Source organism: Struthio camelus, chromosome 1 (assembly GCF_040807025.1).
Source record: "Struthio camelus isolate bStrCam1 chromosome 1, bStrCam1.hap1, whole genome shotgun sequence".
Taxonomy (NCBI): Eukaryota; Metazoa; Chordata; class Aves; order Struthioniformes; family Struthionidae; genus Struthio; species Struthio camelus.
Genome location: NC_090942.1, coordinates 22,689,808 through 22,978,165, shown reverse-complemented (window position 1 = coordinate 22,978,165; position 288,358 = coordinate 22,689,808). Strand labels below are relative to the sequence as shown.

General features: G+C 40.7%; 7 protein-coding genes and 4 long non-coding RNA genes across 27 annotated transcripts; 7 read left to right on the top strand and 4 right to left on the bottom strand.

Moving 5' to 3' along the window:
• The first annotated feature begins 48,683 nt into the window (after nt 1-48,683).
• On the top strand, nt 48,684-87,014 carry MAPK11 (mitogen-activated protein kinase 11). Of its 2 annotated transcripts, none has more exons than XM_068931562.1 (12): nt 48,684-49,251; nt 63,316-63,445; nt 64,360-64,418; nt 65,552-65,663; nt 68,195-68,224; nt 68,361-68,408; nt 70,808-70,922; nt 71,037-71,108; nt 72,745-72,824; nt 76,749-76,827; nt 78,229-78,402; nt 85,482-87,014. In XM_068931562.1, the coding sequence occupies exons 1-12, from the start codon at nt 49,139-49,141 to the stop codon at nt 85,553-85,555; spliced, it is 1,086 nt and encodes a 361-aa protein (XP_068787663.1). In that variant the 5' UTR covers nt 48,684-49,138; the 3' UTR covers nt 85,556-87,014. The 2 variants fall into 2 exon arrangements, with proteins under 2 accessions (XP_068787663.1, XP_068787672.1); XM_068931571.1 differs by lacking the exon at nt 48,684-49,251 and adding an exon at nt 49,284-49,409.
• On the bottom strand, nt 71,106-96,308 carry LOC138065961 (uncharacterized). Its single transcript, XR_011139016.1, has 4 exons — nt 96,143-96,308; nt 95,180-95,401; nt 92,891-93,077; nt 71,106-71,684 (listed from the first exon to the last, which is right to left on the bottom strand). It is a non-coding gene; the product is annotated as an uncharacterized lncRNA (long non-coding RNA).
• MAPK12 (mitogen-activated protein kinase 12) lies at nt 95,922-140,897 on the top strand. 4 transcript variants are annotated; one of them, XR_011139007.1, is made up of 13 exons: nt 95,922-96,231; nt 97,012-97,141; nt 108,447-108,505; nt 113,096-113,207; nt 124,350-124,379; nt 126,110-126,157; nt 131,446-131,560; nt 132,215-132,286; nt 134,511-134,590; nt 135,400-135,478; nt 135,721-135,792; nt 137,114-137,287; nt 138,060-140,891. XR_011139007.1 is itself a non-coding variant. In XM_068931582.1 (12 exons), exons 1-12 carry the CDS (start codon nt 96,116-96,118, stop codon nt 138,128-138,130), a joined length of 1,086 nt encoding a protein of 361 aa, XP_068787683.1. In that variant the 5' UTR covers nt 95,922-96,115; the 3' UTR covers nt 138,131-140,896. The 4 variants fall into 4 exon arrangements, 3 of the variants coding, with proteins under 3 accessions (XP_068787683.1, XP_068787692.1, XP_068787691.1); XM_068931582.1 differs by lacking the exon at nt 135,721-135,792 and having other exon boundaries at nt 138,060-140,896; XM_068931591.1 differs by lacking the exons at nt 95,922-96,231; nt 135,721-135,792 and adding an exon at nt 96,323-96,892 and having other exon boundaries at nt 138,060-140,897.
• A 4,925-nt stretch (nt 140,898-145,822) lies between these two features.
• On the bottom strand, nt 145,823-160,383 carry LOC138065957 (uncharacterized). Its single transcript, XR_011138991.1, has 3 exons — nt 160,233-160,383; nt 158,548-158,763; nt 145,823-149,141 (listed from the first exon to the last, which is right to left on the bottom strand). It is a non-coding gene; the product is annotated as an uncharacterized lncRNA (long non-coding RNA).
• LOC104151531 (secreted frizzled-related protein 2) lies at nt 155,043-162,968 on the top strand. 2 transcript variants are annotated; one of them, XM_068931540.1, is made up of 5 exons: nt 155,043-155,457; nt 157,725-158,029; nt 158,604-158,773; nt 159,671-159,763; nt 160,826-162,968. In XM_068931540.1, the coding sequence occupies exons 2-5, from the start codon at nt 157,743-157,745 to the stop codon at nt 161,134-161,136; spliced, it is 861 nt and encodes a 286-aa protein (XP_068787641.1). In that variant the 5' UTR covers nt 155,043-155,457; nt 157,725-157,742; the 3' UTR covers nt 161,137-162,968. The 2 variants fall into 2 exon arrangements, with proteins under 2 accessions (XP_068787641.1, XP_009684714.2); XM_009686419.2 differs by lacking the exon at nt 155,043-155,457 and having other exon boundaries at nt 157,227-158,029.
• A 397-nt stretch (nt 162,969-163,365) lies between these two features.
• On the top strand, nt 163,366-183,783 carry HDAC10 (histone deacetylase 10). 5 transcript variants are annotated; one of them, XR_011138986.1, is made up of 21 exons: nt 163,366-163,493; nt 164,346-164,412; nt 165,282-165,416; nt 167,627-167,723; nt 168,431-168,528; nt 168,608-168,712; nt 168,925-168,993; nt 169,625-169,751; nt 170,348-170,413; nt 170,783-170,842; nt 171,224-171,313; nt 172,603-172,709; nt 174,301-174,368; nt 174,873-175,140; nt 175,760-175,850; nt 177,506-177,591; nt 178,101-178,154; nt 179,537-179,624; nt 180,125-180,255; nt 182,115-182,274; nt 182,996-183,783. XR_011138986.1 is itself a non-coding variant. In XM_068931518.1 (21 exons), exons 2-21 carry the CDS (start codon nt 164,348-164,350, stop codon nt 183,019-183,021), a joined length of 2,046 nt encoding a protein of 681 aa, XP_068787619.1. In that variant the 5' UTR covers nt 163,404-163,493; nt 164,346-164,347; the 3' UTR covers nt 183,022-183,783. The 5 variants fall into 5 exon arrangements, 4 of the variants coding, with proteins under 4 accessions (XP_068787603.1, XP_068787619.1, XP_068787592.1 ...); XM_068931518.1 differs by having other exon boundaries at nt 163,404-163,493; nt 180,070-180,255; XM_068931491.1 differs by having other exon boundaries at nt 163,406-163,926; nt 180,070-180,255.
• A 929-nt stretch (nt 183,784-184,712) lies between these two features.
• Nucleotides 184,713-209,454, top strand: TUBGCP6 (tubulin gamma complex component 6). Of its 4 annotated transcripts, none has more exons than XM_068931441.1 (26): nt 184,713-184,811; nt 185,400-186,213; nt 187,716-187,879; nt 189,124-189,334; nt 189,845-190,018; nt 191,111-191,232; nt 191,583-191,658; nt 192,533-192,642; nt 194,524-194,615; nt 194,711-194,850; nt 196,551-196,700; nt 197,316-197,397; nt 197,479-197,567; nt 197,750-197,865; nt 198,527-198,665; nt 198,757-198,873; nt 199,135-200,449; nt 200,948-201,003; nt 201,274-201,463; nt 201,742-201,910; nt 203,309-203,450; nt 204,623-204,817; nt 205,119-205,251; nt 205,500-205,713; nt 206,923-207,122; nt 208,972-209,454. In XM_068931441.1, the coding sequence occupies exons 2-26, from the start codon at nt 185,467-185,469 to the stop codon at nt 209,061-209,063; spliced, it is 5,235 nt and encodes a 1,744-aa protein (XP_068787542.1). In that variant the 5' UTR covers nt 184,713-184,811; nt 185,400-185,466; the 3' UTR covers nt 209,064-209,454. The 4 variants fall into 4 exon arrangements, with proteins under 4 accessions (XP_068787542.1, XP_068787557.1, XP_068787548.1 ...); XM_068931447.1 differs by having other exon boundaries at nt 184,786-184,862; XM_068931456.1 differs by lacking the exon at nt 208,972-209,454 and having other exon boundaries at nt 184,716-184,811; nt 206,877-206,997.
• Nucleotides 209,455-215,172: 5,718 nt separating this feature from the next.
• On the bottom strand, nt 215,173-229,265 carry SELENOO (selenoprotein O). Its single transcript, XM_068931478.1, has 9 exons — nt 228,648-229,265; nt 226,618-226,821; nt 225,473-225,653; nt 223,197-223,327; nt 222,511-222,791; nt 221,984-222,134; nt 219,590-219,775; nt 218,324-218,480; nt 215,173-217,644 (listed from the first exon to the last, which is right to left on the bottom strand). Exons 1-9 carry the CDS (start codon nt 229,232-229,234, stop codon nt 217,450-217,452), a joined length of 2,073 nt encoding a protein of 690 aa, XP_068787579.1. The 5' UTR covers nt 229,235-229,265; the 3' UTR covers nt 215,173-217,449.
• Nucleotides 229,266-229,363: 98 nt separating this feature from the next.
• Nucleotides 229,364-236,132, top strand: LOC138065949 (uncharacterized). The gene is made up of 2 exons (XR_011138971.1): nt 229,364-229,450; nt 234,678-236,132. It is a non-coding gene; the product is annotated as an uncharacterized lncRNA (long non-coding RNA).
• Nucleotides 236,133-239,771: 3,639 nt separating this feature from the next.
• On the bottom strand, nt 239,772-280,122 carry TRABD (TraB domain containing). 3 transcript variants are annotated; one of them, XR_011138965.1, is made up of 13 exons: nt 279,955-280,122; nt 279,281-279,379; nt 267,526-267,619; nt 267,137-267,199; nt 264,827-264,905; nt 262,036-262,202; nt 261,341-261,481; nt 254,011-254,121; nt 251,282-251,421; nt 248,782-248,954; nt 245,882-245,993; nt 242,613-242,987; nt 239,773-240,257 (listed from the first exon to the last, which is right to left on the bottom strand). XR_011138965.1 is itself a non-coding variant. In XM_068931404.1 (10 exons), the coding sequence occupies exons 2-10, from the start codon at nt 267,158-267,160 to the stop codon at nt 242,810-242,812; spliced, it is 1,125 nt and encodes a 374-aa protein (XP_068787505.1). In that variant the 5' UTR covers nt 267,161-267,199; nt 279,281-279,559; the 3' UTR covers nt 242,541-242,809. The 3 variants fall into 3 exon arrangements, 1 of the variants encoding a protein (XP_068787505.1); XR_011138964.1 differs by lacking the exon at nt 279,955-280,122 and having other exon boundaries at nt 239,772-240,257; nt 279,281-279,423; XM_068931404.1 differs by lacking the exons at nt 239,773-240,257; nt 267,526-267,619; nt 279,955-280,122 and having other exon boundaries at nt 242,541-242,987; nt 279,281-279,559.
• Nucleotides 279,542-283,108, top strand: LOC104151521 (uncharacterized). Of its 3 annotated transcripts, XR_011138966.1 has the most exons (5): nt 279,551-279,763; nt 279,854-279,940; nt 281,059-281,130; nt 281,625-281,753; nt 282,670-283,108. It is a non-coding gene; the product is annotated as an uncharacterized lncRNA (long non-coding RNA). The 3 variants fall into 3 exon arrangements; XR_011138967.1 differs by lacking the exon at nt 279,854-279,940 and having other exon boundaries at nt 279,542-279,763; XR_011138968.1 differs by lacking the exons at nt 279,551-279,763; nt 281,625-281,753 and having other exon boundaries at nt 279,809-279,940; nt 280,848-281,130.
• Nucleotides 283,109-288,358: the final 5,250 nt, after the last annotated feature.

The window sequence follows — 288,358 nt, the reverse complement described above, 5'->3', positions numbered from 1 at the left end:
TTGTGTTTCTCTACATTACCTACCATTGTACAAAGCGGATATGCCCAGAAGCACTTCCAGTGTTTGCCTCCAAACTGTGGTACCTTAGAGGTTAGCAGGCAATTGCAGGTGTGAATGTTTAATATTAGAGAGTAGTCAAAGAAAAGGAAAATCTCCTGACAGAACAAGAAGGTTACGTTAAGAATCATAAGACACCAGTGGCCCGTAATGATACCTATGCAGGAGATGATACGTAATGAACACCATTTATCCCAATGGATGGTTCTTACAGTATCGGTGTCTGCTGCCCTCTTTTAGAGGGATGTGCCCAGACTAGAGTGGAGAAGGAGAGGCCTTCCTCGTAGATGGTTTTATGCCTTGCTCATTGGAGGAGGTGTTTGAAGTCTCTAGTTTGGCACCTTTTCCTTGACTGTGGCCTTACACTGAAGCAGGGACCTGTCAGAAATATCCCACTCAGACAGGGACTCTTTCACATTTCCATGCTTTTTTACTTTGTTTTGTGTAGATGTGTCCCCATTACCACCATGTTCTCCAGCTTAGTGCATCTGAGAGGGACAAAATGAGCTGTTCCTGAGAGCTGCACTCTACAAAGAGAGTGCAGCAACCAGGAAAGCTGAAGGGGCCTAACTTCACCAAAGGACGTTGGTCCTTTTGGAGGCCAAAAAGGCCTACATGACACAGGTCTGTTGTGAAGAAGAATATCTAATCATCTGCTGAGCAAAACTCAGGATTTATGAAAAAGTATTTCAGCCTTCCAAATAACAAGCTAGAGGGCTCTCAGCGGACATAACCTGTGTTCATTTCTTCAGTATTAACTGGTCCAGAGCACAAAGGTACTGACACAAACCTGTCTCTGTATAGAGATAAACAATTAAACAAGGTTTGCAGTTTTAAGCGCAGAGACTTCATGAGGCTTTTTCCTATGGCAGAATAACACCGTTAAAAATCTATATAAATTTTAAAGTAAGGATACAGTAAAAGAAAACAAAAATGACAATCCAGTTGGGCACAGAAAGCATCCACAGAGGCTTTCATTTGAGCATTGTCCCTTTGGTACTTTCTTTTAATTTCAGAAAGTTTGTATAAAGGACCTAGTCTTCCCCCACTAGGCAACACCTGAGACGGTGATAAAGGTAAGAGGCATTGCCCGGAGACAGGGAGGGTGTGGGGAAGGAAGGAAAGGAGAAGAAAAAGTTAAAGGAGATGGGTTGGAAGGGGTTGTTGGGTTTTTTTTTCTGCTGCAGTTTTGATCTGGCTTTCTTGTATACAAAACTAGATGAAGGCACATAAAAGCAAGGGATAACAAATGCAGCTTCTGCTTCTGGTGCTAACTCTTGTAATCTCTCTGCAAAAGAATGACAGATACATGCATAGCTTGATTAGCCACCAATGTATACAAACATCACATTGTTTAAATTTTTTCTTTTGGCTGCCTTTTTGGTCATAGGCTCAGAATAACATTGCAATAGATACCAGCTTAGTCAGCCAAGGCGGACCCTCATTAAAGATGTCCCAGGTGGTATTCAGGAAAGACGTTCTGGTGTGGCCTAGGCAGGTTCCTCTTTGGCTCGGCCTGAGCAGGTGACACCTCTGGATTCCTGAAGGCTCAAGGATATCACCAGGGGTCCATGCCCCTAGAGATGTGAATGTGGTAGTCATCATAGTAAAGCTTGCTCCTTTAAGTCCATCTGCTCTCCTGCCATTGATATTTACAGATGCTCAAAGGTGGATAGGCCCAGCTGCCCATGCTTTCATTATTAGTCTCAGCATGGAGCACACCAAATTTTGTTAGCTAATTCCCAATTTCACACTTGTCTTATTTACCAAACACAGCATTTGGGTGGCAGTAGCGAGAATCTTGGTTTTTTGCTAATCTCATCTTTCCCTCTTTAACCTTTTCTTACTTATGTGAACGATTTTAGGTAATGGCTTAACTGTGAATTTTTTGTTATTTTGGAAACTTGAAACAGAAACCTCTCATCAGTGTGTTCTCACCTACTCTAAGTGATCTGGAGAATGGAGTCCTAGTTGCAGACAACAACAAGAAACGGAATGGGGATTGCTAAAGGAGTATCACTACATTTCCCCATCCTAACCCAGCAGCGCCACGTTGCCCTCATCCTGTACCAATAACATCCACTTACACTTACCCGTTTCTGTGATATAGCTTAGATAATAAATTTAAAAAGTCTTGACTGTAACTAGCTTCTTACTTTTGCCTTCCCTGGATTTAGTAAATATCATTTTTCACTGATTCAACTTTAAAAAGATTTAGAGATTAGGAAAGTAATAACCCTACTCAGCATGATTCTATGCAAATAGCTCCTGTCAAATAAGCCTGAATTCATTCCAAAATGATATTACGACTTTGGTTAAGTGTGGCATAGCTCCACAGTTACTTTCGACTTTTATACAGCAGTTGAATTAATACATTATACTGATCTAAAAACTGGCACTATATAACATAAAAGAAATAAAGTAGAAAACTAACTGTACTTGTGGAAAACATCATTGTCAATAGAGTACCATCAGTAACTGAGGGAGAGTTTCACTAATCAGGACTTTGACCATTAATCAGGACTCCTGACCACAACTGATCAGGAGTAAATTGTAATTATAAGGACAAAGACTGAAAAAGCAGTAAACAGCAATGGAGAACAGCACAGACAAAATCCTCTGATCATGTGGTAAGCTGAGCCCATCCAAAGAAACTGTGCTCTGGGATAGCCAAAGGCTATTTTCCCATTTTAAAAAGGTGAAGTAAAGGCTAGATTTATCAAAAAGGGAAGAGGATGCAGGAAAAGATTGTGAAGGTACAGCAGACAAGCTACTCTTCATTATGAGCATCCCAGACCAAAACTGCAGCAACAACAACAACAACAAAAGATGAATTCATTAGCTGTGGGAGGGTTGAAAAGGACGAAAAAATAGATCAAGTGCTACATGTATTGGTGAATGAAGCCTGAAATACCATGCATGGTCTGAGGTCCGTTTTTTAAAAAGAATGTTGAAAAATTAGCAACGATAAAGGAAAGAGCAACCAAACTTTTTGTGAGCTGCAGTGGCAGAGATAATGAGCCCAGTTTCTTTTTGCTTTCGAAAAATGAAGACTGAAGGGGTTGATTATGTAAGCACTTTCAAAGGGAGAAACTACTGAGGACTAACAGCTTTAAATTTCAGCAGTGAAAAACCTAACAAGTTCCAGTGGTTGGTTAAAGAAAGAAAAATCCAATGTAGAACTATAGTTGAACAACAAAGATGATTAACCACCGAAACAAACTACCAAGAGAAGAGGTTTTCTTTTCATCTTCTGGGGTTTCCAAATTAAGCCTAAATACTTTCTAAAATAGATGTTTTATCTGAGTAAAAAATATATGTCAATAAAGAAACCATTATCATCTCAACGTAGTGTATCCTTAATTGTCTGTGACGTATGGGAAGTCACACCAAATGATCTAATGATCTCTCCTGGCCCATAAGCTATCTGTGAATAATAGCTGTTGGTAGTTTTGAGATCAATGGTTGAGTTTGTCCAAAACTTCATATTATTAGGCATCGTCTCCTCCTAGTTTAAATTTTGCCATATGTAAGTTGAAAAAATTCTATCCTATCTGTTTCATGGGTCCTTTCTGTACAGCTGCTTCGTGTAGCCAAAAATAGCCTGGCGTCTTCTGAGTCGATGTGCTGAGGAGGTCCATCACCTTTAGAGTCTAGAGTAGGAGTTTGAAACATGGCACAGGAAATTGTCTTTTGCTGGCCCCAAAACATCTATGTTCGACCAAATTATGTACTTCTGAGAGTCGCCATTTCCTTATTGTTATTATGGCAACATGGCAGGAAAGGTCTTTTCCAAAAGAAAAGGCAAACTTAATCCTACTGAAGATCGGTTTGTTTTTCTTTGTTATATCTCATGGGCTGCTAAATAACACCTCACCAGGCATGTTCGGAGCTTGGAAAATATGATCCAGCCCATTTTGTCTGCAGTTGTCCTTCAGGACAATTGACAGTTCAGTTATTATGGTGCCAAGCGTTGGAAAAGAAAATAAGGGAAGCTCTCTCCCACACGCTAATAGCTCTCTCTGCATGTAGGTGGGCTACATGGAGGACAGAGAGGAAGCCTCCTGTGATCAAAAGCAAGTGTTTGGTGGTCTCCCCAGAATAGTGTCAGAAATACCCTGGAGTGGGCTCTTGGTAAAACAGATCCACACACAGATCATCCCAATTGTGTAGCCTGTTTTGAAACACCAACCCCGCAAAGAGCTCCTGTACAGGGAGCAAATCTGCATGTCTGGAAGGAGCCAGAGTAAGGGCAAGCCATATCATTTTCCTAGTTGTCCTTTTCTGAGAGGTGCAGCAGAATCTGCAGCGTATTGTTTTTTCCTTAGGCTTACAGCTGAGGGGCGTTGGCTAGGGCTATACTCATAAACTAAATTCTTAGAACAGCTCTTTAGGCCCAGGCCAACAAACACTTTCCCACGTAATTCTTGGCCTCAGATCAGACGTTAGCATACCCTTGCCAAGAGGCAAACTGCATTAGACGACCCCGTTTTAGCAAAAAAAAAAAAAAAAAAAGAGTGTAATGGTATGGACACAGCCTGTTCCAGGCCAGTTGGTCTCAGTGTCTCAACCCTCGGCACACTCAGGTTTCTAGCACTGGCACATTCACGTTGCTCTGGGGAACTAATCTGGGTGAATATATTTGTATTTTCATTTATACAGTTAATGAAGTTAGGCACATGCTCTGTTGGCACAAATCATTTTATTCAGCTGAAGGCAATGGAGCAAACCTGATTTATACCAGTTTATTTTGCAATCTTTTTTACTTCAGCCCATGAATCAGTGCCAATGTTGAAGCACAAATTGTTAGAAAGATTTCTAAAGGTTTAAAATTCAAGTTAAAAAGAAAAGCCTTGTGTTTTATTGTTGGCTAGGCACCATCATTTTAGCCTGTTTCCTGATTTTTTTTTTTCAGGCTTGACCAAAATATTGAAGTGCCTAGCCATGGCAAAATGGCTCATTTGGAAGGTCCTGGTGATGTAGCCTTCAGTGCTGTGCTTCAGATGTTCCCTTTACTCCCTAAAAGCCCTTGAGAAGGCTTTCACCCTAACATAAGGTGCCATTGAAGGGATAATCATTAAATCTCAGTCAAATAAGGCACAATTTGGAACCAACTTTGTCTCTGAAATTTTAATGTTCTTGTGCAAAAAAAATTTTCCATTTTTGTAGCAACTGTATGCTGTTTCTTATTGTCAATCTCAACAAATCATTTAACCATTAACTTAAAATTTTTTGCTTTATTTTCTAAGCAAAATTTTGATTTATTATAATTATGCTGAGTGAGAATTAATGCATATATTTGTGGTATATAATTTTAAATGTTGACTTGCAATGTCTTGAAATTTTGCAAAAGACCATCTGTGCCTCCTTAAAGGGACACTGCTGGCATGGGTACAATTTAAATAAACAATGCATGCAAATAAGTAGTTGTAAGTAAGCAAAAGAGAGTTCTCCACTAATGAAAGCTAATATTTATTATTATTGTCCCTATCACAATTCCAGGAGTCAGAAGTTACAAAACTAGACTTACTCATAGTAGATTTAACTTACTCATGAACCTCTACCCCATCTATTTTCTTTTCCCTTTTTTTCAAAATGACTAAATTCAACTTTGTTCCCATCTTCCATATTTCTCTTCCTAACTGAGCAGCTTATAGTGCTTTCAGTGGAACGCAACAGATTGCAAAAGAGTCAAGGAGACATTTGAAAACAAATTTGTTCAGCCGTACCCTCCAAACAGCACATCTGTTATTGACAGAGTGAAAACAGCGAATCTGCAAAGACTTAGCACTAAATATAATTCAGCCACAGGATCAGCATTTTTGCCTACAGTTTATTTATTTATTTTGCACAGGTAGAATTGTCTCCAATACAATTCCCATAAGCAGATACAGAGGGCCTGTTTTTAAAGTTTCTAGGCAATGAAAGACACTATTCAAAATCATATATTACAAGCTCATTCCACATCATGCCCATGGCACCTCCAAAAATGTGAAAAATTTTTATTAAAAGGACAACAAGGCTGTGATGAGAAGAGCTCAAACTGCTGGGTCATTAAGGTTATCACGTCTCTCTGCACAGGCCTTATTTTTCAACTGGAAATGTTACATTAGAAGAAATTGAGCATTTTAGTACTTCTCTGATCACTAGAGAGTTCAGCTTCTTCTTCTGCCTGTGTGTAAATGATTCTGATACCATCTAGGAAGCGATGGACCTCCTCCATATGCTTCCAGGAAATCTCTTGGTAGAAATATGGCAAACCTGGGAAATATCAGCATTTGGGCTATCCATAACATCATTAATTTGACCCTTGGGATGTAGTCCTAATTCATCTTACCTAACCTGAGCTATCTAAAAGTTTCTTCATAGCTTTGTCTATTCTTCCATATTCCCACTATGGTTTAGGGGCATCTCCGGAGGGTGCTTTAACCCACAGTAGGATGATAGGGAATTGGCTTAAATTAGACAGCTGGTCCTGTTTGGCTAAAGTTAAATGAAAAGATTTCCGGCTTTTGTATGCAGCCACTTTACATTATTCACACTTAGATTTTGTATTTTTTCACAGGTCCCTTTGCTTCCAGAAGGGCACAGAATGCACAGCAGTCACTAAACAGATGCTTATTCAATATTTTTCTCTAGTCCATTCAGAAAATGTACTTCCTCCACAGGCCTTATTTAGTGCACACCATCCATATCTGCACTAAGTTGTGTTTTTCTCACACTCCTGGAACTGCTGGCATTTTCGAGGGGAGAAGCCAATAACTCATGTGTTGAATGTTTAGGGACCTGCTCTGGGAAGGCAGAGCTCTTATCTCCAAACTATAGCAGCGATTACGTTTTTTTTACCAGCTGATGATGCTACTCCTCACCGCCAATTTCCAAGTGTCCCGTGAAAATCAATAGTTTAACACACAACCTTGATGAAAGGCTTAATACTGGCTGGTAGTTGGGACTGAACTGTCCTTCTGCAAAACTTTGTCTGAATGGGTAGGTGCCTGCACAGCTGAGTTTGGTAGACTGTTCTGATCCTGTGGATAAAGACAGAGGACTGATATTGCCTGTTTGCTTCTTTTTAGGACCATTGCATTTGTCCACAATTCCCAGGCCAGCACTAGTCTAGAAGAGATCTCCGAACCTGCTAAGAACTGGAGAAGGATTTTATTATAAAAAAAATACATTTCTTTAGAATGTAAATGAATTGAAATCACAGTCAGCCTTCAAAGAAAAAGCAGGGCAATTACATTGCTACAAGGCAGTAGTTGAATTACAGGTGAAAAGGAGTACTCATATATGTAAGTATTTCAAAGGTAATGTTATTATCAAGCTGATGGTGATATAGATGCTACTGCTTCCCAGACTTACTGCCTTCGCCTTTTATGCAAATATTTTTCTTGTGTTCCTATTTTCACTGATTTAGTTACATGAAGATACTTAGTCCCTTTGGAGATGCATCACCTAGAAGGGTAAATGCAAGCCACAGTAACAAAGGCTAAGGGAGGGAGTAAGAAGCTGTACAGAGCACAGTTGCCCCCTCTTTATGTTGCCCCCTCTTCTCCCCTCCTCACAGCTAAATTTAATTCAGGCACTTTTAAAACTGAATTTGTTAGGTCTTTCCCAACCTTAAGCATCGTTTGCCTTAGAGCACAAACAGAAAGCATCACAACAGCACTGTTCCTGCCATCTCTGCTATAGCATTTCCAGTCTTGGATGCAATATTATCAGGTGAACAAATATCACCTACCTTCTTCTGTAATATATTCATAGTAGCTGACAATTATTTGTTTTTCTATTTATCAGAATGTCTATGATTATACCTATGGGTAAGTATCTTGCTAAAAATAACATAGGGAAGCAAATATTAGAGAAAAGGGGATAGAAACTAGTTTTTTTCTAGCTGGTAAGCTTTTATCCATGCGTTGCAATCTCCTGAGGTTCTCAAAACTGCTGTATTTTATTTTCTGAGTGACCAAATTCACAACGAATATCAAAAAAGAGCTATCATATCTGCTCAGATAGATAAAATGAAATGGAGAGTCAGATACTCTCAGTGGAGATTTTAAACTTTTCCTACTACACTTTTTAATGTCCTGTGTAGTTTGACCTTCTGGATCAGTAAAAATTGTTCTGCTCTCTGTTCTGTTTCTTTGGAAAAAAAACACCTCATCTAAGTGTTTATCATGAGCTCAAATACAAAAAAAGAAAAGAGATCTCAGGCAGGGTCCTTGTGGGTATGGTTTCATGATAAGAACAACCTGAGTCAAAGGCTCACAGTATTGAAAGGTAGAAAGTTTTTTTTTTTTTCCCCTGTGCTTATTCCACTCCCTTCCTTCCATCCTGTTCCTTCCTCCTCTTCTCCATCTCCCTTCCTCAGTGGCACAGTCCTGCTCTCTCCCTTTTCTGTCTCTGGGGTTCATCTGGTTTTCATGGCTTGTTTCCATATCTGGAAAATATCTCCCAATTGGGAGATAAACCATTATCACAAGAATGATTTTCTTCCACATTGGGCAACATTGTACCACCTACTTTATCTGTTGCACAGGCTCAGTATTTGCCTATTAGGTAGCCAAATCAACTTGTCATTTTAAAATCATTACTGTTTTATTTCATTTTGTTTCTGTTTAAATGTCATGTCGCTCTGGGAACGCTTGGTGCATACTTCAGTGCTTGATCCAATACTCACTGCAACAGAAGGACCCTGACTACCTCACCAGGACACCTAAATCAGGAACATAGGCTTCCTTTGCTAAAAATATAATCAGCAAGGGGAAAACAAGGCATATTCAAAGAATGATTCAAAGAATGATTCAGCCCACGTATTCTCTGACTTGTCTAGCAAATGTCTCTATACCCCGTTTGTCATAGCAGGAACTTAGACCAGCTATATTGCAATGAGGTATCTAAATCAAGTTACAAAGCTCAGCAGGATGAATCTAGGCATGAACCTGAGACAAGAGGAGATGCTTTGGCAGGCTGAACAACCAGCATATGGTAGATAGCAACCTAATTTTGCCACGGCTATGCCTAGGCTATCAACCCTATCCCTGAAGTGCTCTTTCTTCATTTTCTCAATATCTTTTTAAATCAACAGATTGGGTGGGAGGGAAAACATTTCAAATGGTTGAGAAAGGCAGAGCCGGGGCTTTGACTAGTAACGGAAGCTGGCATTTTTCTATTCTATGTTAACTTGAAGAGATCAGTGCTTGAGCAAGCCATATTCTTGGGAAATTTACATCACTGAACAATTTTTCATCGATGACATGATTTCCAAAACTGCCTACCTTCAAGAGTTTTGTGTACTAAAGAACTGCTTCCTTGCACAGCCATAAAGACCTTACTTGGGACCCTACTTTTCTTTTTTTTTCTGTTTGAGCTCATGATACACACAGGGGAATACTGTCACATGTTCTCTTTCAAAATGCACTAGACCTAGCTCAGCTCCAGTGATGAGGAAGAATATTGCCTTATTTTGTCCAACAACCTAGGACTAAGAGATTTTCATGGAGGGAAATAATCTTTACAAGATCAACATGCTGATGTTTCTGTGGAGCACTGATTTCAGACCAATTCACACTGCTCACCTATATGCCATCTGGATCCTTAAATTTTGCTAGGATTTTGCTAGGAAAGGAAGAGAGTAATATACACCTTGCAACACTGTTTAGATTCATCTGCCAAGTTACAGATGATAGAGCAGATGCAGAGATATGAATCACCCAGACATGCGAATGTCCAGAGGGCTTGTGCTTGGGCGATGTGCATATCTCAGCTGGCTCCTCTTGCACTGCAGATGAACTCCGAGTCATGTATGGGTCAGATGTTGTATCCCCAAACAGCCTGTGACATCTCATGATGTTTGGGCTTGCAGACAAGGTTACACTTTCAAATGCAAATGCAAACCTTTCCTGCGATAGAAAGGCAGCTGCCAACAACTCAATTTATTTTCCCATGTGAACTCCATTTTTCATGCTGTGAACACTGATTTGTGTTCGTCTGTTTTTAAAGCTCACCGTGAGGACTAGCAGAACTGGAGCTAGAAGATATGGCATCTCTCATGCTGGCTAGACTGGCAAGGAACCATCCATCCAGGCATGCTAGCACAGAAATAGCTCCTTGCTAATGAGGTGAACTCTGATCAACCACATGCATTTTGTGAAAATCTCCAAAGCCTAAAACAGGCCAGAAAGGAGCTGTGTATCACTGCTGAATACCGTGAATACTTCCATGGCAGGAAGAGCCACGTGGAATAGGTGCTGGCCAGAGTGAGAGCTGCCTTCCAATCAGCATCTAATTAAGCCTAATGGAGGCCAACACTGTCTCTAATTACAGCTACCTAATAGGCACGCACAGTCAAAATAGGCCACATGCCCCTTTCTTTCTTGGATGTGGGAAGGCAGTGAGCATAAAGATTTTAATTCTCCTTTGTTGTAAGGGGCTTCTGCGAGCTAAGCGTGGCTGTGTTTCTCAAAGCCTGGCGGGAGGGGGCCAGTGGGGGAAGGAGGTTGGGGAGGGATAGACACTGCAGCTAGATTTATCGCGGAAGCTGTGTTATTTGCATCAGAAGCTGCTGGTTTCCACACCCAACAGAAGTGACGTAATTAGTTTTCAAGTCGGACAGAAAGTTCCAAGCTGACAGGCTCTCCCTGTCTACGTGTCGTCTGAGAAACTTCTACCCTTTCTTTGGTCAATTAAACCTTCTCTGCTGGTAGGAGTAGGTGGGTAGCTATGTTGAGCTCTGCGCTGTCTCCTTTCCAACTTCCAAATAACATTTTCCAAGTGGTGACAGTGAAGCCAGTGCCTCACCTGTTTTACAACAAAGATACTCTAGCCACTTTTAGGGTTTCAAGGTTTCTGCAGCTGCTGTTGATGAGGTGCAGTACCAGCCAAGTAATTAGCAACAACACCCATAGCAATTACAGTTTTTGGAGAAAACAGTGCCAGTCATTAGAGTTCTGAACTCTTGCATCCTGGAGGACAATCAGCCCAAACATATTCAAGGAAATAAAGTGATGGCCAATAAAAGAGCTTGGTAGTTTTCTGTTTAAAGCAAAGCCACATAGAGAAGAATATGAGCGAGGAACTGTTTCCCTAACCAAGAGTGTATGGCACTTGCCTGGGAAGTGAAATGGCTGGGATTCTGTCTCCAGTGGCTTTCAAAGAGCTCTGAGAAAAAGCAGAACAGCTTAAACAGGAGACTTACTCCAGATCAGCCTATAGCTCAGGCACCAGTTCAGTTCCCTTCTCAAAGGTAGGGAGAAAGGATCTGAGCTCAGGTTTCATTCCTTTTATAACCTAATGCCATCGTGACAACTGAGGTGTATAAGGTACATCACTACCACCTCTCCCATTTTGTGACCCAGAGCCTTTGTTTTTATTAGACTTGTTCAGAAACAAATCAAAACAAGGTTATAATTTATTCTCATGCTTTGTTTTGACAAAAACCTTCTCATGCTGAATGAGCCTTTGCCTGGTCTGATCTTTTCACCTCAGAGACGCTACGGCAGAACCTAAAGGCAGCGAGGAGGATTGTCCAGGGCAGGGTGCAGTTTCTGTATAAGAGAAAACTGAATAGATGAGGAGTCTTCAGCTTGGAAGAAGACAAATGAGGGAACCTACAGACAATGAATAGCATTGAAGAGGTGACAAGGTAATGATTATTCACTGTTTCTCACCACACAAAAACTACAGGGCACCCACCGAAATTATCAGGTGTCAGATTAAAAGGGGAGAGCAGGTATTTCTTTGCATAGCGCATAATTATATTGCTACAGGCTGCTGTTGAGGCCAAAAGCGTAGATAAACTCAAAGAGATTAACAAGAGATATTCAAGGAGGATTGGTCCATTGCTGGAAATTAAAAAAAAAATATACAGTCTGGATGCAACCTCTGACTCAGAAAATCAGAGAAATATAGATCTCTGTTCACATCCTCTCTCATATTCTTTTTCTATGCATTAGTGTTGAAGTCCTGCAGCAACTGTGACAGACAGCCTAGTAGGCTAACTTCTGTAACGTCACGTTAAGTAATGTTCTTAGTCTGATGTTAATTTTGTTTTATTTTTTGGCTGAGAAAAATTCGTTATTCACTCATCTCACAACACAGAAATAGGATAGAGGAAGAAAGATATAGATATATAAGAAGCAACCCCACTCCCGACATCACTGCTGTATAAACTCTAATTCAGATGTTTTGCATACGCATGCCCTAAAATTAAATCTATGCATGTAAAAGTACTAAGTGAGGAGCATTAATTAAATATTTTCTATAAAGTTACTAGGATATAGTATTTATAGTGGAAAAATTAATGTATCAAGACAATTGCTGTAACTCTAACAGAACAATATCTCGCACTTTCTCCTGCTGGGCTACATTTAACTTTCTATCATTGTGCTATTTTCTCTATGCCATTTCCTATAACTTTATATTGTCCCCAATATGTCCCTGTTTGAGAGTTCAGACTCGGAAAGGTATAGCAGCTGCCTCTGGCACATCAAGGAGCAAACTAAAAAGCTTGTTTAATAAAGGACAAACACCGCCATTCCTTACCAAAACATCCTGTCTCTGGATGAAATTTGGTCAGTTGCCTAGTGCTAACAATACCGTACAACTCAGTTTGGGCTTCAACCAGAAAGCTAATGTTTAAAACCACCTAAGGGAACATCTCGGACTTATTTGACATTTCTACTAATGGAGAAATCATAAACCCAGATAGGTAATGTGGGGACCTGGTCTAGTTCTTGAAGGAACTTTTCTTTTTCATGAAGGATCTTTTGTTCCTAAGTGCCCCAAACGGTTCATTATACCCTCCTGGACATAACACCCTCTCAGAGTATGTACTGCTGAATCTGTTGCTGGATTTTAATTCCCTAATGCAGCAACCCCTGCTGCTCCAGCCACTCAGCAATGCAGAGGCAGCGCGGAAATTTCTACAGAAGGGAGACCCTGTACAGTGACTTATGGCAAAAGCAATCCTTTCCTGTTACAAGAAAGTTTGACATCTGATGGCACGTTAGCCTTTTATGAGGAAATAACGTTCATTTCAGCTAACTTCAGAGTTTCTCACACAATTCTCCTAACCTAGTAAGCCATGGGAGATTTTGTGCACTGTCTAGACCAAGCCCAGGCTGCCTCCTATGGCAAAAGCACTAAATTTTGCCTCCACAACAAAGGCATCTTAAAGGGAAGACCTCTGCCTTTTTTTCCTGAGGAATCAGATTCCTTGAAAAACTGGCCCATTCAGCATATCAGGCACCCAAATAGGAGGCAAAAAAGGGGATTAGATGCGTCAAAATAATTAGGCCAGATGGAATTTTCAAGAAAAAGATTTCTGACGGCTAAAAAATCTTGGTATGCTGGGGATGTATGTCACGTGGCTTGTGATATTTCTGACCAGCTATACTCAGAAAAGCATAATAAAGGAATGAAAAGATGGCACGTATCAGTTTGATTAGTCAGGCTAATTCCCTATTTGTCTCAGTTTGAAATATGCATTAAGCATGGGACAGCACATCCATTTAGGAAATAAAATTTCCTTTAAAAATTACTAAGAAAAATAGATACTGACTAGGATAATTATGGGAAAGCTCATTTGACACTCTTAGGAACGCTAGGTCTCATTAGGTGCCTGAGCATAGTAGCAAAGCTCAGCTTTTCTGCAAGTTCTTTCTTTTTATCATCTTTTGTTTTCACTAACACTTCCACATGATGTCTCTCAGTGGCATAATATGAAGATGGTCTGAACCATGGGAGTAGGAAAAAAAGAGCAAATGAAAAGCTTGTGCTCTCTGCAAGCAAAGTGCAGCAGGAGGCAGCACACGCTTGGCTGGTTCCCTCAGGAGCGGGGGATTCCTGGCCAATTCACTTGGCTGAAGATTGCAACGGGGATCCACATGAGGAACAAAGCGGCACCTTGCTGCTGAGCTGAGTTTCCAAATGCAAAGCAAATTAAGATCCTGTGAGCATACATGGTCCAGGGGTTAGCACTTTCCTACCGCACAGCACCAAGTGAACAACCTTTCTCTAGGCGAGTTTTTTTCTAGCAGGAAGCTATGCCCTGGCTTGTCCCCAAAACATATTTACTTATTTCAGGAATGTGATGGCACCTTTGCATTGAATGAATTCAGAGGATAGTATGAGTTTGTTCATGTTCCAATCCAGACCAGTTCTGGGTTTGAAATCAGAAAATAAGGTCAACTGCAACATGGCATTACATTTCACATCTGGAATGTGCACTGCAGCTGCACTTCAGTCTCAAGGCAATTATTTTTATCCCAAACTCAGTTGCTGTAAATAAATCTAACTAATAAAAACACTTTTCTTTTGCCTTTACAGAAAAAATTCAGTATTTCAGCAGAATAATAACCAGCAGAAGTAGGTCTTTGCTTCCATTCTGCTCACTTGTCCCAAATTATAAGAAACGTTCTTCAGCTAAGCCTCCATCTTTCACACGTTGTGAAAGTGCTACACTGAATAAAATAAAGTCAGCATACTTTCCAAACTTCCCTGGTTAAAATTCCCCTCCAGAGGAGACAGCAAAAGTGCTGCAAGTCGATAAGTGTTACCAATGGACAGCCTCATAATCCAGTAGATCACATCCGAGAAATGTTTCTCTCTCTCCTGGCAAACTGAAAAACAGGTACAACTACAGGCTGTGCTACTTGAGTGAAAATTTTCCAAATTATTTAAAAATTTCTGCAGTATGAGATATGTAATACTTACGCCACTAAAATCAATTTAGAGTAAATAAAAATGCTTTTATATGATTGTGATTTACCACCTTTTAGAACTTATTATTTTGTGATCCAGAGAAATTTCAAGTCAATCATTTCATGTATTTTTCTTTTAGCTGTGTAACTAGTTGAACATACCTTGTCAGCAAATATTCATGCCAGTAATTCGTTACCATATTTGAAGGAAGCACAAGCAAAGATGGCATAAATATAGATGAAAGTGTGCTTGTTGAAAACCAAATTCACATCTGCAGAAAAATCTTTGTGCTGTTTGTCCATTGCTAATGACAACAGACTGATTTTTCTTAGGACTTTCAAAGATGAACATTTGCTTGTGGGAAGATATTCAAACATGCTCAAATGCTTTGCAGTTATCTGTTTCTAAAAATCTCATAGGACTTATCTATGTTTGTCAGAATCCTAAATACTTGTTAAAAAAAAACAGTCTAGGCCCCTTAGCCAAGTTTGAAGTGGTGGCCAAGGAATATTCTTGCCCTATTGCCCTTGTCTTGAATCCCCAAGTGCCCCTGAAGCGCTCATCACGGAGCCGCCACCAGAAGGAAGTCTTCTCCTTGACAAATACAAAGCGGTGCATGCTGCAAACTCGCTCGCACTGCCCTGGCAGGGACAAGGGCTTATCCTAGCTCTGAGGGCCATCTAGTGGCACCGAGTCGTTATTCCGTAGTGTTCAGGAGAAGGCCTTATTACGACTGAAAAGGCATTTTGCTCTGTGAAATGTGAATTCCTCTGTGCCCCTGCCTCATCCGGAGGAAGGCCCCTGGCACCGCTCAGCGCCTCGTCCTCGGAGGCTGCCTGGTCAAATCACTCCCAGCCCTTCTGCATGACTTCCCACAAGCCGGCCGGGTTCTGGCGCTCGACATGAGGCTGCAGGGCTCGCAGCACCATAGCTCAGCTGCTTTTGGAGCTACGGCCTTGCCTTGGGGGGCAGCTGGGGGTCTGCCCGCCAGAGCGGCATGGCGGCTTGCCTGCCGGGGACACACACTGGCAGCGACGTGCCACGCGCTCTCCTGGGCATCGCGGGCCTCGGCTGGTGCACACGCAGCGCTCACAGCCAGCCTCGAGCACAGCCTGGGGCAGCCATCAGGATTCAGGGTAGACATTTCCCTGTGTCCCTGTAGACCTACTGCAGTATTGGACCCAGGCCCTCCTCTCCCACCTTCCCTAGCTCCTATGCGGTACTGCTGTGTTTCCTGTTCCTTAGAAAGGAGAAAACAGGAACGCATCCCATAATTTTCCTTGCCACTGTCTTCTCCAGGTTATGGTCACTCACATGATGGGGGGGCAGACTGAGCAGCGGGGTCAGCCACCAACCGCATGCTCCCTCTTCATGCCAGAGGACCTGCGAAGAGAAGCCAACCCAAGATTTCCCGGTACTCCCCCTTGGGCAGAGCAGCCCTGGCTGGTCACTATCTGACCCTAAATCAGACATCTGGGTAGTAACAATGAAGATTTATTTTTAAAGTACTTTAAAGGTCAAGTTTTCCAATTCCCACAATTTCTCTAATTAGCTGGAGACTCTCCGAGCAGGCTGCTTTGACCTTTTGTGTTCCTTATTTCTCTAGCGCATATAGAGGAAGTGCCGAAAATATATCTACATGTTCATCAGAATGTTAATCAGTCAGTCAGGGAAGGCTGTAACTCTCTGAAGCCCCGTTCAGATGCTATTAGGAAAATAAGCCAGTGTCATTTAACAAGGATTAACGTTTCTCCATTCATATGTTCCACGGCCTCTTTTTTAGCAGTTGTCCTCCTGGCTCCCCTCGCAACTCTGTTGCATTTTGGGCCAAATGCTATAATGGAGTAGTGCTGGTCCAAAAATAAAAAAAAAAAAAAGATCTTCAGAGTTTTGCACTGTATGAAGAAAAAAAAGAAAGAAAGAGATCAACTAGGAGATTTCTGGGGCAACTATATCATGAAACTATATGCCGTAGCAGGGTCGCTCAGATGAGACTGTGAAGCCATATTACCTGTTTCTGTGTATGACAAGTTAATTCTATAAACTATTATTTTAGTGAGCAATAAATATCACAAGAAAGCTCTTTTCTTCACAACACATCGAAATATTTCTACTCACTTTTGCCTTTACCTAAATGATATAGCCGTTGTGCATCAACTACTGATAAATTCCCCATTTTCACCTAGGGCCATATTGAGGCTTACAATAATTTCTGATAAATTTTTTCAAACATAATTGCAACCAGTCATTGTTGTGACCTATTTTTAGGCAGATAAGAATTCCCTAGAAGCTATTTTACAACTCCATTAAGAGCTATAGTCTGAATAACAGACCTGAGTAGTTTTGGGCGTTTTGCTGAAACAGCTGATGTAGCTCTATATGGCTGGGGAACAATCAGGTTAAGTAAGCCTAGCATGGAGAAGGAGTGAAAAAATTAAGATATACATTCATGCCTTGGCAATCCCGCCTTATACAGCAACCTATGTGTTAAATCTTTTGTCCATCTGATTTTTAAGGCAAGATGCTGTTTCTCGGTAAAAGTGTTTTCTTCTTCAGCTTATTCAGGTCCAACATACATGATCTAGAGGTTGATTATTGATCTGAAAGTTACTCCATGCAGAGGGTTTTAATTCAGGGTTTAAATTTCAATAGATTTACAAGACATTTCTTTAAAATTACAAGAGAAAGGAAAATTTTCCTAAGTTAAGATTCGACTCTGAAGATGTGTTGAAGACGTGACCTTTCTTACTTTTAAAGTCCCATATCTTTGTGTTATTTATGAGCCCTCTGCCCCTATGAGTAATTCATCACAACAGACTGCTTTGGATGCTTTGTTGCTAGGCAGGTATGAGAAAGGTAATCTAGCAAACTTTGTACCAATGACATCAGTCCTGAAGATCTCCAGCCAGCTCTTCTTCATGTTCTTGAATGCAGTCTACTGCAGCCAAGTACAGCCCAATGTCCTTCCTTAGATATTTTTCAAGTGAAGCTAATGCTTATGGTAATCAATTAAATCACTTGCCTAAACCAAAAAAAAAAATCAAGCTTCACTTAGCATGATTCAAAGGGATAATTAGGTAATAAAAATACTAGTGTTGATATAATAACAGTACTTCTATAACAAATACAATTATACTGTCTCTTGCAATACTAACTGAAAATCACAGAGCTGTGCAAACAATAATTCAGCATGCAAATAATAGGAGGAAGGAGCATTTCTCACAGAATCATGCAGACTGGAGAATGAAGTGATTTGTCTAATTACTTTGTCTACCTCTCTAGTAGTACAGACTAATCCCTTTGTATTCTGTATATTTGATTTCTAACTCTACACTATGCCCAGTGCTATTCCACTTCAAAACTGAGCACTTAAAGGGATTAGTATTTGTTGATTACTTTCATGAGATAATATAGCCTTGTTCTTCTCTGTGTTGTTTACTCATCATCTTTTATTTCCGAGGAGAAAATTCAGATTAGCCTTATGCTTTGAATAGCAGAATTATTTCCTACAGTGTGACAACTGTGCAATCATTCAAATAAGCCAGTAAACAAGCTGCGACAAATTTGTACCTGGCATAACAATTCTGATTCATTTGAAATAAAAACAGTCATAAATTCAATCCACAGTGACAGAGCAAAATGCCTTTGGGGTTAAACAAGTGAAACTTCTCAGGCCAGAAATACCTGTTCTGGTTTCTTAACCAGATTAATGCACCATCCTTGCAGAATTTGCTATGTGTTAAAATATAGAAGACATGGACAGAAACCAATGAAACCAGCTACTTCTAAACAAGCTGAAATCCTCTTAGGGAATACAGAGCAAAATTAACATGCTAGTTAATACAGGTGTTTGACTTGGAAGTAAACTAGGAAAGGTAAACCTGTAATAATTCCTTTTTCAGAGATGAACATGAAAGGGCTTTTTAATTTAAATAGAAAGAGGCATGTGGCCTTTCAGAAAGGCATGGAGAGGCTTGTAGGACACTGAAATCTGAAGGAAGAACGATGCTACAATTTCCGTTACTCTGTGCTTTATAACGCCACAAACTCAGGGCCAGCATGGCTTACCTTTTTGCATGGTTAGAAGACCAAGAACACACAACACACCCCAGAGCACACTTGCACCACTGTTTAGATGAAGACACTGTGGCCATTCCCGGAATACTTCTCAGCATTAACTGCTACGCTCTTTAAAGAACTTTCACAAATGTGCAAGGACTTCCAAGAAGACTCAGAATAGTTTGAGGCCCAGGAAGTCTCAAACTTCCTGGAGACATAAGAACCTCAAACTAAACAGTTTGTGGAAGAGAAAGTTCAGAGCTAATTTGAGCAAAGTACCTATTTAGGAGATTTCCAGTAGTAGAAGCCAAAGGAAAATGAAGATCCTGTAGCTAGAAGCTAAGTCAAATGAAACCAGAGTAGAAATTAGGACCACATTTTCAGCAGTAAGCATAATTAATTCCTGGAACCGTCTACCCAGGGAACAGGTGTTTGCCATCATTTTAAGTCTATTTAGGGAAAGTATGAACCTTGCACAACAATCTTTGGGGTGAGACATGCTGAGATCTGCCTGAAATCATTACTGTAGCTTGTCCAAACATTCAAAGTGCCAGCTTGCCCAGGTCCAGCAAGAAGTGCTAATGACTCAGGAGTAAGTACCTGCTGCTGTTTATCATTACTCAGACGAATAGGCTAAACCCTATATTAAGAAAAGATAGTACTTGATACTAAATAAACTAAACTGACGGACTTAGGAGACTATCTGTCACTTGTCACCACTATGTGTGTGGTGCAGAACTCTTATCACAAAATCACAGTATCACAGAATAGTTGGGGTTGGGAGGGACCTCTGGAGATCATCTGATCTAACCCCCTCACTCAAGCAGGGTCTGCTACAGTAGGTTGCCCAAGATCATGTCCAGATGGGTTTTAAATATCTCCAGGGACAGAAACTCCACAACCTCTACGGGCAATCTATTCCAGTGTTCAACTGCACTCACAGTAAAGAAGAGTTTTCTTGTATTTAAGTGGAATTTCTTGTGTTTCAGTTTGTGCCCGTTGCCTCTCGCCCTGTCTCTGGGTACCACTGAGAAGAGTCTGGCCCTGCCCTTTTTACATTCTCCCATCAGATATTTATACACATTGGTAGAATCACCCCAAGCCTCCTCTTCTCCAGGCTAAACAGCCCCACCTCTCACAGCCTCTGTTCCTTGAGAGACACCCCTTAATCACCTTTGTGGCCCTTTGCTGGACTTGCTCCAATAGCTCCACGTCTTTCTTGTACCGGGGAGCCCAGAACTGAACACAGTGCTCTAGATATGGCCTCACCTGTGCTGAGTAGAGGAGGAGGATCACCCCACTAAATTCGCTGGAAACATTCTTCCTCCTGATGCCCAGGATATTGTTGGCCTTCTTTGCTATGAGGGCACATTGCTGGCTCGTTTTTAACTTCTTGTCCACCAGGAACCCCAGCTCTTTACCTGCAAAGCTGCTCTTGAGCTTATTGGCCCCCAGCCTGCACTGCTGCCCCCCAGGGGCAGGACTTCACACTTCCCTTTGCGGTCCCTCTCTGCCCATTTCTCCAGCCTGTTGAGGTCCTCTGAATGGCAACACAACCGCTTGGTATATCAGCCACTCCTCCCTGTATTGTGTTATCAGTGAACTTACTAAGGGCGCATTCGGTCCCATCATCCAGGTTATTAATAAAGATGTTAAGCAGCGGTATTACCTCCCCCACACACTGATCCCTGGGGGACCCCACTAGTAACTGGCCGCCAGCTGGACTTTCTGCCACTGACCACAACCCTCTGAGCCCAGCAGGTCATCCAGTTTTCAGTCTACCTCACTGACCACTTATCTAGCCCATACTCCATCAGCTTGTCTGTGAGCAGAGATAGTGTCCAAAGCCTTAGTAAAGTCAAGGTAAACAACATCTACTGTTCCATCCTCATCCACCATGCTCGTCTCCTCATCATAGAAGGCTATCAGGTCGGTTAAGCGTGATTTCCCCTTTGTAAATCCATGCTGACTACCCCGATCACCTTCTTGTCCTTCATGTGTCTGGAAATGTTAACCAGGATTGGTTGTTCTATCACCTTCCCGGGGATCAAGGTGAGGCTGACTGGCCTGTAGTTTCCCAGATGCTCCTTCTTTCCCTTTCTGAAGATAGGTGTGACATTTACTCTCTTCCAGTCTTCAGGAACCTCTCCTGATCACCATGACTTTTCAAAGGTAATCGAGAGTGGTCTCTCAGTGGCATCATCCAGCTTCTTCAGCACCTGCAGGTGCATCCTGTCAGGGCCCATGGACTTGCAGATGTCCAGTTTGTTTAAGTGTTCCCTAACTTGGTCCTCCTCCTCCAAGGGTAAGTCTTCATTGTTCCAGACTTCCCCTCTGCTCTCAGGGGCTTGAGATTCTTCAGGGCCAATCTCACCAGTAAAGACAGAGGCAAAGAAGGCATTCAGTCCTCTGCGTTTTCTGTGTTCTTTGTCACCAGGGCCCCTGCCTCTTTTAGTAGCAGGCCCACGTTTTCCCTAACCTTCCTTTTGCCGCTGATGTACTTGTAGAAGCCCTTCTTGTTGCCCTTAACATCTCTTGCCATTTTCAAATCTATGCGGGCTTTAGTTCTCCTAACCCCATCTCTGCATACTCGGATAGTGTCTCTATATTCCCCCTGCATCACCAGTCCCTGCTTTCATCTCTTATACACTTTCTTTGTATTTTTAAGGCTAATCAGGAGCTCCTTGTTCATCCATGAAACGGTAAGATGTGTTATGGTAAGAGTCATAAAGTCTTCATCTGCCTTATTTCCGTAAGTAAAATCTGCTTCTGGGCATTCAAAGTATTACCTGTGTCCTGATGAGGGGCAGAGAGCTAAAGGTTTACTGCTCCTTGCTTTCCTGAATATGACACCAAAAGGGAGGTGCATACAAGCAAAGCAGACTCCCTGGGTTCAGCTCAGAGGCCACCCTATGACTGAGTTTGCAGGAGGTTATATCAACAGCGGTCAAACTTCTTGAATATAATGAGCCACATTACAAAATGGCTGATAGCCACAACACATCCCATCACAGGTGGGGAGAAGACAACAAGCCTCTTAACTCTGATGGTCCCATTGCCCTGCCAAAGGACCAAGCAGGGTCCAGGTGGTCTGAAACTATCAGCCAGCCTCAGTGTTCCGTTTTGACTCTCTCCTTCCCATCCCTAGGGATTAAGATCATACAGTAGTCTCTCTTCTAGCACAGCCCCGGTGTCAGCTACATGAAATGACCCTGCTACAGGAACCACTTCAATTGCTTGCATAACTTACACAGCCCAGGGGACACAATCTGACCAGATCTCCATTTAAGGCCTAAAATGAACCCCTTGCCATTTTCCGCCGAAAAGGAGAGGCTGTTCTGTTAACATCTGGTGAGGCAAGAAGGCAATATGTGAGAGGGCAGATGCGTACATGGGAAAAAGGTGGCTTTGAATGCGTGATGGTGTTATGTCTGAGAGGTATTTCTGTCAGAAAGGGAGTTCTGTCATAAGGTAGAGAACATCTGCAATTGTGGTAGCGTATAGACCTATCAGGCCTGTGCCTGAAGCGTAGGCACCACCGTGCAAAGGCTGGCGAACCTAGGAAGGAAAGAGCAGGAGGGCAGAAAACCGTGCAAATGAATCTTCTGCCAAGTATAAAAGACAGAAGAGGCTGCTTAAGTACCTCTCCTGAGCTGAGAAAACAGAGAAGGTGCTTAAAAGTCTCTTGAGAGCGGTGAGGCCGTGTTTAGTTCTCAGTATTACACAGTTCCTACCAAAAGCTAAATAGCCAACGGTTATGGGAGCTGCAGGTCAGCTGGAACAGCTCGGAGCCCAAAGAGCGGTGGCTGCCCGGGAATGGGCACAGCTTCACAGCAGAGTGAAGAGCAGCTGTAAGGAACAAGCCAAACCAACAGGCCAGATTAGCTTAATTCAGCTTTGCTATTCAGCAGGACTTAAAAACCTCAGACAAGGAATGAAAGTAATTGCAGCAGGGGAAGGCCACCAGACGGTTTAGCAGTCGATTCTCCAGGGCAGACAACTGTAAACTGTTATTAGTACACTTATACTTTGAGATTTAAATACTGCTATCCTGCTTATCTACCTTGTTAGTTTTCTTTTTTATCCTTTTGTCAGGGCCCTGTGGGAGCCCCCCCAGCCCTGTCTGTCCCTGCCCGCCCCCTGGCCTCCCCCCCTCCAGCCCCAACCCCAGCCGGGGCTCAGCCCCGCCGGGGCCCTCAGTTGCTGCCCTGTCATGCCACAGTGGTGCCGGCTCCAGCCCCACCATGGCCCTGCCACTGCCCGGCCACGGGATCCCCTAGCCCAGCCCCAGCCCGGCCCCGGCCCCAGCCCCACGGTGGTGCCCGACATCGCCCACCCAAGGCTGGGGCTGCCCCAGCTGCCAGGCCCCACCAGCAGCCCCTGCCACCACCGGCCCCAGGGAGCCCCACAGCACCGCCGCCTGTGTGGCGCCCTCATACCTTCAGTAAAACATGTTCTGTAGCCTGTTTGAGTCATATTCACAGGCGGAGAAAATTAGCTCATCAGCCACTAGAAAGAGTGGTATAATTTCTCCAGTGGCTGGTGGCTAAAGCTACTGGATTTTTTTTTTTTTTGTAGTGACCCCTTACATTTGAAGGCAATGCTTGCTCCTGCCAGCTGTGTTTTGGCAGATGGTCTACAATAGCCTGGGCAGATTCAAGCTTTCACAAGTATGGTAAAAGGCACATTCCTGACCCAAGACCATTTTGCGCTCTGATCTTAAATTCCTCTTCTAAGTTACAAAGTACTGGAAATGTTCAGGGGGAAAAGACATACAAATTTAACACAGACACAACAACATGTTTTCCCCAATCCTTTCTCAGGAACAGCTGGACTGTGTTGGGTAACATTTTCTAATTAAAATTTCAGTGCAAAGCAGATATTCAGCAAAAAAACCTCAGCTAAACTGTTGGCACTTGGTAAGACTATAAATATGATGGAGAGTACTAGACCATGTTAATAATAGGCTGCGCTGCTTGTATAGCCTATGCAAAATAATCTCGTATATGCAGGGGGAGGAGCGGAGTTAAATTCTTGCTAAGAAAAGGTTACAGTGGAATCAAGTATTAGTCACAAGCTTCCAGAAAAAGAGAACTGCATTTACAACCATCCAGTGTAAATTCAACGACTGTTCACCTCTCCTGCCCTGTAGTTTCAATCCATGATAGATATATTATTTTACATCTCTTATTTTTGAAACTTCAACCTTTTAAAGTCTTCCTATCTTTTAGATGTTGATAATAATTCACTGTAGCTAAGATCCCTGTGCCCATGATAAAGGAAAACTCTCATACATTAGACTGCCAGAAATGTCCCTTAGTAAGAGACCTGAATCATATCGCCCATTTCATTTCTCAGAGGAAAAAAGATATTCTGAGCTCATTTCTTGTGATAATTATCAGGTTAATGAATTTGGCTTATTTCCTTAGGAAACCCTATCAAGGACTGGAGAAATCAGGTGATGTCACTTGACCACATAGAAAATAGAAACATTTATTGGCGACACTTTTCTGCCCTACTGAGCATTCATTTCCGAAAATATGCTTTAGTGGTACCTAAGTTTAAAATGCAATGTACAGCTGAGGAAGTAGAACCAAAACCCACATGCTGTGGGAAGATCACAGATGGTCTTCTTCCTCTCAGAAGATAGACTGGATTAATTCCCCTTTCAGCATTCACAGGATGCACAATGTCACAATATCCCAAAATGGCAAAATAATTATGTCAGATAGTGGTTGACTTTTCTAAATGTGTTGTCTTGGTTAGCTCACCTGACTGTACAAGGGAGATTTAAAAAACAGCTCCTACCACAGCATTACAGAAAGGATTCTCTGCATTACTTAATGTTTTACCTCTTCATAAAGATTCCTGCCCTGATTTTAATTTTTCCTTGGCAGAAGCCTCCAGAATGGTTTCAGCAAGATAAGTTAAAATATATAGATTTATTTTATACTTATATTTAAGGTGCTCAATTTACATTCAAAGGCCTACATATTGCCATCAGAAGCACTTAAAGAAACTCTGAAGGGCTGTGCAAATTGCAGTTTAATTGGGGTCAATGGCAGTGGCCTTCACCCATGCTTGAGTTAGCCAAGCTGGTGGGATGCGTCCTTTGACTTCTGTCCCGGGCATGCTATACTTTGGACAAGCTGTTTCTCAGTTCATATGCCTCCTGCAGCTTCTCTGCCCCATGTGATCATCTCCCAGGCCGAGGTTACAGCAACCAAATATGTGAGGGTGGTCATCTGGAGCCACAAGCCATAAGGGAAGTCAGGATAGACAGTCCCGGCCAGACCTTTACAGGGTTTTTTGTGCTCGTGGAAGCTTAGCTGAAGGCACAATCCCAGCATGTAACCCAAAGTGCCAGACGCATATCTTCCTGACCATGCTAGATGTGTGCCTTACTGTGTGAAGCAAGTAGAGTTGCATATGTCAGTACCCAGGGAAGGTCTGCTAAACACACAGTTTCATGTCTCACAAGATGTCTAATAAGCTTAGATAGCTTAAGGCAAAGCTTTCCAGATTCAACAGTCAGTCTGCCTGATAGACCAATAGCTAAAATGTCGGAGTCAGCATAAATCACTTTGTTTTATACAAAAATTTGATAATTTGTCAATTAAACTTAAAATCTGCAAGTTATTTCAGCCAGGTCATTGTGGAAACAATTACAAAAAAATTATTTGGAGACTGGATTTTTTTTTTTCTAATAAAGGAACATTTGCTCGATTTTCATTTTTCTGAGTGTACAGAATTTCTCAGGCTGGGCAAACTGTGCCAAGAAGAGACAATTCAAGGATATCCTAAATCCATTAGGAACACTAGGGATTCCAAATGTGCTGCCAAAACAAACTCAGAGAATTCTCTTTTTCTTAGAGAATATCAGTATTTCATAAGGTGCTGATAAACCCAGTGTGCTTTTAAGACAACATTTTGGTTTCTTCAAAACATGAAGCCGTTACAGTCTGTTGAAGAGCACATAAATAAGTACATAAATAAATAAAAATTATTAGGTAATTAGATCATCCTATCTTTGCAGTGCTACATTATCCCGCTGTTACCAGATTAAGACTTCTTTACACATAACTAATCGGATGGGGGGATTAAAACCTGCATACACCAGTGAAACACAAAACAGCCAGAGGGAGAAAAGCCAATTTGATAGGGCAGATGGACTGGGCAATTGGCACACGTGATGATGCCTTACCACAGTTAGCAAGAAGAGCAGCAAGTTTGTCGTGAAAACGGATTGGCATAAAAATATTAGTGACAGCACTTGAACAGCCCACAGGGTCTGCTGTTCTTGGCTCCTACTCTCGAAGACACAGGTTTTTCAAAGAAGTATTGTATGAAGGTGCCTGTACGTGACACAGAAGATGAACTCGATAATGAACTACCATAACTCAAGAGTAGTTTATAGGCTGTATATTCTGCGAGAGTGGCCCCAAACAGAGCCATATATGTTAGTGACTGAAGCACCAATTTAGTGAATGCCTTCCCCGTTCCTTAAGAATGACATGTATTTCAAGCAGGGTTGTGATAAGCAGCTATTTAAAAGCACTTGCTAAGACCGTTGCCTCTGTTTGGCTCACCCATCAGAGTAATGTCCAATAATACCTTTTCTCTTCTGTGCTGCTTACGGTGGTAGGTGCAGTTCTACTCCCCTTTAAATCAATGGGAGCTTTGCAAGTGGCATATGTATTCATAGAAGCTGTTACAGACTGTTTCTGCATCACTTCATATCAGTGTTAATTCAATTTCATTGCTTTGACATTGTACTGCAAAAAAAAAAAAAGCTAAGAATAGCTTCATTTCTCTTGTTTATGTTCTTCCTCCTTCTCAGTCTTTCCATTCCTTTTCTCCACTTTTGAATTCCAGTTGTATATGTGGAACTACTTTTGTTCCACATCACGTTATAAAGCAAAAGTGGCCTTCTGCTACTTTTGGAAGTCTTTGTTCCTGCACTAATCTGAGTGGAGTTCTGACCCCTCAGCATCCCTGCAGTAGGGCAAAGAGACCAAAGAACTGTCTCATTATCAGCTATACATCTGAACCGTCATTTTTTTCCATCATGCTCTTTAGTTCCTTTCTTCTCTGACAAACTTTCTTCAGGAGTCCTTTCTCTATCATACGTGTATTTACAAAGATGCTTCTTTTCCTTTTTCTCATTGCTACCTTCATTTTATTTTGGTTTTTCCTTCTTTCCTTCCTTCTTCAGCTTCTCCCCCATTCTCCTATTTAAGATGATTTTTGTTATACACACACTGTCATTCCCTGCAAACTGCCGAAATCTGATGTTTAGCATTGGAAATCTTCCACTAATTTCTCCATGGTTTCTCACACGTTCAGTTTGTCCATAGGGAAGAATAAACCATAAAGAAGTGCTTTGGATGTTAGCTTTTTATTTTTCTCATTTCTTCTGAACTTTTCTTCACATATAATTCCTTCACACTGTCTATCTACGTTCTAATCTTTAAATTTAGATTCTATATGAGCACTCAAACTTTTTAATAAGGTGGACTGTATTTTAAGATAACACTTTTCACTTTCCAGTTTCCAAATCAGAAATCCACATACTGATCACTACTTTCTTATATGGTAAAGTATTATCAGAAAAGTATCTGGAATTTTCATGAGTCTTTAACGTGAGAATTAATTTTCTTTAGAACTGTTACTCATACTCCGTTTTCTTACTCTTCGTCTCCTTCCTCTCTGATCTATTTTTCACTCCTGCTTTGTGTTGCTATTTAATCCTCCTTTACACCATGTCTAGCTCCTGGCTTCTTTTCCCCTAGCTATCCCTTTTCTGCTGGAGGAAGCTATTTCTGCTGTAGTAATTCCTGAAAGTAAACCTCTTCCCACACTAAAAGTAGCAGTCTCTTTTAAAGGCTTAATTACACTGAAAGATTTCTGCCAACAGTACCTAAGGTTTCTGCAAGGGGACATCCTGCATCCCATGCAAGTGATAACTTGTGGGAAAAGCTTCATTAAAAAAAAAGAGAAGTCAGGACCTCAGATCTGATTATCCTCTCTACTTCAGCAACATCAACAAGTTCAGTTGAATTATTCTCAATTTGCACAAGAAGAAAAGAGAGGAGATGATGACCATAGATGTTCTGGTAGATCCTTATAGATCATCTCTGCAGACACCAGTACTCACTGTTGAGAACTGCAATAGTATGTAGTTTGAATTTGCAAAGGGTGGAGCAAACTCTGCATCCCTGTTCCCCTTTCTCCTCTTTCCTTTTAGTACTTGCTACAAATGCACCAAGTCATGAATGCAGGAATGGTTGTCCAGTCCTTCCAGCAACCTGGTGGCCACTCTCAGTCATGAGGTAAACTTTAGCAATCAGGAGTCACTGTTTGGGTCAGAAATACTTCCTTGTCTTTACAGAGCAGTTATTTTGCCCAGAGTGAGTTTTAGTCCTTCCTCAGTTTTATTCCCTTCGATTTGCTTGTTTTAGAGGAGAAAAATCTGTCTGAGTAAAAGGCAGAATCCTGGACAGTAGCAAATCGGTTTGCAATCAGATTTGGAGGGCCTTTAAGCTTGTGTTTTGGCAGCGCCTTTCCTCTGCAGCAGGCTGACTACACTAAGTTCAAATAAATTTAAGAACAATTACTTAATATTGGACATTGACTACAGTGCAAGGAAGCAAAGGAAATGGTGGGCTATAGCTGTAGAGCAGACACAAAGACTGTAATTCCCCTCTCACTATGACCTGGCATAACTGTGTGCCTGCCACTAGCATCACTATTTACCTCCCACATATGTGGGAGAACAGTAGGTCTGATTTGCTGTGTCTCACAGCAAAATTAGTTTCTACGACCTCAGTTCAGGATGTTATGTTAAGTATGTGCTTATGGCTCATCACCTAAGCATATTAACATCTGCAGAAAAATAATCACAACTTTAGATCCATTAATATGTAAAGCATGTACAAGATTAAGAGCGTCAGTGCTTGAAAAGAATAAAGATATAAATGAGGGCCAGAAGTCAGAAATACATGAAGTTTAGCAACTTAGCGAGGTGTAAACTTAATGACTAGACCTTTGGATATCACCTCTCTGAAACTTTATGAAAGTATCAGGCAAGCTGACACTTCAGGTGTAGAAATGCAAAGCCTTTAAAAATAGGTAGCACTGGTTTGTGCTTCTAACTCTTCTTTTTCATACTACACGATTTAACTACATAGTTGTTTATTCAGTCTCATTGCTTTTCCTTTTTTAAGAACATGATGTACTTTGATTTTCCATATAGAAAAGCAGATATCTGTAAGGGATATGTAAAATGGAAATCACAATGTTCAATGCCACTCATTCAAGGAGCAAATATAAACCAAAGTTTAATTTTAAGACCATCTTTTTAATTGTACATGTTTCTTAAAGCTGAATTCATGCTTCTTCATTCAGACAGCGTTCTACTAAAAATAACTGATGACGTGGTGAGTCTCCATATTTTGTGATTTCTGTTTCAGAACATTCTCCAGATAGCAGCCTTGGCCTGGCTGTGAGCCAGGCGAACCTCTTCGTGTTCTCTTTCTTCCCTTCAGCCTTTTCAAATTGCTTTGCTTTTAAGTTTCTAGCCTGGAGCTGTAAAAAGACAACTTGACACAATACAGACCTCAGTATATGATGTGATTCATAGGAGATACACCAAGTTTTAAAAGCACTGTTCAATCTGGAGCTTTAACAGCCTCAGGTAAAACCTATGTTCAAACCAAATAAGTGGACAGTCCTCAAAGATGAGTTAGCTCTAAAACTGGAGAAGCAACTTTTTAAAGAGAGCATGCCAAGCTGTATTCTCTTTCTCAAATTAGAGATTAAGAGCTCTGGTAGAAGCCCAGCAGGAGCTGAGGGATGCTGCCTCACAGACATGCAAAAGGATACGAATCAGCCAATTGGCAATACCTTGTCTCCGAAGGGCAGAGACTGCCTGCATCTTCTGAATGCAATGAATTCCTCTGAACTCAGCCAAAACTGGAAACTTTTGCCTTCCACAGATGAATTTTCAAACTGCAGAAGTTCCCACCTCTGTGCTATGATACAGCGCTATGCGCCATTCAATATTTGCTCCTGTGTCACAGATCACCGATCTTTGATATCAAAGGTAAGTGAACCTGCGCTGATGTAAATGAGATGAGCTTTTTGGTTCCTAACCAATAGGACAGAATTTAAGCTTAATTCTTGATTTCAGGTCCTCAGTCCCATGAAAGAGAAGAAAGGCTTGCTAATCTGAAAGCTTAGCTCTTCTTCTGATTATATCAATAGACCTAATATAGCCTATTTCCTCTCCTCACAAACCTCACCTCTTGCACCCTTAAAGCATCACGGCTACTGCAGTACAACTTACTGCTTCAGCCCCACAAAGAACAGAGAACGCTGACAGAAATAAAGCAATGGTGGAGGAAGGAGTTACACAGGTATATGTAATAGCCAAATCCCATCATATGGCTTCTGATGGACCTTTGCAGTGACATAGCACAGGAAACTGGAGCAGCGGAGAAGGTGTGAGGCCTCAGTTTGGATTTTGGCTACAGAAGGACCTGCTAGGTTGATGGGAAGGGCTCTTCTAAGATCTCTTATGGTATGACTGAATAACAAACCTATATGGCTGATATAAAACTTCATGGATCCTTCATGCCAATCCATTTCTGTTTCAAAAAGCAAGATTGTTTTTAAATACTTCATTTTTATGCAGTTTTATGCAGTCCCAGCTTGTTTTTCAAGGACAGCAAATATATTTCCAGCAGTAAAAACAATTCAGTGAAAAGTTTTAAATATTTTATCCTTGCCTTTTGCTGTCTCACAAATGAGACAAGGCTTCTTCTTTTCAAGATACTGTTCTAATCTAGCATGTCTGCAAACTTTTCGAGAAAGGGTCTTTTAAACGCCGCACAGATCTTAGTGTTACAAATAATAATGTGGTACTTTTTAAAGATGCAAAGGAGGGGTAATTTTGAATATCTTGTCTCCTAATAAAAGCCCAAAGTAACAATTTAGGGCTACAAAAAACATTAGTTAAAACAAACCTTATCTTGGCTCAGATATGGCAGCAGACACTTGAAAAAATACATTTGAAGAGCAGTATGAAAAACACAGGCTGGGCTCTCACTTGCAATAACTCCTAGCTATCAGTTGTGCACACAATAGATTAATAGTTTTAGAGTGCCATCCTTTCCTCTAACACACTCCACTGTTTTGAAAGCCTCCTTTGTGATCACAGAGTATGATCCACACACATACTGACAACAAAACATGTGAAATGGCTGCCTTCTGTGGTGAGCTGCTGGCTGGAGAATGAAGATGTGAACGAGGATTTGTCTGTTACAATAAACTCTAGACAAGGTAAGGGAGACAACACTTGTCTTCTTTGCAGTCCCTGATGTGTGTCCTTTCCTGAAGCTATAGCTCCCTATCTACTACTGGTGAATTGCAATGCACAGAATGACACAAGAATCAGTTTTTGTCTGACAACCATGAGACGAGTGATTATGCAAACACGGTGATGGACAGGTATTTTTACCATTCCAGCCACATTAGAAGTTTCCTGCTCGGTTTGATCTTGCACTGTCTGTCCTTCTCACAGGCTGATCATGACGTACGGGCATAGCATGTTTAAAGAAGATTTATAAGCAGGTTGAACTCATACAATATTTTAGCAATGATTTATATACTTCAGGAAGAAGATCTTAAAAACTCTGGAAAACTTTAAAGCATGTGAAAAGTCAACATTAGGGACACAGTTCTTTGAAAATCTTGATCTTTACTTATGCTAATCAGGCTTCATACTCTTCCTAGGAAACCAAACTTGTCAGCAGTTGTTTCATGGTGTAGCTCCTGTGACGGCGGTTTTCTCAGCCGATGATCAGGCTCTTGGGATTCACTCTGGCCAGCCATACGTGGGATGTCCTATAGACATGCATCTACTGACTTGCTACCAAATCCATCTCTTCATGCGGATCAGCATCTAAAATAGTTTCCCTATACCTCTGAATGGCCACTACCTGCTATATTTTGTCTGCTATATTACTGTTGTGGGTGAGTTGATAGTCTGGTCTACTTGAGCTGCTTTCAACCTTCTTGTAGATGAGGCTTGTATGAAGAAGAATAGTAGCATTCTGCCCCGCTCTGGGCCCAGATCTCTATTACTCCCTCCCTATGCCCTGATTCAGACATCTCCTCCTGCACACCAGGACTATCATTCCTGGCTCAGGACTCACTCCTTACCTGTGCTTGTTCTAAAGTTGTTTCCCACAGAACAGGGACTGAAACCAAGCTAATAAGGTTTCTTGGACCTCAGTAATCCAGTTCATAGCCTCTCAGCCATCTCTGCACTTCTCTCTCTCCCCATGTTCCAGGTACCAGAGGCACACTGGAAAAACAGTCATCATCCTCAGGAGCCAGCACAATTCCACAAAACCTCAGTTGAGCAACTGCATCATCCTTGCATCTCTCCAGTGAGGTCTTCCTTACTGGTTGGGATCCCCTCACTAGTTCAGCAAGACAGTCTGGCACATGTAATGTGCATTCAGGTGTTACAATGATGGTTTGAGCTGCTTCTTGCTAGAGAAGCAAAGAAGTAAAAGGAGAAAACACTGTGAACACTCAGCCTTGGAATAAATTAAAGTTTCCTGATTCAGGTGCATAGTTTGACGCAACTCCTTTATGTAAAGGCTTGTCGAATGCGAGTACCAAAACATTCTGTTTAATAAAGCATAACATACTGTACCATAATATTAGTCTTGGCTGTGCATGTGTCGGGGTGTTCATATCACCATAAATCACTTGCTATGTTTTGTCCAAAGGCTTTTGGTGGGCAGCTCAGAATTAGAGATACGCTCTTGTTAACTCAGGAATGTCCTCATTTTGATGATTTAGTTTCAAATGGGAAAGTCCCTGAAACTGAAGTGGAGGTTGGATTCCATGCACTGATACACTCCCCTCCCAGGAGATGTTTGCTTATTTGAAATTTTCCTGTGCATCAAAAGCCAGTATAAAGTTAGATGAATTGTTGTAATAACAGTGTGACCTATGCCTGGACTTGGGTTTATCTCCTAGACTGCTCATATGATGTATGCCAAGGTTACTGAAAATCAGTCATTGCCAAAGGAGAGACATTTCTGTCCACAAATTCCTTTGGCCTGTTCTGCAATATGTCTGTCTTTTCTTTAGGAAAAAAAAAAAAAGTAAATAAAACATAGGAACCAAAAACATCAAGCCAAAGCAGCCAATTAATAAAGCAAAGTACTCTAGGTCAAGGCAGATGAACTGACCTGCCTCCCCCACCAGACTGTTCAGCTGCCAGAACAATTGCTATCACAGAGCTTATGCACGACCTAGTCACTTTTTGTTCTCAAAACATTTCCTGCTGCAATAGACTGTTTGGCCCTGGAGCCTCTGTTTTCCTGTGTTTTCCACTGTCAGAAAGTGTGTGGATTTGCAGTACTTATATCAACACAGCAGTAGTCAGCAATATTTTAAACATCATCAAGGCTCAGGGAGTCAATGGCATCAGTTGTGACTGATTAGAAAATTGATTATTTTTGTTAGCAGATACTGCCCAGTATATTTTCCTGCCCCAAAACTCATGTGTCTGCTCAGCAGAACCCTGCGTTACCTGTGAATACCAGAGCTTTTCCCAAACAAACTACAGTAACTCCGCATCTGATAACTAGCCCCACTTTCTCTTTAATGTTGGCTCTCTCACTTTTGCTCCATATGTAGTGTGCAGCACAGATAGGCCCCTCGGCATAAGTTCACATAGCAAAATGAAGGTGTGATTTTATCCTGGCTTGGTAACAAAAGCTATGATGCTTTCGTATCCCGGTTCACAGCATCTACTAGCAACCAGGGCAGGTTGCTAGTACATACATACATATCAAGGCATAAAAACTTGCTTAATTTTACATTCCTAGTCATTCCCTCCTTCCCTACAAGTCTCAATCTTTTTTTTTTCCATTCTGTGACAGCAAGAACTTGCACCTTCGCAGGATGCAAGGAACTGAAGACAGGCTGTACGGCCGTGCAGGAGTCGCGGAGTGACTCAACATTAGGAGGGCACACTTGGCATGGACCGCAGGATGTAGCCCTCTATATAATGTCAGGTGCAGGTGCAATGTCCCTATATGTGAGCTGATGCAGGAGTGGGGTTTATCCCCTACCCATACCTGCTTACATTAATGGCGATCCGCACTGGAAAAAACAAGGTCTCTTTAGGCTTGTTTTCTGGTTTCTGACCCATGCTGATGCTCCCACCACAACAGGTGACGCCTCGATTCTCTTCATACTCCACTGCATCCAGAGGTGCTCATTTGATGCTCCACTGTAATTGCCACTCAGATTAAAACTGATGCACAAGTCTGCTTGCCTATCCTCCAGTTACACATTCGCTCCACTGGGTATGCAACGTCTTAGATACTTGTACAGCTATTCACTACCATGCAAGCTGGCAACCTAGCACTTTTTAGGCCATTTACTTCAGAAAAAAACGTGGAAAAAGATAAATACTGTTATTGATACATGAGAGCTGGAGCAGGGGAAACACAGGTTCAGATCCAGAAAACCAGCTTTGGTGTCTACAACAGTTTGTAGGCAACAATTGGAGGCATAAGTTTAATACCACGAACCTCAAAACTCTGGCTTATACTCCTAGTGCCTAAAGTCCATAGCTATCTGGGCTTTAACAGTAAAGTTCCTTTGCCTACACTTCTCCTTCTGTGAATAAATGGAACTACTTCCATTTCTTCATGCCTAGCAACTTATACCTCTCATACCTGAGCTGACTAGGATCTAAAAATCAGGCTTTGCTGAAATATATTCACTGAGCTCCTTCTCTGGAAGATGTGTTCCAGATGGTTATGGTACCTAGGAAATGAGTGGCTGGATTCTGTGCTTCACTCTGCTTCCACGGATTCAAACTTCTCCTTTCCCTTCCTTGCCATCTCTGTCCCTTACCCACTGGGATCTTAGATACTTGGGTTATGTGGGTGTACCAGCGCTCCTAGTTTCTTTGCTTGAAGCTGCTCCACTATGCAGACAAGAATTGAAGATTCACTAGAAAAAAGAGATAAGATTATTTCAAATATAAAAATTATCCTTGATGACTTCCTTAAAGCAAAGGCTGGAATCTAGGTTTGCTACACAACAGATGAGCAGCTTACTTGCCCTCCAGGTTGTTTAGGTTTTAATTTCTGTCTGCACAAAATCCTATGCATTCTATAGGAAGAACAGTTTCTCCATCCCATCCTGTCTTGTTCCATGTATTGCCGCCTTCTTCCCCCAGACCTTGGAGTCTGGGGCCTGGGGCACAGTCTCAAGCAGTGTGCAGAAATATGGCATTCAATCCACTGAGTCTGAAGAAAGGATTAAAATCGCACTTCGCACTTCCAGACCAGTTCTCCGACCACTGAACTCTTTGTATAGAAAGGTATCTGTTTCTTCTAGTTTTAGAAGAAAGGTGTGACTCTTTCTCTAATCCTTGACAGACGCTGAATCTGCCTCTTAGCCACCTAACTCTCGGCAGTGCATTCCTCTTTAGAGGATGAGCATGTAAAAGTCTTCCACATTAAAAAAGCAAGTCTTTTTAACTGTCTGGACGAGACAAACTATTTGATTTGTATCAAATCTCATAGGAAGTCTGTGAAAGCACAAGAACTTAGCCCACATTTCCTAAAGTTTGGGCAACTGCCCATGTCAGTGAACACCCTTCCTCTTCGTGGCTGATAACGGACGTGTCTGTCTGCTGCGCGGATTACCTGGGGCAGTGCATGGCTTCCACTAAACAGGAGCAAAAGAGCAGAGATGCTGGTTGTCCTGGCACCTGTTTGCTTACCTATAGTCATAGCTGATGCTATAACAATTGCTTTCTCCCTGTGATTGAAAATAGGACAGCTGCTATTTTAACAGATCGCCAATCACTTGCAGTGGTATGGAGTATTTTACTTCATGAAGCCACCTGTCCCATAATTTACCAGGTTACCTACCAAAAGGAGAAATAGCAGTGCTCTTGCTGCTCCGTTTTTGCCCAAGATTTATTTATGATTGCTGGAAAGAGATTTTTCTCTAATTTTCATTTTTGGTTTCACAGGGAAAAAAAAAAAGAGAAAAAAAGTAATAAACTACCATATGGCTTCAGTCACTAGTTACTGTTTCTGAGAATCTAGCAGCTCCTGTCTAGAAAACTTTAAGATCATGGAAAATTGTTTCCTATGTGCCTTTGCAATTCTTCAGAGAATTCATCATCATGACTTCTCATCATGACATTCCCTGATTACAGGATTTCAACTTACTCCTGTTCAAGGGAGTGCACAAATACAGTGTTTCTGGTTGGATTAAGCAGGAAAGCTGCACCTGCAGGGGAAGGCATGGGGCATGTGATTGCTTTCTGGAACAGTAGAGCCATTAGCTTTGTAGCAAAGGCCTAGAGCTGCAAAGGTTGCGCTTATTGTGTTGGGAGAATCGGCTGATTGGCTGCTGAAGCTTGCCATATGTGTGAAACGTCTGTGTGCTTTTCTTTCTATGATTACAGTTATTTCATTAAATAAAGAGGGAGAGCTACAACATTTACAGTCTAAGCATCATCATCAATTGCCACTTCCTCTTAAAACATCACCTCTCACATTCTCTGTGTTAAGGACTGTCACCTTAAGCAAAAGATCTAATGAAGCTGATATTATACATCCGAGCTGGACTTGTGTCAATTTGTATCTGAGTAAACAAACTCAAATCTCGGCTAAGCTTGTTTCTTTGTTTTGTTTTGCTTTGCTTTGCTTGTTGATTCAATATTGCATAGATCTTAGTTCAGGTTGAGTTGCGCTTAGCGCAGAATTCACAGTCCGAAAGGGAGAAGGTCATTGAGTCCAAACTCAGTGATTTTGTTACTCATGCCCATCTTGACAATGTTCATCTTAAATGATCCTTTGAGCCTATTCAGGCAGCTATACTACATGCAGCTTCCACTACTGAGGTGGGATTCCCTGCTAGAAAGATCCCTCCAACCACATGGCTGGGTCTATCAGCAGAATGGCAAAAAGTAGACATAAGGGAAGAAAGAGAGCATACAGACTTCAATGGATCAAAACTCCTCCTTCTGGGTGAGTTAATGAGAGAGAATGCATGAACAGCACAGCAGCAGTGGCTAATGCTAGCCAACCTATCTGCCCCCAACATATTGTCATCTCCTTCTCTGCCTGACGGGGAAATGCGGGAAATGTCTTCAGGGCTTATGTCGGTTTAAGACAAACAGGAAAAAGAAAAGAAACAATTAAAGACAATGTTCACACTACTGGGGTGAACTTGTAGGAAATAAATATCCAGTAATATTTAGGGAAGATTATTCTCCTTTTTGAAGCAGGACTGCTGGTAACAAGGCACGTGTGACTATAGAAAGGCATAATTGAAAATAGAGTATTCTTGAGGGAGAAGCCTGCCTTGTCATCTTACCTGAATTTAAAAAAAAAAAAAAAGCAGTCATGAAGACCTGAGTTCTGCTGTAATTATATTTGGTAGTACAGTGTGGTTTTGGGGTACAACGAGGTACTCGACACTGGACAATGGGTATGTGGTTGGGGATTCTTTGCCTACTCAGAAAAGTCTTTATTGTGCGGCTTTTTGTCTAATATGTGTGTGATTTAGTTTTTCCTGCTCTTGTTTGTCATTCTGCCTTTTGCTTGCAAGACTTGTAAGAGGAATGTCTCAGCACTGGGAAGGAATTTTGCAGGTGAAGTCCAGCCTCCTGTTGTCATCAAATATTGTTACAGCGATCGCAAACGATGCAAAATTGTACAGTATGAACGTCCAATCCCAACAGATGGTTGTTGTTTGAAGAGTGAGAGCCCCGCCAATTTGGAATCAGGTTGGAATCCTAAACTGGAAATGAGGAAAAGGGTAGAACTGGGAGAAGCCAGCTAAATGAAACTAAAAAAACCCTCAACATCTCGCAGTTGTTGGGATAGGAGACAACCACTTGCCTAGAAGGTAAAAAGGCTTCAAAGGCTGTTTGGGAAAAAATCAGCTGTTCCACCTGCACGGAGAGTGTAGGAGTTTCTCATAGTTAATGACATAATTTATTGATTTTCTGAGAATAAAGGAGTTACTTTATAGCTATCAGTTTCTGTAATTCAGCAGGCAAAATAGTGCTGAGATTGAATGACTTTGCCACTGGTGATTTCAAAACCCTTCTGCTGCCATAGCAGTAACAGATAGAAAGTACCATATGCTCCCAGTATGTTGGTGAAGTAAGAGCCTAGTGGAACATCATGAACTTAGCAATTCATCACACCAAAGCAAAGGACAGCAAACTGCAGGAAGAGTGCCTAAGATGACATGTAGCATGTTGTGAATAGCACACAGCAAAACCGCTACCAAACAAGGCCTGGGCACCTTGGCTTATCTAGACAGAGATATCAGTGACAATCACAAGCACTTGGATGTCACTGGAGTCCAAAACCAGCACAATCACCAACAACTCCTTCTTATACACAGGCAAAATAACACCATTTCACAGTTTCTGCTAACATGTTTATTTTCTAAACTGGAAGAATAAGCATTTCAGCATAGGGCGCTTGAAATGCTGCTAACCCTTGTTTTAAAATGATTGGTTAGTGTAGGATATGCAAACTGAGGCATCCCAGATATTGATTTGGGCCTTGAATATTTGCTAATAATTGTTGAGTGAGGGTAGAGAGAGCTGGTAAAGATGCTGGGGAGATGCAACAGCATCACACACAGAAAAGGTGCAGAGCAAGCAGAAAGAGTGAATGTACACTCTTCAAGTACATCTATTAAACTCAGAAGACAGAAAACAACTTGAATTTTAGAATACATAACAAAAAATAGTTTCAAATGAAGCTTGATTCAAGGCTTGCTGTTTCTGTATTTCAAAACAGGAAAAGTTTATCAAAACCTATAAAAGAGGGAAAATGACGGAAAATCCAGTCCTTCTAAAACCTCTACCAGAAAAAGTCTTCTCCAGAGCTTTCTAGAATGAGGATCAGTTAAAACTAATATAATACGTGCTAAGTCTCTATATTAGGAAATGGAGTGTTGAAGACTGGCAGAGAGAATTAGTTTCAAAGGCCATGCTTACAATCACTCTGAAGTTTTAAAGAATAATGTTGGGTTCTATCCCAAAGCAGAAATTGTTGGAACTGCTGGATAGGCAAATAGCCAATGTTTTTCAGGTGGAAATGGGAACAGATGGAATTGATGAAGCCAAAAATTATGCTTGAGGAAGGAACTACTTAAAAGCTTATCCACTGCCTCCACAGTACTGCTAAACAGAGGCAGACCACTAGAGGTATAAAGAAGGCTGACGGGGGTGAAATCGAACATGTTACTGTGGCAATAATAAACATATATTACTGTGGAAGTAATAAAAGATGGGCTCACGCTCATCTCTGTGATGATTTCAAGATCACTACTAGCTCAGCATAGCATAAAAATCACTATGTTATCTATAATGAAGGATATATTTGCCTCATTAGCTGTGATAAGAATTTCTTTAGATATACAAAGCCTAATGCTACATGAAATGGAGACTGAAGATGCTAAGAAGTGCTGTTAAGAAATATTTGCTTACCAAGGTATATTCCTGTAAAACAGGGTAGTGATTAGAACATATATGTTGTCTTTGCCACTGAAGACATCTTGTATTGGTTCTCATTAGTGTAACAACAAAAGTAACTTTGCATGTTATGAAAAATTATATTGAAATACTTTTTCCCTTCGCTTGTAGGTCTCTTACCTCTGACAAGCTTAATTATGCTCAAATTGAGAGATAGATAAACCCCAAATGGGTTGTAAAAGGATGTAAAAGGTTTTGACACAGGTCACTGTCCTGTCACTTAAATTTCCACACAAAGGTGGTGGTGTGCAGGGCTGTTATTTCTGAAAGCCCACTGCTACACCATTCACTTTCAAGAGTCTCAGTCAATCAGAAAATGTAGCATATTTGTTATTTTACCATTAGAAGCAGGCGATAACTATAAGGAAGCAGAAGCAAGGACAGTCTGTATGTTTTGTATCAGGCTGAGTAAAACCTCAAAGAAACTGGTAATAGTTAATGCTGGCTTTCGCAATAGAATATAGGACACGGAAGTGCTAACTCATAAACTTTCCTGTGGCCACAGAGTACCATGACACATAATATTTTTCATAAAATAATCAGCTCCATTTGTTACAGTTTTCGTCCACCACGTTCTCACCGGAAGGCTGTCCCAAAAGCAGCACTCTGATAATTAGGACGCCTCTCCTCAGGATGACTAAGGGAATGGTGAACCTGTCTTAGAAAAGGAGGCCAAAAGAACCTGACGTATTTAGTCTAAGATGAAAGCTGCCACAGACATGTTTGATGTCTACAAATATACTGGGGGAAATGCAAACACCAAGGAAAGGGTGGAGCTGTTACAGCCACAGAGCAATTGCGGCACAAGTATAAACCAGTAGTTTGCAAACTAGTATAACTTTACTGGTAAGTGCAACAAAAAATTAACTACTTTAAAAATGGCACATAGTAAATTTGTGATGGTGGACATCATAGCATCTGTAACTCAGGGACCTGGGAGATGCCTTTCAGCCTTGCATTCCTTACAGATACTGCAGTCTACACAGGTCCCTTCCCCTTTGTGCATGGACACGTGCTTTCTGCAGTCAGGATCTGCCTCACTCAGTTCTTGCAACTGCTGACAACCCCATCCCTTTCAGGGGCCTCTGATCTTAAAATGATGTAGTATTCCTTTTGTTAAGCTCTGGTCCATGAAAGGGATATTAAATAGCCTAAACTGCCAGGCTCAGGGCCCTTGATTAATTGTTTCTCCAAAAAAAAGCCTTATGTCTGCCAGTGCTTTTATTTACAGAATCACAGAATCACAGAATGTTTGAAGTTGGAAGGGACCTCTGGAGATCATCTAGTCCAACCCCCCTGCTCAGGTAAGGACATCTAGATCACGTTGCACAGGATCGCATCCAGGTAGGTTTTGAATATCTCCAGGGAAGAAGACTCCACAACCTCTCTGGGCAACCTGTGCCAGCGCTCTGTCACCCTCACAGCAAAGAAGCTTTTCCTCATGTTTTCCTTATGTTCAGATGGAACTTCCTGACTTTCAGTTTGTGCCTGTTGCCTCTTGTCCTATCACTGGGCACCACCGAGAAGAGTCTGGCCCCATCCTCTTGACACCCTCCCTTCGGACACTTGTACACATTGATCAGATTCCCCCCCTCAGTCTTCTCTTCTCCAGGCTGAACAGGCCCAGCTCTCTCAGCCTTTCCTCATAGGAGACATGCTCCAGTGCCTTCATCATCTTTGTAGCCCTCTGCTGGACTCTGTCCAGTAGTGCTATGTCTCTCTTGTCCTGGGGAATCCAGAACTGGACACAGTAGTCCAGGTGAGGCCTCACCAGGGCTGAGTAGAGGGGCAGGATCACCTCCCTCGACCTGCTGGCAACACTCTGCCTAATGCAGCCAGGATACCATTGTTGCCTTTGCCACAAGGGCACATTGCTGGCTCATGGTCAACTTGTTGTCCACCAGGACTCCCAGGTCCTTCTCTGCCAGGGCTGCTCTCCAGCAGGCCAGCGCCCAGCCCGCTGAGGTCCCTCTGAACAGTAGCACACCCTTCCGGTGTATCAGCCACTCCCCCCAGTTTAGTATCATCAGCAGACTTGCTGATCTTGCACTCCGTCCCACCATCCAGGTCACCGATAAATAAGTTAAATAGGACTGGACACAGTATTGACGGTTAGGGTACACGGCTAGCTACAGGCCTCCAACTAGACTGATCTCAACCCTCACAGCTCTGCTATTCAGCCAGTTCTGAGTCTACCTGACTGTCTACTCGTCTAGTCCACAGTTCCTCAGCTCGCCTATGAGGATGTCATGGGAGACTATGTCAAAAGCCTTGCTGAAGTCAAGGTAGACAACATCCACTGCTCTCCCCTCATCTACCCAGCCAGTCATTCCATCATAGAATCATTCATTGATTTAACAGTGTAAAGTCAGACATATATCTTATGTCTCCATATATCATATGTCTCCATGACCTCATATACAAGGATTTCCAGTTTTCTTGGTTTTAATGGGACAATATATATATAAGAAGGTTGCTCAATGCATGGGAACAGCCTATGCTCACAGTTCGGTTCATAAGGACTTCCATAAGTACAAGACAGAAACTAAGGAGTAATCAGCTACTCTTTCACAGGAGTTTCACATGGACTAATGTGTAGGCTTATTAATGGCAATAGGATTAGATTGCAGTAGGTGCATGGCCTAAACAGCCTGAAGGTTCTCATGAGTATCAAATATATTCTGAATGATGATGAAACTGTGAAAACTGTTGTCTTTATGGACAGCGGTTTCTGAACAGAATGTGCACATGGACCGTAGCTTATATTCAAGGGCCTCTAGTTGTCTGAAATTATTTGAAACAAGTCTCATTATTGTCATACTATCCTGCCATAAACATATTAGTGGAAATTTTGATCCAGATATTTAGCAAGCAAAGTTTGTTGTGGGTCCAAACATGCCTAGTAAATGTATAGCATGCGAAGCCACGTAACAGCTGTTTCATTGGGGCTATAAAGGCCCTACGAAGCCTCAGTAGAGGCCATTCCTCCACCATGTCCAATACTGCCTACACTGGTCAAAAGTTCATAGAATCACAGAATCACAGAATGGCCAAGGTTGGAAGGGACCTCTGGAGATCATCTAATCCAAAGTTGCAGTATAATTTGTCACATTACGGCCATTATTTGGAGCTCTGGTATCACACTTACTTTTAGCTATTAGATCTGTTCAGCAGGATCCAAAGGCAGGATATTAAGTTAAAACCAAGAAGGTGACATTATAATATCAGTGATTTGTTTGTTATTAACTTAGAAAATCCACTCTTCTCACCTTTCTGGTATGGCACTGGAACACTGGAATCATGCTAACTGAGGAAGAATCTGCAGATAGGTTGGAGAGCTTCATATACAATAGAACAACTGAATTTTTACAGTTCTTCCCAAATGGCCTAAGAGTTGCATCCTCACAATAAATCAAATAATGACTGAAAACCACAGCAACAGAGAGAGATGCGGTATTTTCTGTATTGTAAGCCTGAATGTAATTGCTTTATGGGAAATGAACAGCACCAGATTGAAGTACAAAACTCCATAGATGAGTAGCAGATGGCAGATGAAGACATTTGAGTGCTTGCATCCCATACTAAGCCAGGTCGATAACTTACTAGAAGTTTCTGTTTTGCTGTTATGAGTTTTAACATTGATGTTTCCTCTAGGTGTTCATAAAGAATTAAAACTCGGTCAGAACTCACCTATTGTTCCCTCTTAACTGTAAATACTTGAATATTTTTAAAGCACTCTATTAGTGCTCACCACGTTTTGTAGTGTAGAAGTACATAGGAATCAGCCAGAGCAGGTGGAGGGATGTAGCTAGATTTTGCAAGTTTGCACACATCCACTAACCACAGTTATTTAGAAGTCTTCTAAGTAACATGTTCTCTCCATACTAACTTAGTGTGTAAAATTTACACAATTGTAGGTGAGTGGACAACTTATGAATACAATTGCTTCAATACATAAATATTATTGGGTCACGATTAGAAGAATTCATAGTCTGGAATGCACAGTCATTTTAAGGATCCCGCAACGTTTTCTTTGACGTCCAGAGACAACACAGTAGTATATTAAACAGCTTTCCTTGAGTGTGATTTCTCCTAAGTATCAGAAAAACATCCAGGTTATGTTAGGTATCACATGTACACCTCAGAGTTGTTACCTTTCGATTCTATTCAGAGTCGACCAGGTGAAATCCAGAATCAATGTATATTCAGGCCATCAATCCCAAATTAACGCATTCGGAATAATCTCTTCTTACTCCCATTCACATAATGAAATTTGCCTTTGACTTGAATGGGAGCAGTGCTGGGCTCTCTGCAACTACTCATTATACATGTCAATATTGGGCTCGGTCTGAATGATGCTGTAATATGCATAAGAATAAAATGTCATGGAGTTGTTGTGAGGCAACAAGACAACATAATTATATGGATTGCAAAAGAAATACAAAGTAAAACATAGTACTTCATAATATTAGCCTGTTTCAGCCTTTCCTCTTGATATCTGGACCGTTGTTCTACTTAACTCAGAATTATTTTAAAGTTAAATCTGTATTTATTTTTCTGATCGTGGCCTTGTTCTGAAAGTTCACACATTGAGAAACCGTTGTTGACATGACTGAGCAGGATACTGTTTTTGATTAAATCTCTTTGGAGACTTCTGACGCCAATTGCTGACACGCTTGAGGTCCCAATAGCATAGAAAATCTATTATCAGCATGAACTTAGAAAAACACCCATATGTTTTTTCTAAACGAAGAAAACACGACCACCCTGCACTGGTAGACTACATGTAACAGGATATGAAAAAATTCCCTACCTTCAACCACAGAAGCAGTAAAGGAATATTTGAAAAATATTGTTATCTATGCCTACAAACAAGAATCATAGATAGTAGCATCTGTGCTACTGCTATCCGAGGAAATATCAATCTTATATATATTTATCCTTATAGCAGGAAAACAATCCTAGTCTTTGTTTATAAATATAGAAAGCTGGCAGAGATACCAAGTGACCTTCCCAATTTGACACAAAAAATGTGGGAAAGAGAAGGAAGCAAAGTCCCAACTCTGGACTCCAACCATATTAGAATCCCTTCCTCTCAGAAAGAATAAAGAAACCTATTCTAATTATTATTATATAAGCCAGATTTGTAAAAGCCTCAGTCAATAGCAGGATTTCTCAGTAGATTTCATGTCTACATCTAGGAGACCTGAAGTTCATGGTTTTTGCATTATCGAACTTGAGGCTCAAAATGAGTACCTAAATTTCAAAGGTTTTCTGAAAAGCAAGACCCTTAATGTTGTCACAGCATTAAAAAAGTTTCTCCAGGCTGAATATCTAAATTGCAACATGACAGAATAGTCTCAGACTGGAGCAGTTCATCTGAATGGACTTTGGGTAAAATACAAGGTTACCAAATGGGTATTCGGCAGCAGAAGGCAAGTCAAAATGGTGTTAATAACAGTGATACCACCTTGCAGGCATATATAACCATTCTCTTTTAATTCAATGACAAATATTAGAGTCTCTTGCAAAGCAATCTCATACAAACTGAGGTATTAAGATCAGCTAATGACCGAGTTGCTATTTACAGAATGCTCCAATAAGCCTTTCCCGCTGCCTATACTCAGCCTTTTCTGTTCTTATAAACAGTGACAGCTTTCCTACTTCATAATTACATATTCATAGACATGGTTTCAGAAATTCACACAACCACAAATAAAATCAGCACTATAGCTTATTACCCCAGTCTTTTATTGTTAATAGCAATTTGTATACCATTCCAATCAATTTTTCATGAATAAACAGGAACGAACTATTCTTTACAACATTTTTTAAAGAAAGCAGCACAGAAAGCATTCTTATGGCATCCTCAGCTTTATTTTACTGTTACTCATTTCAAGTGTATACGGTAAAATCTACTAAATGGCATCTCCAAGTTTAAACGTAAGTCTGTGACAGAGCTAGTAACAGAATCAAGGTGGTTCATTCTCCAACTCTGCTGATATACAGGTATAAATCCTTGGTTAGAGCTACTCTAAATTTACAGCTATTTACTGAGGACAGTCAGAACTCTGATCTGCTGACAGTTAGTCTGGTGTTTTCCAAAGCCTGTGTTTTAAATCAGTGCTGTGTTCACAGTGATATGATTCTATTTCCAACCAGGAAATAAAACCCTTTCAATAATTAGGTAGCATTCTTTCATCTCTTTGAGTTTCCATGTTTATTATTAATATCAACATTGCAATTTTTAAACTGTATTACATACTATATTACTGATTCCTAAATTCAAAATCAAGGCAGACCTAAGCGACAGGGAATAAATAAGGATCAAAAGGGGCCGGAAGGAGGTGAGCAAAGACATGTGAGCTTTTAGCAAAGTAAAAGATGAACAAGGAGGAACTGGAAATTAATAACTCACAGCTGGCTAAAATAATAAATTCCTTTGTTTTAACTGGGATTTGTTTTAGTGTGAATAATGAAGGATTTTAGTATTCAGTGCAAGAATAGTCACATTATAAAAAGCAGTGCTCAGCTACAATCAGCAAGTATTCCTCCTTTGGGCACCTGCTGAAACTTTTATGCAGTTGAGAGACTGCACATCCGCTCCCTCCTGTAGGTTACGGCTTCGCAGACTTGCAGCCAGAGCTGATGAGTCTTGGTCATCAGGCACAAGGTTCACACCGTTGCTTCCTACCTCACACTGCTTCCCATCTCAGCCTGTATCATCACAGCACACATGGCCTCTCTCAGTCCGTCATCCTATGTGTTAAATGCAGCTACTCCCACTGACCTGTTCCATTCTAGCCATCAGCCCTCGGCATGATGGAGAAGGAACTGCCACAAAGAGTTAAACAGCAGTCTGGGCAGGAGGGGGAAGGGAGCACACCAAAGCAGTGTCCACATTAGGTTTATGGCCTCTCCCTGTCCATGGCCAGCCACCAGCACTGCTTCAGACACAGTTATGTTTCATGGATAGGAAATGAGAGAGGCCTAAGAAGGTGAAGTACAGAGGAAGCAGTGAAGTTATCTCTTCCTTGTTCCTTCACACTTCTTTCAGAGTGCAGCTACTCACACTTTGTCTCTGTTCGTACACCCACAGAACTGGCCAGCCTGTAAAAAAGCAACTAAAGGAAAAGAACGCTGCTCACTAGGGAAACTGCCTCTTCCTCCTCATCATATCGCCTTAGCTGAGTCAGCAAAGGCATATGACCCGCTCCTACCACAGTATAAAAGGAGGAGCATCTGATAGGGTTTGCATTAGCGGAGCCTTTTGGAGACTTTGTAACCCACTGTGCTCTGAAACAACTCAAATTTGCTGTCCTCCAAGGTCTCTAGATTCCTGTGGGTTATTTTTATTAGCCTGTGTCTGCTTCTCCCCAGGTTTAAAATCTCCGGATTTTAGCTTAGGAAGTTTAACAAAACCTTACTTAAAAGAAATAGATTAATCTTACAGAACGGAAATGTCAGTATAACTAATGGGCACGGAGAGTAAACAGGCTGTTGTTGGGGCACAACAAGAATTCATTTTGCAAACTGTTTTTAATATCTCCCTCATTACACGGAACCTTATTTATGTAGTATCCTGTAAAACAAGGTAATCAAATACAAACTCACAGTAATGACTGCAATTCAAATATCTGATAGAAGCTCACAGAAGACAGGAAATTGGGAGAGACTGCAAATATTAACAAGTCTGAAAATTAAACCCTGTGGAAATTGCATGATTGGAAGCCCAGGCAGATATGGATAGATTCAACTTCCAAAAACCATAGATACAGTTAGCAAGAAAAAAATCTAATAAGTGGTGAGTGCATGAAGCTCAAAGGCCAAAACACCGCAAAAGAACTAAGTCGAATCAAAGTTAGCAAATAGGATATTTGCTCATTTTGGCACCGTCAAACATTTTGACCTGCCTACTTTAAGTGGTGGGGAGGAAATATTTCTTGCATTTCTTTCCTGTTATTTTGACTTAAAAATTCAAAACAGTGCTACTAAGAAAAATAAGATACATGAATGCATTGTTAGATTATTTCCATTTACCACTTCCTTCAAATACTATACCAGTAGAGGGCTCCATTATGCCTCAGCACAGAAATTCAACTGGGATCAAGGATCAGGTTCTGCAGAGGACTGGAGATGTTGCAACAGAGTAAGCAGGAACTCAGCTCTGGCTTTAGGAATACTTTTGCACCCCTTGACTGGATGGTTCCAAAATGCTGAACTAATATCATCCATATATTTTTTAATCTGAAGTGCACTGAGCAAAGGCCAAAGTTGTTGGCGCTGTTCATTCTGGCAGCCCCAGCATGCAAGTCCTGTTATGCAACATGGGCTGGGGTTTCAGAGCTAGAACTTGAACCATCCAATGTGCGGAGCATCCATAAAACTTGCCTTCTGGTTCATCACGCAAGCAATTACACAGGCGTACGTGTTTTGTACACTCACAGTGATGTCCTCACAAGAGGCTGAGCACCCATTTGTCAAAATGAACTGCAGTTCATAGAATAGGACCATAACGGACTTGCATGAAGGTTCTGAAAAGAGAGGAACAATATTGCACACTGATTCAAATGTAGATGCAGAGCAGTTCCATACAATGCATCTATTCAAACAGGCTACACACACACAAATTATTTAGAGGTGGTCAAGGAAGTATAAGAAGCTATGGAAGGAAATCATACATAGGAAAATACTGTGGTAACATTGCTGCAGTGCTGATTCTGCAAGTCATTGAAATATTGTATAAAGCATGTTTTGAAAAAATAAAGCAATACAAAAATTTGAGTTCCTTTTATTTTAGCTGGTGCGTGTCCTCTGAGGATTTAAAGCTCAAACTTTCAAGATTTTTCCTCTGTTGTCCTGAGGGCTAGAGTCTTCCTGGATTGAAAGTGGAGGCTTCAGATTATTAAATGTATGCAGTAGCTAATGCTGTATGGGGAAATTCTAGCTATCAGGGGATTCCTGGTAACACTGAGAGGTCCAGCAAGACCTCTGTGAAAGTGAAAGCGAGGGCTGAGGCTTGCCCCGCACATCCCATACGAGATACCTGACTCACTGCGTTAAAACAGAGCCCAGGATAGATTCACCACCTTTTGTTTTTGCGACCCAGCACCCGAGGTGAGTGGGATCTAGCAGGCTGACAGAGAGCTTCAAGTGGCTGCGTCAAAATAAAAAAGGAGCCAACAAGGTTTTAAAAATGCGTGAGGGATGCCCCGGCAAAGTGCTAGGTGTCTGGATCCGCCCCGGCCCGACCCCCGAGAGGAGCCGCAGGCCGCGGCGTGGGCAGCACAGGTCCCGCTCCTTCTGGCATGTTCCGGCGGGGGTGGCGGCTGTGGCGGCGGCCGGTGCTCCAGCCCGCGACCTCCCCAGCAACGAGGCTGTCCGTCCCGCGGCGGCCTCGGCGCTTCGCCGTCCCCCCCCCCCCCCCGCGGGGGGGAAAGACACCGGGGGTCGGCCCCGGGGCACCTAGGCCTGCGCTCCGGCCGCCTCTCACCGCCGCCTCGGCTCCCCTCGGCCCCGGACACTGCCCCCACCCCCTCGGCCGCCCGCCTTCCCCTCCTCTTCCCCTCCCGGTCCCTCCTCCCCGCCGGCGCCGGCCGTGCCCGCCTCGCTCCCCGCCCCGGCTGAGGGGCGGCTGCTGCTGCCGCCGCTGCCGCCGCCGCCGCTGCTGCTGCCGCTGCCGGCGGCGGCTCCGCGAAAATGTCCGAGCGCGGCGGCTTCTACCGGCAGGAGCTGAACAAGACGGTGTGGGAGGTGCCCCAGCGCTACCAGAACCTCACTCCCGTGGGCTCCGGCGCCTATGGCTCCGTGTGGTAGGTGCGGGGCGGGGAGAGGGGCCGGGAGCCGGCAGGTGCTGCGCGCCGGGAGCAGGGGGCAGCCGCGGCGCCGCCTCGGGCCCCTCGCCGCCCTCCGCCAGCCGCCGCGCGGGTGCTCCCGGGCGAGCCGCAGGGCAGACAATGCCGGGGAGCCGGTAGGCCGGCGCGCGGGTGGCGGAGACCTCCGGGCTTACGCCGTGCGCGGCATGGGTCCGCGCGGGGGGGAGGGGGGGAGGCGAGCGGCGGGTGCTCCGCGCCCCGCGGCGACGGGGGCGCGCGGGGGCTGCCCCGTGCGGCGGCTGAGGTGTCTCTGTGTGCGCGCGCGCGCGCGCGCGCATCGGCTGCTGGAGAGGTGGGTGCGTAGTGGCGAGGCGCTTTCCTTTCAGCACGCGGGAGTGCTCGCCGTGCGCCTCTCCCTGCCCCCGCCGCGGCGGGCGGGCGGGCGGCCCCGCGGGGCCGGGGCATGCCTCGCGGTAACCCGGGCAACCGGGCCGGGGGGCGGCCCCTGCCGCGCCGGCCTTCCCGCCGCTGCCCGGCGGCCGTTGGCGGGCTGCCCTGCGCGCGCCGCGCCGGCCGTTTAACGGCTCCCACCTCACAGGGCAGCCGGAGGCGCGACCGCGCGCCGTGGCGCCGCCGGGGTGCGCGCAGCCTGCTCCGCGGCTTTATCTCCTGCAAGGGGCGGCAGTTCGTGAAAGTGGGTGCCACGATGTAACCATCTGTCACCCAGCCGTTCATCAGTTGACGCCGCTCGTAATTGAGGGAAAGTTGCCCCGTGGCCAAGAATCCTGCGCAGTCATTGTGTGTCTGAGTCGGAAATAAACATTTCTCGCTCCCAAGCGAGTGGGAGGATGGGGAGTGGGGAGGCGGCTGGTAGGGCTGTGGGCACGGCTGTCCAGTGCCGCCTTGTTGCTGCCTGAGAAGCCTCTGCCCTCCGCTGCCTGGCTGCTGAGCGGCTGCCCTCGGCCCCCTGGCCTCGCCTGCAGCCTGCAGCTCCCTTGCTCTGTATTTTTTGCTGTGATAACGATACGTCTGCCCGTGTGTCTGTGAGCTGGGCGCTTCCTGGCAGACAGGTTAATGGGACTGTCGTCACAGGAGCAAGGAGCGAGGAGCTGGGGTGAATTACACGCTCAGAAAGGAGCAGAGTTTGGTGGGAGCACACCTGGAGAGGGGCTAGCGTCACTTCTGCCCCCAGAGTGCAGATTGGACAAGTCCGCCGGCAGACTGGTGTGAAAGAGAGAAGGTTTTTGCCAGGTGGTTTCAGCAGCACTGTAAATTAGGACAGAGCGTGGCTCAAGGACTTTGGAGTCTTAGTGTTGCATAAGGATTTAGCACAGCTCCTTATCATAACATGTTTCCGTTTTTTAATAATTAGCTTATCAGGTATGCAGTTTTGGGAACTCCTGGTGCAGTAAGATCAAGCTGTTGTTTTCATACTTGATGCATACTTCACTGTGTTTATAAAAGCTTTGAATCAATTTCTGGAAATAATAGTAATGTTTAAGGGGTTTCTGAAAAAGAGTCATGATTCTTTTATAAGCTAGGTAAGTGGAATAATGTGAAAACAATCTATATGGGCCTTAAATGAAGTGTACTACTCTAGAAAAAATGTTTCTTCAGAGTTTCTTAACTTTTTGCAGTTGACAAACTTGTGAATAGTTTTCACCTCTTTTGTCTTCACAGTCAGATACGGGAGAACATATATGGAGTTTCTTATTGTTTACATCCTTTTCTAGCTCTGTGAAATGCCTCAATTATATCTATTCCTAGTCTTACATATATATATATATAAAGAAGGTCCAATAATCAGCAGAAACGCTCAGCACTAGTATCTTGGAATTTGTATTTACTATTTCATGTTTCTGCTTTCGCTAGAGAACTCTAGGGAAATGCTGTGTGACTATTGATACCTGGCATTGTAATTAAAGGTTATAGGCGAGTGTTTATGTAATTGTTGTAAATAGTTTCACAGGGACCTAGTTTATTTAGACCATAAACTCCTACTTTTCTTTCTTCCCTATTGTTTTGCAAACTCGGAGCTGGATATACGGTATGAGAAGTAGTGCTGCAGTTTCCCAATTAAACCTGCATTTTGATTATTTTTCCCATTTATGCTTAAATAGTTTTAAGGGAAAACCTACTGTGCTGAATTTTGTAATGAGATGCCAAGATTTTGAGAACTTGTGAAGGAACTGAAAACATGTGGTGGTTCACTTGCTGCACAGCTGGTGATGTTTTTTTTTTTTATTTTACTCCGGTAGTGTTGTTAATTTATTCTACTTACTTCTTTTCTGCCTGTGAAGCCAAGGAAATCCTAGCATTTTATCAGTGAGGGAGCCTAGGGACTGGGATATGAAATACAGGGAAGAAGCCATGCGACAGCTTTACTCTAAAATATATGTTTAAGAACAGCTTACAGTAATAAAATATTACTCTACATTAATAGTCCTGTTAACATCAATGGACTAGAAACTCAAGCAAAAGCTTGAATGTGAGGAAAAGTTTTACCTACATCTCAGAAAAGCTGTCTATTTTTAGTGTCTATTGAAATTGATTTTTTTCTCTCTATATACACACGCCTTACCCAGGAGACCCATGAGACAGAGTCATTCCCTTGAGTAATATGCTGTATAGCTTTTGTGAGTAATTGCACTCCTGTTCAGTATCATACTTAAAAACTTACTTAAGTCTTATGGAAATCAGTGAAATTAAATAAATTTCTAAGTGCTTTGCATAATAGAAGCCGTAGCCCTGAAGTCCAAACACTGGCTTTGAAACAGGAACAAAGTTGTTGTAGCAAATCTTTTTCTACCTCACTGAAACTCTTCTAGAGTCCTTCCCTTTCCTTTTTTACTGTAAATTATCAGTCACAGCTGAAAGACTTGTGCAAGTCAAGTGATATTTGTTAAAAAGAAACATTATGTAAATATTTGTATTTAAGCTATCTTCTGCTTGCCCTTTTTATGTATGCAGTTCAAAGTCAAAATAATGTTGATATCACGTACAGTGCTTCCCAGTATATTTTTCTTCTTTTTTTTATTTAAATATAGAGTATGTGAAAAACACAGGCCCTCTTTTAGTACAAAGACTTCTACTGCTTTTCTCACTCTTTTTATGACACATTATAAAAAAAAGTCCTTCCTGGAAATCCTTGAAAGGACTTGGCCACACTGTCAGACGGCATTGCACTTTAGCATCCATATGAACCACGTGGAGAACTGTGAAGTCGTTCTTTCAAGCATTGCAGTGCATTTTGAATTACGTGTGTATCTTAATTCTGCAGAGGTCTTCCTCACCTGGGTTGTCTCCTACAGCCATTCACGTTGGTGGGTGATCTGTCATTTGTTGCTCATGGATCTGATTTTGTAAATTGAGAGAAAGTTGCAAGCCCTGTGAAAGCATAGGGTGTGTATGGTAGGTTAATTATGTTTAAAATGATCAGTGGAGTCTTCAACAGTATATTTTTTTGTCAGCATTTGTTTTTTCAAAGGTTATTTGCATATTGGCAAATACCAAATTTACATGTTTCATTTGGAGGCGTTTTCTTTTTGTGCTATTGGTTTTTTGCTCAATTTTTTTTTTATAATAGAAAACTGCTTTAACTTGGGCCAAAACTTAATTAAATAGTTTAATTTAAAGTTTCCTTGATAAATGCATTTGCACAGTTTTCACCCCAGAAGTAGGGTTTATCTCTCACTGAAGTCACAGGACTGGTTGGCTTTTGTAGAGCAGATGCTATCCCTGCTAATCGTGAATTTTAAAAATATTTTTGGTTTTAAGGGCGATAGTTAAGCTGAGGGCCATTTAGATGGAAAGCAAGCAAGCAGACTTTCACAAGAGAATTTTCATCTACCATGGTTTTGTTTCAAGCCTGGAGAAAAAAGATTGAGCTGGCCTGAGGTCAAATTGCATTTTAAACGCTTATCCCTCTTGACTGTACCTCTTAAATAATAATTCTGACTGTGTTCGAGTCTTTGAACTATTCTGGTCATACTGCTTTTAAGCTGGATCTCTGGCCTGCACCATTTCTGCTTTGCAGCTGTATTACCTTGGCAGATCCAGTGTAGTTTGGTTCCTCTAAGTCTCTTCCTTTTGGGAGCTGGTGTTAGCACCTGATTGAAGTAACTCAGAAATAGCTTTTTCATCTCTTTCTTTTTTAAGACTTTTTATTATTTACCCTAAATTATGCAACACAAATAGCAAAAGGGTTTTGTTTTGTTTTTTAAAGCCGGTATACCTCTTTTCATGCTAGGTTTTGTAAGCTGTCTTCCAACCTACTTAATTGTCTCTTTGCCTGGGAGGTATAGACAGCCTTCTGCAGCATGCTCTCTATGAGCTCTCCAACAGGTTATTTCTCATTAGCATATTGAAAATCTCTCTTTTGCCTCCTTTGGAAAGAAGATACCTTGCAAGATTAACAGAAGTGAGGCAAGAGCTTTTTTCCAAACAGAAACTTCTACGCTGTTTCTTCAGAGGTCTTTGATATCAATAGTACTTTCTCTGTGCTGTTTTTTCCTTACCTTTTGGCTTCCATCATGCAGTCTCCTTTGATTTTAAATGTATGTTCAAGCAATGCCTAACACAAACCTCAGGTTATAAAAAAAGTGTATGTTTAAAAAAAAGTATCCTGCTAACTTGGGACTGTGATAATACAGGCCTCGATTCAGGAAAGCAGGTAAGCAAAGTCTGCCTTAAATTGTTCACTCAGTGCAGCACTTAAACAGGTCTCTACATCCCGATGACTTTAAGTGCATACTTAAGATCCATTAAGTTTTTGTCCTGGCTTATCCTGGGTAAAAAACCTTAGGGTTTTTCTTGGGCTTCTGTTTTACTTTAAGAAAATACAAGTGGAAAAGTAGAAGTGGAAAACTTTATTCCTAAAGCTTGACCCATTCTTTCCCCCGTTCCACCCAATCCTATGATTTCTGGTAGGATTATAACTCAAATATTTGAGGATTCTGGCTTTCAAGATCGAGACATAAAATTACTGATACTGTCCTTTCCGGATTAAGAACCTCTTAACAAGTGCTGAGACAACTCAGCAGTGTGTGAAGTTTTTTTAAAAACTGATATAAATTGTCTTTGAGTGAAAAAGAGAACGATTTCAGATCTAGGATTTTATTTGATGATTTCTGCATGATGCTGTTCTTTAAAGGAACCCTTTCATTAGCTGTAGTAACACTAAGTATTATGTTTTCAACTACAACATCATCTTACTAGGATTATAATATGTATCATTGTAACACTGTGTGCTTATTTAAATGGTAAAGGCTTAGATAAGCTTTTAGCACACTTCCTGTGTGTATATACATCAGGAAACTGAAGACTTTATAGAGATCTATAAAGGCTGAAGGCAGAATCCTAAACTCATACAGCCAATTGATTTCAGTGGACGTCCCTTTGGGCCAGGCCTCTTTTGGATGAGGTCTCTTGTTTCCAGTGCAAACACAGGGGCTAAACTTCATCCTAAATATGGTTGTGTAATATGTGACCGGAAACATTACATCAAACAATGTTGTTAACATAGCACTTAGCTGCTGTCCAAGATCCATTAGAAGTTGTCTATTTTTGGTATGCGTCATTTAGAAGGAAACTTTTGAATACTTTCAGTTGTTTTGCAGATATTTGCGAAGAGCCCTTTCTGAGCCTAGTCAAACACTTTGCAAACTGGGTGGCAGATGAAGGCATTTGAGTCTGCTTGGAGGCAGGACACCTTGTAAGAGTGAATAAATGTGATACTCAGAAGCAAGATCTGGAAAGTGAGCTTGCAATAGGGAGGAGCAATGAGTAAAAAGGGGTTACAGGTCAGGAGAAGGATCTTTACAGCAGCATCACAAGAATAAATAGGTGAATATGGATGTAGCAACAAAAAATGTTGCAGAATGAGGAGGAGCCTCAGAGGAATATGATGAAATAGCTATTGGGGATGAAATTGTAATGGCGTTTGCAGATACAAAGCTAAAGGAGGGCAAGAATTGAAGAATATGTGAAAAACAGATCAAAGGAGGAGGAAGATGGAAGAGTGTTTCTGAGCACTGGCCAGGGAGAGATCATTGGAGAGTTCAATGAGAGTGTTTTTTTTTCAGAGCACCAGGATGGAATTTGGATTGCTTGTAATTCCTTTTGTCTAGTTTCATTTTGCGTATTTTCCATTTGTTGAAACAGCATAGTCATTGACTTTGGAAAGGAAAGGGAAGTGGAATGGTAATTGGTGGAGTCAAGGTTCATATTTAAAATGAAAGTAAGAATTCTTTTAATGAAGGAGATTGAATCAAGGAGGAAGTGGTTGTGGAGAAGGATAAGATGGGCTGAGAATAGCTATGAGAGAGATCTGTAGGTAGGATGCTGTCACTGAGCCAGTGCCATCTGTATGTGTGAGGGAGGTGGCGGAAGGAGTTGTAGAATGGAGAAGAAATGGCAAGCTCAAGACGTGTGGGGAAAATCACTTTGTATTTTTCTGCTTTTTTCAGGAGGAATTGATGAAATCTTTTTTAGAGAAAGAAATGGGAGCAGGAGATGAAAAAGGCTTGAAGAATGAACCAGTTGTGGCAGAAAGGCAGCAAAAATTATAGAATTATGGCCTTCTGTTTGGTTGTAGGTATACATTAATTAAGTAAAAATCTTCTGCAGAGGATCTCCTCCATCCTTACTGCATTGTCATTTATTGTAATATGCACCTGCCTGAGCACTTGATATAGCAGTGGCATAGCTCTCTGCTCCTCTTTTCCTGCCGTCCCTCCTGATCACAATTGCACCTGGCTAGGACACACAATCCCTGTTGCCAAGACCTTAAAGTCTTAAGGACTGGCTCCCTCAGGAAGGCTTCCCAAGGAGCTGCTTGCAATTTCAGGACCTTATAGCTACTTGATATCAAAAATCCAGTATCTTAGTTCTGTGCATGCAGTCTGTATGGGGGAGTTTCAAAACTCTTACGTGACCTGGGAACGCAGTGCTATCATTTAACATTTTGGCCGTTGTACATAGAGGGGAAAAAAGGAAAGGTCAAGGGAGAGTGGGGGAGGAATAGGAGAAAGAAGAACAATAATGTAAGTGAGATTATGTCTGTTCAGGTTTATGCATGTATTTGAAGGCGCTGAGATTTTTCATGTTCAACTTTATATCCAGATTGAGCACTAGTACTTGTAGCTGTAGCTTCTAAGCTCGCAGTTTGTAACAACCTGGCAGTCTTTTCAATGAAATGCTGAATCGACTTAAGTTTTTCATAAGCAGTGTATTTAAGCATTCCATACTGACATGGGCCTTATAGGCGGTCTGAAATACATGGTTATTTTAATATCCATGAGTTGGTTACATGCGCTGAGGGAGCTAACAGCTTATGACCCCAGCCTTCTGCATGTTTTTCTCAAAAGAATAATTCTAAACATAGCACTCCCACTGATTTAATCTATAATGTTTATAACTTCTCTTACGAAAGTGTAATTAGTCCTCTGTAAAGTTATTTGTGTGTTTCAGTAACTGTGGAGAGGTAAGAGACGGACCAGAAAACAAGAAAAGAGCTGGTAGACTTAGAGGCATTATTATTATCATGTTGTCATAGTAAAAGGAGATTGGTAATGAATGTATATAAACCTAGAGGTAAATTTTTTTATTATTATTACTATTTCACTATCTGCTTAAAAAGATGTACTTATTTTTGTGTTAGATATGCAACAGTTTTGTGGCATATGGAATAGTTATTTTTATACTTTTGTATTTAGATCTAGTGGTAAATTAATCTGAGATAACTGACTGTGATTGTACTAAAGCCAAAACAAGTGATGTTAGTGCGCAGCATAGTGTTTGGAATACTATCCAAGTGATAAGATATAATTTTACAATGCAGTAACCTGTCATCATCAAGGAAAGGTTTTTCCTCTAATGAGGAGATTAACATGTCGTTTTAGAGCTGCCTATTACTCATCCTCCCACCCTTTGCTGTATTATCTTCTCAATTTTCTTTATAGATCCCTTCTGATGCACATACATGTTATGATTTGTGAGGTCTAGTAAACAAAACAGTCTGCTATCTGTACCTTAATTCTAGCTCTCAGAAGGAGGGCGTGAACTTGCGTGAACACCAGCCTGAACTTGCGTGAAGTAAAAAGGTGTTCATAAAGAAGAAACAAATGAAACATTTCGTAGGTTTAACTTAGCTGCTTAGGTTAAGCTTACTGTGGATGACACTGGGATTCAGCCTTGTTCTGTTGTGCTCTTACTACAGTGCCAGTAGTTCTTAGGGTCCATTTTTCTTAGGGTCCATTTTCTGATATTGGATAGATGCCATGTGTGCTTTTTTCAAGACTACTCTATTTCTCAATAAAAAAGTAGGCCCCATTACAAGAACTATTGGAAAAAAACAAAAAGGCCAAGATCTTGGAGAGGACCCAGAAGACAAAGATGACAATCAAAATCTTTCAAACAAAACCTAAACCCCATGTTATCCATGTGATGACTTGCATTGACTCCTGTGAGATTTGTCATTCACTGCAGTTGTGAGGAATTGGGTGGTGTGACTGGGCACTAGAAAGTGTCCCAGAAGAGATTTCTTTTGTGTCTCCTTTCTTCTGATTTACTTGCCAATGTGCATTGCAGCAAACGCTGTCTGGCTCAATGATCAGGTTCTCTGTATGTTGACCTCTCTTCCCTCCTTTCCCCCCAGTACTTGCTCACATACTCTTTCCTGCTGCCATTACTTGTTTTCCTCAGTCAGAATGTTAAAAAACAAGAGGAAATTGGACCACGACGACACACACATCTCCTATGATGAAAGGAGTTAATGGGTACATGAATGGATACTTAGGTCTGTAGATAAGTGCTGGAGGTTGTGGCTGTACTAATATGCAGCAGAAATTCTGTGTACTTTCCCCTTTGATTTCTGAATGCCACCTTCTTTTTGCCAAATCAGTAGAGTTCAGCCCATGTGAATCCGTTTTGAGCATGAACTGCATTTTCTTTTCCCTTTTTTTACTCCTTGCACTTGCATGCAGCAGGTAAGCTTGGCACATTCTGTGGGAATTTGGCCCTTAGGTTAACCAGTGAAGTAGAGAAATTCTGGTTTTGTGCTGCAATGAAGGAAATAAAAATAGTAGCCTAGAACAATATGGGGAAGATTCTAGACATAGTATCGTTGCCACAAGGACCAATCCACTTGTCTCTAGCATTTTCTCAAGTTTGGTATGGTGTGTCCATACAGTTACCAAACCTGCAGTGTTAGGTTGAAAGTCTCACAGGCGAGGACACTAATTTGTATAAAATAAACTGGAAATGTTACCTCTTGTTTATATGTTTTGCAGTTACTCAAATGAAGCTCTGATTTAGAATGAGCATATCTAATTATTTGGACAGATACAGCGCTTCCACAAACATAAAATCACACTTTGCAGACCACCAAAACCTTGCAGTTATCTGAGGTGATGCAGTCTGAAGTAGCTGATACAGGTATTGCAGAACAGACTGGCAATTTACTGCAGACACATGGGACTGGCAACACATAGCATCAGCTTGGGTCACGCCTTCATTTTGAATCAGCTAGACCTGAGCGGGCTCCTGGAACGAAGAGAATTTATTAGATCAAACACTACACTCAAGTTGAACTTTTTCCAGGCATGTTGTATGTGCTTTTACTAGCTGTGCCCAGCTAATAAGCCTTCTCGGAGCCCAAAGCACTAGGAAGTACAGGAGACAGCTCTAGTCCAACAGGCATGCTGAGCAGTATTCTCCAAATCCATGAAGACGTGCAGGATCTGAGATGGTTGTGCATGTAAATGATTTGTCTGTCCAGTATTACTGATCTGTAACCATAATAGATAAAACTGTCCATGGACACTAGGGGAATGACTTTATGTACAGCAGTGTTTAGAAACATCGACTAGGAAAAAACTATGCCCCATCAAAGTCATGAAGTTGGCATGAGATTGTTTCAAAATCCTGTGCTTTTTGCCTTTTGAGGTTTTGGACTGCATTAGCTTCGTATGCTCAAACTTTTCTCTGAAACGTTGAGGAATGGTAAAATGTGTATATAAGTAGAGATTCTTATTTCATCTAGTGGAACATTAATAGAAATATTAAATATAGGAGTTGACAACACTGAAAAAATGTCTAATTTAAGCAGTGACTAAAAACACTAAGCAATGACTGAAAACACTAAGTCCTCTGATCTATGTCAAAATGATACCGTCACTGTAAGTAGATGGCTTACAGTGATGGCTGCTTCATCCTTGATTTTATTTGGACAGCAAAAATATCTGTCATAACTGCCAAGGGTTCTGGGTCAAGAATGATCATATCTAAAAAAAGCTCTTACAAGGACTATTATGAAGTTTTTTCTTGTATAGTAAGAAAATAGTAAGAATTGTGTTTCTTTTTAAATTATGATAGGAGTTCTATCTAAAGTGGTGTTCCCATTTACTATTGAGGCATTAGAGCATACTGCTCTATAGTAAATCAGAAATGCCAAATGATAATATGCAATTTAAAAGTCACTTATTGGCACTGCCTACAACAAATTAAATGCTAATAGTAAAGAATATTTTAGAAATGGGAGAGGGTATATCTTTTACAAGCATCAAAGTTTATCTCTGTAGTAGTATTCTGTCCAGCTATGTCAGGTAATGTAATAATTAGAAATAAGACACCCCAGAATAAGTAATTTCAAAGAAACTTAGAAAACAATAGCTGAATCATTAAAAGGATGATCTTGTTTCCAGGTATAAGTCAGTGTTATGTAACCGGTTTGCCAAAGCTGAAGCCTGTGCTCCAAAGGACCCACAGCAGTAGAAAATGCCTTGCAAAAGAGGAAGGAGCTATAAGGCAATGCAAATACCAGGAGACTGACAGAGCAGCTCTCTCCAGTTTTAGTTCAGAGGTAGGGAGTACGTGGGTTGAGTGCAGTGCAGGGTAAGGGAAGGTGAGGGCCTCTAACCCTTTTCTTAGTAACAGTGTGCCTTTGACTGGTTAAACAGCATGTTTTGAAGAAGCTGTTTTGAATCCTTTTAGTCAGTGGTTGGTCTCACAGGCCCCCAGAGGAGGGGTTTGTGCAGGTGCTAAACACAGGCAGGCCCATAGAATTACCATGACTGGAAGCAGAGATGTGCTGTCCAGGGATCCCGTGTAAAAGCTGAATGCTCTCAGGGAGATCGCATGGAAAGGGGAAACAGTTAATCCCACCACCTAGCAATTTACTCAGGGGACTATGAAGGATTCAGGAGACAACTCAGATTGCAGTTATGGTGATATAATAAGAAAAGGGAGAGACTCAATCTAAAATAAGAGCAAACATGTAATTCCACACAGGGTGGAACGTGGGCAATGTCCTGCTGCTTATGAAGTGACCACAGAGGATATCACAGATGCAAGTCATTCTTGAATCTGACGAAGAGGTTAACGAAATCTGTATATTTGAATGTTTCAGTATTAATAATTTAGAGTGTCGTGATGGGAAGCCAGGCAAGGAAACAACTTGAAGGCATTGGCTCTGGTTATTGTTTGGTACCGTTTCTTGATGTGAAGGAACTCATTTAAACCAAGTCAATTCCTGGCCTGTTCAGCTTAGATTCATAATTCCTCATTAGAGTTCCCAGAACTTGAGTCTCTGTTTGTTTTCCATTTCCTTTTTTTTTTTTTCCCTTTCTCCTGATTTGCTTCCATCCTGCATCTAAAGAGCTGCTGTCATAAGAATTACTGAAGTTAAAAAATAGTTCTTTATAGCATGTGAAAGCTTTCCAGCCCTGAGTCACATAGAGGGTAAAAAGAAATGCATCTAAAGGATAAGCAGTTTTTAAACTGCTAAAACCCACATTTGACCTTAAAAGTGGGAGGAAAGGTGTGTTTATCATGATAATGGGATTTAAAACCTAATTTCTTCTAGCCTTGTATATACACAGTATTTCACAGGGCAGTGCAAGCCGGAGCGAGAAAGCCTGTGAATTACCAGAAGAGTTGAGATGTTAAAGCCAGGCAGCTGTGTTGGGCAATGTTATTTATTTGCCTGCATAAACATTTCCTTTTTTCACTGGAAAAAAAGCTTTAGCTTAGAATACGTGTAGAGAGTAGGTATTCTGAGACTTGTGGTGCTCTTCTTTGGCTTTGTTGGCCAGGACTGCACGCATCAATTATGTCTAATCTTTGTTATTTTAATAGTGAGGCACTGGCTTCCTTCTTATTCCTTCAGACTTACTTGTGCAACCTTCATGCTGTCTCTGTGGCCAGTCATGTGAAATGTAAGATATCTCTGTTGTCAATTCTTACACCATTCCTTCCTTGAACTTCTCCACATGTTTGAGTAACACAGTGTGCTCGTGTCCTGTGTCCGCACCCTACTGTCAGAACAAGTCTCTTTATCGTATCCCTTCCATCCACTCCTTAGATTGATACCAGTCTTCTGCTGCTACGTCCTGTGCTTTCTTTCTTCTGCTCAGGGAATGCCTTTCCTGAGGTGCTCTGCAAAGCCACAACCCTCTACACGTTTAAAACTTCCCTGAAGATCCACTTCTGTGATCCTTGCAAGAAACTAGCTAAGTATTCTGCTTATCTATTTCATTTATCTCATGAGTGACTCACTCCTTCCACGGTGCCTGCAAGAAACTTGCTGATTAAATCTACTTCCTCTTATTCTATTCTTACCTAATAAAACATTGCTGCATTATGCTCTGCGTTGGGCTCCTCAGAGGCTCAGTGAATACTAGGATAACTGGGTCGTGATCATTTTTTTGGATGTCATTCTGTTCTTACAACCCATTTGTTGCTTCTCAATAAAAATAATTCCTTGTCTTCTATCTCCGTGATTTTAGTAAAGCGCCAAGTATGTGCAGGGGCCGCCAGCATGAAGCTGGTTATAGGATCAGTGTATTAGTTTGGGAGCTACTCTTGGCAAGACGTATGCTTTTTGTCTGTAGCATTTTTCTCTTACCACAATCTTCAGGAGTGTTTAAAACACTAATAATAAGCAGTTAATAACATCTAGTTACTGTCAACCATTGTCATCCTACACAACTTGCAATTTTTATATTGTTTGATTTTCAATGTTTTGTAACTCCACAAAAAGTTTCTGCCGGATAAATGTGTGAAGGTTCATCTCTGCTTACTAATGCTGTTACTAGCAACTGCAGATTGTGTTATCCACACTTTAAACAGAGAATTTTACAGGTATTGTAGTTGAACTGAATTTTAATTTAACGGGCAAGAACAACAGTTTAAAGAAATTGTTTTCTTAATGAGAGAAAGTAGCTAATTGAATCGTTTTATAAATGTACTTTGTAGTGCCGTGAAATAAAATATGGAGGCATCATTTTTATTCCTGTGTTACATAAAAGGAGTATTCATTTGTGGCTTACTATACTTGTCATGTCTTTTTGATGTTCAGAAAACTGGTCTCCCTTTTTGTGCAAATGGTCACACCTACGCTTCATGTCCTCTTCAGTGGATCATTTCCATATGTATAAAGTTAAGCACGTGCTACGTGTCCACAGGATCTGTAGGCTGAAGTTCATGGCATATACCTGTTGTTCATTTGTTACAGGTATTTCCCGAGGAGACATTTGTGACCTTGGCTATGTCAAGATTCTAATGTGATACCAGACTTCTGGCATTATCATATAGCAAGCAAATGTTCGCTAGACATAACTAATATTGCTAGACACAATGGCAGCATTCTTCGAATTATTAAAGGGTCCAGATTGTTCACTAAGATCCAGAATTTGAATCCTATTATTCCCAAAGAGTCTTGATTTGGAGAGGGAGGCTAGACCTGCATTAATGAAGCTAATTCTTTGGTTACTTTCCCTGCCAGATGGGGAAGGATTACCTGGGGGATTCCTGAACGTTACAGTAAGCGTCAGTAACTTGCCATGTGAAAAACAAGGGAGTTATCATTGAATCCTCATGGTTACTGCTGACTAGCTCTCCCAGTTGCAATCCATTAGTAAAATGTAAACGATGGCAAAGGAGGGTGTAAAAATCGCCAACAGAGTATGTTTCTCCCGTGAACTTTGGGATGTTTAGGCAGTGGAGAGCTTTGAAATGCCAGCTTAGAACATGCTTTCAATATAGCTTTCTTTTTTCTTGTAGTTCAGCTTATGATACCAAAACAAGACAGAAGGTGGCAGTAAAAAAGCTTTCAAGACCTTTTCAATCACTTATTCATGCAAGAAGGACCTATCGAGAGCTCAGACTACTTAAGCACATGAAGCATGAAAACGTAAGTGCAGAGTTAGTTCTTTCTCTTCTCATTTTTATGATGAAAGCTTGTGATAGAGACTTAAATTTCAGTTAGGTACAGCCTTTTTAGAAAAGTATGTACAGCTCTCTTCTGACTGCCCAAGATACTTGGACCTAGCTACCTTTAGAGAAGTCTTTGGAAAGGCTGCCTTTTTATGGAAAAATGATCTAACTGGATCTTGAAGATCCAGCTAATGAAATCCAAAGCAAGTGATCCTACTCTTTCAAACTAAAATGATAAAAGTACAGTGTTCTGCTCTCTACTATTGGATGTTATTGAAGCATCAGTTCAGGAAAAAATACCTCAAACCTGCTTTTGCTGAATTCTCAATGAAATTATGACAATATAATATATTTTTCCTACACAATTCACCTGTTAATCTAGATGAAAGACAGGAGAACTTCAGGCCCCAACTACATTAGTACTTGCCTAAATTTATGTCAGAACTAGTTGATTTCAGTGGGATTATCCATCTGCTTAAAAGTAGCTTGCTGAACTGAGGCCTGAATATAACAATATGGTGGATTGAAAAATATCCTGGAGAAAGGATACTAAAAAAGTTATCAACAGCAGAACAAGAAAATCTGTGAATGCCTGGTACAAGCCATGTACCAGCTTTTCTGTTGTGAGATATTACATTTCCTGGCTTGATTTCTGATTGTCTGAAGCCTTGTTCTACTTTTTGTAATTAATATATTTTTTATTGGCAATGGAGATAGCTGAGTTTGATCCCTGGACAAGCCACCTATTATGCTGGTTTTACTAAGTTTTCTGAATGATCATATGCCATGTATTTGTAAGTTTCATGCCAAAAATTCTAAGTACTGTTAATACTAATTATATGTTGTGTTATATATTTCTAAAAATAAAATGACAATTCATGTGTCTTTCAGGTTATCGGATTGCTAGATGTTTTTACACCTGCAACATCCATAGAAAATTTTAATGAAGTGTAAGTAACATTTTAAAATAATTTTGACTAGTTAGTAAGTAAATAAGGATAATACAGCTCTGGCTTTAAAAAGAAGCACATACTTTTCTAATGCACTTGAAGCCAAGGACGGCTTTGTGTAAAGAACCCCAATATGTCTTTATGCAGCTTTTCCACAAACAGGAAAGCAGAAGGGTGGCTCTCATTTTAGTACTTTTTTGAACGGTGAAGGAAAAGATTATAGGTACCTGGTGGATGGTTTGATGTTGCCTAAAGGCCAATAAACTTAAAGCTGCTTCAATTCAATTATATGTCAACTGTACATTATTTTTTCACAGCTAGATTAGGTAGTGCAGAAATGCAGGAAAGTATTCTGTTAGTTTATTTAGACAAGGTGAATTTAAGCTAGATTCTTGACTGATCTAGGGCTAGTTTTACATGCATGTTACTCAAACATACCGTTTATGTGGAGTTGCTTTTGTCACCTAGTATAAGCAGTTAGGTCAACAGTTTAGCAGAGGTAATAGTAACTAGCGTTTTTTTGGCTCCGTGGAAATTAGTGAGTCAAAATGCCTTTGACTCAGTGAAGCGAAATTAAATCATCAGAATTGGGACTGGTCGGTGCATACTTTTGTACCAAGAACTTCCTTTGGAAGAGAATTGATGTTTCTGCAAAATGTGTCAAAAAAGAAAACCTCCAGTTGGGGTGGAAGGAGTTAAACAAAGCACTCTTGTTTCAACTGATCCCCTGTTGATTTGCATCATTAGATATTCCAGGGCCTCACAGTAACTGTCGTTTGGGTATATCGGGCTTCCACTTGTGGGTCGAGGCTTCCTATTCATCTCAAAACACGATACGTTCTCCCCTCGCTGCTGTAGTGTGTCATCAAGAAATCATAGATAAGAGTTGTTAACGTCCGAGAAGAGTTTTTTTCTCTTTCTTGATATTAAAGCTCATAGTTGATTTCAATATTAAAGCTCATAGCTGACTGGAAGGAAATAAATCATATGTTAGTAGTAAACGGAAAGGGAACCTACCTTGAACTGTCTAGTTACTCTTAAGAGGTTCTTCTTTTAGGATTTACCTTCTGCCAGTCTTAAATGCGGTGTGTTTTTTTGTTTTGATCTGTGGGGTATGTATTTTATTTTCACAGGTATCTTGTGACAAATTTAATGGGTGCTGACCTGAACAACATTGTGAAGTGCCAGAAGTTGACAGATGACCATATACAGTTTCTCATATATCAGTTGCTTCGAGGTCTTAAGGTACTGGCTGAATGTAAGGATTTTAGAGTCAGCAACCAAGATGTAGTAAAGACTGGTTCATTGCAGTGACAATACTTAAACACTTTTGTTTGACAATGCTTAAACACTTTTGTTTGTGTGTTAAGAGTACACAAATATTTGTGTTTCCTTTTATCTGCAGCAATCATTTCAGAAATGATCCGATTCTTTTTTTAACCAAAGTTAAAACCACAAGCCTGCAAGTGTTTTCATGCACAATACATGTGAATTCTCGCTGTGACAGTTGACTTTAGATCAGTATCTATTGAAGCTGTTAATGAAGGAGAAGCACTTCTTACGTGATGTCTCAAGTGAACATATTCTGTAGCACACAGTGTGCGTTTTATAAAATTCACATTCTTTTTCACTATCTGCTCATGAACAGGGCAAACGTCTGAAGTGCGATGCGGCAAGTTATTCATGTTCATGCTTTGGAAGACGCAAGCCAGTCTGAAAAACTGCAGTGCTGATTTTTGTAGAGAGCAACAAATGAGTGGAGAGATAAGCAAGTTAGCTGCATTATTTGGAAAACTTGTGGAAGTTTACCCTAGCAGTGTACTATGTTACACGCAATCACATAGGATTTACACTGCTTGTAAAATCATTGTTTTGTTTAATCATATCCATTAAAATGTACACAATTAGATAGTACAGACAATGATATTGTAGCAAAATTTTCTTGCTAAAGAATTAAAGTGTATAGATCGTTTTGCTGACATAAAGCATATAAGTGTCTATAATCAGATGCAGAAGATGCTTCCCAGTACTTGATGATAAGCATTTTTTCAGACCAAAGCTAATAATTTTTTTTCTAGGCATAAGCAAAAGGAAAAGAGAGCTAGGGATCAGCAGCTTTAGCAGTTTACTTTCCAATACTCAGTGTTTTAGACACGGAAGATAGCTGTACGTTTGAAAGAAAGCTGTCGTAAATCATTGCTATGAAGTAGACTTGTTACATGGCTTTGAGCAAGTCACCTGGTGCCTGAGACAGTAACTCATATTTGTGCACGTGGGTTCTGTCAATTTAAGTGCAGATTTCAGTGAATAAGGATTGCAGAACTGAGTCCTTAATTGCTTTGTCTCGTTTACTCAAGTTAATAGCTTAACTAGGAAGATGGATTCTAGAATTAATTATCTGGCTTGCAGTCTTGAATAAAAGACTATGTTGTGTCAGAGCTAAATAATAGTAGGAGCAGTGCACCAAAGAGAAAATTAGTTTCAGAAATGGATTCAGGTTCATTTCAAGCTCTGTTTTAAAGAGGAGAGTTTGACTGTGGCTTGCCTTTCTCTCCTGGAATTGAATTTCTCGTGTCTCATTAGTTAGAGCACATTTGATCACAGGTAACTCCTGGTTTACACCTGTGCTGCAGTCATTACAGCTTGTGCTTACATACCTGAGTAGGCTTTGGATTCACTGGTACAGGTGTTCAGCACTATTCAACACAGGCATCAAGTCCTGCAGAAAAAGCTGTCTGAACACGTGAAGCGTTAACCTGGAGTCCAGCAGTTTCAGTAGTTTCTGAACTGCTGGTACAAGGTTTGTTAGGGTTACCTAAAGGAACCGCTATCTCAGCACAACACAAGCATAGTTGATTCTGTTGCAAACAGTGCTCTAGTTTCCTCTCCATTCAGTTGTTACAGCTATTCTGAAGAATATTTAGGGATAGGGTCCCTACCTTTTTGATAAGCAGTACATAGATATGGAATGAGAAGAATGTGTTTTTCCTTTAGGTTTTTCCCATTCAGAATACAGATTTTGCATACAATCACTGCTTCTAGAAAGGTTAAATTGTCATCAACAGAAGTGAGTGTTTTAGAGGACCTACTGATCTTTGTTGTCAGTAAAACTATAGATGAGATGTCTTAATCCTAGCAAGTTGAGTGAAGGCTGTTACAGAGGAAGTTTTTCTCAATCTCTATTTAAATTGTTACGTTTTATGTAAAATTAGCAGAGACACTAAAGGCTACTTAAGGTCCCTCCTTTGAAAGTGGACTTGAAACAATGCTGTGGCCTAGGTGGATATTCTGGCCTCTAATTTGTCCAGAGGCATGAATATCTCTCACCTGCATTCAGAATGGGGAGGTCACTGAAACGTGAGGTGTTCACAGTATGGGAAGATGTATATCATCTAGGAGTCAGTACTGCTACCTAGGCCACTGGCTCACTGAGAGACTAGCTGATCAAAATGGACATCAAGATATAATAATGGATATCCAGACAGGAATAAATTTCAAATTAGAATGAAACTTTTGACAGAAGAATTACTGCAACTGCAGTTTTTTATGAGAGAATCCAGTGTTCATGGTTACCTCTCTGGAAATATCTAGCCCTGGCTAAGAGAAAACAAGTAGGTTTGAAGATCGTCACATCTCTGTTTGCCCTAAAAATGTGGTGTGACTCTTTTCTGTATATAAAACCATCAGTTTCAGTAGCAAAAAGATAGATCAAGTGACTTGCATCTCCTTTCACTTCTAACTTCAAATCTTACTTTTTTTCCCTCTTCATTTCACAGTATATTCACTCGGCTGGAATCATCCACCGGGTGAGTTCACTCATTGCTGTAATAAAAATGAATGAAGCATGTCCCTCCATGCATTGAATGTGTTATCAAGACATTGCTATAATATGCTTTTAAAGGTTAAAATAGTATCTGACTAACTCTATTTGTTCTGGTACAGGACCTGAAGCCAAGTAACCTAGCTGTAAATGAAGACTGTGAATTGAGGGTAGGAGTCATGCTCTTGTGATGATGAATGCTGTAATAGCTCTCAAGCTGGCAGTTTTCTGAGGAAACATTAGTTGGCATTTTTATTTCTCATTCAATTAATTTCATCTGTTTGCTACTGTTGCTCCCCAGCACAGAAAAAACATTTCCATGAACATGTGTTTTCTCCCAAATGTTAATGTGTTGTTGAAACAACTGTCTTTGCAAAATGCTCGCCTCTCCTTCCTCACAAAAGGTACGTAGGTTAGTAATTTGGCCCATGAGCGAGTACTTCAGCTGAGTATATCTTGAAATTTTAAGCTGTGATATGTATCTACATCTGCAATGTTTATATGAAGCAACTTAATAACTTTCATTTTTATTTCTACAGAACATACAAGCTAAATTAAATAATGATATGAGGAAAAAAAAGATACCAGTATTACCAATTACATTACCAGTTAGAGGCAGTAAAAAAAAGAAACAAAAACAACTGTAATCCACACTTCTCAAATACTTTTTTAATGCCCTTGTCTGTATAAATACATATCCTTCTGTATCTGTGTGATACTATATAGTAAGAATGAGGGTCTAGGGAAGGAAGAGATATCTTTAGCTTCTGGAGCCTTTACGTTTAAAAAGTGAGAAGTTTAGCATTTCTCTGTGACAGCCAGAAACATCTTTCTGTCTGTGAGTGAGACTCTGATGTAAACTTTATTCTAGCAGTGAGAGATTTAAGGAAAAATTCCAAATATTATGAGAACAGCAGAAAATCACAGTACTGAATAAGAGAAATGCAGTTAGCTTCTGGGACTAATCCTGATCTGTGCTAAGAAACTATAGTTCCTTGGTGTTTTAGTGACAGTTACAGATGCTCAGCAAGTTTCATGATTATCCCTTTAATGTTTTCATGCATATACGTTCAGCATCTGTGAAATGTTATGCATCATCAGGGTCTCATTATTCACTTCAAAAATGTGTCCCATATTTTGTACTGTAAGTAAAGGAGACTTTTAATCTTTTTTTCTATTATTATTTTATCTGTGCACGTCCTTTCTCCATTTGTTACATTGTTGTTTGCTTTGTTTGTTTTTAAAGCTTTACATCCTGTGATGTAAAACTAAATAGAAGCAAAAAGAAGGTGTGCGTGCGTGAACGCGTGTGTTTGTGTACACGTTTGACAGACGGGATCAGCAATTAAAGAAAAATATTGCTGAAAGCCTTATTAGAATAAGGATATTAGTGTTGAAGTTTCAAGCCATTATTCATGCCTTTTTTGCCTCATGGTGGTTTTTTTTTTTTTTTGCTTATTTAAGAAATAATACTTTTAAAGTATATTAAAAGTAAGATGCTAAGGTATTACTTATACCTTAATATTTTTCATCAGGGTTTTTATATCTTTAAATTGGGTTGTAACTGGGCAATTTTTAGTGATACTCTTAAAATTGCCTTGCTACCAAAGAAAAGGATTTGCTGTCAGCTTAATAAATAATACTGGATCCCATCAGGGGGTTAATTCACATTTCTACTTCAAGAGATGCTAAGTATCTCAGATGACTGACTTAATGAACAGCACTGAAGCTTAGATGGTACACTTTCACAACAGTATCTCTCAGAGTTAAGGATACCTTTTAGCTCCGTAATTAGTAGGATGTAGACTAATCGAAAAATAGAAAGCAAAGAAACGAGCAGAAAAAATTAACTGAGATAACTTCCTATCAATGCAAACTTAGCAAAGGAGAGCATATGGAGGATAACATTTTGCCATCAACCGTATGAGTAACATATGCATTTAAACAGAGCTCCTTTGTTGTTTTGCAGTGAGGGGGGTTCTACTGAAAACAGATGGCATGTGATTTAAATGTACCTTGTTATGTAGGATATATGTTTCTCTCCTAGTGTCATCAGAATGAGGTGTGATTTGCATAAATGCTACCTGTATGTAACAATACTTAAATAGCTGTGAGAGGGAATCAGTCGAACTTCTGGGGATTTGTGATTAGCTTGTGTTGTCTTTAAATGTTATGACTAGCGGCATTTGGAGATGGCATTTTACACAAATGTTCCCAGTTGATAATGTTTCATCTTTATAGCAACAGTGCTTATTTTTAGCAAATGAATGACAGAGGAAAACTGAGCTTGAGGAAAAATGTAAAGTTTGTCTTAGAGGGCAAACTTTCTCAACATTATAGTCATATATTCATGGCCAGATCCCTCGCTTTGGGGATGTCTCTGTGTAGACCCACAGAGCGCCCACAGCAGGGAGAGCAGATGAAGTCCTCCATTGAATCTTTTGCCGTTGAACTTCACTGAAAGTGAGGTACTTGGACTTCTGAAGAAACTCAGAAGTAAACAATGGAGAAAGTCAGTTCCTATAACAAAATTAAAAAGAATTTTTAAATTTTTTTTTTTATTCTGTAGATTTTAGACTTTGGTTTAGCTCGACAAACTGATGATGAAATGACTGGCTATGTTGCAACGAGGTGGTACAGAGCTCCAGAAATTATGTTAAACTGGATGCACTACAATCAAACAGGTAAATTATGAAGACTTTCATTTTGCTTCAGCTGGATGTAGTTATAAACTAAGAAGCAATCTGTTTAATGATCTTTCTCATTCATCATACGTATTTTTATCTGGTTTTTGGCAGTTGACATCTGGTCTGTTGGATGCATTATGGCAGAGCTATTAAAAGGGAAGGCCCTATTTCCAGGAAATGATTGTATCCTTTACATAAAAGGCAGCAGCTATAGCAAATTCTGTCTAGTTCCTTCTTTTTTTCTAATGACTGAAGTGACTCTATGGAAATGTTTTTCAGGTAACAAATTTTCAAAAAAGCAATTTTTGCTAGTCTTTCAGTTTAATATATATGACAGCTGCGTATGAGACGCATTGGTAGAAAAAAAAGAGTAACAGATGTTCCTAAACAACAAGTTACATTTACTGTTTATTTTGTATGAGATATTTAAATAATAGCCTAGTTACAACAGAACAGACTTCATCCATGTGTGTATGCTACTGAAATTACATACATTAAAAGTGAAGCAGAGAAAAGGTAGTATTTTTGGATCAGCTAATATAGTTTTTAATAAAAGAAATGCTGTCAGGCTCAGAGTTTCCTAAAATCTAAACAAATTCGCTTTTAAATAATAAGTGAAATAAGAGGCATTGTGTCCTATTAAAAAAAAAGGGCCAGCAGTTCTTGATATTCCCTAAAAGCAACAAAATACTGTGTCTTCTTCCGTACTCTTGTATGGTCCATGCTGGAGTATCAGTGAATTCCATTGGATTTCCTGCACTGATAAGAGAAAAGAAAAAGTTGCTGAGGAGACCAGAAAAATAATAAAAGACAACTGAAGAAAAACAGACAGTGAAGAATTAGGAAACAATTGCATCAGAGAAGGAAAAGTTTTAGTATGAGAAACAAAGGCACATTCTGCGGTACTGAATATTGACTTTTCTTCCTACTCTGAATCCCACCTCCCAAAAAGCTAACAGTTCTGCTAAAACTAAGAAACTGACAGGTGCAAAACAACATGACATTGTAATTGCCTGAAAAACTGTTAAGACAGCAGCTAAGAGACTTTGTCTCTCCACTGACCTATGTGTTGTGCTCATCCTTCTTAGTCTCTACAGTAACCGCAGGCGTTGCGAAGCTGTTCATCATATGGATGATGGCTGTGCTTTAGACTGTTTGATTACCTGACAGATATGTGGTATTTAGAAAAATCACTACATCTAGGCTTCCTGAAATAAGATACTTTTGCTATTCTAAAATATTGTCTACAATTACATGATTCCATCAACTTACTTAAAGCTATAAAATAACCTTGAGTCTCTAGGGAAAATGTAATGCACTTTACAGGTCATATACGATAATGAAAAATGTGCATTTTAAAGTTTTTAATCCTGAAAGTGATACAAAATGGATGTAAAAATCTACCAAATGAGAATTTTCCACCTAGCAGACCTCAGGTCGATAATCTAGCCCAATTTGCTGTAATATATAAGACTGTTCTTCAGAAATCATTCAGCTCGCTGCAACATAAGCATACTATTAAAACTAAGCTTATGAATATGTTGAATTGGGAGCTAGACAAGGGCAGCAATATTTTATATGCACTTTTTCCCACAGATAGGCACACCTGATAGAGCTGCATATTACGTAGTAAAGAATTTGATACTCTCGCACCAGGCTTCAGCTGATATAAACTGATATGGTTGCATGAAAAATGATGTAGTCGTGTTGCTCGCTAGCGTAAATATTTTAACCGTATCACGAATTGTTTAAACCCAGAAGGATTGTCTGCTGTTTTATTTTTTATTACGTTGCCTTTAATTTTCCTGAAATAATGTAGATATTGATCAGCTAAAGAGAATAATGGAAGTTGTGGGTACTCCCAGTTCTGAACTTCTAAAGAAGATATCATCAGAACATGTGAGTTCACAGCTTCATGCAGTTAACTGATTTTTCATTATTTCTTTCTCTATGTGGCATTGTATGTCATTGGTTGTATTACTTGGATGTTCTGATTTGGAAATGAGCAAATACTTTAAAATCCTCTCCTTTTTTAAGTGGCTAGAATGGCACTATTTGAAAAATATTCTTGTTAGAGGTATCCAGATGCTTTGACTATCAGCTGGATTAAATTTTATACTTGTTCTTATGTACACAGGGGTGTACATAAGAACCTCCTTATGTACACAGGAGTTTTGACAGGAGTTTTGCAGTTGGTCTTGATGATCTTTTGTTTTCCTGCTATCCTTACAACAAAAAAAATAAAATTCAAACAGATGTTTAGCTCAGAGCGTTATATTGTTTTTATTAAATCTGACATCTCTTTCCTTTTTTGCACTTTTCATCCTTGGGAGGGATATAATCAGATATATCAGAATCAAATACTATTTGTTCTGCATTTGGATCGCTAATTTGAAATTTGTATTTGTTTCTCTCTCTGAATGCTTATGGTCTGCTTTCATGCTAATATCTGCATTGTTAGCAATGTGATTTGTAACTCTCCATATAGCTTTTGTGAAGGCAGTAATCTAGTAAATGAATAATTCCCACCTCATTTCTCTGCTAAAGCTATACTTAAAAAGTTTCACTTTAAGCAATAACCATGGATGTCCAGCTGGGTTGTAAAGAATGAGATATGATATTGGTTAACAAAGGCAAGTGACGGGCACAGTATAAAAATTCAAGTGAATAACAGCACACTGATATCAACAGCTGAAGCTGTTGCTGCTTACATCTTTCTTTTCTTAAACTTTACAACTAAACTATTTTGCTCTTCCTTATCCTGAGGCTATCCGAAGAGCGGAGCTGCTTTTGCTTATACCATCTAAATAGTTAGATGGTCAGGAAATGTGAGGCCTGTAAGGTATTTTTCAGGTGGTCAGTGGCCTGGTAAGATGGAATAAAGAGAAGATAAAATAACAGCTTAGTTATAACACTGCTTTCATCCTTCTACTCAAGACTTAGTGCAGAATATGAGCTTTGTTAGAAAAGGTAAATGAGGTCAATCTGGTACTTTGGATGCTAGTTTGGTAGATTTATAACACTAATGTCTACTTTTCAGCTCAAATGTATATATTGATGAGTTTTCTTTGAACTTAAAAATAAATATTCCAGTAGGTTAAGTAAGGAAGAACAGTAGGAGAGCCAGATCAGTACTATATTTCTTGAAGGTTCAAGCTTAATGAAAAATCATCATCATAGGCCAGCGCATAGCTCCAGAGTTTGTGGCTGCTGAGCACTTGAGAAGGTTTGAGGCAGGAAGAGGAACAGCCTTTGTCCTGGGGGATAGGACCAACAAGCAGGTCTAGCATTGTGCTGTCCTAAGCATAGGTCCTTATATAGCCTTTGTGTGTTTTTAAGAGCCTGTGACTTCTGCAGTAATGCATTCAGAGTAGTGTACGCAGATGTGTGACTTGACCACCAGTAGTCAGTTTGAAAGTTTTTTGATTATGAGATTAAACATCTTAAATATTTACTGGAGATGGTATTTGGCTTCTCTTTAATTTCTTCTGTTTCAGAGCAGACCTTGGTGAGATACAGGAATTCTGAAACTGTTATAGGGGGGCTAATTATACCTCTAGAGCTTAGGGAGAACACAAGAGCCAAGTTAATGAATGGGAGTTCTGCTAGGTGACCTCCAGGCTGCTGCTACCTAGTAAAAGGAGCAGTGTCAAAGAAGACTGAGGTACTTGCCTCTTGCGCGGGAGTGTCCGTTCCCTGCCTTCTTTCTAGTTCTTCTTTGCCTTATAGTTTGTTCTTACTGTTTAGAGAATTCTTAATGCTGCTTGTCATCCTGGATAATTTTTTGTCTATTTCTCTAATAGCAAGATCAGAAATTTCCTGAAAAGTCAAACCTATTTTCAGTTATAAGCGGAGGATTAAAGAACTGGAAATTAAAAGATCAACTTAATGGGATGTTTCAGCACAGGTTATTGAGCTGGTTTGCCAGTCTTTCATCTTAGTATGGGTTTAAACTGCAATTGCATTTCATTACTTTCAGAATAATGTAAAACTCTAGATTCTATTGGGGGAGTTTCTGTGGTGAATATGGGCACAGAGGACAAGCTGACAGATGCTTTGACAGGCCTGTGTTATTTTCAAAGGACTTCGGGATAAGGCTGGAAGTAATCTTGACCACACCTTATTCAGTCATGGTTGGATTAGTGATGTTAATTGATGTGTCAGTACATAAACAAATATCAAATCCACAGATGTTTGTTCTAAGATAAATTTACGTCTTGTTTCCTAGTCCATAGTTTCCATGCAAGAATGTATGACAGGTCTCTCTTGCTCTGCTGTTTATACATATGTATAAACTAATGCCCTAGAAAACTTAATTCTGATAGGAGCTGCACACCCTGATTTTCCAGCCGGCGTTTGTTACCTTTATTAATTTTTAGGGACATAAAATAGGTGGAGTGAATCCTGTGTTTGCCTGTTCTTCAAACATGACTCTGCATGACTAGCTACAGCTGCTAAGAAAATCATCCTTTCGAAAGCCTAGCTATCAGCTCCCATAATAAAAAGGGAAAAATGCTAATATAGTTTTAACAGATTGGGGATATAAACCAGGAAGTCTTGCTTCTGTTAGAACTGGAACCTTATTAAGATTCTGAAATGCATTACTGATGGTCTAGAGTTATGGTAGAATTTGCTTAGGTCTAATAAAAAGCAGAAAAAATAAATAGACTTGCTTTGTTACATTAGAACACAGTTTGAAAGGAGACTGCTTTGTAATGATTTAAAGTGTCTTTATATCAGTTCACTGCAGCTGCAAAAATTAAGATGATGGCAGAGTGAACTGGGTAGGCTACAGGATCTGTCTCCTTTGGCTATAAGATTTCACAGATAATATGTCAGAGTATTTTGTAGTAGCTTTGTAATATACTGAGTTGATCAATCCTTAACATAGGTCCACAATTCTCAATCCGCTCCCTGACTTAAAGCTGTGGAGTTGCTTAGTATGAACAACTTTGTTCTCTTTGCTGTCTTCAGTAGGCCAAGGATGGCTAGTTACGTTTCCTATAGTGAATTAATGGGATTGCCACCTGTGCAGGGAGACTGTTCCTGTAACACAGATGTATGTTTTAAAAGGATTAGGGTTTGTTCAGAGACCAGCTGTTTCTTGTACTAATTTGGGGTTTCTTCTTCTTTAACTGTTTCATTTCCAGAACTGCCAGTTCTATCTACACCCATTAGAATCAGCATTCAGCTTCTTCAGTTACCCAAAAGCATTTTTCTTATCTATCCACCTCATCCCAGAAATTTGTGGCTCATATAATGTCAGGCCTCATGCTGACATCTGTGAATCAGATGTAAGGGTAGGTCTTTTCTAGCTGTGTTTGGATGAGCCTTTCACAGCCATGGAATCTAGGCAAGCTATAAATTCTCTTAAACTTCTGAAGATTGCACCCTGGGAGTATCAGGATTTGTTCTTTGGTTAGTGAAACTACTCCTCAGCAGAGGAGAGTTGGAAGGAAAGGAAACAGGTTGGATTATACCAGTCTGCTGAGGGTAATTGAAAGATGATGTAGGTAGCAGTGTCTGGTAGAAAGTTAGATGCATGTGTTTCCTGGGGATATATGGCAACGAACCAATTTGTATAGGGAAAACATAAGTACTAACAAACAACCTTTAGAGTAAAATATACCTGTTTAAAACCCTCCTGTGTAGTAAGCATATATTTGAGTGATTGTTAAAGTCACACACTGATTTTATGGAAAGAAGGTTCCCCACGTATAAGAAACGTAACAATTATTATTTTTATTTTTTTAGACTTGATGTTGTTACTGTTGGGCAAAATTATCCTCTGTGTGTGTGTGATATGTATTGATTTATTCCCAGGCGAGAAAATACATAGAATCTCTTCCACATATGCCTCAACAGGATTTGAAAGCAGTGTTTCGTGGTGCCAATCCATTAGGTAAGAAAGTCAGACTGATAGAGTTGAAATCTTTCACTGCCACGTAAACTCAAGTCCTACTTTGCTCTATGATCCCATAATAATGATCAGATCTGTGAAAAGATAATTCTTTAACCTTCCATCCTGAGACTGTGTTCCCTTCATGAAGCCTATGTCTTTTCTTTCTGGTAGAGATTACAGGAAGCTCCTAAAGGAAACAGTCTGTGTATGAAAAGGCAATGGGTATTTTAGAAAGCAAAAGCCACCTATATGTAGCAGGAATAAATAAAAATGTCACTAGATGTAGAGTGAAGACATGGCTTCTGGCTCAGGACAGCTATGAGTTCCCAATTGCTGGTATGCAAAAGAATATACCAGGAAGTATAGCTATTCGACTGACCTTTTTGAATATTATTTCCTATGGATTTATTAGCCATTGTCGGATACAGGATATTGAGCTAGGCAGACTTCTGTTCTGATCCCGCACAACTGTTCTGATATCTAATCAATTGGGTCTGCCTATGCAAAAGAGATGTTCCAGTGAGCCATCTGTTGTGTCATGGCAAAGAAGAGGTTTGAGTAATTTGAGTCACCTTGCTACAGTGCCTGGTCAGTTACACTGAGAGTATGTTACAACATTGCGTACAGGGAAGTATTTTAAGTTCAAAATGTTTTGAATTTTCCCTGTGTGTTAAAATACAACTTTATTCTTACAAATACAAGCAGTTATGAATGCTTTCTTATCAAAAATATAATTTATCTGCATGAGTTTCATGAGTATATGCTACCTATTAATATCACAAAGGCAGATGGATGGCAATGCTTGTATGAAAGCACTAAAAATAATTTTTGTATAATATTTAAAATATTTGTGATGAACTCTTCATATCAAAACCAATTCCGGCCTTACAGATGTCTCTCATTTCTAATATTGCAGAACTGACAACTTTAAAGTGAACATATTTGAATTTACTTTAGGCTAGTAAAGTTCCTTTAAAGTTGCTTTGGAATTTTCCTCTGATGATTTCTTAAGTGCAGCCAATTGAAAGTGTAATTTCACATTCACAAGTTAAATTACTTAAATTTCCACAGGTCAGCACCAAAGTTAGGCACATGATGCACAAATATAGCATATATAACTTTTAAGCACTCAGAAAACTTTTCAGAATCAGGGCCTTTGATGTCTTAAGGTATCAAATAGACCAAAATGAACCGTTGTGTATGACACAAGCACAGAAAATTCTGCTCAGCATATAAATCTTCAAAACTTGTTTGTTATATTGCCTGAATTAATATTTCCTGTTTTTTCCAATAACGTTAGCTGATTTTTAAGGTGAGTGAGAATAGATTTGCGTACAAGCAGTTGCCTCTCTTTTACTTTCTCTCTTCTGGTTTTGATCTGAGCTTCTCTTTTTCCCTTAGCTGTAGATCTTCTTGAGAAGATGCTTATATTAGACAGCGATAAAAGAATTACTGCCTCAGAAGCACTTGCACATCCATACTTTGTACAGTATCACGATCCAGATGATGAGCCTGAGGCCGAGCTATATGACGAGTCAATAGAGAATAAAGAGCGAACCATAGAGGAATGGAAAGGTAAGAGAGGACTGCACGCAGTACTTAATACAGAACAAAACTTGACCTAAGTAACAATTTTGCTCTCTTTCTAACCAGAACAATCTGAGCTCTGAATCCTCAAGGAAACAGACATAAGTCCATGTATTTGTGGGACTGGACAGGTGGAAAGGATTGTCTTTCCTCTGTGGATTTCACTCTCTTCCCCCGTTATTTTACTTCCTCTATCATCTTCTTACTACATTTCCTACAGCAGTTTCAGACATAACTAGAAGCTGATGCTAGTGACCACGCAACCACACATTTTATATTACTTCTGATTTTCTAGGTCAGATCCTCAGCAGAAGTAACAGATCTAGGGCAAGTGACACTGGGATTCTGGCCTAACTTTCTTCAGAGCCAGCAATATGTTCTCATATAGTTTGCTATGAGTAAATGCAAAAACCAGAGTTACACATTTGTTGCCTAGAAATATTCACCCATAGCTGAAAGTTACCAGTGCACTGTGCATAATGAAAGCTTAAAGGGGTTTTGTGGGAGTAGGGAGATGCACGTACTTGATGTTAGCCCTCTCTGTAAAGGTGAATTTCCACTTTAGTACTTTTCCTGTGTGCACACTGCATTTGTTAAATGTCTTAAGCTAAAAATATTAGACTCCAAATAAGGTAGGCCATTTAAATAACATATGGTGGTTATTATGACTTCCAGTGCACGCGTGTTAATAAGGAAATCGTAGGAGACAGGTAGGTAGGGATTATTTTGTATTTCTTAATATTCTGCATATTCTCTTTGAGAAGCAGAAGATTGAATGGTATGGTAGCTTAAGGGGAGAACTGAAAAGAAGTTTTTTTTTCTTCTTTCAGTTGCATATGTGCATCCATGGATGTTTGTTTGCGTACACCCTGCAGATAGTTTAGAACAAAATACACAGCCCTTGGCCTATTTGTGTTTTGAATAGTCATGCTAGACTGTAACAACTGCTTCAGAAGCCCGCACACCTGCTGACTTTGCCTAGCATATTGTATGGATCTCTCCTGTGGCCCATAAACATCAGCCAACATATATAACAGTTTAGAAAGACTAGACATGACAAAGTTTTAACTGGATAATTTGGTACCCTGAGAAGGAGCCTTTGACAGAAAGGTTGGCTACCTCTTTTTTCTAAGAGACAATTAGGCGCTCTCAGTGTGACTGCCTCTCCATTGGAACTGATGGCCTTAAGGAAGTGAAGTACACTTCATTCACTCAGAACTGAGCAGCTTCAGGCATCAGGGAGGAGCAGTCATCTCCATATACCCATACAGAATGTGCTCTACCCCCTTGAGACTGGGGGCAGTTTCTGTTTCACTTCAGCTTCTGCCATAGTATCATCTTTTTCACCTTAAATAATGAAGGAATAGGAAAGCTTGGACCAGAGATGTGATGGAGCCGCCTCAGCCTGCTTGCACCTTTGCAGGAAGAATTTTCTTTTAACTAAATCTCCAGCAGATTTAAAGCACTTGGCACTACTAAGATATTACAGGCACCTGTACCAGCTCTAACCCTGACCCAGACCATTTTCTGGAAGAATACAGCAAGTCTGATGTTAGCATATTCATGCTGGCAGTTGAGTCATATGGACTGTAATTTCTTGTGTGGTTTTCTAAATCATGTTTATGCAAATAATACAGAGCAGCAACTCTTCTCTAGGAGGTTAGGGATGGCTTTCTATCGGAAAGCTAGGGAACTGTTCGATGAGAGAAATATTTGGGTTGTATTCAAGTGACTTTCACCTGTGAGTTGCTAGTGAAGGTAAAGATAAACTACAGGATTTTAAGCTGATCTGAACCTTGCTTTTGAAATACTTTGTGGATAAAGATAATAGGAATCAGTTGAATATTTGCTCTTTAGTCAGGTTTGTTTCTTTAACTGGTCACCTGAAAATTTTATAGGAAGTGCTGATTACTAGCCCTATACATACAAATATAAATGTAATAACTATTACAAACATCAAATAAACCTAGAGCAGTTATCATATTTGCAGTCTTTTTGAGCCTCACAAGAATAAGATGAATGAGAAATCAGAAATCTTGTCGCATGGCAACAGCTCTTACTGTACTAAAATTCTTCAAACATGTTCATTTCATCTTTAACTTATCCAGTACACAGTAATCTGAAAGCTACTTGCTAGATATTCCACAATATACTTAGAATACTTTTGAGCACATACAGGTTTTAGGGATTGTTCTCTTAATACCCCTCTGCCATTAAAGAGCAATTTGTCTGTCTGTCACTGATCACTAGAGGATGCCTCAGCTCCTGCATTTCCCCCTCCCAAATCTGTCTGCCAAAAGTGGGCAGTTTTGAAGCCCAGACATGAAAATTGTCTATATAAGCATTGATTTTGCTAATAATCTTCATATAGTCAAGTAATTGGGATTAATGGCTAAACAGTCCTACTGACTTTTTGAGATGAGAGTTGGTGAGGATTTTACTTTGGGGTTACACCCTACACCCCATCCTTGAGAAATACTGCAACAGCCTTTTTTTTTACTGGCTAATGCCATGCTTGCATCATGCTTGTATTGCACTACAGTATCACGGAAATAACAGTATGGCTAAACATTAAGTTTTTAAGTATACTGAAAAGTACAGTCCAGCTTCATTACTGTCTAATATAGCATGCTAAAACATTCTTACTAGACATTTCAAATTAAAACAGTAATGTTCTAAAAAATTCATTATTCCTATTACTTAATAAAGCCCTCTCCTTGGCTTAAGATGAAACATTATATTCAATATGGTAAATACTCTTCTGTTTCTATTAGTATACTTTGTAACTTATTCTACAGAGGTTTGATATAAATAAACTAGCATATTGGGTAGGTTTATGATGGAAGTTACTGGCCATAGCTTCCTCGTGCCCTTCCACCACCTGCCTGCGTTTGTGCCACCCTCTATCCTGGGGATTGTGAGAGGGAAGACTAGCAGACTCACTACAGCAAGTTCACCTTACAAAAAGGTAGAAAATGGGTCGTGGATCTCTCTGACAATAAAGCTACCTCCTAGCACCCTGAAAAGGGTTTTTCTGGAATCCTACTGAATCTGTACAGAAAATGAGAGTTGGCTGGTATCACTTATTCCATGTGCTTTCTGCAAAATCTGGCAGCATACCACACCCCACGTGTATCTTGTTTATCATGAGCAATGTTCAGTTTGCTACTGTGGATGACTTAATTCCTGCTACTTCTTCAGTTGACTGAGGCTTTAACAAGAAAGTTTAACAATTTTCAATTCATGAAACTGATTTCTGTTTGTGATGAAACACCATTAAAATTATTTTGGGAACAATCTTAGCTTAACACTTTCTGAACTGAAATGGGGAAGTGGAAGGAAGAGTCTTTCCTCTAGGAAAGACTATAAACTCTGCAGCAGTATATTTCTGTACATCACAGTCTTTGCTGCAACTACAGATGAAATTCCTTCTTTATGCAGAAAAAAAGATGTGTGAGACAAAGATCTCAAAACTGTGCTGGCACAGGAAATGCAGCTCTTCTTCCTGGCAATGTTTTTATCTTGAGAAATAAACTTCCTTCACACTTCTGCTTAGTTCATATAGCATTAAAAATCCCCTAAGAAAGCTTCTGTGCTCTGAAAATGGAGAAAATACTAAGTCTAAGGCTCTGATGACTTCAGTTGTTTGAGTTAATGAAGAGAAGCAGAAACTTCTAGGTATTTGAAGCATACATATATTTACTTCCTGTGTGTTGAATAATTAAGAGAACAGGCAGTCTTATATAAGAGAGTATTTTTAATAGGTATCTTTGTATAGTGATTCCTTCAGAAAAAAGCCGGAAAAAAATATTCCTTGCTGAATCTAAACTGATTGAAAATAAAGGTTAGAAAAAACAAGGATTTAGAAGTGTGCAGAAAGAAGAATCCTCAACCTTTTTTTTTTTTTCCTGGAAAAAAACAATGACATGATCTTTTTGATGTTTTTACCTAGAAGAGTGTCAAAAGACAACTTTTAAACCAGCAGTAATGTTGATGTGAATATTTTGAGACACAGTAAATTAAATATACCTAAAACTATTTTGGGCACCACTTGCACAGAACGATCTGCATCTATACTCTTAACTCCTCTTAGCCTTCAAAACAAGGTGACCACCACCCCTGGGCTACCTACTGAGAAAAGTGGACCACACTAACTTACAAGTGCTGTACAGAAATTTTTTGGGACTCCACTAAGTGACACAAGCCACAAGTATGTTAGGAATCGGGGCAACTGAACAAAATAGATAACTGATTAACTAACAGTGTAGAAATGTCTTCATAGCAAGCTAAACCACAGTCAGTATTGGATTAAGCATACTAACATTTTTAATGTTCTTTATTACATGTACTTAGAAAAATCAGAAGCTGTAAGTATTGAATTATTTATTTTTAATCATTTGAATACTGTAGACTGAATGAGAAAATAATCTCTCATTTCTTGCCTTTACTGAAAAATGCATATTTTTCTTAAGCTTTTTGCAAATGTGTGTATTAAGCTATCTGTAATCTCTCTCTCTTATATTTCGGTAGTCATAGTTCCATATAGCTCAGTAAAGCACTATCCTAACAAATAAAATATTTATTCATCTTTCCTAACAAAAACTACTGTCCTGGTAAAAACTGAGTCAGGAATTGTAACGGTATCATTAGTTTTATTACTATTTTTATGAGCATGTTTTAATAATATAATGCTTATAAGCCTGGAAAAGGGATTAAAACCATACGTGCTTGGTAGTTTATTTTTGCTTAAACAAGCAAATTAACAGAAAAAATTACTCAGCTTTGAGTATCAATGGATAATTGACATTATATCAAGTAACCGTAACTTGTGACCCCTTGCTCTCACTTACTTACCATGTAAGAGAACCTAACCTGTCACCACAATGATATAATAACCTGCTCTTTTTTTCCCTTTCCACCAGACAAGGTTAGAAATAAAACTTCACTAGTGTCAGTAACATACCTGTGAGGCCAGAGCATATGAAAGGGTGTATGGTTTTATTGGTAACAGTTCACTTTTCAGTGGCCAAATTCTATCCATGTGCAATCGAGATTGTTATAACGTTTAGAACATAATAAAAAAACAATTTTGATCAAACGGTTGGCTAAATGAAACAACTGATTTTCTTTATATAATGTTACAATACTTTTTGTAAATAAAAATTTTATAAAAATACTCCTATAGCATTAATGCCAGTAGTAACCGCATTATCTTTACAAGAACAGGCTTTTGGTTGTTTGGAAACAGCAGAATTAACCAGATGCAGATTTGTAGGTTCGGTTAGTTCTGAGAGAAAACATGGCTAGAAAAGGAACAAGAGAGACACAAGCAGATAGCACGGAGTTTTTTTAGTCCTCTGAGAATGCTCTTGTTTTGATTTCCACAAAGCTTTTTAAATCCATTATACTTGGCACAGCTGAAGAAAATATAGTCACATTAATGTCTCATGAAATTGAGAGGGATCAAACAAATAAAATCAAGACTTCAAGAGTAAGAATGCCTCAGGACAAAGCTCAGAGAAACTGTCCTCTCCATCTCTGTACCGTTCAGGCTTGTTTCTGTCCCCAGAGGGAAAGCATTTCATGGCAGAGGCAAGAATAAATAGAACAGAACTGTGCACACTTCTCAACAGAAAATATTTGTCATTTTATTAAGTCAACTAACAAATAATTTATTTTCAAGTGCAGTATGTGCCACATTTAAATAAAATGACATCAGAAGTCACCATTTGCATAAAATGTATTCTTAATGAAATAGTGACCCAATTTCTCAAGACATCCGTGGCATATTTCCATTCTCTTTCTGTTCAAATTAAAAATCAGCAGTGATTGATCCTGAGAGGGAGCGAGCACCCAAAGTGAAATGCGATTTTGGACATCTTGTCTTAAGGGTTTCCTTAGCCTCGGTTACATACTGCTGAAGTCTGCAGCCCAAGCTCACCTATGGCTCACCTTATTCTGGCATGTTTTTATCAGTGTAATTGGACCTGCCACTGACTCACCTAACCAGTCCTTCAACCTCAGGGCTTCTGTGCTTGGCATTGCTTTCAGAGGAATTACCCGTTCATTAGGTTAAGCTGGCCCACTGGTCACCTTATACCATGCTGCAGCGTAACAAAATCAAAGCATAAGGAAGATTTAGCCCTAAGATTTTTATGTAATTTCCAGAGGAGCGCCAGGTCCACTTGTATATGTATTAGCTCTCTCTGACCACAGATCTTTTAAATAAACTAGCTAATAGGCATAAGTTTGATTGATGTGATTTATCAGTCAGTATTTGAAAAACAAATCCTGAGGTAATGTGTTGTTAGCCACTTATTTATGCATGAGCTGGATTTGGTACTTAAAAATCTGATATCTAACTGGAGAAAATACATAGGAAGTAACCACTGAATATTTTTCCATTACTTTGCAAGGCACAAAATAAGACATGTCAGCACAGAAAGATAACAGGCTATTCCTAAAGCAGTGTAAAATAGCAGGGAGCCCATGTTTCTATTTAAGTCTTTCTTGGTGAATATAGGACTGAGTGTTACGTGCTTCTAAGGCAAAAGAATATTTTGTCCGAAGACCTTCAGTTAGTTATAATAAAATTAAAAACCCCAAACCTAGATCCCAAGGCATTACCCCAGAATCCCAAGTGATTTATGTTGAAGGCAATTGACTGAGATGATAAAGAACACTCTCTGCAGTTAAAATGTACACTTTTAAAACCTGTCTGGGAGCTTTTAAAGGTTCCATTTTACATTATGTTTTGTCTTTTATTACATCATTTTGGCAGGTCATCTGACAGCGTAATGTGTGTTTCCGTTTCAGGCTTTAGTAATTAGCTGCAGAGGACAGACATGTTGTAGAATAATAGTATCTGTGAGCCTAATTCATAATCTGAAGCTAACAGAAAGATTCCTAGTGAATTCAAGGTATTTTTTGGATCTAGACTCTATATAGTAAGGCTGGAAATACAAACTACAAGTTACATGTATCCATTTAATTGTTTTGTCTAGAATAATTTTCTTTTAAGGATAATATCACATAATTCTTCCCTCTTCCTTACCCCCTCTCTGCAGAACTTACATACGAAGAAGTGATGAGCTTTAAACCACCTGACTTAAAAATGGATAGCCTGGAAATAGAACAGTAAATACAGGCAGCTGTGTTTTGCCTTGCTGCACTATGAAGACTGTTAAAATATAACCATACAATTTAACCTATGTTCAAGAGTAGATTTGACTATCCAAAGATGTTGGAGAAGATGTGGAAAAGCAGATACATTATACAGAAGCCAGATGTTGTCTGTTTTTTTGCCTTGTAATATGAATGTATTCCCCAACGCATAAAAGGATAAAGAACTGCTTCATTCTGACAAAATGATGCACTGAGTTCTGTGTTAGGTTTCTGCATGTTTCATTTTATCAGTTGTATTGCCAAAATGAAGGTGACTTTATAAATTAATTTTAAAATCGTGCATTTAAAGCATGAACGTATACAAACATAAACACAGAAGTCCATAAAAGCAATCTGGTTTTTTTTCTGGCATTAACCTAATTTTCTGTGTGTGTTTGTTTTCATTTTATTTATAGGTAGTGCCTTTATGGAGAGAAGGTGTGGTAGTGAGATAGACAGAATATGCATATATAGTCATATCTGTGATGCTCTTATGAATATACTGGATGTCTCTCAAATGATCTATCACCAGTTGGAAGTCAGTAAAAATAAATCATGGTCTTCTATTGCCATTAAAGTGTCTTTTCTCATCATTTTCCCTATATATATATATATATATGTATTTTTTTTTTTTTTTAATCCACACAATGTTTATGAGAACGTTTTAGTTTGTGATGCTGCTCCTAACCATGCCATTGGTGGAGTGTTGGTAAATCTGCACACGTTCACAGGAAGCTGCCCTGAAGGTGTTCCAACAAATCTCTGTAGCTTCTGCAAACTTCAGCAGAAGCTGTCGCAGACTCTGGTGTAAGAGTACTGGGTTCAGATCACAGCTTTGAACTCAGTATTCCTCATTATCTTATTTTCCTCTATTTAGTCCTTGGGAAACTAATCTAATAGTTGCCATTGGAAGACAAGACAAAACAAGAAGGTTTTAAGAATAGTTTGGGAATTTATGAAAACCAAATGCCATCTCACTACAGTGTCCTCCTACGCAAAATTTTGAAGGCTTTCCAGCTCTGAAGAGGTAGAAAATCAACATATAAATGATAAATTGCAGGATACATCAGATGGTACAAAGATGTCTTAAAGAATTACATTTATAATCTCACTTTCCCCTGAAGGCATAATACTGATAAAGGAATATCCTTTGGCATGAGGTTTCTTGAGGTTTAATGGCTGTGTCCTTCTCATATCCTTGTGATCCCTGATTGCACAAACTAGTTGATGTTACTTGTTCATGTCTTGTTCTCACTCTGTCAAAGTCTCATTTTGGAAGTGGCTTTTTATATTATTTAGGTTTTCTGTAACTTTTGTTATGAGATTGAGTTGTACAGCTATTACCTGAGCTAATGAATTCTACTGCATTATTTACCTTCCCCTGATCTTTTTCTATGTAAATCTTTTTCTTAATAAACAGATACAAAAAATCCTAAGTCCAAGAACTTTTATTTTTCAAAGATACTTAACATAATACTGTTTGTCTTGAGAAGTAGAAATAACAATTTCATTTAAAACATTTGCTAATTTGTGGTGGAAAGCTGTTGTTAAGGTTTGCTTATTATCTAATACATTCAGTAAATACAGTCATTTGTATTCAGCTTTCTTCAAGGCGTATTAATGTGAAAGTAAATGCTTGCATGGATTTATTTAGAGTCCTCTGAATTATTGTCTGGCTGTCATTCCATTGACTTCGAAGCTGGATGAGGCCTATGATGGCCATTCAGTGTCTTATTAAATTTCATGCTGACTAAAATAGGTGAAAAGGTTGTAAAACACTTGAAATGACTTGTCTGACTACATAATGAAAATCATCACTCTGTCATGTGTTAAATTTTTTTTTCACTTATTTGTTTACCAGGCAGAAGAGAAATAAATCAGTGCTTTCTTTTCTCTGAAATCTCACATTCAGTTTGTTAGGCTGCTCTGTAACTCTATACCAGCTGGAATGGCCACTATCAAGTATATTTCTTGAAAACTTTCTGCATGAAACAACAAATAATTCAGTGTGGGATTCGTCCCATCGTCTGTTTAATCTAGTTTCCTCGCTATGAGGGTGGCCATTACCAAATGTTTCAAAGGAATGTGTAAAAACTATGTGGTAGGCAGATACTACACAATCTATTCTGACTGGGGATCTTGTATCTCTGTTGGTTAAGGTAGAAAGACACTGGGTTTTATATCTCTCCCAAAATTTACTGTTCTGGCAACTTGGAATCTCCTCTAACTTAATGGTAAAAATGTCCCCAAAATATATTTTGTTTTGCATTTCTAGAAGATAAATTCATGTAGTAAGAATACAGTCATAGCTACATTTAAACTAATCAAAGGTGACAGAGTAACGGATAACATGTGCTCAGCTATTTTTAATGAAATACCATCAAACAGCATAAATCATCATCTCAAGGTGATCTCTCTGTCTTTAAAAGCCACCAATTAAAATATTTTCCTAGTATAAGTATGAGATTCCTGTATGCTATGGTAATGTGATAAAATTTATTTATCAGTTTGCAACCTGAGGACACAGCAATTGGAAAGATGGTACCCCAGTGAAACAGACACATGGAAGGCTTAGCACTAATAACACTTATCATTTGAACACAAATGGAACGTCTGTCAACCGACCAAAACAGGCTAATGAAGGTAAGCATCTAGGAGTGAGGATTTTGTCATGGTTGGTGAACCTGTAAGACAGATCACTTACTTTAGAGTAAATTTAAATAGAATAGTGGGTTTGTTGCTAAATAAGTCTTTATTTAAAGAAAGCATTGCTTACGTGGCCCAAATATTACAAAACTTGTGCTGGAGCCTGCAAACTGTGTTTTTTATCTGCTGATGCTATTCTTACTCTCATTACTGTAATCAGGCTTTTATATGTTCTTTATACATTGACACAACAGTGTCATAGATTTTCGCCTACAATGAATGACTGTAGTCTGACCACCTGCAAAACACAGAATTAATTGTCAAAGAAATATGAGTGAAAAGTTGGACTTAAGGAATCAGCCTATAGCTCAACTATTCCGGTTTGCGATGGAGGGAAATGTCAATTTCTCTCATTGGTTAATTACAATTAATTTCTAACCTGAATGTACCTAATTTCAGCCTTCAATCTCTAGAGTTTGTTAACCCTCTGCCTACTAAATTGCAGTCACCTCTGGTATTTATTATCTCACTCTAATCAATATTAACTGCAACCCCAAATCTAGTGATTTTATCCTTACTGGAAGCAAAAGGTCTTGCAGTAGTGAAAGACAAATCCTGAAAAATCTTTTACTTACATCTCAGTCTTTTCACATGCTTAGGTAGACGGTTCTTTTCTTTTAAAATCTGTTTCTTTATTATTTAAGCCCTCTACCTGATCAGCACTGAAGCTCAGTAGCAGGAAATTAATATGTCACAGCCAAAGCAGAAATAAAGACAAGACTAAAGAAATCTCTAACTTACAAGTGTGCTAACAGAAGGAAAAACTGCGATTGGTGTAGAGGAAAAGTGCATCATTATAGGTTATCACTTGCCATAATAAACAAAATTCTCTCCTCTGAAAAAAAAACAAAGTGGCTACACAAGTATGAGACAGCAGGCTTACTAAGGACTTTGGAAATTTATAGAAAAATAAGTAATAAATTAGGTAACCAACACTCTGATTATGAACAAATATCATGCAACAGTAGGACAAGAACCATTAACTACACAGCATTGTTGCAGAATTCCCATTAGTGCAGTCTGCCCCTTTTTTATCCGGTGCAAAAGATGAAGGCACGAGAGAAGGAGGTTCATTGCAAGGAGGAACACTGCAATATGAGATACTGAGAGAATGAGCACTTGTACTAGGAACAGGAGGGGGACGACTGTCTCAAGGATAGGATATTGGCAACAAAAATTGGCTTTGACAGAGGTGGGGAGCAGTCAATAGAAAAGCCACTTCCTTCCTTTCTTCCTGTCACATGTGCTCCTAGATCATAAAAAGAATACTTCCACCTTCCTGATTCTCAGAACCTGGTCAAAGATGAATCTATATAAAAAGTACCGTATTTAACTGCAGTCACAAACTACTTCAGTATCCTTTGCCTCATTTGCAATTGCTGACTTGGCTCAAGAATGCCTGACAAATTAGCTGGTGATAGCTCCTGGGAAATTCTTTTAATACCCAGGATGATAACCAAAAAATCTGCGGGGAAATTCACTGTGAACTGGATAAATTATGTCCTTCCTTAGCAGAGAAAAGAATTCAGCTTAGGTAGTATCAACTAGTAGCCACACCTCTGTTTTTCTTAAAAAGAAACACAGAGCTGTTTCTTCCTCTTGCATATGAGCCATGTAGCTTAGCATTTACGGATGCAATGCAGCTTTCTCAGGCTGATTCTTAGAAAATCAGCACCCTCTCACAAAGTGATACCAAGTGTCATTAATTTATGAGTCTTTGACATTCATTTTCAATACTGAGTGCAATGTGCATGACTAAATGGGATCCACATAAGTAGGCAACGATAAAAGCGCAAGGATTTTTATGGGACTAGTATCAAGAGGCTCAAAAACTGCATTAGTGCAGCTGCCATTGACCTTGTTTCTGCTGCAGTATAAAATATTGAACTGATATGCCTAAAAGGGTGTGTTTTCACTAAAAAGAGGAAATACATTGTGAGCTTCATACACAAATGCTATTCTTCTAACCCATATAATACTTAATCCATTATACAGTAAGTTTCTACACATTGAGTGAAACTGTTCAATTAGCTTCAATCCTGCATGCATACAGATGCTTCATTTTGCATTCACACAGTCCCTCAGCTTCACTTATTGTCATGAATTAACATGCACATTGCAGTATAGGGGCTTTAGCTAGAATAAATATCCTTTTAGGTTCCACAGCCTCAAATTAGATCACACGTGATATTGAATGCAGTAGCAAATGCTCAGTCTCGGTGGCCGCCCTCTAACAAACATTCAGTAAATTTGGCATAACTGGCAGCCTCCACTGAGGCACACTATGCTCCTTACAGAATAACGTCCTGTAGATTAGCACTCTACTAATACGTTCCTATTTCATACTTGTTTTATAACAGAGCCAAAAGACATCAAAAATAAACCCTAGATACGTTATACTCTGTGCAAAAATAACAGAACACATTCCTGTCTATTTTTCTCATTCAGCTGAGACAGAAATGCACCAAATGACTGCAACACTAAGCTAAGGGAATGGGAAAGACAGGGTAAGAATACCATTACGTTTTTGATTATACTTACCAGGTGATGTGTACAACTACACCTCTCTTTAGATGGTTTTTGCATTAAGACGGAAAACTCCTCAAAGCAAGAGTACTTTTTCCTCTGTGCAATATTTATCATAATGGGATCTCAGACTGTGATAATCTCCAACATATAAAACACTACCACTTCCTTCGCCCTCATCAAAAACTAAGACACAAACCCAAACTGCTTCATACACATCAGTTTATTTTAGCAATCAATATGAAGAGGACCTTTAGGCAGGATCTGAGGGCAAAGAGTTATCAGAGTGTTACAAGCAATTGACTTACACCTGTCAGGTAACCTCTCCACCTGGCTTCACTTCTTCCACCCCTACCTCCAGCAAGTAGGGATAATGGGGTAGTTAAGCACCTACCGTAGTTAAGTTTTCACTCCAGCTCTTGAACGAATGAAATTCGCCCGGCTCACTAAAAGCATTTAGGTGGCTAATACTTACTCTTTTCTGCTTATTTTTGAGTATTCTCACAGTATGACTGGGCTCCCAAGTGTGCTCTGTGTTACATAACAAACTGGAATTCAAGGACTCTGCTCAGAGGTCACAGAAAGAGACAAACACAGAATAGTTGCAAAATAGTTGGCAACAGCTCCACAGAGGAAGGGCGTGGACACAAAAGAGTATTTTCAAAAGAAAACTAAGGTTTTTATGTAAGCTTTACTTCTCCTTGTAGTAAGTAAAATGGATTTACTTCCTTCATGGCAACGTGTATAAGTAGACAAGAACAGACTACGAACATACTTTTTGAAGGTGGAGATAGAAAGCTGTTTCAAGAAATAATATTCTAGCCGTTGACAATCCAGCAAGATTTTATGTTTACTGGCATTATATACAAATTTAAAGTACATGTTACAGAACTAAAGTATTCGTATGTGAATTAGTAAATCAAGAATCAAATTAGCTTGTTCCAGTCACGTGAAAAATACCTCATAGAGACAGATGCAGACAGTAAGGTGGGAAGATGCTTGATTTTTCCAAGGGGCCTTGTATTATCATCTTTTTTCCACTCATGAAATTCATGTTGCCAGTGTCTGGAGTGGAAGATCAAGGTCACTAGCTGGTCTCCCAGTTCCAAAGGATGCACCCCCTTCACTTAGGGTCTGGCCATCAGCCCATGGTTTATCTCCTGACAAACTAACCTGGGCCATTTTAACTCTGTTGATAAATAGTTCATTCTGGGTTGAATTACCATCAAACTCTCTCACCAGAGTGTAAAACTACTTTTCCTAGGCAGAAATCCTCAGGAAAACGTAGCTAGCTTATTCGCTGTTCTCTTACAGTTCTTCCTCCAGCACAAACGACTCATGTCCCAACTGGAGTGTAAATTGAGTTCTCAGTCCTTGGAGGGACTAGAAGGGGTACTGTACACATCCTATCTGCCCCATATACTTTGCAGCTGATAGCAACCTTCCAACATATTGAAAGGTGGCACTTTAAAAAACAAAACAAAACAAATGTTTCTTCATGTTAACAACCTTGCCAACCTTCCCTTTACAGGATAGGCATTAAGAAAGTGTGATCTTCCCATCATTAATTATCTTCCAGACATGCTGCCTTAAAGAGTTCTTATTCTCTTACTCTCTTTTGTTCTGCAGACTTTAGAATAAATATAGGTCGAAAACAGAAACATCGGGTAGCGCTCCTTTTTAAATCCCTGTCAAGCACACTTTGCCTGGGCTAAGGTATGACTGTAGTATCATACTAGTCTCATTGTAGCAGACTGTCTTTGGGAAAATGCTATGTCATATAGCCACCCAGGAACAGTAGGATACTGAGGCTCTGGCATTTTGTGACTCCAGTATAAGATCTGGCAGCTGTGGATGTCTCTAAGTATCTCCTCTCACTCCTTTCACAGACACTTGCAAGGTTTTTTTCTTAGATAAAGTCTCCCATCATATGACAGTGCTAATTTCCTATTTTTTTTCGTAAGTTTATCAGTTCTTCTATGTGGACTGCTTTGTGTGACCTGATGAGGAAGGGTGATCTTGTATTTGACCAATGCTGTTACCCCGTCCCACCTACAGCAAAGTATACGTAATATCTTACCTGAAGGAAAAACATGGGAAAACCAGCACTGGCCAATTTTGTCTTTGAATTTAAAATATCTTAAGAAAGTTGCTCTATCTTCTCTACCTTCTTGCTCTGTCTTCTGATCTTCTGCACAAGTGAGATGTTAGCTTGGTGCTGGCTTAGTACTTTCATCCTACAGTATAAAAATCATCCTCTTCCTCCCCTGAAAAGGAACAAGTTAATAACAAAGCATCATTTTGCCAGAACTAGACTGAGGAAAAAGGGGCTAGGGATCAATAGCAGAATTGATCCTCATTGTATTAGAAACACATATATTTAACATTAAAAATAACAGACCGGCTCAAAACTGAGTGGAAGACAACACTGCTCTAGCCTTCTTACCCATACTGCATTTCACTCTAGCCATCATGTGAATGGCAAACACTGCATAAAAGCGGAATCAGAAATTAAAAAAAAAGTCTTCTGAGACTATGTTTTTAAAAACAAATCTGTATCATTAATCTAACACTTGACACAAGGTTTGTATTACCTGCCAAATGTCAGAAGATTGGTTTCCAGTCTCACTAAGACAAGGAGTCAAACAGGTCATCTATCTGCAGATAGCAGCACTGGAAAACACCTATACTATGGAAGGATGTTAGACTGTGCCAGCCTGGCCTCTAGTAAATTTGCAGCCCTGCTCTGCAGACAATTTTAGAAAGCATGTTTTCCTGCTGTATCTGACATGTAAATAACAACAGGAGGAGGGCAGGGCTGCTTTTCCAAATCTGATATTTACATACAAAAAGGTCTGGACCCACGGCAACTACCAAAAAGGCAACAGGAGCAACGAAACTTGGCCAGATTGCCCCTTTCTAGCTAAGCCACAAACTGAACTCCCGTGACAGCCAGTCTGAGTTATCTAACAGCAGCAACATTGCTCAGGGGTGAAGTCAGACGAAACAAAGGCTTTACCAGACCCCAAAGAACAAGTATTTTAATTATATTCATACAGAGAAAATGTAAAATATCTTTTAAAGTAGTTCCTTGCATGTAGTTACGCATGCTGGACCAGGCCTATTGACCGTAGAAATATTGTGAAGGTTGCTATTCTCCATAAACCAGCACTGCAGTTGTTCTAAGCTGCTCCTTGAACAGTTTCATACCACACCAGACACGCATAGGACCACTTGCTCTGAGCAACCAAGTCAAGCGTGTACTTGTTTCTATTTAAATATATTAAATTCTATTGAAGCTTTGGGTTGATCCTGAGATAAGGATAAACTGTAAGTCCACAGCTGTACACCTCTGTGCAAAGGTAATTTGGAAGTTCTCCCTCATACGCCCTGCTCTCATCAAACCAAATGACAGCCCCTCAGGGCTGCGGTGAGGGGAATCAAGGGTGTAAGGGGGGGAGAAAGCCATCAGTCACTTGCCCCTCCCTTCTGCTACTGTCAAATGCTTATGCACGCAGCGAGTTTTAGCGAGAAGTGGCCGTGTATATATAGCCTTCCGTCTAGACATGAAAGATTGCCCCGTCTTCCCTGCTTCTTTTTTCAGTGCTGCTGCTACACGTGCCCTTTGTCTTTGCAGCTTCTACCACCTACGACAACCATCATATATTTCTCTGCTCCACTGACCCATTCTCTTCCATTTTACCGGCAAAATAGCATTAATTGCAGTAAAATCATTCTGTGGCCTCTAGGAATATAGCTGAATGCAGTTTTTTGCCTTTGTCTGTAGTTCTCATTTCTTCCTCTTTCCATTTGTAGTATTTACTTTTTATTAGGTAATAGTTTCATGTAAAAGTCAGTTACATTCGGCACATAACCCCTAATGCAAAACAAGCCCGGATGGGAGTGCAAAACCATAAGGTGTATATTCACAAAGAGAAGGCTGGGATATATTTGCTTCCAGCTTCACAGCAAAGACTCTTAGTTTACTCCTCATTTACACCAGTAAATCAATACGTAACACAGCACAAGTTTCCCAAGCCTCTGCTGGGAAGCGGTGGCCTCCTCACCACACTCACCATCCATTTTCTGCGGCCAGCACCTACTCCTCACTCCCGGTTCCCAGTTCCACCTGCCTTCGCCAAGCCACTACCCTGCTGCAGAAGTAACACAGCCACAGATTTGATGGAGAAAACACTAGAATTGAGAAGAGACCTTGAGCTTTGCAACTACAGAACAATAACATATATATTGCTCCATCAAATCCACAAACACAAGGCAGTAGGCAACTGCGCCAAGAGAAGCAGATGGATCTTAAGCACGTCTTTAGACAAGCAAGAGCCTCAGCACCTGTTTCTATGCACATACACACCCTGCTGCAACCGGGCTGCTTTTGGGCACGCACACTGGATCCGGCTGAACGGTTCGCTCGCTTTCCCAGCCTTAGCGACACCTTAGCATCCCTGCGTCCTGCTGCACCTTTGGGGCAGTTATGTTACCCCTGGTCTCTGAGTGAAGGGTCGCAGATGCTCAGCTGCCTGCTCAGGAACGGCGGAGCAGGGACAGGTAGAGGCACCTGCCGCTAGCCACACCGCTGCGGGACAGGGAGGAAAAAACAAATGTGAGAGGGAAACGGGGCTGAGCTATTGAAAGAGCTGCAAGCAAGGAAGGCACAAAGGCAAGCTACGACGGAGATGGCGTGAGAGAAAAAAAACAGTAAGGAATTGTGCTTTAGCCTCCTTCCCTATTTGTTTAGCACCTGCTCAGGCGAACGACCCGTTTACCCTGCGCACACGTTGGGCTGTCCGGGGGTGGACCGCACTCTCCTCGTCCAGGAGCGCTTGGGGCACAGCAGGGCCGCTGCCGGGCCGGGCCGGGCCGGACCCCGCCGCAGGGCGACGGCCGGGCTGGGCGCTGCTCCGCTCGGCGGGCACCAGGCCTGCGCCGCCCCTTCCCCGCAGAGCCTCCCGGCGTGGCAAACGCCTCGCCCCAGCCTGGTTTTTAGAGGCGCGGGGCTGGCAAGCGGCGGGCGCGCTGTTCGCCAGGCGGGGCCCTGGCCGGAGGTCGGTCACGGCGGGGGTGGGGGACGTGGCCGGCCCCCGCCGGGCCTCCCCGCCGCCGAGGGTGCGCGGGAAGAGGGGCAGGGGGAGGGGGCAGGCAGCCGCCGGCGCCGCTCGCCCAGAGCGGCGCTGGCTGAGGGAGCCCGTCCAAGCCCAGCCCCTCGCCTCAGCCCGGCGCGGCGGCGCTCGCCTCGCCCTCTGCCTCCAGGGCTCTTTGTGGGAAGGTGCCGGCAGGGGGCTGCAGCACCATGTCCTCCCCCAAGAAAGGCTTTTACCGGCAGGAGATCACCAAAACCCTCTGGGAAGTACGGGACCGCTACCGCGACCTGCAGCCTGTGGGATCCGGTGCCTACGGAGCCGTCTGGTGAGCGGGGCAGAGCAGCAGCCGGCGGCGGGGGGCCACGCGCCCCCTCTGCCCAGGCCCCTTCCCCCGCCCCCGGCGCGGCTGGTCCTGCCCCGAGGCGGGAGGGGGCTGCGCCGCCGGTGGGGAGCCGCGATGGCGTCGCCGTGGGGCTCCTGGCGGCTCGGCCGCCGCGCAGCCGGGGGTCGCGCCGGCCGCTTGCGCTTTGTTCCCCGACAACTTTTTTTTCCCGGGTGTTTTACCGCAGCCGGCCTGGCGGCGCCCGGTGCGGGCTTTTGGCGGGGGAGGTGTGGATATTTTTGTTGTGGTGGTGGTGGTTTTTAACGTGCCTGCCCGCCCTACACGTGTTTTCCTCGCTGGAAGGGGCAGGGGCCGGGGCGCGGCCCCAGGGCTCCCCCCGGCAGCAGCCACCGCCGCCAGGCGCCGGCTGCCCCCCGGGTTTGTCCCCTCGGCGAGGGGCTACCCGCTTCTGGGTTTTGTTTGTTTGTTTTTCCGCCTGTCTTTAAAGCTTTTGAAAAGCGGCAACTTTTCATCGCGGGGTCTGGCAGCGTTTAAACTAATGAGACCCTGGAGGCTGTGCTGGCCAGGGGCTTTCGGGGAGGTGGCGTCCCCCTTTTCCCTCGACGCGGTAAATGGCGGCGCAGGGAGGCCAAGCGACCGGCAGGTAGAAAGTCGAGGTCTGGGCGAGGCGGCGCCAAACATAGGCACCTGCTTATCGGCAGTGGGGTTTGCCACAGCCCCTTCGGCCCTCGCCCGCGAAACGCTCTTCCTGTTCCCTTAAAGCTCAGCTGTTGACGGAAGGAATGGTACCAAAGTGGCCATCAAGAAACTGTACCGCCCGTTTCAGTCTGAACTCTTCGCCAAACGAGCCTACCGAGAGCTGCGCCTCCTGAAACACATGAAGCACGAAAATGTGAGTTCAGTCATTAGCAGATCCCCTCAAGGTTGCTGCGGCTTGCAGGCACCAAAAAGAAGTGTGATCTGCTGCTGTCCCCTGATCTGCTGTCCCCTGCCTCCATAATACACCAGCCCTGGCAAGGCAGCTGAGTACCTGCATAGGATTCAGGAGTCTTTCAGCAAGACCTGTGTGTCTGTCTTTTGTCCGTCTGCCTTTTAACCTGCAAATACCAGTTCAAGCAAACTGGAGCGTCCTGTGGGACGCAGTTTCATTGCAGTCCATGTGCGTGAGGTTGGGTGGAGAAGGTTAGGACCGCGGTGGGATTTGTGCTCAAAGCTAGAGGGAGAGAGATTAAGAGACCCGAAATCTGAATCTCGATCACCACACGCATGAGATGTAGGAGAGTGGGAGAGTGTGGATCTGTACTGCTAGCATCTCTTTGCTTGAAGTTGGATGTGGCATGCACGCCTGTCTCTCGAGGAAGAGGTCTGGTCTTGCCTTTCATGAAGCGTTTGAAAGTTTCAGGTTTGTACTAATGGGAAATGGGAAGAGTTTACGAATGAGTAAAAAAAATTGCTTTAGAGGCATAATGTGTCTTCCTGGATGCTGAGATAAGGAGGAGAGATCTGTGTGAAAACAGTTTTGTGGGATGAAAGCATGAATGGAAACCAGGTCAGAAAGATCCCGGGGTGGGACTGGAAGATCACAGTTAGTGGCTTTAAATGCTATTTCTGAAGAGTACATGTGAAGAAAGAGTTTCAGGTGACTTTTAAAAAGATAGATACAAGAATCTATTTTAAAATGCTAATGATGTGGGAGATTATAGTTTTCCATGGAGGCTATTTGAGCAGAGCTAAGAGCTGGAAGGTGAGAATGAGAGAAGCCAGTAGTAATAGCAATAGCCAGTCGTTGCCATTGCACGTTGCAGTGTTAGCATTCTGAGTACCAGCAACAACTAGGTTCATTTCGAGGAATAATCTCTACGATATCCCGGCTGTCTGGAGAAAACAGACCTTACTGTAGGCTTATGAACCCGTGTGCCTGTTTACCTTTTAGTCTGACTCTTTTAACATATTTGATCGTTTTACTTGAGGAATCCTTAGAAATAACTGCTTTTTACCATTGTTGTATATATGTTAAAGAGTTAATGTTTAACTTGTGTGTCATACAGAGTCTTTCATACTCTCAGCATTTACTGTACTCAACATTTGGGAGCAGATCAGCTCATGCAGTTGCCAAACTCCTAACTGTCTTCCGAATTTTGAGATTATTTTTCTTCCATTTCTCAGAATAATTTGTTCTTCAGGTGGCTAGCGTTTTCCAGTACTGGCTCTTTTTGTGCTGCATATGCCCTTCAGGATAATACTCTGGAACCCTTCCATAGACTTGTTTGGCAATCAAAAGAGTCTAGAAGAAAACACACACTGAGGAATATGAGTGCAATCTGTACAAGTTACAGATGAATACGTAGGAAGGAAGGGAAGAACTTAGAGTCTTAGAAAACATTTTGGACCACAGAAATAAAAATTCGGTCTAGGTACTGAGGAAAAGTTTCATCATGACTTTACTCGTTAGAGAGCAACGAGTGAGTAAATGGTCATGCAAGGAATTCATAGGCATTGTGGAGACAGAAACCAACTGCTCCACCCGTCCAAGATGAGGCTGAAATGGCAGTACAACCCTTCTAGAGAATTTCCATCCTCCATTCCAGTCTCATACCATTCTACCAGGCATTTTGACCACTGTGAATGGGGAATAGCAGCAAAGCCCTTTAGGATTTCTAGCCCCTTGCTGATCCCGTGCTACTCCCTTAACCACACTGCCCTTCGAAAATTAGGCCAACGTGGCAGTATCACTCCTCAGCAGGATTTTCAGCCCCCCCTCTTTTGATCCACCACCCTTCTGTCAAAGACCTCCTTCTTTGTATTTGCCACCAAAGGATGGATTTAGAGGGAGACAATAAGGCCTGGAGTTTCTGGCTTCTCCTGCCTTCAGTTCCCATTCATGATGGCATTCCCCAGTGTGTAGCACAACTGCTGTGTCCTCCATCATCCCCGCTGTGGCTTCCACAGGGCGAGCTATTGTACTTGGAAAGTCCTCCACTTGCTTGAAGGAGTTAGTAGAATAGAAAATCATACCTGAAATATCATACCTGATTTTTTTTCTAAATTAATACCTTATAGTATATTTCTGTATAGTAGCAGATATCTATCTTTCTGGCTCTACTGTAAATGCAATTGCTGTTAACAGTGAAAGAAATTGAAGGGATTGTTTTGAAGACCACAATAAAATAGTGATGCCACTGTTACCTCTGTCTTGAATATTAGGAGTCTAAGTATGTAGAGGAGGTGATGTGTAATAGCCAATTTAACTGTATTGTTGCTATGTATTATACTTAAGATATTGTTGCAGTATTGCACTGACCTGCAAATCTTCCTCTTGCTTTTTTTTCTGCTCCAGCGTATGAACTGTTTAAAGATTCTGTTTATTTGATAGTTAAAATCCATCTAATTTGCGGTTCTAATCTGTTTTTCTTTTAAAATGGCCTCTGCAGTCATTATGCATTTGATGTTGGATTCACATGAAAAGTGTTTGTGGTGGTTTGCTTGTTTCCCCCACTGTGATTAACTTTAGATAGAATATCTCTGACCTTCGTATCTTTTGGAGATATATTGTGTTGTGTTAAGCAGGTAGCAATACAGTAGCAATGCAGTACATTCTCGTTAGTTCGTTTATGCTTTATTCAGAACAATAGAAGAAAATGTAGTAATCTGACACATTATGTTAAAAATAGCATCTCTGATTCGCTATTAAGATAGTAGGAGATACCATGTGCGAGGATGATATAGTATATCAGTATGCCATGTTTTATGGAAAAAAGCTGAAGAAAACTTCTGTTTAGTATTCTAGACTTCCTTCCCCTGTTATTGATCCTTTGAGGCATACGCGCCTGTACTTTGAAAGAAAAGGCTGTAGGATGACCAGTCATCCGGTAAAAACAAATATGGGAGTCATCTTCCTGAATTTTACTGGATTTGTATCTTACCTTGTAAGAAGGTTAACTCACATGGGTCAATATGCCAGTCTACTTAGGCATTTTCAGGAATAGACAGGTCTGGATGCAGGGATGCCCATCTCTCATTAACGTGCTGGATTTTTGTGCTCCCTAATGGCCAAAACAGCATGCCACTTTAGTGTAGCGGACAGTATTTTATATAAGCAATGGAAATTGGTAGCAAGGGACTTCTCTTCATCCATCTGCAAACAAATCCATGGGGAAGAGTGGTGTAAAGCACCACGGGTGGAGGCCATGTGTGAAGCAGGGGATACCTGGCTGTTAACAGATAAAGCACTTCTGCGGTTTAATAGCAGTGGTATCCATTTTTTTTGGTAGGCCTCTTAATTTGTGAAGATGGGGACGTTTCAAAAACATCAAAAGCTAATTCTGCTGCCTAAGAAGTAGTTTAACCCAAATCAGTTCCTCAGACATAGTCAAAAAGAAAAGTTAATTTCCAGCACAATAAGCTGCTGGATCACTGTATAGCTGCATAGACAGATACACTGCACAAGAGAGGGAATGGTGTAAAAATGAGGCATAAAAACAGCTAAGGCAGAATGAAGGAAGCGCTGCTTTTTTTCATTTATTCGTGCTGGCTTAAAGTATTCATCCCACTACAGCCTTCGTAGATTTAGAGTTTTTCTTTAGCATCCACTGTATCATCTATACAAGAACAGACTGTTTACTGCTAGGAAGATTTTTCGGTAAGGCCGCTTTTGTTCCCTGATTCATTCCCTTTTGAGTTTGTCTAAAGTGGGAGCCCTTAAAACTTTTTTTATTTACTAAACTTTATTAAATTGCAGCTCTAAAAATAACTTTATTAAATTGCAGCTCTAGATTAAAACCAAAAAGAGAATGAAGACATTGCCAGTGTACTCACTTTGTCCCTGACCTTGGCTCTCTAACTCTTGCTTAGCTCTGTATACATGTATAATTCTGAAGTTAATGGAGATATTTATGTTTGTAAAATTAAACCCAGACAAGTAAGTAGAGGTGTAGAATCTGTTGTTTCATTTTGTTTCATTTTGCACATAACTTGGATTTTGGTCTGCATTTGATTTGGAAGTGTTCTTATGATGCCCATTTTCACTGAAACAACAACTCTCTAGTGACTCATGCTAGTTCAGTCTTAGTGCCCTTCTCACCTCTCAGTTTGCTAATGGAAGTTTTGAAGTTACCATCAGGAGTACAAAATCACTGGCAAAGGGAGACGGCACTTGAGAGAAAAACAGTGGCTAATGCTAATACTCATATTTTTTAGAAGGCAGTGTGGTTTTCATGAAAATGTGCTCTACATGTGTATGTATGTATCTATGCATACAGATACGCACACACAGAAATTCTGACCCAGTTCTGACCGACTTAAGTTCTGAATGTGTTTTTAGCGTAAAATCCTTGACAAATGCCCTTTAAACATTTCTTAAGTTGAGTCAGTTAATGTTCTACAGATGTTTTCCCTTCCTGGAAACCCTATATGGAAGAGTCAGCTGCAATATTTGTTTAAAGATACTCTATAATATGTTCTTATTCTTTGCTCTATGTGGAAATTATTCTCTGGTGTATTCCCACATCTGAAGAACAATGTATGTTTTACATTAGGAGGACTATTTAGCTTTTTTTCCCCCCTTTTGGAAGGAACTCAAGTGTCTAACAGACACCAAATCAGCTCTCGTGCTGCAGTTACTTTTCTGAGGATGGTGCAGGCATTTGGTTTTAGGGCAGCTGGTACTTAACATGTTGAATTCTGTATTTTGAAAAAAATGTATTGTTGGCTGTTTGTTTAGACGTACACAGTGTCAACCAAGGGAGGAGTTTGTTCCAGAGAAAATAGTGGGCAACTTCATACTTCTACCAGAGAAAATCTTAAAACTGTCAGCTTTTATGATTCATCTAACTTTCCATGAGCATAAGAAGAGCAACTGTCTCTGAAATACATAAAACCAAACCAAGAAGGGAGTTCTAGGTGAAAGGTGCCTTAAGATTACAAATACAGCATGCAGAGTGTGTGTGCTCACTGTGGTAGAAGACGTTTCCTGCAGGAAGTTCTGCTTTATGAGTTGCCACTGTCTGTGCTAGGTAAAAGTTTGTGTCCTTCAGGTGTAAGTGCCAGTAATGTGCAGCTTGGGAATCCAGGATGGAAGTGGCAAATTTCCATAGGGTTTGTAAGCAAAAGTGCAGTTACGGCTGTATAGTTTCTTGCTGACTGTAGGAGGAAAAGACTCTTGGCTACTTCTGCTGGCTGAAAGCTTAGAACAGCTAGGAATGTAAGAGGACAACAGCGTCACTTATTTTAGTGATCAAAAGCCAATAAATCCATGTAGTGTTATTTCTTGTCACTTCTTTTACTTACTTTCATAAAGCTGTCTAATAGTTGCCTTTTATCTAGGCTGAGTTTCAGCTGTTAGCCACTTATACGCACCCCACTCTTAGATACCAATAAAGCAGACCGATTACCTCAGTCCAGTGAAACGAAATAAGGAGGACAGCACTGAAAACCTAATCTTCTTTCTCTTTGGATTGTCATCCCATGCAAAGATAAAGAAGTGTATGTCCACAAGATTTGGATTTCTCAAATGTTGCCTGTGGGTCCTTTGAAAGAAGAACGCAGTTACTCAAGCATGGCTTGTGTCTACAGGAACGTTCACTTTCTTCTCCCTTTCTCTGCTACTGTTTTTACTGGTGGATTGTTGTGCCTCCCCATGTTACTTAGCTTCCCTGAAGTTCTGAGGTGCTTTTATTTCACAAAGAGCAGAGAGTCCTTAAGCCCTCAGGACTACAGTGAGTCTGTTCAGAAAAGTCGCCTTCTCCCCCCCCACCCGCCACCCCCGCCTCATTGTTCTCTGGCTTTTTCCTTTGATTCTTTGTTCTTTTGCAACATACAATTTTATGGCATTTGGCAGGATACTATGCTTGGTTTGTCAGTATTACACGGAAGAAAAGGAAAGGAGCTCTCTGTCCATCAGCAAACATCCCTCAGTATCGTGTAGCAGAACTGCTAGGTGAGGAAGAAAAGTGGCTCCAGTATGAGCTTTGTGCATGGATTATACAAAAACTGAGAATGCCTAGCATAGTAAAAGGATTCAGGGACCCTGTGATGTGGAACAGCACAAGAGCATGAAGATGAAGCTAATCCTGCAGAAAATTTAATGCAGTATGATATATAGTTCAGTGCACCCCAGCAAGGATCTCTCTTTGAAAATGTTCATGCATTTGTATACTGAGTGCCAAAGCCGCTCAACTTCACAGTGTTTTCATGCGTAACATCCCCAAGATAAAGAAGCACTTACTGTATAAGAGACGTAAGCTACATTACTTACTAATTTATACATGATCTGAGTCTTTGGTTGCTTCACTGCTGCTTACATATAAAATTTCCTTTATAGAAGTACAGTGGAACAGTCCTGGAATACAGGTAATCAAATAAATGAAGGTGCGTGGGAGGACATAAGGGTAGGAGCTCTTAACTGTTGTGTTCCATCGATGCAACCGGGTTTGGAAAAGGAAGCAGCTGTCTACTGAGAAGCAAAGGACAGAAACTACCTTACAAACGTGAAGCTATTGTTTATTCGTTGACAGTTGTTAAAATTGGTCAATATAAATGTCTTGTATGGGGGGAAAAGGAGGAGGAGAAGGGTTGAACACACTGCCACCCTCTCCCCACTAGCTTCTTAGGAAAGAGACAAAACAGAGTAAATATTTGAGTAAAAACATATCCCATGTAAAACAAGTTAGAGCAGTAGAGGAGTAGTTTTGCTATTACTGTGGTTTCGTGCTACAAAATTCTGCTGGAAAAGGGGAGAGGCACCATACTGTGCTCTCTGCTTTGGGTTATATATTTTGAAACGAGGAAGTTATGTTAGTGGAGTTCACAGATATCCAAGTTATTTTCAGTTAGATGGCCAGCTGTAGACAAAGTACATCCTTTGTGGGCTTCTTTGCTCTAGAAATTGTCTTTTAATAGAATTAATGGGAAAAAAAGGAGACCATACAAGGGTAGTGCTGCTGCTGGTTTCCACAGATGCTTTTCATGGCTATCCCAGAATGTGTAGTGAGTTCATTACTTGTCTATGCCTTCATCTCTGATCATAGTAAGTGTGCTGAGTTAACACCCAAAGTATAACTTCAGAATGTTTGAAAGGTACTTCGGTTATATTTCGTATAAACCACACTATGAAAAATAAATGATTCTTGGAGTTTATGTTTTACTCTAGCTTACTTTTGTGTTGGGATAGTGTCTTTAAGTACTGTAAAATTTTTACAAATATTACATTTAATTGAGAGAGAGCATTTTTCACAGACATAGGATTTTCCGTGATACTATGGAGGAGAGAGTTTCCTACACTCTGTCCAGCTCTTTTCCTGAGGGAGTAGCTGGAGCTGCATCTTCCTCAAAGGATTTATTTTATCCTGTACCTCCCTGTTCTTAACATATCTGCAGAAAGCTGTGACATAAATGGAAATAATAATGACTCTGTTCCAGTAAAGGAAAATCATCTCAAAGCACAGCTGTTAAATAAAGATCACTGAGGAGAAGGAAATGGATCCCTCACTTTTTTCTTTAAAGGACTAACTATGAGTTTGACTTGACTTACCATTGTGGAGACTAATATGAATTTAAGGAGTTTTAAAAAGCTCACTACATAAAGCAAAAAAAAAAAATGTATTGTGAAATACTTGACATGTTAAAAGAGAAGCTAATTTTTGTTTTGTTATTTAAAATGCCCTTCAGTAGGAGGAGAGTGTTGGTCTCTGTGGTTTTTTTCACTTCACAGATTTTGCAACAGTGAAAGCAAATGGTAAGCTTTTCTCCATTAGTTTGCACCTTTATCTCAGAATTCAGTAATGTATTTTGCATGTCAGGAGCCATAAAGTAACTACCAGAAGCCTTATTTATTGTAATGGAGATGAGGTAACATTTTACTGAACTACATTTTACTGAACTTCATTCATTTTTTTTTAGTCTGATATGATCTGTATTGAAATGCGTTCTTCAAGTTTCTGTGTTTCACACCGGGAGTTTGATACCAGTTTTATATACTTACCAATGTGGCATGGCATTCATACTATTTCATCTACTGCTCTGTCAGTTCTTTTCATGTTGTCCCTGTATCATTCACTGCTATGTTCAGATACGATGGAGTTTATTTTCTTATGTTTCATATCGCTTAGGCAAACAGCTTATGTAAGTGAAGGCAAGGAAACCATCTCCATGAAGAGAACAGGAAGGACTTCTTCCCCTGAAAAAGTGGGTTTTTATAGGGAAAGGCATACGTTGTGGATAAGATTACTGTTAAAAGATCAACTTCCTTCTTTATAATAGTGAAATCATTAGAATATGGAGAGCACACACCTTTTCTGGCCTTATGTGTAGTATGCATGCATACACTGCCTTAGCCTTAGGAAAGGCCCTTTGAGTTGATAATGCCGCATTGTTGTCCTGTACACCTTCCCAGTTCCTCCGTTTTCCCTCCTGTCCTTTCCTCCGCATCAGAAATGGAAAACTTTTGCTATAGGCTTGTGTAAAATTCTGATGTAAAAAGCTAAAAAATTATTTCTTTCTGTAATGTTAGCGCTAAGGATGTTAGTGCAAATGCATGTGTCTTCTGTGGTTCTAGTTATTGTTTTCGTGGTGGTTATGTTATTTAATTGGTTTCATATTACAAACCCTGGGGAAAATATTCTTAGTGATTTTTTTCAGATCTGCGTGGCTAGAAAGATAGAGAGTTATAATCTTCCTGTCTTCATCTTTATTAGATTTTCTATATTGTTTATTCTTGCAACATTTTGATAGCATCCAAGCTAACTGTGGTATTTCTCCCTGAATGAGGAAAGGATAAAAATGTGTGCTAAGGGCTTCGCTACCGGAGAATCTGGAGATTTTTATTTAGAGCTTTAAATAAAGGAAGTCTTCTTTCTTTTCCTGTAATTTTTTTCCTGCATTTCTGACCTCCCTTCTCTTTACTTCCGCATACTTTTTTTAAAGATCTCTATTAAAGTATCTTAATTATTCCCCAAAACAAAGGCCAAAATGCATCTTCATTGTTATCAAAGTAGATTTTATAATTCTTCTGTGATGTCAGACAACATAATATGGTGCTAACTGTGCTTTCTTTCATGAGGTCTGATTACGAATTTTTACAGTTTTAATTTGGTGTATAATCCGATGTCCTTAAACTGTATAGCCATGGAGATAGGTTTGAATAAGGTTGAAAAGGTTATAAATCTTTTAGGAATAATAATCATAATCTGTTCACTTTTCCATTCCTGTTGCTTTCTTTCCCTTATGGAATCTGTCCCATTTGTTAATACCTGTTGAAAATAGGAAGACAAGATTAAACAGTTAACTTTTGAAAAAAGGTTTCAGAATGTCAACACAGAGGCCGTTCAGCATTGACAAGGGGATTGGAGACAGACGGCCCTGGCATGGTTTTGTGATGGTGTGATAGTCTGTCTCACTGCCTAGCTTATAGACCTAATGTAATTTTTGTCAGAACTGTTTTGGGTAACTTTTTATAGTGTGACTTTCAACTGTTTTCTTTACTATAGTTACCTTGGACTTCTGGCGTGCCTTTCTAAAAAACTATCATAAGACAGTTCCTATAAAGGAGGAAGTTGGGAGAGGCATGTGCACCAGCAGAAGACCGATCCAAAGAGCTACTGTTTTAGACAGCACATGTTCCAGCAACCCAAATGACTGTATTTCAGTACTGACTTGGCAGCCTGGATCTGAGAAAGGAGTATGAGTAGTCCAGTGTGTAGAGCCCTTGACTGCTGGCAGTGTCCTAGATCCTGTTCCCTGCTTAGAAGACTCCCCTTTAGTAAACAGAAATTGTCAAGAATTAGTGCCTCGATGTCTGGAGTAAGGAACATGGGAGTCTTCCCTGTACACAAATTAATTCCTTTATTATTAGGTAACAGTTACGGTCTTCCATGTATTCTTTGTGTGGCCTGCTTATAAGTGTTCTCAATAGTGACATTTTCAGTACGATCTGCAAGAGTGCTTTTCCTCCCTCTTTGGGAAAATCTTTATGGCTTGCGATCAGATATCTCTGTGCAAGGCTTGACCCCTTTAGATTAAGAAGGGAGTTAAATTTAGGCCTTTCATTTACTGACTGAATGCTCACATATTAAGCTTCTTTGAAAGAAGGGAACTCAGGAAACCACTTTTTCTGTCCATCTTTTAAAAGAAAGCAGTGGCCTTAGCTATACGTTGTAAGACATCTCCACATGTCAGCCTATCATAGATGTGCTATATCTACCAGATTTCTTAAGAGGTATGCCTGATTGCTGGATTCCAATTGGGCTTAGATTTGAGCAAGACATTGAGCCTCCTTGGGCCTTGTCAAGGCTGGGGCAATGCGGGAAGTTGAAAATAAGCAGCTCTAAATGCCTGGAGTATTTAGGCATTTCCTGGATTTGGCAGCATCGGAGCGGGGATTTGGCTTTAGACACCTACATTTGAGCTACACCCTTCAGAGCATCTGGCTCTATGTGTGTAATTTACTAAAGTGTAATGGGTTTGGGAGAAGCCTTGGCAGTTGCCATAATTAATTTAGTCGGTTGGTATAGTTCTATTGAAAAACATGCTCATATATAAACTGTGATGGGGAAGTCTCTTTTACTAGTTTGTAACTTCTCTTTTGGGTAATAGAATGCATTTATTTGGCACAAAATGCTCTTAAGGAGAACCTAACATATAAGCCAGAGTAAGTTATATTAAGCTCTTGGTAATTTACTCTTTTTTAGAGAGTTTAGTCCTACTTTCCTGTCCCCATTCCCATTTAGGGATTATAATCTATATATCTAAATTATGCCGTAACTGAAATTAGAAGATGTCCTGAAGCGTTTGATGTTCTTCATTGATAGGCAGCTGGTCAGCTTGGTAAATAAGAATTATGACTGCTTTAGAGTATAAGCTATTTTGCTGGTTTATTTTTAAGTACTTAAAGTGGTTCAAGTTAAAAGGTACCGTCTCCTCTTACGTAAAATTGTTAACCTCTGAACTTTTTATGGAAATAAATACAATTTAATTTTTTATTTACCACTGGGTTGACTTGTCCACAGAGTTGTAAAATTTAACACATAACAAATCCTAATATTGCTAGGCACTACTTTAAATATTGTTTCTGCCATCTGTATGCCTATAGCTAATGCTTCATTATGAAAATGTTTTTGGTTATATTTTTTCACGCGTCACGCAGTTTGGGAATTTTTGTGTTAAGACAATATTAATCCTTTCCCCTCCTCCCCCCTTATTTTTAGGTCATTGGAATATTGGACGTGTTCACACCAGATATAACACTGGAGAAATTTAATGACTTGTAAGTTTGGAGTTGTTTGTGTTTGGGAGGTGTTATTGCTTGTTTGGGAGGAGGGGTTGTTTGTGTTTTTTTTTTCTGGAGAATTCCAAAAACTTTGCTTCATGGCTTTTTCTGAATTTCCTCTTAATACAACTTGTATTACAACTTGTATGCTACTTAAAATTGGTAGGCTGAGGTTTTCGGGTTATTATTAGAACCAGGTACCTATCTTACAAGGTGTGTATTTCTTTCACTCCTTAGTAAATTGCAGTCTGATGGATTTCCTAAACCTCCTTTAAAGTATTGATTCCTTACCGTAAAGCCCAGAATGACCAAATTATAGAGCTATCCTTAACTCAGACTGGAGTTAGGATGGTTCACATTGGCGATGTGTCATGCAGTAGTCATTTGCCAATCTGGAAATGATGATTGCCACATGACACGTCGCCAGTGCGCCCCATCCTAATTCTAGGATTAATTCAAAAGGGCTGTTGTTTGTTGCCATTTTTGTGATTATGTGAGCTCTGCTCTGTTGTACTCCCTGACTGCCCGTTCTGCAATTGCTTGCATCCAGCTGAGGGTGGTCTGTACTACCTCTTGGCTTTCCCCATAGCACAAAATGGACCGAACAGTACATGACAGAGATTGCTTCTAGCACCAGACATGTGCATTTCTCCGGCCTTTTGGCAGCATCTCAGGCTCCAGATATTTAGCATGCCTGTCTTGCCTGTGGACCCTGCTGCAATTCTTGTGAATTCTATTCATTAAAGAAACAGTGGTCAGAAGTCCTACTGTACTTCATGTTACATTGGTAGACCTGTTTTGGATTTCCTCTAATGTAATTTATATGTTTCAAAAACAAACTTTTTTTGTTAACGTACAAGTATGCAAAGTTATCTAACAAGAAAAGATGGAAAATGAAATACAAAAAAAAAATAGACCGTATTGATCTTTCAATCATATAGATCATTTACGCCTTTGAGCCAAGAGTTCTGCTGTCCATGTTGCCTGTCATGCTAGCGTTTTACATAACATACGTAGTACGATGCATGTACATAAGATTAGCATTCAAGGACTTCATTTTAAATGGTAACGAAAAGTCATCCTTCAAGTTTGGGAAGTGCAAGTCAAGTAGGAGGGACATTGTTATAACTAAATATGTAACAGGTAGGACCTGTGGCGAAATGTGCTTTCAAGACTTTTGGTAGATATGAACAAGGGTAAATGTGTGTATACTTAAAGCAGAAGTGGAGAAACAGCTTATGTGGATTAAAGGTCAAGAGAGTCATTTGAGGGAGACTTTCCTTTTTGCTGGCTAGTCGCGAGAAGTTATCTGTGACCTATTTTATAAAGATCAGAATTCAAGCTGATTTGCATCTAGAAGCAGCAGAAGTGAGGCAGGTGGTGGTTTCACCACAGTCGGTCCCTAGAGCTGTTCTCGTCCGAGACCTCAGGATTCCTTGGAATGTGGCATGGAGCCCTCCTACCTTATAGCTCACTTCTAGCCTGCCTATCTGGAGGGGAGTATGCTTCTTCCTCTACCTGACATGCTCTACCCAGCCAGTGTAACGACAACTGAAGACAAAGTCCCTTCTGCTTTAGGAAGGAGCACTCAACATCTTTCCTATACTCACGCTTGTGTTTAACGTCCTTCAGTGCTGGGAGTTCAGCTGATTGAAATATTGGGCAGAATCAGAGAGGTGCATAAACCTTTGCTAGTTTGAATCCTACTACACAGCTTCTTTTTACCCACTTGATCTGTATTCTTTACATTCATAGTCTGTGCTTGTATTGTACAAAATGTGCCAGAAAGGGTTGCTGCTCCTTGGGTTGCAAGAGTTTTCGGACCTTAACTGGAATTTGCAAGAAACGTCAAAGGCTTAGTTATCAAGCTCTTACTGAAGTGAATTATGGATTGGGTGCCTAATATCTTCGGATTATTTGACGACTCCAGCTGTGGTTTGTAAATACATTTTTAATAATAAAAATAAGTTTTCTAATTTTTAAGTAGTAGACAAAGTGTTCAAAGACAGTGTGAGTAATATCTCCACCACTTGAATTGGCAAGTTTGTATTAGTATGTTTAGAACAAATCTTATCTCATGATTTAAATGCATTTTGGAAGTGGAATGGTTTTAAGTAGTTGTTCAATGTAAAAAGTTTTCTGATTTTGTTTTTTCTGGAGGAGTTTGCTTATTTGAATTTATCTTGAAAGACGATTCTATTGGAAGTGGTTTCTTTCTTCCCTCCCCCCCCCCCCAAAAAAAAAAAAAACAAACCCAAACTCTGCAAGATTTATAGCAAGGTAGAAATGTTTAGAAATCCCCTAGGCAAAATATTGTACTGAAGTGGTTTAGTTAGACTGTGTTGTCATGAGCCTTACTGCCAGTCAGAGATCTGATAGAGTGACTCAACATATCTATACCCCAAAAGAGCAGGTGACTTTTGTCCAACACAGATCTGTGAGAAGCTGTTTGCATAGGACGATTTAAACTCTGTATTTGCTAATTATGATGATACTCTTTCTGAAACCAAACCAGTAATTCTTATGTGTAGCCATGGAAGCCACATGTAGCTACCACACTTCTAAATACCCATAATATAATAATAAATTATCAGCATTGCAGCTGCTGTGACCTGGCCACAGTGATACTTTCCATTCACGAATCTGTGTCGTATGAAGTAACATTGAAGTAACGTGTATGAAGTAACATTGAGTTTTTTGATCAAAAGATGAAGCTCCTTTATGGAATGTTATAGTGTAACTGATCTCTTTTTTTTTTTTCTTCCTTTTTCCCTCTGTGTATAAGTGCCCGTGGTGTTCTATCCCACTGTTGTCCTATTCCAGTGTTGGTCATAAACTTAGTAAATTTTGGCTTTTCAAACTCAAACAGGAGTGGGTTTTCCACCTCCTGTATTTTTTTTTTTTGTTCTCCCATGCCCCGGATCTTTCTCTGTCTTTACTGCTATAAATTTGAAGTCATCGAACTGTAAACTTACCAAATGGTGCATGTGTAAAAATGCACTCTTATTTATTCTTCCCATCCTGTTCTTTACACTACCTAATGGTTATAGATTGTTTTGGACTTTGTCTGTTTAGGTAAATAAGTGTCCACCCAGAGCCATGAGGTTTGCACAGATGATGGCAGGCTAACAAAATTCCTTATGGATGCTTCAAAGTCGCCACCAGTAGTAAAAGAGACGTGTAGATATTTCTCTATGTGTCTCACCTCATGTCTTAGCACCTTTGGGTTTTTTTAGAACAGTCTTTTTTTTTTTCTTTTTTTTCTAGCTCATTTCAAATATTTATGACCTCTAGGAAAACGTATTTAAAATGTTTAGGTGGAGGTAGAACTTAGTACGCTTTCAAGATGCTGGGACATCAGGCAAAGCAGATGTAAAATTCCGTTTTCTAAGTTATTTGCTCTGTTGATGAGAAACATAGCGTGTTTTATACTTGGGGAGAGATAAGAAATTTCATTCTCTTCATCGTATTTGCTCTGTCCTTATGTCGTTACTAAATTAAATTCACTTATTTTCTATCCAAAGGATAGCAGATTTGTCTGTGAATGCTGGGATTGGGGGCCTGAGTCCTGATCCCACAAGTCATGGGGACAAGGTTTGGTACCTAGGGAACAGTATATTTACTGTCTGTAACTCTTTGTGATTAAATCAGTATCCCATCTCCCTGTAACTTCGTGTTTAGTATCTGTTTAGTTTGTAGCTACAGTTCTAACACAACAAATGAAGTTTTTCATGCAGCTTTAATGAGAGAACTCAGCATAATTATAATTTGCATATTTTAACCAAAGGAACCCATTTAAGGCTAATTAATAAAACTTATATCCATGAAACAGTGATCACATGTAACTCTTCCCTTCAATGCATCTGTTTTTCTTCATAATAGGAGAACTGGTGACTTTATCCTCAGATGCCAGGCATGTGGCTAACTCTGTTTGTGTACAGACTTAGCTCTCAGGGGTCTTTCTGATGAGTTTACTGGAAGCAATGAGATGAACAATTTTAGATCTTTCATGAAGACTATCCGTAAAATGTCAGCTTGACACTCTCAAGCTTTCTATTGCTAGTGTCCAATAAGAAGTACCAAAGGTTAAAGATTTTATAATCCTAGATAGAAAGTAATGGAAGAAGTTGTTGCCTCCTAATTTGATGAACTCTGTTCCTGATACATCTGACTTTGTCTATTTGAATGAACCACCTAATCAGTTTTGTTGTTGCTAAGATCTGCCAGTTCGCTTATCATATGATCATGATTGTAAGATAAGTAACGTTGTGTGAATGTCGTAGTTTTCTGCATAGGTATCTTTGAAGTATCACGTGGCTCTTGATTAGGTTCTTTTAATCTAGTTCAGCATCTGTACTCTTCTGATAACTAGTAACTTTCTGTAACCAGTGGCAGGGTTGTATGATATCTATTTATGACAATCAAAAAATAGATTAAAAAAGAGAAACTTAGGGCGGGGAGACAGTGGAACTGCTTGGTAAACACAATGATCTGCCATTCAAGTTTGTCACTGAACCATAACATGCAATTATGTTTCAATTTATTTTACAAATTTAGAGTTATTCTGTACTTTTTTTTTTTTTTAAGCTACCTAGTCATGCCATTTATGGGAACAGACTTGAGTAAGATAATGAAGCATGAGAAGCTAACTGAAGACCGAATCCAGTTCCTGGTATATCAGATGCTGAAAGGCTTAAAGGTTTGCCACTTCTGTTATTTTTGTTTCACATCGTTTTTTTTCTAGCAAACCAGTATGGAGCGCTGTAAATACATAGCGTTTGATAGCAGGGTAAAATTTCATTATACAAGCAATGATATTCTATACAACAGGTATTTTGTGATGATGCATATTGCCTTTTTGTTTTTGTTTGAAGGAAAAGAAAAAAAAATTGAATGTCATTAAAGATCTGTAGTACATTAGTCTGAGATGACTTTAATTTCCTTATTTCAATAAACCAGAAAGTCACTGCTGTGATTTTTAGTTATGCCTTCTTCCCCAGTAGGTGGTTTTAGTGCTGTTGAGGCACCCCTCTTACCGTGGCTAGTTGAGGAGTGTAGAAACAGAGAATGAAATAATTTTTGAAGTCAGAGGCAGGTTTCCCTTTGACTTTAGCAGAGCCAAACCTGATACCCTATTTGACTAGAACTGATAGATCAGAGCCCTTGGCTATGTCATCAGCTTCCTATTTCTGTAGTTTGAGAAATTTTCCATATCTGACCAATATTGGCTTGATAGCACTGTTGCTAAGGCAGTCTGCACCAACCTACTGTAAATGTAGTATCTCTGTGTGCTCTTCCTGAGGAAGGTTATGGATTCTATTAGGATTCTTTCTTTCAGTTAATTACTCTGGAGAGTTCTTCTTGTGCTTATCTTCTTTGTTTTTAATTTGGTTTAGATGGTGTGAGTTGACTGATACAGTTTTAGAATTTTTTTATACAAACTTGATGAATATAGACCTATAGTTACGGTGTTTGGGGTGAAAATCTGACCCTGAGAGAGACGCTGAGCTTCCTTGACTCCGTGCACTAGTTTGGTGGGTGTTCAGAGACCACAGCACATGTCGATTTGGTTTGTGTGTGTTAAGAGTCCAGTTCTGCAACATACTAAAACTCTTTCCTAAATTTAAATAGGCAAGTCATTCTCTGGAATTCATTGGGATTATTCATGTATTCAAATACCTTTTAGAGCCAGATGTCTGAATATTTCTTGTGAAATTCAAAAGTATGTATCCTTTGCATAACGTTTTAGGTAGAAAGTTAAAGAATCTGTGAAGTCTCCAAATCTGGGACAGCTTTGATTAAAAGGAAGGGGTTTGGATTTTCAGTGACTAATCTGAGTGGGATGTGGCTGAGATGAGCGCAGATGAATCAATCACAAGATCAAAGAAGTAAGCACCTGAGTTAAAAAGCTGTGAAAGATGTCAAAAAGGATTCCATTGAAAGAACATGATTTTTTTAATGACTTTTCACAGAGTTGCTGAGTTGGAAGGGACCTCTGGAGACCTCTGGTCTACTTCAAATCCCAGCCCAAAGCAAGGTCAATCACAGCAGGTTGCTCAGGACCCTGTGCAGGCCAGTTTTGACTATCTCTAGGGATGGAGACTCCACAAAATCCCTCAGCAACCTGTTCCAGCGTTCGATCACCCTTAAAGCAAAAAACAGTTGTTTCTTACTTTTAAACAGAATGTCACGTGTTTCAGTTTGTGCTCATTGCCTCTTGTCTTTTTATTGGATACAGTTTAGAAGAATTTGGCTTCATCTTCTTTACTCCCTCCCAACAGGTATGTATAGACATTGATAAAATGCACCCTGAGCCTTCTCAAGGCTAAACAATGTCAGTTCTCTCAGCTTCCCCTCGGATGACGGGTGCTACAGTCACTCAGTCATCTTTTTGGCCTTGTACTGGACTCACCCCAGTATGCCCATGTCTTTCATGTACAGGGGAGCCCAGAATTGGGCAGAGTACTCTAGGCATGCCCTTACCCATGCTGAGTGGAGGGGAAGGATCACCTCCCTCAACCTTCTGGCAACGCTGTGCCTAACGCAGCCCAGGATACTGTTGGCCTTCTTTGCCACAAGGTCACACGGCTGCCTCGTGTGCAACTTATCGCCCATCAGGACCCCCAGGTCCTTTTTTGCAAAGCTGTTTGGCCCCCAGCCTGTACTGGTGCATGGAGTTATTCCTCGCAGGGGCAGGACTGCATTTCTCTTTGTTAAACTTAAGTGGGTGCCTGTTAGTCCATTTCTCCAGCCTGTCAGGGTCCCTCTGAATAGCAGCACAGCCATCTGATGGATCAGTCCCTCCTCCCAGTTTTGTATCATCTGCAAACTTGCTGAGGGTGCACTCTGTCTCATCATCCACGTCACTGATGAAGATGTTAAACAGTACTGGCCCTACTATCAACCCCTGGGAGGCACTGCCAGTGATGGATCTCCATTGGACTTTGTTTAGCTGATCACTTTCAGTCCAGCATGGTCACCCAGTTTTCAGTCCGCTTCACTGTCCATTTATCTAGCACATACTTTCTCAGTTAGTTTATGAGGACGTTATGAGAGTGTCAAAAGCTTTGCTAGAGTCAAAATAAACAGCACTTGCTGCTCTCCTGTCATCCACCAAGCCAGTCATCTCATCGTAGAAGGCTGTCAAGTTGGTCAGGCATGATTTTCTCCTTTGTAAATCCATACTGATTGCTCCCGATCACCTTCTTGTCGGTGATATGTTTGGAAATGGTTTCCAGGATTATTTGCTCATCATGGCCTGGGGTTCCCAAAGGCAAGTCTTACCAGAAAAGACTGAAGCGAACAAGACATTGAATATCTTGGCTTTCTCCATATCCCTTGTCACCAACTCCTTACTCCATTCAGCAGTGGGCCCACATTTTCCCTAGTCTTCCTTTCGCTGCTGATATACCTGTAGAAGCCCTTCTTATTGCCCTTAACGTCCCTCATCAGATCCAACTGCAGGTGGGTTTTGCCTTTCCTAACCCAGTCTCTGCACACTTGGACAGTGTCTCTATATTCCTCCTGGGTAACCTGACCCTGCTTCCACCTCTTGTAGGCTTCCTTTTTATGTTTGAGTTTAGTCGGGACCTGCTTGTTCATGCATGCGGGCCTCCTACCACCTTTGCTCCCGTTTGATTTTTGGTGCCTGCTTTCATAACGTGCCTGTGGTTTACACTATTAAATAGTGAAAGCATTTCTAAACGGCTAGAAGGGACAATTCAGATGTGTCTAATTTTTATCTCTGTAAGAGAACTTCATCTTGTAGTTCTTTCAGTAAGTCGTGACTTAGCTTGAATGTGATTTCTGGGGGAGAGTGATAATTTTAAGGTAGAATTTTCAACTACTTGATCAAAGTAGAACCAAAGCTCCATCCTTTCATAAGTTTTGGGGCCTTTTCCTGACTCATCTTTTGCAGAGGGCAGTCCTGAATGTAAGCCGAATTAACCTGGATTGTTTAATCCTCCTGTCTTTGTCAGAAATAATGTTGTACATGCTCCTCTAGCTTTTATCCCTTGGATCACATTAAACTACTTTGTGATGGGCTGCAGAGCCATCTGAACAACTTTTCTTTAAATTTTTTTGATTCTCACAAAGGTGATTCTAAGTATCCGAGCTATCGTAGACTTTTTCTTTCTACTAGACTGTTTATTACCACTAGTGGATTTTTTCTTTATTTGGCTTTTACAAAATGGATGGTGATTAAAACTTGTATCTTACAGCACAAAACTTGTATCTTATAGCACGAAAGAAGGTCCTTGAGCTCCCAGTTCCTCACTAACCTATATTAATGCAGTATGAAAATAACTTCTCACTCTCAATTGGTGCTGCAGGTCTTCTAGGATAATGTTTATTGTTTGAGTGTACAAAATATTGATGATTAAAAGGCTGTTATTCCTTTATTATTTCTTTTGGTGGCATGGTTCCAGGAGAAGCTGCTGCTTACCCTAAAAGCTGTTCTGAACTATAAGAAAAGCTCAGAATGTAGTTGGGATGTTATCGTTGTCAATCCCTTGACCTAGCTCTGCAGGCTGAAGCCTGGCTTTCTTCAAGTAACGGCCATTTAATTCCCTTTGCTGTTCTGGAGACACATATTACCATAGGCCGTAGGACAGCGCAGTCCAGAATTGAATGCGGTTTCTTTAGCTGCTCCTTACACTATACAATTTTGGTTTTATGGTCCTGCAGTATACAAAGCACAGGCAGACTTCCCTCTGTGCTTGTACAGAGGTAAGTGGAGTCAGTGTGCTGGAAGAGGAGGTGCGTTGCATAAGGGCCTGCTTGTGCAGTGGGAGTACAGAACTGGACTTTATAGAGAAAGGTGTATAGCTCTTCCAGATCTATATTTGTTATTGCCAAGCGCTATTAAAAATAGACAAATAAAATCTCAGGATATCATGCTGTTCCTGGACAAGAACAGCAAGAACAGTGACTGCTCTATCTATTTTAACAGATACAGAAGGGCAAGTAAATTGTTTTACTGCCATCCCAAGACTTAGTGTATTTTGTTGTTGAGTCCTGCTTTATTCATTTCCCCTTGACTCTACGTAGCGGTTTACATTCTTCACTGAGTGGGTTTTCACTCATACAACCTTTTACATATGCTAAGAAATCCTCTTTATCTTATTATTGGGCACTTAAATGCTGTAATGCCCAATGTACAAATGGGGAAACTAAAGCCTGAGTTGGGGCAACTGGCTTTATTTAAACTGAAGGGAATTGGCTTCTGATCTGGGATCTGAACCTGGGGTCCTGATTTCAATTTTGCATTGAGTTCCCTAATTGCGAAGCCATATCCTAATAAGTACTTTCTCAAGGACCATATTTTTCAGTAGAGTGGTCTGCTTAGTTGCCAGCAACCGTGTGGGAAGCAGGGTTCCAGCAGAGGCATACCGTTCACCAGAGATGGAAGTAATGATTTGGGCTCTTTAACTTTACAGGCAAGCAATATATGAACTGTAAAAATTTAACTTGAGTTGAGTGTAGTGGAGTGAATGAATAATGAATTTAATTCCGATGAAATGGCTTAGAAACTTCTTTTGGTTCTAGTGGTCTAGATTATATCATAGAGGCCTACAGAATAGAGCCCCGAATGGTTGACTCTGGAGCTTGTTGGATCAGTACATTGGATCAGTAGAAGGCAGGTGAAGCAACTGACATATATCTGAACATATCTGAAGAAAACAGAGCAGGACTTTTGAGTAAGGAAGGAATGAGCAGGAAGGTCTTGATGTAAGCTGGGATTCCCAGGATTTGATAAAAATTGGAGCGCTTCTTATTCCAGTTACAAAGGGACCGGCAGGGATACTGAGATAATCTTAGTAAACTGCTACCTCTGGTCTCTGTAAGTGCATTAGATCTTCTATTAGCAGTGGTTCACCTGGACATTTTGCCTCTTCTCCCACCCTGCATTTTTAAATAGCACAGCTGTACTTACTTCAAAATTACCAGCAGGAAATAAGACATAGCAACTAGACTCTGATATTTTTTTCACGCTGCAAGCCAAACATTTGAGAACAATCTTTGCTACTTCACCTGCTCCAGTAAACTTTGGATTTGTCTCCTTGTACTGATTCATCCAACCCACCAATGCACCTAGTTGGAAATATCTTCAAGAAATTAGATAACAGGAATCCTCCAGTGCTTTTCACTTGAGGGATGTTACTGCAGCATTGTCCATGCTAGTGATTAAGCTGAAATCAGTATTGCTAGCATGCAGAAGAAAAGGAAAAGAGCTCAGTAATTTGTTTCTTCTTTGAAAGACATCAGTAAGTTCGCTGTGTAAGAAAAGGTCTGCCAGGTTTTGCATGAAAATTTTGTAAAGGTCTAGTGTTTCTGGATTAAAGACAGCACATCTGTATTTTATTGAGAAAGAGTGCTTTTTGTTGGGAAACAAGGCATACACTTAGGTAGCACTCAGTTAAAGCATTATAGGGGAAAAATACTTGCAATATCTGGGAAGAAGGAGTAGGCAGCTCTGTAGACTTTTGTTGTAAAACTGTTCCAACTTCCCCAGCTTGGCCTCTCATTTTTATAATGTGTTTTTTTTTTTTTTCTGCTCTTGGATGGGCTCTCTTTTGGCTACTTCATTATACAGGTGTTGAATGCAATATGCTTTTGTCCCTGGTATAAAGTACATAAGCATTTTACGATATCCGTATTGACGTCTACTCAAAGGCAAGAATGCTGTTCTTTATTTTTGCCACATTTCGGAGTCATGTTGTAATTACCTATTTATATGTATTTTTTGCATGTATGTAAAAATAATGGAATGAGTGGCTTTATGTGAAGGGATAAAATAGATACCATTTTGCTCAAGCCCCAAGACTGTTCCTTGCAGGCTTCATTTTTGCATATTTCCTGTAGCCTGGTTCTGAACTGATTATATACTACAATGCTCCACAGGCTTGATTTAAAAAGAAAAAAAAACCTTTTTTTTTTTTTTTTGAGGTCAACGAAAAGTTCACGTTGAGTTCAGGAAGATTTGTATCAAGCCCTCAGTGCTTTTGCTCTGTAAGCCTATACTGTCTTGTTTGTCAATTATGTTCATGCGATTTTCCTGTCTTCCTTCTGTAGAGAATGAAATACTCATTTCCTTTCTCTTGCGAACCTTATAATTTATCAGAATTTAACTTCAGCTGTGGTGGAAAAAACCAATGTGATTTGATGTGGTTTAAAACAGTAATGAGTTGCCTTTGTCTGTTTCCTGGTCAGATATTAGCCTCGCGTTAAATTTTATGTAAGTGTGTTCTTGCAGATTGGAAGGTCTTTCAAACATGCTATGCCTTTTCATTTTTATTTAACAGAAAAACTAGTGATTGTCAAGGACTACCGGAGACAAGCTGTAAATAAATGGCTTCATGTAGGTGGAATAGGACTGGAGGTTTCAGCTCTTTTAAGTCGTGAGTCCATCTTCTGCAGGGAATGCTGGTTGGGTCGGTGGTCCTCTGAGGATGTCAGCCAGTGGCAGTCGTGTGTCTTTATTTGCTGAGTATTTGAGAATGGAAGAATAGCTCTTGGGCCACACAAACATCTTTCCAAGCTTCTTTTGCTGTATAAATGGTAATATTTACCTGCTCTGGTTCTCTCTTTTTTGTCATCCCTATCTAATGTCTTTTATTCACATTTAGGTTCTTTCTGCTTCTCTGTTTTCCTTCCCCCTACACACCATTTCCGCTTCAATTTTCCTTTCCCTGCCAAGTCACTCTTCTCATTTTCATTTTGCTCGCTAGAATACTTTCTCCTGAATCTTTTCTAATTCCCTTTTGATTAGCTTTGTATTTTGTGTGCATGCTACATATACAGGCAAGAATGCTTAGAATTTAGACAGCTCTTGCCTAGCTTGCTACCACAGTCTGAAACTTTCTTTCAAGGATTTCTGCACGCTACCAAAAATTGTCTGCAGGGTAATGCACAAAACTCCTGTCCCCATCGGCACTTTGCTTGTGTTAACTGGAGTCCTGAATCAAATTTTGTTCGCGTTTAGTGGTAATAACATTGTGAAGGGTATGTCTGCTGTGGTCTGAATATTTTTACCAGGTTAAGAATGATAAAATCTGACAACAAATGGATAACTTAACGAGCAAAATTGGTAAAAGTTGAATCCAATTTCAGAAGATTATTGAATTGAAATGGAAATTTTCTGTACTAAGGCTAGCGTAATTCCACTGCTGTTACCTACCAGCATATATAAGATAATAAGATGCAGTTAAAAAAGATTGCTATTCTTAAAAAACACAGCAACACAGACAGCAATATTGCAGCTAGCAGAAAGGCTAATGCTTACATTAGCACCAGAAATAAGTGCTATTGCATGTAACCTCAGTAGCCTTGTATTAGGAGGAATGTTTAGCAAATACATGAGTTCTCCCCAAAGTGTTGACATGATTTTTGGGCTGTGAACGCTCATGAAACCCTCAGTGGGGTGAGAACACCCAACGAGACCGTGCTCTTCCACCAAAACGGTTGAGATTGGCTTTTATTAAAACTTCAGAAACTGGAGTTCTTTGATTCCTGTTTCTACATGCTACGTTCTTAGGTGCAGAAATTCCGGGATCTGCTAGTTATTGCCTTACTGTGTACAGTCACAGCAGCAAAATTGGACTGTAGAATATGTGCTCTGGTGAATCAAGAGGCTTCAGTGAGAAGGCACTGAAAAGATTTAGAGCGTAAGTGGTCATTTTGATATCCTTGATAAAGATGGCTGTTTGCAGAAGACATCAGCTTTTTCTTTATTTATTGGTTAACAGGTTTTGTTGGGAGATTGACTACTTAGAGATACGTTACTTTAATGTAGTTCTGGTGTCTGTGTGCAGCTGTCAGACTTCCTCTTTTTCTGTCTTGTTCCTCCCGTCCTGAGCCACTTCATGCACATCCATGACAGAAATACTGCTTTATAGTTCTTCATTTCCTGTAGTAGCTTCACAGGCTGTGTTCTGGGGAGCCCTTCTGTTCCCTCAAGCCCAGGAAACCCCATGAAACACTTTAGCAATTTCTGCTGGTCATGTTAAAACTTCCCTAATCTGCAAGTAATACGCAGCAGGTACTGATCTGCCATCTATGGCAAACGCAAAGTCCTGCATCCTAGGGTAGACGAACCCATGCGATAGTACAGCTTGGATAGAAAGGAACTTTTCTGAAAAGGCCTTGCAGGAACTGTTGTCAGCAGAGCACCCTTGTGGCAACAAAGGCCAACCACATCCTGGGCTGTATTGGTAAAAGAGTAGTCAGCAGGTTAAGGGAAGTGATCTTTTTTCCCTCTGTACAGCACTTATGAGACCACATCTGGAGTTCTGTGTCCAGTTTTCAGCTACCCAGTACATGAAGGACATTGACAGCCAGAGTGAGGCCATGAAGATTTAGGGACTAGTGTGTAGAACGTGCAAGAAGAGGCTGAGCAAGCTGGATTTGTGCAGCCTTACGAAGAAAAACCTGTGTTCTTGTTACCGCTATCTTCACTGTCCTCATGGGAATGTGGAGAGAAGATGGAACCAGTCACAGTTTGAAACATGGGAAAAGCTTGAAACATGTGGAAGTAAATATTCTGATGAAGGGGAAAAAATTTCGCCTTGGAGATGGTCAGACACTGGACCATCGGCCCAGAGAAGCTGTGGAATCTCTGTCCTTGGAGACAGTAAAAACTTGCCTGGACAAGGCCCTGAGCAGCCTGGTCTAGTTGGGCCTGTTTTGAACAGGAGTTCTAACTGGATGATCTCCAGAGGTCTCTTGCAATGTAAATTATTGTAGGATTGCCAGTGAAGGTGCATTTTGTCTTAGACTTAGGATGGAACTTTTCTTTTTCTTTTTTTTTCTTTTTCTTTGCACCTCCTGTTCATATTATGTTAGACAAAAGTATGGAAGAACACCAAACCTAGGATGACAGGCAGACATACATTGATACGAAACCAGCTGTAAAAAAACAGAATAACAAAAATATAAATGCTCGCTGACTTTAGGTATCTGAGTCAGTCAACTCAGTCTGTGTATTCCTCTGTAGCAGGTGGAAATGGAGGCTTGCTGAAAAGGCTAAGTCGTAGCAGGAGCCTAGCTTTGTTGCGTTTTTTATCATAGTCCCAAAGGCCTTTGTTGTAGCAGCTTAACGTTAGACAAACTTTTAAATTAGCATCATGAAAGGGTAACCTGTGTTGTGGTGCAACATACATCTGTCTTTGTTTTAGTACAGAATAGCAAGTATATTTTACTACTATGTGGGAGGCTAGCAGTTTCCTGGATATGTGGGAAGGGGTTGCCTGGTCTGTGACTGGTTGGCAGTTAACTCTGCTCTCCACAAAGTTCAGGGCATCTGTGCATCCCCAGGGCACTGCATTGACATCCCTACTCGTTCTTCCCTCACTCTGAAATATGGTCACCCAGTTGCTCTTTGCCCAGTGGTTATTAGCCAGCATTTTATCCGTACCATTCTTCAGGGCGGAATAATACAAAAATTCTGCAGGTGAAACTGAAGGGAATCTCATCTCATCCATCATTTCTAGGGACTTTGTAAAAAAAAAAAAAAAAAAAAAAATTATTGTTCTCATGTTGCTGTTTGGATCAGTAGTATTAGCTGCCTCAGTCCTCATGGTCTGTAGGTTTTCAGAGCAGTTCCCTGTAACTGGAACGGACAGAACTAACACATGCCAGTTGGCCCTGGGAATAGATGTCCTCGGCTCAGGACAGGTATCAAGGGTGTGATTCACTTTCTGCCTTTCAGTACTTGCAAAACAGTTATCTATGTCTCAGCTAGTTACTGGAGGCTCCCTTGATAGTCAGTGGAGAAAACGATTTTTCCTAGGCCATTATTCAGCTGGTGAAAGGAACTGGGAACCAGAGGTACCTTGCCATTTGTAATGGGGAGGCTGTGGTGATGGACAAGTGTAGACAAGCGTAGGCTTCTGTATTTGGTGGGATACCTCATTTCAGAGCTTCCTAGAAGAACTAGTCTAGGGCATCCAGTTTGTTGGTTTGACTTTTGAGAGCTCTCAGACAGATCACTGGGAAGGCGATGAAGGCATTTTGATAAGGGGGAGCATCTTGTAGCGTGATTTTTAGATTTTTCATTCAGGAAGTATTGAAGCATATAACAAGACTTTTCAGTTAAGACCTTGACCAGACTTCATTGTGTTCTTAAATGCTTTCTTAAAATGCAGTCCTGCTGAAGCATAGGAATTGAAGCTATTGTAGTACAGCTGAGATCTCAGTTGCAAGAGAGCATTTCCGATATACAAAATAGTAGGGTTATTTGATAAACATATGTATCTAGCAATGCCAAAAACTAACCGAAAACAGGACTTTATATATGGAAAGATTTAGAAAATTATTTGATCTGAAGCAAGACTCAGACTGTTTTATTTGAGGGAGGGGAGGTATCGCGGGAGGAGAGGGCAATTTTGCTTTGTTATCTGCTTTATTATCAGTAACTGTTTTTTCTTTAGAAAGCTGTGACCTGAAGTATGATCTAGGAGTCCAGTTAAGAATTTCTCTTGAAATCATTCTACAGTAACCTTGGTAGAAAGTGTATAATTATTCAGAATACTGTACTTAAAAATATGAATTTCTGTTACAAATTTGTATCTTTTTGATCATCACTGCTTCTAACCTGTCTGCTCGTATTCCTTTTGGAACACCATTTCATTCTTTTTTTTATATAATACAAGTCATGCTCATTTACTGAGAGTTAAAGCTAAGCAAAGCTAAAAAGATCCTCTGCACAATAAACCAACATTTTCTAATTTCAGGTCACTTGAGCACCATGAAAAAGTCCCCTCCTCCTCTCTTCCCCCACCCCCGGCATCTTCTTAAAGTCAGGACCATATTAACTAAAAAATATTTCTTGTTTTTACAGTATATTCACTCGTCAGGCATTATTCACAGGGTAAGTGGAAACAATATAAAATATGCTTATATTCTGATAATGTGTTTGGTATGTGTGTGTAAGCATGCATGTAAATATGTCTGAACTTCTATTTATGATGTTTCGTTTTGATTTTGCCTTTTTTTTTTTTTATTTAATAGAATTAGTGTGGCTATATCAGTGTAAGCTGGGCACCCCCGTTGCACTGAAGTCAGTTTAGATTTAGACTTCTTAAAAGCTCAGGTTCTTGAAGGCTTTAAGTCCCCATGAGAGCAAATAGTGTATAAATTAAAGTGGATGAATTTCTGGCTTTTAACAAAGGTTGGAGTAAACTTTTAAAAACAATAATTAAATGTTGTTTAAACATCATGTTAAAGTTAGAAGTATTAGGGGAAGAGTGAACATATGGGAATTGAAAAGAAAACCAAAAATTTTAGAGCCTTGAAAACCTCATTTTTTTTCTGGGGGAAATGGGTGTTCTGATTAAAATCACTTCTGCACTGTGGAAGAGATGAGTTTTGAATGGTATACTCATAGTGCCAAGTACTAGAACTTCCCCAAAGGCTCTGTTTACATCAGAACGGTAGGAACTGACCTTCTGTAGTAAAATATCAGGAGCACCACAGAAAGTGCACATTGTATAGTAGTTTTAAGATGGACATGGAAATTATGCCAATTGCCAGAATAATTTGATAAAGAGATATTTTCATTTCCATAACCGTTGTAATCATGATCTAAACTTTACAGTTGCTCAGGCTTTTTCTGAGCTCCCTCTTGCTGACTCTTGAACTTCTGTTTCATGTCAGCTCCTTTGCACCCCTTTGCTTCTCTCTCGGGCCCCTCTGATCTTAATCCATATCCCATGTGAAACTGTTGGGTGACTTAAGTTCTGTGAGAATATTCCTCTAAAAGTCTTGTGTACTAAAGTATGACAAAGATTTGCTAAAGCTGAAGAAAAATTTCTCTCAGATTTTTCTTTCTCTGTAACTCTGAATATTTCAGTATCACTAACATTGCAAAATCTTCTTAAACGATGCCAGTACTCTTCCCTTTGTTGCTTAACTTAGCAATACAACTTCTGTAGATCAGTAGAAGTCTCTGCAGTAGTTACAGAGATTTGGTAATTTTTTTTTTTTTTTGATGTTGCAGTCTTCATTCAACTGATTTCTTCTGTTAGGAATTTCATTTTCCTACAGAAAAGAGTATAGGCTTTTATATATGATCCTAAAATCTTGTTCAATTCCTTCAATACTCGTTCTAGGTAGATCAGGATATGGGGTCTTTTTTAAAGTAGATCTTGATATTCAATGCATCCAGCTCGGGAGCAGTGAAGGAAATTTATTTTACTCTGTTTGGCTGTATGTGTATCCTTAACTTTGTGGTGTTAGTATTAAATGGTACAAATTTATGTTCAGACCACACATACGTTAAGATGACTGAGTTCTTTTGCTAGAAAGTATTTTTGTGACTTATGACTACTAATGGAACAAAAGGTAATTTGTGTGGGAGGAGTGGAACATAATGGGAAAAAACATACATCTATTCAAATTTGCGTCTTTGCTTCTGTTGTTTATTATGATGCATTTTCTAATTTAGATTTATGACATTGCTTTGGTTGTTGCTGTTCCAAGTCTTTGTATGAAAGCCATTTGACCTAAATGAAATAAATATTTTACTTTTAAAGTGTACTTTTTTCTGTGTGCTGCAAAATAAATAACAAAAATCCGTTTCAAATCTGATAATATCTACAGGATCTGAAACCTGGCAACCTGGCAGTAAATGAAGACTGTGAATTGAAGGTAAGAAATCTTTATTTGAAACAAATAATCAAATATATTAGAAATACACCACAGAAAACAATGTGGGCAACAGCTGTAAACACTGCTAACTGGTTCCAGTGATAGTTCAGGACTTCAATCCACGAGTTTTAAGAAATATTGGGAAAATAGTAGAATAGTGGAAAATGAAAGGAAAGAAGATCTGACAGACAGTGGTAACAGTCTTCAAAAAAATTATGGGAGACTAATCCTTATGGTTTTTTTCTCATTTGTCTGATTTTAGTTACCACAAGAATAGTTAAAGATTTATTGAAGAAATAAAGCCATGAATGCCGAGAATCCAGTAGTCTCCTATTTGTGTGTCCTTGATGGAAGTAAATGTATGTTTCATACAACTGGCAGATGTGGTGATCAGTTTCTAAGATGATTATGGAGCCAAGCACAAGAAAAGGCTATGCCTCTAATTAGAAAAGTTGCCCAGAAGATTAATGAAAAAAACAGTAAGTTCTGATAGGACACTCTGGGAAACTAGTACAGGATGTTAATGGGGAACAGATGAGGATTAGGTCATATGACTCCCAAGATGTACAGAGGATGATTGCTGGTAAAGAAGACTGCCATGGGTTGCATTCATCGCGCTGTTGGATTTATTGGTGACTTCAGTATCTCTAGCTAGGTGAAGGGCAGTGCAAGAACTGAAACTGGCTTCTTCTGGCTTGGTGTTTATGCAGCAGTCCCTGCAGCAAGTGTGGCCCATGCAAGTGCATGTGCCTAACTGTAATAATAAGCCTTCCCACGTGTGATATTTAAGTTGCAGTGAATAGCGTTATATTGCTACGCAGTCATGCAATTAAATAGACTTTTCAAAAAGAAAATCATGTTTAAGAGCTGTAATGGAGAACTGTTTTTATGATATGTTGCAACTAATCACTTCAGAGAGGCATAAGGGGAATCAAACGCTGCTCACCACGAACAAGAACATCTTAAGTTCTTTGAAAGTCATTCCTTTTGCCCTATTAAAAGTTGGAACTAGCGTTAGTGTCAGTTGCATATAGATGACAGTATATTTCCTAGCAGGAACATATCAGTTCTGCTTGATTTTCGCTCTTAATTGAAGTCATGAGGAAAAAAAAAAAATTCATTAAGGAGGAGACGATTGCTAATTCAGCCCCGGTAGTTAAGCTATTAGCTGTTGCTGGTTTTTCACACTGCAAGGCTGCTGCGCTGTATGGTATTTCTTGCATTACCTGTTTCCTGATCCTCCCAAGTGGGAGGAAGTACTGACGTATACCACAACTCTCTCCTTTCCTACCCCTTCCAAAGACAGGTAGGAGAATGATGTACACCCAAGTCTCCTCCCAGCATGGAAACTGGACTTAGCTGGCATGCACTCTTGGGGACCGGGACTGTAGTGCTCACAGTAGGAGGTGTCTGTCCTCAAGTGTGGATGCTGCCACTCCAGCTGACTCTTCCTTGCATATGTTCTCAGTAGAGTCCACCTGAATAGTTATTCATTTCCTGCACTTGGAGGTAGTTACCTCAAGCCTCCTTTGTAAATCAGTAAACTGAAATACTAAATCTGACCTGCTTGATTTTATTATTCAGTTTCTTATCTGTCTTGGGAATCTTCCAATCAGCATGTTAGAGAACGTAATATTGATATTCCAGTAATTATGCAAAGAAATAATTATGTAAAGTACCCTGACCTAGCAAAATTTATCTGATTATCTGTGTAGAATGAGTTTGCTATAAAAAAGCAAATAATTTGTAGTACTCATCACTGCTCATTTTAGGAATATAGCTTATTCTTTTGGGTGTAGAGATGAGACACTCATACTGCTTCCAATCTCCAGCTCATTCTATTCTCACATTTTAATAGATCGTTATTAATTTTCTAGAATTATTTTTTGTCATGTACCTTATCGTAGCTCTAGCAGTCTGAAAGGCTAGTGCACGTTTTTCAGTTAGTTACAAAATCAAACTTCCTCTTCTATCCTGTGCTTGAATCGTGACTGGCCTGCACATATTAGTAAAACGACGGTAAATCGGAGTGAGGGTTCTTGTCTCCTGAGATGTAAGTCTTCAGTTTACATTTAGATCTGCAGAACATAGCTTTCGTTCTTAAAAGAGATGTAGAAGACTTTATGGGAGGTGTTTGGTTATGTGAGAATTCCAGCTTAGAATAAATACGGAAAGTCTTAACGCTGCAAGCTGGGAGACACAGCAACAGCTCAAAGGTTGTAAAGCTCTCCCTTAATTAAATAAAAGTGAGTGGAACATTGCAAAAATGTGTTTTAGTGTGTGATGTACAAGCTATACACTTGCATGTAGTTATTGTAATACAATTTCATGCTCTTTGGAAACTCAGTAGAACAGATCTGAATGTTCAGAATCCTGTTGTTTTAGTATTTCCCTATTAAAGACAGAAAAGCCATTGTCTCTTTCTGGCTTTTGGAAGTATGTTGCCAAACTGTGAGTAGGTCCCAGTGTGATAGGGGAAAAAAAGGGAATCTGGAAAAACAGTTATACATGTACACTTCACCCACCCCCCACCCCACCTCTGAGCTATAGGATTAGATTTTGAGATGCAGCCCAAGTCAGGGGCATTCTTTCATGATATGATCACTGTATTTCCGTACTTAACACAACTTATTTTTCTGTTACCTTGGATATTTTTACACTTGTAGATAAACCGAGGCAAATAATTCTGTATTAGGACATCTTTTTGTGAAATGGCAAGGGGAAAATGTAGTATTAAGCCCTAATTTTCATGTTTCTCGATGGTCAGAGCAAATTTTGCAGCCTAGGGTTTTGCAATAATTTCTAATATCATATACAGAAGAAATATGCAAATCTGTAATTAGGAAATACTGGCTATTAAAACACTACTCCAGTCTTTGCACAGAAAGCAACCTATAACACGTTGAGAGGTGCGCATTAAAAAAATCAAGGTAAGGATTTAGCTCTGATCTAATTTATACCAGAATAGTTCAAATTTTACTTGCGCTTTCACTGTGTGTATGCAGTCCGGGTATAATGTGTAGAATGTGACCCCACTCTGAGCGTGCACTTTTAAAGTCAGTTTACGCTGGCACAAGATCATACTTGGAAGAGATAGTCCAACCCTTTTTCCCTTTGTCTGTGCACTGAGCAGCTTCCCTTGCATCAGCTCTAGCAACTATGTGGCTGGAGGCAAGTTTAAACCGTTCCCTGAATTAATAATTAATTAATAAGTAATCAGTTTCATTTTTCCAAATGAGCTTTCTGACCACTCGCAACTGGAGGGTGCTTAAGGGAGATGACCGCCTTTTTTGCAGTCTTGAAGTTACAAGTTATTTGTGTTACGGTTATTGAAACAAATTAGGAAAATTAAGTTTGCTGACGAGAAGGAGAGCTCATCCTTGAGCAGCTGAGGGAAATCTGCTCTCCCTTTCCTTACTTCGAAGTCATAAAAATGATTTTGGTCAAACTTGTTCTAAAGATTACCTTGGAAATTCTAGCTCAAAGGCTGACGATCAGCCAGAATATCAGAATAATAGTTTTAAGTGAATATTGTTGTTGAAGTAGTACCATGTTAACATTAAATACTAAAAGGATAAATTCGCTCACGAGACTAAATATTTTAATGGAAAAAAAAAACCCTAAGTTAATGCACAACACAAAAACATTCTTGCTGTCATTTTGTGCCTTTACAAAAAATACAAACCCAAATTATGATTTAGGCGTCTCCAAGTCACAAACCTTAGTATGGAAACGTCCTAAAAAGTTGTGACAGAATAAATTGTATCACATGTGGCTTTTGAGCTGTTCTACAAAACTACCTTTTTTCTTCCCCGTCCTCTCTGTGCTGCCAGGAAGACATACTGTAAAAAATACATATATGTAATAAATTTGAAAGCGGTATATAAAAGTGTATTTTGCTCTTTCAAATATTTTCAGTAAATCTTCAGTACCCAAAGTTTTTGAGTGGTAACTTATGCCATAGTCAATTGCATTTTATTAGTAAGAATAAAGACCTCTCCATTTGCATCTCATTCCCTTTTTAAATAGCTAAGTAATCGGCAACTATGAGGGAGATGCGGAAATAATGTTTTAAATGTGGCAGTGAAGATAAGCCATAGCATTTATATTTTCTACTCTTGCTCCATGAATAAAACTATAATTTTCCTTCTCTGTTAGTGCCAGGGAATGATGAAACTATCTTACTGAAAAATGAAGTATTTTTAAATGATTAATTACAGTGAGAGCATTACAAATTTATCACCCTTGGTACTGTGATACACAGGCGCTTCTTGTGAAAATTTCTGCTCCGTAAATATATATATGAAGCCTGATACGCATGGAAACTAGTGGCTGTTCATCCAAAATGATGTATTCAGGTATCTGTGGATGATGATTTTATTTGGAATAATTTTCCTCGCCCAAGGGCCCTGCTTCTCCTCTTAGGATCAAGAATTTACTGATAGATTACAAACTGTCATTCCGGCAATGGACCTCACCATTAGCCGAATATATCTTTTGATGGTCTGTACAGCTGGGCCCTTACGTTAGCCAATTTTGTAGAAGCTGACAAGAGACTGTAACATTTCTTTTTAATCTTGCTGCTGTAGACTTTACTGTAGCTGGAGATAATTATCTGAGAGTTTTAGAAATAAGCCAAATTGTACATAATTCTTTAAAAAAAATTGTACTGACCTTGAGTTTCTTACAGAGGATTGTTCTGTAATTAAGCAGCAGGTTGGAACTCAGTAGAACAAAATAATGGTAATTCTCTACTCTTATTACGGATTTTCAGTGTGACCTTGAGGAAGCTTTTCCTTATATTAGTTATTCATAAAATGAAGATAATGGTACCTCCTTATTTCAGACTATTGTTAGAACACAGTCCTTAAACTTGTGCCACCTGGGATATCAGGTCAATCTATATCATGTAACATCTAGAATGGGTGCTGTTCTTTCAACCCCTGACAAGATATATAGTCATTCCATGGTCCAGCAGTTTTTGCATTGAATGTGACCTTTATCTTTATAACCAAAATTGAAGCATTTATTGTTTTCTTTACTGGTAGCGTTCCAGCTTTCAAGTGTTGCTGTAGCAGAATCTGATGTGAAAAAATAATTCTAAAGTTCCTTGTTACTTCTGTCTTTATTTTGATAATGAGAACAAGACGCTTTAATGAGCAAAAGATGCAAAAATAAATCATTCTCTGCAGAATGCTCTGGTTTTTTTATTTTCCATATTTGGAAAGTTTGTATGAAACAGGTATATAGGTTGTCTGATGAGGATGTTCTTTATGATTCCATTACAGATTCTGGATTTTGGATTGGCAAGGCATACAGACAGTGAGATGACAGGTTACGTGGTTACAAGGTGGTACAGAGCCCCAGAGGTCATACTTAATTGGATGCATTATACACAAACAGGTCAGCATCTTTTCAGAAAAGTCTTAACAGAGCTGAAGCGTTCACTGAGTCAGGCAATGCATAGCCATATCTTTGTTTCTGAAATGAATGAGAAACTGGAAGTGGAAATGATAATATAGTTATGAAATAGTTCCTTGTAGATAAATTACAGGTAATAATTTGGAGGTGGTTTTGTTTGTATACTGTCTGAGACAGAACAGAAAGTTCCAAGGTTATTGGAAAAAAAGCACTGTAAACGTATACAGATGTGACAATCTGGTCTACGTTCTTGTGCGCTCCGCTGCCTGTAATCTTTCTGCAAGATGTGCAGGTTGCAACTCAAACTGACTGGGAAAAATGGCAGGAGGAGGGAATTCAAGTAATACCAAAATAACCATGGAAGTTTTGAAAGCATAGAGAAGTTACTTCCTTTGTGCGTCTGCTTGTTATTGAGAAACTGATTCTGCATAAAATCAGATAATCTTTTGTTTGCTAATCAAAAAGACTAACAGTTTTATGTATACTGTTTATCATACTCTGCAAGGCACATATTATTTTATAAAAGGCTATAAAGGTAAACATTACACTTAAAAATATGTTTTAAATTAAGCTTTGTCTATATTTAAATGGACAAATATTCAGCAATTTGATGTTACTTTTTTTTTTTTTTTTCAGTTGACATCTGGTCTGTGGGCTGTATAATGGCTGAGATGATAACTGGGAGGCCTCTGTTCAAAGGAAATGATCGTATCCTTCCTCCGTGAATTTATTGCAGTAAGATAAGAAAGTGACGATAGGTGCTTGTGCAATGCAGTAAGTCTTATTCAGAAACTGATGGGATTAAAGGAAAATAATAGTAAATTGACTTTCACCTCTTTAATTTGTTGGTTATTTGATACTTATACCAAGTTTAAACATCTGCAGATTAAAATTGATATTACTGAACTTTTTCGCTAGAGAGAGGTAGTCTTTGAGTCGTGTCTCGAATCAAGTGAGTGATTCAGTGTTCATAGAACAGGCAGTTTTTATTTTTTATTTTTTAAATAGTAGGTTTCCCAACTCCAGAACGTGTGCAAAGAAGTCTCGTGCAGTATGCAGACTTCTGAGCACATGCTGGTCCATTTCATGTTTTTTGAGAATTTTATCAAAAATTGTGGTGGTCTAATATATTTTTATATTTACAGAAAACATTTGTCATATCATTTCATTGCTGAGTAATTAAGAAAATAGTTAAGATCAAGCCACACTTAAACATTTAAGTGATGCTTCATCGGAGATAGTTGTGTTACTCAGTGTTAATAGAGGACAGCAAGAAGTTTTTTTGACTTTTGATTTGTTCTTTATCTATTTTGCATATTTGACAGCTCATACTAATCATTTTGCACTGCTTTTCCCCTTGTAGAGTTCCAGTCCATAAAGTGCTGATCCTGCAAATGCTTGTTTAAATTTTCTTATAAATATGTTCTATGTTTAAGTCCTTACCTGTAAAGTTAGGACTTGGTTGCATGGATCTTATTATTCTCTTGTCTGTGAGGAAAAACATAATAGAAGAAGATGTATTTACGAAAAAAATGACGGGCTGCAGAAAAGAAGAATATATCCAATTATTTCAGCTGTACAGATTTTAAGTATGTTTCCCTTTTTAACAAAAAACAGTAAAATACATAAAGGACAACAATTGACTGACAAATAGCATTTCTCAACCAATACTAACCCTGAAAATCCTGATGTGTAAATAAGAAGTGAGTGAGTCATAATTTTCAAGTTGCACTGTAAATGTAAGAGTATAAAAGCTAGTATTTAGTTGTACTGGATTTTGGATATTTCAGAATTATTGGCTGAAATTCTACATCCTGTGTCATAAAGGAACTAATTATCTTAGTATAGTTGTCCCCACTGGCCTCAGATATATGGATCAGTATTACCTGTTGTCAGGGCAATACAGCTATGAATTCAGCTCTGAGTAGGCGAGGAAAAAAAATAAGTAACTAATTTTAATGATTCTTTTTTTAATTTTATGAACAGGTTGTCCTACAAACTTGATGTGGGATTTTTTGTTTGTTTGTTTGATCAGCATTACCCAGCATTTGCTTTTTCTGCAGAGGTTTGTGGGATTTTTATGTGCTTTGAGTCTGGGTGATCAGAGTAGCAAATGAGATGCAAAGAGCTGTTCCCTACAGCATTAGCCCCCTGTGAATATGGTGGTTCTTCTTTGAAACAGCTAATATTGTTGCTGATTAATCTGTACTGTTTTAGGACACAGAAGACTAGGGGTTGTTCTGATGCCTTATCACAAATACTATGTCTCCAGCATCTCAGCATGTGGAATCCAGCTAAGCAGGTGGGGAATGAGGAGGAGGAGGAGGAGGAAGTGTTTTTCTTAAGTTGCTCAGTATGGAGAAGAATTAATGAAGACTGGTTTCCTCTGATTTTTGCTCTGCTTCCCCTACCACCTGGTGTTCGCTATGACTTTTCCTGCCTCTGTAATAGCTCTGGTTCCTCTTACTTAATCAGCTTATTGGAGAGACCAGGACAACGGATATGGTATGTGTTGCTTGTTCAGACACACCATCAAACAAAACAGATGGTTATTGAATTTGTAATACAACCTTTTCCTCTGTGGGAATGTTAATGAAGATCTCCTCTACCTATCTGTCGTGCCATATATGGAAACTTAGTAACTTTTGGACCAGTTTTGACCAAAAATATTAGAGGAGGCCGGATAATATTAGAGGAGTTTGCAGATGATTCAATTGTGTGTGCCCAAGTTATAAGGTCTTTTATTTCAGGTGTTTCAGCGTCTTTGCCTTTGCAAGAGAAATTGAGAACTTTCACCTCATCTTTTGTGAATCTTATTTGCAGTTGTTTTGTTCTGATTTCTACTTTATTCTCCAATTGCAAAGAAACACAGTTTTTGTAAGGTGTTTAATTTTGCTGTGGTGGAAGACTTTGTTCCTTATTTGGTATTCAGATTTGGACCAGCTCACAGAAATAATGAAAATAACAGGCACTCCAACCCAAGATTTTGTTCAAAAACTGCAGAGTCAGGATGTGAGTATTCTGCTTTGTCGGTTTGTTTTGTGAGTCTTAATTTCAGTTAAGCCATGTTTAGTGTTTAAACTGACTGAGATAATGTGTATTGCAATGACCAGTGATGGAGCATATCCACCTTAAAGTGCTTTGGGCACCTGAAATAATTACAGGAGATTAAGAGCAGCCAGAAAATTATCAGAACACTTGAAAAATCTATAAATTTAATTCTTTACGTTATTGCAAACTGGAACTTTAAAGTTCCCAGTGTGTAGCGTATAAACAGCTAGGCTAACGTATTACTACCTTTACTGGAATACTACCTATACTTAAAATATGAACCTGTTCAGAAAACTCACTTGTTCTGCAGATGTCTCTGACTTCGTCCTTCCTATTCTTGTGTGGATGTCCTTCTAGGGTCCTTAAACTCCCACTGTAAAGCACCTAAAATTAATCATTAGACTAACTCTGCCATTTAAATACTAACAAATTACTTTAAAAGATAGACTTCTAAAGATTCCTGTAGACACAAATATAGCTTTTATTCTTTCAAGTGATGCTTACATATTTATTCTAATTAATATAATAAATATTGAACACTAATAATAGAAGCCTTAAATATCATTTCTTAATCTTAAGGCTTGATTTTAAAAAGTTATTCCCAGCAAGAATCTGAATATAATCAGCATTTATAGGAAAAAAAATTAACAAATCCATTTGTATAATTTGGTATCAAAGCATCATTAAAAGTTGCCTATTAAGCATAAAGTTTATGTTGTCACATTACAAACAACCCAAAGTTCTAATTCAAAATTCTTGTTTCTTGTAAGGCAAAAAACTATATCAAAAGCCTCCCAAAAGTTCAGAAAAAAGATTTTGCATCCATCTTGAAGTATGCGAATCCGCTGGGTAAGAAAGTTTGTGTGGATGTGTACAATTTGTATTGTTGTGTTTGTACTGGAGGCAGCAGCAGTAACATCAGTCATGTGATGATAACTGTGACGGTTATGTGATGGTTCGTATGCTGTTCTACCTCTTGCTTTCCATAATTCCTAACTTTGATTTTAAGGGCTGAACTTAGCCAAGTTCATGCCCTGCCGGGAATCAGATGTTTCTTAGAAGAGTTGAAAAAGAAGTGTTTTGTGTTTTAGGCTCTGATCCAGCCTATACTTGATGTTTTTGCTGGATCTGCTTTCTCAAGAGTCCTGGGAAACGAAATATCGGTAATAAATTTTTTTTATGTATTATATTTGAAATACAAGTCTGAAAGCTGATTCTGATCCGTAATAGACTCGCAAGCAAGTAGAAAGGTAACATTTCGGTGATGGAATGAATACTTTCTGAGAAACATCTGTGCGTTCCTAAGAAGAACTGGCTTGTATTTGATATAAACAGCAAGAAGAGCATGCCAAGTATGCGCGACTGACATGACAGCCAGCCAGAGCTTTGAGGTGGATCTGCCCAAACCTGATCTGTTCTCCAGCAACCTGAACGCTCAGAAAGCTAGGTGTTATTAAAATATAAATTAGGATAATTGAGACTTCTCTATTTAAGAAGTTAAAATAATAAGGTCAGTTGCAACGGAAATCAGTAGAATAGATAAGCAGCTCTCACCTGACTGCTCAGTTAACTCGCTGACCTTTCGAGCTACAGTAAGCTCCACACATTTCCATTTAGTTTTTAGGAAGTTTCTTCCCGTCACCTCTGAGTCTCTCTGGCTGCTCCTTTCGAGGAGAACAACCGCTCACGCTCTGGGAGAGAAGGTTGGAAAGATCCACAATGTGACAGGCGAGAGTCACGGCTCCCTGTTGCATGCTGCTGTCTCCCTCCCTTTCAGAGTGTTCCAGCTGACCCAGGAACATTCTTACAGGAACATAATAGAAAAAGGGAGAATAAACAAATCGGTCATCTTATCTGTTTACCTTAACCCATTCTGATAGTCTCACATAGTATCTGATCCAAAATCCATTGGAGAGGAATATGCAAGATTTTCCTAAATTTTTTAGTGTTTCATCTGAGGTCCGGAATACATAGCAGATAAAGTCTGTGCTGAGATTCTGATTGTGGAGAGCTGTAGTGAACTTCAAAGTGTACTGCTGGGGCTGAGGGCTTGGATTTGGTCACATGCAGAGCCATTCTCATGAGCTCTTCACCTGCCTGTTCATTCTGCTGCTGTCAAGTCATCGTATACCCTAGAACCATGACACAGTGGTGGTAGTGTGCAAAGACACCTGTGCAACTCTAAATGCAGTGGTTCTGGAGACAGAAGTTGAGGAGTCATCAGCTGAGGTGATGTGGCTGTATTGTTTTTGGAAGCAGCAGAGCATCTCTGCTTTGCATCAGGCTTTTTATGTGCCCCAGCTTGTTCACAGCGCTGTATGTGTGGTACAGATGGACCCCAGTGGCTATGGAACAAACACCCGGTGATTCTGTTTTGTAACTCTGTATTTATTTAAAATATCCCCAGGGCAACATTACTCTGTACAAGCTGGAATCAGTGGTATGATTTGAATGCAGTGATTTTTTTTTGCTGTTGTTGAATAGCTGTAAACCTTTTGGAGAAGATGCTGGTGCTAGATGCAGAGAAGAGAGCCACAGCAGCTGAGGCTTTGATGCATCCTTATTTTGAACCAATTCATGATCCTGAGGAAGAAATTGAAGCTGAGAAATATGATGACACATTTGATAACATGGATCTGCCACTGGATGAATGGAAGCGTGAGTTTAGTTTTGTGATGATTTTAAAAAGGAGCAGATAGAAAGGTCACCCAAATAACTCATAGAGTAAAGAAGTAGACAGCAGTAAGAGTGAGAAACACTGCTGACCAAGCAGTGTTCCTCTCATCAGATCTTTCCCATCAGATCATCTGCAAAGGTTTTCTTCTCTTCCTTCTAATAGTGGCTTCTCTCCTCTGCTTTTCTGTGTGTCTTTCCTCCCATCTGCTGCACTGTAGGAAAGAAATCACTTCTGTAGCATGTTCCTTACAGTGCATAGAACAGAGAACAGCTTCTTAAACTGCTGAGTCTTCAGAACTGCAACTGTTACTGGCCTTAATTTTAAGTGAGCTGTTTTCCGTCACTGAGAGAGACTGTCTCAGCAGAGAGTTACATCTGAATTGAGTTTTTATCCAACTCTGGAAGGTTGTATTTTGACTCTTAAATGAGGACGTGATTTTTAATTCTGCTGTCCCCAGCAGGTCTTGCTGAAGATACTGTACACTGCATTGTAAAGCCACCGCTCGCATCCCTTGGAAAGCACTTACATTTCAGTATTGGGCTGCTTCTTCAAATCTTAAATGGTGACTTAGGATAAGATGATCCTTGATTTCCTTATTCTTTGTACTCTTTCTCCCTTTTTTGCCTGAAGAGGTCTCTCTCTTCTTCACCTAGATCAAAGCCTAACCATGCTAGCAGTTGTCCCTTGCTCAAGTCTGTGCAGCTCCTTTTCTCAATATACCAGCAGCACTGTTTTTCTTCTGTTGTTTTCCAGGCATTACATATAAAGAGATTCTGAACTTCAAGCCACCACAAACATCAGAGTCAAAGGAGACAGCAGTGTAATTGTCTGACTTGATCTTTTCAGAACTCAGAAGAAAGCAGGAAAGTTGTAAATGTTTGTGATATTTCAGGTGTATAAAACTTTTATAAATAAACCGGATGTAATCTGTTTCATCTGCACTGTAAGAAAGAGCAATGTCATCTTCTCTGCATGTGGAAGTTGAGGCCTTTGGGAATTTTCAAAACTATACAGAAACTTATTTCTACCCACATTTCCCTTTTGCATGAAGGAATTCAGATTGTGATAACACAGTGTCATCTTCAAAAGACCAGGTGGAACTACTTTTTTGAATCAGAGGTCAGAAGAGTCTGAACAAGCTGAGGCACAGAGCATGTCAGCGATGCACAGTGACTGCTGTCTACCGCCAGTCCTGAATGCTAGAAGCATTAGCATGAGTTCTTCTGGACTATTCCACCTTGATGAGGTGCCTGGAGAGGCTCATCAGCCCCTGTTACCTCAGCAAGCGTAGCGGGTAGCAGAGACAAACCTGAATGAATGCCTGTTTCCCTTGTCCTACACGAGTGGAGATCTGAGCTCCAACCAATTCTGACAGATTTGTGTAAGAGGCAAGAAGCAGAGAAGTGTCAGTGTCCCATATTTTTGCAAAGGAACCAATATAGTAGGACAAGATTTCCCAACTGCGCTAGGCGAACAGTCACTAGATAAACCGTCACTTTCAGGGCGTACGGTATTTTAGTCTGAATACAGTGCAGTTTCTTTTAATAGACTAGAGGTCAAGGATTTCCAGGGAGAAACTATAAAATTTTCTAAAATTTTGTAATTTTCCTATTTCATGTAATATCATCTTAGTATTGAAACAGTCACTGAAAAAGTACACCTCTCAGGTGATTGGAGAATCAGCAGTGCTGATGTTAGAAATCAAGTTGCAGGCAGGTCACACTAGAGAAAATAGGATGATAGAAATACTACAGTGCAACTATTCTTGTGACTTGCAGCAAGTTGTTTTGTTCAGTGTATAGAGGTGATGTCAGGTGCAGAATAATAACTGTTTCTTTTTTTAGTCTTTGGAACTCATCTTAATTTCTCGGGGGGGGGGGGGGGGGGCCACCGGCACCCCGAGAATTGCTCAGGGGGGCACCTCAAACTCAGTTGGGAGATGCCTTACCACCAGTAGACAGCTCCCTTGTGAGTTCCTGTGGGAACTGGTCAGACACTTCCTAAGTCCCTCTTATTATATGGGTTCATTTATTGTATTTTCCTAAGTGCTTAGTTCATAATAATCTCTCAAAGGAAAAAGAAATTGGCAAAGCTGTGGGATGCAGAATTTTTTGTGGAATTACTTCTGCTTGATAAAGGTAGTCTCTTTAAAACTGACTATTTGGATATGTGTAATTCCCAATGCAATATGCTGCTGTGTGTGGTTGTCATGAAGGAAGACATACCATCATAGCAGAAGGAAACTTGAAAAAGTCTCTGAAAAACAAGTAAGAAATCACCTGTTTTTTTGCTTTGCTCGGCATTTTAAAACAGAAGTTTAATCAATTCACAGTTGTTCTGTTTCTCTTAATGAATGTTTAACTTAACTGTAAATATCAGTATTTGTTTAAAAATCGTTTGTGATGGACATTGATTAGCTGAGACAGGCACTGAGGGAGACTACATGGTAACAGAAACCTTGCACTCTTGGTGTACTTGACAAGCCATTAAAAATGATTGTTTCAGGAATGCCTGAAAAAGCGAGCACTGAATGCAATTTGAAACAAAAGATTTTTCCACACTGCAGGTCACTGAGGGAGGCATGCTGAAGAGTCATAGCCAATTTTGCAGTACTGACTTTCTGCTTGGGCTACACGATTAAGTTAAATAGGAACTTTATGTTTTACTTAATGAAAGTTTTCTCTTTTAGGATCATGCCCTGTGGTCCTCTTAAAAGTCAAGGAAGAAAGATGCCTATTGGAGTTAGGAGTTTTTGATAGAGCAGTCAAGGAAGGTAAAAGAATGTCAAAATTTCTTTGAAAATGCTCCTTTTATACTTTGAATGGAATTTGAACAGCTTAGGTTCTGGCAAATATCTAAAGTCTTGAGATAGTGCAAATGGCTCAAAAGCTAGTCAGACTTGGAGCATTTTGTCATTGAAAAACTGGTTTGCATTTTTTTTCTTAAATTCCAACACTTTAATGGGCTTTTTAACTCCTTTTGCCCCTTTAGCTTTAGTGAAATCAAGCCCTGTAAAATTCCTTTGGCAGAGGTGGACGTCTGCTTCTCTTGGTTGTAACTTAGAATTAGGAGAAGGAGCTGGCCCACATGAGACATAAGAAAATAATGTTATTTTTTCTAGATATTAGAGGGATACAGAACTCTTAAAATTTTAAGATTGAAGAGAAGAAGGTGCTGTATGTGCTAGCAAAGACAGAAGAAGTACAGTACTGTTATGCTGTCTTGTCAGTAAACAATATGTAAGGTAAAATAACAAACACTAAAAAAGTTTGTTCAATCTTGGCATGCTGTTTCTTTGAAGAGATTGAAATACAAAAAATCTGCTCAAAACAGCAGTGGAGATTATTAGTATAAACAGCTCATCAAGAGAAATGTGGTGAAAGCAGAATTATTTTGCATGGGAGGCAGTTGCTGCTTCAAAGGGAGAGACAACATTTCCTAGGTTTTTATTTGCTATTTCTACTGGTGCTAAGCAACTCAGGAATAAGAACCCAATTTCTCTTTGCCTTAAGGAGAAATATAAATATGTTCTGCATGTACTTGAAATGTATTGTGAAAAATAAAGGTTGGGTTTTTGTTTTTTGCACAATAATGGTCGTGTTTTCCCCATGTGAATTCCCAAATGTATAATCACTCCTGAAAATACTATTTTCAGTATAAGGAAATGGCATGAAACCTAGTATTATAGGTACATTTCATGTAATATGAGCTGCTGACGTAGTTTATTTTGGAAATCAGTCAGACCACAAATACTAACCTTTCTCCCATTTCTAAAACAGCAAGTCAGCCACAGAGCTGACTTGATTGTACTACTGCCATCTATTTCTTAGAGCATCTTGGATTTTATCAGACATCCCTGCTTTGTTCTGAAGGATAGGATTTCAATACTTAAACACAATGGCACTCCTCAGCATGATTTTAAGAGCCAGAGACAGACTGACAATCAGCAAGCCTCTATGATGTATAAATCCCCAAGGTGGAAAGGGAAGTCAGAGTTTTAATAGAGTTAGTAGAGAGAGGAGCATATGTGGGACCTTAGCCTGGAAAACCTGTATGCCTCCTGACTGTTTTAGAGCAGAGATTGTCCCATTACATATTAATGTGTCCACTGCATTGAAGAGTCATCATTCATATCAAATTTTGAAAATGGCCAGAAATTTTTGAAAATGGCCAGATGTGGCTCACAATTTGACTTTGTGATCATTTTCTCTTTTATTATTGGATAACACTGAGGTGAGTGCTAATATGTGGCCTGCAAAATGTATTTAGAGGATCCGATTTATTCTTATTTCAGAACTTAAAAGCGAATGAGCTGGGTGGGACTCTCTGAGCTTCCTGCTTTGTGACGAGCTGTTCAGATACAATCATCTGATGTTTCTAGTCTGCTTCAGCTAAGGTTATCATAGAATTATTATGTCAGAGCCAGTGTTAGATGCTACCGTTCACTGGTAAAAATGCTCCCGTAAGGCTGTCACGTGGCCCATGCATGTTTGAAGCCCAATAAGTAGGCATTAAAAATGCACATTTTTTTAAAGCAAGTTTCTCATACTAAGCGTTTGAATGCTGAGTAGTACTGCTAGGATCCTGTATCTGCTGAGTCAGGCAGAACAAGAACAGAAAGAGTAGCTTTTGGGGCTTGTTTTCAGAGAAAGGTTGTTGTTTAGCAAATAATAGGGGAAGAATAGGGGCTCATAACACCAGCTGTCCCTGCTGATTAATTCTTCATCTCCTAAGCGTGCTGTAAGGCAACTGGTTGTGTAAGTCAGATATTATCAGAAGCTGTTCTGTGGACTATCGTGCTTAAAATCTCTTCCTAAGTGTTTTCAAGAATTAAGAAGCATAGGTTGGAGAAAAAACAAAAAAAGGAGGATTTCTGTCGTAGAGACACCTTTGAAACTTCATGGACCAGCAGTTAATGAGCAGCTCTTCTGCATAAAAGATGTGCAGTTCTCTGGGATAGCAACATAATGATCTAAAAACTACGTTGCCGTCTAGCAGCCACGTGCAGCTCTCAGGCATGGGAATGATGCATGATTTTTAGCTACCAAGAACAGCATCCCTCTTCAACGAAGAAACGGGGACAAGTAATTTAAGGATTCATTATTTTTGTCTGCTGTTACACTGCTGTGCAAGTGGAGTTCCCTTATGATTAGCCTTGCTACATTTCCATGCTAGAGTTTTCTTGTTCACCTCAAGGTCTTATTTCATCACTGTTTCAGTAGGGGATGAGGTGAATGTCCCAACTAAGCTTGGGTAATCTATGCATGCAACTCCTGTGGCTTTTATTGCAGTATTTTAAGTGCACTGTTATTTTCACGAGGGACAACAGGGAAGCAACCAAATTAAATATAGTGAAAGAATTTACTCAGATTCTCTTTGAGAATTTTATCATTTTTGCTATAGCATGTCCTTTGGACGTACATATGCTTGCGCAGAGCAGGAACTGTCTTGCTGGGTTTGGATGGGGCCTGAGACTCAATGGGACTCCATGAGACTCATGATACTAATATAATAGCAAGCAAAGACTGCCACCAAATCCAGTTCAGTCGGATGTTTATACAAAACTCATTGATTATTAAAACAGTAAAATTATACTGCTCTAGAGATCATGGGCATTTAGTCCACCAGGGGGCTGGTCCACGGTAGCTTTTTTCTGGTATTTTAAAAGACTAGTTTGTTTGTGTCAGAGTTGCTGTCTTTGAATGGTACTGCTTGGCATGTGTCCAACCATTTCGCTGTTCCTAGGAATCTCCTTACATTTTTGTTTTCAAATAAGTTTGAAATTGCTTTTCTATAAAGACAATAGTGTGCTACTGTAGCGAGAGAAAATATGTCTGAGAAGTTGTATCAGAAGAACATTAACTAAAGCTTTCTCTAAAGCAAACCCCTCAAGATCTAGAGAATGTTATAAAATAAGGTTCAGTAATAAGGAATCAAAGTTGCTACTCAGAAAGAATTCTGAACAATGGCTGGAGTAACCAAATATTTTCAGTTACGATTTTAACTCTTAGAGAATCCCAGTGAGCCCTTTTAATTGCAGAAAATTCATGTTGTATAAGCATTCCATAAAAAGAAGGCATGACTGGCAATCTGTCCATATTATTACTACCATCAACATAGTTTACCTAGGTGATCTTAATTCACTTTCCTTGTCTATATATTTTATCGTGTAGACTTCATATTATTTTTCTTCATGTGGTATCACTTTCATTGAGGGTAATGGGTAAGCCCTCTCTAGGAGGGTTTTTGTACTGGAAGAGATTATCATTGCTGCCTCCCAGCTCTTGCAAAGTTGGTAAGTACGAGGTGAGTGAGACAACGCAGAGAACAGGACATGAAAGAATAGTGTCGTGTTTATGATACCTGGAACGATCCTCTGGAGAACTGAGTCCTCCCCCTGTCTCTGCCAAAGGTGCCTTTGACTATTCTTAATGTTTTGGCTGGCTTCCTGGAGCCCTCTGCATCTGATGCAGCTGTGAATACTTGCGTGTGCGCTTGCACACAGCCAGAGCCAGCAGGAGCTGTGCTTTGGACAGGCTTCAGCTGTGCTGGTGAACTCATCGGTGCCAGGGAATCTTTCCACGTACTGGACCACAATTGTCTGTTCTGTCAAATTGCTAACACAGTTTTGGCCTGGACCAGATAACAGCATCTCAGCGATCCTCGGCACAGTGCAGCGCTCTGCAGTGGCCAGGTGGCATTCCTAATAGTCAGTCATCCAGCTTTGGAGGGTAAGAGAGTTTTGCAGTACAGAGTCAGGCAGCTTCTTGCCAGCTGGTCTTAAATGCTGCAGATTGCTCCAGGTGCAGTTAATTTACTAGCATAGACAAAGCCACAGAGCCAACGGTACCCGAAAAACCGTCTTCACCCAAAACCAATGGATGCTTCTGACTTTAATCTCGTTGAACCATTGTCCTCTAGATACGAAACAAGTGTAATAAAAATTCAGTTTTTGTGAAGAAGTAGTTGTGTATGCATTGTTCAGAAACAGTAACGATGATCTGTGCTGTGAGCATCCCCCTCATGGAGTTTGGCTGCTGGGGCTTGGGGCAGCGCAAAGCCAGGGCGGTCGCGGGGGGCCTCTTCCCTGCCCCAGCCCAGGGGAGCCACTTTGAGCGGAGGCTCTCGCCTTGGTGCCTGCCTGAGCTACATCTCCTGCCACGTCGCAGCCCTGACTGTGCCCAGCCACAGGCTCGCTGGCACCCACCCCAGCCACGAACCACCGGCGCACGCCCAGCCTGGCCTTGGTCCAGCCCAGCCTCGTGGCAGTGCCTGACACCCCTGGCTGGGGCTGGGGCTGGGGCTGGGGCTGCCCTGGCTGTCCCCAGGCCCTGCTCCCTTGGGGCGAGGGGACTCCATGACTTCCAGAGCCCCCACCCCACCCCCAACCTAAATTACTCTTAGATTCAGTGCTTTCTAGTCCTTTAGGTGGTGAGAAAGAGGCACCTCAGGCAGACATTGATCTGTTTATCTTAACTGTCTCTTGTAGGAAGGGATGAGAGACAGCCTTTTCTGTCCTCTTGTTGCCTTGAGGAGGATCCTAGCTATCTGCTCGCGTTAAGTGAGACAAATCCAGAACTACAAGTGCATTAGCAGTGATCCCGTGGAAAAAAAATAACATGTAATTCAAGTGTTTTATAATGTATACAAATGAGGAGGCGGCGAAAAATGCTGCTGCACAGGTGATGTTAACTCCAGTATAGCCTGACTTTTGAATTTACATCCTTAGTAAAGTTACGTGGATGTAAAGAACATGTATAGATTATTGGTAAGAGTAAAAACAAGTCAGTAATCTTTAGCTAACATTTGATATAAACATCACCTTCTTACTGAGGGACAGCAAAACACTTTTATATCAGGATCATGGAGAATAAAAACCATCCTAAGATGGTTACTTCCTCTTATACGAAGAGTGATCTTTCCTTTATTAAATGTGCCATCAAAACTTAACTCTTAAGAGAACCTCAGTTTTTAAGGAAAGCTTTCACAGACTTCATGGCAATACTAAGAAAATTGTCTAGGAAAAATGAAGAGGTTAGTTAACTCTGGCCAAAATTTGAATCTGCTGGTTTCAGAAAGCCTGTGGATTTCAGAGTCTTAGGTGGTTTGTATTAAATGAAGACCAAGTTGTACATGCAAAGATTATTTTGCAGTACTCCAAAATAAAAGGAAAATAATATATATTTTCCCTGTTATTTAGGAAATCTGTTGAAGTCACTGTGAGTCTGTCATTTCCGATGAACAGGTTTTGGACCAAGCCCATAGTAAGGGTCATAACAACATAATTTGCCCTAATAACGTTTTTCCTACATAATACATTTGTCCAAAAGGTAGTGATGAGATAGGAAAGAAAATAACTACCAGAGAGCACAGATTTCATTAAAAAAAAACAAAAAAACATAGATGTGAGAATTGTGTGAATTTGGGCATGGAGTGCCATATGCCAGCAGAATAGGAGGGCTAAATCACCAGGGATACAAATAAAGTTCCAATTCCATGTCATACTACAGGCTTTAAATATCACTCTCTTTATCTAAATCAAAAACACTCTGTTAGTGCTTTAAATTAAGGTTGCTGAATTATAACACTATGAAACTATGACCATATGTAAAGAAGTGAACATTTGGAGACTCTAATACAAAGTGAGATTCTCTCCACAAATCAGAGCTCACGATATCCGTTTATCCATTAATTACTGTAGCTATTCGGTATTGCTATTTTAAGTTTCTAAACCAAATATTAAATACTTTTCCTTTGGTTTTTCAATTGCCTTTGATTTTACTGCCTTTCATGCTTTATGACTGGCTTAGTGGTTATGATCTCCTGGATTCGACATGATCAATGTTGCAAACCTGCTGCATGTCTTCCAGGTTTGAATTGCTTTCCATAGCTAGTGTTTGGCAGCGCTAGCTGAAGTACTTTGAGGAATAAATTATTTATGTAAATGGATAATTCATTCTGCGCTGTAACCTCAAACCATAGCAGCGGGATAAGGGTGGCCTCCCATGAGAAAATGCTCAGGAAAGGCTGAAGAGCTGAGCTGAGCAAGCAGACAACATTGCTGTGCCCCAAAGACTGGCTTTCCTTAATGTGTCAAATTCATACCAGAAGATGGCTGTGGGTTCCCTAAGGGTTAATAAATTCTTCTCAAATATGGTCACGTGACATCATCGGCTGGTTCCTGCATCCTTTGTGATCAATGAAGTAGGTTTAAAGAAGATTAAATCTCTTTCAGCTCATCCAAGAATTGTCAGTAATTGTCAATGTCAATAAGACTAGTTATAAAGAGTTTGAACCAGAAATGTTTCATTCCTCTTGGATATTTGCTCTTGGAAAGGAAAACAATAAAGGAAAATACGAAAGTAGGCAGAAGTTGAAGCAGTGGTTTCTCTTAGCTTTCTATGTTAGTTTTATCTCAAATACTCAAATAGTATTCTTACCAAATAAATCAAATATCACTGATCCTCAAAAAAGGAAATAGTCAGGTGAATGTACTAGTGTGTGTGGACCCGGATCCACACTGAATTGTCCCATGCTGAGTGCAAGGAGGGGATGATTGTGTAAGGAGCCTATTAAGCATGGGGGGGGGGATAATCTGGGCTGTTGTCAGGTGGGAGCTGCTCTTTGTTGCCTTAGAGCTTGGCATACTCATCTGCAGCATCCTGTGCTGGAGGCAAGAGTACTTGCCGCATTTAATCTTTTTTAATATCATGCTCCCAAACCAGAAATTCTTATATAAGCTCCTAAAAGACAGTTTACCAGAACGAGTGAGATGGGTGGCCTGTTTATGCTGGCCGTGTTTGTCAGTCTTGCTAGCATCAAGGTATGCCATGAGAACTGCACTGAAATCAATAGGACGTACTGCAAGTCACAGTATACAGTAACGCTGAACGTAAGTCAAATGGGCTGAATTTTGGCTTTCAGGTTTTAATCATGGATCATGGAAACTTTGCCATTGACTTCCCTGAATACAGGATCAGCCTGTCAATAAATCCAGTCGTCCTATTCCATTTGTGTAGGATGCAGGAAGAAAACACTACGTGGTGTAAGTAAGGACAGCAAAATCGGACACCAGTTATTAAAGAAAAACAAAAAACACTCGGAACATTTACCCCACACAACCAAGTGTTCAGGTTACACTCTCTAGATGCATTTTCTAAAAATATATTTTTTGCAATGAAAGAGCTCTCCTACATTAATACATTTAAGAGTAGTGAGGTTGTCATAGAGCTGTAGATATAAGCAAGGCAAGGCTTAGGGTGTGTGGTAATTGTTTTTATCAGACAAACTGACCAAACGGGAAAAAAAACAAGACGCTCTAGGGCAAACAAGCTCTTTCCAGGTCTGAAACTAGAACTACAATCACAAACCTTTTGTCTCTGAATGCTCTTGAGTCTTCAAAATACCTTCACCACTAAACTGTTTACTCCTGTATAGTTTCCGTAATGAAAACAGCCTCCCATGGCTACCATTATCAATGTTTGGTTCCTGCAGCCAGCATGAAACCCTTAACATTATTTAGGGAATGAAAATGGCTCCTTTTGCAAAAATCAGCCTCTCCTAATAAACTTTCAAGTTAATTATTTCTCTTGTTCAGATCTCCTTCCCTGAGCTTCATACAATAATCCTAAATGAACCTCAGTTTAAAAGAGTATTTCAGGCACTGTTTAGTTTTAAACAGTTTATAAGTGAATGCTCCATAATTTCCCCCTTATTTATTTGCTCAGCTCTTGCTGTCATGTAGCTATTTAGGATGGATTCATCTCAATGTCATATCCCAGTGGCACCATTGGAAGCAAACAATGCCCTGGGATGCTAGTCGCTGACTGTGAAAACCAAATGACATAACATTTCGCAGACAGGCGGAGTATGCTCTGTATCCAGATTAGCAAATGGGTGGTGGAGTCATGGGCCTCCTAATCCTGGCCTGCAGGCTGAAGGGGTCTCACCCAGGTATTTAAATCCAAATAGGGTTTAATCATTCGGGTGGAGACTTCTTTATCAGTGAACTTCTCTTCCAGATAGGATAATAGAAAGCAAATGTCTTTGATCTCAACAGAGGCCCTGCGTGTGACGCAAGCCGTGGCGTAGAGGAAGGAACCCGCCGCTGCTGCCCGCTGAACTCTCCGAGACTGGAGGCCGACGGAAAGAGAAAGGTTATTTCCTTCCCCACCTTTTTCAAAGCATGTCGTCTCTATTATTTTTTATTTGAAGACTGGCCCCTGTTTATTTCAGTTTTTTATTGAATTCTCTCACTTTACAGAGAATTTAAATTCTGTCATAACTCCAAATGGGGCTGTCCTACAAACGAAGCCGTGGGGAGTCAGCGGTGGATTTGACTCTCAAACCTGTTTTGGGAGTCGGTCGTTACAGCACAGAAAATGCTTTCTATGGGAGCAATTGTTGAGGCTTTGCAGATTTTGAGGGGCTGTTGCTGTGTAATTCTCTACCTCCCAGTGTTACCTGAAGGCACTACGTGAGCCCATCGGGGTGTAAATAGAAAAGTTTAGTAACGGTACAAGATGGAAATCTACTTACTTTTACACAACTGTTCTAACAGATTTCTAATCAGAGAGACAAGAAGGCTTACAGACTCCCCAAAGGGATACCACCCCATCCCTGTACATAGAGAAAATCACTGTGGTTTGATTCAAAAAGAAATAGTGTCTGTTAAGCCATTATCACACTTGATGTCCAGGCTTGTGCTTCCATGTCAGCCCAAGACAATGGAGCTGATGGCTGACCTGGTCCTGCCGTTTGCTTGCTGCAGTGACGTGTTCCTGTCAGCAGTGCTCCTCTGAATTCATCCATGCAGAGCTGTTTCATTTCACTAAGCTGGGGGGGAAAAAAAAAAAAACAAAAAAAAAAGAACAATCATTTCCCAGCTGAGCTGAAACGGCTCTGCACAGCGTGAGACAAACCGAGCAGCAGAGGATGCTGTGCAACAGCACCCGGGATCAATACATGCCCTGCTGTTCACTGGAGCAGGTAATCTAAATTAATCTACAGAAATTCATAAGGAAGACAGTAGAAAGTATTATTTAGAGGATTTCATTAAACATCTGAATCAGCTCATGCTATGATGGAACTAAGAATACCTGACTGAAGGGTTGGTGTATCTGGATTAAGCTATAGGCAACAGCTACAGGCCTGTACCCAGACTGTTATAGTCTTCAGTTGTCACCGAGGGGTGTGATTTGGCTCTGCATTTGTAATCAAAATGGGTTACACAAAAGGCCTGTGGTTTAGTTAGTTGAAGCTTGTGAAATGTTTGAGTTCCTTGAGAGTTACATGAGAAGTACTAAAGAAAAGCAGATTAGTGACAGTTCTAATAGCAAATGTGTTTTCTGGCAGAGTAGTACGGTGCATTAGAGAACACCTACAATAGACAGAGTGAAAATAAGAAGTAGAGAGTATTGCAACCTTCAGCAAGTCTTACCCTTCTGGCACAGAGCTCAAAAAACACAAAAAACAACCGTTCCAATTGAATATTTGCATAACAGTCAGGTAAAAAATTATATACAGTCCTCCTAAGAATGGGTGCACTCACTTTAGAAACAGGTTCCCTCTCTTAAGGGTTTGCCACAACTACAAATACCTTTTTTCCTGTAAGTTCCAAAACAGTTTTTTAAAACTGATTCTATGTGCACACTTGAGCTCAGGACACAGCTATTTTTTAAGTTTAGTATATACGTGTGTATTTGAATGCAAAAGTTTGGAAATTCTTTAAGAAAAAAATTTCTATCCAAGAATACTCTCACACAGAAATTTAAAAGTAAAGGCTAGGATTTATGCAGAAAATATTTTGTCTTTACAGAATTTGCAAATGTAAACACTCTTAAATGTCTACACTCTTAAAAATAGTAAGTCGTGGCTTGGAGACCGATTTATAACAACAACAGCAACAACAACAACAGGAATCCAGCAAAGAGACACTATTCTGAAATTCATGTCCAAGGCGTAACTTTGACCGTTTTTTGACAAATCTCTTTTTTTAACTTCAGTTTACTATAACCATTTGCAAAGGGAACACTGTTATGAGTATTTACCTTCATATGTTTTAAGCACATTTAGTTATTTGTGAAACCTTCCAGGCATTATTTAAGTTTCTCTTATTCAGCAGAGCACTTAGGCTAAAGTTTGACTTTTAAACAGATGCTCAAGGCCCACTGATTTTAATGGCATTAACGAGTAGTGAATTTGGCCTGCCGTTTAATGTTGTAATGTCAAATTCGGATAGTCTTTCCTCCGGGTAGCTGGAACGCATAGACGTGAGATTCGGAACGATGTCAAGTGACTTGAAAGGGGTCGGCTGCAGGCCTGCTGGAGTCAGCTGAGCACTCACTGAGAGTTTTACTTGCCTAACTGATAGAGCTATCTCCAGTAACAGCCAGAAGCCAGACATAATTTTCAAGACTTAATGTGTTTTTGTCTTATCACGATAATCAGTAGCTGGCTACAGGCCGCAGACAAAGAAAGTATTGCGAATAGACAAGATGACCCTGTTTACTTTCTCAATGGACTACAAATAGTTGGCATGTACTTGCTGTTTACTTGTAGTCAAAACAGTTGTTTCCTTATCTTCTTATGAATCACTCTCAGAACTACTTTTACTAATTTTTTTCAAGGAAGTTTGGAAATCATTCAACACACTCTCCTTTTAACTTAGCTTTCTATTTTATTTGTAGTTGCTTCCTAAAGACTATGCGTGGCAGGGGACTCAGCTATGAAATAAATTGCTGTGGTAGACGAGGAAAAACCAGAATCAACCCCAGAAGACTGCAAAAAATGATTTCTCAAATTTAAAAAACAAACAAGAGCTTTTCTGCATAGCAGGATTGCATCCAAAATATGTAAAACTCCATCTGCCAAATGGCCCTTCATCCACAAAAAAGCAATCAAGCAAAACTAGATTGAAAGCCAGTAAAACTAATTAAAAATTAAAAAGAAACACAGGCAAAATTAGCCAAAGCAGCAAACCAATAACAAAAAAAAAAAAAAAAAAGAGAGATTTAATTTTTTACCTCAGCGAAAACAAAGAAGAGTGACTATTACTACTGACTTCATGTGGAAGGTGTTGATGTAGTACATGGTCAACAGTGTAAAAACCTAAATTCAGACAGACTGTGTTTTGCTCCTGCCTGAAAGCCATAATCTTGAAGTTGCTTCCAAGGCCTTAAAACTATAACAAAAATAACAAAAATGTTGAGTCAGCCACACTGCTGATGATTGAATAGCATTGAAAGCAAACACAGCATTTAACCAGCACTGTATTTATCATACGGCCTTATGTTGGAGCGCAATGGATGTTGCCTGAGTATAGTTTTGAGAATGTGCTGCTAGCTGGTAGGTCAGCACAGCATCTGAGTTCTCACGCTAAAATCTCTTCACGGCAACTTGTCCCAATAAGCTGTGAGCAAAATGTTGCAGGACAGGAGACCTGAGAGCTGAATGGGTCAATGAATGTCGCACTGCATTCGAATAACAAAGCTATGAGCTGTGTGCCTGCTCTTGCTACTAGCTGATTAACAAGTCATCTAATCTTTCCATCACTGACTTATCTGCTCTACTTAGGAAATGCACTTATCCAGGTTTTGTGTAGTATTCAGCACACTTGTGCCTCTAGGGAATATTGTTGGAATGTGTGTAGGCATTTATATGCCTCCTCACCACTTCTGTAGTATCTGAACAGTTCATATTCTAATGCACTTAACTTCCTTCTTCCCCCTGAAACAAGGAAGTACTATTATCCTAATTCTGGATGAGGAGGAACAAAATACAGCAGGGTTAAAGGTTATACAGAAAGCCTATGGCAGAGTAAGAAGCTAAATTTTGGTCATCCAAAGCCTAAATTTTCTCTTTCACTATTAAGCAAAATTCCCCCTCAGTTAATGAATTAATTAGATCTTAGCAAGCCAGGGCAGTGAGCCTTTAACTATTTGCGTTAAAGATTTACGAGGTTTTTAAAGAAAAAATTGTACTTCCATTTTTCTTAAATTGAAGCGATGCAAAGGCCATTGTGATGAGTAAATTAAAGAGGCATTTTCAAAACCGTCCATGACTTGTCATTTATTGTTGTTTTGCAGGCACCATACATGGCCTAATTGGTTTTTAATAAAATAAAGGAAAAAGTTATAAATGATGCCCCACAGAGTAAGCATGTTGGTCCAGCACAGCTGTCATCACAGTGACAACTGTCTATTTGAAGGCTCCTTTTAGAACTCTGAATGTATAGTTATGAGCTTTGATCCTTGTCTAAGTCTCGCATTTCTGCAATTACACTTTAGATAAAAACGATTGCAGCTGAATATTGCAACAAATGTTTACATTAAAAACAGAACTCCCTAGGTCTGCTAGCTTGCTCTCAAACTCCTAGTTTCTTTGAAGAAAATTTCAGTCCCGTTTCTTATAAGGTCTGACGAGCGGCTCCTGGTTAATCTCTGTCTGTCTCCCTGGTAACAGTCAAAGGAAGCGAAACAGAGGTGGGCAGGGAGGTAGCCTCCAACAACTATTCATGTTATCAGGGTCCATCAGCAGGTGACCGGTCTCATATCCAGGAACAATAAATACAGCCTGTGGCTAATGGAAGAACCACGCAGCTTTCTTCAAAAGTTTCAAAGAGAATTAGCTGGAATCCAGACTTTGAGACAAAAGTTTCTCTAAACTTCAGCTCTTAGGTTTTGACTGGGCAACATAAAATGTATGCAGACACTGCAATTCTTGTGATAGTTTGCTCAACAATATATTTTAAAATTTTATACAGTCTTTATTCAGGCAACCGGTGCGCAGAAATCACTACTATTAGAAATACTGCAGCCCTTTCAGCTACTACGTAATTTGAATTAAAACGTTTAGCTGGTGTGATAACAGTAAATCACAGATTACTGTGTTCCTAAAAGCAAGCTGTGTGTATAACTGCATGACAGTTTTTACCACACTATGTCAGCGAGCAGCTAAGTGTTTGCAAAAAAAGAGAAACCACGGTATAGCGACGCTGGGTGCTGTAGCTCACAGTTTTGCCAAGGAGTCGACATATGACTGACCTGAAGCATTTTCCAAGCAATAGCGATTTGAATGTGCCTTTTTAATAAGAGCTCTGCAAGACTCTTGCTAAAAATGATAAATGATAATGGCTTGCTGTCAAGCTGAGTTTCAAGTGGCATCCTCTCATGAAGAACATCAAAATAATTAAGTCAGCGCAGAAGCGTAACCAAAATCCCTCCCATACTTAAAAGTGACTTGTGAATGTAGGGAAAAGAAGTGTAAAACTGAGGAATTCCTTAGTAAATGATGGTGCTGAAAGTAGTACAGGCTAAGCAATTTGACCCAGCTAATAAATATCTTGAATCCAGTGACTGTCAAAAGAGACCAGAACCAGAAGCTCCCCCAAATGATCCTCTTTTCTGACAGAAGATGGCTAACAAAAATGACTGACTGGAATTATAGGTAATGATATGGCTTTGGCTCCAGGCTCAACCCAAATGCAATGATAGATAGCAAGCAAAGACATTTGTATGAGCCAGCGATAATTCTTCAGCTGTGTCAAGGGCCTTTAGAATCGTCGTGCTTCATAATTTATGACAAATACATACTTGTCATTTCCCTGGGAGTACTTTAGTCAAAACAACAAGGAAACAGTAAAACAAGAAGAAACTGAAGCAGTGCAGAAGGGTAGCCACTGTGTGATTCCTCTAACAGTCTGCACCAACCTATAAAATTGGGGAATTTCTTCCCCTTCCACCCTTGAATCCTGCAGGTTCTCGGCTGAAGCACTTTGCCAGGCAGCGCGGAGCAGTAGCTTGTGCTGCTCCTTCCTGATGCACTGAGGCCTTAAGTCTCCAGAGTGGTCAAGCCATCAGCCTCCAAATATACCGGTGCATTCATGCAACGAAAAGTTATTTTCTTTAGAATTATAAAATTATGACCCACTGAAAGTCAGCTCAGCAAAAGCAAGGAATTCAAATACAGTTGACTTCCCTTGAGACACATCCGAGGCTAAAAGAAACTTTAAGGTGCAGCTCTGTGTGTGGTGGTTCATAAATGATTTACCCCCTGAGAAGCCCCAGTAAGAAACCGTGACTCAGAGATGGACAATTATTTATTTCTAAGGAAGTTCCTGTGGAGACAAGGTTTGTTAGGGGAGGTATTAGCTCTTATTAGATCATCGCAGTCTCACAGCCCCTCATTATGTCTCGTCTGTCTATTAATGGCTCCGAGGGAGCTCTCAAAAGCAGATCTCTCGTTCTCTAAGTCTGCAAGCCTGATTTCAGGTGCGGCTGGAGCCCAGCAGCAGCCGAGAGCTGTCGCCAGGGCTGTCGCCAGGCTGGGGCCTGGACCGCGACGCGGGCGGTCAGGGCAGCGGCAGTCCCCGTGCAGGCACTGCCGAGGCCTCTCTCACCGGGCAACGTGGGAACAGCTAATGCCTGCCAGCTTACTGCCACTGGATATAAATGTGCTCTTTAGCTTGTGTGCAGGGCCATAGGCGTGCAGCTGTGCTCCCTCCAAAGCGTGGTGGGTTGAGAAATTCCCTTTCGGGTACCTAGGCCTATGAAGTGCAAGCTGCCTCCATCCGGAGCCTAGCGAGTGCTTCTGTAAGGTGACCCCAAAACATATTATCAGTTGTTTTCTTTTTTTTCTTCTGCTTTTTTTCTCCGTCAGATGAGATTTTTCAACCCCTCATTATTTGGAATAAGAGAGTTGATTCCATTTTTTGGATCAGTCAGGTTTTCTTGTTGGCTGTGAGACAGTCACAGAGAGAAACATCTAAATAATGAAGAGACCCAATACCTTTTCTTAATATATACCTTATGTCACTCAGAAACGTGCGTATAACGTCAGGCTACGCATGCAATGGAAAGGGTTCCTTCCCCAGAGATCTTGCCACCTAATTTCAGGTAACAACCAAATGAGAAAAGTGCTACAAAAGAATGCTATTAGGGCCGGAGAGGGATTTGATTCATTTCATAAAATTAAGGGATGACTCTGTAAAAACTTCTACCACATGGACGGATGCAGAAGTCTGCTGCATAAGGGAGGGCGTTTGTAAGTATACTGAAATTCAGTTTCACTTCTGAGTGCCACGATGACGCTCAGGATCAGGGATATCAGGGTGTCCATAAGATCTCTTGAACCTGTGTGAGCTGTGCAGCAGGTGAGTCTCTCTCCTCTTACATCACCTGCCAATAGCCCCAAGCTGTTTTTACAGCTTGTGGCTGGGGATGGCCCAGGCATAAAATATCCCTAGGCTACTGTGCTGGGTGAATTCCTGCTTCCCCTGCCAATTAAAGATAATAGTAAAATGCCCATTGCCTTCAATGGTAGTTATGTGCATGCATAGAAGTTGGGCTTAGCTTGGTGTCTGCTTGAGTGCCAGATCACATGAAAGACCAGTTCAAAGAGGCTTTGCAGTTGGCTTGGAGCACAGACCTGTCTTCTTCCCTCTGTTTGAGACAACTTTCTGCCATATTTTTGCTGCAAAATGATACTAGGAACAGCTATGTGAAATTGTGGCCCCCAGTGATATCCACATAGATATAGCAAGAACAGGACTTTCACTGAGTTTTAACAAGGCTCTTTAACTTCTCGTGGAATACATGAAGCACCTGACAAAAGATACTACCGTGAGGTGTCTTATTGGGCCAAATCAGCCTGGTTAGGAATTGGGTTCCTCTGCTTTGAAGTGAGACAAGAGATAGCAAGAAACTACGTTAATTGTAAGAAACTCAGAGCCAGAATCAAGCCATGAAAAGAAAAACTGAGCATTTCTCTTTTTAAATATGTCCTTATTTCCTAGAACATTGCATGCTGTCATTTTTTTTCAACATATTTAAACAGAAACTGTAATTTTTCCCGTAACTTAGAATAAAGAAAACAGATAAGGAGAAATTAGTGGGGGGTTATTGACCTCATTGATACTGGGAGTAAGAATCTAACATTTAGGTATAAGCATATAGATGACATGCACCACATTGTCCAAGTGCACTACGTCTAGTTACAAATGCAAAAATCTGCTGTTTCTGAAAAATGTGTTTCAATCAAACATCAGTAACTACTAGCTGCTATACTATTACGAACATTCTTATTTTAAACTATTAATCAAGCTATACATTTTACAGTAGATTTAATATTAGTAAATCCAACTGCCTATTACTGATATCTAAAAATGTCTAATAAATGATATAATAGGAAACGGAATTAAAAATGAACAACCATATCTAGTTGGAAGAAATGCTTTCATCAAATCTCTTTTTAAAATCTTCTGCTCCTTTAACTGTTTCATGATCAAACTTTTCTATCCATAATAGGTAAGCTACGTATTACTCAGCTCCTCTGTCACCTTAACTGATTCCCCAACCTCACATCTACAGCAAACAGCTGTTTTTCAGTACTACACTAAGAATAGTAATGATGATCTATGTCAATAATTCTGTTTATTTATTATTTCAGAAATTAATACTGGCTTTTACGCTACAAATGGAAAAAGTACACACCTGGTATTTGCTTTCACGCATTTTCATGTAATTATAATTACTTAATAAAATATGTGAAACACTGAATTATTTGAAGGGGAGTCATGTTCACCTGAAATAATAACAAAACTTCATATGCTTAACCATCTTTTCATTCCCAGTAAATATCAATAGTCACAGTAGTCCTACAATATTTTTCTGTCGGAAAATATATGTTCCACCACTGAACTTGAATAAATGAAAGGTGGAAGTTCTGTAGCCAGCTGATAGTCAGATGCCCTAATCAGTAAAACAGTTCTGTATTTTAGGGTGCCTATTGAAATTAATAGAAGCTAGAACTTTTAGCATGTCATGGTATAGGGATCTAAATTTCCAGACCAAATGTTATCTTAATAGCATCAAGCTGTTTTTTTTTATAGTACTAGGCCAAATAAAGAAAGTATATCTCCTACAATGTAAAGCAGTGGAAGAGACACGAGCAATTAGCACAGGCAAAACATTTTCACGTGATAAGTCAATCATCTGGGCTGTTTTTTCTGCCCAGTCAGTGGTGTCTGAAAACAAAGGAGACACAGCAGCCCTAGGAGACAGCTTGTCTGCCCAGTCATTTTTCCAGGGGATCTCTTAATTTGATTTAGAAAGCACACAGCAAGCCTTCTAGGTGTCAAAATTTAATATGCCACATAGTACGCTGCAGCAACTGACACTGTCAGGCATGTGAAACCCTCTATCAAATCTGCGTCTTTAAGGAACATACTTCTATGCTTTTGTCTCCACCTCCCTGGTTATCACAACAATCGCCTGAGTAGGCAATAAGACAAGGTCTTGTCTCAAGTGATTTGGTGAGCAGTTGATAACCAATGCTTCAGTAAGCTCATGGGGTATATAAGCCACAAGGCTTTCCGTGTGCCCCTATGCTTTGGGGATTTTGATAACTTGTATTCAGCAGCCCAGGAGTCACTGGAAGATGTTCTGGACAGCAAAGATACTCGCTTTTGCTCTGAGCGGTTTCCTAAGAATGGCAACGGGCTTTGACATTGGATTATCCACCAAGTGTGTAGCTATACCTAAGGAGATGGATATGTGCCACAAGATTGGGTACTCTGAAATGAGACTTCCCAACCTGATGGGACATACGAGCATGGCAGAGGTTATTGTGAAGTCCACCACCTGGCAGCACCTGGTGCACACCGACTGTCACCCGCATGTGAGGACGTTCTTGTGCTCTCTGTTTGCACCCATCTGTTTAGATACGTAAGTACCACATCACAGTATAAAAATCCAGCCTCTTTGCCAGAACAGGGATCGAACCAAATGCATGTTTATCTTAATCTAAAGGTAATCTTCACTCCAATTATTTATCCGAAATAATTGTTACCTTTTTTCCTACTCATTGGGGGAAAATATACTGAAAACATGTTCCACTTCGACTTCAGTTTCTTTAGAGAGAAAGAATGCTGTGGCCAAAGAATATTACGTTTTATTTTGTTGCCATCCGAATGTTATTCTTGTTTTTAGTTTAGGGTTGAACCTAGGTGCCACTGAAACCAAACACCTCTTGCGAATAGAGTTATGCTTTTACTGAATCATTTCTCAGATAGTAATCAAAAATGTTTTAAAAACCGCGACTTAAATCTATAAGCATAGTCCAGTCCGTATGCAGACCACTTGCATAAAATATGCACAGCTGCTACTTCTGGAACTCTATTATTGGAGGATGTTAAATATCAATGAAGATGATGTACTTTGCATAGAAATTACTATTGAAATACCTTCTGTTATCTCTGAGTGAGTTTAACTGATTCAGCCTGTATTTCCTTTGGCGCAGGTTTATCCATCCTTGCAGGAGTATGTGCATTGCTGTTCGTGACAGCTGTGCACCCGTGCTGGCCTGCCATGGGCACTCTTGGCCTGACAGTCTGGACTGCGAACGATTCCCTGCTGATGAGGACATGTGTCTGGCATCTCTTGCAAAGGAATATAAATACCTGCACAAAGGTAGATGGAAGATGAGAGAGGGGAAAGGGGAAGGTGGCCATACAGTACATTCCACAGAATCAAGAAGAGACAGGGGTATCTGATTCCCAGATAGTGTAGTTTTGTAAATGGAGTCATGTCTATGAATACTGTTTGTGCCCATAGTAGGCGAAAGCGCTAATATTTGCAGTGTAATCTGGACCAGATTTCAGCCGGTATTAATCAGCATAGTCTCAATAAAATAACATGAAGATAGTCTAATAAGTGGAGGAAGATGATTGTCGTCCTGCACAGATACAGTCAGTATCATATCCACTACAGCACACTTGATTTATTTTCCAGTCTATTTATACGCTTTTCAATGGCCCTTACCATTGTGGGGTCTGATAAACTTATATCCACAATGAATTGGTCTTAGATGAGCTCAGAAAAGTTTGGAGAAATCATTATCTGATTTTCCTTAGGGAAACCTGAGACACTGCAAGATTAATGTTCAAATCTTCAAGTGTGCTCGGCTTATTAACTTCTGCAGAAAAGAGCAGAAATTGGCTGATGTTGGCACGTCTAAATTCATACATTTACAATCCTTGTCCAACTGAACCCAGGACCGCTAACAGAATTGTGCACCTAACATCTTCTCCACCCACCATAGCCGTATAAAAATTATAATACAGTATTTGATGCTGATAACTGACTTTGTCAGTCTGAACAAGGACTGAACGGGCATGGAAGATTAAACTCCTTTTCATCCCTAGCCATATTTTCAGGGAGGCATGTAGACATTTGCATTATCACTGTCCAGTTGCATATTTTCCTTGTCACAGCTGTAGTTAAACAGTGGGCTCCCAACTTTCACATCAGCAAACTAATACAAAAGATTGTAAAAGGTAATGGTGAGACTTTAATATTTCTTACCAGTGCTACCAAAGCCTGTGTGCCAGACCTGCCCGGCAGTGGAAGACTTCTTTACGCACAAAAGAGTACTTGAAGTTTTCTGCAACAATGACTTTGGTAAGTTTTCGTTAATATGACTGCTATTATAGAAACTAATAGCTCTTCTAAAATGCTTTAAAATTAGGGTGAAAATAAATGGCAGTTTCCGCTGGGATTTCAAAATCTAAATCCTGAGAGTTTGGTTGCTGACTTAACCAACCCTAGGTTTTTTTTTAGAGTATGTTCTTTCTAAACAAAACATAAGGAGGAATTATTTTGCATGAAAGGTTTCTTTACGATCTATTTTACAACAAAATAGCTTTTCTGTTCTTGTCTGGTTGGCTACATTGTAAAATGGAAAATATTTATGGCAAAATCAGCCAAATAAGCGGGTTTGTCTTATTAGTGGTTAAACCCAAAGTAAAGCTTTAGTTGCTTTACAAGTGAATGAGGTGTCCTTGTTACTTGTGTGCATGAATTGTATTAAGGACTCACAGCTTACTCAAAAGAAGACTCGGAGGATTATAACTGTAAAAGAAATTCTTACCTCACGTTGTCTTATTGGAGTCACAGGCAGTCCTGCTGAATTTGCCCTGGAAACTTCCTGCAAAGCCCTTTGAAATCAATGCAGAGACTCTCAGTGACGTCGTCCCTGACTTTAGATCTAGTGTTGGCCGAGTTAAGTGGGAGAAGTAGATGCCTATAATGAAAAGGGAATAGCTATAACGGGTGGCATCAGCAAGAATTACCAGCTATTTTTGCTGAATGGTTCATAACATCAACAAGTGAATTTCAGTAGAACTGACTGGGTGACTTGGGCTGCCTTGTGATGCTAGAATAACACTTAGCATATCTAATTATCCACAAAGTCTAGCATACACCATGATGATAAAAATATATTAGTCACCTTTAGGAAAACATGTTTTCCTAGTTGCACAATTCAGTGAAAAAATTCTCAACAACATAACCTTTATTTTAAAAATATTTAAAATTTCATATTGCTGCTGGAGAAGACATCACCATACTCTGTCACCATAAATTATGACAGTATTTTTAAGGAATTTTCCCACTTTAACTGAAAGTGTTCCTTACTACATTTGAGTAGATGGAGTGATTTACGTTTCTTTTTTTTTTCCTTAGCAGTGAAAGTAAAGCTGTCCAAAAAAAGAACAGTACTTGGTGACCGAGAGTATAACATTGAATGTCAAGTGGAATTCATTACCCAGGGCTCACTTCTGCCTTATGAAACTCAGAATATGATACAACAGTGGCTGCTTATCAATGAAAACTGCACAGAGAAGATGACTCAGAGCCATCGTCCTATGGTGTATCTCCTTGTGGGGAATATTGAAGAGGGTGTCGTTTCAGTAAATCAGGTTTATCGTTGGCAGAGGCGGGACTCCCAGTTGACTTTGGCCACTCAGAAGTGGAGATACCATAAATGCTTGTGAACATTTATCTTACCTGTAAAACAGATTACACTTCTCATGCCAAACCTGTCTTGTAAATAGGAATGTACTATAAGTGGATTGTAAAGTCTTCCTTTCCCTTTAAAATGTATTATAAGTTGAACTCAAACTCCATGTAAGCAGGCTTATTTTCTCTGCTGTGCCAGCTGTTCACATCAAGTTTGAACTTGGTCAACCACATATAAATATTTGAGATATTGCAAAAATCTTTTAAAATATGTATGAAACCTGACATTAAACACTTTTAATTCAGATCATAGCCAAGTACCTTTAATATAGTTTTCCTTACTGTCCATCCTGCCATCTTCTCGGAGTTACCTACATTTTTCCTTAATTTTTACATTTTTACTTAATCATCTGCTTCCTTTTCTCTCATTAGAGTATTGTAAAAGAAGGTGGCCCTCTGCTGGTCACTTTTGCAGGAATCAAAATAGAATAAACAGGAATAAGGAACTGTGTAAACATGATGTGGTTGGCCCCTAACCACAGGAAGGTTTGGTCAGTTGGTGTCATTTTACAACGTCAGTGCTGGCATTGTCTGAGTGGTAACGGGAGCGCATAGGCTAAATGCATTTTTGAATCTTTTCCTTCTTGAGTCACCATCCTCAACTTACACAGTTCAATTGGAATCTCATCAGCCGCCCCTACTGAATTGTCCATTTTCATTTTCTTAGCTGAAATAAGGCATTAGACGCATTTAAAAGTCACTTCAGGAACTTTACTAATTGTCTAAGAAGACGGCGGAGGGCTAAGGGAATTATAACAATTCAAGAGATGCAAAACATTACAGTGGCCTCATAACGGCATCCTCAGTTGCAGTGCAATATTGTGAGCTGCTACCAAAGAGCACATGAAGATGGACAAAACGTGACTTAATTTCAGTTTCCTTCAATAGAGATGTGTAATAGTCACAAAAACAGGTAATCAACAGTACATAAATTAAAAGCTGTTTCAGTAACAGAGCATCTGTCATGGTTGTATCTTTTGAAACAAATACTGGAAAAGTTTTCTCCTAAAAGTCCAGTCTGCCATGATCCGTGTTCCTGACAAGTCCTCGGTAAATGCAGGCCTGTATACGTGCTCCTGATGACACTTGCTCCATCACTTCCTACCATGAACTGGAAAACTAGTAGAAACTGAGGAATAACGAGAAGCTGAAACAACCTATATTCAATTTGCACTGCATAATAAAGCTGCAGTTTAGAAAAAAGTAGGTTGTTCAAAAGCGCAGTTCATATGATCCTGCTGAGTCTGTGCTGGTCTCTGCTGGTAAAATAGTAAATATTTAAAGAAGGCTGTCGCTGCTTTACATGTGGCAGCTGTTCCAGGAGGGCGGCTGATGCAGGTTCGTGTCAGCGTGATGTTCAGACCCAGCAGCGAGTGACCCAGTTAAGAAGTGCAGGAGAAACAGCAGTAACCTGCTTTTGCTGTGGAAGAGGGAGTTTCTGAGAACTAGATTCTTGTTACTGTGTAAAAGTAAAGGAGTAATCATTTTAGCTCATTTTTTTTAATTTCGTGTTACTTTAGAGGATACCGTGCAGTCCAGGGATTTTTGCTCTTGGATTTGTGATACACTAAAAGCTTAATAAAATAATTCTGGTTAAACTATCATTGTCATTAAAATACAATTCAAATAGTCAGGCCTGCTTTTCAGAGCTCAGGCAAAACAAAGGGGCCCTACAGCAAAGATCATTTGTATTTCTATCCAGTTCAAGACTTTCCATTATGCACCAATGCAATGTAAAACGGCATTAGCGCCAGCGAAAACGCAGTCTGGGAGTTTCTTCTGGGAAATTTTCGCTCCACAAGCATCAATTGCTTTTCAAGAAGAAAAGAAGCCCTTCAGAGCAGGCTTTGTAACACATCTTCCTCCTCGGGGAGGCGAATTTCTTAGGAAAATGTCACAGTAACGTCTTGTAATTTCACAGACGCAAACGCTGCCGTTTACCGAAGATGCTAACTACAGTTCTGGCGGGCAGAGCCAGCAGGCCTGGACCAGGATCCTGCTTTCGGCGGGAGAAAAAAACAAACAAACAGAGTAAAGAGCAATCTTGTCCCCAGACGTAATCGCCCTCTGACACGCAGGTCTCGCCTGCGGCTTTTGGTGCTCTTCCAGGCCGCTCGCTGCCTTCAAGCTGGGGCAGCCGGGCGCCGCCGCCGCCGCCCGCCCCGGCGCCGGGCCCGCCCGTGCCGCCGCCATGCCATGGCCGCGGCGTGGCGCACCGCCCCGGGGGCGGCCGCGGCAGCTTGGGGCGGCGCGAAACGGAGCGCAGCGGCGGAGGCCTGGCCGCGGAGCGGGCCCGGCTGCCTGCTCCCGCCGCCGCGGCCCAAGCGCTCAAGTACGTGGCGGTGCCGCTGAGGGGGCTGCGGCCTCCCGTCCCGCGGCCGCGGCCGCGGCTGGCCGGCCTCAGTGCGCGGGGGGGCCGCGCTCGTCGCCGCGGCCGGGCCCCGTGTCAGGGCGCCTCGGGGTTGCGCGGCTTGTGCGGCGGGCGTGAGGCAAAGGAGCAGAGGGGGCCCAGGTGTGCTCCTCGACTTCAACGCGGCGCCTCAGCGGTTAATTGGGCACTTCAGTTTTTTTAAAAAAGTTCTTTTTTTTTCCCTTAAATATACATCTCTTTTGTGTCTTCTTTTAAAAGACGTATAACCAGTTGTAAACGCGACACGGTCGCTGTAACTGTGGTATCTCTGGCATATGCAATCGTATTTTTTATATTGTGTGGTTTTGTAATGCAGATTTTCACAAATAACCCGATGTCACGTCCGCCCTGACAGGTAAGTAGGTGTCTGTCAGAGCCGAGACAAGCAGCAGTGCCCAGGCCTGCGCTCGCAGCCTCGGCAGCGCTCCTGCGCCCCGTAGCACGGGCCGCGGGGCCTTGCAGGGGGTTTTGGTTTACTGATTTTGAAGAATTCAGATGGGCAGGGATTCTGCCCGTGCGAATCCAGCTACAGAAGGTCAGCGCCATGAGTTCTGCGCTGCTTCCTCGCTGATCAGTCCTGCCAGAGTTCCTCCTAAACGGTTTTCTTTGATTTCATTTTGTAATTGCAAAGCCGGAAGTGCGAAACCGTCATACAAGCAGGTGCAGGATGTACATATGTTATCTTCTCACTAAGTAATATAATAAGGTTTTAGTATACGTTTGCTGCTTGCCTGAAATATGTGTCTTGGGATTTTTGTCTTGTTTTGTCTATAGCAATGGCTTCAGGGACAGCATTGATTTATGATGAGGAAATGACCAGTCATAAGCTACTGTGGAAGGAGTAAGTCAATAACGTCTTGTCCTTCTTATGAATGGATTATTATTAGGGCTTCTAAGAGAGGTGTCGTGTAAATGCAATTTTACCTCAGTTTAAATGAAATACCTAGTCATAGTTTCACTTTCTTCATAAATAGAAAGTCTTTCCTTTTGTAGAAAAACTTTATTGCCAACTTGTACCCGGATGCCATAATGAGAATCTGAAGCTGCATTTGTCAGGCTGTTGGCCTTCAGTCCAGTAGGCCTTAATAAGAAGTGTTTAATTATAGGCATCTGAGTAATCCTCTGAAAAAAAAGTACTTTAACCTAATTAAATTGCTTATAAAGCTGAAATGTAGCAACAGTGGGACCTTGGGAAAAATATGCAGATATGCCAACTGAAACCCTTTTTCCAGTAGTTTAGTGGTAAATTCGGTGTTGCCCGGATTAGACATGGATAAATGCCAATGCTTTCTTAAATTTATCTAAATTAAACCAATACCTTTGATGCTAGGCTCAAAATAGAAGTTCACTTTTGTCTCCTCTCCCAAACCCACTTTTCCTCTGTTAACCTTTGTCTTATCCTACCGCTTTTCATTTCAGTATTGCTCCGTAGTTTCGGTAGTGAGAAAGGAAGTAGAAAACGGTGCTATTGTGTTTCTTTTTTATTTAAGAACCATATATGTTTTTTTTTTTAACTTATGTATTTTATAACCTATCTTTTTTGGCTCAATTCCAAACTGATGAGTGCTTAAAGATGTATTTACTCTTACATCTTTTTATGAGGACAACAAATCTTCTTACAATGGGAAGCTTAAACCTAGGCATTATGAAGTATATTTGTAAGCCATGCTGATTTGGTATTATAGTAATGTGATTATTGCTTATTTTTAGTCCAATTTGTGATATTGAAGTGCCAGAAAGACTGTCATCCTCTTACGAGCAGCTTAAACGTTACCATCTTGTGGAAAGATGTGTCCCTGTGCCTGCCAGAGAAGGAAGCGAGGAGGAGATCCTGTTGGTTCACAGGTCTGAAATTTGCTTTCCTCACCTTTCAGATTAATTCAATGAAATAAGAGACCCTTATACCTCCAGGTCATATTTTCCTCCGTTTGCAAAAGTCTGGTACACAACTCAATGGCTTCCAGAAATTTCAATGAAAGATAAATAATGTTGAGTGTAGTGAAGGTGCTGAAGTGTGGATCTGCTGCTGTAGTAAATACTCCTTCTCACTCTTTGAATTCTCTTGAGCTACGAGTGTTGATTTTTACACAGCATAAGAAGTAATCTCTAATAAAAATTGAGACAAGACCTAAAAAGGATAGAAAAATGGATATTTCTTTAGGAACATTTTCTCCTCTTTCTTCCAAACTTCTCTGAGGTAGAGTGAACCAAACGGAAAAACTTTGCAGCTAGTTTTCTGGGGGGAGTTCAGAGGAGTAGCATGCCTGTTCTGAAGTCATGGCAATGAAGTCTGCTCTGGTGTTAGTCACCTTTGGTGATGATTCTGCAGCAGATATGCATGTTGTTTGTGTGCTCATTTTCCCTTCTTAGCAGGGAGCAGCAAGGGTAGACTTCTCTGAAAGGGAAGGGGAGTTGGGAGCAGAGCGTGGTGACAAGACAGGCAGAGGCAGTGGCCTCATGGACAATAACAGTACCCAAGCGAGGTGAGCAGCACAGGTCCTGTGACAGTAACCAGGTTCAGCCAAGAGTCTAGACGGCCAGGCAGGTCTGTAGTGACAAGTCTGAGGTCAAGCTCGGGCGTCAGTCCGTGGATCAGGGTCCAGGTCCAGATCAACAGGGTTCATGGCCAGGCATGGACATAGCTGCAGCACAGCTGCAGTGTAGCCAAGGGTGAGAGCCTTACCTTAAAAGCAGCTCCCAAGGGAAGGAGGGGGAGCCTCTGCTGAGACTTCTTAGCAGAGCTGTTTGGAGGGAGCCTCCCCCTGAGGCTTCTACCTCGGTCTTTCTAGGCCACCAGCTATACTATCTCTGTATTGGTCCCAAACCCAACAGGCAAACCGCCAGGAGGGGAGGGATGCCTTGACACTTGTAATGAGACCATAGCTTGATCCTGAGGCATGCTTAAAATAAGTCAGCTTGCAGAACAGTGTTTTTCCTCAGAAAGTACTTGTTCGCTAGAATGGAATTAGTGCCGTATACAAATAAAAAATATTTTCATGTTAAATATATGGCTGATTGGGTACCAAAGATACTTGATTACTCTTCCCAGTTTAGTTGTTCCTGCTATATGACTTGGGTTAAATTATTTCACCAGGTCATGTCTTGGTTTCCGTGGATAAGCTAGAGATAATAGGGCTTTCTGCTATCTAAAGCACTTGATTGAGACAGACATACAAGTGACAAATGTGTAACTACTATGAAAACGTTTCGTATTTGTTCACAGTTAAGCTATGAGGCTGGTTATGAAGTTCAACTAGTAATTATACAGTCATTCAGGTTCCTATTATTCTAATCCTGTTAACTCATTCATTTTGAAGCCGGTGTTTAACTTTGTTTCTATTAGATGGCAACAGTGTGTCTCATTTCATTGTGGTGAAATTCTGGGTTGCTTTGGCATTGGACACCAAGAGGAACACACATACGGCCGCACATATGGTCCTGAACTATGGCACAGATAGGAGAGCAGATGCCATCATCTTGCTTTATATGGCTCTAGGCAAGAGTAGGAAAGTAGTGGCAGAGAATGGATGAAACGATTCCAATGCCTTAGGACTTAGTGCACTCTTGAACTAGTGAAAGGAGGGAGATGATACACACCTGGTGTGTGTTGACTGATTCAAATACCTTTTTTACGTCAAATGAAGGGACTAAACACACATTCTCAGGGTCATAATTCACACTGATGACTGTCAAAATCATAACTTATTTCTTGCTGGAATGGTATCTATATATAGGATAGATTCCAAAATAGATAGTTGCATGATGAATGGACAGTCTTTTTGTGATAGCAAGACTAATTGCTCTTACCACTGGAAAAGGGAAAAGATTGTTGTCATGTTTTTATAACAAACAAGAATCCTTGCTCTCTTAGCTTTTCTTCACTACATGCTGCAACTAACATTTCAGAGTACCTGTTGTATTTATGAAATCCCACAAAAACCCATTTTAACATAAATTCTGTTCCTTCTCATTACATTTTACCTTTAAAAAAAAAAAACTTTATAGGTATATTTGCCTAGTTAAATGGTGTGTTAATCTCTTTCTCTCCTCTGCAGTTCAGAACACTTGGAAGTTGCGAAAAGCACCCAGACAATGAATGAAGAGGAAATGAAAAGAGTCTCTGGAAATTACGACGCTTTTTTCTTTCATCCGGTATGCAGTTTAAAACTGCTTCTTCTTTGGGGAGTTATAAGCATTTGCATTATTACGTCCAAATGGCACTTTTCCAAGTAGGGGAAAATTGGCAATACACTTTTTGCTGTTTAAATATACTTGGGTGTATTTATGGTATTATTGTATGTGTTTCAAATTGAGTATAATTTTGTAATTTAAATTGGCTAAGTGTTCTGTCATCTGCTTTCTGTATCGTTCCAGTATAGCACACTTACCAAATGTTATCTCATTGTTTTTATCACTTAGCCACATTGTTGCAGACCATTAGTCACCCTAAAATCACATTTTGATACTTAAAACAACATTTTAGAGTGACTGTTAACAGAGCAGAAGTCTTTTGTATTTCGCTTCTGTAAGTTTTCTTACCTTATTTTCAAAGATACCATGTCATTCCACTAGCCAATTCGGTATGTTCATCTCATATTTCCTGTATGCTGTAGGGAGAATGTCCTTATAAAGGATATGATGATCACAGATGAACCTAGTAGAGATCACCTTGTAGAGATCACTAGAACCTAGTAGAGTAGAAAGTATGCTGTAAAATTCTGCTTTGAACTGCATACAACTTCAGGAGAGTAGACTTATGTCGAGACAACTTGCCGCTGTGGTGCGAAGCATGTCATGTGTGATTAGTTTAAAAACAAGCTGGTGAGTGACTGATGATAGCTATGAAATTTCATTTTTAGAGCACTTACCACTGTGCCAGACTAGCAGTAGGAGCAGCATTGCAACTGGTGGACTCTGTGATAGCAGGAAAAGTGTGCAATGGAATGGCGTTAGTAAGGTAAGAAAATACCTGAGAAGGTCTTTGCTTTTCGGTAAAGTTTCCTTTGTTAGAATAACCATATAAAACTTTATTTTAGACCTCCAGGTCACCACAGCCAGAGGAATGCAGCTAATGGGTTCTGTTTATTCAACAATGTTGCTATTGCAGCTGAATATGCAAAAAGAAAATATGGTCTACAGAGGTAAGCGCAGGGTTGACTCTGGAGAAGCTTTTTATAGGCATAAATGGCATTTAGACACCATTTGACACTGTACTGTTTTAGATTAACATTTAGAGTTTCTTGGGTGTCATGTATCTTTTGTGCATGAAAATCATCTCTGTTCATCTGTACCTCCGTTAAGTTGAGATGCTGTGATTGTTCCATTCAGTATTTTCTTTTACTGGTCTATGCAGAATCCTAATTGTTGACTGGGATGTGCACCACGGGCAAGGAACTCAGTATATATTTGAAGAGGATCCAAGGTTTGTAGGATATTTTATTTATTTTTTATATTAGATAGTTATATATTGTTTGTCTTAACAGTCTAGAAATAGAAAATCTTGCAGAATGCCTTTCACTCCCTTGCGTCCTTTAGTTACTCAATCATTCATTTTTTATTTGTTCTCAAATGGGAAAAAAAATCTAACAAAAAGAAATACATAAATCTACCCCACTGTAAAGAGTAGCTCGGAAAGAGCGATATGGCTACCTTGGTTTGTCAGTAGAAAAATCTCTCTAGCCAGTGTTCAAGTAATCTGTCTATTCTGTCTGTTCAGGAATATCTCTGTTCAAGTATTCAGGTATTAGCTGGGCCAAACCTTATATTGCTTTCTGAAAAGCTATAGAATTGGCTCTTGAAACAAGTCTCCTTTTCTGAAAATGCCCTGTCTTTCATCTTAAAGAAACCCATACAAGAAATCTATACCATTTGTCCTAAGTTAATTTTAGCATAGGGCCTACTATATGAAATTTCACAGTCCTAATCTGTTCAGAGAGCTAAGAGGAAAGGAGGATTCTGTTTTCATGCTTTCAGTCGATAGGGCCTCCAGGTTCAGGATAATGTCAGTCTTGGCACGTCTTCCTCAAGTTGGATTTGTTTCTTGCATCTTTCAGCGTTTTGTATTTTTCCTGGCATCGCTATGAACATCAGGAATTCTGGCCGTCACTCAAGAAATCTGATTATGATGCTGTAGGTCTGGGGAGAGGAAAAGGGAGTAATATAAATTTGCCTTGGAATAAGGTAAATATTGTTTACAGCCTAAAAAGACAAATGCAGCAGCTTTATTTCTCATACATTGGGTAACACTTTTTCTGAGAGGTGCACTGCTTCGCTTACTTGGCAGATGTCACAGCACAGTGTACTTCATTCCTATCGGTGGAATGTCTGCTTAGAAGTATATCTCAGAATGTGATAATGTTTTTTTTTTTTTAAAAAACCAGAAAAATACGCATATATTCTGTTTTCACCAACGTCTTGCCTAGCCATCAAATCAGAAAGTGTTTCAGGATATGATTACATCCATCATTGCTCAGCAAAGAACTGAAGCTCATACTCAAGACCAAAAATGATGGAAATTAATGTGCTTTATTTAAATGGGTTTTGTTTTACTTGACTTTGTAAGATTTCCTCATCTTTAATTCTTGATACTGTCTTTCCCTAATATCTTGAAGAACCTTAGAAAATCTGTTACTCTGACAGAAGACTATGACCTTTATTTTATTTTTAATTATTAGGTATTATATTATCTATCATTTATATATATATTATGGAGCTATTATTTATACGTGTGTATTTATAATATTTTATATTATATACTATTATATTGTGTTTTGCAGGTTGGCATGGGAAATTCAGATTATCTTGCTGCTTTTTTTCATGTCCTGCTTCCAATGGCTTTTGAGGTGAATATTTTTTGAATAGCAAAACCAAAGGCTATTTCCTAAATACATTTTAAGCCGGTACTTTTGAATATTTTGTAGAAGTGGAGCACGTACCAGTAACTCAACTGGCACGTTATTTCTGCTGGTATGAATGATGTCCTGATCAACTGAATAATATTTATGAAATACTTAATTTTTAAATTTTTACTATAAAGATGTGCAACTTCCCCAGCAGGAGTAAGGGGCAATCTTAGTTTTTATTCAAGGAGAGTCTTTATTCCTATTTAAGGTCTAGTTGAAGTAGAGTTGAACGTGGTAGAGTTGAAATCCAGTACAGAACTGAAGATAGGACTTATGAATGGAGACAGCTATCTCTCTGTTTTACAACAGTTTGATCCTGAACTGGTTCTTGTGTCCTCTGGATATGATTCAGGAATTGGAGACCCTGAAGTAAGTAACTTGCTGTGGCCTTTGTGCTGTCGGTCATAAATCTGTTTACAAAATATTTCTACATCTTAAATATGTAGTGATTGGTAGGTGGAGTTCACTTTGACCAAGCAGGTGTCTGAAGCTTTAAATGACTCCAGCTCATTAAATACTATGATGAGACTTACAAAGACCGCATTATCCCATAGATGTAATTTATGACGATTTTTGCACCTTCCATTAAAACAGTTGGTTGAGCATTTTGTTAGATGCATGCTATCAGAGATAAGTGTTCCAGCATTCTGACTTAGACCTATGTATTTCAGATTGTCACTTTTTTTTTTTTTTTAAACTAACATTTTGAGTCAGGGTTTCAGCTGTTACTAATAATTTTCTTTGTTTTAGGGTCAGATGAATGCCACTCCTGAGGTTTTTGCTCACCTTACCCATTTCCTGATGCAGCTAGCTAATGGAAAGCTCTGTGTTATTCTAGAGGTAAAGACTTTTGGAATGTACTTGCAGGGGAAGTATCTTTGTATTAGAACCATACAGGCCTAGCTAGATACTAGAAAGGTGAACCTCTTTAACAAAAGGATTCTTTTTTTATTTCTTTGGAGAATCAGGAATGCAGTAATGACTGGGATCTGATAGTGCTCTTACACATTGAAAGAAATGCATGTCCTAAAAACTGCTGTTTTTTAATTTGTAATTTTGCAGTAAAGGAGTCTGTACTAATTGCTTAAAAAAAGACATCCTCCATGGATGTGTTCAGTTCTTGTGCACAGTGACTAAACTGCTGCTCTGGACAGTCTCAAGCTCATTAAAATGTATTTGATGAATAAGCTGCATGTTTTTGCAGGAGTATCTTACCAGAGGTTTTAAAAACCTTTAACCTAAATATATTCTTACTTGGAAGTGAAGCCCATACTGATTTCCCTTCTTTTTTTTTTTTTAATTGCAGAACATCTATGCAAGCTCTTTAAGAGCTCTATTTTAACAATGAGAAATGTTTCTGCTGCTTGAAATCTGCATTCCAACTTCCCCTTTCTGCAGTGTGTTAGAAAAATGGTGCTTTTTTTCAAGTAAATAGATTTATGGATATATTACTCCCAATGAGATCTCCAAGAGTGCATCATATAGGAAGTGATTCATTTCTTGACCTCTCTTTCCCTACAACCTTTTTCTTTCATGCCTTCTCTCTCCAGCAGGTTACTATAGCTACTTCTGTCTACCAGCTGAAGTGCAAATAAGCATCCTGTCCCAACGCTGATGATGTGACTGCTCCGCTGGTAGTGTCTACTGGTGCACCATCTGCAGTCTAGCAGTCTTAAATCTAGTCCTTCTTCAACTTCTGCCAAACCATCAGGCCAAATAGATTTTGAAGTGTCAGGCTGTGGAATATTTCCTTTGTACTGACATTTTAGATGACAGTGATAGTATTTGCCTTCTAAGGAATCTTCCACAAGAATTGTTGAAGGAGGCATGTTACGAATAGGATCGGAGAAAGGATATGTTTCCATGGTTTTCATGGCAAAGTCATGATTTCCAAAATTAATCCAACCATGTTAAAGTGAGTTGAATCGTGTGACACCAATGGAGTTCAGCAAGTTGCCTCTAATTTACTGTTTTCAGATTGGAAACTGGGTTTGCATATCATTTTCCATTTCTGCAAAGGCAGATATATTTCAAAAGGTTAGCTTATTTCCCACACTGCTTTTAACATCAATGTTACAAGTATTTGTTCCCTGTGTGGCACAATTTTTTTTATTTGTTTGTTTTTCTAGGGTGGATACCATTTGAAGTCATTGTCTGAATCAGTCTGCATGACTGTAAAAACTTTGCTTGGAGATCCTATACCTCAAATAACTGGAGAAATGGCACCTTGCCTAAGGTAAGCCTATAAAGAATTTTGCAACAACTCATGTAGAGATTGAAGACATACGTACTTCAAACGTTTTACTGAAACAAGATTCTAATATGATACTTTATAATATACTATTTTCTGCTTTGGGTAATTTCCATTTCCAAAAAGTCATCCTAGAAGCAATTTTGTGTGCTTCTTGTTTCTTTCCTGAAATTTTTTTAAATTACGAGAAGTAATTAGCAGCCAGTGTTGGGAGAAGTATGTAATTGCAGTGATCTCCAGGCACAAGAATCACTTCAGGCGCTGCAGTAGAGCGAGGGCTGGAGCTAACCATTCTCTCATCAGAGAAAGTTAATGCTCTGCAGAGCCACTCTTCATGACCCCCTGTGTTTTTGGAATTTGGAGTATTGAAGCCTGTGGTGCTAAGGCATTTGACTGTGGGGAGCAGTTGTGAGATCATTAAACTTTGGGCCTGACTTCTTTTTGGAGACAGTAAAATTACATTTGCACGGTAGTGCATCTGACCTAGTAAAGCATTCTGAACCTTGGGCCTGTTTCTGTCCTCTGTCTAAGTAATGTCTTTCTGCGTTTTTCTGTGTCATCTTCTGCACGTCTCCAAGTATCTTATCTTCAGTCCCTCTCCTACCTCAGCAGCTGTCCTGTGACTTTCCTCAGCTGTGATATCCCCCTTGCATTTGGGTGGCTAGAAGGCAGCACCTACTGGTTGACTGTATTATTTAATTTAAATACTCAGATCAGCCAGGGAAGCAATGTAGATGTACACAGGCTGCTGGACGGAATTGGCTTTGTAAGCTCTGATGGATCAAAGCTGGTATCTGCATCAAAGACTAGTATACTGGATATGAAGGTACACTGGCTCAAAGTATTTCAGGTTATTACCATCCTCAGTAGTAGAGATTTGATTACATATTCATCCTATTATATCAGTCCAGCTCCCAAGCACCTTACAAATAATCTCCAAACATACAACATTTGTCCTAGATTTAACATGACCTGAATTATGTTTGTATGATAGCTAGCGTAATGGGACCCTTTCCTTATAGTGCTGCAAATAATATTGGTAAGAGGAAGGAGTTTTCAACTCAAAGAATAGCAGGAGATGTGATTGACTTAGTTTCTGCCCCGCTTTGAATCTTCCTGAACAGATAATTTTGCTGTTGCAAAGTCTCATTGGTTTAGAAAGGGCTCTCTGAGGGTTTGGGTGAATCTTATTGCACGTCTACATTCTGTAGGCTAAATCTCTGACGGAGCAAAGAATAATAGGTGAAATCCTGCCTTTCCTGAAGTCAGGGAGAGGTTTGCCTCCTCAAGCAACAGTGTCAGGATTTCACTCAATGTGCATAAACATGCACTTAAAAAGCAGTTACTGTATGTGTTCAAAATATGTGTTCTTCACTTTTTTTTTTTTTTTTTTTGACTCTTTCATCCAATCTTTCCAAGTGATCTGCCCATTGATTTTCATGCTCTGTCTTTCTGTTCTGCATTTTTGGAGTAGACCAGAGTTTGTTCATTTTCAGAGGTTTTTTTTCACTGAGGTGAATCATGTCCCCTGTATTTTCATTATTGCTAATGTTGTTGATTCTGTTTTTTTTTGTAGTGCTATTGAATCTATTCACAATGTGAGAGCAGCACATAAACCCTACTGGAAATGGTTGATGTATGAAGGTAATTTCTCTTCTATTTCTTTAAGCAAATGTAATTGGTAAACAGATTCATACTGAAACTCAAAATGATTAAAGTTAATGCCGGTGGGTTAAAATAATTGAACTACCAGTTATTCATCAAATGACTGATGAAACACTGTGAGGCTTCATTCAGGGCTAAATCCACAGCTGGTCTGCAGTGGTATTGATTTGTTGACTTCTGAGTAAAGCTAGTAAACATCAGACCAAAAAATAGTCCTTTGATAACTTTTTTTTGAGGATTCTGTATTCTGTGCCAAAACTATGGGCATAAGGTTTATGATCATTTATGACCTTTTCACTAGATTAAAATAAATGCGTCAACACTGCAGAGTAACATCTGAGGCAAGAAACGTTGCGTGTGGAAATAAATATGCACGCTACTAATATAAAAGTACTCTGGTTTGTAAGTAAAGGTAACTAAATATTAATACTGATCAAGAATTAACACATGTGAAATTCCTCATTGTTTTTCTTTTTTCTCTAGACACATCTTTTTTACAATATCTGAGCACCAAATCACACCTGCTAGAGAAGGCTAATACAAATCCCTCCACAGAACATGAATCTAAGATAAATAACACAGATGAAACCATCAAGGTAGAAAGGTTTTTGGAACTGCACATGAAAAACATTCTATTTCCAGTGCCTCCCATCAAAACAGCAGCATCAGTTGAGTCGAAAACTTCAGCACATTTGCTCCCAGTTCACGTGGTGAAGGAAAAGGACATGAATGAAGTTAAAGCTCTTGTCAGGTTGGCCCTATTTATCTACTTCTCAACATATAATTATGAGGATGAGAGGTCTTGTCACAGACTGTCATCTAGTTCTGTCTCTGCCATGGTCTTTTTGGCCTCAGTCTACCCAATGTTAGCCGGAGTTTCTTCCTCAGAAAAATGAAGAAACTGGGGTGTTGGTTGGGGTATTTCCTTAAAGCCATTTATAGAAAGAGTCAAAATGTCTTAGACAAAATTATTTCGAGGGTGATAGAACAGTTAGTGCAAGGATATTGATTTAGAGAGAGGTTTTGTTAGGAAGATCTCTTAAAAAGCTCTGTGGTCACTTTTATCTGAAAACACCCAGACTGGCCTTATCTGAGAAGCTCAGCTTTTTAACTTAGGAAGTCCAATTCTGACAGAACTCCTATTTCCTGAATATAGTCAGACAATGCAGAATGGAAACAGGTTTAGAGAGTTCAGGATTGTCTAGCAAGAGCATTGTCATCTTCCTGCTAGAGCTGTCCTCGAGAATGAGTGTGCAGCACACAGAATGTACCCTGTCAGTACTACTGCAAAGTACCATATCAGTGTCCTCTTCAAAAGCACTGGATTTCTGTCCTTAACCTAGTTTTTCTTCATTTAATTTATTTTACAGTGCCTTCTATGCCGACCTTGTGAAAGAGGATGAAACTTTGCTTTCTCTTGGGAGTATGTTGGCCGTCCTAGATAAAATACTTACGAAGCAGGTGATAATAATCTGCTTTGATTGTTTGTGGAGTTGGTTTCCTCTGATTTCTGCCTCTACTGCTTTGTCATCCATATATATTAGTTACTGTGTCCTTGGCGACCCTGCTAGTCTTAGCTAGATTGTGCTTAGTTACAAGAGTGAGTATGCAAGATCAGAAAACATTTAGGAATAGTTTTCTCATTATCTTTGGGCAAGGTATTGCCCTGCTTTTCTGCCTCCACAGCAGATGAGGCAGTAAGAACCTTCTCATCACGCTTAGTTATATACGTGAGCCAGATATTCGCCCTTGCGGTTGAAGGGAGCAGGAAGCTTTGTGTCAAAAACCACTGAGCAGCAGCAAGAAATTTGAGCAAGAAATGTTACAAATTATTCCTGTCTTAGTGCTCAAGAGTTTTGTTTGTTCTCTTTAGGAGACAGTTAACTTACACATTTGTCTTTATTACAGGTTGCCATGCTATGTGAAGCTGTACCCACCTACCATTATTTGTAAAGTTTCCTCAGAGTTGATTTTTTTTTTTTTCTCCCTCTTTATTGATTTGTTGGAGGTGCAGTTTAGTATCGTTCAAAACACTGCATATGCTATGAATGGAGTAATTCAAATTGAGCATTTTGACTGTTGCAGGGTCAAGAGTGAAGAGAAGACCGACTTTGAGGGTGCAAGTTTGTATTTATATATAATAACCTGCAGAGCCAAGGAGAAAAATGACAAACAAGTTTTTTTTTTTTTTCAAAAAAGGGCAAAATAAAAGTTTATAATTACATCCTAATAGATCAGTCTTGCCCTTTGAATGAAAGGCCCTCCCTAAAAGTATCAAGCTTGTGAGGAAGAGTTACTATGAGAATGGCCTCTTCCTTGTAACCTTGCTTCCTACCTACTGTTGGTAGGTCATGTCTGTAGACTTCAGGGACAAATTTCTTTTCTTTTTCTCTCTCCCTCTTTTTTTTTCTTCTTAACATTTGCTAGCTTTAAAGACTGCATATAGCTCTAGGAAATCTTATAAATAGTTCAAAAAATGATAACTGGCAAAAAGAAATGGAACTGGTCATGAGTTGCAGATGTTGAGCTGAGCTTTTATGTTGATAAATACAAAAAGGAGAGGGAGCATGCATTATCTTTTTTTAGATTTCATGTAGTTCAAAGTAGTACAGAACACAAGTGAGCACTTGAAGGTTGAATGAATATTACTGTCATTTGCATTTACTGGAAAGGAATAACTTGCCATAGTTAAAGGAAGAGTCGGAGTTAGAGATCAGAAAGAATCTTCCTTTCACAGTGTGCATTCTTCTGGTGTAGTTTGCCTACTGGCACAGTAAGTGTATATCTGATCTGCAGATTACTGAGCTCCTGTAAAGATGACCTTCCCCCAGAGAAGCCTTTTTCACAGTTGCCTTTCAACGTAGCACAACACTTTTGAAGTAAGTTGCCAAATAGAAGAGTTCTTTGGCATAATAATCAAATATGGCCTTTTTGTAGAAAATAAATAGCTAACGTTTTCTTAGTCTGTGACACATCGTATAGATCCCTTTCGTGCAGCTGTGGTTTTGTCTGAATGATACCTATATACAAATACAAAATAGAAACAGTTGTTACAAATAAAAATGGTATGGTATTGTCAGCACTAATTATTTCTGTATAAAAAATATATTTTGTAGGTGTGCAATGGAATTGCTGAATCACCCGCAGCTTCTGTTTCTGTTGCTGTTGCACTAAGACATTCTGTTCGTTTTGGATTTCAAAGGTGAATTTGTATCTTCTGCATTTGGGGCCCTTTGACAAAATGTAAAAATATGATAAAAAGGTATCAAGTATTGCAAGTTGTCTTTGAAAAGCTTCACTCTTAAACAAATAGCACCTCCAAAGGCATAGCATTTTCATATTCAGTATATACAATATTGTCTGTACTGCCAAAAGTCTTTTGCCTTAACAAAGGCAAAGCACCTTTAAGGATGACTGCCGTGCTAGCCCAGGCTTTCTGTGTCAGATTTTGATTGCCTTTTTCCTGAGGGCATGTTGGTGGTGGTGTGTTCCCCTCTTCCCCGCCTCCAAATGTCGGACAGGAGAGAAGGCCTTCACTTGAGCTGTCCTGCATATATTTCCTTTATATTTCTAATGGCCCACATGCAGAAACAATTTCCTTTTTTATGTGTCTAATCTACATGCAAACTCTTTAAACAAATAGCACTAATTTAAAAAAATTACTCATAAATGTAAGCATATGTACACATGATTTTACTTTGTGTTCTGCAGAGTGCTCTGCATATTTGTGGGAGACATGGAAATCATACCAAACACAGAAGATGGGTAAGGCTAATCTTTACGTCAGGGAATCGGATCCCGAAGACTTTATAAACGTTCCTAAGCGTATGATGAAATGCACTAAGGAATCACTCACAAACTGATATTTATTAATTTTACCCTGAGACACAATACAGAACATCCCCAACTATATCTCTAAAGACAAACCTCTATCTCTAAATGCCACCTCATGAGTTTTGTGGTAGGTTTGAAGTATTATCCTTTTATAGCAATTGAAATTTAGATTGTTACTGAATGTGTAAGCAATAAAGATGGCAATATTTAAAAGGGAATCAAAAATGGTGAGAAAAGATAGGAAAGAAAGTATACGTTATGTTAAAATCGCAGATACAAATGAAATTATATATAAACCAATTGAAATCACAACTATGAAATATATTAATACAGGTGTACAAACTGTAATCTGTATCTATCCACTTGTGAACCACAAATCAGGATAGATGCGTTTCAAGTCCTTGTGCTGAAGGAATCCAGGACTGTGTCAGACTGCAACAGTAATAAAAGAAGCTCCAATAAAGGCCCAGGTGTTGATCAGTCTGTTGAACAGTCAGGAAAGCTGGCTACATACTTGGGAAATATATATAAAACAACTTAGTAAACAAAAGATTTGTTCTTACCCAGAGTTAAGTGGCTTTTGTGAGTGATTGGATATGCACAGAAAGGAAGCAGAGACACAAATCAGAAGGACTGGACGTGGCTGGGACTTCATACATTGTGTCAAGGAAGTAGACAGAAACACAAGATTTCTGTGCAGGTAGCTGGAGCTTTTCACTGTTTCCTAAAGTCCACATGAGTTTCAGAGAATGGGTGATTTTCTTCAGCTCATCTGTATCAGACAGAACTGCATCATCAAGTCCTGGTCTGTTTGTATTCACAAAACATTGTGTCCTTGATTTATTGAAGACAGTATCAGTTAACTGTTCGAGAACTGCAGCTGGCACCAGGCTTCTGTTACAGACATACCTTGTCAAATACCATGCCAGGATGTGTCAGGGATGCCAGTTTTTACATTACCTTTGCTACAGAGAGTAAACAGTCTGTTGCAGCCTGTTACGTGTACCATGTACTAACTGTAGGGGGCACATACTGCTGATGTTGAGTTCTTTATTGAAAATCATCTTTACACATCTCTTACGTTTCTTTGCCAGCTCCCCTTTTTCTTAGGCGTGATTTGTCCGTAGCCTTTTTTAAAATATGAAAAAAGTAAAATTTCGGTTTTAATTGGCATCAACATTATGGTATGTAATAATGTAAATAACTTATTTGCTACTGAGATATGAACTAATATTTATAGAATGACAAAAGGATAATTTTTTATCTTATTGGACATTTTTGGAGAAATACTGGAATGTGCTTTTTATTTACAGAAGAATACTCATGATACATGTTTGTGAGAAACTGCAATCTGTTGAAAAGACCAACTCCAAACACTATATTTCACTGAACTGGAAGGAGGTAAGGTTCACTTTTATAAGGTAAATTTCTTTTTTTTTTTTCTTAACAGAACGAACAGAATATATTTGCAGATTCCTAAGATGACACTGAGAATTATATCTCTCATTGAAATTTGAGCATTTGAAAATATTTCCTTTCTACCCTATCCTTTGTGCTTCTCCTTCACAGGTCTTTAGTGCATGTTAGAATGCATAGGTTTAAGGAGAACTTTAGTAGCTACTTCTCCTCTTCAAGAAAGCAGAGTGACAGTGTGAAGAGAATAAGGAAGAGATGAGTAATCAGTATTGAATAAAGCTACATTTTTAATAGATTGTTGTGAAATCAGATCAGTATCCTATTTCTTAGGTCAAGTACAAGTTTTTTGAGGTTCATCTTATTTCTCTATTTTATATCTGTGAATTTTGAGCTTTACATTTGTGCTAAATTGTTTCCATTTCTGCTAAAGGGTGCTGAAGGAAATGACTTCTTTTCTGCTGTATTTGGATTCATTCTTCCTGTAGCATATAGTTATCAAGCCAACTTAACAGTAATAGCTGTTGGACCAAACAGGAGCCTTGGAATAAATGGGATTTCTTTGCTTTTTGGTTTACTACGAGGATTAGCTGAGTCTCGAATTCTTGCAGTGATTGAGGTAAGAAATGGTGCTAAGCCATGATCATCTAAAGTGCGTGGGACAGAATTCAAATTGAGCAGCAGCGTGCTGCCCAGTAGAAAATACTGGTTATATCTACACTGTCTTGGGTACCTCTGAGTTCATGGCACAAATAGCCCAAGTTTCTGTCTGTGGGGTCAGAGCTTGAGTATAAGCTGTTGCCATCCCTATGCCTGAGAACCAGATCAGACAGAAATACGTACTAAGCTGTAGAGAATCTGCATGATTGAGAAGGCCATCCCTGAACTAATGGTTATGTCTATAGAGAGGTCTATAGAGAACAGAGGTTGTTCTGATGATTTGCCTCAGCTTGGAGCTTAGCTTCCTTGTCCACTTGGGATTCCACAGCTCGGAGATCTTTCTCAAAAATGAACGCTTGCTCTCATCTGGGAAAGAAACGATACGGTCTCTTTTCATCAAATATGGCTGAAAGCAGCACATTGTTCTGTTTATCCTAAAACTCTATAGATTTCCTCTCTGTCTCTGTCCCATGCTGGGCTCTATCACACACAGCTTCCATGTAAATGGCATCTAAATGACTACATTAAAATGGCAGGAATCTTTAAGTAAAATTGTCATAATAGATAAACTGAGAACCCATTTACCCCAGCTTCCTGTTTCTGACAGAGAGCGTGGGAAGGAAACAGAAAGATAAGTATTCGTGGCTCTTTCCCTAGCAGAGTGTTTCCATACCTGATTAGGTATTACCTGATTAGGGATTCCTAAATTTAAGAAGACAGAGGCTGTATCCAGACCATTATGTGTAATAAGTACTGAGAGTGTATAGTCCATGAATCTTGTCTAAACTGTTCAAGAATTCAGTTCTCCTCTTGGCCTCTGCAACATCTCGTGGCTGAGTAACACAATCGCTGTATTTCTGTGAAAAAGTAACCTTTGATTGTTTCTGTGCCTTTTGGTTCTTCTGTAATGAGAAACAGTGAATAATTGTTCACATAAGCGATTTTATTCTTATCTGCTCCAGCAACTATCCAATTAAAGTCATACCATTCATCAGGCTGCCAATTAAGTGGATTTGACATACTTTATTCTGTAGTCTTCTCAAATGTTATTCGATTTACTGTGCTGATACATAAATTGTCTAAGCTAACATAATTTATACATTGATGTACGGTATACAGAAGTAGTTTATTTGCACACTACAAATTAGTATGAAATGCAAAGACTCACTGACAGTCTGGAGGGTAAATTCAGAGATAACAAGGAAGTTAGACATATGCCTTGAAGAAATAACTGAAATACAAAGTTTTATGTTGGTACTATGCGAGTAGCCCTGTAGCAGGATTTTCTAATACCATGTAGATTTTCTAATGTTTGCTTTGCTTTTTAGCATAATTGAAAATTCACTTTCATCCATTTAAAATAAAATAGAGTTGTGTTCTTCAAAATAGTTGTTAAGAATCTTCATATATTATGGATACTTCATAAAATAATTTCTCTGAGCAAGTGACATTGATTTAAACTGAAGCAAAATGTACCACTATAAATGATGCATGAAGCAAACGAGCTCCATTCTTTCCTTCCCTCCCTTTCTCACGTTTTCTACCTTTAATCCAGGATTATTTATTTTCCTTCATAAAAGGGAAACTGAGATTCTTTCTCTATTTGGAAAGAAAAAAAAAAAAGCTTTGTAAGATATTAAAATTAATTCTTTTTCAGAAAAATCGTAATTTTGGCAACTTTTCATTGAAAAATTGGAAGTTGCTCGTTCTTGCTACTAATACTACCAACTTCATTACAAAAACTTGTTTTAAAATATTTCATGTATTACTAAAACAAAGAATGTTTTGATCCTAGAGTATTTTTTTCTCTTGCAATAGAACACAGAGATAAATCTAATGCAAAGTGTAGCTACAGCCTTAGCGGGTAATTCTAGACCTGACTTCGGAGTCTGTGCACCTCCTACCCAAGAAAAAGTACATACATTAAAAATACTAAGAGAGCAGCTTCAGCAGGAATGGAAGATGCTTCGGTGTTCAGGTAAGTCATCTCTTTTTATCTTTAGTTCTTACTAATACACGTAAATTTCTGAAAGATGATAAAATACAGCTAGATTAAAGTCAGTGTGAGTTCTTCACTGATCTGATGGGAACAGGATGAAACTTTAAATGCTTTTGATTCTGCTGCTTGAGCCAAAAAGCACTAAACTGTAACACAGTAACTGTACTCTAAGGAACTTTCAGTATTGTTGTTCCAATATTTTATATTATTTATCCTGAAATGAAACTACCAAAATATTTTAAAGAATCATTATCAGATGTACACTGGCTCTGATTGTTAACTTTTTTTCTGAATACAGTTCAGAATCTGCTAACATTTTGATGTATTTAACTTGACTCCAGAAATACCCGAAACGCAATAGTGATTACTTGTACTTAAAGTATATTCATAAGTAGTTAAGGATCAGGTAGTCTATTTGGATAGGAATCAGGTTAAGCAGGTGTACATGCTTTGAAGCATGCTTATCTAGAAATATTTCGCTATTGAATAACTTATGTTTTTTAGCCGAAATGCCGTAAACTTAAAGAAAAAATGATAAAAGTGGGCATACCTCTCTGAAATAAGATGTCCTCCTTTCTTTCAGAGGAAAAGGTCAACAGCAGTGGTCTGATTCTGATAGAAATGTTCTTAAGGGTTTGGGAATTTTGGTGTGAGCTTGACTAATTGTTGGTTTTTTTTTTTTTTTGCTGTTCTTTTCTAGTGAAGAATGGGATTTCGGGAAATTGACTTCACTTTAGAATGATTTTACGCAGCCGCAGCAGAAGAAAATGTGTTGCTGTTTGGTTTGCTCTTTAAATCATCAAGGAAAGGATGATTGATCCGTATACAGAACAAGAACCATTAACAATTGTTTCATCTTTTAAAAATATGTAAAATGCATATTTTCATGTCTATATCTAGGGAATTGTACATGCAAATTCTGTATTGGTACCAGTTATGCAAGACTGACTTTTAAAAACTTATTCCTGTGCCTTCATCATTGCACGTTGGGTCCGAGGTTATTTCTGACTGTGAAGTCAAGATTGTTTAATGCAGTAGTTTGACTGCATGAAAGCAGGAGTAGTCTAGAAGATAGGAATCTGAAATGGGCAATCATAATAGCCAGAAATATTTTTAAATTGTTCAACATAACATCAAAATGCTTGCACTGCTGCTACTACCACTCTTATAACGGGAGTTTAAACTTAACAGCAGATCCCTCAGACTAATGAAATCTTTCTTCTGATGTAAAGCATTTTCCTAAGATGGACTTTTCTCTTAATTTTTCTGATAAATAATTGCCTCATTAAGTAGTTGCCGCAGTTAAGAAAGAAAAACAGTGAACAGCAATAATGTATGTATTTCCTTGTATTTCCTTCTTACTTAAATGGTTGAGATTAAATTCAGTCCTATACAGGACATAAGAGAGGAAAAGGATAAGAATATTTTGCATACATATAAATTGCAGGTTATGTAACTGAATAAAGCAATGAAAAGATTAAAATAACATCTATGCAAGAAAGAGCCTTTTTAATGCTTTTATCTGTTTACTAAATCTATTGAGCAAGGAAGCAAGAAATCCCTGATTTGACATCCCTTTATTAGCAGTTTCTTCCGTGGCCTCAGCTGTCCTCCGTGTCTTTCTGGTTCCGTTTCTTCAGCAGGGAAAAGTAGCGTTGCTCCCCGCCCAGGTTTAAGTAGGTCACGTTTATGTGAAGCATTTTGAAATGGAAAAGCTCTGCAGAAACAGGGAGCAGTGTTATGAAATGCAGCATTAAAAGGACTACCTTCTGACCCGGGGTTTGCGTGTTTTAACTTCGGCAGTATCGTTAAAGGAGAAAGTCGGTGGCCTGAAAAGTCTTCCTTGAGTAACGGTTTATACTGGAGTAGTTACCACCACTGCCCTTGCCCATTTGCACATACAGATGTGGTGTTTTTATTACATATTTTTCTAAGATGTTGGTTCTAAGATGTGAACTAAGGGACAGTAACTGTGTATATTTTCAGCAGAATTACTTTGCAAATGACAAGCAAATTGTCTGCAGGGTTGAGTTCTGCAGCTCAGGACACAAATATAAAGCAAACGCGGCTGGTGTCTCTAAGGCAACAGCGTGTGCGTATGTAGCGTGAGTGAACACAGCGTGAGTGGAAACGGTAAAAACGAGCATCCCACTAACAGTCGGTTTCGAGACCTAAATCGGGGCGTCGCTTTAAAAACAGCGACCTGCCCCTCGGTCCGCGTTCAGTTTTGTATCCGTACGGCCCCCGGCGGCGGGGTCCTGCCCTGCCCGTCCGCCTCCCGCCTCCCCGCTGCCCGAGACTCCATCCGTTTCGCCGGGGACAGCGGCCGGTTTCGCGGGGCGGCGGCGGCGCCGAGGGGCCTCAGGCAGCGGCGCAGCCCTTTCCCGCCGCCGCCCGTCGCGCTGCCGTGACGTGGCGGCGCTGGCAGCCGCGCCGAGGCGGAGGGAGGCGGCCGGGCGCCCGCGCTACCGCGGCCCCGCGCAGGCAGCCGGCGGCGGCGGCGCAGCCGGCCCCAGGTACGCGCACGGGGCGGCCGGGGTGGGCAGCAGGCCCGGGGGCCCCCTCCGGTAAGAGGGGCCGGGAGCTAGGCGGGGAGGAAGCTGAGGAGCTCCGTGCGGCGGGTGGAAGGGGCTGGGGCCCCGCGGCTGCCCCCCTCCGTGGGGGGCTGCTGCGGGCCGCCCCCGCCGGGCCGGGCCGGGCCGACGCGCTGGTAGGGCGGCGTCCGCCTGGCTGCCCGCGGCTGTGGGCCGGGCGAGGCGGAGCGGCAGCCGGCCTGCCGGGGAAGGCTGCAGGCGTCGAGCTTCGGGGGACGGATGTTCAGGGGCGCGTCCCGGCTTCGCTCAGGCCGATGCTCCGCCTTCTGCGGCGGTCTGGGTGGGGTGGGCGCCTCAGGCGGCCGCAGGCAAGCTTGCAGGGCTGTAAAATAAGCTTGTGATCCAGAGCCGTAGCGTCATTTTTATAACTCGTATTCTCAGCGTGTGCTAGCCTGGTTTTCGTCTCTCTCGTTTTGGGTTATCTCCATCTCAGTTTACGTTAAAACGTACAGGGGTCTCATATGCATGGGCAGTCACAAGTTGTCTCCTCTTTTTCCTGGTGTTTTCTAGGTTTTCGGATTCAACCAGAGACCCAGCATAAAACTGTAATCGCTGCAAACTGACAGTTGGATTTGAAATGGAGAGCATTACGCAGCTGTTTGATGATTTGTGTGAAGCACACCTGGCAGGTTTGCCGTGGAAGGTCCACCTGGGGAGACGGAAGATTTGCAAGAGGAGGGCTAAGCAAAATCTGAAACGGGTTGCGTACAATGCCCTGTTCATGAACCTTTTTCAAGATGAGGCTCGTAAGCTGCAGTCAAACATTTCCAGGCTTCCAGTGAAAAACAAAATTTTGATGCTGTCTTTCAACTTGAGAGTTGCCGGTCTAGGTGCTCAAGCAGATAGGCTGGAGAGTCTTGTGGAAGAGCTGGAGGCAGCTGATTGCTTACCATTTACGGAGGTTAATTCTGTCTTGGATCTCTTAGTACAGCTTGCTGGAACAGGTCCTCCTCAGCTTGTGCCACAAAAAAAGGACTATTTTCTAAACAACAAGTATGTTGGGAGAAACGTCAAATATCAGGGTTATGATTATTATGATGTGAGTGTATTTGAAGCTGATATACAGTCTCTAATCACAAATGAAGAATGTCAGTTCAATGACACTATTCAAAAGACACTTCAGATAATGGAGGCTGCACCTGGAACGGGACTCCCTGCTATAGGGTTATTCTCACAAAACTATCCTGCTGGTGACAAGTTTGAGAAAGAAACACGGGTCTCGCTCTTCGGTGCTCTTGTGCACAGCCGAACGTATGATATGGACATCAAGTTGGATTTACCGCCAGTGCCTGACAGTGCAGATTTGTCTGGACTTGCAATTAAAGTATGATAGCGTTTGTTTTTGGTTTAGAGTGAATGCATGCTTCAATATGCTGTTTTGAAACTTTTTTTAAATACAAGTTAATCTTTTTGTGTGTGTAATCCAAACATGACGGTGGTGGAATTTAAGCTGGAACAGGGATTCTTTTCTTTGTTGAGAGCCGGACAGGCTTTTCAGGTACAGAGATGTAGGGCAGACAACAAAAGCTTGATGTCATCTATAGCGATGTGCAAAAGAAGTCATCTGGCCATAGGCCATATGAAGTTAAGCCATCAGCTATATCTGTTCCTTCCCCACCTTGGTAATCTTTTGCTTACGTTTTTGCCTGCTTTATATATCACAACTTTGCATTGTTGTTTGTTACTGCTCAGACTGATTGCATGCGTTTCTGACAGGAGTGCTTATGTGTTTTGCTATTCAGATTACACTGCCTTCCTCGTCCTATTTCCTCACCCTATGACATCTTAAGCCAGTTGTTTCAGTTGCTGATTTTCACTGAACTCCGTATTTCCCAATGTCCTTACACCTTTTCAATGGGTACAGTTTCTACTGCATCTTTTTTTTCCTTTTGCTATCCATTCTATTTACTTTTGCTATATTATATTCTCATATAACAGTACTAGGTACTAGAAAAATGGATTTGTTCTTTTTTCCCCCCTTTCCAGTTTTTCAGTGTGTAGGTAGGGTTTTTTTTTTTTTTTGGTTTCTGTACTTTTAATCATTATTTTGTTCCTTCTGTTTAACACATGCGTCGCTTTTGCAATTCCCGTTGTTTGATGTCTTAATAGAAGCCTGAAGGCGGACACATTAAAAAGAAAAAACCCTTATGCCATTTAATGTATGCACATCAAGGTAAGTTGTAAGTGAGGGAAGGCAGAGCCTTTTCCAGTAAGCACTGTGCCCTTTCCATCGCACTGGAAAATTTCTTGAGGAACATGCTGTGTTTTACATGGGTGTGTCTTGTCAAGGTTGGCTTCTACTAAAACTGGATATTGCCCTGCCCGTACAACTCCTGTAGAAATGGGCAGGATTTGAGGGTGCGGTGTTGAGGGTATAGGTACGTGCAGCTTTTCTGCATGTGAATAGGTTTAACAAATGGAATTGACCATAGTTAACGAAAAATTTACAAATTTGAAGAGTTGGAGCCTGAATCATTTGTTGAAAAGAAATTCTGAGCAGTATTATTTTACTGGAGTGTTGCATATTGCTGAATGTCCAGAGATGAAATTCTCGGTCAGTTGGCGTGCTTACAAAAGGAATAAGTTTCAGTCTTAATACCAACAAAATGTATTATTTTGATGATGATCATTGTTTTATGTATAGACATTTGTACCTACAGTTGTAACAGATGAAAGAATGCTTACAAGAGAAACTTAATATAGGAGGTAAAAACAGATTAAAACATGGAGTCACTGGATCACAAATGATAGCAAAACATGTTCTTCATTAGCCTAAGTTTCTCCGGTGGTATGATTTCACGTGTGGCGTATGAACTCTTTTGACAGGTTCCTCAAAGTATAGACCAGTCAGAAGATGAGGGATTCCAGTCAGCATCCAATCTGACTCCTGATTCTCAGTCAGAGCCCAGTGTGACGCCAGACATAGACTTGTGGGATGCGGTGCTTACTTACGGACCCAGCAAGCGAAGATGTTGGGAAAGAATTGGATAGTATGTGTCTGATGTTACTGGCAAGCTTACTGTGCATCATCTGCATGTGTGTGACAGTGCGTTTCATCTTAATTCCAAGTGACCTCAGTATAAATAAGGAAATGTGCAAATTTAATGCACAGAATTCACTATACTGCCATCATGATTGAGAGACGAGTACAGGTCCTGCAGTTCCTCCAAACTATTCTCTCCAAGAGAGAATATGATGGTTGCAGAACGCTAAGACTTAAATTCTGTCTCCCAGTACTGTATTCCTTTTTCCTGTGCCTGTAACCAAAAGAGAAACCTTCATAACTGGTTTCTTTATGATATTATTAGACTTGTAGTTCTTTTAGCTATTGAGCAGAAGATACATCTCCTGAAAGAAGGCTCTATGTAGTCCTGGTAAAAGCTTTCCAATGCTTTAATCTGAAAAGGAAAGAAAAGTACAGACGGCAGGTGTGTCTGTCACACTCCTGCTGGATGGTGGTATCTGTAATTCTCAGAGAAGCCTTGCTCTTTGTATATTCTGTGATTTTTTTTTTTGTTTTTTTTAAGTGATAGTCTAGTACTGCATCTGTTACAGTGCCTTATGATGTTTTTAAAATTCCGAGCCTCAGAAGCTCATTTTTGCTCCCCCAGTCTGATTTTCCCAAAGCCAGTGTAGCTCTCTAGCTTTGTTCATGGTACAAGACAGCTTTTCCTGGTGCATTTAGCCTGTAAGGCGCTCACATTCAAAGAAAGACAGACCACATGCTTGACAGCTTTAATGGAATGAATGCTGCTAGAATTCATTATTTTTGGAAGCAGTGGAAGGAGAATTTGTTTTGGAGGAAATAGCTGTCCTCACTGGGAAGAACTAAAATGTATTAATACAAGTCATGGTACTATTTTGAGCATATTTCTTTTTAAAGTATTTGAACATTAATATTACAATGACCCTGGAAACCTGATATGTATTGCCCTCATTTTCCTAATGTGAAAACTGCAGCAGGGAAAGCTACCAGAGAAGCTTGGTAACTCTCCATCAAGGTTTCCGTCCGTGCACAGATGTTCAGATCATCTGCCAGTTTCTTCACTGTGTTGAGTTATGGCTACGTGCACATTCCTCTGAGAAAGTAGTATAATACTACTAGTAGTTTTTTCTGTGGACAATACGTATTACTGACTGTAAAAATCAGAAATTTTTTTTTGCCTTTTTTAGGAGGTATATTTCCTTCTTTTCTTATAATCACCTTTTAAGGTTTTATTTACTCTTAACTCAGCCCACCAGGTAAAAAAGAGGAACCGTACCTTACTGAAGCTGGGAGAGAAGCTTTTGACAAATTTTACAGACTTCGAGAAGGGGAATTGCAGCTATTTAGTAATACTGTACTTCACCTTCCACACCTCGTGTTAATGAGAGAACCTGAGCTGGTTAAAGATGTCTTGAATGTCCTCATAGGTGTGGTATCTGCTACGTTTTCGCTCAATCAGGTATGGAAGACGTTTTACCTGCAGTTCTTAGTTGCATGTAAGCTTTGGTAGAAATTTCCTCAGAAAGATTAGAGCAGCTTCTTTTGAGATCTTACAGTTATGGATATTGTTAAAAAGGCAAATGTGATCTGAGTGCAGTAAAGCAGTACTGATATGCTTCAGTAGTGATGTTATTGTAGTACAATTAGCAAAGAATGTTTGTAGTCCTCTAAGTGAAAATTGATTTGAGAATTCTCGAACAGAGAAATGTAAATAGTTTTGTAGACTGGGTTTTCATTAAAGCCTTCGGTAATCTTATTCTGTATATTGGAAGATATCATTGACACTTGAAATTTTGCTACAATTTAATAGGCTTATCTCGTTGTCCTAGCTGTAGAGTCTCAGGAAACAGAGTACCTAAAGTACCCATTTGTCTGCTGCTATTTTTGAATGTGAACGTTCACTGTTTTAAATCAAAACACACCTGTGAAATATTTGAAGCTGCTTTTCTTTCCCCTGTGTCATTTGTAGGCTGCTCAAACATTTGTGATCAAGGAGGGGGTTTACGTGTCTGGAACCTCACCAGAGACAATGCACAACCTACTCTCAGAGGTGGCAGAATATGGAACGTATTACACACGACTAAGTCGTTTCTCTCTTCAGCCAGTCTTAGATTCTTCATACAACAAAGGGCTTGTGTTTCAGGTGATACAGCCTTATTAAATGATCTAAATTGAATGGGATGGTTATTTTAGATAGAGAAAATAACTTTGATTTCAGGTGAAGCTGGAATGTCTGTGCTCTGCAGAACTGCAAAGCATTTTCAGTTTAAGTATTTCTATTTACTGATCCCAGCTCTGCAGTGAGTATTGCTGTTGTGAAGCCCTATTTAAGTCTGAGCTGTGTGTATCTAGGGCTTGCAGGCATTGGAGCAAGAGATAAATGCATTTTATTACCTGAAGTGTGATTTGTTTAGTCATGTTGTTCTCTTGAGAACTAAAGGAATACCATTTTTTAGACGTTTAGAAACATGGCTTGTTTATACACTAAAATACAGTAGCTTTCTGAATACCAAATGTGTGTGTGTGTGTGTGTGTGTGTATAAATATATATATAAAAACATACATATTACTTTTAAAATGGAAAACTGGCATAAAATAGGGAAACATGATGTTCAGTAGCTTTAATTACTCCTTTCCCATCCATAGTTCTTTCTTATAAATTTTCCCCTAACAGTCGTCTGTATATTATGCTAAACTATATGTATAATATTAGGTGAATTCCTCTCTTTCTAAGGCATAGAATTCAGTGATGATCAGTTAGGAAAATGTGTTCTTTCTGAATATTTGATTTACAGTAATGTTAATATAAATTGCATGTGTATTTCAAAAGGAGAAAAGAAAGTCTTGCTAGAGAGCTAGACATTTAGAGAAGATTTTTTTTCAAAACCCAATTTATACATGAAAATAAGGAAACGGGTTTCTCTAGGTTCATCTTATAGCAGTTAGAGGGTGAGTAGCTCCTCAAAAGGGCAATTCAAAGCAGCTGAACCAAGGTGCTTTATTACACTCTGCCAGAATATAGTCTCTGTGCTTTGAATATAGAAAGGGTATAGAGGAGCCAGCTGGCGAAGTTGGATGTCTTAAGTTGCGTTATGAGAGTATTTCCCTCTTACTTTTGTACGCAAATGGTTTTAGAAAAAGGTTTGTTTTCCTGCTCTGTAGTCGATGTGAGACGTAGGTAGGCTATTAACAGCTTTAACGGTAAGACTTTATAAATATTTTCTCTTGATACTAGGCGTTCACAAGTGGCCTGAGAAAGTACCTTCAGTATTACCGAGCCTGTGTTTTGTCAACACCTCCTACTTTAAGTCTCCTAACAATCAGCTTTCTCTTCAGAAAATTAGGTCGTCAATTGAGGTAAGATAATATTATTAAGCATTTTAACTTCTCAGAGAAGAAAAATGCAGTCTCTTTCTTCATATATGCTAAAAGACGCTGTTAACACAGTCTTCGGCATTTTTGCTGTATTTTCATGGAAAGATTTATGTCCCAGAGGGTTCTAGGGAAAACCTGTAAGGTCTTTTAAACTGGGTGAACCTATATTTCTTTTATAACTTGTATTTCAGTATTCCATTTCTTCGTTATCCATTTTATCATTCAGTAGGGCTGTTGTATGATATTCAGCTACAGCAAAATTCACGTCACTGTGATCTCGGAGGCGTCTGATTAACATTGAAATATACGTAACATCTTTCATTGTGTTTTAGATACTTAGCTGAACTTTGTGGCATAGGAACAACAACCCTGGGGATCAGCGGTGGAGCTGGTGCTTCATTTCCTACGGTGATAATTGATTTCATGTTTTTATGTTTGGTTTGGATTAGAATATTAAAATGCTTCAAATAAAATTAGGTAGTATTTTATATAAAATATTTAGTGCTGGTGTCACTCTGTTACAAAAAAAGCCCAGAAAAAATTTATACTTGAGCTTAGTAAAAAAAAAAAAAAAAAAACCCCGCTGAGCCAGTACTGAAATACTTTGAAAATCCACAGGTGCGGTACGAAATGAAAAAGAACAATTTCAGGAGGTGTTTGCAGACCTGATTTTTTTTTTTTGTTTTGTTTTCTGCATCTATATGTGCCTTTGCAAATATGAAAATATTTAAAGTCACAAACCAGGATGACCAGATCATTCATAAATCATGCTGTCACACAAAAAAGGCTCAAAGCAATCTTCATTGAAGTTTTGATTAGAAGGGCTGTTTTGGAGGAAGAACGCATCCTGAAGATGGTCTTTTGCTTCTCAGGCTGAGGCAGATATGATACAAACCTTGGAACCTACGTTTAGAATGCTGTGGTCCTTTCTCCAGATATTTCAAATTTGGACATTTTATCCTTTGATTTCAATTCCTGAAGTAAACAAAGGACTCGGGATAGGCCTTAGCAGTGTGTATTTCCTCTCATCCTGAAGGAGATGTCTGTAGCAAGTCAAATGAATCCAGTTCTAAATATGCCTGTTGCTCTCCAGTGACCATAAAGTGAGCTTGGGGTAATTAGCTCAGATAAAGTGATCTTAACTGCAGATATGTAAAGTAAGACAAATCTGTTCTCTGTGTCTAGTGAAACAGATGTGAAGATGTGTATTTATGAATCTTTTCTTACCGGCGTTATACTGGAATTTGTTGTCTTAACATTAGAATATTCTTCCGTTTTTCAGGGTGTGAAATTGCTTTCGTATCTGTACAAAGAGGCGCTCAACAACTGTAGCAATGAGCATTATCCAGTTCTTCTGTCTTTGTTAAAGACCAGCTGTGAACCGTATACAAGGTGTGTGCATACTGTTCTCTGAATAATTGTGTTTAAGAGAAGTTCTGAATTAGGAATCTGGTGAGTAACTGCTAAATTAGCAATATCTTTTAACATTTTCAGAGGGAACGTAAGGTGTGTCTCTGTCTGCAAAACACATAAACATTCTTTCATTTTACTGCCTTCCTTCTTTTCTCCACTTTTTTTAACCCATTAACAATGTAAAGGTTTCATGTATGACTAAATTAGTAAATAAACACATGTAAGTAAGATTTTTTTTTTTTCCTTCTGGCCCTGAAAATTCACACTGAAAATCTAAGACTCAAACTTTTAATTTTTCTTCTCACGTACCATCACTTGTAGTGAAATCCTGACGCTGGCAACAGTTTTCTCTTGTTGTGCAAGCCAATAAAGTTCACGCTTTCAGGAAACAAAAATAAAGTAAAATAGATCTGTTATTCGTTAAGTAGGTATAACTAAGTAGTACTAGGAAGTAGATTTTCCTTGGATTGCAACAGTTTTGTTAAGCAGTATACATCAATTTAAAGTGTTTATTTTGTATACTTCTGAAGAGATATTCGTAAATTTTTAAAAGAGATGTTTATAGAGATTATGGGTATAGTCTATTACCAGTTTACAGTGATATTTAATAGATGCAATGATATTAAAAAGAAAACAACCAAACCTGTCAAGATCTTCTAAATTGAAGATTCCTCCCATGGCCACCTTTCCTGTTTTTCCTCTTTCCTCTACTTAAACTCCTCTTCAGAGAAATTAATTTCAGATTTCCTCAGTTTACCAGCAGACCGCAATGTCTGACCACAGCTTCTGTCTTGTAATTTACAGCACGTAGTCACACTTCTTAAATGCCAAGGGCAGGATGTCAAGGCATCACTACAAACCTAAAAATATAAAAGTGCACTTAACGAGTACATAGTATTTATGGGACTGATGCCTACATTTGTTGCAGATCACTATCAAAACATCAGTTATATAAGCAATCAGGGCTGCCATGGAAGAGGACACCTATTGTCTGAAGAAAGTTAGCCCACTCATTTGTTAGCCTGAAAGAAATAGAAGTTGCTCATATAAATCATGAAAACGTGAGTTTTAACACGTAGAAAGGTCTTGACTTTTTACTTACAAGCTTAAAATTGAACTATGGTTTCTTATGCTTAACGTTTCAGTTTATCCTACTGACCCAATGTCTAGAAACAGTGCTAGTATTGGAACTAGTAGGAAAACAAAGTATTAGCTTGAAGGTGCCCTGAGCTTTTTTTTTTATCTATAGCTTCAGATAATTGTATTTTTTTATTTCTTCAAAGGCTTTTTATCACAGAGAGGAAACATGAAAAAGCGTGAACAAATATTCTGAAATAGTAGTTCTCATTTCTGCATATATATTAAAAACGTCTCTAGTTCCAAGGAAAAAGTTTTTTGTATTGTATCTTTGTTTTGTACTCTTTTCCTGTTCTCCCTGCCAGAGTTACATCTCCTGAAAATAAATTCTTCCTGCTTTTCTTTCCCTATGCTTTGGATGTGCCTGAAAGTTTTCTAGAGATTTTTTTAAAATATATACTTAGTAATTTAATGTTCAGAAATAAAAAGATTGTTTTAATTCAGGCAATGCTCTTTGATCTGATTTTTCACTGGAATGTGCTATATAAAGGCAGTTTCTTTTGAGAAAGAAAGCAGGGATACAGTCCTGTGTATATCTCTAGACTAATGTCAGTGTGACAACACTTAATTGCTCTTTTTTTTTTTTTATCCTGGTTATAGCTTGGTATGCTTTGATGTTTTAAAGAATATACTTGTTATTAATATTTGGTTGCAATAAATTTGAAAAGGTAAGAGAACTGATTTTCAATATTGTGTATATACTTTTTTTTTTTTCCTTTTCAGATTTATCTATGATTGGGTATACAGTGGTGTATTCAGGGATGTTTATGGCGAATTCATGATCCAGGTGAATGAGGATTATCTTTGTTTCAGAGGTACAGTATGTATATAGAACATTTCTAATTTATGCAATCGGTACTGTGTAAAATAATTAAAAAATTATTCTTTTATCCTTTTTTCTGATGTGCAGATAAACATTACTGGACTCATGGCTATGTTTTGATTTCAAAAGAGGTGGAAGATTGTGTCCCTGTATTTCTTAAACATATTGCTAATGATGTCTACATATGTGGGAAAACCATAAACTTACTGAAATTGTGTTGTCCTAGGGTAAGTACTGGTTTGGTTCTTTCTTACTACATTCAGAAAATCACGACTGTTTAGAGCAAGTTTGCTAGATTTTTAGCACATTCACTGTTTTATCGATAAGTGGTATTACAGAAGCATGATGTTGATTCACATATTTTTTACTCTCAGATATTTGTGAGCTGATTATCTACGCGGCTTGCTAACACCTCACTGCAAAAATATAAATTTTTAGTTGCATCAAATTTGTGATATCTCCTGTACATTCTAGACTTCTGATTTTCCTTTGTATTGAAAGCAGGTGTGTCTTATTCTTCCAAACAAGTACCCTCCCTTCTTCACACAAATCGCGGTGTTCTTTCTCTGTTTAAAAACACTGCTGTTACCAGGTCTTGACTCAGTTTTGCATAGCTCTTGTATTTCAGCTCTGTCTACCACTACGTTTCTGGGAAGCGCTGAAGTAGTTCATTCCTGTTTTGCAGAACAAGTCTTGTCCTTGATAAGAACATGTTAAAGTAGTTAGTGTCTTTCCTCTTCTCTAAATATGGCTAACAATGAAACAACCACAGAGGCTTCTGAAGTCTGTAGGCACTCTTTGCTGAGTGACTAGTATTTTGTTTCAGCGTAAGGTCTGAGCTGCCCAGCCTTGTGAGAGCTGAGCAGCTCAGCAGCTCCTTCATGCGTAAGCCTAACGTCTCAAGTGAGATGTCCCTCCTGCTAGTTCTCCTAGCAGGCTGCTCCAGTAAGTGTTCTCAAACCACGATTCAGGTGTGCCCATAGTACTGGGCTCCGCATAAAGCAGCGTCAGCTGTCATTTCTGTTATAAAATAGCGACAGCTTTGTCAGTCGCTAGCACGGTACCTTAACAGAACGTTCCCCCAGGATATGGGGGCCCAGGTTCAAACATCCTCCATCTATTTGAGAGTGCCAGCCACATTTCATCTCCTTCCGTGAAAGTGTCCTAAACTTTTTCTGAGGCTGACACAGTCCCAGGAATGTAGGTCTGGGCATCCCATCTTCTGGCCTTGTAAGAGTAGATTGGGAAATCCAAGTGTGAGCGTGCTTGTGCAGTCTCTTTTTTTTAAGGTTCACTGATCTGTTTTCTATGCTGAGTAGAGCAGCTTCGGAGGTTTAGGGAGGGGAAGGTGGAGCACAAGGAACGAAGATACTTAGCTTACGCAACAGGTACTTTGTGATGTGCGCTGGCCGTATTTCTGAGTAATGTGATTTGTGTAGAGTTTACTCGTGTAGGTGTATGTTAGTTATATTTTCCAAACTGTTCCTATTAATTGAGAGTCTGTGGGGGCTAAGTAAACAAAAATCTAATTAAGATCACTTTTGATATGAGAGACACATTCAGTCCTGTGTTATTCATTCTCACTCGATTTTGATATTCCGAAAAGCAGAATTTTAGGCACGTAGAACATTACTAGCATAAATGTATCTCAGATTTTAAATGCTTATGCAATTTTGGCGGAAGAGATGTGAAAATTGAACTTTGACCAGTATTCCAAGTTCTGAACGTTATACCTCTCTCCTCCTTTGAATGCTGTAGCATGCTCAAAAGGATTATCATTAAAAATTTTAGATCCTGTGTGGAGTCTTGTTTCAATAGCTCAAAGTTGCTAAGTTTTTTTTTTTTTTAAGTTATAATGTAAGTTGCTAATGTAACGTTTTACAATTAAAAAAATATATTTAAATGGAAATTTCTCATTATTTTTCAGCATTATATATGTTGGTCAGACATACCTGTTCCCCGGATTTCAGTTATTTTTTCCCTTGAGGAGCTGAAAGAAATAGAGCGAGACTGTGCAGTGTACGTAGGTCGAATGGAAAGAATTGCCCGGTACAGTTCAATAAGCAAGGAAGAAAAGGTAAATGAATAAAAGAAGAAAGATGTTATTGTTGGGATTTCTTTTCTTAAATACTCATTCTTCGTTTTTACTGTAACTTAGAAAGATTTTGCATTCGTGATCCGAATTTTCCTGTTGACCAGCTGTTGTTTGAACTGCTATCATGGCTAATAAGCTTTTAATATAATTTTTTTTAAAAGTAGGTGTCATGTTGTTATTGTTAGTATTTTCATATTTTTAATGAGTTTTGGAGTTCCATCAGAAAGTTTTGAAAAGATTCTGCTAGTCTATAATTTGACAAATGCAACAGGCTATTTAGTCACCAGCTAAGTTTCTCTTTTTTGGCCAGTTGTTTTGTCAGAGCGCTCTTAGTCTAAACAGACTTATGTCTGTCAGATGCCATCAATCTAGTGTATAAATCAGACTGATTTGGTTCAATATAATGTCTAGGGTATTAATAAACTTCAATATTAATTTAATAAAATACAGACTTTCCATTCAATTACTCAAATTATTCATATACATGTACAGTGAACATAGATTAATAACCATTTTGAAGTGTGCACTTGTCATTGCAGCAGTGTATTTTCAAGCCGAAAATAATAGAAAAATTCCCACATGGTATTTGTTTTTTAGGATTTGCGCGTGGAAATAGCCAAACAAGAATTAATTGTTCATGCTCGAGAAACTGCTAGCAAAGTACTAAAAGCCATTAATGGTAAGTTGCGGGGAAGTTTTATGTGTTTTTTTTCCATGCACTTGTTAATGTGAAATAACGATATCTTTTATTATAATACAGATCGACAAATATCAGAGCGAATGGCTTTGGATGCAAAGAAACGGGAACAGTTTCAGAAGTTGAAAGAGCAGTTTGCAAAAGACCAGGAGGTATTTCTTTGTGAATTTCTAAACTGAGTGTATTCTGTAGGCAAATAATTGAAAGAATATTTTGATTTACTGTACTGAAGTTACATGGATAGCTTGTGAGGTCCAAATAAGAACCTCTTGCAGTCGTGTACATCTCAGCTGATACTGAGAGTGGCTTTTAAGAGTTTTAAATATTTGTACAGCGTCGCCTTGCAATAAAACAAGAGGAGATCGATGATGATTTCAGCTATGCCCGAGAGCTCAGAGAGAGGGAAAAAAGACTGAAAGCTTTAGAAGAGGAACTGGAAAAAAAGGCAAGGTAAATGTATCTATGACTAGTCTACCAAAACTTAGAAACTCCACAATCATTATAAAGACCTTAGGAAAAATTATTTTACGTTACAGTTTATGGTACCAGCAGTTCCGAGATGTTGTTCTACAAGGGTAGTGTTGCCAGTAAAAAGACTGGTGTAAGGATTATTGGTAGTCTGGGCAATCTTATGATTTAGGAACGGTTAGTAGCTCAAAAATTTGGAAACTACTGACTTGCGCCAACACTGTGTCGTTTGTTTTTTGTTATGATCAGAGTTGGAGGAAAAACTTTAAGTCTTACAACTAAAAACTGAGACCACAGCAAAAATGGTCAAATATATGTCAAAGCAGAAATAAAAAGCAGATAGAAACATTACACTGATAATTAATTATTTATATTTCTTATGGTATACATCTAGTTGTATTTCATTTTCTTCTGTTATATCTAAACATACTTAGGAAAAATGAGTGACCTACTAGCATAGTTATAGAAACACATATTGACAAAGAACGCTGTCCTGTTTTCTCCGTTTGTTTCTACTCTGTGAATGATGCCTCTGGCTTTTTGTTTAAAAGTTGATTTCTCACTTCTGAAATATAAAAAGGTCTTATTCTTCAGAAGTTAAGATGAAAATCAGTAACTTAGTTTTATTTTTACTTTCATTTAGACAAGAATTAATTGACCATTATAGCAAACTTTCCGATGATGCAGCCCGTAGGGAACAAAGAGCTTTATGGAAAATCCAGCGACACAAGTTGGAAACAGCCCGTCTCAAATTTCTGTTAGAAGATCAAAAGCAAATCGAGGTATCTTCGAAAAGGATTTGAAAGAATGTTATTTAGAACATTTAGTAATTGGTACACTAGAAGCTTTTGTTTCTGTCCTATTTACATACAGGAAATGCTTGAAAAACTTCCAGATGGAAACCGTAGGAGAAAATTAGATATTATTCCTTATGAGCAGTGCCCCTTGGCTTTAGATACAAACGCTATTGTGGAAGATCCATATTCACAGGTGGGTTTATTTTCTTATAGAAGCTCCCTGTTACTATGGCAAGTTTTTCTGAAGTGAATTGATTCATTTCAGTTCAGTAAACAAAAGATTCACTGTAGTGACATAGTGAATAATTATCACAGGATTTGCAGTACATCTGAAAAACTGTAAACTTGACAACCTTATGTGTAATAAAGTGGTGTCCTAATAAATATCTTGATTTACTGCTAATACATATCTTGATTTTACACTGTTTGGCTAATATAATTACTTCTCTCTTAGGTGTCATCTGTGAAATTTCTCCATTCTAATGAGAGACGTGGCAGAAAAGAATCTGAGCCCAGCCTAGAATATGTTGCTTCTACTGACAAAGCACTGACCACGCCACACCTGACAAAAGATAATGCTGATCAGCATCTTCAGCCTAAAGCAACAGGACCTGAGTGCCATCTCCAAAGTTCAGAGCAGACATGCAGCCCTCTATACAGTGCTAATTCCTTGCCTGAACCAGACGTGAATATAGAAGACTTTTTATCAAAAACACAAGATGAACAACCTGTTGCAATTAGCACACAAGGATCTTTGCTAGATGAAGCGTTTCAAAACATTAACTCTGATCTTTCTGAGACTTCTCAAATAAGTAAAGATCGGCCTCTCCTGAGAGGAGCACTGGAAGGAGAAGGCAATACATCATTATATCAGCAAAATGAGTATGATTTTACTACAGTTCTCAGATCATCCGCTGTTTGGCAGGGACACATTAGAGTTGGAGAAAATGCGTTCGATGCAGACTATAAAAGGCCTCGGTGGAATGTTCATGGCCACGCGTCTGACGCTAGCATTAGAGTGGGAGAGTACGTGCCTCATGTGGATGGTTACCAGCCACTTTCGCATCCTTATGGGCATTCTTCAGACTCCCACATAAAAATCAGCAGCTATACTTCTGATGTTCAGTCTCGCCGACCCCGATGGAACGTTCACGGCCATGTTTCTGAAGCTCATATTAAAATTGGGGAATACGCTTCAGAGGTAGAGCCCTCAAGGCCCAGGTGGAATATTCATGGGCATGCTTCAGAAGCCAATATTAAGATTGGCGAGTATGTGTCAAATGTAGCACCTGCAAGGCCTCGGTGGAACATCCATGGTCATGCGTCTGATGCCAATATTAAGATTGGTGAAAACGCGTCAGAGGTTGTCTCAGCTAGACCTCGCTGGAATATCCATGGCCATGCGTCACAGTCACATATTAAAATTGGAGAGCTAACTTCAGATATGGAGCCTCCAAAATGTCGTTGGAGCCCATTTGGCCATGCATCCCAGTCAAGCATCCAAATAGGGAAGTGGGCCCCGTCTACAGAAAATGACCCAATACCTCATCGTAAAACCATTTCTGGTCCCTCATCTAGCTCCACAGTTCAGGTACTTCTGTACAATGAAGAATTATCTCCTGCTGAAGGAAGCAGAAAGGAAGAAAAAACATCAGAAGCCAAGAAAAAGACTTTACCACAGTCGCAGTCATCTGACAGTGTTCCAGTCTTTCCTGACACTAGTACTGAAGATGATAATAAAGAAGACATAACAGAAGAGAAACAAGAAGGTAAAAAAAATTTACAGTCTCTTTCAAGAGGTCTTAAACAAATGCTGGATGAATAAACTTAATATTTATGTTTAAAATGGGTACTTATTTCTTGATTGCTTGTATATGCTTTTAGGCACTATTAGAATACAAAGACAAGAATTTCAGCTTAGTCTCGATTCCTATCCTACCACAGTATTAAAAAGAATTTTGATCAGAACCTTTGCAAAGCAGGACCTAATGTGATCTTGAGTAGACCACTTGCATTCTGAATTTGAAAGAAATTCTTACTCTCTTTTAAATAATTTGATGCTAAAAGTGTTAATATGGTGAAGAGGACAAGCACAAAACTGTGTGGGCTGGACCATGGAGAAGGATCGTTATTGGGGTGGTTGTTTTTGTGACGGTCTGTATTCTTTAGAGGAGTTTTGGAGGGCTTTAGGAGCAGATCTGTAGTATGAACTAAATATAATAAGCAGTTCTAAGTAATTGTTGTCTTTAATTTACTTGTAATTACAGTAATTGCAAATGTGGTTGACAAGAACCCTTTCCCAGATTCCTCACAGAGCTTACAGGTAAGAGACAAAGTAGCCATGGAGAACGTTTCCCATTTCTTCAAAAGATTAAGCAGTCTGGTCGTTAAGGTAGTGAGTTTCTGTCTCAATTTATTAATCGCTGTAACATCATATTGTTTTTACATGTCCGAAAAAGTAAAGGTAAGTGAGCTGTATTATTTTCAATGGGAGCAACTATTTACATACCTGTAAGAATACATTGATTGCGAGTAATTGAAGGCAATAGCTTTTGTAAGAGTGATTTATTTATTTATTTATTTATTTTTTTAGGCAGAAGAACCTGAAAAAACAATTCCACAAGATACTGTGTCTCAAGCAGCTTTGATTTCTGAAGCTAGTGCTCCCAAGACTAAGGAGGAGGAAGAGGGAGAGGATGCATGGAAGAGAGAACAAGCTTATTTGAAAGCCTTATCGGACCAATATTGTATTGAAAAATACCAAGATAGCTATGATTTGATGTGTGAGTAGAACTCTTGGAGTAGTAGGTCAATAGGAAAATGTGGTAAACTTGAGCAAGAAAGCTGAGCACAAGAAAAAAATATCTGAATTAGCAGTAAATTACCGATATTACAGACTGTAGCAATCAATCTGTTTCTAGTCATAAAGAAGTGAAATACATTTTGACTTTCTAATACATATGACTTTCTAATCCAGAGGGGTTTGGAGAAATCAGTAGAAAGAGATTATCCAATTGCTTAAATACCATCACTTACAAAGTTTAAATATTTTTAAATTTAGCAGAACTGCCAGTGTCTCATCTCTTGCATCATGTGATACCAAGATCATACACTTTTCCTGTGGATCCTTCAGTACAGTCAGCAACAGATGAAACAGCTGTGCAACTGAGCGAGCTCTTATCTCTGCCGGTGCTGATGAAACGCTCTATTACTGCTCCACTTGTATCGCAGTGAGTATTAGTTAGAAATAAGAATCCATAATTTAGCCATTTATTTAGTGTTATTAGTTCTTTTCTGAGACAAGAGTTGTATACAGATCTGTTCTCTTAAATTTTCTTCCTGCTCCCAGAAATGGAGCAGTAAATGGTCCAGTAATAAGCTCAGACTTACATTGTAAGTAGTAAGGTAAAGTTGCATTTTTGTGTGTAAATCAAAAAATGTAAAGGTCTATTTGAAATATAAGGAGAGAAGTGTTTTTTCTCAGGCTCCTGGATTGTGGAGCAATGGATTTGTTGCCATCAGCTTCCTTGTTCTTTTAAAAGAAAGTATTTTATTTATATTATTTGTGCTGGTTTATATTTGATTTTATCCATGAAGACTGATGATGAGAAGAAAAAGAGCAGATGAAAGATTGGCAGGAGGGAGAGGAGAGAAAATCTTTTGATTATGTGAAAACTCATGAGTATTGATCAGGACATATTTTGTGTTTCTGTGGGAACTCTAGCTTCTTCAAGGTTGTTCTGAAGTTTAAAGGAAGTTGTTTTTGTTATTGTTGGAATAAATACGGAAGCCACATATGTGTTGGACCGTTTTCTTAGTATATCTAATGGTATATTAAACAAAAATTTGTTGATACGTAGAAGATCAGCTTCTGTCAAGAAAACCATTATTCAGAGGAGTGTTGAAATGCTTTCTGGTTTAGAATCTTTCCTCTAGGTTTTTAGGTTTCCCTTTACTAACTGAGAGTATGCTATAATTCAAATTTAGTGCAATGTAGAAAGATCTAATTTAGTCGTAAACATCCAAATTGGCTACCAAGAGCCATCTGTATACAGATGCATGTGTTCAGCAAAACAAAAAAGCAAAGTAAGTGAGCCTGAGTTGTGTGCTGGCAGAATTAGACTGTTCCTGATGTGCAAGTTAGTTTAAAGCTAGCTTGAGTACCTATACCGTACTGCAAACTATGGTATAGACCTGCCTTCAGTATCTAGTGTGAAAGCATTACCCATTAGGATATTCTTAATAGAGAGTTAATAGTTCTGCCTCATCTGTTCATGAAGGTGACAGAGAGAAGGCTATTGATAAAATGTTGCTCCAGGCTCAGCAATGCGATAAGATCATCATGTGTAGCCAATCTCCAGATATTTTTGGAATACTGCTCAAAACTCAGCTCTCTAAATTGGTAGGTTTTAATTCTGGCATACTCTGGATGAAGAATTTTGAGCATAAGCTTCCTCTCATTTTCTTTTGTTTATGTGAATGTCATGCAGTCTTGGATATCAGAGTAAGTACTAGAGAGTTAATTTGATTGCTGTAGCCATGGCTGAATTTTAACAGTAAAAAAAAAAAAAAAAAAAAAAAAAAGAACGACTTGTAAGCATAATCCCTTTTTGTGTTTTTATTCTTAGTGTTTCTCTTGTGAACAAAGCAATCGTTGATTACTACTTTGTGGAACTGAATGTAGAGAAGCATTTTGAGGCACTGAGACACTTCTTGTTAATGGAAGATGGGGAGTTTGCTCAGTCACTTAGTGACCTGCTGTTTGAGAAGGTATTCACTGTTTCGTCTTAACCCTTTGGTTTTTTTGTTTGTCTGCCTTAGCTTGATACCTCTGGATTAATTTGAATGGTGTGAAGTGGAATGCTGGCTTGTGCTGTTTTCCTCTTTATGCCATGTCAATAAATCTTATAGTAAGGAACTCTGTTCCTTACTGTAAGGAACTGAAGGCTGTAAGGACTGAAGCAAAAGAAGGTTTTGGCTCAGAAATACTCAGAAGGGTTGCTCATGCCCCCAGGAAGTCCCAAGGAAGAGATCACTATTTCCTGCTAGTAATCCTAGCAATAAAGACAGTACAGTGATTTGTTCCACGGAGGATGATAATTTCTGATTTTGCCAGATTGGCTGTTAGGGAAGGGAATTTCACTCCTGTGAGATTATGCTATTAATGCTACTACACTATTGCTCTGTCCCTTCCCATCAGCTTGCAACAAAACTGGAAGAGCCTATTGCCATTGGCTGAGACCCAGCGCAGAGGCTCATGTCGTAAAGTACGTACTCTCATGTCAAGCCTCCTACAGTGTGGAGGGCACCTGAAGAGAGTGTGGGGCCCTCTGACATGATGGTATTCTTGTGACTTATCCCTGTGTTCTTGGGTGAGGCGGCAAGGTAGGAGTGATAGCCTGTGTTAATGTATCTGATCGCCAGTGGAGATACAGGGCGGTAGGACAGTTAATCCATCTCTCCAAACCTTAAGGATGTTTTGTACCCAACAAGGGAAAGCACTTAAGGATTTAGTACCGTATGTACCTTGATTTATGTATCTCCAAGGGTGCCGAGTTGGTGAGACAGGCAGACTGGAGTCAGATAGCTGATGCAGGTCCTGTCCCTGACTTCCTGCCCTACCAGAGACTAAAGGTTATATTCCCTGTAGTAGGGATAATTAGCAGCTCCTGAACCGCAGCAAGCTGCAGTCCAGCATATCAAAGAAAACCAGTGCAGGTATCAGACTGCCCTGATAATCTGGATAGTAAATAGCTGAGAAGTCGCATCACATGGTGTTTTTGCATCCTTCTGCAGAGGAAGAAACTGCTGCAGAAGTTAAGAGAGTGGTGGGCAAGAAAGGATAGTCACCACTTTGCCATCCCACTTTAATTCACCTGTATTCAGAAGTCAGCACCATTAGATTAATAGTGTGTAATTAGATTTTTTTTTTTTTTTGGTAGCTTGGATCAGGACAAACACCTGGAGAACTGCTGAATCCACTGGTTCTTAATTCTATCCTAAATAAAGCGTTACAGTACAGTCTTCATGGTGATACCAAGCTTGCTTCCAATCTTTCTTTTGCTCTCAAGTACCTTCCAGAAGTGTTCAAGCCCAATGCACCTGATGCTCTGAGCTGCTTAGAGCTAAGATACAAGGTAAGAAAGTGTGTAGAAAAGTAGTAGTCCTGCAATTATACCATGATTGTTAGGTACCATGCTAGAGAGAATACGTTCTTAATAATGGAATACCTTTAAAAATGGAGTACAAAAATTGTATAATTGAAATTACAAGATTTACTTGTCCTGGCCATTGTATTACATTATTAAAATACATATAATAATTTTTATATGTCCCTAAAATACTTTTATCTGAAGTATTCTAAAGTAATCATCTCTAACATGGCAATGTAGTATGATCAGCACTCAGTTGTTGTTTTGTTTTTTTTTTTTTATTTAGGTTGACTGGCCTCTGAATATTGTCATTACTGAGAGCTGCATGAATAAATACAACAAGATCTTCTCCTTCTTGCTGCAATTGAAGCACATGGTGTGGACTCTCAAGGATGTTTGGTTTCACTTAAAACGCACTGGTAAGAATAATAAGTGAACTAGAGAGCATACTGTTTAAAATGCTTTTAGCACCCTCTGCTAGAGAATTGATTATCAACATACCATTTAAAGCAGTCATGTGACGCTTCAGAAGCCAAAATTGATTAAAGAAACTTCCTTGGGATTTTTAACAGATTCTACTAATAGAAGCCTTCATTCCTTTAAAAATTCTGATTTCAAACTGGCTCAATGGGTGCTGATGATAGTGTATGTCTGTTTTTATTTGCAGCTTTAGTGAGTCGTGCATCAAGTTCTGTTCAGTTTCGACAGCTCCAGCTGTATAAACACGAAATGCAGCATTTCGTGAAAGTTATTCAAGGTTACATTGCTAATCAGATTCTTCACGTTACATGGTGTGAATTTGGAAACAAACTGTCTTCTGTGGGCAACCTAGAAGAAATTCACAGAACGCATGCCGAATACCTCAACAAAGCAATCTTCAGGTAAACTAGCACGCTTATTTTTACTTCAAGTATTTAAGTTAATGGAGTGGCCATTTTACAACTCCATTTGGCCTAATGTGTTTGTGCAAAACCGACTTCTACCTGACATACTAAGTAGTCTTTACATGCGAAAGCACCGAGAGTCGAGATGCCCTTATGAAAGGGAAAGGAAATTCTTGACACTTTATGAAATCCATACTTTGATGCTTTTCCTCAGCTACCCATCCTCTTTATTCCCCTACACTCCTTGGAGTTGCCTCCAACTTCCATTCACTCTGCTCCTGCAAGCCTCAAGTCCATCAGAGTTACACAGCTCTAACCTGAAGAGTAGAGGGCATGTTTGGCCTCGTTTGGTTTTTCTCTCACCCTGTTGTTATAGACTCTGTGAATGAATGCTGGCTCATTCTGCATGAGTAGGGTGCACAAATAATCCTGGTTAAAGGATTGTAAAATGCTCCCTGTATATATTATGTATGCCTTTAATACATGTGCGGTGTGTAGGACTGGACTTTGAAGGAGTAAATGTGACCTAATGCCTCCATCCAGGTTAATGAGCAGGGCAAGAATCTTTTAGAAATTACAAGCTTTTAGGCCTTTGATTGCTGTGTATGAGGTGTGCTATTTCTAGCAAACTGTATGATCCCTTAAAATTTATAATGGAGCAGAGTGGGAAGGAGGGGGATGGGAATAAGAGCAGAGCAGCTGAAGTTGTTCAGTTCATTCTTAAACAGTAGAGGCTGAAATGACACAGAGGTGGGGAGAAGGAGATAATAAAGAACGGAAATGGTAAACAGGAGAAGAAACGTGTCCTTTTGTGTCTTTTTTTTTTTTTTTTTTTTCATTTTTAATAAGAATAACTTATCTAAAGCGGCTGTTTGGATACAAAGTGATGGGATGAAAGGGAATTAAAGTTTGAAGACGCTCAGAGCGTAATACGTTTTTTAAATGTCATCCCTTTGGCAGTGCAGAAATCATTCTAGAAATCAGACTCATCAATGAAAAAGTCAGTTTCTTGGAAGGCCAATCAAACTATGTTAGGCTTGGGCATCTTTTGTGAAGTCACCATTGCAGTTGGCTGCAGTCTTGTGGGCTTATTTTTATTTTTTAAACAACTGAAGAGAAAACCCAAAGGATACTTACCCTCTTTTTTTTCCTTTCTACAGCCAATAAATGATTCCACTGATTTTTTAAAGTTTTTTGTTTCGCTAGAGGTCTGTTGACTGAGAAGGCAGCTCCTGTGATGAACATTATTCATAGCATCTTCAGCCTTATTTTGAAGTTCCGCAGCCAATTGATCTCTCAGTCTTGGAGCTTCGATGCAGGAAAGCAAATGGCTGTTCATCCCAACTTTGGTTTGATGCAACAGTCTTACAATACGTTCAAGTATTACTCCCACTTCTTATTCAAAGGTAAGAAATTGCATAAATTAAGGGACTAAGATAGATGATATCGGTCAACTCACAACTGAAAAATCCATAAAAAGGATTTCGAAGTATAGCATAACAGTGATAAGATGCGTGTACGTAGCGTGTTGCTACTAGAAAATGTAGTCTGCAAATGAAAACTGAGTTTCTTGTGTGTGGGCCATAGCAAAGATCTGCATATCTGTCGTTTAAAATCCCCACACCTACCATCTAACAGATATCCTAAAACCTGACTGCAAATCTTTGCTAGTTTACAAAATAAGTATTTGGTATTTAGCTATATATGTGCTTACATGTTCATTTTCTCTGGAATTGACTTCTGGGACTCATTATTGGCAGCAGTGAGAGTTAGTACAGCTTAAAAGTGATTTTATATATATATATGCGTTAGTTGAATGTTGTTGTTATGAGATTTGAAAATGTTGATTCCCATTCTGGACTAAGGCTCAGGGAGCCTCCTAGCACTAGTAGGAGCTTACGGATAGTGCTGCAGGCAAGTATTCTTCAGCTACACAGATCATTTGGCAAAATTCTGTCCTTTAACATAACATTTCTTTTGGCTGTCAGCTTAGCCTATAATATGAAGAAGTGGTTGATCTGTCTTTCCTCTCCTTTTTTTTCTTTCGGACCTTGCTTGGGTGTTTTGGGATTTTTTTTGTTGTTGTTTTTAGGTTTTTTTTAACTAAAATTACTTATACTTTCCCTGAACACAAAGATGGTTCATGTGTGGGGTGTTGTTGTTGTTAGAAATCCCAGTACTCAAGGGAAGTGCAACTATTTTCCTTAGATGTATTTTCTGCAGTATTCTTCTAGTCAGAGTATATTCCTCCGGAAATGAGCTGCCCTTTTTATTCTTTAAGGGTGTCCAAAAATGGTGTCAAAGGATCAAAAACAAATATTTCAGGATGAGTTAGAATGGCTGCTTCCAAATTCTACAGGAAGTCAGAACACCTTTGGGAGCCACCTAAGCCCATACTACGAGATCTATGGTTGCTTCATGGACAGAGATTAATAGACCATTCCGTAAGGAAGTACGCTGAGTGACCTAGTTCTTTACACCCTCTTTATTAAGCACTACAAAACAAATGTGTGCTTGTTCATCTACACGTGTTCCCCCAGTCACTGTGTATTGTAAAATGCTCTCTTTCACACTGGGTTGATCCAGAATCCATTGAAACACAAAACAGTCTGTGGACTTCAATGGCTTTGGCTCAGGCCTTAACTTGTGACTATACACCTTCCCTTTTTCCTTGCATGTTACTGCTGCTTGCTAATTCCCTTCATATTAGTGCATGGGATGTTTATGAGATTAGGGAGGTCATGTTGCCTCTTGTTAAGTACGCTTATTAGAAAGGTTCTTCCTTTGTCATTAAGGGTTTTTAGGACAGTCAGTTTGTTCATTCACGGAGCTGAGGGGTTTGTCCCAGGAATTTCTCTTTGGTTTCTACTATCACAATGGACTTGACTCAAGAAAACTTCAGCAGACCTTTCAGAGAGGTCACCACTCTGGTCAACTGATGCTATGATTAGAACGTACTGCCTTGTTGTGAAAGCAGCTTGGAGAAAGTATATTTATCATCAGAAAAATACAATTCCACTTAGGATTGACACATGTAATCTTTCTCTTGCATCTTTTTTGAAATACTTCATATTTTCAGAAAGAGACACTGAAGTGCTTTGCTTAAGCAAAATTACATGTTTTCTTCCATTGTATTCAGATTTCTGCAGTAGGGCTTTTTTAAAATTTTATTTAAAATATACAGATACTGTCAAGAAAAGTCTGACACCCCTATATAAACCTTAGTTGAAACTTATCTTTTTCTTTTTCTTCTAGTGGTAACAAAACTTGTAAATAGAGGATACCAACCTCATTTGGAGGACTTTCTGCTGCGAATCAACTTTAATAACTACTACAAGGATAACTGAGATCTAGTACAGAATAAAGATCACTGATAGCATGATAAAAGAGAAACAATTAAACTTAAATGCTTATAATTTATAGAAGCTTATGCAAACATCGTGCAAGAGGCATTTTTCTTCAATGAGTAATCCATCATCTAGCAGCTTGAAGAATATAACCACCACATATAGAAAATGATTCCCTTTAAAATCTGTAACACCTACCAGTTGTTCAGTCCACTGAGAATTGATGTTGTCATTATTACAAAGACAGAAGAGATGAGTGCCTAGTCTTAAAAGGGAAGAGAGTGTAAAACTGTATATCTGTGAATGTGTAAATGTCCTATTTCCAGTGTTGTGAATTTCCTCCAATGTAAATACACATATGTGAAGTAAAGATACTTTGTAAAACTTTTGAGAGATGAGTATAAGGTACAAATGCTCAGACATGTAAGTGTCTATTTGATTTGTTTTATTTTCAAGTTGATATTAATTCTGAGTCTAAGCATGGTAGTTAATTTTAAGGCTATTAGTCACAGTGAAAGAGGACATGATAAATACACATCACAGTGAGGAGACCTGACAGGGAGATTAGTATTTGATTATTCAGGCATTTCATAATTGCTGGATAAGAAAAATAAGTGTGGCATACTCTGTACATTGCATTTTGTGCTGATTATATAAAACAGCAGAACGAAAATTCAGCATCATTAAGGCAAAAGCAAGCTCTAATCACAAATTCCAGTGGTTTCAACTGCAGGCTCACATGTTCAATTTGTTCTTAATTTTCCAAGTTTTGCTTGTATGAAGTTTTTTCCTTTCTCCATATTCAAAAGAAACCATTGAATTTTTAACTTTATGGTATGATATTGTTCAAAGCAGAGGAGGAGTCTGCTTTGAAAGTATCAAATTGTTCAAAGCAGAGGAGGAGTCTGCTTTGAAAGTATCAGGCTTGAAATAAGGGGATTTTGAGATTATATAAAGTCACACTTGCTTAAAAATGTAGGTATGCGAATTAGAATCTCAGTGTCTAATTAACATTCACTTAGCTAAAGGTACAGATATAGCTAACATATTACCACTACATGAGATATTCAGTATGGTGTTTTTTCAGTGGTATGTAGATAACTCTATGCATTTTTTTTTCTGACATAGAAGTTGAGCATTGGGAGCCAGACTATACCAACTGTAAAGCTGACCTGAATGGCACCCAAGCTAATTTCCCTGCAGGAGCAGGAACAAAGTCAGTATAAAAGATGAGGTAATTCTTTATTGCAGCATATATCTACTATTCCGTTTCTTTCTCCTGTCTGTGCTATATGTAATTATCTTCCTATTGCTGTACAGACTAGGAGCCCAAAAGAGCAAGTGGCTTGCAGATTTAGCTGTTAGGCTACTTGAGCAGGTAGTGATCTCTTTTTCTGACAGACTTGCTCTTCAGGAAATAAACTAAGGCACAGCAGCCTTATGGGTGAGTTTGCCAACTTTTACAGACTGATGCTGTCCTGAGCCATGACTCTCTGCAAGAGAGCAGCCACACAGCTTTAGTAGGGAGTCACAAACATTTGGGATTTCAAAGCTCAAAACTGCAGTGTAATTGCAGAAGGACAAAGTTTTAGCTTTCCCATGAGCCCAGTCTAATTCCTGGAGGAAGGGCCATACCAGCTACCTGTAGTCAAGTACCTGAAATGGCTGAAGTGCCAAAGCAGGCTACTGCTACAGGCACCAAAGTAAGGGTGGAAAAAGGGAAAAAATGAAAGCATGATTCAGAGCATCTAATTAAACTCTAGATATCCTTATGACCACTCTCTTATTTGACGTCTAAAGGAGTCCTGTACAATGAAGAAAAGAGATAGCAAGATTAGCAGTAGCTAGAAATCATAGACTTGTCAAATGCAAGCTTTAAATACTGCTTGTCATCTTTCCACTGTATGCAGGGGCCAGGGTCTCCTGTAGGGTGTTATAAAACTTGCCTGACCTGCTGCTATTTTTGCAGCATACATCATTCTCTTGTTGATGAAAGATACAGTACACTGACATAGAGAGACTAGTTTTCTTTAAGTAAGTTTAACCTGAAGTGCTTTGTTATTTTCTTAATCTCTTATACCTTTCAGTCTTGCTATTTATTTCCCTTTTTTTTAAACATTTTTTTAAACATTTATAAAGCCAGTGATTCTCCTCAATCTTGCCTGTGAGGGGAAAGGACAGGAGGAGGAGTAGACGAGTTTTCCAAGTTAACAACTGGCTGTGCCGCTGGTGTTGGCAACAGGGCTTTGGTTTCTATGACCATGGGACCCTGTTTGAAGATCAACAGCTGGTGGGGAGCGATGGGATCCACCTTACCAAGCGGGGCACGCGTGTCTTTGCCAACAGATTGGCCAGCCTGGTACGGAGGGCTTTAAACTAGGCAAGATGGGGGAAGGGGAGTGGTATAGTGGCAGGGGAGTCAGTAAAACACCGCTCAAGTCAGGATGCCTCCAGCGGGTGCATACAGCCAGGGGAGACAGCATGGGACATGGCTATGGAGGATCCTCTTGCACCTCTTCTGGGAAGCCTGCGTGCTCGACTGGTGCTCTGAAATGCCTGTATACCAATGCACGCAGCATGGGGAATAAGCAGGAAGAGTTAGAGATCTGTGTGCGGTCGCAGGGCCATGATCTCATTGCAGTGACAGAGACATGGTGGGATAGTTCACATGACTGGGATGCTGTCGTGGATGGCTATGTGCTTTTTAGGAAAGACAGGCCAGGAAGGCGAGGTGGTGGAGTTGCCCTTTATGTGAGGGAGCAACTAGAATGTCTGGAGCTCTGCCTCGGGGTGGATGAAGAGCAAGTGGAGAGCCTCTGGGTAAGGATTAAAGGGCAGGGTAACATGGGTGACACTGTTGTGGGGGTCTACAACAGGCCACCTGACCAGGAGGAAGTCGTCGATGAGGCCTTCTACCGACAGCTGGAAGTAGCCTCATGATCACAGGCCCTGGTTCTCATGGGGGACTTCAACCACCCTGACATCTGCTGGAGGAACAACACAGAAAGGCACAAACAGTCAAAGAGGTTCCTGCAGAGGATTGATGATAATTTCTTGACTCAGGTGGTGGAGACGCCAACGAGGAGAGGTGCATTGCTAGACCTTGTACTAACGAACAAAGAAGGTCTAGTTGGAGAGGTGAAGGTTGGGGGCAGCCTTGGCTGCAGTGACCATGAGATGGTGGAGTTCAGGATCCTACGAGGAGGGAGCAGGGCAATGAGTAGGATTGCAACCCTGGACTTCAGGAGAGCTGACTTTGGCCTCTTCAGGGACCTACTTAGGGGAATCTCATGGGGTAGGGCCCTAGAAGGAAGAGGGGTCCAAGAAAGCTGGTTAATATTCAAGCGTCATTTCCTCCAGGCTCAAGATGGGTGCATCCCTCTCAGGAAGAAGTCCAGCAAAGCGGGCAGGAGACCTGCACGGATGAGCAAGGAACTCCTGGCAAAACTCCAGCAGAAGAAGGCAGTCTACAGAATGTGGAAAAGGGGACAGGCCACTTGGGAAGAATACAGGGACGCTGTCAGAGCGTGCAGGGATGCGACAAGGAAGGCTAAGGCCCATTTGGAATTAAATCTGGCAAGGGATGTCAAGGACAACAAGAAGGCCTTCTTCAAATACATCAATAGCAAAAGGAAGACTAGGGAAAATGTCAGCCCACTGCTGAATGGGGCGGGTGCCCTGGTAACAAAGGATACAGAGAAGGCAGAGTTATTGAATGCCTTCCTTGCTTCAGTCTTCACTGCTAAGGCCAGCCCTCAGGAATTCCAGGCCTTGGAGGCAAGAGAGGAAGTCTGGAGAAAGGAAGACTCCCTTGGTTGAGGAGGATCAGGTTAGAGATCTTTTGTCCAAACTTGACATCCATAAATCCATGGGCCCCGATGGAGCGCACCCACGAGTGCTGAGGGAGCTGGCGGATGTTATCGCTAGGCCACTCTCCATCATCTTGGAAAGGTCCTGGAGATCAGGAGAGGTGCCTGAGCACTGGGAGAAAGCCAGTGTCACCCCAGTCTTCCAAAAGGGCAAGGAGGAGGAGCCAGGGAACTACAGGCCTGCCAGCCTCACCTCCATCCCTGGAAAGGTGATGGAACAGCTCCTCCTGGAGGTCATCACTAAGCATGTGGAGGACAGGAAGGTGACCAGGAGTAGTCAGCACGGATTCCCCAAGGGAAAATCATGCTTAACCAGCCTGATAGCCTTCTACGATAGAATGACTGGCTGGGTAGAGGAGGGGAGAGCAGTGGATGTTGTCTCCCTGGACTTCAGCAAGGCTCTGGACACTGCCTCCCATCACATCCTCCTAGGTAAGCTCAGGAAGTGTGGGCTAGATGAGTGGACAGTGAGGTGGATGGAGAACTGGCTGGGTGGCCAAGCTCAGAGGGTTGTGGGCAGTGGCGCAGAGTCTAGTTGGAGGCCTGTAGCGAGCGGTGTCCCCCAGGGGTCAGTCCTGGGTCCAGTCTTGTTCAATATATTCATCAGTGACCCGGAGGAAGGCACAGAGTGCACCCTCAGCAAGTTTGCTGAGGATACAAAACTGGGAGGAGTGGCTGACACACCAGAGGGCTGTGGTGCCATTCCGAGGGACCTGGACAGGCTGGAGAGGTGGGCGGAGAGGAACCTCCTGAAGTCCAACAAAGGCAAGTGCAGGATCCTGCACCTGGGGAGGAATAATCCCATGCAGCAGGACAGGCTAGAGGGCTGACCTGCTGGAAAGCAGCTCTGCAGAGAAGGACCTGGGAGTCCTGGTGGACAACTAGTTAACTATGAGGCCCCAAGGGCAATTGCTGCCAAGAAGGCCAATGGTCTCCTGGGGTGCATTAGGCAGAGTGTTGGCAGCAGGTGGAGGGAGGTGATCCTGCCCCTCTCCTCAGCCCTGGTGAGGCCTCACCTGGACTACTGTGTCCAGTTCTGGGCTCCCCTGTACAAGAGAGACATGGCACTCCTGGAGAGAGTCCAGCGGAGGGCTACCAAGATGATTAGAGGGCTGGAGCATCTCTCCTATGAGGAAAGACTGCAAGAGCTGGGCCTGTTCAGCCTGGAGAAGAGAAGATTGAGAGGGGAATCTCATAAACGTGTACAAGTATCTGAAGGGAGGGTGTCAAGAGGATGGGGCCAGCCTCTTCTCGGTGGTGCCCAGTGACAGCACAAGAGGCAACAGGCACAAACTGAAACACAGGAGGAGAAGCCTCTTTCCTGGGAGGGTGAGAGCGCACTGGAACAGTCTCCTTCACTGGAGATATTCAAAACGCACCTGGCCACAATCCTGGGAAGTATGCTCTAGGTGACCTTGCTTGAGCAGGGAGGTTAGACTAGATGATCTCCAGAGGTCCCTTCCAACCTAAACCATTCTGTGATTTTGTGACCTACTCAAGGCCCAATAAAAGAACTAAATTTTATCAGAATGCTGTTTCAGATACTTGATCTCTTAGGTATCAGGTAAGATCATTACTTTTTAGGCCATTCTATTAAGCAGAAAGCCTTATAACAGAGATCCTCCAAAACACTGTTCATCTCTCTCTGCCTCCAAAAGAACACATAGAGAGATATACGAAGAGATACATTCAGAATATCAGAAAAACAGCACAGTTATGTTGATCAGCTTGGAGCTAATGTTTTGTCTGATTAATTCATTCTGGACCAGACACAGCGTAAGAGACCATAGTTTCTGAAAATTTCAGTCAGAATGTTTGAACCGTCTTTTATATTGCCAGGGTATTTCCCTTCCCTGCCCCTCCCTTTAAGTCCTTTTTACTCAGCATTGACTTTGTTAAAGCTTCCATTACATGGTTTGGTTTCAGTACCCTCATATTCAGAGAAAGCATAACCTCTGCTGGCAGTCGTTTCAACAGTTTGAAACTCCTACAAAAATGCATTATTCCTGGAAGAAAGTCAGCTGTACCAGCTAGTATTACTGATTTCTGCTCACTTAAGGACACTTCCTCTTTCAACTATTCCATTCTTCTGTGGATTAGGTAAATGCACCTTCAAATTCTCCTATTCTGTAAAAACTCTGAAGTGTCATAGGAAGCATCAGTGTTTGTCACTCATTCCAATCTGTCACAACACTATTTAGCATCACTTTCTCTACGTCAAAATCAAGACGGATTGAATGTTCCTATTCAAGGCATCAGCTATTTATTGTGGTAGCAACCAGGACAAATGGATTACTAACGTAGAGAGGTACACAGTAGCTCAACTGTTCTGTTTTTCCATAGTTCATATTCTGAGGAAGACTTAAAACAGAATCAGTCAACCGGAGTTAATACCCAACCTGCATTTGAAGGTGGGGAGAAGGAAGAATTTAGAGTACGCTTAAACTCACAGTGTAAGACAGCAGTCTCTTTGGCAAAGTGCAATCTCTGCATGAAATCACACTTTTTCCAAGTTTTCAAATGTCTGAGTCACTAGTAGTTTCCTCTACAAAGAGGTTCAGAAAGCTAAGCACTAACTTTAACTACAGAACAGAAAAGATCAATTTTTCCCCCTTTTAATTGAGATAGCAATAGTAGCAACCAGCTTCCCTCAGGATGATCAGAGATTCTGACAACTCTTGCAGAAACAACTTGTGATATGGAAGTTTAGTGCTGTTCTACCTTCTTTTAAAAAGGACTCAGCCAAGAACAGACTTTTACATTCGCTGTCAATCTGATGGTTTCCCATTATTTTCATAGGCAAGATACGTGTCATATGTATGCATCACCAAAAATAGGCAAATGAGAAATACTTAAGAAATTATAGTGGTAATAACTTTAACCAGGTATATAAAAATCAATTTTACTGCTTAAGTTCAACATAAGAAAATTGAGTAGAAATAGAATACTAGCAATGGATAATTTCTGAGCAAGTTATCTACTACGTCCTCCATGTATTTCTACAGTCAATAATTCTGGAAGTGGAAAATGAGATTTGCATCTGATTATTAAGGCCATGTTACCTGTTAACTGTGGCTAAAGAAGAAAGTTTCATGTTTTCAGAGAACTATGCAATAGTCTGACCTGACTAGAAACAAGAGAAAGCTTCAAGCACAAAGTTATTAATAAAAGCTTGTCTTATTCTCACTATCAACTTTAAAACAAGCAGCCTTTCTCAAATGTTTACATTTACTCAAACTGTACTGCTTCATTCTCCTTGTTACACTCACACTAATCAAGTTTTAAGCAAAACATTTTCTCTGTTCATTTTCTATACTGAAAGAACTTCATACTTCAGATGGCCTGTTAGACATTTTTAACAAGAGGAAACTGTCTAGTATTACAAGTAGCTTGATATCAACAGTTTTCAGCTTTCCCTAGTTACGTGAAGTATTTGACCAGTCTCAAAACAAAACAGCATAAGTTAACAAGTAGAAAATCGTTTATACAAGCTCAAATATGCTGTTCCTGTTTGGCAACTTTCAGTGTAGAAATTTTTGAAGACCATGGAAGGAAACTAAGTGGTACAAGACCAAAGTGGGAATGGAAGAATCCCACTGACCGATGTGAACAAACAGGTACCCCACCTGCATGCTTAACATACTACATTAAGAATATACAGGTAAAGAGTTCATGAACCTGTATTTGAGTACTGGGTAGTTCAGAGAGTTTAAGCTAATTTGGCTATCTGACCTTGATTGAGTCATCTTATTAAAAATTATGGCTACAGTTTATAAGTATTTATACATGTGTATATTTATATGCAAACATACTGAACCTGAATAAACTTTTCCACCATGATTAAGTGCAAATAAATACTCTCCCTTAATTCTACCCTTTTTGTGTATTACAAAAAAAAAAAGATAGATTCCCCCACAAACCCCAGCCTGCACAAATTCTCTAAAAACAGATTATGATTAAATATCATTCTGAAAGTTCACAAGAAATGATCTACGTAATATTAAATGAATCATAGCTTCAGAACAAGCAACACTGAACCTATTCCTCCATTAAAGAGCATCAGAAGTCCCTGCATAGAAAAAGCAGTAAGTAAATGGTAAAAGTACTATCAGTTAAGACATCAGACAAAAACAGATCAGATTCCTGACTTGCTATTTTTGTCTTCACTTAAGAACAACTCCATTTGGATTTTCAAAGTTCTGTGTGCTTCAACATAAAATATTGCTTTCTACTTGCAGTGCAGTATGAGTACAGGAAAGTTTTTCAGTCTCATTTAAATGAATGATGTATATAGCCTGTCAATTGTCACTGGTTTGGTTAAACTCATGATCCACAATTGCTTCAAATTAAGCACAGCTGAAGATTGTTGCAGATACATCCAAATGTAGGGTTGTTTTCAGTAACTTCATAGTACTTTCATGTTTGCCTTGCTGAATTCCTCACTGCTGAAGAAGGATTAGAATCTTCAGTTTACAGCAAAAAAAAAAAAAAAAAAAAAAAAAAATCAAACAAGGCAGTTACGAAGATCATGTAACACAGAGCTCTGAAGCCCACAATGGAGGTTTGCTACAATATGGTAGTCTACTTCTGGTCACTTCAGCACAAGCAGCTGCTGCAGCAGTTGTTCCCTCCTCTTCTGCTTCTTCCTTCACCTCCCTGAAACTTTCTGTTTCTTGGAATGGATTCTCTAGAAGTTTCAATACATTTCTAACCTAGAGAGAAAAGAGCACAGTTATGAGAATTTAGAAAGTAAAGGCAAAATGTTGTAGAAAACCTTAAACCAAATAATGATTGAGTTTATTGTAATTAATACACTCCAGAGGAAGAAAGAGTCAAACATGAAATAAATGAGCCGTATGTGTACCAAACAAGCTGCAAATTCTAAAATCGTAACTGGTTGAATTTGAACTTGAGTTCCATACAAACACAAAGAACTTCAACTGTAAGTCTTAAATACAAATTCTCATGTTGCTCTTCTCAAAATATATTAATTTGTCTGCATTCTGCATGTAACAACCTACACGCAGAACTGTACAGGTAATAGCCATCACTTTCGAAAGACATCATTTGTCACAGAAAGACTCAAGTATAAATTAATCCGCAACAGTCTTCCCGAGACAGATACCATTCTGAAGATGTGAAAGCCAGGCTAAATGTCTTGCCCTGCAAGATCAGCCTGCAAAAGCTAGTGAAGTTCAGATTCAGATTTTCAGCTTTTTTCTTTCTTTTGTAGGCATTAAAACCACAGCTACCTCAAAAATAATATGGGCCTTCATAATAGTAAATTCCCAGTTGCCTATATGCCATAATGAATCTTACCTGGGTTTCAAGTTCCTTTAGCATAATGTCAAATCATCAAGCATATAAAGATGGTATGTAGTAATATCATACCTCTGAGAAATCCCCATTTTCAGCTGCTTCTATGGCATTCTGGGCAATATAATTTCTCAAGATGTATTTTGGATTATTTGAATTCATAACCTTCACATGATCAGTATTCCAGACATCAGCATTACTAACATTTTCTATTTCTTTTTGCAAACGGACTCTGAAAATGAGCAGATAGAAACAAATAGTTTTGTTTGGTTCAAGAATCACATGTAAAAAATGACCCTTTTTCTTGAAATATTAAGAGCTGAAAACTAAGGATCTCAAGACAGTAATTACATAACCTATAATCCTTTCAATTTATAAAATCCAGCACAGCAATAAAATACAAAAATGACACTTCCCATGTCATTTAAAAGTGAAACCTGACCAGCCATCAGAAAATCCTGACGGTACTTCAGCAAGTGTCACACATCCAGAATACCTCTGAAAAGTCAAGAGTTTAAGATCCACGCCCACTGGCGCATGGCCTGTTACGCGTTACTCTGCAAAAACCTGTGCCTTCAGAACCTGGCTTTTAAGTATTTCATTGCTTGTTTACTGGTTAAGTTTTTGATGTTCTTATAAAAGTAAAAGGATGCCATACAGCTGAGGCAGTTTGGGCTACCAACTAGCAGTTACACTTGCCAAAATTCTCAGACCCATCGGAGAATAAGATCACAGCCAGCCCCTTGAGGAAAGGAGTCCTGAATCCACACAGCAGAGAGAACTAATGCACTACAGGAGGTTTTCATTACAGAAAATAGCCTAAAAATTCAGGGCTAGCTGGATAAGTAACGCACATTAGAAGAGACGGGACTTATTTTTCTGGCCTTGACTTCTGTTACAGTTACTGTTTGACTAGAAATGCTTTTACTTGTTTTGTATAATAATGCACTTTTTTTATTCCAGGAAAAAAAAAAACCCACCCTGTAAATAGATAAAATGCTCAGAGGTCAGCCAATTCTAGTTACTCACCACCGAATAGTTCACATTTGAAATTAATGTCTACTAGAATCAAGACCAACATTCTGGAAGTGCTTTTTATACCAGATTTAATGTTAGTTAATTCCCCACCTCGGAAATCTCATAAACAAAATACACAAGTGTCTCAACTTTCATAGCAACACAGATACTGACCTTTGAGCAGATTAATAACAGTCAAAGGCTTTGGTTTTTTTTCCTACACGTATATACTTCTCAAGTGAGGGAGGTTTTAATGCGACAGATACATTGTTCTTGAATAAAAAGCAGAACAGATATTCTGCTATGAGTATTGCTACACCTTACCTATATTTCTCCAGCCATTCTTTCCAATGTCTTTTATTTCTACCAAGTAAATCAGCTGCTGTTAACTGCTGCAGTTTAGAGAATTGTTCAATGCGCTCTAGTTCTTTATTTATATTAGCTTTTGTTCCAATTAATGCAAACAACTGAGGATTAGACTGAGCCAACATTAGCATCATTGACAGTTGTCTGGAAACGAGAGGAAAAAAAACCCACACACATTAGATGTTAAATCTAAGCTGTCTGTCAAGACCTATCTTTTGCAACCATAAAGTAAACAAAAACATTCACAATAACCTATGATTTCACTAAAGAGGTTAAATACCAGTACTTTATAATTTACAAATTCATAATAAATTATGCTCATTTTATTGTTTCCTCCCCCTTCTGCAGTCTGCTTAATATACATGTCTGTGGTGTATAAAGTGCAGACTTTCAGATTTTTCAGACTCAGAACTACCAGTTGGGTTTAGATGCATAATTCTCAGCAAAACAACCTAGGCACTTTGAAAGACCTCCAGTACTTTCATATAGCATTCTGTATATGGAATTTACCAGGATAATACAGAATCCTTTTTTCAGTTTCTTTTTTTAAGATACCTTTTTGTAAATTGGGCATTAACACTGTAACAGCATTCAGAATAAAGCTCTAACATTAATCTTACTGATACTAAAAACCCAAAATGACATGGGGAAAAAAAACCCACCTCATTTAACTCACACAAGACAGTTATTCTATTTTATTATTTAACTTAAACAACTTTAACCAATCTAAATCACAGAAGGAAAAACTGTTTTGTGGTAGTAAATTCCTAGCAACATCGAAGCTATTTTGCTGCATGTTTGATTAAGATTTTAGCCTTTGACATAAGGCTATGTTAATTGGCGCGTACAGGAGCTTCACCACATTCTGAACATCACATTAATTAATTTTTTCTTCCTGGTATAAATAACTGTACTATGGCAAAAAGTAAAACACACTAAAACAAACAGTGTAAGTTACAGGGTATGAGAATATACTCTACTCTTTCCATGTCTTTCTGTGAACGCATGCATAAATAAAAGAAAGAGACATTATTCCCAGCCTCAAAAAACAGACAACTCATTACTAAAAGCAGTAAAATATAACCTGATTTAAACAGAGATAAGCTAGGTGCTTTGATTTTTCAGTCTATATAAAATATCATCCAAATCTGATTTGCATATCTGACGTAACCAGCTCTACGATATCTAAGTGCTACGATAAAAATCAATGAGGCATTCAGCTTAGCTCAGCAATGCTACATCCCCACCCCAAGGCTTTATATCCATATGTTGATTTATTGCTACTTTTAACGCTCCTTTAAGTCCAAATGTAACAATCCTTAAAAAAGAATTATATCTGTCACACAGACTGTCTTCACGTTACTTGACATCTGCTTACAATTTCAAAGGAGCTGAAATCTGAAAGTTAATTAAATAAGCAGTATCCATAATCTTCTTAATTTCTTCCCCTTTCAATTTAGGGCATCACTGCTAAAACTTGAACACCCAGTAACATCTCCAGAATGATGATTAAAGCCAGCCAGCTCCGTGCAATATCAAACTTGCATGAACAAATTTCACACTACAGAAGCCAGAATGAGTCCATCTTCTCAGCTATCTGCTTTACCCAAATTAAGTGTGATACCAGCAGACAGAAGAACTGAAGAATTTGGTACCTTCGTTACATTCACAGAACTAAACAGAGGGGTAAAAGCCCTACTCAAAATACCCCAAGCCGTAATTTTTTTCTCCCCGTCTTGGAAAGAGCTAGAAAGAAAGGAAAAATTCAAGCGTTATGTTCATTGCCTGCTTTCCACTGCTCCAAAAAGGGAAAAGATACAGGCAGGCCCGATATAAACAGCAGTTGAACAAGATTTACTACTTTTCCATTCTCGCAGCAGCTGGGCTGGACAATCTGGCCCATCAAAAGAGACCTGGATGGCACCAAACAGTATCTGAGTATAGAGCGTGCATTTTAGTTATACTTAGATCAGAACATTGGTGGCTGAAAGTGATTATTAGCTAACGGTGCGTTGGCAGAACACAGGAGAGATTTTGTTTAAATCCATCTCCTCATAAAATATTAACTGTACCATCTCACCATCTGGCACTCTCATTGGCTTTGTCAGCGGATAAAGTGAAAAAAACAAAAACCAAAACTCCAGATACTCTCAGGCCCAGAGCTGATTTCTGAGAATTCATCAGCCCACAAAACACACAAGTTTGCACTGCTGTATATCACGATGCATCCACTTAACAGTGAAGTTTCCAAATTTAAAGTCAGTTAACTATTATAGAGCAGGCAAAGTTCATTAGAGTAATGATAAAACTAAAAGCACCATCCAGAAGCATTGAAGCCTGTAACAGTATTACCTTGGATCCATCTGAGGTTTGAAAGCAACTTTCAGTTCTTCCAGGGAAGCACACTGGGTTGCTAGCTTTTCTAAGAAATCTTCCAGTCTTGAAGGATCAGAATCTACTAGGAATGAACTCAGCAAGTAGAAAATATTTGTGAAGTCCCCGCCTGAAAAAAGTAAATTCTATGAGCAATAGAGCTAACAAACCAGTAGGGAAACAGGTCCCACAAATTCCTTCCCTAACACCCAGAAGCGGTGCGGGTGGCTAACGCAGACAGACGTAAAATACGTAGTAGCTAACTTCCGCCTGCCACTTGCTCAGTGACGGTGCAAATGTGATATAGGGGAGCCCTCCATCAAGGCACCAGCTGTCACACAGTTCACAAGAAGTTAAATACCTTTTAGTCTTTTGCTCTTCTTTCAGATGAGGATGTAGTCACACAAGGCTTCTTTTTTATAAAGTCAAGATAAGAACTACATTTTGGTTTGACTGTAAAATATTTATGGGCTACTAAGTAATAACTTGCTCTGTTCCTCACCAACCTGTGAGATGCATAGTTTCAAGAAGTTCCGACACCAGCTTATTATCTTCTTCTAATTCCAGCTGAATTAGACCTAGCTTCTTCCTCATCTTCTGCAAATAATGTTTCTCAAATTCTGCATCGTATTCCTCTTCCAGGATGAGTTCACTTATTTCCAGAGGCAGCTCTGGAACTAAAGCTTCAGCAAGCTTCCCTAGATTCCACTTGCAAATTTCTGGCTGCTTGTTGTAAGCATAGCGCCCTGTATTATCAGAACCATTGCAAATGTGTTCAGGGTCATATCTACAAATAAAGACATAGTTAGCATTCTTCTAGTTATCTGCACACCAATACTAAGTGAGGCTCTCTAGGAGACCAGAATAACCAAAAAGGAGTAGTACTTCTTGTCATGGGACTCTTTCTTCTCCCAAAGCTACCTAATTAGGTATTTTCCTGCCCTCCCAAATACGAGAAACCCCACACATTATAAACAAAACCAGCCTAAGGGCAGAGATGTCAGCAACAAAGTTGTATACAGAAAGGTTGAACAGAAGAACACAGGACAGCTAGGGCTAACTTAATCTGCTTTGCCATAAATAGAGTTAATAAATCCACTGGAGAGTTAAAAATATTAAAGCAATAGTGAACAGTGTCAGGATCGCTCTACACAGCAGATCCATATGCACATTTCAATTATGACACACTGACCTGTCCATAAATCCAAAAGGGCCATAGTCAATAGTTAGTCCAACTATACTCATATTATCTGTATTCAGCACGCCATGGCAAAAACCAACACACTGCCACTCAGCAACCAATCTTGCTGTCCGTTTTGTTATCTAAAAGAGAATTTTTCATTTGTCAAACAACTTATAAATGTTCTTATATTTCCAAGCATCCGATATGTTGAACTGATCTTTCGACAGCTCTGATGGAAGCAGATTCTGGCTTGTATACCATATGCCAAAAAAAAAAAAAAAAAAAAAAAAAAAAAAAGCCTAAAGGCTGCTTTCCTCTCTCCTCCTTTTATCAACTGCCCGGTCCCTATATCTCCCATTTTTCTTTGTTCTCTCTTCTTTACGTCTACATTTAACTTGAAAGTCTATTGTACAGCTACAAATTATACTGGGATGGGACACTGAGAGCAGATAAACTGTTGAAGATCAGACTTGCCTGCTGTTCTAGTCATCATACAATATCGTCTTTCGGCTGCTTCTTATTTTAAGATCCTTTTACTACAAGTAGGAGGAGGCGTAAACAAAATCTGAGGTGGGAGAGAAGGGGGAAAACTATGTGCCACAAAACCCAGTGTAAAGCCAGTACTTTGGTTTACCTAGTATGTAAGAGTGATTTATAGAAAGGTAAGTCATTTAGACAAAATTTATTTCTTGCTAACATGTTTTAGCACTGATAAGCACTTCCTTCAATTTGCCAAGAAGAGAAAAAAGCTAAGAGGTTAAGAAAAATTTCCAAAAATGATACAAGTTTTTATTTAAATGTAATTCTTCACTGAATGTGTGCTTTACCAGTTCTTTAGTTGTTTAACTCTGATTGTCGTGGGTCCTTTAGCTGGAATTGGTGCCCGTACCACATAAAATAGGCCTGGTTATTTCATTACTTTAGTCCATCTGCCAGCTGCAATTAGATAAACCCTATGAAACCTGGAAGTCAGGAAGCTAGTACAGCTTTTAAATAAACATAGATATTTCCAAATACTTTACGGAATTCCTATAAATAAATTTATATTTTATGTGGCACTAGCTAAAACTTTTAAACAAAAGCATTGTCATAGCTGAAATCACTTATCTGCCTAAATAGCTATCCATGTACAGAATTTTAAAGCATCTATTCTCCCTGGGCTGCAGTGGGATTTATCAAGCTTATTAAAACAAAAACAAAAAAAAATTGTTAACAGAAGGAGTGTTACTTTTATTCATTGCCTTCCAAACCAGAATCCTCCCCCGCTTTAATGTGTGCATTCAGCTAAGGGGAAGGGCAGGGGGAAAAAAAGCTAGAAAATTCTTGCCCTGGGTACAGTCTAAAGGTAGTAAAAATTGCAAATTATCTTGGTATGCAAGCCTTCATTTCACCTTGAAAATCCCATGCTTCCACTTCCTGTAGCATGCTCATGTTAGGTGGTTTAAACTGTTTTAATAAATCCTGCTTCCCAGGGTAGAAGTCAGAAGCCAGAGGGCATTCCAAGTAGTTATATGGGTACAAAACTGATTATTAGCATGCAGTAAACCACAGAGTGACAAACCCTGTATATGATGGCTCTGTGCCACCTGAGACAGTAAAACTATGGAAAAAAATGAAGGAAAGAGAGAGTAAGTGCATGACAGAGAGAGAGAGCACGTGCACGAGAGAGAGAAAGCACGTATGCACATGAGAGCACGAGCTTGGCTGCTACTCAAAGACAGGGTTATTGATTAGATAGACAGCTCTGCAACTCACTTCAACCTTTATTATTTTTAAACACATTTCTCTACTGCTGCTAATATAGCCATGCCCAAAAACAAGTGTGCCTTATTATAAACAAAAATGACTATTTTAAGCTATGATATTAATTAAGGTACTTTTCATTTGGAAAATAAGAAGCAGGAACTGACTGAACATTCTCAGTACTTTACCTTACAAATGATATCTCAGTACCATCAACTCATTACCTAACAACGAGGGCCAGAATTTCCCTTTGCATGCTGAAATACTCTCAGCAAATTGAGAGAACGGTTTCGGAAAGCTCTCCAAGAGCTGGGAAAACATCATTTACTATTAAAGAGGTAAAACTGCTTTCATCGGTTTCATCAATATCAATATTGCTTTCATCAATAAACAGTGCTATTAATAGTGCATTATCCAAAGAGAAGAATAGTTCAAGTAATCAAGAGACTCAAGATATTAACTGACTCCAGTCATTGTGCTCACAGATGGAGTTCTTAAAGTCTACTGCTACAAATTTATGAAAAGAAACATATCCTTCCTACCTCTTTAAAGAAAGCAGCATTTCTCTGAATACTGTTATCAGAATAAGCCTCCTGGATTTCTGGATAGAAAGTGCCGATCACATAATCGAGCATTTGTATTCGAATATCATTTCTGTTAACGCTAGGACCTTTGCGCCCCGTATGTTCATCAGTAGGCTTAAAAATTTCAAAAGATCCAAACCTGTATTAAAAATAATAATGAATAATAATAAAAATGTTTTAATATTATTCAGTACTATTAAATTTATTTGATTTTACATGCAGTAAAAACATTTAGCGCTATTGTAACAACGCAACAGTCTCTTGAGTTTAATACCATCAGTCCCTCGAGTGACAGAGAAAAGACCTGAAAAACGCCTACTGTGAAACCAACGAGGCTCAGTGACTCAATGCGGGGAAGCATAAACATCCACACCTAGAAAAATGGCAGATCAGAACCCCCGCTAGCACTGAAGACCAGCTCATTAAAGGTTCTTATGAACTCTTCTGCAAAAAAACCCTTATTCTGAGTAAACATACAGGAACAGAACTAATCTAAAATACAACAGTACATCAAGGGTTTAAGATATATTTTTCTATGTCATACACATTCCTTATGCCTCACCATTCTCTAACATTTGGTTGCTTTACAAGAAACTATGCATCCTCCTGAAGCTCCTGATGTTTTGCACTGGAGCAGGAACTCTGTACAGTTCTCGGGCAACACAAGTACCCTCATAAGGCACTCTTAGAAGGATCTGGACTTCTACAGTATTGTATCTTTAGATAGCTTTAAAATTAAGGGTAGAATTATAACCAATCAATACTACCAACATCAAAAAGTGTGTTTTCTCTGCAGTTACAGGCATAAACATGAAAAATCTCTTCTGACAACTGCAGAACTTAGTTCTGCTTTGTGCATGCCAGCATGCCTAGTGTTTATTTCCCTGTTTGCAAAGATGTTGGCTCATCTCATCCACTGGACTGAAAGAGCAGATTTCTACCATTTAATTAAAAACTTCCAAGGTCGCAGAATAAGATACAGATGACACGGTTACGGAAATAAAGACACACACGCACACATATACATGTATATGCACACACCCACACTTCAAAAGCTGCAGCACTTGGTTTTCATATGAAAAATTAAGTAGGCTTCTTTCTACCTTATAAATGTTGAAGCTATTCTCAGGACAACTGTACACCTTTCATTTTTTGGATTTCCATCATAAAATATGTCACGAACAACTTTGGAGTCAGATGTCACACATGTTCCGGCTCTTGTTGTTGGTATTCCTAGATGAAACATAGCCTCGCTACACAGGAATTCTCGTATACTTGACCGCAGGACTTTACGACCATCAGCTTGTCTGTAACAGAAAGCATTGACAGACCTTAGTTTCAGGCTACAAGGGAAGGAATTCCTTTTTCCACTTTAGTGGTGGAGAAACAAAAAAGCCCAGAAGTGAAGCACGCTCTCCACAATCACAGAAGTTGTTAGTGGTGCATCCGAGAATAACAGAAGTTTGAAGATCCATCTTTCAAAGCTCGGATTAGATGGACAGGACACACTTGCAACAAAGACCACACGTAACAGAAGGAAGTATTTCCCAGTTAGTGATATCCCTTCCAATCATCAGCTTCGTTGTTTTTACAGACTCAGTAGATTCTTTCAAAAAGATTTAAAAAGACGACAAATACACCTTTAAATACTGTAGAATACACTGCTAAAATAACTCAGATCAGAACCGCCCCTCATTTTTACTAAGTTTTAAAAAACAGTGTTTTTTTCAAAAAAAAACACAATTGTTTTCAAAAAAACAAAACTCAACCAATACACTGCAGAATTTTAACTGACGCTCTAGCTGTCCATAAACAAAAATCAGTTTTTACTGTTCATACTGCAAGAAAAATAAACCAGCAAATAACCAAAATAAGAAATTATTTCTATTTTTAAATTCAAGTGTTCTTATTAATAATAGTATTTTTCAAGAGATATAATAGCAGCCATTTTATTTTGGGTCTTTCTGCATAAGTAAGCTAGAAATGGGACATTACATACTGAGTTGCATGACAAAATAAACTAGGTGAACATTAACCATCTATTCGTTCAATACAACTCACAGATACAGAACATATACTGCATCGGTAGCTCTCAAACTGTATTCCAATCATTTCAAAAAGTAAAAAACAAAGAGCTTCCCAGAGACATACTGTGTTAGCAGCATATCTCGAATTTTCATTGTTTGAGATTTTCTTGCATCAACCGGTCTTCACATTCACACACTCTGCAGGCCTTTTGCAGGTCTCAGATGTATAAAATTAAAGCATACTTAAGCATGGGCATTGCTGCAATAGAAAATATAGGAAAGGCAAACGGAAAATTGACCTGAAAGATGTAAAGCAGCGTAGGCTAAAGTCAGCAAGAGAGGACAGCCATCCCTTACAGGCACCTGGTCAGCACGACGTTTTCTCAGGCTTTCCCACTATCCCTCTGGGTAGGGAGAGCAGGGAGGTTCCACCGCTAGCAGCGGTCTGAACCGAGAGCAGCACAAACAGAACGCGCAGCCTCATCTTTAGCAACGCTTGCACCGGCTGTACGAGCAGGTGAAGCAGGATGACTGCAGGCAGCCTGGTGGCTATCACTTGCTGCCTTGGCCACTGTTATCCCTGTCTGCGGGCTAAGAAGAGAAAACCTTAGGCAAGAGTAACTCGAAACAGGGGCTGGAAGTAAGATGTTACACGAAGGAGAAGCAACCGTGGTTTTGTTTTTCACATCAAGACTTCGCCACCGTACCTTTTAACCCTCCACTGTGTTATACCCGCAGCAGGAAGCACAGAAAAGCGAGGGTTTAAGAGATTATGTCTGCCTTAAGAAGTAATCCGCTGCACAAAAACACTATGAAAATCATTAAGCTAAGGCAACACAAAAGGCGGGCAGCGGAGCCTTCCCTGGACGCCAATTCCTTTCACACCGCAAGCTTCGCGCTCGCCGAGGGGACGCGCCGGCCGCTGCCGGCTCAGCCGCCGGCGGCACGAAGCGAGGCGGCGCCCGGCCGCGCGCCGACGCCTCGCGGGCCGCGAGAGGCCGTTAACGGCCGGCGCGAGCGCGGCGGGGCCGCTCGGGAAGCAACGGTCGGGGGGGGGGGGTGGGGGCGAAGGGACCCCGACGGCGGCCCCCCGCCGCGCACCTTACCGGGAGAAGGGGGTGAGGCCGGCGCCCTTCAGCTGGATCTCCCAGCGCTCGCCCCGCGGGCCCAGCACCTCGCCCAGGTACATGGCGGCGCCGTCGCCCAGCTGCCCCGCGAAGCTGCCGAACTGGTGGCCGCAGTAGCAGTGCGCCGCCGGCTCCGAGCCCGGCAGCAGCCGGTTGCCGCTGAAGTACAGCGCCGCCTCGGCCTCCAGCGCTTCCCGCTCGGCCGGGGAAGGGGCCGCCTCCAGCCCCAGCAGCGCCAAGGCCGGCAGCGACATGGCCACCAGCTGCGGGTTCTGCACCGGGCTGGGCCGCACCCGGCAGAAGCAGGCGCCGGGCACCGGCCGCGGCGCGCTCTCCTCGGAGGCGTCCACGGGCAGCGAGCGCAGCGCCAGGTTGTCGAAGCGCAGCGCCCCCAGCCAGCCGCCTCCGCCGCCCGCCACCTCCGCGGCGCCGCGCTCGGGGCTGCCCGGCGCGGCCGCCAGAGCCGGGGGCTGCTGCATGGCGGCGCCGAGGGAGCCGAGCCAGCCGGGGGAGCCCGGCCCGAGCGGCAGGAAGAAGCGACGCCCGCTGCGCAGCGCCGCGGCCATTCGCCCCCCGCCGCCAAGCGACGGGACGGAGCAAGGCGGGGCGCCCTCCGGCCCCGCCCACACGGCGACCCCCGCCCGCTGCCCGCCCTATCGCGGGGCGAGGGGCGGCTAAGCCCCGCCCGCTGCCCGCCCCGCCCTCCTGCCGCGAGGGGCGGGGCCGGGCGGGGGCGGGCGCCGCGCAGCGGCGGCGGGGTGACGGTTTTCGCCGCGGCCCTGGTATGTAAACTGAGAGATAAGGAGCTGCGGGAGCGCGTGGAGGCATCAAGGCTAACGGGGGATGGTTATGTCTAGTGGCTGGGTGGGCGGCCGGCGCCGGGGGAGCTCGGGGAGCCGGGCGGCCGGCGCCGGGTGACCCTATCAGCCGTGGCCCGTGTGAGGGCCGGGTCGCCTAGGTAACGGTATCAGAAACCCCACGTTTAGGTACGGATGTAGCAAAACTGGCGCCGATGGGGAGAAAGCAGTTCTGGGCCGGTTGTTTATCAAGGGAGGGTTTGGCCGGAAGAAAGGAGGTGCGACGGCGGCAAAAAAGGTGGGTCCGACCGCAGGAAGAACGAAGGAGAGGGTCCGCGGCCAGGGGACCGGCCGAGCGAGGGAGCGTGGGCGCCTCGCTGGCTGCAGGCCCACGGCCGCCGGGACGGCCGCCCGCGGTCACCTGCTGGACTCGCCCCGGCGCCTCTGACCGTAAGGCTCGGCGTGGGGGGAACGGACTGGCCCTTGGGCACTCGGGGAGCTGTAGCTTCGTGCTGGCTGCGCACAGGGCTCGTTAGCTTTGAGATGTACAACTCGCCGCTCCGTAGTTCTGCACAAAGGTCTACGTAGCTCTGCCGCTCTAAATGAGTCTTAGTGCTGTGTTACTTAGGTTATAGATTATTTTACTGCTTGGCCAGTTTCTTAGACGTGTGTTCGTCATTCGGTAACCTTCCTGATCAGTTTGCTTCAGGTACATCGTGAGTCTCTCATCTGCAGGGGTTTGAGTGCCAAACCTCAGTGCTGAGTGTGGGCTTGTCCAGGATACTCCCAGTTCAGAACTTGAGCTAAGTGATATTAAGATGTCTTGGTTAACGAGGGGGGGCAAATCGAAGGAGAAGGAGGAGTCCGAAAGCTCTCTCAATCAGGAGGAGAGAGGTCTGTTAGTACAGGCTATGCTAGAACATGGAGGAGATCCTTGGGATTACAAAGTTTTTGGCCAGGATCCCACTCTCAAAGCTGCTGAAAGACACTGGGTAAATTATATATCCGTGTATCATCCTAAAGGAGAAAAGAAATGCTCAGCTCTGCAGTGGCTATTGTTTGATCTGGCCAGTGCCTTACAAACGGCAATAGAAGAAAAAGAACAGTGTATAAAGAACTTGCAAAATAATTTACAAGTGGCACACAATGAGATACTAGCACTACGATGTGATAGCACTCTGCTAAATGAACAGGCTGAGCAACTAAGAGAGTTGAAAGAAAAGCTAAGGGCAGAGAATGCTGATAATGTCCGATTAAGAAAAAAAGTGCAGTGCTTGGGTACGCTGTTAGCTCTAGGGAAAGGGTTAGATCATAGGAAAGTAGCAGCTTTGAGTAAGACAGACTGGGACCCAGAAACGTGGGATGGGGATATTTGGAATTTGGAGGACGAGGAAAACTCTACAGTGCAAGGGGTAGCTGCTGTGGTTACTAGAAAAATAAGACCAGTGGAGGGAGACATAGCTTTAAAAACCCAGGGAGTGGGGGATATGTCCAGGAAAGAGAAGGTATGGAAGAAGCAGAAGGAGGGTTGGCCTGTGTGGGTAAACAGGATTTGGACTTTAGAACAGTGCACTCCTTTCACCCATGAGGAGGCTAAGCGGGTGGTAATAGCCATAGGGCTACCTTGGCCAAAGGTAGGGGCAATCATCAGAGCCTTGCCTGCCAACGAGACATCTGGGGGAGAAATCCTAAGGCTGGTGATTAGAAATCTGGGAGAATATGAGCCCCTAAAAGATAACATGGAGGGGGCGCCCTGGACAGATGTTCAGGAGGCGTCAGCCTATGTGTGTGGGAATGTACTACTCCGGGTATTAAAGCAAAGGGAGAAGCCAGTGACCCCGGACTTTGACATATATGGAGTGAATGCGGAACAAGGAGACATTGGGGTATTGGCCTGCCGTGCTCCAGAATTGCATAAGGGATTTTTCATCAGCCTGGGATCTACGTTAATTGGTCGGCCCCTTGGTGAATGCATGGCTACGTTAGAGAACGTGGGGACGCTTATGGGAGCGGGGGGGAAAGGCGAAGCAAAGAAGGGAGTGATAGGGGTAAAGACTAGGAAGTACATTCCTAGAGGAATAATTTGGAGGTTTTTAATAAATCAGGGGGTGAATGAAGAAGAGCTAGATAGTCAGCCCACAGGAGTTTTACTTGCCAAAATGAAGAAAATCCTTCAGGAAAAGGGGATGAAGCAAGAGGAGGTCTGGGAAAAACTGGAGCAGATGAAGCCATCAGTTCCTCCTCCTATTCCAAAGAGAAAACTATACCCATCCTTAAGGGACCTTAAAGATTAGGAGTCCCTACCCCTGGTGTCAGTGGGATTAACCTCCACCACACTGACTTGGGATTCAGGGGGAAGGGGCTACGTGGGGGTGCGATGTCTGTTGAAGAGGGGGTGGGAAGTTGCAAATACTTTCTTAGTTGACACAGGATCAGAAGCAACTTTACTAGATTACTGGGGTCCTCCACTCCCAGGTAAATCTGTCTGGATTTGGGGAGTAGGAGGGGGAAAAGTGAAGGGGAAAGAAGTAGAAGTCCAGTTGTGCATAGGGGAAGATAAATTGGAGGGGCAGATAATTCTGGTAAAAGGGGGGCCAAACATTTTAGGAATGAATTTCCTGTCTCAGTTCAAGGTAGATTTGTCCAAGGGAAAATTATATTGTGTTGCTGCCTCAGAAAATGAAGAGATCACAGGAGTCACTGAGTCAGTGAAGTACTGGGCTAAAAGTAGAACAGGAACGCGGCTAGTGAATGAAGAATATGAGGTGACTCCAATCAAAGACCCTGTCTTCCAATCCCAGTACCGATATGGTACAAAAGCACAGGAAGGTCATGAGGATGCTCAGGGGGTACAGCGAAGACTTAAGAGGATGGGACTTAAAATCCCTGTTCCCATGATTTCTGCAGAAATGCAGGGATGTGGAATATATGGGCAGTGGAAACCTCTTAGAAAGAATCATAAACCTGCATTGGGTAATGCCTTCAACCCCTGGGAATGGGCACCATTCGAACAGTGGCAAATTGATTACGTGGGCCGCTTAAAGAGATCAAAGAGGGGTAATCAATTTATATTTGTTGCCATTGACAGAACAACAAGGTGGATAGAGGCAATGGTACTACGCGAGGCTACTGCTAATAACACAGTTCGGTGTCTGTGTGAAATAATGAACAGATTTGGCCCTCCATTCTTAATTGTTTCAGATAAAGAAAGCCACTTCACAGATGCAGCAGTACAGAAGTTCCTTAAAGGGATGGGGGTGCATCAGTTAAGCCATATTTCGTGCCATCCACAGTCCTCCAGGATGGTGGAAAGAGCTAATAGGACCATCAAGTTGAGACTGAAGTTATTTGCCGGAAAAAGAGGACTGAGGTGGGATGAAGCACTTCCATTTGTGTGCTGGGCCATGCGAGCAAAGAACATCCTAGATACTAGATGTAGCCCTTATGAGCTGGTACATGGCAATGCTCCACAAACAGACCAGATCTGTAGTGATGTCAGTAAATGGGCTAAACAGTTAGGTGCTCCACATATTGATTTGATCCTGGAGCAATCAGCTCAACCAGGAGCATGGGCCCATACAGCTGTCCATAATTACTCAACTCATGAACGTGAAAGGGTCAACATAAAACAATGGAAAAATCAGCCCCCATTGGGAGCTATGGTCCTGTGGACTCCTCAGATACAAAGAGGAAGGCCGAGAGGAAACTTAGGGGTAATTATGGCTCATGAGTGGGCAAACACAGTGCTAATTGGAAAAAAAGGAGAGGTTATATGGGTAGATGGGACCCGTTGCCGGGAAATCAAAGAGAATGTTTCTAACTAATGTTTAAGTAAGATTAATTTTCAGGATTGAATGTGTGTGTAAGATTGATCACAGCTGTGGACCACAGAGAGCCTCAGCAAGAACCATCTTCTTCAAGGTGCTCATCATCAATGTAAGACAGCGCCAGGAATATTCTTAAAGTGTTCCTGGCCCTGTTCAGTTTTCTTCTGCTGGCTTCTAGGTATAAAAGCAATAGTTTGGACATGGAACATCACTGCTGCGGTTAATAATTGTATTTCCTCGGGAAAGATATCAACAGAATTTTAAGACTAAGCCCTGAGAAAGTGGGAAAGTCCTCGAATGCTTGGTTTCCTAATATTAAGTATTTGTTAATAGTCCTTCCAGAAATAACTGATTTTAGCTTTAAGGGAGCATGGACTGAACAACATGAAGGAACTAGTAAGTTAGATATTTAGATCGGAACTATTCTAGAATACGACCAGAGTGTGCCACTTATCTACATGGCATAATGGCTGCCTGGCAAATGTCTTAAAAACTGTATAGAAGGTCTAGATGGCTCGAGATTTAGCGAGCGCCATAGTAGGAGGAATTGGTGCAGAAACTGGAATACTAAATTAATTTGACATTGAAACATTCACACCTGAAGTAAAATGGGGAGGATTTTTGAATTGTGTACAGGGCAAATTGGTAATAAATTTCGGACTGTTGTGTGATGCAGCCACAATAACTACCTGGAATAGCCAATTGTGGCATGTGGTTAAAAACAACTGCTGAGTTAAAAAAAAAATAAAAAATAAACCCCACCTTGGAGGGTTTTTGTACAAGATCTCTGGCCATCTATTGTATTTGAGCACAATTGTTAGCAGTGAATAGGTGTTAAGAAGGTTTTTATAATGGATTAACTTCTTTCTCATCAGGAGTACAACAAAGAGATCCCATATTACAAGGTTTAACAGATGGGTGGTACAGATTTTCTTCTTGGTTTGGATCTTCAGTAATAGGCTGGGGGTTAGGAGATGCATTACAAGAAGGACATGAACAGTGGGATATTAAACCTTGCCTCAGCTTACCAAAAGTCTTGGGTAAAGGGTTATGGGAACATCAGTTAAAAAGGGAATGGTGTGCAAATAAGAATACAAGAAGTTTGACCACCCAGTGGTTGAAAGTGGACAACTAAATGATATGGATGTATTAGTTCTGCATGATCTATTGAGCCTTGTGGACCACAGGAGGGTATTGTCACATCTCGATGGAAACAAGTTAGCATGAACTCCAATGGTATTTGGTTACAACGTGGGTTGTGTATGTGTTGCCTTATAATGGTAGAGTGGAAGGATAACACAGCCTATGTACCTCCAGCAGAAGAACATAGATGTGGTATCACATTTGTCGCCATAGCCGGTGTTGTATATTCGGTTGCCTTGCAGACTGTACTTTCTCAAAAGCCGAGTTCTGTTCCAGTCCAATGGACTAATGGCATCCGTCTGGGAATTAACTGACCTCACAGGACATGAGATATTCAGACAAAATGACAGCATACAGAAAGAAGCTGAGAAACCAGAGCGCACGCAACAAGTTGTAAGCCTGATGATCACCTTAAAGAACAAGAAACTGTCAAAACTGAGGACTGATAGTGAACTGTTTATTGTACGTCATTGGTATGACGTATTCGTGGGGGTTGGCCTCCAAAAACTACTGCTACGCTACACTTACTACACTTAATCCTGCAGCTGTTAATAGTTATGACAGAAGTATTGTTATTCTTTATCCTTTTATTGTCTCTATATCTATCTTTTATTCTTTATATGTATGCTTTGCTTGGTTCAAAAGAAAAGAATGCACTTATATGCCCAGTTGAATTTCTTACATACGCTGATATCCTAACAGATGTGGTGGATTCCAGCCGGAAGGGATTGAGCTCACGAGCATCCAGAGTGGTCTGAGCGTCCTTGGAGGAGGTCAGTCAGACCAGGGGATGACTTGTGAGTAAGAGGTCCCGCTGGAGCGCATGGCCCCCAGGAGCGGAGGCCCAAGCAGCTGCCCCCAACAGCATGCAGCAGAGGGGTGAAAAACAAGTTTCTCTGCTGCTCTGGTATGTAAACTGGCAGATAAAGGGCTGCATGCGCTCATCTAGAGCTTGTAGAAGAATCAAGGCTAAAGTAGAATAATTATGTCTAGTCACTGGATGAAGTAAACTGACTCCAACCAGATAAAGATAGGGGAGCCAGGCTGCACACACTTAGGTAACTGTATCAGTAATACCATATAAGGCTGAGATCGCCTAGATAATGGTATCAGGAATACCAAATTTAGGAATAGGTGTAACAAAACTGGGAGCACTGGGGAGAAAGTATTTCAGAATGGTTTGGTCAAAAGAAAGGAGGTGCAGTAGTGGCAAAAAGGTGGGTCCAAATGCAGGAAGAATGAAGCAGAAGGCATAGCATCAAAGACCAACAGCGAGTAGCTTTTTCAGCAGCAGGAGTGTGGATGCCTACAGCTGGCAGCAGCACTGACCTGTGGACCCAAGGCCACCAGGACACTGAAGGACCTGCCTGGAATAACCTGCTGGACTCCTGTCAGTCTGTGACCATAAGACTTGGTATGGGGGGAACAGACTGGCACTTCGATACTTAAGAACTGTAACTGAACATTGGCCATACATGCGATTGATTCAATTTATGATTAGATTTATGATCTATAACTCACAGCTCTGTATTTTTGCATTGTGGTCTGCCTATGTAACTGTAATTAAGTCCGCATAACTGTGTAACTATGAATTAATTTTAGTGGTATGTTACATAGCTTATTGATCATTTCACTGCTGTGCCAGTTTCCTAGTCATGTCTTCATCAATCAATAAATGTCCTAGTCAGCTTGCTTCACTTATGTCTCACGTCGCTGATCTGAAGGGGTTTGAGTGCCAAACCTTGGCACAGTCGCAGAGTGTGGTCCACACCAGGAGAGGGCTGTGTGCCACAAGCCTTCCACTGAACATATCTGGGCAGCAGGCCTGGACATCCCAGAAAGCACAAGAATATCAGGATGGCACGTGCACAGGAAAGCCACTATTAGTGTGCCTGTGCACAGCTGAATAGGTAGAGATGGATGTAGTAGTGGCCAGGTTCAAATTGCTGATAACCATGACAAACCATGCAGGCTATGACTAGTTCCCAGAATGCTCCCACTCTGCCCCACGTGAAAGAGAGGCACCAAAAGCCTGCCAAGCTGTCAGAGCAGATGTGGTTTTCAGGGGGACACCCAGCATCTCCAGCTGCCTGAGAACAACAGCGGTCCCTCAGGGCCACCAACTAAAGTATGTTCAACTTGCAAAAGTAAGAGTGATAGTAAAGCTTTAGCTTCTCGTGCTGCTGGGTCTTACATCAGGGACAGACTAAGTCTATCCTCGAAGCATTTCAAACGAAGCAATTCACATTAATTTCCATTGCTTAAAAATATGAGTCTTACAAAAGAGTAAAAATAAAATTTAATAAGGAAGTTCTTTTTCTGGTCATGCTCCTTCTCTGTATTTCCCATAAAATAGCATAAACACAACATAATCAACCTTTTCCCATATACATATATGTATATATTTAAATAGCATAGGTTCCTGACATTGTTCCTGACTCAAGAAGCGTCCTCTCAAATATAATCACAGTAAAAAGAACAATAAATATATAGAAGTATATTATAAACCAGTAATTACTTAGGATGCTTCAATTTTGTGTTGTTATAATTAGCATAAGCTATAACAATGGTGACAGTCAAAACCAAACCTCTTCGAGGTATGCACAATTACCTGAAGGACATTGTCGAAAGTCCAGCATATTCCTCCACTTAAAAATAAACAAACAAGGTATACCCCTTGCAGTCAGTAGATGGCACTGCATTATTACTATTACTTGCAATTTCCAGCTAAGTCAGAAGGTGGGATAAACAGAAACACCCAGTCTCAGCTCCAAAGAACTCATAAAAGTAATCAGAAGTCAAGAGATAGCACATGGATACAAACGGATGGATAGGGCAATGCAGGGAAATACAGAGATTTTCCCCAACAGGCCATGAGCATCTAGAGACATTCTGCACTCGTAAATCACAAAGCAACTCTGCCTTACTCATGCCGACGATGACTGTGACTTTACCAACGCTCCTGCTGCCTCTGAAGCTGGCAGGTAGGTGCTTCGGTAGAGTCATGGTCTGTGGTGACAATCAACAAGCGCTAATCAAAAGTTGACTCTCTGTCACTTTGCCCAATTTGCAAATCACCTGTATAGCCAGAAGCAGGGACTTTTTTTTAACCATTTCTGTTTGAAAAAAATTTCACTTACCTGGGAGGAGATACAATCTACTTAAACTGAAATAATTACACAAAGAGAGCTTTTTGAAAGAGTAGTCTGATTCTTCTTCCAATTTCCCTCATGCATCAAACAATCTTGATGCATCAGTGCCAAGCATCTTGGATGGGAGAAGGGGCGAGAGCAATACCGAGGACAACAGAGGCAGAGAGCCCACGGTCCCTGGGCCTGGGGGCAACGTCAGCCCCCCTTCTTCACTGCTGTTGTCTCCTTCTTGTATAAAACGCTCCATTTGCTCTGTTTCGGTAAGATTATGGCGTGCAGAAGCTGAATGACACCTGATAGGATAATGAGACAACCCCATGTCTGCCTCCCAGACCAGGACTTGCTGAGAGCAACAGCTGCTCCCCATCTCCCCTTCCACATAATTTGGCACAATGGGGCTGGCGGTGGACATGTGCTGCTATGGAAAAACACAACTAGTTGCCTTTTTTCACCTGAACAGGCACTAGACCTATTCCAGCTCTATGTTTTTTTCCAGGTACTTGTGTTCTGTAGTTCAAATTTTCACTGCATATTTCAAAGGACAACTGAAAGCACCCAGCACCATTCTGAATTTGGTCTGTCAGAGCTGAAGGAAAAAGAAAACTGCAATAAAGTCAGTCCCAAAACACTTAAGTCTAAAATTAAAGTTTATTTTAGTTTTAGAAGGAAACAGGAAAATAAGTACATGAGTATCTCAATTACACAAGTGACAGCGTGTTATTTCTTTTCAATGTGTAGTTCCCACTACTGCCTGGCACTTTGAGACTTGATGTATTTGTCAGTCAGAGCTTTTTAGAGTGTTTTACACTGCACACACACACAGAAACAGCTTCCCGTGCAAATCTAGGCAATCTTAATTCACCTCAAAAATCAATTACTTAATTTGGTTCAGTACTCGGTATAGAAAATAAAAGTGCATCATAAACATGACCTTGACTATGTTTGCAAACTACTTGGATAAGCAATTCATTCTAAAAACAAGCGTCCTCCATTCCCACCGAAGTAAAATACAGTTGAGAGAGAAAAGTGAGTGTGTGTAAAAGGGATAGAGGTGAAAAGAGAAAGTTTCTTTGAAAGTGTCTCCTCAAAGTATCCGAGCACCAAGCTCCTAACCATTGTTGGTTACTGTTACAGGAAGCTCTAACCACTTAGAAGTTATTTTCTGGGAAATTTACTAATTATTTTAACAGCAAAAGTCCTTGTTTCTTCCCATTGTATTTGTTTTGGCAGCATAACAAGAGGCTGAACATGAAAGAGCAGTATGCCCTGATACACCGTGTTGCCTGACTAAGGCAGTGCTTTGTCTACAATATTTTAACATGTTTTCCTCCACCATCTAAACACCTTACTCAGCACTCCTCCCCAGCCCCAGCTCAACGCGCCATCGCTGGGAACTCTGCTCGATCAAGGGCAACCAGCCTGCATATGCAATCCTTTGCTTCGCACATTTATGTACGAATCAAAGAGTACAGACGATTGACAAAACGTACAAGCAGTAGACTCCTCAGCCAGTGTGTTAGCTGTATGTAATAAAGTCTGAAAAATACTTGCTTTCAGTATCATACAGGGTCTTATTATTTCTTAATTTGCCTGACTCAATTTGAATGATTAAACTCTGCTTTCTGTCATTAACTCAACCCTTTTCCATTTAAAGGGTTCCAAGCAGAGCACATTAAGCACATGAGACCGCTTAAGCGCTTCGCTGGACTGGGACTAGGGAGTCCAGCACCTTGCAGGACTGAGCATGGGCAGAAAGCTAACACACTCCACACCTCCCTGCAAAAACACGAAAACCTGTAAACCAACCAACCAAAAAAGTCACCAGAAAGTCACTCTCCATGCCTGATTCTGGACTCAGAGTTCAGGTGCTTATATTAGGAAGTTAAGTCTCCCTACGCTCCCTGTGTGCTCAGCAAGGCAGAAAACCTCTCTGCCAACAGGCAATACACAGGGAAAAACATCCTTTGCTATTTGCTGATTATATGGGGTAGAAGAACTAGTTTCCCTAATTCAGCATTAAGGACAGATGCCTCACATCAGGAGGCATCACTTATTCCAACTGAAGCTCTCATTCAGCAAAATTGTGTACTGTATATTGTGAGATTGTGTACTAGATGTAGTACACCGGTGTTTGCTCTCAGAAATGTAATGATTAATACAGAAAAGAAATGCCTTTGACAGAAAAGGTGGTTAAAATATTTTATTTTGTATATCATAGAACATACTGCTGTTTACTTTAAACCACTTTAGATTAAAGGCACACATTGTTAAAAATACTTCAAATTTACATCAGATGTACAAATGCATAAAGCAGATGTACATGTCACCAAAAAAATACAATATGGCTTCATAAGGTTGAGGTGGGGCTGGGACAATTCAACATATATTTAAAATTTAACAGGATGCTGTTAACACTGAAAGGACTGACTAGAACAGAAAAGAATGGATCTAACACCGATTATGTTACATAAATAGTGCAACACATTGAATATACAACATTGAGCATTCATGTATGGACTAAACAGGACTGTTAGTTCTGCAAATTCATCAGGCTTTCAAGTGCCACTGGGTAAGCAGTGTATGCTTATGATCTGCCAGTTTGCAATAGTGGGAAGATAGATTACAAATTCTCCATCCACAAACAGCCTCCTTGAAGAATCTGCTGATATGCTTTGTAAAAAAGGATAAAACAATAGACTTAAAATATAACTGCAGATAAAGACTGAGTAACAAAAGGACAGCTTACATGGTAATCATTTCTGGCTAAAAAGCATAAAATATTAAGTCTGCAAGAATGCTCCATGACAATCATTTAGCAATAGTCCCACCCAAGTTTAAGGCTCATTTTTCTAAAATTTACCTTAGATTTGTTTTCTTTTGTGTAAAATTACCTGAGTACAGATATCAAAGATCTGCAGAGCTTTTAAAATATCTGCAGATACCTTAAAAATCTGTAGATATCTTAAAGCAAAACATCAATATATTGAACTCTACCAGCTAGAAAGATCTCAGAAATAAAAAAACAATCTTTTGGTACGTCAGTAAAGCCAGGAGAAGAATGAGCTTAAGCGTTTGCTTTCATCTTTAAAAAATGTACACAAAATGTAATACAATTTTTCAAATAGGACTGCTTAATAGTAAACAATATATTAAACCTTTACAAAAAAAAGGAATCAAAATTCAGGCAGTCACTCAGGTTTTCTATAAACTGTTTACAAATGCTGCTTTTGATCTTGCTAGAGATGTCTGCTTTTTTCTTAAGCACTAATAGATGGAAAATAAAAGACAAAGGTCCTGACTCCACGGTATTTTCTATCATCCTTTACACTTTGTGTCAAAGTGGGAATTGCTGCCATTCTTATTTGCTAAGGTTTATTCCCTGCACAACTGTAAGGCCCTGATCCAGAAAAGCACCTAAGCATCATCTTAAGAGCTCTGCAGAATCAGGTTAGATTTAATAGTAGGCTTAAAGATAAACATGCACTTAAATGATTGCTGCACTGGGACCCATACAAATCACAAGGTGCAAGGCAGAAAAGCACAAGGTTGCATGGACAGACCAGCTCCCAGCAAAGTCAATGCCATTGTAAAGAGCATTAGACCCTCCATTTCAGTAAAAAAAAGGTTGAAAAAAGACAACACTGCAGATACATGCACACACTTTTGGCAAACAACAGACTGTGTGGGATTATTTCCAACACAAGCTTTGGAAATTTACCCTCTAAACAAAGCAGTTTGTTGATTGAATTGAACCAACTTAGGGAAAAAAAAAAAAAAAAAAAACCACCCACGCATCCACAAAACATCCTTTTCTTCCTCCTGCCTCACACACCCTTTTCCCTTCTGTCTCCCCTAAAAAAGATTAGCATAGATATGAATGTCAGTCAATTAGCAATTGCATAGGAGCCTGAGGAGCAAGAGGGATTTTTTTGTTTAAATATATCATATTAGAATTTTGATATGACAATTAAAATTTGTACTGTTGGACTGGGACTAGCTGATTGCTATAAAGGGTACCCAAAGAATCCTATTAAATATTAGCCTAGAATTAAAAAAAAAAAAAAGATGGATGATGGATAGTTATTCTGGAAAATTTTTAAAATCACAGCAGTTTGAAGTACCCATAATTCTTTGTATAAATAGCAAGCAACCCAAATAAAACACCACAGCTAGTTTGAAAAACTAAATTGAGCTTTGCTTTTCTATTAAATAGATTAAAATATTTATCCACTGAGAAATTATATTGATAAATAAAATATTTTCATGTATCAAAAATGAGGGGGGCAGGTGCTATCTATCAGTTCCAGACTTCTTGGCCCAATAATGAGAGGTCTGAGAAATACAAGTAAATTGTACAGTAGTTCTATTCTCTTAAATTTACAATACTGATTCCAGCAGGATTTGGCTAACTAATACAGATTAAATAACCTAATCTAAAGGAACAGCGTCCTGTAAACATGTGACACTAATCACACTGAATTCCGATGCTGTGGCTATACCCTCTCTATGCAGGAGAAAGAAAACTCAACTGGTAGCTGTAACAAGGGATGCAATCTAAAGGCAACACTTCTATTTATCAGTAAGGCTTGTAAAAAATTTGAGCGGTGTATGTATGACAGCCTGTACAATTCTGAAGTTTTTGGAAAGCTCTTAAGTTTAAAAAAAAAAAGTTTAACCATTTTAAGTATAAAACACTTACAGAGAAGATGTCCTTCTAAATTATGTGTAAAAGTGCCTGGCACCAGAAATGACCACTAGGTATTACCATACCTAAGAAAAATCCTAAAAATCACTCAGACAGGTGTCCCTGAACTTCTGAGCAGATGCACCTAATTATGCTACTCTGTTTTTCTGTTCCTCTGAAAAGAGTCATGAGCACATACTCTAAGCTGTCTGCACTACATCATCATTAATATATATTATATATACAGCATGTGTGTATATATATATATATAATATATATATTTGTGTATATATTTCATTTACCTCAATCCAGAATCATGTGCTTTCATGCAATACACTTACCAGGAATCAAACTTATTCATTAGATCATAGCTGGTGTAGCTTTTAGTATCAATACTTTATTACACAGCAATTCAGCTTTGTTCAGCATCAACCGTCTCTTTGACTAGAATCATTTCCCCTCTTCTATCAGTCCACTTATTTGTTGCCTCTAACATCCTTTTCAGCCACCTTCTTCATATAGTATCTCCACTTGATGTTCAACGCTGAGATCTTATTTCTGTCAGCTTCTGAAGACAGCTCTGTGCTGCTGGCATTGAGAGAATAAACTGAACTGTCCTTTGACCTATTCGGTAGCAGCCATATCCCATCAGTCCAAAAACTGTTGCTTTTAGGGCAAATCTAAAAATCTTACTTGAAGCTGATGGAGGAGGCACACTGAAACAAAAGATATAAAACAACGTTAACACTGCGTAGCTGGAAAAAGCAGGTATTTTCTGACCAAAACAGTGATCATTTCCCTTCCTTCCTTTCTAGGGCAGGACACCTTTCAGAGAACAGATGTCTTACGGACAAGCAATCTGTTCTTCCATGTTCATGGGCTACATCCAAATTTAAGCAATAGACAACTTCTCCACTTGTGCGGTGCCACTGTTAACGGCTAGGCTATCACTTACTCGTCACCCCATCAAAATTACCAAGATGACACCAAGACTTCTTGAGGAACGCTAGAAATAAATATTGCTTGTGGAACTGTTCGTAACATTGCTACGCCTATCTCAGCATAGAGCAAAAATTCAGAAGAAAGGTAGGCCAGTGCAAATCCAACGTCTGTGCAGTCAACTTGCTGTCCTTCAGGGTAACGGAGGAAGGTGGAGCTTGGATACTCTGGGTAACGGGTACGCTTGCACGGGATCTGCTCCAATTCACGTGTCTCTGTGTGATATGGCCAGTCCCAGAGATGTCTGGGGTCAGCCTGGCCTTGGCAGATTCAGGGAGCTGTTTCAGCAAGGTGCGCCCCGGGATGCCAGGCAGCCGAGCTAGCCCAGTTGCAGCTCCCAGTGCAGGCCAGAGAGGCTTCACGTGAAGCCATCTTGGGCCTGGCAGATATTGTTAGCTCGGCATCCTCACAGAGCCACTCAGGAACTACTGCACTGGGCTCCAGGCATTGCGAGGGCAGCACAAAAGCACACCAGCTCTACCTGTGCTTGCAAGCAGTGTTACTAGCATAGTGTATTAGGCAAACAGGAATGCTACTTTCAAAAATTAAGCTGGCTCCGAAAGCAGAGCCATATGCATACAGTCCTGCTCCTTAACTAATAGGCTCTGCAGTACTTCAGCAGGCTCCGCACACACAGCATGCGCTCATTACAACACAAGCACTCCTCTCACAGGGGATAGAGAGCTCCTCCTATGCGGCTTCAAAGGATTCTCAAGTTTTCTCATTTATTTATATCCGGAAAACACTTCTAATACATTTACAAGCAGTTACTGTAGTGCAAAACCATTACAGGCACAACGAAACCAGGCTAGGTGTGCTAACAGGAGATAACTTGACTAAGTTTGCTCTAGTTTCAGTAGTAACTTCAGACCCGTTGGCTTAAGAGATCTTGCATGTTAAAGGAGCATACAAGAAAAGTTTGAGAGGAGCATACACATTGAACAAAGGATGGGGTAAAACAACCCTTTATACCTTCTTACACTCCTCCTCTATTCTTCCTCAGTTTCAGTCCTTCAGTGAGTATTTAAATAGTATAACCTGAAGCAAACAGTAAGATCTGCCTAGGGTCAGGTTTTATGTGAGAACCTAAAAATTGGAAGTGTGTGGCAAACGTGTTTTTATTTAGACCATTTTCGAGATCATTTTGCAACTTGTAAAACATAATTAGGTCCCTGTAATATCTTAGGAACTTCCCACTTCAGGGAGATGGCAATCACTAACACAAAAAGCTTAGTTTTGTTCTGCAATTGCAATGCAACAACACCAGGGGAAAAAGAAAAGATTAACAAGAAACGGGGGCCTTAAAATAATCTGAGTGTCATCTTATGAATTTCATTTGCTTTGCATTATTTATATTTTATACCATTTTAGACAGTCAAGTTCATGTAATGTTAGCATCATATGAAAGACACTGGCAATCCTTCCACTTAAGTTATGGCACTGGCATGGTAAAGACAATCAGGTCAAAGAGCCTGAATGTTGATGGAAAGGACCCTATATATAAACGTGAAGACTAGTCAGGCTTTAGGCCGTTCAATTCTATAACGTCAATGTTGCAACCAGTATTAACCATACAATTACAGGGATTCTGGCAACCCCGTTTTGCGGGCCATCTAAGAGGCTGCTCAGAACATCCAAGAGGCAGGCAGTTTTCTGGATGCCTAGGAAACATTAAGCGGAAAAGTAGACTTGAAAACAGTTAGGCAGGGCTTCGGTACATTGCATTCTTGGATGTGGATACCAAAACTCCCCTTAAGTAATATTTCAGATCCCTAAATATCCTGTTTAACACGGCTATAGCTGCTTTCCCCCCCTAATTCACAGCCTCTTATAAAATGGGAATACTCCATAAGGTGCTTATATAACACAGTAAGCAGATGTGATAGAATGAAGTGCTAATTTTTGAAAGGCTCTATTATGCTAAACCTACTGCAGATCACTAACACCAGGCTGTATTATAATCTTTCCTATATTTCTCAAGTCCTGACCCTTGTGGCTTTATAGGATACACACAGTCTGAACATTTTGGTTCTTCAATTTCTCCTTCTATAAAGCAGACACCATATCTATTTTAGTAAGTACTTTTAAGCAAGATGTTCCAAGTATGTGGCTTAAATCAGCCCATAATTAAACATAAGCTTTAAAAGATCATATTACTTACACATACCGTGAAAAATAGGTTACGACCGTGATTTTATGCTTACCAGAGCCAGCAGTGCTCTGACACTATAAAAAGCTTTGAAACCAGCAGTTTGTATTTACCTAAGTTAGAGTGAAGCCTGTTTTCGCCTCTGCCACCTCCTACAAGCCTCATTTGTATTCTGATTTTAAAAGCCTCAGACATGGATTGAGATATTTTCTTTCTAGACGATGTTATTGTCTCATCTCGCAATTAGCCTGGATATCCAACCATTTACTTTTCCTTTAACAGTTCCTTTTCCTCTACTGTAAGCACAATCTTCAAGCATTACGCAGCAAGTCAATGAGCTGAAGGGGTAGGGATGACGGTAGCAATGTTTCTTTAAGCTGTGACAAATAACCAAAAAAATCACGGCTAACTTTCAGCAAGAGGAGCTGGTAACCTCAACACATAGGAGAGGATAACTGTTACCTCATTATTTCCTGGATGTTTAAGTCAGAGTTCCAGTTCTTTTCGATTCCAGGTACGTGACCCATCCCAACAACACCAACTACAACAGATGGGATGTATTTTCTAGGTTCAGCTAAAAGGAGAGATGGAGAGAAAGGAACACATCAGTGAAAGAAGTAATTGCAAGCTATAAAGATAAAGGGAATGTGTGAGATTACAAAGCAGAATTTTCCAAGAGGCAAGTACCTGTCACATCACATATTAAAACTTAATGTTATGCAGTAAAAGTTAATACTTATCATTTCTCCTACTGCCTCTTGTGTTCCAAGTCTGAATGAATTCACTGCGATGTCTGGATTTTCAGGAAATGTTCATTCTAGTAAACAAAATGGACCAGGGCTTGTACTCCAGCCTCAGGGTGAGCGGCTCAGCAGGGCTTTACAGCTAAATTCCTTCCTTTCTTTCCCTACACGAGTTTGGTTTCTGTACTGCTTACTGGGAACAGCCCTGGTCTTTGCTGTCTCCTGAGCAGTCTGCACAACTCTGGACAGTGGTAGCTGGCATGCATCAAAATTGTGCCAAGACATGGGCTAACATATAAGCAGAACGAACAATCAGAAACAGTGCTCGAGACCACAGCTAGCCCTGTTTCGTTTGCTGGTGCAGCAGCAGGCTAGAAAGTCAACATTAGACCGCTCTAACATGTGCCAGCTCTCATCCTCCCCTCCAATCCAGGATCAACGTTCCACAACGCCCACTAGAAGTGAAAATGTTGTTCCTGCGCGTTTCGGGATCACCACTCCCCCAATATATTAAAAAAAAAAAAGTAATTTCTGCCAGAGTAAAAATAACTCACAGAAAGTTTTCTTTGTAGTAAATAATAATTGCTTTTCTTCTGGTTTTGGGGTGGGGCAGAAAAAATAGATATATACATAAATATAAAATGTAAGTGAGAAAATACATTTAGAAGACATTCTGAAATGTCTGGCAGAAAACAACTGTCAATTCACAGTCTTGCTTTAAATACCCATCCCCAGTCTTTGTAGAGAACACAGAACAAGGAAATTCAAAAAGCAGTTCCCCCTGCCGTGAAATGAAACCTAACTATTAAAAGTATCCAAAACTATTTACACATTTTCAACAAAGTGAAAAGAAACCATTTCTCTGAACTCGCCTTTTCTCAACCTGTTTTAGGGCTTCTCTAGATCAGCTGCAACTGCAGGAGAGGCAGACCACAGTGCCTCAGCAGAACGCACTGTCCCCAGTACGCTACATCAGCTCCAGCCTCTACTCTTATCTTATGCTATCTGCTCGTGGGCAGACTTCGAGGCTATAACCAATCATGTTTACACAGACTGATCTGAAACAGCACCTGAAGCAGCTTTATCCCTCTCTCAGAATATTCTACGCAGAGTAAAGATGGAATGAAAAAATACATTTCAAAGTTTCACATGCAAGCTCTTTGGAACAGTTCCCCAGGCAAAAAGTCAGAGGCCAAGCCTAGGAATAGATCATGCCTAGTTAAGGAATAAAGCATATCAGAAGTAAGTTTCAGTACTGCAAAGAGCATCCTGGAACTTCCCCTGATCAGGTCCCTATAATAGGAAAGGATTTGGACAGTGATGATGATGCTCTATTTCTGCTCATTGCAATTGTGGGATCTGGTCTTTTATTAGGAACCTTAAGTAAATCACTGGGCATTCTTTTTTCTTTTTGCCTTACACAAGCACGAGTGCATGGAGCAGATTTTACATATGTATATATGCACAGCTTCTAAACGAAATCATCTCCGGTATTGTTTCTTATTTACCAGGAGACTGAAACTGAGGTCTGTCAGTCAGGTTGCTCCTCACATTCTTATCTTCTGTGGCCCCATCTTCCATTTTAAATCCTTCAAATCCATATAAGCCCCCTCCACACCTACAGACATCCACTAAACCAGTTACCTGAAGACCTATCCTATAGTTTCTAAGAAGTTAGGTTTAGAGAGTGGGGGGTTATGATCCAGGACTGATAAAAAAGCTAAAAACTCAGTCTGCTCCTTGGACAGTGTGACTGAACGCACAAGTGCCTTTTTCAGCTGTACCAGCTGGGCCAACAGGAGATACCGTGTGTTCTGACGCACCTTATGATGGCAGTGCTGAGGTAAAACCAGACAAGGGAGATGCAAGAATATAGGTGCAGTCTCCCCATTATTAATTTTTTTTCAAATCACAAGACAGTATCAGAAGTTTTGCCCTGAAGTGATTACAAATAGTATCTTCTTCAGACAGCACACAAAAGGTAACCTATACCTTAGCATGCTTATAAACCCCAAGGGCAATCCCAACATGCTTTCAAAGGCCAGACAAATACAATACCCTATATGCCCATACCTCACTCAAGTATGCAGAACCTGTGTGTGTTATGACATGAGTGTTTCCAGCAGCCCAGTTCATAATATGAAGCGAGATATGAAGAACACTGCAATTAGAGGCAATTAGTTTAGCAGAAAATCTGTTCCTGAGCAGCTAATGGTGACAGTGAATTTGCTGGGATAAGAGGTGGAAGTGAGACAGGCAACATAAACCTAGCATGCCCCATGCTGTGCTGCAATACTAGATGCCTGCCTTTTTCAAAGTTTGTCAGGCTGCTTGGTATTTTCCAGTTTTAAAGAGCACAACGAGAAAGAGATCACGTTTCAGAGTTAATTCCTCTAAGAAAATTCTTACTTCTAGAAGAGATCATTGTAACAGAAAAAAAAAAAGAAAAAAGAAAAGTGGTATTATTGTTCTTTAAGCACTGTAACCTTCTGCGACATGTGGCATCTGTCTCCAAAATAAACCCACGGAAAATTCGGTTCTGCTCAGGAAACCTGGAAGCTGTGGAAAGTCCCACTGAGAACACCTTGCTGGTTATGGTATTTACTATAAAATAATTACTTTCTGAAGCTCGAGGTAGTTCTATCTGCTTTGCTGCTTGCTTCAACATGTAGGTCAAGTAAATATCTCGTTCCGAGACGATTGTTCGATGAAGATCAGGAAATTCTCCAATCATTTCTGCCATCATCTGCTCCAGTAAATCCTTTTGTTTGCATTTCTCCACATCATCTTTACTGAAAGAGATAAAAGTTTTCTCAGTATCTATTTAATGATTTTTAAAGCCCAACAGAGACAGACTAACAAAAAAACCCTGTAACTTCATGGGGTCAACCATGTTTACGCATAAATACACGCTTTACAGTTCTCCTCTCCAAAATGAAAACAATCTCCCTAAACCTGTAAAACTGGATACTTAATGCCTCTGAAGTCAGGAAAAGACAAGAGAGGTCATTTGCCTTTAGGCAGTTCAACTGAATGGATTTTCACCTTCACCAGTTTGAAGACTAACAACTAAACTGAGCAAAAGCACAGAGAATCAAAAGTAGTAGTAATCACGGCTCCCCACTTCTCAGTGTATGCTAATAAGCTTAAAAGAGGCAACGCAGAGCACTCCTGAGGAAGTGGATCTGATCACCCAACACACAGAAGCTGTATTTAAAACATAAAAATAAGAAAAACACACACACACACACACTGTAAGGCACAGAGGCAGTCTGAAGAGATGCAAACAGTTCTGCAGGTTTCTAGCATCAATCACAGGTCTTCAGCAGGGAAGTCAAAGTTATAGATTTTTAATTTCTTGAACAGGAAAATGTAAAATGAGTCAGAAATAAAGAGGGTAAGAAACGGAGGAGCAAACATAATGAGTTTATATCTTTTACAGGTGCCATTAACCTTGTTTGCTCCCAAGGTTGTGATACAGTCATAGTTTGTAGCAAGGTGAGTGGTTTTGCATCACTGTCTACTGAAGAATGATTCCACCATATGCTTTCTTTACTCAGCTTCCGAGATCAAAAGAAACACTACAAATAGAAACGGGGACAACGAAAAGGAGAAGAAACACATTGCCAGCTTTCAACAAATCACCCAGACTGACAAATTTGGTGTTCAATTATTACTCCATTTTCAGGAGAATCACATACTGACAGCTCACTGATCATGTCTACACAATACATCTGCACACAACCTCCTAATAAGGAAGGACGATTATAATCTACTCCTACCCACGTTATTCTTAAAATCATAAATTTCACAGATCAACTGTACGACAATTTTTGGATGTTATTACATCCAAATTTGAAGTTCATCTGTATGAGAAGTTAGCATTCGTCTACCATAATTATGTTAATATTGCAGTTGAAAACTGAAATCTTCTCAGGATAAGTGAAGAAATGGGAGAAGTTGCAGAGAAATAAATCCTTCAGTGCCCACCAAAAATCTGTAAATAGTTTCACACTTGTATCAGACTAATAAGTAATAAAACTTACTTTCCATATGAACTGCAGTTAATGGACAGAAAGACTCGTTTTATAGCTGAATGTAATAGCAAGCGTTTACAGGAAACAACAATAAATAAAAGTCAAAACTGGATCAAGGCTGTCTTGACTGTTCCTACTATAGTTTGAGTCCTGAACCAATTTTAAATGCCTGAAAAATTAGCATAGTTCACTTCACGAGCTGTGCATAGATCCAGTCTATGCACAGGGAACAAGGCAGGCACTGAGGTTCAGGGACCACATGTATTGGCCACCAGTTTCTGGCAAACCTATCACTGCTGCAAGTCTGTCAGGAGCACAAGGAACTTAGGAGGATAGCTGGGCATACGTTCTCACCCAGCCCAAGCAAGTTCTCTCACACTTACTCGGGGCCAGAAGCAGAAAGGAAATAAATTTCGCACAATGCTTTCGCACAAGGGCAGAGGAAACCAAACTGAGCAAGAGAATAACTGTCTGAGAAGTATTACCATAAGGCAAAAGTTCCTAACAACAATTCCCTTTTATAAAGGGGCGTTGTTATTAAGTCAGACATGTTGCCCACAAAGTTTAAATGTTCTCTCTTGTTCCAAAAATCTGCTCAGACCGCAGACGACGTTGATTCAGCTCTCAAGCTTCCCTCGTCCAGAGGTGACTTAGCATAGCAGGCCCCAAGTCCTTTGGAAACCTTAAATAAGTATATGTTAGCACAGGGAAGCCCTACTCTCTTCCATTTACAAAATCCACAATGGCAGTGGGAAAGGTTTTCTGTTCGGCATAAAACTGAAAAAAATGTTTTTTGTTTGCTTGCTTGTTTGTTTTAGTAAAGCTAGGAAATCTCCAGCACTGAATCCCTAGCTTCTGCAATATTATCCACAACCTGAAAGTACTGAATCAAAAAAGGATGGAACACGATGTTAGCCTTTTTAAAAACACGGTAAGTTAGAGGGTAGTTTGTATATTTATCCTTACTAATTTAAGGGTTCATTACATCAGGCTGTGCACTGAGGACTTTCGGCTCCTGCTAAAGTCAAACTGAGGAGTTGAACAATTCACCCTTGATAAACAGATGGGATACATATTCATACCTGATTGGATCAGATAAGAAGCAAAGGCCCCAAGCAAGCTTGACTTTTTGCCAGAACGAAAGTGCAGCAATTGCTCTCTTAAACGTAACAGGGATGGGCCTGTCTCCGAGATGAAATTTGCAGAAAGGTACTTTGCTAGCCTAAAAGAGAAGAGACAGATTACCACGTAACATTCCACATTACAGCACTGTGCATCGTCTTATGTTATCCGAGGTGCCGCAAACAAACAAAAAAGGGCAAAGCAGTGTCATAATTCAACACTAAGAAAAAGTTATTTGCTTTTCAATATACTACTTCATAAAGGAATACATCAGCCATGAGTTTAAGTCATTTATAGTAAAAATATAAATTGTAATACCATCCTTTTTTTTTTTTTTTTTGCTTTACTGTTTCCCAGATAGAAAGCTCCTGCTTATGACTACTTTAGGTATTCAGCCCTATCCGTTTACCTATCTAGATCTGAATAAACTCCCAAGTAAAATGACTTTGATCATTTTGCCTAAATTTAACTAGGATTTGTCAGGATCAAACCTGTCAGACCTTTTGTGATTACAGAGTAAATTCAGAGCTGAAGGAGCTTATAAAACAAGAACTAACGCCAGATACCACATAGCAAGGCCAGGTGAAATTTTGCTAAAATATTTGTCAACCTAAACTCCATTACAGTACTACTAGAAAACTCCTTGTTAAACATACAAGTATTAAAAAATTTCAAGTAACCATTTTAGAAGACGACAGAGACGATATTATTTTAAATGCTGTTTCTGGGAAAAAAAAAAAAAAAACCACACAATTTAAGTCTGGTCCAGAACACTCAGGAAAATGGGCCTTTGAAACAATTTTATTTTTACTAAGGATAAATAGACAGAATTATTCCAGAGTCTTTGACAGCTAGAGCGTGTTCCACCATTTGAGATTTCCTTGCTAGCAGCTAACTCAGATAATCTAGAATGATACATTCTGGAAGGTGGATACATACAGTGGAAATAGCCTTTCAATACTTTCAAACAACAACAAAAAGTGGCTTTAACCCACAGCAGAAGTGCAGCTGCTATTTACTTCCCAATACCGCAGCTGGCAGTAAGACAAGAAGGCATGGTAAAAGAACAGGTAGGACCAAGACCAGTGAGATATTCTGCTTCCCCATACAATCTTTTTGGATGAATGCATTAGATCTCATTAATGCCATAGAGACAGTTTCCCTAGGTTGAAACCCTGACACCACCACCAGTGGGACCAGGATCGAGACCTAAAATTTTCATTACCATATAGTCACTGGATCCAATTAAGAACATAAGTATTCAGTTCAGAGAAATATACATACATCAGGATGATAACCTTAGAAAGGTTCAGCTTTTATCCTAAAAAATGAATTATCATTTGCTCCATGAATCACTTCCAGGGGTCAGATGCATTTGCTCCTCTGTTATCTAAACTAACTAGTCATCCAGTATATTGGTACACTCAGTGGAGGAGGAGGAGAAGGGAGGGAGGAAAGCCACTACTAGATAGCTCCCTAGAAGGGCATACTGGTGCCTCCAACAGCTATCGGGACAGACTAAACACTTAATTTCTAAACAGCTTAAATTAATTGAGGTGCATAATTCTACTATGTATCACTGACAACTAAAATTATTTGGGAAGTTAGACATTACTATTACTTAAATTGTAGCTCCTGATGACTGATGGGCACAGTTTTTACGTATCCTCACAAATTATCAAGCACATCCCAAAAGCATAGCTTAATATTTAGCTTATTATATTCTATATCTATATTATATATAGATTATAAAAACCTATATTATATATAGATTATAAAAACCTAAAGACAAATTACAAAAATGCCCTGAAACAGTAAGTCTTCAAGCAGTATAGCCTAAACCAGATACTAGCAAGTCTTATTTTACTTAAGACAAACAAGCCGGGTTTAAAAACAAAACAAAAAAACCACCCTTCAAGTTTCAAGAAATGAAAAAGAGAAAAGAACCGTTGACAAGCACAAATTTTCTTTACCAGCTATGACTTTTTTTTTTGGTTTTGCCTGGACTTTAACATAAAAAACACAAATATTTTTCAATAAAGCCTGCCACATCCCACCTTGGAACATAGGGGTGCCTAACAGCAAACAGTGATCTGGTAAACAGGACAGTGTTGCCCTCATGACAGACTGAAAACAAAACAACTCCCCAACCTTCTTCTGGAAGAAGCTTAAGACAGACAAACTGAAGGCATGGTTGGGGGCATTTGTTTGAGAGACCCAGGTAAATTAAACCAAAAGCTAGACAAAGATATTAACTTGTGTAGGCATGGGGTGGATGACCACAAAAACTGAACAGTAAGACAGAGACAACTAACCAAAACAAATCGCTAGACTCCTCAGTTTCTGTTAGTGGACTTACTGTTACGATTTCACTATCCAACAACAATTATTCAACAAGAACAAAATTAGCAAATTATTAATAAAACTAAAACAAATGCCATTAACATATCATCAGGAAAAAAACTTAATATTTAAAGCCTTTTTGGTGCTTCCTTTGTATCACTCAAGGCTACAGACCTCGGCAGTTTTGAGTATACTTTGAAGCTGAAGATAACTCTTACCTCATAGGCTTCAGAAAAAATACCGCCAGAACACTCTTTTCCAGTAACTAACAAAAGCCTTTATTTAGTTTGACTCTGGGAGCAAAAGGCCAGTAGTTTGACCTCAAAGAACCATTTGAAGTCCTCACCTCTTTGAAAGCCTCCCTGAATTCTCCGCCTGGGGCCATTCCCAGCTGTTCTGTGATGTGAGCAGAGACTTTCAGAAGCAGCATTTGCATCAATCCAGACATGACTCCATTCTGGTGGAAAAGGGAGAAGAACATTAAAATGAAAGCCAACTAGCCGTTTGGATTTCTCAGAAGAATGCACTGTTCACAATCATAAAAAAACATTAACTACCCTTGGTGAAGAAAAATACTGGAGCTACCCTTTGGAGCCAATTCAGTGATCAATACAGCCCTTTTATTTCAGCTTCTATCATTTGTAAAGCAGCTTTTCACCTCAGCATATAAGCAAGATATTTTCCCTTTCAACAAAAAGGCACTACAGCAAAGGCCAGCAAGACTGGCTGCTTTTCTTCCTATTCCACCTGCTTGAAGGAAGTGTCTGAATAAGTGAATGATAAAACAGCTCATACTGTACATTTATTTTTTCTTAACCTCCCCAATTAGAAAAGAAGCCAGACTATAAGAGTACATTGCACTGAATGTATACTGAATTCTATATTATAGGGATGCTGAAGGGGAAATATCTAGTGGTCTAATCATAAACACTCTCACAATCCCAGGGAAACACTGTACAGAGCACTAGTCAAGTCAGCAGCTGCAGAAACACTGAGCACGAATTCTTGTGCAAGAATTTGTTGTGCACGATTTCAGCACATGAAACCTTAGGAAAACCCTCAAAGTCCTGGGTATGAGTCACTCCCACAAGCACACTGAAGACATCTCGTGCAAAGGCTAGAGGCTGGAAACTCCCTCTCACACCTTAAAATAAAGGGGAGGGGGGTGAGGAGCCTCTTACATATGTTTCTCCAAGTTTTCCTTTTTATTCTTTTTAAAGAAATGAAAACACCTCAGTTTAGTTCTAGTTCTTCCTGAACCAGCAATTCTTAAGGACTGAGACTCAGTGGCTGAGTGTTACTTACCCCCAGGGGCAAACCAAGCCTGGTTATGCATCCCCTGCAACTTGGCATCACTCCATACTGCTGCCACAACAGGCAGTCTCCCCAACTCCTTCCCCAAAGGTTTCCTGCTGGATCAGCTGCTCCACATGACTGAAGATAAGGTTAGAGGGGATAGCTGGAGTTAACATAACTGCCTGAAGTCAGCAGAGGAAGGTGCTGGTTCCCTTCCTTGCTCCCAGTGCCATGCTCGGATGATGCACCCAGTGCTAGCTCTGATGCTTGCGTGACCTCTCCAAAGGAAGTTGCAAGTATTCTGCAGTTAAGTGAATTGTAGAATCATTGAGGACCAGAACGGGCAAAAGAGCGGGGCTACTTTCAAAGCCAGTTGAGTGTTTAACCATGCCACAAACCAGAAAGCAGGGCATGTTGAAAGAACAACTGAATGACACACAGGAGTAGGAAGCCACCTAAGCAGAAAGACAGAGCATGGGGCTCCTGGGGACAGACGAGGAAGAGGGCAATGAGAAGCAGTTTTCAGCACTCTTGAGATTCAGTTCAAAAGCCCTGAGGACAAGAGCTTCCAGAGGCTTAGAAAAGATCCCCACAAAGAAAACGAAAACTAAGGTAATGCAGGCTGAGATCCCAGAATCACAGAATGGCCAAGGTTGGAAGGGACCTCTGGAGATCATCTCGTCCAACCGCCCTGCTCAAGCAGGGCCACCTAGAGCACGTTGCACAGGATCGCGTCCAGATAGCTTTTGAATGTGTCCAGGAAGGGAGACTCCACAACCTCTCTGGGCAACCTGTGCCAGTGCTCTCTCATCCTCCCAGGAAAGAGGTTTTTCCTCATGCTCAGACAGACCTTCCTGTCTTTCAGTTTGTGCCCGTTGCCTCTTGTGCTGTCACTGGGCACCACCGAGAAGAGGCTGGCCCCATCCTCTTGACACCCTCCCTTCAGATACTTGTACACGTTTATGAGATCCCCCCCCCCACCCCAGTCTTCTCTTCTCCAGGCTGAACAGGCCCAGCTCTCTCAGCCTTTCCTCATAGGAGACATGCTCCAGTGCCTTCCTCTGTCCAGTAGTGCCGTGTCTCTCTTGTCCTGGGGAGCCCAGAACTGGACACAGTAGTCCAGGTGAGGCCTCACCACGGCTGAGGAGAGGGGCAGGATCACCTCCCTCCACCTGCTGGCAACACTCTGCCTAATGCACCCCAGGAGACCATTGGCCTTCTTGGCAGCAATTGCCCTTGGGGCCTCATAGTTAACTAGTTGTCCACCAGGACTCCCAGGTCCTTCTCTGCAGAGCTGCTTTCCAGCAGGTCAGCCCTCTAGCCTGTCCTGGTGCCTGGGGTTATTCCTCCCCAGATGCAGGACCCTGCATTTGCCTTTGTTGGACTTCAGGAGGTTCCTTCTCCGCCCAGCTCTCCAGCCTGTCCAGGTCCCTCTGAATGGCAGCACAGCCCTCTGGTGTGTCAGCCACTCCTCCCAGTTTTGTATCCTCAGCAAACTTGCTGAGGGTGCACTCTGTCCCTTCATCCAGGTCATCGATGAATACGTTGAACAAGACTGGACCCAGGACTGACCCCTGAGGGACACTGCTCACTACAGGCCTCCAACTTGACTCTCTGCCACTGATCACAACCCTCTGAGCTCGGCCATCCAGCCAGTTCTCAATCCACCTCACCGTCCACTCATCTAGCCCACACTTCCTGAGCTTACCTACGAGGATGTGATGGGAGGCAGTGTCCAGAGCCTTGCTGAAGTCCAGGGAGACAACATCCACTGCTCTCCCCTCCTCTACCCAGCCAGTCATTCCATCAGAGAAGGCTCTCAGATTGGTCAAGCATGATTTCCCTTTGGGGAATCCGTGCTGACTACTCCTGGTCACCTTCCTGTCCTCCACATGCTTAGTGATGACCTCCAGGAGGAGCTGTTCCATCACCTTTCCCGGGATGGAGGTGAGGCTGACAGGCCTGTAGTTCCCTGGCTCCTCCTCCTTGCCCTTTTGGAAGACTGGGGTGACACTGGCTTTCTCCCAGTGCTCAGGCACCTCTCCTGATCTCCAGGACCTTTCCAAGATGATGGAGAGTGGCCTAGCGATAACATCCGCCAGCTCCCTCAGCACTCGTGGGTGCGCTCCATCGGGGCCCATGGATTTATGGATGTCAAGTTTGGACAAACGATCTCTAACCTGATCCTCCTCAACCAAGGGAAAGCTTTCCTTTCTCCAGACTTTCTCTTGTCTCCAGGCTCTGAAATTCCTGAGGGCTGGCCTTAGCAGTAAAGACTGAAGCAAAGAAGGCATTCAGTATCTCCGCCTTCTCTGCCTCCTTTGTTACCAGGGCACCCGCCCCATTCAGCAGCAGGCCCACGTTTTCCCTAGTCTTCCTTTTGCTACTGTTGTATTTGAAGAAGGCCTTCTTGTTGTCCTTGGCATCCCTTGCCAGATTTAGTTCCAAATGGGCCTTAGCCTTCCTCATCGCATCCCCGCACACTCTGACAGCGTCCCTGTATTCCTCCCAAGTGGCCTGTCCCCTTTTCCACATTCTGTAGACTTCCTTCTCCTGTTGGAGTTTTGCCAGGAGTTCCTTGCTCATCCGTGCAGGTCTCCTGCCCGCTTTGCTCGACTTCTTACTCATAGGTCATCTGTGAGCTGCTGCCCCTTCAGAATTGATGTGTTTGAGGTTGGATTTCTTTTTCCCCCCTCTAAGCACAGTGAAGAAAGATGCACCCTGCTAAGTATCAAAGGGAGGCAACTTTGAAACATGTCTGAGCCCTTTGTGCTCTTAAAACTGCATGAAACTCAGGGCCTCCTATATTTGCTCAGCTTCAAGGAGACGAAAAGTGACAAGCAGCAGCATGTAGTGGCAAATAGCAACAACTGGCCAGTCGGAGAGTGTTTGGGGATAAAGAGCAAAACATAGCATTAATGATGCGAACAAAATACCACACGAGGTTATTATCAATAAAAAATTATTCAGTATCAGAAAAAGGACAGCTGACTATAAAATGGAATTAAACCCTGAGTGAATGGCAAATTCTCAGTTTAGATGCAATAGCCGTAAACACAAAGCCATGCACATGTGGAAAGACAAACTTGACTGCACATGTAACATGATGCAGAACTATTGGCACACAGGAGAGAGAACGTGGAATACCAAGTTTGTCAACTCAGTGTTTAAGAGTAGTCAGAAAGCAAGAAGAATGATACGGATTATCAGGAAAGGAACAAGTTAGAAACATCAGGGTGCTATTACATAATCTCCGGTGGACTTGTGTCTTGAAGACAACACATTTGAACTGGAAAAAGTACAGAGAAAGATCAAATATGAGAGGAAATAAATATATTTAAAACTCATGAAGCTCTGAAAGGGATGACTGATGAAGATTATAATATACAGGACATTGTGGCTAGCATGGACGCAGTAAAAAGGGTGGAAGGAGAGAGGAGTATCAGGCCAAAGTCTGACCACAGCTGCTTATACTCTTCCCTAAGCATCCATTATTAGCCACTGTCAGAGGGCTTCTGGAGCAGACAAATCTCTCACTAGACTTAGAACAGCCATCCTTACGCTGCGCACAGGAACATAGCCTGGGGAACAGAGGCTTGCAGCTAACTTTCCAACTGTGTAACAAGTTACAAATCCAACAACGTAGCTGTGGAACTGGGGACATACACAGGCAATATATTACAGTCCCCGGATTTCTTCTTTCAGAAGAACTAATTGCCATGGACACACTCTTGCAGCCTGGAGACTGGAACTGCTTTTCCTACTGCTTGCAAATGCACTGGAAAAGTTTGACTTCAAAGTGCAAGTGAAGGCAGCAAGTGATTGCAACCTGCAGCCCATGTGGAGATACCTTTCATCTACCAATTTACAAGATCATCTGTAAAATAAAATGGATATGCTGTAGGTTACCTAAACATGGAGTGTTTAAACATGCTGTGCAAAATGACAGCTTTTTCACTGGCTAAAAGCATGTAAGTCGGTGTATTTTTTGTGTAAAACCTTCATCCTGAAGGGACAGGTTTAAAGAAAAAAAAAGAGTGAGGTTGACTTAAGATTTTGTTACTATGAGTCCACTTTCTCCCCTCCCTGAGGGCAAGGTTTCCCATCTCCTCCTTTGTGTCAGGACCAGCAATCATACAGCCACGTAGGGACATGACCCAGCTAAAAAGCAAGCCCTATTCAGACTGCCACATGGCCATGCGAGCTCCGGTGCAGACACAGAAGGGACAGCGGAAAAACAAGCCAAAAGAGAAGACAAAACAAGTCTTACCAGTTTGGTTTAAGCCAATTGTTACAGCGCACCTTCAAGTAATCCCCATTTGAGCCAGACTCCAGTCCGCACTGGGTTGCTCTGCTTATTGGACAGTGAATAGGCAGTTCTTTGTAAACCACTGTTTGGGTTTCAAAGCAAAGGAGGGGTTGGAGGAAGGCTATTTTTAACCTGTAATTGTTGCTTGATAAGCTGCGAATACTAGCGATCCATTGCAAGCGTGCAATAATTTTCTTCTATTAATAGCTCATTTTCCAGCTTCAATTAAGAGTAATAAAATGTAATTTTACTGCTTAAGATTTACACAAGCGAGTACAAAAGAGACTTTTCTTCTTCTAATTTTATACTACAAGATGAAAGTTATATGCAGTTTTAACTTTCGGTGCAACCTTTGGGCCCGAGCGCTTATTTGAACAATATGAAGTGAGAGAGCAAACTGAAGCGTCTAGGAGGATGGAGCAACTCAGCAGCTGGTTTGATTTTTACTAGGGGGAAAAATAAAGCCACTGTAATTTAGCGTGAGACAGTTCATGGAGTGTTTTTCCTGCTTTTCCCTACACCTGTACAATCCACACGGCTGCTCAAAGTGGGGAGGGACTGTTCTGTTTTATTGTTGGGATTATACACGGAAAAATATAGTATTTAAAAGGCAGGATGTCCTAGTGATTATTCGCGTTACTCCTGATGACAAAGGAAAGTAAGACTGAGCTGTAACCAGTAGGAAGTCTTTTATTATTCTCTGGTTTTGGAGCCAGCATAAGCTGTGATGCCTAGCGGCTGCACACATAAATCACTTCAAGTCCTGACAAACTCCCAACTACACTACAAAATTGCCAACATGAACTTGCATCACAGAAATAAGTTCTTTTATTTGATTTTCACTGGCCTTCTCCCTCAAACAGGATAGCAAAGCAAGAATTGTTGCTTTTAGCTTTGAAATAAAAAGAAGGCTTATGCACCTGTTTATCAGGTCAGAACCCCCAATGCTGCATAGATTGTTGTGAGGATAAATTACTTTGACTACATGCATCAAAACAAACCACCTTACCTAAAACAAACAGATGTATATACTAATTCATGCAATATTCAAGTGTTTTGCAATGTTCTATCCTTTGATAAGACACAAGGAAAACTGGGAAGGTTCATTATTGCTTAATCATATGAGTTAGAAAGACTGTATTGAGAAGCTACGTATATATATACGCACACAAAACAGGCTAGCCTCTAGCCGTTGCATGTGCTTTTGCATGGATGCAGGTTATGTTCTTAATAGGGCTGCAATCCTGGAAATTCCCCAGTGACATCAATAAGATAAATAACTGATGATGTGTCTGCACCATACAACCAAAACATCAATCTATGAATTCGGTCATTCAGCTGAACACTGGAAACATTTATGACTATTGACCAGATGCTGCCATTCCAATCAAACATCCTATGATCATTTTATGATCAATTTTGTATGATCTCACTGTCCTTAGTGTAAAATTACTCAAGTTAACAAGTTAATTGGGTGAAATTGAAAATACAGGACAACAGTCATGCTTTGCACACGCATCCAAACACTGACAGACTGCCAGTTACAAATTGAGTTTGTAACTCTTTTCTGCCCAGATTTTTAAAACATCTCCCAAGGCCTACTGTCAAAAATTACTGGGAAGAGAAGTAGAGTGGAATTTAAAAAAAAAAAATATGGAAGAGCAACATACTAAGATGAAGAAGGAATGCAACTCAATAGATCACCACAAACACCAGAGTTAGGTGCTCCTTAAATAGCTGTGATATAGATGCAAATCCTAGGGATAATAATCATGTTTAAATGTATTAGTGGAACATCACAGTTACAAAGTTAAACTTGTGTCCTGCAAACAGAGCAACTGTTAAACCCATGAAGAGGCAGTAAACGACTGCCCAGACAACCCAAGTGTGGAACAGAAGCCTTCCATAATGAAGCTAAAAACAAAATACCAAACCTAACTTTGCCACTCTAACAGAACTCTCCCTGGGTGACAACTATTAGGGGCACAGCTGATGGGAACACTGCTTCTGGTTGTAATTTGACAAATCACTTCTTAATACAAACCTTTAATTCTCACTATGGGAATCATACCTGCTTTATAGCTTGCTGAAGTTTTTCCAGATTTATTTCTTTGGCCTCTTTTAGTAATGTCTTTTCATCCATCTTTAACATAGAAACTCTGTACTGGCATAGTTCCACCACAACAACATCAGGCTGCACTTCCTGTATTGTCTGAAAAAGACGAATTTATTTGCACCAGTTAGTACTGATCTTTCAGGAGAGTAATTTGCATTGGGCATAACAGAAGCCCATTCCACCAATTATTTTCAATTAACAGAACAGTGAAAAAGCATACAAGGCTTCACCTATTCAACTATTTATTGGGGGGGGGGGGGGAAGGGGAAGATACCAGTGAAATACTTTAGTTGCTGGATACTCCGAGAAAGGAAGATGGAATACAAATTGTAGTGGGGGGGGGGGGGGGAACAGAAAGCACTAGGACTGTTAAAAGCATTTGCTCTTTAGAGGACAAACTTGAGTATTTGGGAGGGGAAAGCAAGCTACTGGGTCCAAAAAATTCTCAGGATAACATGGCTGCCTCTTATTTCATCCCATGATGCTGTCAGCCCCCTCAATAGCTAACTTCAGCTACAGAATCTGGAGGTTATAGCACAGAACCAAGTCAAGAGAGCTGGACCGTGTTCTACTTTGTGACATACTTAATGCTAATGCTAAGTTGACAACATTATAAGCACACTGTCAAAGGGCTCCTCCTTCACATTTACCTTCACTACATCCTTTTTGCTGCTGTCACTGAAGTGGGCTGTTCCAACCACATAGACTTTAGAACCCTCCTCTGTGTCAAGCTCCGTCACAGTGCTTGGTAAAGTGGGTACTTTCTGCCTCTTCTTCATCTTCATCTCCAGCAGAATTTTAAATGCATCTGCATCAGCTATAAACATTAGGAAAAAAACAAAACAAGAAAGCACGCATGACTATGAAACGCAGGTAAGTAAAACAGAAAAACAAAAAATGTCACCACTAAGCAGCAGAGCAGAACTAAAAGGCCATTGATTTACCACTGTAATCTTACATTCAATTCTGAGGCAACATCACTGAGAATGCCACCGCTGGAGAGGCTGCCTCCAAGCATGGGTTTCAGTCCAGGTTTCCTACCCTGTGGACACTGGGACAGGTTGTCCACGCAGTCCAGTAAGGGAAAGAGAGAAGCTGTGTGGCAGGTGGGGTGAATAGAGAAGCAAAGAATACTTAGAAAAGGTATACACTAAATTGGGGGAAAAAAAAGGCATTTTATTCTAAAACAGAAGCATTCCCTTTTGGGATTTTATCTGTATAAATGATAGCAACATATTTATATTGGTACGAGTTATGCTAGTAAAGTCATCTGTACGTATTGGAGCACGTAGCATACCTACCAGTACCAATCTTAGCCTCTTGTGTGACTAATACACAATGGATCAGTATACAATTGAAAATTGAACATTAAAAGAGGCATTGAGGTCAGAAAACCAGTTATTCTTCCCTAGTTTCAACAACAACCTATTTAAGCCAAAATAGTACAACATTAATTCAGCCCATTTATATCGGGTTTGCCATGGAAATATAGACAGGTCTATCAGTTCCATCACAGTTGCTTGGGGAATGCCAGGAAGCCGGATTAACTGAAATGTAAGACTGAAGCTTCTCTATCAATGGGAAATACTGTAACTTTGAAATAATTATTCTTGGGCTGCAATGGGTCTTGGGGGGGGGGGGAAGGGGGGGCGGAAAATCAAGTGGGAGAGTTTTGCTTCCAATCAACTCTTTCTCTGGCAAGCTGCTACATAAGTTAGTAGAGGTCTGAAGTGGTCCAGAAGACTGGAATAGAACTGTAATCCCAGGAGAAAAAAAGGTTAATGAACAGCGTGCAGGCAGGATGTCAGAGATACAGATAAGTTACAGACAGCTACTATACGTTCTCTTTCTCCTCATGATTCTGTGCTTTAACTATATGGCTCTGCCTCCCAGATTTGTCCCACAAATAACTGTCTTGAGGGTTGTTTTTTTCTTTAAAAAAAATAAAAATCCTACAAAACTCACAACAAAAAACACCCTCCAACATCCTTCTTTAAATTAGCATTTTAGCAGCCTACTACTTTATGGTCAGTACTCAAGAACCTGGGTTTGCAATCAGTATGAGCTGATCTAAGACCATGTGGCTGCTGAAATGAATCTGAGGCAAAGGAGGGTGTAGGAGAAGCAGAAGGAAAGAAAAAGGGGTAAGGCTGTTCCATAGCACCTTCAGCCACGTGATCATAAAAGCAGCCATAGGGGGTCAACCAAAATCTACCCTACTTTAGGAACCCGTCTCCCACAGCAGTCAAAAGTGGGTTTCTAGGGAAGAGCATAAGAACTAGGGAAGCAAACACGATGCTTTCCCCAAATACGCTACCAGCCTCCAGCCGTTTATGTCTCAGATTCCCCAAGCTGAAGGTGCTTTCTATGTACTCAGTAACCCTTAATGGATTTCCTTCCCATTAGTTTCTCCAGCCTCCACCTCATATATACATTTAAAACTGGACTGAATCATGTTTCACGTGAAGAAAGACTGTTATAACAGTGCAGTAACAGATGTTGTCATTCAAAGATATAATCAAGGAAAACATTCTCCAGACCAACTGCTATATCTGAGGAAAAAAAGGCAACAAAAAAAAAAAAACACACACTGCTTCTTTAGGTTTGAATGCTTCTTCCATTGCTTTGGTTAAGGGTCCCTATTTGCTCCCATGATTGTTATTTCTGAAAGCTGTAGCCTCCAGGGATTATTCAGCGACTTCAGCATTATAGAAACGTTGCTGTTACGTGCAAACTTGCCCTAGGGTAGTTCTTAGCCTATTATTTGCCAGAAAACTCAATCTGAATGCTCCTATTATTCAAAAGAAGGATCATATGTATTAACTGCACAGCAGTATATCAATAAACAAAAAGCATATCCTAAGCCGCCTTTCTTTTTTCCTCCTGAAAGAGGAATGGCTCTCATTATCTGATCCTCACCACTAAAAGAGAAAGACTGATACTCTTTCTGGGCTTCCTAAGACAGTTGTGACTGAAATAGGACTATTGCCACATCCTGCAGGCTCGGTCTTCATACCAAAAAATTATCAGGATGTTAGAATGGACAAAGTGTTTCATCTGTGACAATTGATTCAACATCGTAACAGCAGATGCCAGAACACTGACTCAAACACGTATGCATCTAATTTTGGTTTACAGAGCAGAACCAAGCTTAAAAGAATAGCTGAATATCTCTATTACATCAAAACCCAATTTAGTTTCTTTTGAAAGCATGGGAGCAGGAAACTGCCAATCAATATAATAGGTCAGTGCTCTTTTCAAATGTGGTACATGCACTTAGGCCTTTCTACAAATCATGAACAGATTAAGTCAAACACGAGGTTGTTCACATGTGTCTTTCGTACGAACAACTACATCCTCATTAGGTAAGGAAAAGGCACGGACATTTAGCTTAATATTTTTCCAATGTGACACACCCTCCCCAGTAAACTGGAAACATACAGATATTCTGCGATATACTTGACGCTTCCTTTGGCCCATCTTCTGGTGCTTCTGAGGACGACATTGGGTCTGCAGCAGCCTGTGTGAAACAAATTCAAAAGGAGGCTGGGAATTATAATGAAGTGTTTTCATACATCCTTCCCCTTGTGCGTCTGCTTGATGTGAACCTACATATAACATTCATATACATATAATACATAAGTATATGTACATATGTATATATACACACACATATAATTCAGGCAGCTAAATTCAAGCAGTGTCAGAGTTCAAAACAGGTGTAGCTTTTCAACTGTTTTTCCTCATAGCTGCATAGGTATGCTAAAGAGCATATTAAAACTGAACATTTCAAGTCTATTTCAAAAAGATAATATTTATACCTGACAGTTTAAAAAAAAAATCTGACTCTAGAATAGAATAAATTCTCTCTAACAACATGACACAATTTTCTGTGCTGGAAATGAAAGTGTGCACAGATGATAAAAATATTGCCACTTCTCAGATGGCATGTTTTATTTAATTACCAATCAGTCAGCATTAGACTGTCAAGAGTCTGGCAACATGAATCAGCACTCACAAGAATACATACATCCATTCAGAAGGAGTCTGATTTAATATCTTATTGTTATGAGCGTAAGGTAATTATGCATACATAATAAGCGTTAGGTAACTATGCATACATGCAGGCTCAATTTTATAAAACTTACGCACATATTGACTTTATACACATCAGAAATCAAAGTCAAAAGGATGAGAAGTCTGTATACTTTTTACCCCCACAACAGATTAGAATTTAGTTGAAAAGACTTCCAAAGATTGACTTTTAAACAAAAACATTGAAAGAATATAAGGCAGGTCTTTGACTAGCAAAATCCTTCTTACTCATAACTAACATACAAGTTTTAAAAATTTAACACAGAATCCAAACATTTTCACTTATTCTGCCTAGGGTAAATCAGTCATCCAAGCTGTGGAAGTACAGTTAGTGCAGAAAAAAAAAAAAAGAATTAAGAAGCAGGGAAAGCCCAACTGCAAGCTATATTTAAGCAACTGCATTAATTCAAAGTTCAGTCAGGATGATTCTTGTTAAAGAATTCCAGATTTTCACAAAGTTAAGTCACAAAGTTAGACACAGGATGTGAATCCCTAATTGTTCAAGAGCCTTCCAAATGAAAGGCAGTATGAGTCAGCAAGTAGGCAGCCAAACTCCCAAACAACGTCAACTTTTCAGCTACGGTGACTGGTTTATTTACTTTGTACTTAACCTGATTTAAAACAGGACTGTACAAAGCAGCTGTTGAGAACTTTCAGCACAAGTAATTTCTTTTTGTACTCCATTATGCCAGACAGTAATTTTCAGATATCAATTCCCGAGTATCTTACCTTGGTCACAATGAAGGCAAGGCAAAATTTTTCATTGCAATTCATGCAGTAAGACCAAAAAGTACAATTCTACGGTGCAAAGTTTCACACACCCCCAGCAGCATATCATCCCTTTCATTACAAAGCAAACGTCTGTTCATGGACAACTGCAAATTGCAATTACACACACTAATCTAATGCCAGTTAGGCTTTTGTTCACAACATATGGTTGAACTCTCTAGTCCTTGCATAAGCAATTCTAGTCACAAAGAATATTTTGAAAAAAATGTATCAGTTTATAACATACGGAATTAATTCCATCACTTACGCTGGCTTTGTCATCATAACATTGAAGTGGGAAAAGCACTACGGAACACATTAAGTCTGCCATTCCCTTCTTTTTTAATTAACTAACAGATGATACATGAACCTACATTCTTAACTTTCATAGTACAACTTCATAAACTCAGGCTATTAGACAGGAAAAGGTTTTGAGATAAACGGAGATGAAAGGAGAAGAAGAGGAACAGAAAGCGTAGAAAAAGGCACTTCTGTTTAATTCAACAAGGAGCTTAAACTATGCACAGTGCAAGCATCCATACACAATCAATTGTGTAGTAATCACAAGACAATTTTTCCTGAAGGTCTAAACTCACAGGTTAGACTGTTTTGCACAAATCCTCACTTGCAAATAAATTAACACAAAAAAAACCCCATAACATTTCTAGCTCTTGCAATTGCAGCCGAAAAGAACCCTGAAAATAGGTATCTAAAAGCATCAAAACAACAAAACTCAAAAAGATCCCTATTTTAAAAGGGGGCTCACATTGGTAGCCTTGACCTTTCACTTTGGAGGCCTTCCCTAAGCTCAAGCTTAGGGACCTGAATGAGTTCGAATCTTCAGCTTTCCTATAATTCTACTGGAAAAACTTCAACTCCAAGTCCTACCTCAGGCTGTTGTTCCTCTTGCATCCCTGGAATGCAGGCTTATTTTCACCAATCACACAAGAACTGCAAAAAGTAAAAGGAATAGAAGAGAATTAAAAATTAAGGGCAAATACCAGAATATTTGTTTAATAAGAACTGCAAGAAAAAAAGCAGAGGTGTGCATCTCTACCATTTCTTTGATAAAAGCTGAAATAATAAAAGCAGCAGACCAGATGTATACATGTCAACTTTTCAACCCTGCTGGGTGGAAAAAAATATATATATACACACACACACACACATACATACATACACACACACACACTTGCAAGGTAAAACTAACCTGTCTCATTAACCCAATTTTTGGGTTGGCTCTAAATGCACACTAGAGACATGTTTTCCAGACATACCTTGATAAAACAGGAACGGATTTCACGGGAATTCAGAATTCGCCATATCTGCTGCCTAACATTCTGCAAAAACACCATTTTTCTCATAAGCAATCTGAAATACAAGTTGGCCAAGGAAAAGGTTTCAGCAACAACAACAATCTTGCTCAGCCAGATCAAGTAGTTCTGTCTTGTCCACAATGTAATCTATATTAAGACAATTTTTAGGCAAATTTTAGGAATCTTCTCCTGTATTTCTGGGACTTCACCACTGCAAGGAATAGGAAAGTCACCTCAGCCCTAACACTTATCCAGGGGGCAACACACATTAGAATCTGGTCTGTCTCATGTTATCGTGTGTAAGGTTACAAATACGCTGGGGACAGATCATCAGGAAGTTCGCATCTGTATAAAAGACCCTGAGAATCAGGTTTTCAAACCCTTGCTGAATGCTTCCTTATCTTGGTTTTAAGATTCCTTCCTTGTACATATACTTAAAATACTGAAGTTATGCCTGAAACTTATAGAGTGCTCTGAATTGACTTCAGCGGTATTCTAAGAGATGAAGAAATGGCAAAAGTTAGTGAAGTAATGACTAATACTCTGCTTATTGTTACCGCTATCCCACTAAAATCAAAACACTCATAAAAGACAACACTACTACAGCATTTTGCGTTTTATCCCTCTGACCCACTTCACCGTACACGCACACAGCACTCTGTTACACCACCAATCACATTTCCCTGCGTGTGCTGGGCAGCCTCACGCACACCAATGACACCTTGCCTGGTTTTACCAGATTTCACCCTTCAACCTATCTGTCTACCTGAAGACATAGTATGCGATACCTTACCAAGTCACCTTGCCTTTATTCCAAAAGGAGTTGTACTGCTTTCTAGCTGTGCTTAAAATAGGTTTCTATAAAAATAGAATATTCGCCTGGGCAGCAAGAAATGTATCACTAATTCAGACAAGTGATGCATCTCTCTCTACACTTGTACAGTGAGGCTTCAACAATTCACATCCAAGCATCCACTTACTGTGGTCACGCAGCAAACTGGAGATCACAGCTGCAGTTTAGACAACACAAATCCAAGGAGAGTAAAAGCCTAGTCTCTTTGGAGACAAAATCCCCAAGAAATCCAACAGAGCTCTGCACCCCACGCAGGCAACAACTACACACATAGCTCTCAAGCTGTGAGGCAAGCTACCTTGTTAAAGTAAGAACTACATAGTAAGAACAGTAAGAAGTTCAGTAACAGATTATTTGTCCAAATACATGCAAGAATTCTGCGCACACACAGCCAAAAAGACAACTTACATTTTCACATTACGTATTGGTTTTGCTACAATGCAGAACACAAATTTTAGAAGAGCAACCTTGCCTTCTCCTTTGTAAGTAGTCTAGTCCACGAAACCTGGATGTCAGAGAAGGCTGAAACGGCAGGTAAACCTGAATTGCTGCTCTATCTGCTTCAGTGTCATCACGATTTATTTGTGTTGTGGGCTACTCTACAGAAGCACAGCAAAAGGGCAGCCCTCCTCCAAGGCGGCCAGCCTGAACCAACATGTGCTAACCTCATGGATGCTGCAGGCCTAGTGGCTTCACCACAGTTTTCTGGTGGCAGTGTTAGCTTAAGCGAATCCAATGCCCAATTTAATGCTGCCCTGTCCCTATTACACTGGCTTAACTACTTTTGGGGTTAGGCAAATCAGAGTGGGAAACAGATTCGGGTTAAAAGAAAATAACTCTTCTTTCTTTTCCCCTATGAACGCATTTTAAGCTCAGCTACAGTTGACCAAATAGTTGCGCACACAACTCTGCCAACCAAAGTGAGCGGACAGCACGGAATCTATTTGCTTCAGCCAACACTGTCCTCTGAAAAAACAATTGTCCAACTATAGCCTCAATCAGAGACGTACAGGCACCCAGATAGATACTCAACTCTGAACTTGGTTCTCTATCTGTTTATTTATATGCAAAATACTGAAACATTTTTCTGTCAGTGAATTAGCTGACCTAAATACAAACTGAATTACTAAGTCTGTTTGAAGGCTTGCCTCAGTTTGAAAAGTCTCTCTCTTATCTATGGGAATGCTACTAAAAATAGTAAACTGCAAGTTTCAGTTAAAGATTAAACTCCTATACAGAAGAAGCAAATAATTTTCCTCCAAGTCAAATTTTAGACACCCTCACCACCACAGAGCAGTGGATGTGCCCAGTGTTGGAGACAGCTCTGAAGATACTCATGCTAACTAGTATTCCACTTTTTATCTGACCTGTACAACCTTTGGAGAAAACAAAGCGGTTCAATGTGATTCCTAGTTCCATCACAACGGGGTTCAAATCTCTGCAAGGCACCCACTGCACAATACTGTAAAATTTAGATGAGGCACTAGGTAGCCACATCTATAGGCAAGTCCGTCACCAATTTCTTCCAGAAGATCTTGTTGTTAGCTGCTTAGATTTGTCAAAGTTCAATCAGAGGTGCAATTTCCCATGCAGAAGACCTCTTCCCGAAATTTTTTTTCCTTATAACATGCTTAGGAATTCACGTTATTCATTCAACATTAAGACAATTGTTGAAACTGGCTGGAATCTAAAAGCTGACAGAAAGATTGCCATGAAAAGCCGCATGTGTTAAAGCTAGCTTGCACTTGCTTATTCAATGTGATGGGCAACAGGCAGAAAACAGACTAACACCAGAGCACAAAGTCAGGAGCTGGGTGCCCAGCACCCTCACCAACAACACAGGAGAAAGCAGGTGGGAACTAGATGGACACCTTAGACTCCAGATTGACCTAGCTATCCCACGTTCAGAAGTCACTGTCGCTTGTAGATCTATGTACTCATAGAAGATACCCACATGCAACAATACTTTAAATATGAATCCTGGGGCCTCTGAGAAAGGATTAATTGTACTTCCCATTTTACAGATAAGGAAGTGAAGCACTTGTATCTGTATGGACACGGCAGAAGGGAGCACAACTGCCAGCACAAGCCTGTTGATCCAGCTCTTGAGGGCCACCAGGTCCTGAAAAATTTCCAGGCAACCTGCGTTCAAGCATTTCCAAATTTCTCAGTGCTTGATTTTTCAACCTTGGAGAGGGTGGGAGAGGTTGTTTGGTTTTGCTTTCAAGTCCAACTTCCTAAAGAAATGAGACTAGCTAATAAGGCTGTCTGTGTGTCTCTCTGTCTGTGCCTGCTAACCTACAGGTGAATTTTAAACAAATCTGGCAGGGACATAAGAGTCTCAAAGTTGTTAAGTGGTTACATCAGGTCTGCACAGCATTGCTTCTCAGGGGGAAAAAAAAAGATTACTGAAGATGACACTAATATGTGTGTGTGCATTTAAAAAAAAAAAAAAAAAAAAAAAAAGAGGTGGTGGACAGAACCTGCCAGGCAACTGAAGGGAATTCAACCACAAGTTGTAAAGCCACAGGCAAAGTAAGCTGTTCTGATAATTATTTTTTGTATTTCATTATATCTATCTATAGGTCACAACATCATAAAACCTTGAATTCTACTTACAATGAGATTTGGCATGAAAAACTAAAAATCAGTCAAATCCCTCTTCTCCAACTACCTCAAAGGCCTGCAACGGTCTTCATGAGATCATACATGAAAAATCTTAGATATGACAGCGGATTTCTTTCAGAGAAAGTGGGAGATGCGGCTTCTAGGCTCCTCTGAGGACCAGATATTAGAAAATATTTTTGTCCTCTTATCTCCCAGGAGATTGCCTTAATCTGTCATTCATTCCTCCTGCTGAAATTACCAACCAGAAAGCAGAATTCCTGGAGCCACAAGAAACAAGCAGCAGCTTGACCTGGAGCCTTATGATCCAGGAACTGTGGGTTTTACCTCTGGAACTTTCCTCAAAGGACTATTTCATGACTGAATCCCTGATTCAATCACCTTTTTCCCATGGAAAGGGGGATTCACAGAATCACAGAATGGCCAAGGTTGGAAGGGACCTCTGGAGATCATCTCGTCCAACCCCCCTGCTCAAGCAGGGCCACCTAGAGCACGTTGCACAGGATCGCGTCCAGATAGCTTTTGAATGTGTCCAGCGAAGGAGACCCCGCAACTTCTCTGGGCAACCTGTGCCAGTGCTCTCTCACCCTCCCAGGAAAGAAGCTTCTCCTCATGCTCAGACGGACCTTCCTGTCTTTCAGTTTGTGCCCGTTGCCTCTTGTGCTGTCACTGGGCACCACCGAGAAGAGGCTGGCCCCATCCTCTTGACACCCTCCCTTCAGACACTTGTACACATTGATCAGATCCCCCCCCCCACCCCAGTCTTCTCTTCTCCAGGCTGAACAGGCCCAGCTCCCTCAGCCTTTCCTCATAGGAGACATGCTCCAGTCCCCTCATCATCTTCGTAGCCCTCCGCTGGACTCTCTCCAGTAGTGCCGTGTCTCTCTTGTCCTGGGGAGCCCAGAACTGGACACAGTACTCCAGGTGAGGCCTCAGCAGGGCTGAGGAGAGGGGCAGGACCACCTCCCTCGACCTGCTGCCAACACTCTGCCTAATGCACCCCAGGAGACCATTGGCCTTCTTGCCAACAGGGACGCACTGCTGCCTCATGCTTAATTTGTTCACCAGGACTCCCAGGCCCTTCTCTTCTATTTTCTTTCTTTTTTACCCCCAACTGGGGGGGGAACACGTATGTAAGCACAAGATCTTCTAGCAATGCTACTGCTTATCCTTCACAACGGTTGACAGAAGTGGAGTAGGAAAGATTTTCCTATTGTGCTATCTCATGTCAACTCCCTAGCCTTCCTGATGTTAAAGCGCTTCAGAAGAGTTTCCTCTTTGTGAAGTCTGCTGATGAACTACGGGCTATGCTCACTCTCATTTTTCATACGGGGTAGTCTTAGCTGACCAAAGCGTTTCCGCTCTAGCTGCACATTTAGGCATCTGAAACTCCCTCTTAGCTGCCAGTCTCAGAAAGAAGATTTATGCTCACAAATCAAGGGTTCTATCAAGACAAATACTAGGCACTAACACATGAGCTATTATTAAAGAGAGACTGCCCTTCCCCATTTTATTGTCACAGCTAGTCAGGGTTCAGTAAAAAAATTCAAGCACAACACAAAAGATGAATAGGCAGTTAAAATATCCTCCTAGAGTAGAGCTGAATTTGATCCTCTATTGCCTGTCTGAATTTGCTTCCTTCAGTGAATCAATAAGAAGTTTTAAAAGAAACCTCTTAAATTTCTACTTACAAAAGTCAATCATTCTTTAAAAAACGGAAGTCTATTTAATATGTTTTCTTCATTCTGAGCTACACAGAAGTTCACACACATTTTCTTTCCTCAACATGTTGACACTGCAAAAACCAAATAAAGTTCTCTCTGTAGTCATAAAATTGTACCGCATTTTCCATGCTTTGAGCACTAGCATCATCAGAATAACCAGTAAGAAATTATGGGCCACAAAACCACTACAAATTGTTTCAACTTTTACTGAAACAGAAAGCCAACAACCTTGTCTTCCCCCCACCGCCCCCAAACAGTTTAATTGCTTGTATTATTACTTTACGTACTTAAAATATACACCGGCGATGCAGAAGGTATCCACATCTCACAGCAGATGGAATATTAATCCTGCAATCTCTGAGACAGGATTAAACATACTTTCCTGTTTTACAGTGAGGCATATGAATACTTAAAAAAACATACATCTTACATACATCTACACATCTGGCCTTTGATATCCAAACAAGTAGATCAGAGCCTATTGGAGCTTTCAAAGCATTTCAGTTTTGCAGCTTGAGTTTTCCTTTGTTTTTAACCACTGACCCCTAAGAAGATTCCTCCTTGCACCTCTGGGACAGCACTTCCTCAAAATAACATGCCAATATAATTAATCCTTGATCATCTACAGTCACAGTGGGAAAGATGAGAGTTAGGCTGAGGACTGAATTTGCTTTGAGAGCAGTGTCAAACAGTAAAGCAGGGTTCTGTGGAAATAAAACCGAGATGCTTATGCACATCCCCCAGATCATGCCATAGCCATACAGCTCAAAGGCTTGTCATCACTGACCTGTGCCAAACTCAAACCACAGGCACCACACAAATGACTATTTCATTAACAACCTCCTGATCCAGTCCTGCAACACTGGCATTCCTGGCCAGAACACAGGTTTGTCTGTCCTAAGTAAATTTTTATTGCTGTATCTCATATCTACTCACATTCCTTTCATATTCTGAAACTGTGCTTTCATTAGCAACGGATACTGAGTTTAGGTAGTAAAGTCTGTGTACGTTGGATTCGTACTACACACTGCATAAGCATGTCTCATCTGAACGCTGCTATCCATTAACAGGATAACTTATTTTATGCTAATACAAGAGGCACATCGATATTTTTGGACCAGAAGATATAGATACAACCTTTCTCTCACTAACAAACCAGTATACTCATTGCTTGCTATTTTGAGTGCCTACATAGTACCTTCCACACCAAACATTTCACCTACTACAGAGGCGAAACCAATTAACAGATACGCACTTCTGTGTTAGTACCCTACTTTGCAATGGAAGTAGACCGAGTATTTCAGGTTGATGGGATTTTTTTTCCCCCACGCTTCTGCATAGAAATCCTACAAATGTTTACAAACAAATTACTGTCAGCTCCAAATGGTGTCTCTTCTCTGTTGTTAGACTGCTCATACTCAGAAGGATGCATCAGCTGAAATCTGACTGCCAAAGAATGCAACAGTCACAAAATCAGGAATTGGAACTTATTTCAAAACCATCACCAAGGTGACCTACTCTACATATTGCACATATTTCTTTGACACCACCCACGCCTCTGAAACTTAACTGAGCAACTGGTTCTGTGATCACAGATGGTTGGAGACTGTGGGTCTGGTTTCTCACGACTCAGAAGTTCATAAATTTCAAAATACAGATTTTACCCTTTGAGCATCAATCAGACGCTCCTGCAAAGTGAACTATGCTGATGTAGGCAACCCAAACTCAGGTACCTTAGCGTTGGAGCCAACATCCACTTGCATACTTTGGAAGCTAAAAGATAAAAATCACAATCAGATTCATTTTCTTTGACAGGAGATGTTGCAACATTAGAACCAGCCTGGGACACCGATGCACTTAAAACACACTCTGGTTTGTCACTGTGGACTATTCTATTACTAAATCACCATTGCATGTAAATTAGGGCATAGTACATGCAATGTAAATTACATAGCAAGAAAGAAATTCTGTATTGCTCTGCGTGAACAGTTAAGACAAAGATCGACTCCAGTCTGGCTTAAGTTCTAGTTCTGCAAAAACTGCACACTAGCGTTCTTTATCAATGAAAGTCAAAGAAAGCAAGAGGCTTCCTATATTTATTTTGTGTTTTCATAAGTTACTGCTATTACTTTCACTAGGGTTTCCAGATGAACTGAATACATATGAGTTAAATCAGAATGTTAATATGGAGTAGAACTGAATAAACAAGCCAAATCTGTAAGGTTTTAGGAGGCTGGAAAGATGTTGCTAAATTTAGAAACATGGGATAGAAGTGATGCAGCCCACGCCTGGCCAGCCACTGGGGAACTCGCGCTCTCTTAGAATCTATAGATCTGCTCAAGTTGATTTTCCATTTTATTATGATATGAATCATCTGGATTCAGAAAAGGATTTGGAACCAAAACCATTTTACTTGACTCTCTGGCTATCAGCAGACTGGGAGAAGGTACTCATTCAGCATCTCTCCTCTCTCCAGATGCCTCCAGACCACTCTAAACAGTTAACCAAATGACACATTTGACACTGCAGAACTCTCTGCAAAGTACTCCCAAGCACAGCAGCAGGAAAACCACACAGAAGCTGCTTGCACACTGTCTACGAAGTCCTATAAGGAACAATTTTTTCACTCTAATTATTAGCTACCTGCAGCTGGCAAAGTTGATGGCTAGAGAAGTTACGCTATGGGCAACCAGTGGCTTGGAAGTTACTTGACTGTGGTCCACAGAACAGTTGCAAAAAGGCTTCTTAAATTCACATACACATTTATTCCCATGCAGGTGCGCGTCAGTGACTGTCTGCTGACACACTCAGGAGTCGAGTTCTGAGAATACTGGCAAACATGTTCATTAATTTTATTATGAACACTTTTAAATGGAACCTTACAATGGTAAAATTGGGATTCTGTAGGATAATGTAATTTGGTCTAACTGCCAAATACATTATTTATCAATGCTCTTCGTCTGCCCCTTCCACCCTAGTCTCCCAACAGCAACTGGGAACAAGCTGATCTGCTACTTCTCAAAATCGTTAGGTGATCACAAAAGCTGAAAATATTGCTATGTGACGTGGCCTGCGTGCTAGTAACAAGCAAATGACACAGAGCTCTTATGCGGCAAAGTATTGGAGAAGGAGGGTCAGGTATCAGGACAGACCTCACTAATACAGACAACGCACCAGAAAAGCAAGCTAACTCCAGCCTGCCAGCTCGTCGGTGCAGGAGCCCCACATGTTAACACTGACCAGTCTGTACTACAGACACGTGCTAACCAGAAAAGATTCCTTGCTTGCAACTCCATCCCGCTGCTGCACCACTCGTTTACTGCGTGAAGCAGCCTGCCTCTGACAAGCACAGTAATAAAAAGATCTTCCCCTGACAGATAACTCTATTCCTATTCCCATCTGCTGCCCTCCAAAAACAAAACACAACAACAAAACCCCCCGCAAACCTGAGCGATTCCTGATTCTAAATCCCTCAGGCACAGACCCTCTCTATTGACTAGCCTGTGACTAGCTATTTCACCGTCCTACTGAAGGATACTTTCCAGTTGTGCAAAACGTGAGATACAAATACTCGCGTGGTAAGATTCAGGATCTCTATACATACTACACAGGAGGCGCAAGGCTATTTTTTCAACTTTGTCAGTATTTACAGCTGCTGTTCAACTGTGGCGCAGGCTCTCGTTCCCTCTCGCACGTGCGCACACCCTTCCTTCACGGACACATGCCTCTGAACACAGATGTGCAATGCTGCACTGTCCACACAGACAAGGTTATTTTACAGACAGCCTGCAGGGCTTCGCAAGCAGGAGACAGGGGCAAGCAGGAGACAGGGGATCCTGGAGATCTAATACAATCTCTCCTGTAGCTTGCTATGAGGTATCATCGAGACATTTAAATTCTTATGTGTGGAGATGCTAAGTCCCTGCATCTCTCAGCAACTTCAACCAAACGGCATAGCATCTCAACTAGGAGGAAATAAAAAGAAGGGAGGGGGAAGAAAACAGCCCCTGTAACTTTTTTTTTTTTTTTTAATAAAAGAAGCAAAAAGGAAAGAAGCTTGTCACTGAATGCATACATGTTTTCATAACTGAAATCTATAGATTTTAGTTAATATTCAACTACCTGCACCTGAGTCATTTTGCAGGCAGAAAAAAATAATCACTTTTTGTTTGTAGAGTTTGCACATTCTAATGCAGAACTACAGTATTAACTAACATGTTCATAGCGTCTCACGTTTGATGGACCTCTTACAAAACTCTTCAGTAATTGAAGGTCTCACCTCAGAAACGTTCATATTGAAAGTCCTGGCTACTACACATAAATACCTATCTAGTAACAATCATTATTAACAGCATGTATTTGTAGAATCCAGTACTAAATATTCTACAACAGACAACTGGTTCCAGCATGAATTTATCACAGCAGGACAAATGGAGCTGCAGAATCCCTCTTTCCTTTTAGCACCAGCTGGTAGAGTACATGCTCTCACATCGCCTCATACAGCTGTAGCTATACACTTCTCCCATTACACCTGGAGTATATTTACCACTGGCTTTCTCCAATTTTTCCATTTTCTAAGACTGCCCATATCTATTTCCGCAATTTCTCCAAGTAGCAAATAAACAAGAAGCAGCTTAAAAAAAAAAAAAAGCACCTTTTAGAACATAAAGTGATCAGATGACTCTTCCCACAAATAAGATGCCAATATCACTGTGTTTTATTCACAGCTGTGGTGGCGGCAGCAGCAGCAATGTTTCATCATATTTACCATATGGAAGAAAGAACGCACTGAAAAACATGTATAACTCTGCCATCACTGAATTAAACAATATCTGAACCTACAGTTAAAACACAGAAGTGCCAGACACTGTCATGACTTGCTGACGTGTATTTGTCAGACGGCCAAGCTACTGAAACTTGAGATGCTACCATAAACCACAAAAAGGTAAGGCACAAACAACTGCCACAGCCCAAACCCTGTATTTTCAATCAATATGCTCATTTAGCTTAAGATATTTAATTATGCATGTGTTTTGCCTCAACTACCTAAGGTTGACTCTCTGCTAAAAACAACAATGAAAACCCTGAAATCCGACCTTATATTTTTCGCTTGTTTTATGTGCTTAGTTTTCCAAGAAGGAATACGTGTTACTAACTAGCTGAAGGACACTACCTGCGCTGATACACATCTACAGAAGATAGAGAAATGGGGCCATTCCAGGCACCTATGGGATTTCTTGGGACTACTACCAACACTGTTCTGCACGCACAGTAGTGTTTGACTTCTAAAAGTGAATCCCCTTGCTTTTCCAGCTCAGCAGTAACCACTCTGCAGCTGTAACTGTCTGCAAAGTTTACTGAACAGAGCCATTTTCCTCTTCCTGAAAGCTAGCTTAAAAATAAATAAATATACGTATATATATCTTTGCGTGCATTTTCCTCAACCAACTATGCTTGGGACAAAGTTTGTTCTCAAGACCTGGGTTAACTAGAGCTATTTTCAGACAGGAATTCAAAATCTTGATTTTATAGCTTACTGTATGTGATGCACAATGCTGACAATCTGAAAAAGTCCTAAGGGTATGAAGCCAACAAAATAAATAAATAAATAGAAATAAGTGAGGTTTTGCTTTTCTCTCCTCCAGCTAGACTGCCACGACCATAATCACCAGTGAATCCAGGGCTGTTATTACAAGACACTTTGAAAACATGAAACAACGGGGAAATGCTCTGCCCACACCACGCCGCCGCTTTCCCATGCCAGAAAGCGGCCATAATAAAGCGAACGGCGGCAGCGTGCAGCAGCAGTCGGCATTAGCGTGCCCGCAGGCTGGCCGATCCCGCGACTCGCCCGGGAGCCGCTCGTCCTCCCCAGGTAACGCGCTCTCTCGCTGGCTTCGGGCATGGCAGACGGCGGCCGCCCCGCTCCCTCCCCCTGCGGAGCGGCGGTTGGGGCTCCGGTTTTCCTCACGCCGAGGGGGCGACGGCAGTTTCGGGTCCCGCAGCAGGCCCCAACCTCGGGCGAGTCGTCACTCCTCGGCCCCCACCACAACAAGAAGCGGGGGGGGGGGGGGGGGAGGGGGGAAGAAGAAGGCCGGAAAAGGTGTTTTAGGAGGCCGGAAAGCCCCGTTCAAAGCCCCCCCCCCTCCCTCCGCGGGGCCCCGCCGGGAGGGGAGGGCCCGGCCCGGCCCGCACCTGCGGCGGCGCGCAGCCTCGGGCCCGCGCCCCGCGCCTGCCGCCGCGAGGCCCCGGCGCGGCTCCCCGCCCGCCGCCGCCGCTTCCGAGCTGGCGACTGGGGGGAAGCAGGGCCGAGCCGGCGGGTAACAGCCAACTTCCCTCCCGTCACCGGCGCGGAAGCCCGCCGGCAGCCGGGACGGGGCACGCGCGACCCCCGCCGAGCCCAGCCCCGCCGCTCGGCCCCAACACGGCATCGCTCCCCCCCCCCGCCCCTTTCCCGCTCGCCCCGGCAGGAAGCGGGCACCGCGGCCCCCCCCCCCTTCGCCGCCGCACTCACTTGCCGTTGCTCGGCGGCGCGGGGAGGCTCCTCGGCGGCGGCCCGCCCGGGAGCAGCGGGTCGCGGCGGCAGCGCGGACCTGGCGCGGCGGCGGACACGCTAGCCGGACAACATGCGGCATTAGTCATTCATCGGGCGGGGAGGGGGCGGCCGGCGCCGCGCGGCAGCCTGGGTGTTGTAGTTCCCCCCCTGCCCGCCCCCGCGGCGGGCGGCGGCGGCGGCCGGGGGAGCCGGACTACAGCTCCCAGGGGGGGCGAGCGCATGCGCCACGGCGGCTCCGCGGCGGCGGCGGGGCGCGCTCCTTCCGCGTCCTGCGGCGCGGGTGCCCCTCGCTCGTGGGAGGCGTCTGTATTGAGGAGGTTTCCCTGAATCAGCTAAGACAACGCCCCGAGTCCCGGCAGGACAGTTCAGGCCCTCTCCGCGGGGAGCCGCGGGGGCCGGTCGTGCTCTGCCCGGCTCGGTCTGCGCGCACAGGGGCAGGAGGTAGGTCGGTCTCCGCCCCCACCTTGACGTCCTGGACTCTGACCCTGCAGCGCTTCCCAGGCGGCTGACCTTTCCCTCGGTGCCCGTTAGCGAAGGGTCTCCTGCTTGGTGTGTTGGCCTGCCCGAGTGCCCCTGCCGCTGTTGCAAGCAGCTTGGAAAGGTGTACAGACATAGGGGGTAAGGAAGCTTACCTGAAGGACTGCGAGGGGTGCGTGTGTGTGTGTGTGAAGGTAGCGTGATGCCAGGGATGATGCAGACGGAAGAGACCGTGAAATCAAGTTCCAAATCACGTCATCTCAGAACCTACCTGCCGTCTCTTTTTGTCCTGCTTCTTACCTCTGTTCCCTCTTATTTCATTTACTGCCTTTCCCAGTGGACCTTTCCTCTTCTGCTGGATAGTTAATGTTTCACTCAGAAAACCTGAAAAATCAATATTGCAGAACCTGTTTAATCATAAGCTGCATCTGATGATACTTAAAAGTACAAGGCACGTACAAATATTTTACTGGTTAGGAAAACTTTTTCAAGAAAGATGTGTCAAGGGTTGATTATAGAAAGTGATTGTTTTCAGAAACCGGCTCCACCCTTTATTCCTGATCCTCTGTTCTGTTTCTGGTAGGTCAGTTTAATGAAAGCCTAGACTAAAACACCCATTTAATCTAAGCAAAAGTTTATTATCTAAATACAGTTTTTATTAGAACAGATTCGAGAATACATTTTCTCATTTTTTGTTCTTTTTCTCAAATATTAATGGATATATTCTGGCTAAGGGCTCACTCAGCACTGATCTGAGTATTGGAAGCATGTGGAATGTAGAAATCATGTATGGACATGTTGATGCAGTAGGGAATTTCATTTCCCGTTGGTGTCACAATAGCTTCAACTTGCCATAAAAGCACAGTTTAGGCATGAAGGGTAGCATGAACTTTCAAAACATCAAGTAAATGTGTAAGGTACTCAGACCTTCATACTTCCAGAAAAAAAAGATATCCACTATCAGAAAAATTAGGAAGAAAGTTTCACTTCGGGCATTTTAATCTAATGCTGTCCACGCTAAGATTTCAAATACTTTTTTTTCCCCCAGAACCTAGTTGGTGAAGACCACTGAAAAAGATGAGATGCTGTACTAGACAAGAGAAAGTTGGTTGCTGCTTTCAGGAACTGTGCCAAAAGGCTTTCTTTGCATTCAAAGACGTCCCCCTCCACCCCCAAATACTGAAGTTTACAGATGCAGCTGCACCCCACTAGCCACCGTTACCTGCTTCTCAGTCTATTTCTAATCCCACCTTCTCTAGGGTCAGATTTACGCAGTCTTGCCCAGGGACAAGTTTTCCATGACACTGGATTCATCGCTCAGCTACAATATGGTAGGTAGCGAGTATAACACTGTTTATGCTGACCAAGCAGCATGTAAGTCCTGCTGCCCAGCAACCTGAATCTAAGTCATACACCTGGAGTAAGTCCCTTACATAGCTGATCATTCATTTTATCCTCTTTTATTCTGATTTGCTCAACAACTTTAACCAGGTGCCAGGCATACGCTCAGGCCCCACTTGCAGAGCAGCGTGTTCAATTCAACCTATGCATCTTGGGCGAGAGTTTAACGTTTTCTGAGCTGCACCTCCTCCTGCTATAACACCACTGCTGTCTTGTGCAAACACTTTGAGCCCTGTGATGGACTCTGGTCATGTTCCTAAGGTTCCTATTACTTCAGCTGCAAAAATACAATGATTAGATTTTATTCAGGGCTGGGTAGCACTTGCCTTAGCCTGCAAAAGAGACCTCGTATGACCTGATCTGATATGGCAGTCGCTCTGCTTGTGGGAATACCGTGAACCTTGCTAACCTGTTTTTCCTTTAGTTCATGATGCTGCACGCTGGTTATGTCAACAGTATCAGCTCTTTCACTTATGATTACTTCAGGCATTGTTAGCTCTAATGGCTCAGCAAGAGCAGAATGGTGGTTGAACATACTTTTACAAGGAGCAAGGTAAGATGCAAGTATCTCCTGAAGTGAAACAGTGCTTTTCGTGATTCTGTCTGTGCTGTTTCAGCCTCATCTGTGCTGTGATGGTGAGAGCATTGAAACAGGAGGAAGTTTATCAAACAGAAAGGACTTTGGCATTTCTGTGGCCAGCTATGCCCGGGGGGGGGGGGGGGGGGGGCGGGCAGGACGGCACAGCTGCTGACAGCAGCAGACGTGCTAGTATCGTTAGAGGTGCTCTCGGCCGGACCTGCGCAAGTGATGCAGCTGACATCACTGACAGCTGTGGTATGGTTGTTGGAGCGTACATAACTGTAAATTCTGCTCTGATCCATATTTGCAGACGGTTGCTGTAATTGAATGCCTCATTAATTAGCAATTACAAGATGGGTCACTAGTGTCTACTAAGTGGCCTAGTGTAATACATAAATCCCGTTCCTAAAACCGTTCAAATCCTGGGACTGTTTTGAGGTCAGTGCTGAAGGGATTCAGACGTCAATAGTGAAGAGAGGCCTTGGCAGCTGATTTATACATTTTTTCAGCATTTTGACTGTCTTTAAAATGCATTCTTTTTGACGGAAACTGAGCCTCGCTGAATAGTTATCAGCTATAGCAGAGTACATGTGAGGTCACTTTATTAGTGTGTGAAGAAGAGTCAGAAAGGTTCCTTATGCATGTGGCTGCTTTAGGCATAGGTGTTTCCAGGATTGGGGTGGGGAGGCGGAGTGCACTTCCACCCTCTCCCCCCCTATTTTCTTCTCTCCTTTCCTCCTTCTCCCTGCCCTCTTCCTTCCCTCTCTTCTCTCTCTTTCTCCCTCTCTTTTCTTTCTCTTTTTCTTGACAAGTTATTTTTACATAAGGTGTCTTAGGAACTGATAGCAGTGACTGTGACAGTAGCTAGAGTCGTTCTGTTGTCTTCCAGGATCTCTGGTTCATAGGAAATAAGACGCCTTGTGAGACATTTGAACGCAGACCCTTAACTAGTTGCAGGGTCAGTCGTCAGAGATGGGCATTTGTCTAACCCTTTCCTAACGTGTGCTTAAGGCCTGGATGAGGAGGATGGCGCTGAGGCTGCGAACCAGGAGACCAGAACGCACCGACGGGTTTTAGACCACCCTGCGGGAGGAGGCGCTGGCCATAGCCGCTGCAGGCAGACACGGGCCGGTTGCGGGCCAGGGGCTTTGGGGAGCTGGCGGTAAACGTAGCGCCCGGGTGGAGAGACGGCGCAGCCGCGCCATCCGAGGGGCACGGGGGAGCGATGGCTCGCGCCACGCAGCCGCCGCGCGCGCCACTTCGTCATTGCCGGACCTTTCGCTGGGTCCTGTGCAGCTTCTGGCAAAATAAATCCTGTTCAACTTTGGAGAAGCTTCTTCAATGCTACTATATATACAGGTTTGGGGCCCTGAAAGAAAACGCCTCTGTGTGCCAAGGCTGCCGGACCCTTTCCGTATCAGCAGGCACGGGCCGTACCCTTGGATCTAGTGGCAGGACGCCTCGGCGGGAAGCAGCCCTGTCAGGCTGCGCGGGGCACCGGCACCGGCGTCCCGGCCCCGCGGCGGGAGGGCTGCCGTGAGGGGGGGGCTGCCGTGAGGGGGGGGCTGTCGTGAGGGGGGGAGACCCGGCCCCGCGGCGGGAGGGCTGCCGTGAGGGGGGGAGCTGCCGTGAGGGGGGGGCTGCCGTGAGGGGGGGCTGCCGTGAGGGGGGGAGACCCGGCCCCGCGGCGGGAGGGCTGCCGTGAGGGGGGGAGCTGCCGTGAGGGGGGGGCTGTCGTGAGGGGGGGAGACCCGGCCCCGCGGCGGGAGGGCTGCCGTGAGGGGGGGAGCTGCCGTGAGGGGGGGGCTGCCGTGAGGGGGGGCTGCCGTGAGGGGGGGAGACCCGGCCCCGCGGCGGGAGGGCTGCCGTGAGGGGGGGAGCTGCCGTGAGGGGGGGGCTGCCGTGAGGGGGGGCTGCCGTGAGGGGGGGAGACCCGGCCCCGCGGCGGGAGGGCTGCCGTGAGGGGGGGAGCTGCCGTGAGGGGGGGGCTGCCGTGAGGGGGGGGCTGCCGTGAGGAGGGGGAGACCCGGCCCCACGGCAGGAGGGCTGCCGTGAGGGGGGGCTGTCGTGAGGGGGGGAGACCCGGCCCCGCGGCGGGAGGGCTGCCGTGAGGGGGGGAGACCCGGCCCCGCGGCAGGAGGGCTGCCGTGAGGGGGGGAGCTGCCGTGAGGGGGGGGCTGCCGTGAGGGGGGGCTGCCGTGAGGAGGGGGAGACCCGGCCCCGCGGCTGGAGGGCTGCCGTGAGGGGGGGCTGCCGTGAGGGGGGGAGACCCGGCCCCGCGGCGGGAGGGCTGCCGTGAGGGGGGGGCTGCCGTGAGGGGGGGCTGCCGTGAGGAGGGGGAGACCCGGCCCCGCGGCGGGAGGGCTGCCGTGAGGGGGGGGCTGCCGTGAGGGTCGGGGGGGCCCACGGGAGAAGGCGGCCGCGACGTGGCGGGCGAAGGCGCCCCCTGGCGGCGCTGCGGCGGGAGCGCCCCGGCGGTCCGGGCCCGCCGTCGTTGCGGTGGGCCGACGTCCCCCACCACCACCCATCGCTTCACAACCCCCGCAACCACCTTTTATTTCCCCCCCCCCGCCCGGCTTCTTCCTTTTAGAGAGGCCATCTGTTTCTGAGCGCAGGTACGAACATGAAATCTAGGTGGAATGAGTTGATCTCGCTCCGTAGGATTTACTTGGTTCTGACGTCGCTGGAGGAAAGGCAGACAGACGTTTGAACCTGGCTCTTCGTATTTTTGTTATGATTTAGAAAAACGATCCCCAGACCAACGCTAAGAACCTCGTACTCTGCAGTGAGCTCCAAAGCACAGAGTGTATTTTTGTAGCTCCAGGGAAGGGAGCCTCACCTAAACTGCATGCAATCTGCCCAGAAGGAAGCTGAAGTAAAACGCTACGGCTACCAAAAGTGGCATCGCCTATTACTCGGGCCAGGCCAGGCCAGAGACTGTAGGTTACCATATCCGAAGGTCACCAGCCAGAGCCAGTAACCGACAGAGTATGACTTTACCTGCTCCTGAAGGTTACAACCTGCAGCAGCACTGCAAACATTTCAAACTTGCCCCTTCAGCACTGCGTCGTCGACCAAGAGCTGTCGCATGTGGCTACACCTGCTTCCATTAAAATTGATCTGGTAAACCAGAACAGCCCAACTGCATACTCGCCTGCCCCCGCCGCCTCTGAATTTTGCAATTTACCCTTACAATTCGTAAGAAATTTGGGGTCAGTCTATCACAAATGGTTGCTCAGCTGTAAATAACACAGCTTGGGTGACACAAGTTGTTAGCTGCGTCAGCACAGGGCTGTTTTCAGGGTCATTTGTGTGGGACGGGTGCGGAGGGAGCAGTGCCTTATTGCTAGTGACAGCTAGAGGGATGTGAGAGACATGCTCAGGGCTTTTCTCATCCCGGAGTTCGGCACACTTACATCACCAGGAAGCAAGTCAGAAGTCGTGCTTCTTTGCAGGAAAGGCTAGAAAAGGAGGCAGATGTGTCTCTATAAGGAAGCCTTGGATTACACAAGTTAATCTTTCTATTTGCTAGAGGTAACCAGAGGTCCCACAATAGAATATAATGCTGCTAAGCTTTGGAAGACGACGAGAGACAATGGAGCTATTGTATATGGTCTTGTTCCTACTGAGAAACAATTAAATTGTACAGTGCTGTCTTTAAATAATAACAGTCTGGATTAGAGCTACAGAGCAGAAAAGTCTGGGCTAAAGCCAACTTGCAGTCCCTCTGCATCAGATTTGAAAGCTGTATGGCAGCTTTATGGGAGGCTTTTGGTATAATCCCCATAAATAAATAAATGAGTTAAAGGCAGGATTGTGAAGCACTGAACATCACTCTTGACGCCAATGGGAGATGTGGACACAAGGAATGAAAGGATGGGTCCAAAATCTTAGTTTAAAGCTATATTGAAAACTTTTTTTTTTTTTAGCAATGAGATTTTTATGTTGAATTCTTTCCTTTTTACAAGTGCACAAACAGCTCTGGAAAATAAGTGAAGATGAGCAGCTTGTCTTACAACAAATGAAGCTGGGGTGTGAAGTCAGCAGGGTGCTGACCGCACTCCACTGACTCCCCAAGGGGATGTTCCAAACAAATACCAAGTTAGTTTTGGAGTAGGTGATGCAGGGGTTTCCCCATGTCCATCTAGGGGATTAATATCAAATAGTCTATTCACTGATGAATTCCCCCATTGGAATGAGCTCTAAGACTCCTTATGTCTACATGGGTTCATTTAAGGACCGATCTTGCAGAACTGAAGTCAGTGGCAAAATTCTGTCTCGCTTCGGCAGTTACAGAATCTGGCTCTAGGAGACAGTCCACGTAAAGTTAAAAACTACATTTTTTATTGCAAGCAAGGTTTTTCGAAAGATATTTTTCCTATTTGTAGGATACACAGGTTTATTGAGTGTTCTGACATCTTCCATGGGAAATGATAGAGTCTTGAAGTTTCACAGAAATGTCTTTTACCCAGCAGATTATTCAGTTAATGATGTTAAAATAAATGCTGTTCTTGCTCAAGTTACTGGATTTTTGTTATTTATTTCAGAGGAGCTGAAATGTGCATACATGGATTTTAAACAGTGTGGTAAAGTAACTTGTTCTACTCAACTGCTTGACTTCTAGCCTTTTGACTTCTAATGCCATGACTGCATGTTTCAGGGAGCCTTCCAAGGCAAAAAATATCTGAATGGCTAATATAAAGCATAGATAGCCCTTTGCAAAATGTGCATTTTCTTCATACACTTTTGAACCATATCAGGGCACAAAGTCGATTAGTTTTCCTCCATCCTGAGACACTTGCAGTTCTGGACATCACTAGTGAGGACATGTAACTAGTGTGATGAGTCTAGAGGCAGAAGAGCTCTGAAAAGCCTGCTGGCACATCTCAGATGGGATATGAATGGCTGCTCCTTGTTCCCTCCTTCAGGTGAAGAACTAGACAGCTCTAACGACCAGGAGTTACCTGTGGTGTTAATCTGACTTTAGGATAACTTGTAAAGTACTGAGCTGTACTTACAGGGAAAATTGGGACTGGGACAGAATCTCAGGAATCTTGTGATATGCTTAAAAATCGAAATAATTAACTAATAACAATTCAGTCATGTGGTTGTGAGCCCTGCAAGTAAGGTAAGGCTGGAGGGAATCAATACTATTAACATGGCGTTTCTCCAAGTTATTTAAAAAAAAATCGGGGTTGACATTTTGTTACAATCCCTTTATTAGTACTATCTAGAAATATTCTGATTCACAAATGCCAGCTGCTTTTCCCATTGTAGATTAGATAGGAAAAGTGCCTGACTCCTGAAAAGTTCCATCACAACGCTTTTCTCCTGAAACAATTAAGTCACTGCCAAAAGAATTAGCCTGTCTTAATGTTACGCTGTGTTCTTGTGTTTCAATTGCAAGGAATAATGGTACAATGCAGAATCACAACCTAAAATCCACAGTTATAGCTATTGCATATCAGGATATTTGATTACCTGGTCCATGAATTTGAGTCAAAATGTCAGTTCTTGTGCGTGTGTCCTATTACAGACCGTGAAATGAAGAGTTGTGAGCTCCCAGAAATAAAACTTGCTCAAAGTTGCTGCAGAAAATCCTGGGACATGCACTTAAGCTTAAGAATGATGAGAAGGAAGGAGATATTGTCAGGAGCAATGCTCCTTATTTGCTTTGTTGAGCTTAAGCTGAAGGTGTGGAAGAAGAGGGTCTTGAACTTGCTTATGATCTTGCTTATGGACTTTCACGGTAGCCAAATGTCTTCTAGAAAGTGGAGAACTTAAAAGGGAAACAAAGACAAGGTTGAAGAGGACTCTGGGAAAAAAAAGGTGAAAACTATCATGTGACCTCAATGGACAGCTTTCTTCTACCTTGCATTAGGGCTTATGGTTCTGGTACAGTTGTTTAAAAAGTTACCACCCTTCATTTAGCGGTTACTGCCCCTAGCTGAAATGCTTGCTGAGCTTATGAGGGTTTATGCAAATCCATTGTACCTGACCTGACAGTGGCCTAGAAGCACATTTATAATCTATCCTTCCATCTCAGATGTGAATCTAGGAACTAACAGCAATAACTTCCTAAACCACTTGCTTCAGGGCTAGTTGTGCCCTGCAACAAATTTTCTCATCAGCAAAGATCTGAAAAACAGAATGTCCCCAGTGAAGGCTGCTTCTAAGCTCACTATGCTTCTTGGGGGAAAAAAAACCTGCAACAGTATAGAAATGTATGATGCCTATGACTTATGCATTATACAAAACAGATTGTATTAAATCCTTGTTTACAGATGGCACACCAGAATTAATGAAAATGTCTTAAAAGTATTAAAATAAATATATTGACCTAGAGTTCTTTTTCTTGTGTAGTTAACCTTGCTGTCAGCAGAAGACTGTGAAGTAAGATTACTTAGCTGTTAAAGAAGTAGACTGAAGACACTAATGAGGGGGACTTTGCAAACCCACAGATGGTAAATATCACTGCCAAGAGCTTTATTTGGCATAATAAGCGTCCTGTTGACACATCTTAGAGCTGCCTTTATAGAGCGGAATAGTTTGTGATACAATATTTATAAGCAGTTTTG

What these genes read in the sequence shown, in the direction of transcription:
- MAPK11 (XM_068931562.1), top strand. Translation starts at nt 49,139, where the DNA reads ATGTCCGAGCGCGGCGGCTTCTACCGGCAGGAGCTGAACAAGACGGTG. An exon ending in AGCACATGAAGCATGAAAAC is followed by an intron (nt 63,446 to 64,359) that starts GTAAGTGCAGAG and finishes TGTGTCTTTCAG; the next exon opens with GTTATCGGATTGCTAGATGT. An exon ending in AGTTGCTTCGAGGTCTTAAG is followed by an intron (nt 65,664 to 68,194) that starts GTACTGGCTGAA and finishes TTCATTTCACAG; the next exon opens with TATATTCACTCGGCTGGAAT.
- TUBGCP6 (XM_068931441.1), top strand. Translation starts at nt 185,467, where the DNA reads ATGGAGAGCATTACGCAGCTGTTTGATGATTTGTGTGAAGCACACCTG. An exon ending in ACAAAGGGCTTGTGTTTCAG is followed by an intron (nt 190,019 to 191,110) that starts GTGATACAGCCT and finishes TCTTGATACTAG; the next exon opens with GCGTTCACAAGTGGCCTGAG. An exon ending in AGCTGTGAACCGTATACAAG is followed by an intron (nt 192,643 to 194,523) that starts GTGTGTGCATAC and finishes TTTCCTTTTCAG; the next exon opens with ATTTATCTATGATTGGGTAT.
- TRABD (XM_068931404.1), bottom strand. Translation starts at nt 267,160, where the DNA reads ATGCAAGAGGAACAACAGCCTGAG. An exon ending in TTCAGCAAGCTATAAAGCAG is followed by an intron (nt 254,122 to 261,340) that starts GTATGATTCCCA and finishes CTTTTCCACCAG; the next exon opens with AATGGAGTCATGTCTGGATT. An exon ending in TTCTTATCTGATCCAATCAG is followed by an intron (nt 248,955 to 251,281) that starts GTATGAATATGT and finishes TATCTCTTTCAG; the next exon opens with TAAAGATGATGTGGAGAAAT.
- HDAC10 (XM_068931518.1), top strand. Translation starts at nt 164,348, where the DNA reads ATGGCTTCAGGGACAGCATTGATTTATGATGAGGAAATGACCAGTCAT. An exon ending in GAGATCCTGTTGGTTCACAG is followed by an intron (nt 165,417 to 167,626) that starts GTCTGAAATTTG and finishes TCTCCTCTGCAG; the next exon opens with TTCAGAACACTTGGAAGTTG. An exon ending in GAAATGGTTGATGTATGAAG is followed by an intron (nt 174,369 to 174,872) that starts GTAATTTCTCTT and finishes TTTTTTCTCTAG; the next exon opens with ACACATCTTTTTTACAATAT.
- MAPK12 (XM_068931582.1), top strand. Translation starts at nt 96,116, where the DNA reads ATGTCCTCCCCCAAGAAAGGCTTTTACCGGCAGGAGATCACCAAAACC. An exon ending in ATGAAGACTGTGAATTGAAG is followed by an intron (nt 126,158 to 131,445) that starts GTAAGAAATCTT and finishes ATTCCATTACAG; the next exon opens with ATTCTGGATTTTGGATTGGC. An exon ending in TCTGTTCAAAGGAAATGATC is followed by an intron (nt 132,287 to 134,510) that starts GTATCCTTCCTC and finishes TTTGGTATTCAG; the next exon opens with ATTTGGACCAGCTCACAGAA.
- LOC104151531 (XM_068931540.1), top strand. Translation starts at nt 157,743, where the DNA reads ATGTTCTGGACAGCAAAGATACTCGCTTTTGCTCTGAGCGGTTTCCTA. An exon ending in GCACCCATCTGTTTAGATAC is followed by an intron (nt 158,030 to 158,603) that starts GTAAGTACCACA and finishes CCTTTGGCGCAG; the next exon opens with GTTTATCCATCCTTGCAGGA. An exon ending in ATATAAATACCTGCACAAAG is followed by an intron (nt 158,774 to 159,670) that starts GTAGATGGAAGA and finishes ATTTCTTACCAG; the next exon opens with TGCTACCAAAGCCTGTGTGC.